Here is a 282,708-nt window from a genome sequence, read left to right on the forward strand (position 1 = left end):
ACAGTTCGCTTACATTCTTTCCATTTTTATTTTTTATCCCTTTTCTCGTGAGTGTGTGTGTGTGCGTGTGTGTGTGTGTGTGTCCCTGCCCCCAGCCTATGGACGTTCCCGGGCTGGGGACTGAACCAGCCCCACAGCAGCAATACAAGCCGATGCAGTGACAAGAGCAGACCCTCAACCCGCTGTGCCACACGAGAACTCCATTTGGGGTAGGGTGGGGGCATGGTTTCTAAGTCTTCAAGTTTACGAATATCTTTTTAATTTCAGTGTCTATTCTGCCATTAATCTGATACAGCGTATTTTTCACTTCAGACATTGCATTGACCAGTTCTTAAAGTTTGACTTATGTCTTTTGTTTGTTTGTTTTAGGGCCACACTTGGGGCATATGGAGGTTCCCAGGCTAGGGGGTTGAATCAGAGCTGTAGCGGCCGGCCTACACCACAGCCACAGCAACACCAGGTCCAAACCACGTCTGCAACCTACACCACAGCTCACGGCAACGCCGGATCCTTGACCCACTGAGCAAGGCCAGGGATCACACCTGCATCCTCATGGATAGCAGTCAGACTGGTTTCTGCGGAGCCACGAAAGGAATCCCTTCCTGCTCCCTCTGCCTCTCATGTTTCTTATTACATCCTCGAATATTTGAACTTTACTACAATAGCTGTTAAAACGCCCTCCCCGATCACACGACCACCTGTGCCCGTTGCGGGTGAACCATTTCACTCTTGGTAAATCCTGTGCTTCTGCTTCTTTGCAGGATTGGAGAAGTCTTTGACTGGACACCCAATACTGTTGTATTTTACCTTATTGGGAGTGAGATATGTGTAATTCTTATAGCTATTCTGCAGCTTTGTCCTGGGTTGCAAGTTAATTTGCTTGCAAGAAGTTTGAGCCTTTCTGGTCTCGCTTTTACGATGCATTGAAAGTGAGCCTGGAGCAGGGTTTATTCTAAGAATGATTATTTCCCACTATGGAAGCGAGGGTTCCCTGGCTATTCTAACCAAGGTGCCATGAACTATGAGCTTTTCCAGTAAAAACTGGTAGCAATAGGCATAATTCCTGGTCCTGTGTAAGTGCCAGCCACCGTTTCCTCGCATCCCTCTGGATGGGTCATTCCCTGGCCTCTGGCCTGTGTGCTGACCAGTCTCTGAACACCTGAGCGGCCCTGATGGTCTCTGGACTGTCTCTCAGGACATTGCCCTTCTCTCCAGGACTGAGTCCTCTGGTTACCGGGTCTCACCACACTGTCAGCCCTGTCCCCTCAATGCAGTGGTCCTGCAGGTTTGGCCTGGTTTTTCATTCCCGTGACACAGCTTAGAAACTCTCCCAAGGCAGAGAGTGGATACAGCTGCCATCCTCAGACCAACTGCTCTCCGGTTCTCATCAATCCTGGGCCTTTCTTGCCTGAGGCCCAGTGTTTTGAAAATCCCCGTTTTTATATATTTTGTCTGTCTGAATTATTTATGGCTGTTTCAGGCAAAACCTGACTCTGTTATTCAACCTTGGCTGAGATCAGTGAGCAATACCAATCTTTAAAAAAATTTGTTTCCCCAGGAAATGGAGTAAGAGAGAATACTTTTCAACCTGTCTTATGAGGTTGGCATTTTCCTGATATCAAAACTAGGTGAAGACGAGAGAGAGAGAGAGAGAGAGAGAGAGAGAGAGAGAACTATGGACCAATTGTATTTCAGGAATATAAATGTAGAAAATTGTAATAAGGGAATTACCATTATGGATCAGCTGGTTACAAACACAACTGGTATCCATGAGGACGCAGGTTCAATCCCTGGCCCCACTCAGTGGGTTAAGGATCCGGCATTGCCATGAGCTGTGGTGTAGGTCGTAGACGAGGCTCAGATCCTGCACTGCTGTGGCTGTGGTGCAGGCCAGCAGCTGCAGCTCCAATTCAACCCCTAGCCTGGGAACTGACATATGCTGCAGGTGCAGCCCTAAAAAGAAAAAAAAATTTTAATAAAATATCAGACAATTAAGTTCCTAATATCTAGGACAGACAATGCATCATAGCCAAGCAGAGTTCACCCCAGTGAAACGTGTGCAGTGGACACTTGTGTAATCATCAGAATGTTACAAGATCTGCGTGCATGACACGTCTATTAAAGCCGAAGTTGCCGTGAACGCGTTTCCAGTCAAGCCCGCCTCCAGGGAAGCAAGTGTTGTGACCGCTGTTTCTGAGCTTCGTTTGAGCTCCGTATGTACCCTTTCATGTCCAGGTTATTTACATTAAGTATCTGATTACCTCGTAGATTCTCAGAAAGCATTTGGCAGCTTCAATCCAGTCATGATAAAAATCCCTCAATGGGAAGAAAAGTATCTACGAAAACCCTACACTCTAGAATTCTTCTTTATTTTTATTGTTAAAGAATAATTTCAATGTGGTAAAACTGACTTAGACTCTCCTGCTGCATTGTGGCCAGTGATTCCTATCCTGTGGCCACCGTCGTAATCAAGATACCTGACGATTCCAACACCCCATCCAGCACCAAGGATGTATTCTCAAATTATACGTATAATAATAAAAATGGACTACTTATAAAAAATCCCAGCAAATGCAAACTTGAAAGAAAATCATGCCCATATTCTACATGAAATCTGCAGGAAGCCCACGACGCCCGTTATGTATTTTGTAAGGGACACATCACAGGCACCACTGCGTGGGAGCGTGAGACAGTGAGTGTTTTACTCCTGGCATCAGGAAAACAAAGACACTGTTTGCCGTCATTTTCATTCAGCATTGTTCTGAAAACCTTTCCTACTGAAATGTGGACGTGGAAAGAAATAAAAGCACAAAGATTAAAAAGAAAGAATTTTTTTTACTGTAATCAAGAGTTTTTTTTTTAGTTTTCCCAATACATTAGTTTTTTTTTCTACTGTACAGCATGGTGGCCCAGTTACACATACATGTATACATTCTTCTTTCTCAGATTATCATGCTCCATCCTAAGTGACTAGACATAGTTCCCAGTGCTACACAGCAGGCAATGAGATCTTCTTCAAATATTTATTTGAAGAAGACACCACTGCTTATGTAGGAAATATCAAGGAAACAGAACAAAAGGTACGAGAATGAAACAAGTTCTACGGGGCAAAATGCAATTTTTAAAATACATATTAACAGTGAAACTCTTGAACTATGAAATGAAATGAATCTCGTTTACAATATAAAACATAAATAACTAGGTGCACATTGAATAAAATGCATGCAAGTCATTCGTATTGACAATTTTAAGTGTTGCTGAGAGAAATTAGAGGAGGACGGAGTCAGTGGACGGGCAGACCCTGCTCGCGGGCTTCCGGACCCAACCTTGTGAAGATCTCAGTTGTCTGCAGATGAATCCATAGATTTAACACAATCCCAGGCAAGTTCTAACAGACTTTTTTCTCGGAAATTGATGAGTGGACTCTCAAACTTAATTAGAGATTCAAAACACATAAAAAAGGCAAAAGAAACTCCAAGAGGAACAAAGTTGGCGGAATCCCCCTGAGATTTCATGATATACCACGAAGATGCTGTATTCCAGACAGTGACCATTAAAGCAGCTCAAAGGAGAAGAGACTTCAGTCAATAAATTGCGTTTCACCATCTGGATAAACATGGAGAAAATTAACCACAACCCTGTCCTTCGATCTCCTAGCAACATGAATTCATGATGAGTCACAATAGCTAAAACTGTAAAGTTTCCAGGAGAAAACAGAAAAAAAATGCATATTTACCGCTTAAACTAGTAAAGCACACTAGAGTGGACTAAGAATGCACTGCACATAAAAGCAAAGGTTGGTAGGTCCGCTTCATCGAAAGAGAAACTCCTGTGCATTCAACGGCATGACCAAGGAGAGGCAGAAGCAAGTCAAAGACTGGGAGGAAGTGTTTTCAAGGCACATACCCGACACATGCCTCATATTCGGAACACAAAAGAGCTTCAACAAGTAAATAATAAAAGGCAAAGAACCCTAATAAACATGGGCAAAAGACCTGGACGCGTCTCAAAGGAAGACGAAAGATTGGCCAATACACATTTGAAAAGAGGTTCTACACCACTCTCTATCAGAGAAATACCAGTTAAAATCACCACGAGATACCATTCCACTAACCTCAGTATGGTTACAGTTTGAAAGACTAGCAAAACCGAATGCTGACAAGGTCGTGGAGAAACTGGACTTCTTACGCGCTGTGGATAGAAACCCAAAATGGTTCCACCACTTCGGAATACCGGCAGAAATTTCACTCTCCTCTTTTTACCCACGTAAACAAGAATATCCACCCATAAAGGAATTTACACAAAATGCAACTCATAGCAGCCCCAAAGTGGAAACACCCTGACACCTGTGGAATGGGTAAGCAAGCTATGGTAGATAGACCACACAATGGAACATGACTCGGCAGCAGAAAGAACCACTGACTTGTTTGAGCCTCGAAAACATCACCCTGAGGGAAAGAAAGCAGACACGGAAGAGCCGACAGCACGTGCTTCCATGTGGATGGCGTTCAAGAGCAAGGAATTTAAATCTAAAACGATGGAAGTCGGGACGGTGGTGACCCTGGAGGGTGGAGACGGACGTCAGTTGAGGAACAAAAATTTGGGGGGGGGGTGACTGACAGGTTCTCACGTTGCCCAGAGAGCTGATTACACCGGTGTACTTGTTTATCACGTCATCACAATCCGTGAGATTCACCATATCCAAGTTTCATCTCAAAAGATAAGCTGAGGAATTACATTAAAATTGATGGGCCATTTCACATTAAGTTGAAGAAACACTCCAGCAAAGATCTGAAGTGGGAAATGTGATGGAAAGACACCAGGCAAAGAAATAGGACCGGCTCATAAAGGAAGATGAAAATCCAAAAATTTTCAGAGCAACGGGGGAAATTTATTTTGAGGGGAGAAAGAAGCCTCCTGCAGTGAACCATGGCTTCGTTTTCAGAAACGCGGATGTTAGCGCCAGGCTGAAACATCACGGGAAGAACAACGCCTTAACGGAGACGGAAGGTCCTTGAACGCAGCGGATCGCGTGGGAGGCCACAGAACGCTGCGGTGGTCTGGCCTTTGGCGGTCGCCTCGACGGGGAGGACACCTCGCCGCTGGTGAGCAAACCCACGGCCCGAGTTTTCCACCTCCTCGTCCTGTGAGGTAATTCCCCTATTCAGCTGCATCCGCCTTCCCCACACTGCAAAGCAGGCTTGTGCTGCCTGCTGGTATTTAATCCTCGCCAGTTCCTGGGTCTTTTTTTGTCCAAAACAAGGGGCACGTCAGCGGCTGACCCGCCCATGAAATGGGAGACTTGTTGTACGTTTATGGCTGATCTGCCTCCACCCTGCACGGCCTCGCCCTCACTTTCTTTTCATCCAGCGCCGTGTCGGCTCAGTCCCTTTGGCGCCTGGAACCTAATATCAAGCCTTGTCCCGAGTGATGGGGGCTTACCTGCTGCCCACCTGGAGAGGCCTTAGGGCCCGACCTGAGCTCTTACCTGGCCCCTCCCATTTAGAACCCCCGTGAGAGGCTGGCCCGCCTGTCTGGGCCTGGACGCCTCCCGTGGACAGGGCTCATCGCTACTCATTTCCTCGCCGCTAACTCTTCCCACACTTGGGCCGCAAGGAGTTGAACTTTCCACCTCTGGTTTCTTCCAGGTGTGGGTTCCCCTTCCACGTAAACCCGGGAGACGAAAGTCATCGGCCTCATTGGCCTGGAGGCTGCCGGAACCTCAAAGTGGCACCCACATCCCCGTAGGTGACTCAAAGGAGCCATGGTGGGGGGAGCCGGGACAGGGGACGGGTTCTTCCAGTCACTGTCAAAACCACCCCCAGAATCACATCCACACCACTGGCCCAAAAGGACGGGAAAATGGAGCGAGGCCTGGGACTGCGCCTGCCCCAACGCGCCATCTTCCCGTCCTCCCTCTGCTTCTTTTCCTGGCTTGCTTGCTTTATATTTTCTGGCTGTGCCCATGGCAAGTGGGAGTTCCAGGGCCAGGGACAGAACCTGTGAGCAGCAGTGACCTGAGCGGCTGCCATGACAACCCAGCTCCTTAATCCACTGTGCCACCAGGGAACTCTTTTCCTTTTTGGGTCTGAACTGGATTTTCTTGGGAGACAAGAGAAAACGACAATGAGAGCGACAGAAGCTACTGGAGAATTCCTCAGATCTCTAAGATGTTGTGACGGTTTTGTTGATTTGTTTTAAAAACAATCCCATCTGCAGGCAGTGTTCTGTGACCAGTGGTACAGCATGTGCCCTCCCGATGAAGGGAGATTTATCAAGACTCCTATTCCTGGGGAAATTAAAAGGTCCAGCTGTTAACAAAGAAGACTTCAAAAAACTGGACTCCAAGAAAAAGCTATAATGTACTTTTGGCCAACAAACTGATTTTCACTAAGGACGCTATTAATACATGATGGGATAGACATCTTTTCAACTTATACCGGCGTAGCGACTCATACGCAACGAAGGAATGGTGACAAATTCTGCGGCGTTACGGAGGCACGACTCGTCATTATTCGTGTGTCACAGTAGGCGTGTGGCGGAAGTGTGCAAGATGTGCTCGAGCTTCTCGTGAGGACAGAGCCCACACGCATCGCTGTTCCTGCGCAGCAGGGTGACTGTCCATCCTCTTATTCCCCAACGGTCCGCAGTGCGGACCGGAACTGCCTCGACGTGCCTTTAAAGTGTCTGTGTCGGCTGTTGAATAAGACGAACACACGCTTTTTTCAAACACGGCTGTGGTGGAGGCCGCGGTCCCCAGAGCCTCACCCCTAACGCCTCTTCGGAACATTTCAAATGCCCCGTGGTCCTTTCCACGTCGTTGGGACAGGCCTCCGCAAGGTCTCCGGCCTTGATCCGGGAGCTACTCCTCCGCTCCTCTGAGGGTCTGGACGAAGCCCCTTGTTAGGAAGTCCATGTCCCCGCCCTGTCTCCTCCACGCCGTCCAGTCCTGTCCCGACTGAGCCTCCGCTTCCTAACCTCCCAACACCGGGCGGCCCTCGCGGGCATCCGGCCCTCCCCGCACTCTCTCCTCAGCAGCCAAGTCGGCCGGCGTGTGCTTCGCGCCCCGGAGGCTGCTGTCCGCCCGGGTCTCTCCTGTCTGTGGCACAAGTACCCATAAGCGATGCCCACGCAACGTTCCTACCGGAGGCGCCGGGTTTCCACTCCACCCCCGCCCATCCCCAGCCTCCACATCATTAGATGGCACCATCGTTCCCTTGGTAACGCAAGTCCCCAAATTCGGTTCACTCCTTCGATGCCCTCGCCTCTCCACAACCTCGCAGCTCACAGCCAACTCGATGTATGTTCTGTGGCTCAGCCTCCAAGATAGGGAACAGATCCTGCCACTGCTCACACTTTGGCTGTGGCCCCGGGCTGGCACCCTCTCTGAGCAGCCTCCTGGCCTCTGTGGGGCTGGGGGGCTCCCCTGCCGTCAGCCCCTGCCCAGCAGCCAAGTGGCCCCTGAGAAGCAGGAGCAAGTGCAGCCTCTCCTCACTGGACAGTGCAAGGGACTCTGCCCACAAAGGAAGTCAAGCTCGGACCCTCCCTCAGCCCCGGGGCCTCTTTGACCTGGTTTCCCAGGTGGGCACCGCCCCCCAACTCTTCTCACGATCCCCTTGCCTGGATCCTGACAGAAGCGTGCCTTCTGCTCTTACCTGCTTCTCGGGTTTTGTCCTTGCTGTTCCCTCTGCTGGGAACGCCGTTCCTCCAGGTCTGGGCATCAGCACACACACAGGGGCTCAGGTCTGAGCTCCTGGGGACATCCTCGCTCTGAGTGTCCTCTGAGGTCCTCGGAGAGGGCACTGGCTCCATCTGTGCTGCCAGAGAGCGAAGGAAGGCGGAGCCCGACCATAGCGGGATCCCTGGCTGGTCTTGGAAGCATCTGGCTTCACTGCTGGGGACAGTGCCTTGGAAAGAGGGTTAGGTTAACGCCAAGTGGAAATGCCCACCGCCCTTTGCAGCAACGGCAGCAAAGCGCTCCCGGGCCGTTGCCAGCATCCCGTGGGTGCCCGAGGAAGCATCCCCAAGTTTTATGGGTGATGGGAAACGAGCAGCAGTTGAAATTGTAGTGTCTCCCGCAGCAAACAGCCTCATCAGGGTTGGAACCTGGGGAGACGAGACCTCCCGGGAAGCGGGTGCTGGAGGGCAGGGGCCCCTGCTGTCGCCAACACCCAAGGGAGCAACAGAAACGGAGTCCAAGTTTAAAGGCAGGTATTAGGAGTTTTTAAAACTCGATTTTAGACATGCAGAATGTTATGCTTTTTTGATCTTGCTATCTTTATTTTAAAAAGACCGGGAGAGGAGGGATATTTAAACTTTGACAAAAGAGAAGAACTTTCAAACACATACGTGCAGGATTTTTTAAGAATGTAACTTATAAATGGAGCAAAACTGAGATTGTTTTATTTAGAAAAATGTCTGGGGTAGTGATTACAAAAACAAATGAAGTGATAAGTGCTTATCTGGAGACCGCCAGATGGGTAACTTCACAAACATGAAAATCAAGTGCCAGAGGTTTGTTTGTTTTTTTAATTACATTACAAAGGATCCATTTTCCTTTTGAATATTCATAAGGACTTCAGCTCTATCTTATACAAAGCTGATATTCTCAGATAGTATGCAGTCCAAGACAACAAATATTGGTTAAATTTATAGATCCCAATTTTGACATATAAGGAGTCAATGAATGAGTTCTATATTCGATTCAGAAAAAAAAAACATAATTTGAATGTTCAAATCGTTTATTTGGAGAACTTTAAAAGCTGCTTTAAATCTTCAGTGACAAACTTTATTCTTATCTTTTTAATCCTAAGATAGTTAAATTTTGCTTTTTTATTTTCTTTTCTGTGCTTTTTTCTTTTCTTTTCTTTTTATTTGCTTTTTTTCTTTTCTTTTCTTTTCTTTTCTATTTTCACCCTATGGGGAGCTTCAACCCTGGACTCTGCTGGAGTCTCCACATGCACATCTTGGGGTTTCAAGGTCATTGCCACCAAAGCCACAGCCACAGCAACACAGGATCTGAGCTGCGTCTGCAACCTACACTACAGTACCCAGCAACGCTGGGTCCTTAACCCACTGAGCAAGGCCAGGGATCGAACCTGCATCCTCACAGGTGCTAGTCAGATTCGTTATCTGCTGAGCCACAATGAGAGCTCCCCAAGATAGTTAAATTTTGAATTTAGCTTTAGTAACTGTAATGAATTGTCAAAAGGAATATATACTTTGACCTCTAAGAGATTAAAGAATGACTTTCAGCCAAGAGTAAAGATTCAACAGATGTTTAAGCTGATTCTTTAAAATAAGTGAGTGAGGCAATAGTTACAGAGCAAGGCAATTTGGGGAAAGATGAAATAGCACAGCAGTAAACTGGCATATTCCGGGAGGACAGGTGTCCTATTTAGACTGGATGAGCAAGGGTAGTCTGGCCAGAGCCTGCAGGAAGTAACTTTCTCTTGGAAAACCTTGAATTCTCTGTTTAGGAGTTTAAACTTTATTTAGTAGATAACCATCTTAAGAAGCAGGTGAGTCTTCCCCAGCCTCTTCTCACCTGTTCGTTGCTCACATACACAGACTTCGTGGAAGCCAGCGGCCCTCCCGGCCCACGTGTGGCTGACGCCCTTAGTCAAGAAGGGCAAACTCAGGAACAGACGCTGGGATTCTAGGGGTTTCCTAGTTCCTCCAACGGGAGCCATGCTGAGACCGCCTCATGCTTTTCCTGGTGGCCCCACGTACACTAAAGAAGCCCCCCTGGAGTGGGCCACGTGGGGACAGCCACAGGCATCAGATGTAGCTGAAGCGGAGTCCGGTTGGTTTGGAAAGGGGAACTTTATTTTCTCTTAAATCTGGGTTTGGTTTTCAATTGAGTCACAGTATCTCCTGCGGTGGAAAATCCAACCTACCCCCTTCCAAGTGAAAACCACCGCGTCACTGAGCCCCGAGCCATTCCCGTTTTGCACTTGGCTGATGCAGAGACTGGTTCCAGCCGCCCCCCAGGGTGTGGTCTGTAGGTCCCAAGGGGACTTGCATGAGCTCCCGTGTGTCTGCAGGGGAAGAGGTGGCTGCTTTGCTACTGTCCTGGGTCAGGGGTGGGCACTGAGCGGAGGGTGCAGTCTGGTCCTTGTTAATCACCTCCACGTCTGCCAAAGCTGCAAGAATGTCCTGGGACCACTGTGACCAGGCCCACCCGCCTGTCACAGGGCGTCATGGGCGGCTGCCTGCCCGGCACCTCTCTCTGAGGCCCGAGGAAGCTTGGGACCCAGACTCCCTGCAGTGGGATCATCTCAGCTCACCCGCCTAGACCTCCTGCTGCCAAGTCTGTGCTGGGGCCAAGACACCAAGGGGACAGGTCTCTTCCACGGCTTGGCCTTTGGGTCCCTGTCCTGTCCTTGGAGGTTCTGTCGCCCGCCCGCAATAGCCCAGATGGTTTCTGTCACCCATGCTCACCCACTGTCAATCTCTTAGACAGTCTGTGCCACCCACGCTCAATATCGGGGCTCGACTATTTAGAGGATGTGGGGGTGGGAACCAGGACAGAGCAGACAGGGCCACTGCTCGGGGACTCGTGCTGGTCTGAGCCCTTTCCCTGCCCCAGACCCGTCCTCCTCCGTCTGGGAAGACTCGTCAGGGGTGGGAGAGCAGGACAGCCCGGCTTTGCTTAAAGGCATAACCTACACCCTATGGGGAGCTTCAACCCCGGACTCTGCTGGAGTCTCCAAATGCACATCTTGGGATTTCAAGGTCATTGCCCTCGCACGGTTTTCAGAAGCCTCTGTTGGAAAGCAGGACTCTGACTCAGGTTTAGAGCTGAGTCACACTGTTCCGTGCCTCTGGTGATGCTTTTCTGAGACCCGCGGTGCAGGCACCGACTCAGCGAGGGAGCCGGCGTGGAGGGAGCGGAGAACCCTGGGGGGTGAGCTGCAGTTGGAACGCGAGCTTCATCGGGCTTCAGCTGCACCCTCTCAGCAGCTGCAGATGCCGCTTGTATTATTAATCTCCTAGGAAGCAAATTTGTAACATAATGCTTTGCCTGGTGACCTATGCAAAATAACCTCTGTAACTCTCCCAGAATACGGGCGTCTCTGATGGCCCTGGGTCCTGGCCTGGAAGTCCTCCCACAGCTGGGGGATCTGCTCTGCTTCTCGGGGCCCGTCTCCGACGTAGACTAGAAAAGACATTTCACATGAGGGTCAAGATGGACAGTATTTCAGGGCTGAGAGAGGTAATGGTATAATTACTAACACCTTAATACGGGTTTACGAATTCATCATTAACAACATTATTTTGTATTCTCCGCATCCTCCGTGACCTTACCCATGGTTCGCTCTACTAAGCGTCTAGTTCAGTGCCCTTAAAATGCTGACAGATCAGTACTGAGTGTGAGAACTGAGAACGTATAGGTTCGTGTATCCACATCTACAAAGAGAAATCTTAGGTTTTCCTAGTAAACTACCCAAATCATAACGTGGCTACCCAAATACTAGGCTTATATTTTGCTATACATCCTTCCAACTTGGCTTTTATTCCATGTGGACAAGGGTTATTGCTCAGATAATTTCTCAGAATCTTCGAACTGGGTAGGAATGACCACAGGACTGAAACATCGGCCATGTATTCACCCAGACTTAGAAAATACCTTCTGAGTGAAGAGTCTCACTTATTCCTTGATTCATAGCTGCCGCTTCTCAGGAGTGGCACAGGGAAGTGAGTTATTGCCCACATATTAGTTCTGGGCTGTGGGAAAAGAGAAAAACGGGTCAAGGGAGCTTTCTTTAATAACTAACCTGCATAAATTTCACAGTTTCCAAAAGCCCTATAACTGATGCACAAACATTTTCAAAATTGGGCTTTTTATGTTTGTTTCCAGCAGCGTGACGCAAGCCTTTGGGCAAAGACTGGGCCGTCCTTTCTCCTCCGCAGCCAAGTGAACTAAGACACTTCAAGTCCAGACTTAACTCCTAATTCTGACCTTCTTCAAAATAAATAAGAAATTCTTAGTTTTACCTTCTCAGTTAAGTGGCAACCACTAAATCCTTGTTCAGATGCTCTCTTTTATTAGAAAGAAAGAGGAAAAACACAATAAAAACACAACGATTCTTGGGAGTTCCCATCGTGGCTCAGAGAAAGCGAATCTGACTAGCATTCATGAGGACGCAGGTTCCATCCCTGGCCTTGCTCATTGGGTTAAGGATCCGGCAATGCTGTGAGCTGTGGTGTAGGTTGCAGGTGCAGCTGGCATCTGGTGTTGCTGTGGCTGTGGTGCAGGCCAGCGGCTACAACTCCAGTTCGACCCCTAGCCTGGGAACCTCCATGTGACACAGGTGTGACCCTGAAAAGACAAAAAAAAAATTACAATCTTATTATTAAAATACCATTAAAAATACCAAACGGGCAGATAAAATAGTCCAATTCTCTTACCATCCCTATGGCTATGAAGAATTATTTTTCAGGCTGATGTCATTAAGACATATACCAACTGCATTTTGGTAACAAGTAGTTTTCTTTCTCTGCTCGGCCTGTATTTAGTGCATCATAAATCACCTGCTCTTTCTTCTTCGATGAGATTAAACCATTGCTTTAACTTGCTTCATTTCTGTTGGATTTCCATGCGTTAGAGGTCAACAGTGCTCTTCCACATCACGACCGAAGGAGCAGGTGGGTCCTAGAAGTCAAGGTGTCACACAGACTCCGCTGTGAACGAAGACCCAACTGAGACTGACTCCAGCGCGTCCGCGTCCCCACCGACGGCTCTCCATGGCCACGTTGTCTATCAGTGTCTACACGTGTTTCATCTTTATAAGGCTTTCCTCTTCTGTCAAAGTTTTAGGAATTTGGAGACTGGCATTACAAAAAGACGTAAAGAACATGTGCTAATAAGATGCCTTTGGTCAAGCGGGGACTCTCATGCCATATGATTACCAGCTCTGTTCTGCACACCCAGCAGTTCTGTTCTGATTTCACATGTACAATGGACAGTGCTTCCAAACTTCCTGGACTTTCACCATCACTATGTATGACCCATAAAGGTTTCTAGGACATCTAAAAACTCCTAGAACAGCAGGAGATCGTATGTGGGACCACGCAAACCCTAAATCTTACATACATCTTTTCCAGGCTAGTTAAGCGGTAAGCCTTAATTTCAACCCAAGATGTCAACAAATTTCAATTGAGAAATGACATTACTCTCAGATAAGTTAGAGAATGAAATAGTTGGTGTTACGACATTTAAATAAGTGTCCAAGCTCCTCTGGCTTTCAGAAGTTATAACAGGCAATTTCTCCAGCCGCCTCAGTTGTACTGAATCATTCACCTTACAGTGTTTTTACTTGTTGGTCATCACCACAGATGATGAGCCAGAGGGGATAAAAAAAGAAGCAAACGAGTCATTTATTTGCCTCAGAATCAAACCAAATATTTGTTTGAGGTTCCAAATATTTAGGTAATTTACCCACTAATTTTTATTTTACTTCATGTTTTGCATATCCTTTTCCAGAGCCAAAATGCTTTTTTTTTTCCACTTTGTTGATTTAAATGTCTTACGCAAAAGCAAATAGTTAAGATTTTTTTAAATGACAACACTTTTGTTCATATGTGCCCTGTGAAAAACTTTATTTTTCTCACTTTCTCAAATATTTTTCTGTATGTTTTGTTTTCAACATTCCAGGTAGGATACATCTGGGCCTGGTTTTCTCTGAGTTTACTCTGTTTGGGGTTCATTGAATTTGTGAATCTATAAATTTTGCCTTGAACCATATTTGGGAAGGTATTATTCACTATCCCTTCAAAGAATCTGCTTCCAAACATCATGCTTTCTGCCCCCACTCTGGCAGTCCAAGGCCATGACTGTGAGACCTTTTATATTGTTCCATGGCTTCCTAACACTGTGTTCATGTTTTCAATTGTTTTCTTCTTTCTGTGCTTCAGAACGAAGAATTCCTATTGATTGACATTTAAGTTCATTGACTCTTCCCTCTACTACATTCTATGAACAAGCCCATCCAGGGATTTTTCAATTTTATCTATCATATTTCTTCATTGTAAAATTTCCACTTGGTGTTTTTGTCCCATAGTATCCCATTCTCTGTGGAGAACCTCACTTATTCATGTCAAGAGTATTTGCCTTGATATAGTGAAGCATAGTTACAGTGGTTTCCCATAGGTCTTTTTCTGGCAACTCCAAGGTCGGGTCATAGTGAGATCAGCAGCTGTTGATTGTCTTCTCCTTTGAGTACTGGTCATAATTTTCTTGCTCATTGTATGTCAAATAATTTTGGATTGTACCTTGGACATTTTAAAAATATTACATTATGAAATTCTGGCTCCCATTACAAGCCCCTTGAAAATATTAAAATTTGCTGTTTTCCTTTCAATGGGTAGTCAACCTAGTTATGCTGAGACAGACTTCCTTTTGTGGGCAGGATTCCAATTTCACCATCATGTCACTTTACTCTGCATCTAGGAACCGTCCCAGACATTGGCCTCAGGGTTCACTCAGAACACGGGCTGTTGGTATGTCATATTTCAATGCCCAGAGGGCAGTGGTTTGTTAAGATATCTTGGGTCTTTTCTTCACATGTACAGTTTAGAGGGGAGCCTAGGATGTGTGTCAGTTCATACACAGAATTGGGGGGCTCCCATCTCTGAGACCCCTCTCAGCTCCCAGCATCCTGCTGACTTCCCTTGGGGTTGGAGGTTCCTGTGAAGGGCTCCTTGGTGAAGCAATGACAAGAGAAGGAAAATTAAATAAAGGTGATTTTTCATTCTCCTAAACTCCTGGGTCTTTTTTATCAAATTTAATTCCTTTGGCCAGAAGAAAAATGTTTTCTCTTAATTTTTGGGGTTCTCACATTGTCATTACTACACAGAGCCCAGGGACCTGACCTACCAAAAGAACAGGGTCAGGAGCCAAAAGAGATAATAAAAAAAGAAAGAAAAGTAAAGGGATTCCCTCCCTTATTCTTCACCTTGCAGGCAAACCTCTTTCTGGTCCTCAGATAGATAGAAGGTGTTTGTCTCAAAAATGTATCACCATGTCTGCTGTGCAGTTCCTGAGCTACGCAGCCTTCAGCTCAAAGCCAGGAGCTAACGGAGGAAACTTATCCAGCAGGCCTTCTTAATTTGGGACTTTTCTCCCTAATGAAGCAGCTATGGCTGACTCACAGCTCTTTAGTAATTAGTTGCTTTCCAGCTTTAATCAGCGTTTTTATGGTAATGAAGAGGAGAGGTGGGCTGCAGGATGCTTACTCCCTGGCTAACACCAGAGGTAAAAATGTCTCACATTACAAGCCTCTCGTACAGTAGCTTCGTGTTGATTGTGAATTCAGTTAGGCTAGAAGGGAGGGAAAGAGAGAAAAGAGGAGGAGAAGGAGGATGAAGTACATTTCTTTATAAAGTTTACTTGGCAAAAGTAAAAAACATGACTTTGGCGACCATGTGTTGGTCTTCGAGTTTATTAGCAAATTCTGAGTCCGTGAAATCTCAGCCGTGAGGAAGCATGGTTGTTTATCATCTCTAAGGATAGAACCTGTTTCAGACGAAGATCTGTCTCAATGGACAACATGTCTTTTGAATCATCGACCTGCAAATGTTCTGCTATTTCCACCGCATTCGGTGAGTGAAACTGCTCTGCGTGCAGGATTTAGTGTCTGAATCAGATCCCTGGGGATGCGAGCTCGTGACGGCCCTCCTGGAATGATCTTCAGATTCTCGAGAGGAGGGGTTCAGTTCCACCACACAGGCTTTTGCCATCTTGATCACACTCTCTAGAAAAAACCACTGTTAGGTCTCTCCCAAAGACAATCACCACCCTCTGGGGAGAAACATCTTCTCACTTACAACAACGCCATGTAACCACGGGAACTCCTAATCGGAAGACCAAAAGCCTACATCCGTTCACCCAGTTCTGACTGGGTTACTGCTCCATTAAAACACTCGTTATCATGCCCTACACCCGCTTCTGAAAGGCGATTTGGACAAGTGCTTGAATCAGCAAGTCATTGGATGTATCATCCTGATGGTTCCCTCTGTTTCGTTGAAGGATGAAACCTCTTCAGTCCTTCTTCGCAAGGCACAAAGCCCGTTTTCCAGTGTCAGCGGCAGCAGCGGAACCTGCTGGCCAGGCCTGCGGGCTGAGCTGTGAGCCCGGCCCACCCTGGATCCACAGGCTCCGTGTCACCTGTGCCTGGGCAGCGCTGCCCCTCTTCAAGTCAATTGAAAAACTGACAAAGGCACTGAGAAAATTCAGGGACCCTAAAGTGAAAGCACATGTTAGAAGTGTTTGTGCAGGTGTATTTTAACTTCAGAGCAGAGTCTGCGAATGCTGGTTGCAATCCTGTTAGCAGCGAACGCTGCCCAGCTAGGAACGTGCCCGGCAGGCTCGGGAGTCTGAGGCCGCGGGAGCCTCGGGAGCCTGCCCACTCTGAAGGCCACTCTGGGACCACTGAGCCTGGCCTTCGGTCTTTGTCACTTGTCAAATGCAGACTCTCCCACCTATTTTGAGGCCCTCGTGCATCTACAGAGGCTCCACGCATATCAGTTTCTGGTGTCAAAACAGAAACATGAATTCAAATTTTTATTTTATTTTTCCCCAGACTTGCTCATCTTCATTCAGCCACATCAATTTGGCTTTTGGTCGTCGATGGAATGTAGGTTGAACTGGAAAATATTTGTGGTTAAAGCAAATATGATTTGATTGGACGAAGAAACACGCAGTCTGCCAGGAATGCTTGGGAAGAGCCTGACGGCCGAGCCGGCCCTTCACCAGCTTCTGGGGCCTTGAAGTTTTCTCTTCCTTCTCGTCCCTCCTCCCCCACGTCAGGCTCCAGCCCCCCACCCCCCTTCCGTTTGCTGCGATTTCTCTCTCTTCCAACAGGTGTTGGCTGGGTTATGAGAAGGTGGCGGCCCGGTCTCCAGGCTCCTAAGCACGAACTGGGGAAGGACATTTGCATGAGTGGGGGCTTCTCGGGCTGCGAGGACACCGAGGGGGACCTTCAGGTTTCCGCAGATGGCGGTGGGATCCCCACTCTGCGTGGGGCTTCAGGGAGAGTGTGGCCCTGGCAGGCTCTGCGCTGTGCAGACCCCTGAGAGAAGCAAGAGAGAAGGCACTGCCTTGGGGGGTGCACGGGCCGCTCAGGAATTCCTGTCCTTCTTGGCACAACTGCTTCCTCCTCCTCTCCAACTCCAAGACAATCGACATAAAGGGCCCGCGGTTTGGCAGGAAGCTTGCTGATGGGGCGCAAAGCAGGAGGGCTGAGCTGTGCGCTGGGCGCAAGGGGATGGGGTGGCAGCTGGGGGGCAGATGCGGAGCCCAGGGAGGAGACGGGGTCTGGGTCTGGGCGCCCAGCGCGGTCTGTGCAGCTGGGGCTGGAGTCGAATTCCCCTGGGTTCCGAGGGGCCGGGAGGATGCGCTGAAGCCGCCTTGTTGGAGGACGGATGGGGCTGGCTGGAGGCGCCGCGAGGCCCATTTTCCGCTGAAGTGGTCCTCCGTCCAAGGCCACCTGTCCTTCCTGCCTTCGTGATGCCCGTGGGGAAGCCCCTCAGGGTCCAGGGGACACTTTGCTTTTCTCTTAACCTTCCCCTGGGTTGGCCGTGGGACCCCAGGGAGGCCGTGAAGGGCATTGAGTCCTCGGATGCAGATGTGGCCGCACCTGGAAACAGGGTCTCTGCTGATGGCAGGTGAGGTCAGCAGGCCCTGGTCCCTGCAGCTGGCGTCCTGGTGGGAAGAGCAGGTCCAGACTCAGACCTGTAGGGGAGACGCTGTGAAGACGGGCAGAGGCAGACTGGGCCACGGAAGATGGAGAGGCCGCAGGGGTCTTCCCGGAGTGTCTGTGGAGGGAGTGCGCCCCCCGCTTTCCGACACTCGCCTCCCAATCTGGGAGCGAGCGCATTTCTGTGGTTCTGAAGCGCCCAGCGTACCCTGCTTGGTTAGGGCGGACGGATGTCAGCGTGGTGCGGGAGGTGGAGGCAGAGGGACGGAGCTGCTCCCTGCCCTCTTCCCGCCCCGCAGACCGAACCGGCCGTGTGTCCCACCCAAGGTCACCGCACTGGCCTTGCATCCACGTCAAAGGCCCGTCACAGTCTGTGTGCATATATTAATTTCTTAGTCTAAATGTGCACTCAGATTAGGGATTCTTTTTTCTCGATGGAATAACGTATGTTTCTGCTCAAGAGTGTTCCAGAAGGCTAAAACCACTTCTCCTCATGATATCGCTCTTTGTCGTGTGTTGGGTAATGGTCAACCAGGGTATTTTTTTTTTTTTTCAACCAATAACTAGAAATGCTCCTTGAACTGGTTCTGTTAGGGGTTCTTTGACACCTGGAGCATCTTTTGGTGGCGTCAGCAGTTCGAACCCTTGCTCCGGCCTCTGGTCCTGGCCCAGTGGAGGCGGTGAGCAGAGGGGCTCCCTGACTGACAGCCTCCGGACGGCAGGGCCCTTGGGCCGGTGTCTAGGAAAGCCCTTCCCGTGAGTGTCGGGACCTCGGTCCACACAAGTGTTTCTCATGGTTTAACAGTTATTTTAGGTCATAAAACAGGTTTCTCTCTAAGAGCATGTATTCCGACGGAGGGGGCTGAGGAGAAGCCGTCTGCTTGCGGGTTCCGACGGAGACCCACGGAGGAAACGTTAACATCTCTGCCTCTTTAAATCACATGGTAACTACGAAGTCTCTCTGCTTTCTCACCTCAAGAAGTCTGTGAAAAACAAAACAGTAAGGCCCCATCTCCAGCAAAGGCCCCAGGTCCTCGGAGACGGTGAAGACCCCTGGGTTCCCACAGCAGAGACGGGGCCAAGGGGCTTGTCACTCAGGTGCCGCAAAGGCTGGGCCAGCCGGGCTCTGGGCCAGGTCGAGATGAAGCCGGGCTGCGGCCGAGCCTGTCCCTGGGGCCAGCGGGGACAGTGGCCAAGGGGGAGTGGTGAGAGCAGGGCTTCCTCTTGGAAACAGAGTGTGGCCGCAGTGCTCCTCCAGCTGAGCCCCAGTGGGGATGGCGCTGTCCTCGTGCACCTGCAGCCACGGCCACACAGGCAGGGAGCGCGGTCAGGGCCGCTGACTCACGCCGGGTCGTGGTCAGGCCCCAGGCTCCCGGATGGCAAAGCCCTGGGGCCGAGCAGACACGTGGGATCCGCCTCCCAGAGCGGCCGTGCCGTGGCTTCTGCCCCGGAGGGTCTGCCGTCCCAGCGGGGCAGGTCCCTCGCCCCCTCCAGCTGCATCCTGTTCTGCTTCCATTTCTCACCAAGGTGGTGACACGGGCGGCCCTGAACTTCTCGGGGAATAGAGGTTTCGCCTCCTAGGTGTTTCTGAAGGTCATTGTGAAGTGATCTTGTCACATCGAACCAATTAGAGGTTGCTTCCAAAAGTCTACAGTATTTTATTTCAAGTTTATCTACGTCTGGCTAGCGATATAACCAGCTCCCCCCGACTGACTCCCCGGGAGGTGGCTCGTTTTCCCCCGAGCTCCCGGTCCCGGTCGTCTACTTGGCTTGTGTGAGTGTTTTCAGCTCAGCCCCTCCTCTGTCTTCGCTGCGTCTTTCTGATCATCTTCCACCTTTGTCCCGGTGGACAGTCGAGACCCAGAGTCACCGAGGCCGTCTGTGTACAGGGATGGCCCAGGGCGGATCCCCCAGTGGAGCTCCTGGTTTGGGGGCCGAGATTCTCCGGAGGTAAAGGTGCCTAAACACACGTCTCTGGAGCTTTTCTGTAAATGCCAGGAGATTCAGAAGCAGAGTGGGGAGCACTTTTCGAGCCGGCCTCCTGTGTCCTGTGTTTCTGGCTGGCCGCCGGGTTTGCCCCAAGCGGCCCCCAGCCTGGTTCCTGCGGCTCGACTCTGTTCAGGGGAAAATGTGCTTTCAGCGCAGGGCCTGTACCCTAGCAGGTCCCTGCCCGCCGCCCGGAAGCGGAAGCCTTGGTCCTCCCCACGGATTCTGTGGCAGAGAGACCCCCCCACACACCCCCTCCCAGCCCCACCCTGGGCGCACTCCTCCAAGAGCCAGAGTGACCTGGACCAGGTCACCCAGCCCCTGGAGGGCCGGGGTCTGGCTCAGGGAGCTGCGCGGGGCCACGCACGCAATGTGAAACCAGGCACCGGAGTCTCTCTCCGATGTTCCTTTTGCCGCCAGAGACTCTGGTGGGACAAACCTGCTCGGATGACGGTCACTCACAGTGTCATTTACAAGGGACCAGAGTCCGGACTCTGCCTCCGCGTGGAGCCCCCCTGTGATCCCAAACACCTTTTGCTTCGGGCCATTCCCTCCTGCGCGCCACCCAACTGCAGGCCCTCCCAGGACCCCAGGGGCGCTGGACCTCGACCCCCCAGGGGCAACCCATTGGCTTCGGCCTCGACCGACTGTAAACAAAGAAGAAATATTAAGGGGGAGGGAGAAAACAGGGCCGACCCGGAATGGATGCATGTGATTGCTTTTTTCCATTGAAATTCATATTGGGTTGAGAAAGGGCAATTACGGAAAACGGCTTTTCTTGTAACTGTTCCCCTGAGTCTCTCAAGCGCGCCCGCCCCACACCAGGACCTGGCATCCCCACGGAGGCACAGAAGCTGCTAAAATCCCGGGTGGTCTAAGCCCGGGCTCACGGCCCCTGGGGTTCTGAGTGCCTGCGTGTGTGGCTGGTCCCAGGACAATTTGGGGTTTCTGCAATGCGGTTTAATTCACAAAAGAAAATTCCTTTAATCAGGCAGCAGGAATGCGGTCCTGCACTGCGTGTGCTCAGGGACCCTCTCCGAGGAGCCTGGCTGTGTCTGTGGGGGCTGGTACCCCTCCTGGGGCCCAACGTGGGGCAGGGCTTCTGCTGCAGCTGCCCATCCTTTCATGCTTTTGCCCCAGGCCGGTCACCAGGTGGGCAGAGGCTTCTTGTAGGAATCCACACCTGTGAGGGCCCACTTGTGCCCACGCAGGTCCCCAGTGGGCACAGAGGGCCAGCTCCCTTCACACAGGCGTTCAACCCCCAGATGCCAAGATGCTAGTGGGGGATCTGCCTGGGGTCGGCACGGTGTGGGGTTCGAGATGCAACCCTCGCGAGATGCCTGGTGTGTGCAGACCTCTGGCCATGGGACCGTGGCTACTGTCAAGGCCCCCTGACCCCCGGGAACGTTATCAGGCTGTCAGAGCCAATTTTAACCACACAGGTGGGAGGAGAGTCCCCTGGCAGCTGGGTTCTGACCCTGATTAACCAGCGTTCAGATTATTCTGTCATCCTGACAAAATGATTTCTGCAAAACCCTTTGATGGGCAGAATATAGGCAATGACCGACTTTGCCATAGGAAAATAATAAAGATAAAAATACAATTGCAGGAAGAGGGGACAGTGGCTTTGGAACTGGAAGTCACAGAGCTTACTGAGGCATCGCAGCACTGGTGAGGGGCCAAGCAGGACCTGATCCTTCAGCTGCCTGGGGTCCCTCAGAGATGTCTGCTCTCAGGACACCATGTGGTAGGGCTTGGGGAGCTCACAGGGGGCCCCTGGTTGTCACACGGCATCGATGACCCCGGGTTGTCACACGGCATCGACGACCCCTGGTTGTCACACTGCATCCATGACGGGTTTAGGAAAAGGTAGAAGAAATCTGTGTTATTTTGGTTCTGAAGCTGAATTTGTAATAGAAAAACAACAACAACAGCTTCTTAGACTCATTCTTGTTTTGGCTCTAACCCTGGGGCCTGGGTTCAGTGGCGGAGGAAGGACAGGAAGAGCCTCCAGGAGCCGGGGCTCGGGCCCCAGCCTCACGGCCTCCGGGGGCTCCTTCCTCTGTTCTCCATGGGCTCAGCACTGGGCACTTGGGACAAAAACTAGTGTCCAGTGGAGGACAGCATCGCCCTTTGGTCCCCACCCCTGTGGCCCAGGCTCATGCCCTCCATCCCCCCGTGTAAGGCGTCCACTCTGGAGCATGACCCCTGGGCCACCTGTGTTGTCTCTGCCCTTTGCCTGCCCTAGTGGGGGCGGGGGACCAGGGGCCCTTTGTGTTTAGCTTGTCCCCCAGGGGCACTTGGAGCTCATCACACACCCAGCGCAGGGGGGTCTCAGTGGGTGCCTGTGCAGATGTGCTGGCCTCAGCAGCTGCTGTGAGGCCCTGGGGTGAGGCCGCCAGACTGGAGGGTCACAGCCAGGACTCGCCCTCCACCCTCGGGTCTCAGCCCCTCAAGGCCTGGCCGGCTGCTGGGGAGACAGGGGCTTTCCTGTGCCACCCCTGGGGGGTCTCCTGGTGCAGAGCCGGCTGGGGCCACCTGGGGTCCTGATGCCACTCAGGAATAAACAGCTTAACGTGGCGTTGTTGCCTCGGGCCCTACCTGCTCCTGTGCGCATTTTCCTGTGCGCAGAGCCAGTTGACCCCGAACGCCCAGCCTGTACACCGTGTCCCGTTCTCTGAGACACGCAGCTGTCCCCTCGCGGGCTGTTCAAAGTGGAGAGTCCAGGGCTCCCACCCAGGGAGAAAGGACGCTGGAACGGTGACCGGGCCATTCGGTGGCCGGGTCCCTGCAGTGAGGGGACGGGGCCTGAAAATGCAGAGACCCTCCCCCAGAAGGACCCCAACCAGGCTGGTGGTGGGCGACAGTGGCAGGACCTGCTCAGCCCGTCCTCCTCGGGGGACAGAACGCAGTGCACGGGCCACTGGCTCCCCTGCGACTCAGCCTGGGGGCAGAAGGGACAGACTCCTGGTCCTGGAGGTGGGGTGGCAGGTCCCCCCAAGCTGCTTCATGGTGGCTCACCCAGTGGGTGGGGGGGTCTCCAGGGCAGGGAGCATGAGGGGCTTGAGAGAAACACCGTGGGGACCGCAGTGCCCCCCTCCCTGGGCCCTCCCTGCCTCTGCCCGGTACCGTGTACTGGTTACCAATTCCTGTTTCCCTGGGTGAGATGAATTCTCCTTTCTATGGCTTCACGTACTCTGTCACTGATCAGAAGCGGGTTTTGGCAGAGCAGAGCATGCGCTGTGGCCCCGGCCAGTGCTCCCCCCTTGCTAATTTCAGGACCGCGGCTCCCTCCACCGACGGGTTAAGCGCCCAGGCATCCCGCCGCGTCTGGCAGCCTGGGTGTGCGCCCTCCTGCTGGATGCGCCCTGGGCATGCGCCCTGGGGACACTCTGGTGCACCCTCCCCCCACCCCGAACACCCCCCCAGGGGACCCCAAAACCCAGGCGCCAGGCATCGCGTCGAGTCCAAGGGGCCCGAGGACTGCCCTGAAAACATAATTAAACATTTCCTCCCATGAAACTTCGGAGGGGCATCCGTGCCCCGGGGACCAGGCCTGGCCGCACCCCTGCTCCAGGGGACCCCAAAACCCAGGCGCCAGGCATCGCGTCGAGTCCAAGGGGCCCGAGGACTGCCCTGAAAACATAATTAAACATTTCCTCCCATGAAACTTCGGAGGGGCATCCGTGCCCCGGGGACCAGGCCTGGCCGCACCCCTGCTCCAGGGGACCCCAAAACCCAGGCGCCAGGCATCGCGTCGAGTCCAAGGGGCCCGAGGACTGCCCTGAAAACATAATTAAACAATTCCTCCCATGAAACTTCGGAGGGGCATCCGTGCCCCGGGGACCAGGCCTGGCCGCACCCCTGCTCCAGGGGACCCCAAAACCCAGGCGCCAGGCATCGCGTCGAGTCCAAGGGGCCCGAGGACTGCCCTGAAAACATAATTAAACATTTCCTCCCATGAAACTTCGGAGGGGCATCCGTGCCCCGGGGACCAGGCCTGGCCGCACCCCTGCTCCAGGGGACCCCAAAACCCAGGCGCCAGGCATCGCGTCGAGTCCAAGGGGCCCGAGGACTGCCCTGAAAACATAATTAAACATTTCCTCCCATGAAACTTCGGAGGGGCATCCGTGCCCCGGGGACCAGGCCTGGCCGCACCCCTGCTCCCTCTGGGCTGTGGGAGGAGGACCCGGCTTCAGTGCAGGCCAGGAGAGTCGGCCGGGCGGGGCGCCCCCAGGGCTGTGCCGCACTAGGGTTTGCGGGGCGCAGGGGGACCAGGGACTGAAAGGCGGTCAGTGAGCCGAGGGTGGTTCCCAGGACCCGAGGCTCCTCGTAGAGTCTCCGCCTCCGTCTTCACTGGGCTTCTCACCACTCTGGGTCTAACTTGCCCGACGTCCTAGGACACCGGTCCTACAGCGTCAGGGCCACCCCGACAACCTGGCCTTGGCTCGATTTCCAAATTAGACCACTCTCGCGACTCGGAGGTCCCCACGTCCACACACCTTGGGAGACGCAGATGACCCACAGCAAAGGCCCTTGCAGTCCTTCCCCCCAGCCTCGGTCTCAACAAGCCCCCCCCTTCACACATCTCCCAGAGCTGCCCAAACCCCAATTAAAAACAAGGAGAACTCTCACAGAGCAAAGAACATTTTTTTCCCATAACATTTTACCCCTAATAATCTACAAAATTGTGCAACATAGGTGAAATGTTCAGTTTAGCAGCAAAAATTTGTGTGCGAGGCGTCACGGGTCCAAACCTTTGTGCAAGAACCTCATATTGTGACTTTGGATCTCATGAAACTTTTAGCTTTCAAGGGACTAACCATCGCATCAGGGAGAGGCAGACAGGACTTGGCCACAGCATTCCTTGGACTATTAAAAATCCCAGAACTTCACGTTCCGCAGAGCAACAGCCGCTTTGTCACGGGGTCACCACGGGTTGGGCTCCGTTCTCACAGAGTAACCCCGAGTGACAAGCAGCGTCTAAAAGTGTGTCCACAGAATAATCTCACGCGTGTGAGTGTTCGCACGCAAAACCTGAAAGGAAATGCATCACTTTGTCAAGGCGGCTCTCCCCGGATGGCAGCTAGCGGGGCCATTCCCATTCGTCCGAATATTCTCCTGCATTTTCTCAGTTCTCTGCAGTAAATAGAAACTACACCGACACAGAACAAAAAAGGCAGGGAGCATCATTTCAAAATAACTACAGGTTATTTTCCGACAGCCCAAAAAATCAGGGAAGCGATGAGAACAGTTTTGGCTTTGACGGCTCTTCATACCTGGCACGCGCTGTGACGGCCCGCGGTGAGGAATTCCGCGGAAAAAAGGACTCTGGGGCCACATCTTGAAACACTTGTCTTTTATGTCGTTTGAGGAGATGGGTCCTGGGGTGTGAGCGACAGTGACGCCTCTCGCGGCAGACGTGACAACGCCCGTCCAGGACGGCGCGTTTCAGGAACCGCATCCCGGGGTGGCCCCCCCCTCGGGGGCGGGAGGCCGGACCTCCCGGGGGGCTCCCAGCCTGACGTGGGGGGTGGGGTGGAGAGCATCCGGCCAAAAGGGACCCACGTTCCTCTCTGGCGTCGGTGCCTGTGGGTTTTGGTCGTTGTCCCTTTCAGGGCCTCTCATCTCTCAGCCTTTCCCTTTCATTAAACCCGCTTTCACAGAGAGAAGTTCACTGCTCCTGCGTTGCCGGCTCCTCGTCCCTTTACTGCTGCAGCATGAGGTGTCCCCTCCTGCAAAGGCGAACAACCCACGGTTTGGGGGTTGTAGACACACTGCTCAAGTCTGTGCAAAGGGTGCGATGAGCAGAGCCTGTGTCAGCACAGCCCCTGGTGGCTCCTATGGCCCCTGTGGGCCTCACAACGAGGGGGTGCAGAGACCCACGCGGGCGGGGCGTGGGGGGGCTGAAAAGGGCGGCTGTGGCCAGTGGGTCAGCCTTCTGGAGGGAGTGAAACCTCCTTGCCTCCCCGTTGCTCCATAAAAAAGGAACAGGTCAAACTCTGGTCGCTTTCGTGCGGGTCACTGATCTCCACAAAAAAGGATTATAGGTACAAGGAGACACTTGAGCTATTTTTAAAATGTGAACAGATACATTTCAGCTGTTTTGAATTTCAGACTTGTTCTTCGACTTCTGTAAGAGAAGATGGTTTTCTGGGATCCGAGGACCCAGCATGGTGCATCCTGGGCCCGGGTGACATGGTCTTTTTCCTCCAGAGAAACCTGTTTCTGGTCTTTTTCTACCAAAGGTATTTTCCATTCAGATGTTTTTGCTTTGCCTGTTATTACTGAGAAGCATTCTCCAACACCTCTAAATCAATAAAGTTAAAAAAATCAAAAAAACCTCAAAGTGAAAACCAGGATCCTTGATTTTAAAAATAGGTTTTTATGTGTCTTTGTTTTCACATTTGGTGGGAAGTAACGACCTCACACAGGGAGTTACAAAGTCTAAAGCTTCCTCCCGCCTGCTCTCAGCTTTCCCAGGTACCGCGCTCTGCAAAGCGGCTGTGGCAGCTCAGTGTGGGCAGAACTGAAAGAAACGCGTTGGCAGCCCCCTTCCTGCCACCGTCATCAACATCACCGACTCCATCGCCGCAGCATATACTGACTGAGCGCCTGACCAGTGCCCATCCCTCACTCATGGAGCCGCACAGAGTTCTGTCAAAGCTTGCCCACCGCTGGAAAGATTCGGGAATTGCTCAGGTTCTGCAGCTGCTAAGCCCCGACGGGTCCCCCAGCACAGCCTAGAACCAAGCCCTCTCCTCCGTCCCCCACACTGGAGCACGAAGCCTTCCTTGCATCCCAGCTGTCCGCTGCAAGCGCCAGCGCCCAGCAAGGGCCCTGTCCTCAGCTGGCAGTTTTGTGTGGACACACAGCTGCTTGGCAAGGCTGTTACTGTGGAGACAGAGAGCTGGTTCGAGCATTGGCTTGAGCTTAAAGCTAGAGCAGTGGCGGAGAGCCGTGCTCCTCCACCCCCAAGTCCTGGGGCCTCCCCGGGGCCACGGCGGGGCCAGGTGTCAGGGTGGGGACCAGGGGACACCAGCCCCACCCCCTCTTGAAGTGGTGCGGGCCCCACCCTGGGGGTGGCTCCACTCAGCTTCCTCCCTGAATTCAGTTCAGAGAGGGGTAGCGTGGCACGAGGTATTTGAAAATCAGTGGAACTGATGGTTTTCAAGGTTGTTTTTATTTGGGGATTTGATCATTTCATAGTTGGTTTCTTAGATGTTCAACCCCAAGGATTTCTCCTGTCACCAACCACAGATACCCACAGTGACCCCCAGGCAGCCAAGCGGCTGTGCAGGGGCAGCGAAGGGCGTCGCTCTGCCCTGCGGGACGCGGCAAGAGGTCTCGGCGGCCAGCACGCCCCGGCAGGTGACTTCGCGGGCGACCAGGTGAGGACAGTGACGGGGTTTTCACTCGTCTTGAGGAAACCGAGAGGGAGGAGATAAATGTTTCCCTCTAGAGAAGCTGCGCGGGTCCTAACGGGAAGCTTCAGATGGCCTTGGACCTAAAGGGGACCCCTTGGCCCCGGGACTCCTCGCTCACCCCAAACCCTGCCCCTCCCTGGTGACCTGGCAGCGTGCGCGTTGCCCTCCCCTCCTGACCCAGCAGCATCTTTGGGACGTGCAGGTCTGTGACCCTCTGCTCCCTGACGACCCCGTGGACGCAGGTGCTGAGCTCGGCAGGCACTGGGCATAAAGGAGGAACGAAGGCTCGTCTTCAAGAGGCTCGAGGCCAGGCAGGTCCCCAAGCTGTCTGTGACCGCTGGCCCTGGGCTGGCTCCTCCCGAGGTCACAGCTCTGCGGCTCCCTCGCGTCCCGAAGGCCACTGGCCTTTCCTTCTCACTTTGTTCACCGAAAGGTCACCGTGTGCAGCAGGATCCAGGGGTCCCCGCGGCCGGATCGGAGTCACCCCTCCCTCTGCCTCCCTCAGGTCACCTGGTGTCTGCGGCTCCCTGGCCCCAGGTGCGCTGGCCCCGCGAGGCTGGCCCGGGAAGGAGGCCGCCCAAAAAGAGCAGACACTTACCCCCGCCTCCCTGGTCCAGATTCCCCGCGGTGCTGCTGCTGCCAGAACCGTGCAGGCGCTGGAAGGGCATCCGGAACGTGGATCCTCACTCTGAAAGGTCAGAACTCATTTGTCCAAAATCGGGCGTCTTCAAGGTCACGTCTCCACGAGAGGATGAAACCGCTCCTCCACCCCGTTCTCTGCCGGCATCCCCGTGGGGACCTCGGGCCCGAGGTGTCCAGGAGGCCAGGTGTGGAATGGCCCTGGACCGCTGGCCGGGTCATTGCCTCCCCTCAGAAAACCGCCGCTGTCCGGGTGCAGAGCCAGAACCTCCCCCACGCTTGACTCCCCCAGATGCCGGAGGCCGGCCGTCCCCCCCGCGCCCTCCTGGGTCAGCTTCTGCTTCTCCCCGGCCTGTCCTCCTGCAGCAGGACCTTCCCTGCTTCAGCCCCAAGCCCTTCTCATCACCCATCACGCTGGGAGACCTCGAGGTCCCGCCAAGGCGCCTCCTTACAGTCTTGGGGCTCTGTTCCCCCTCACTCCTGGTCAGCCACACTGGGCTGCTTGCTGTTCCGGACAGAGCCAGGCTTGCCCGGGCCCAGGGCCTTTGCACAGGCCGTCTGGTGCCTGGGGCCCTTGTCTCCCCCACAGGAGGCAGGAAGTTGCATGTTGCCATCTGGGGTGGGGGCGCTGTGCTGGTACGATGTAAATGGCACCCCGCTCCCCTTCCCCCACCCCCGGCTCTCACAGCACTGATGTATTTTGTGGGGGGGTCGACTGTCCTTATGGCTGACATTTAAGCTCCTTCTCCAGGAGCAAAGGGCAGGTGCGAGCGACACGGGAGCGCACGTCCCACTCGTTCTGGCTTCCTGTCCAGCAGAGGCATCCCTTCCTGCTGTGCGTTCACTCGCAGAGGAAGCGCAGGGAGAGAGGTGGTTCCTGGGGGGCACGTGGTAGTCTTGCTGTCAGTAACGAGTATAAAGTTTTCATTGTAAAGGTGAAACGTTTAAAACGCGGGGATGGGCGTTGCAGATGGAGGCTGCCGGCAGCCAAGCGCTAAGGGGCAGGAGGAGCAGACACGGGCGAGTCTCACCGTCTCCGAGCAAAGGGTGATTTGTTTTTTTAATGTCAAATACCCCGTGGGTCTTGGTCAGAGCTGTGATTCAACATCTGACCTTTGCAGGGTCTGGGCTCTTCAGAAGGACGCTGTTTTTCAGTACCAGCCCTCTTTCAACGTTTATTTTTATTTCAAAAGTTTAAATTATTAAAAACAATTTAATGGCTAGATTGACTGTCTCATCTAAGCGAGTTTACTAAAATTTCAGGCTAACCTTTTCCAGCCTCCCCAGCAGTTTAGCTTTGGAGCACATTTGGCGCCTCTGGAGAGACACGAAATTTTCCCAGACAAGGTTTTTATGGTTTCATTTTATAACATTTAACGACATGCTTGATGAAGAGACCACAAACCTCACGAACCTCCGCGCAGCAACGGCGATGGAATCGCTGATTTGGTTCTGGGCTTCCGCTGTGCCAGAGGCCTTCCGTCAAAACCATGCAAATTAGGACAAAAGCTAACCCAGGGCCCGGATGAAGCCCTTGGAGACGGCATGGCTGGGGCGTGGGGGTCATCCAGCCGCCGCCCAGGACCCCAGGGTGACGCGGCTGCTGCTGGCACGGGCCCCCTCCAGCGACGAGCCCGTCCCCTGGCTCCACGTGGCCCAGTAAGTTCCCAGGCTGTCGGGAGACTCCCGAGAATCATGGACAACGAACATGCCGAGAAGCGTGGAAGCCCAGCACGCCATGTTTTCCGGTGCAGCCGGAGTCGCCCGCCCACGTGCCCTCAGAGTCACCCGGGGACCCTCTGCCCGCCAGGACCCCACGAGTGGGGAACGCCCGGCCTGGTGCGGTGGCCGCAAATGGGGACAGCGACGCCCTGACCTTGTCCTCGCTCGGCGGACCCTTTCCAAGCCGCGCGGCCTCCCTGGAAGGTCGCCCTCGGTGGTGACGCTTAGTGTAGCCGCTCCGAGAGGAAGTGGACCCAAGTGTGGCCTCCACGCGGGTCAGCCAGCCGGGCTCCTGTGCGCGAGGCCTCAGCGCCCCGTCGGGGCCAGGATTAAATAAGCCAGCGACCGTGAAAGGCCGTCCGTCCCGGAAGGAGGAGGGCGGACGCGGACGCGGACACATCTCCCCTGAGTGATCGGGGGCCTGGGTGTCCCCAGGCTGCAAGGTCCTGGCTGAAGGAGGCAGGAGGAGCTCAGGCCACGACGCCCCCTCCGGCCCCTCTCCCTGCGCCCCCCTCACCCCAAGAGTCCCCAGCCTTGCTTCCTGGCAAGATTCAAACGCAACTCTTCCCCCTGAGAGTGGGGTGTCAGGCTCTCTCTGCCTCTGAACCCAGAAAGGAGGTGCTTCATGGCTGGAAGCCCCCGGCGCCCCCTAAAGCCCCCTGCTGGCCGTCCCACCCTCCACCTGTGCCCCGGGCCCTTCCGGGATGGGGCTGCCACGGGAGGGAAGACGGCTGACCTGGGACGGGCCGGACGGGAGCCCTGTGGTGAGGTCTCCTTTGCGCACGGGATGGTCGGCTGTCTGCCCCCCGCTTCGGGGGTGGGGGGCTCAGGCCCGCAGCCCGAGCTGGCAGCTGGGACGTGAACATACAATCAGCACAGACCGTCCAGACAAAGGCGACCTCTAACTCCAGCTAAGCCGGGGCGGGAGCAGAGGCTGTTGCAGGGCGAGCTCACTTTGGGGGGACGGGGAAGCGAGAGCTCAGGGAGACCCCGGGGGCCCCACAGAAGGAAAGTCTGGAGGGCAGCTGCTCCTCAGGCCACATGGGAGCTGCGTGTTTGACGGCTCGCCCCCCAGCGAGTCAACCTGCCACGCGGACAGAAGGCCAGGCTGGGAAGCAGGGCCTCGCTGTCCCCGGGGCAAGGCTCCTCCTGAGGGGGTCGGCATCTGCTTCCAGTCACCCACCAGCCCTCCTCCTCCGCTCCCCGCTGTCCCGGGCCCCGCAGGCTGCTCGGGCAGGACCTTAGACTGCGGCTTATCAACAATGGCCGTGATGTCCCCCAGTCCTGGAGGCTGGCCGCCCGAGGTCCAGGCTCTGGGAGAGTCAGCATCTGGTGAGACGGTGGGAGCCCCCTGCCTGCTCATGGACACACATCTTCTCCCGTGTCCTCCGGGGGTGGCGAGCCGGGGGCTGGGGGGGTCTCCTGTAGACGGCATGGGTCCCTCCCCACCTCTCTGCCTCCCTCATTAACCGCCGCCTGGGGTTGGGGTCCCCACACACAGCGACCAGAGCACCGCCTCCCCATTCTGCCACCCGCACCTGTCCCCGAGGGTCGTGGCCTGGAGCTTGGTCGTCACACTGACTCACGGCTTCACCAGCGCCAACCTTTCTCTCCAAACAACGTGTGGAACCACGGCTTCCACCGCCCTCCACGGTGCTGCGCTTCCGTCCTGAGGCTGAACTGATTGTGCTTTGTTTTCTTGAAATAGCAATTGTGTGTACTGACGACACAAAATAATGATATCAACACACACCCACTGTCCTAACAAATGTCAAAGAAAGACAATGCAGAGAACAAGACGCACTGTCATCTCATTCATGTTTGCAAAAGCGCTGCTAAGGGCCGAGGCTCTGGTCCAAAAGCAATGTCACAGTCTGCTTCGCTGGCCTGTGTTTATCATCAATAGCCACTGCAGGAGTTCTCTCCGTGGCCCTGCAGTGACAGGCGGGACGTCTTTCCCGTAGCGGAAATAGCACATCCTAAATATAGTTCCAAAGAGGCAGGTGCTAAATAAATACAGAGAAAGGCCTAGCACGTGACGTGAGAGGGTGACCCAAGCCACTGACGGGATGATGGTTTAAATGCCAGGTGGCGTATAGGCAGGGTGCTTGCTAAATTTTTAACTGGCAATATGCTAAAGTTTTAGCCATTGAAACATTGAACATCACAGGATATTTTGAATAGGTACTCTAATTGTTTTCCTGTTCATATCTGCTGACTTTTTATATTGAAGTATAGTTGATGAACAATATTGTACAAGTTGCAGGTGTGAAATCGAGCGATTCACCATTTTTAAAGTTATACTCTATGTCGTTATTGTAAGATACGGGATATCCCTTGCACTGAACAATATATCCCTGCAGCTTATTTTATATCTAATAGCTTTGACCTCTGACCCCCCACCCTATCTTGCCCCCGCCTTCCCTCTCCCCCCCACCCGGTAACCACTAGTTTGTTCTCTGCATCTGTGGGTCTGCTTCTTCTTTTATATTCTCTGGTTTGGATGCCACATGTAAGTGATATCCACAGTATTTGCCTTTCTCTGATTTCACTCAGCACCGTGCCCTCCAAGTCCACCCAGGTGGCTGCAAATGGCATCATCTCATTCTTTTCACGGCTGAGTCGTCGTCCACTGCATGTAAGTACCACATCTTGATCCCGTCCTCTGTTGATGGACACGTAGGTTGCGTCCACGTCTTGCCTATTGTAAAAATTCCTGCTATGAACACTGGGGTGCATGTATCTTTTCAAATTAGTGTTTGACCCAGGAGTGAAACTGCTGGCCATATAGTAGTTTCATCTTAACTCCATACTGGTTTCCACAGTGGCTGTACCAGTTTAGATTCCCACCAACAGTGCGTGAGGGCTCCTTTTTCTCCACCTCCTAGCCAACAGGTACTGTTTGTGTTCTTTTGGACGATGGCCATTCTGACAGGTGTGAGGCGATATCTCGTTATGGTTTTGATTTGCATTGGTTAGCATTTATTTGCATTGATTAGCATTTATTTGCATTGATTAGCATTTATTAGCATTGATTAGCATGTTGAGCATCTTTCCCTCTGCCCCTTGGCCATCTTCATCTCCTCTTTGGAGAAATGTCTTCAGCCCACTTTGAATCAGGTTTTTTTTTACGTTGACTTGTACAAGCTGTTTTTCTATTTTGAATATTAACCCCTTATTAGTCATGTCGGCTGCACATATTTGCCATGTGTACTGTGATTTTTACAAGTCAGTATTCTAATAACTACAACCATAAACACCGATGGACACCCTTAAACTGTGCCAGATATTCATTTGGGTTTTAGGAACAATTCAATCTTTCTTGAAATTTAAGTGTTGCATTTCAATTTTTAGTTGCAGCTAGTAACTATTCAATCTTCATGGACACTGGTGAAGCAGGCTCCGTTACAACAAATGACCTCGGCTTCCCTGGAGGTACAAATTTGCTAGCGAGTTTTCTTTGGCTTAACCAGCACTGTATCCTTGTGCTCCAGACCTAACAGCCAAAAGGTCTCCAGTTTCCACTTTTTCCTCATGGTCACCCAAGGTCACTCCAGCATTTAATGACTGAGTCACAGAGTTGACAAACAAAAAGGAAATTTCCAGAAAAGCACATGGCATAAAATGGTTTTATTTTAATTACTTCTTTAATTTTGCTAAAAAGATGGTGCCGTGGTAATCATTTAACTGCAAGAAATTACCTTTTCCCGAATTCATTACTGAGAGAGAAACCATGCACATACTTTATTTAATATCCAGCACGGTACACCAAGAAAAGGAACTTGTCCTGGAAAGAGGCAGGGCCTTTGAAATGCACCTTAGACTTCCGTGGCTGCCTTCCTCCTCGTCTGCTTCCATCGTATTTCGCAACGACTTAAAGGTGAGCTTAGAAGAAACAGATTTCATACAACCAAGGACAGTGTTCAAACGTCATCTTCCGCCTGTCTGCTTCACCCCAGTTATGTCACCTTCTGGGCATTGAGATGAGGTCCCGTCCAGAAAGGAGCAGAACAGCAGCTGCCTGTAGGCCGTGCACCAAGACACACAGCTCAGCAGCAGAACTTCACTGCTGCCCCAGAGGATGAGCGTATTTGGTTCCTAAAATTGTTGCCTTGGAGGGTATGAACGGGTTAAAATCTCCAGCCTATGTCTGGAAATTCAAGGTGGAAGAGGTTTTATTTCCCCTGGTAAAGGCAAATGAGAAGGCTCTAAACACAGTCTTCCGAGCCCGTGATGGCTCTCCTCCAGGGCACCTGTTTGAAGACACCGGATAAGCCTGTGAGGTCGAAAGCACCGTGGGCATCACGGACTCTGCTCACGGAAACTTGATCACACACCCTTGGGACAGTACGGTAGAGACGTATGTGAAAACTATGGGATTCACCTCAAATCTGCAGTTTCAGATGTTTTAAATATTTGTATTTTTTAAATACAGAAGTCTCTTTATAAAGTCTCGTGTGCAAATGCGATGAAGAAAATGTGAAAGTTACCAAGATCTAATAAAACCCTTAATGCAATGGCCGCGTCATGTCTCAGAAAGAAAAACAGCAGCTTCTAATATACACTCTGTCCCTAACAATCCATCAGAAGAGTCCTGCCCACAGCAAGCAGCCAACACGGGACGTAAGTCCAAGCAGACCCGTAAATCCCTTTCAACACGCCCCCTCCCCCCAGGGCGGCAGACTTCCTCCAGAGTTGGGCTTGAAGATCCCAGGACGCAAGGACAGACCCGGCGAGGGGAACGGCTGCCTTTTGCACGCCCGTGCCGCAGCCACGCGGTTCCCACCAAGGCCAGGCAGGCGGCCTGACATCCAAGGGACAGAGGCCCCGACCCTGGCCTGGACAGGTGCCTCTAGACGCCGGACACGTGCGACGAGCCAGCTGCGTGCCGTGACTTGGAGGACACGGGTCCCTGGGCCTGCCGACACTCACAAGGGACACGCTTCGCCTCTGATGGGGTCACGGACATGCAGACGGGAAACTTCTGAACTGTCCCCTGGGGCAGCTTCACTGTCAATACAGCGGCAGGGAGGAAAGGGGGTAAGGGCCGGTCGACAGCCTGGGAGCAGGTTCTGGGGAGAAGGCCAGGAGTGTGATTCGTTTCTGCGGCAGGACCAACCGCTCCACGTCCCCCACCAGCGTCCTGCGGGGTCACCGCCGCCGAGAGCTCAAGGCCGGCCTTCTCCGCATCCAAAGCACCTGAGAGCACACAAAGCCAGACGGCGTTTCGCTCCTAACTCAGGGCTCGTCACCTGAGTGGGTCTTGGCCGAGGCTCTAGGGCACATCAGATGAGTACATATGCCCCAGAGACCTAAAGGGTGCTTTGAGCCCCAGAACACAGCCCCCTGTCACGCAGGAACGTCTCCCCGAAGCAATAACCCAAGAACACCAACCAGGTTCTCATTCCGCAACAACCGTGCCGCTCGGGCTCAGGGCCCTCGCGGCCTGTCCCCCCGGGAGGGTTCGGAAGACCTGACGCTCCCACTCTGTGGACCCGGAAATGCAGGTCCAGAAATGCTGAGTCACACCCGAGGCCCCGGGGTGATGAGAGCCTGCTCCGCCCCCGAGGCTGATGCTCCTGCGAGCTCTGAAAATCCTGCCACCTTTGACGATGCTGTATTTTGTTTGTTAGTGGGCACCTCTGACAAACGAACCTCAGAGGAAGCCGGTCCTTTTCTGAGCCGACTTAGGCTGCTCGCATTGGGCGTCATTCTGTGTCACTGACCACAGAGAGGAGTGGCCCAATTCTGCTTCGCGTGTCGCAGGTGGAGCGAGGCGGCAGCGGCCTTGCCGTCCGGCCACTGGCACTTGACCATCAAGCCTTGAGGCGTGAAGTCAGTTAATGCTCCTTCTAGGTCCTTCCTGCTCTCTCATCCGCAAAGCACCGACAATCACGTTGACTGTGGAGATGCGCCCAGAGGAAGCGGCACAGGGCCCCGCCCCGACCCCCACCAGCTCCTTCCCCATCCTGGGGCTTCTGTCCTCGCCGCCCCCGGGGTTGGCAGCAACAGAGGGCCTCCCCACCCCCACCAGGGCCGCTTTTTCTCTGTCCTGCCCCCCCCCCAGGGGTGGTTGTTTGTAGAGGGTCTGACCTGGAGCTGCAGGCAGGGCCTGGAGGTCGGAGTGCCGGGTAGTTAGGCAGTTTAGACAAGCGTGTTAATTTGCACTAAGAATCCAGGAGGGCAGTGGACGAGCAGGGCCTGGGCTCCAGGCTGCTCTTTCCCTCCAGAGCTCACAGGACCCAGCGCGTTTCCTCTTTCCCGCCCGCCCAAGCCCCACCCTGCCCTGCGGTCCCTGCAGGGTGAGGCGCACGGGGTCCCAAGGGGGACGTCCGCCTGTCTCCCTCCAGCAGCCACGTGGTCCCCAGGCTGCCTCCATCCACCCGCACATAAAAATGCGAATTTGTTGTTGTCGGGAAGGGCCCCTGAGACCCTTAGGTGACTGCTCTGAGTGTCCAGGGCTGCAGGGCAGGGAGGGGGGCAGCTGCCTTAACAGAGACGTGCATGTGGAGTCTGCGGGGTCCAGAGGATGAGAGCCAGGTACTGGGGGGCACTCCACCTCCTTTGCCTCCTAAACGTCCGGGCTGTGCCCCAGAGGTGGCGGTGAGACAGGCTCTGGGCAGCATCTGCGGGCTCTTCCCCAAAACCTCAAGATGGCAGCGCCCAGCACGGCGGCTTCCTAAGGCCGCCCCCCACGGGCTCTGCCCAGGGCCTGGTCACAGCGGCCAGGGCTCCCCCCCACCGCCCCCGGGTGGGAAGCCCGGTATCCGATCCTCAAGGCCAAGCCAGATGCCAGGGGCGGCCGGCGGGCGGGGCGGGGGGAAGAGGCACCCAGCAAGCCGCCCACAGCTGCTCCTCAGCCCCACGCACAGGAGCAGGCAGCTGTGAGGGGGTCAAATGTAGCCGGGAAGCCCCTGAACGGCAACCATCCCAAGGGCCCGCTGGTAAGATTAGCCAGAGCGAGGAGGAGGGCAACACATGCTTCCCCGGAGGCCTCGTCCTCCTGGGGCTCGGGAGCCGGGCTGGACCTGCTGGAACCAGCCACCTGTCACACGCTGGACCTGCTGGAACCAGCCACCTGGTCACACGCTGGACCGGCTGGAACCAGCCACCTGGTCACACGCTGGTGATGTCGGGTCAGCGGCTTGGTCGACCATGATGGGGACATGACAGAAGCTGCTAAACGCTGAAATCGTGTGTGTGTCTGTGTGTGTGTGTGTGTGTGCGTGTGTGTGCGCACGCGAGAGCCACATGGGGGTGGGGGGGTGTCAGGACACAGCAGTCCATGCTGACCAGCCCCCAGCACTGTGCTCCCCGGTCCCGGCACCTTAATGGGCTGAGCTGCAGTTCTGCTCCCACGTGGCAGGTGTTCCTCCCGGGCTCACAGCACCTGCCAGGCTCTGGGCCGGGGGTGGGGCGCCAACTACCGAGTGGCAGACTGAGGACTAAGGCTTCTACTTACTACCCAACTGTTTCAGAAATTAAAAGGGCCTCAAACCCAATTCCTTTCTCTAGATTAGAACAGTCATCTTCGCTGTGAGCGGAGGAGCAGGGGTCGCCCCTCTTGGTGGGCAGCGCCCCGGCACACTCGCCCTGCAGGGCGGTTCCCCCATAGGTGTGTCGGTCCCTCCCTCGGGGGGAAGGGTGTCACCTCGGCTGGTGCTGGGCTCCGCAAGGGCCTCCCTGCCCAGGGCTGCGCTGGGGACGCCACACAGCAGAGGGGCAAGGCGCTTGCTCAGGGGCTCCCCCGCGCCGGGAGCCCAGGCCCCGCTCATCCTGGCCGCGGACGCCGTCCGTGGTCCACAGCCAGACACCCAACCTTGAGCAGGAAAGGAATCCCACCGCCCCCACCGTCCACCCCCAACCCCCGACCCCCACGTCCACCCCAATACCTACCCCAGCCCTGACCCCCACGTCCACCCCAGCCGGGAGCCTGGGCCTCGTGGCTGTGGTCCAGCGTCGCCGAGCTTCAGGCAATGGTCAGCTTACACAGGAGGATTCTGTGTCTCCCTTTGCTGCCAAGGGAAGCCCAGTGCTCTGACCCTTTTGAAGGTCAGTGCTGACTTCTGCACAATTGCTGCATGAGTGACATAACCTCGTGGTTGTCCCCACCTGCCTGGCCTTTTGTGGAGCTGAACTGAGGACAGACGCCTCGTGTCCCTCTTTCTCCTCCCTGCGTGACGATTCGTCTTGTCTCACTCTGTTAGCTCCTATTCTCTTGACCTCAATCGAATTATTTCTGCTTCTTTCTTTTCCCTCTTCCCCAGGGTCGGCCAGGTCCTTCCGTCATGTGCCCCACGGCCCCTGGCCACTTCCTGGGGGCGGCCGCTCCCCCTCTTCCGTGTCTGGACTCTGTGGCTCCCTTTGCACTGAGCCCCAGCGCCCGTGTTTCCTCCGTCTGATTTCTGTTCTCAGGAAGATACTCCTCCACAAATCTCACCTGCACCTCAAGGCCCCGTCTGGCTCCAGCTTGAGGACAGCAGGGCCATGGGAGGCGCGAGGGGTGGGTCACCTCTGCGTGAGGAGCAGAGGGCCACCAGCCCCCACTGTCCCGTCTCGAGGGGCCGGGCTCTCCTCGGAGGTGAGGAGTGAACTTGACGTCGCTGCATCGCTGGCCGCGTGGTCCCTTCTGCCCCGAGACCTCAGGCTCTCGCCGTGGCTGTCCCTGGAGGGACAGCCTTTGCACACAGGCTGCCGCTTTCTCTCCGGGCTCATTCTCGTCGCCTCCCCACCTCTCCGTCCCTTTCTGCTGTGGTCCTCTAAGTCCAGCATCCTCGGGGACAGTGCCCAGGGTGAGAAGGGAAAACCACACTGTCCCCAGACAGCACGCGGGGAAGCCGGAGCGTCCCTGCCTCTTTCTCACTGTGCGAGCAGATGGAATACACCCGGAGAACACCGAGGACTTTCAAACCAAAGTGTGAGGCAGGCGTTTGCTTTCCGCCGCACGTGAGTTGAAATAAAATCATAACTAAGCTGTAAATACAAAATGCACCAAGGGTGGGTGGGGATGGGAACTGGGCCGTGGGTAGGGCCCCTCCCCAGGAGGGCGGCTGGGCTCCACCTGCCCGGCCCTTCCCTGGCTGAGCAGTGACCCTGGCGGCCACCACGCCCAGCCCCGGGCCTGGACGCACAGGCCCCCTCCGTCTCCAGCAGAGCTGCATCACAGTCGTCGATTCTGAGCCTGGTATTTGATTCTCCATTTTTAAGGGGGGCTTGAAAAACAACTGACTTAAACTGAAGCTCTTGCAATTCTGTTAAAACCAACCTGGACCCTCTACTGGGGCCCATATCGGACTGAGCCCCCGGCCCCTCTCAGGGCATTTCTGTAGCACCTGCCGTGTCAGGCCTGGTGGATGCCCCGCCCCCGCGTGGGGCCCTGTCATGCCCTCGCGTCTCCGTCTCCAGGCTCAGCAGCAGCACCAGGGGCTGCTGGAGGGACGGTCGGGGATGGCGAGGTGTCCTGCCCCCGGCCACGCCTGCTCCCCGGGCAGCACTGGCCCAGGGGGACGGGGCTGGACGGGCAGCAGCGGAGACACGTGCACCAGCCCAGAGGGCAGCCGACTCTGGGTGCAGGAGCCCGGCCACCACGGGAAGGAGTGGAGTCTTGGAACCAGCTGCTGGCCCCGCAGGCTGCGGGCTGTCTGTACAGCTATAGCACCGGCCCAGGCGGCCAGCACCTGTCACAGGCGCGGCTGCATCTCCCACAGACGCCGTCACGTCCTCCAGCAGCTGTGGATCCGAGTGCCGTCAGGGGGACGGACCCACATGAGGCGTCACTTTCCCCTCCCACTAATTTCCTGTTTCCTTCTCTCAGGCTGTTGGAAATAAATACACAGGGATTAAGGATTATGAAGTGGCAAATTTCCCCAATCACATTGGTGTGAATTATTTTTCTCACTGGAGGATAGATGTACAGTCGCCATTAAAAAGTGAAAATAAATGGACTTTTAATTTCTTATTTTGCATGAATTTCAAAAAAACCCTCAATTTTTAAAAAAATCACAGTGAAAAGAAACCAGCAGAACAGTCTGCCTCTCGTGAGCATCCCGCCACCCCCACTCCTGACATTGGCCTTGGGCTGCCCTGTGGCCACCCACCGGCCACCAGCAGCCAGACCAGGCGCCGTTGGCTGCCCGTGTCCTCACCGCGGCAGGCTCGGCATCGGCCCTGGCACTGTTCTCGCTGTCGCTGCAGCGCCACATAAACCTTCTCCTTGAGAACCAAGGGGCAGAGGGAGAGACCATGTCCGCGGTGTCCCCAAGCCCAGAGCTGCCCAGAAAGGTGCACTGATTCCCATAGCACCCGAAGGACGGCCCAGGCCTGGCGAGGACCCCCCTCCGCCAGCGCCCCCCGCAGGCAGAGCAGTAAACGCGAGTGAAAGTCCCGGGCGCGCAGACTCGGAAGGGGCGGCGGGCAGCCGAGCCCTCCGTCGGCGTTCCCAGCCCGAGGGGCACAGAGGCCTGTGTTCACCTGGCCTGCACACGCGCAGCCGTGGCAAGTCGCCGAGGGGGATCATTTTCCAGTACGGGAAGAGGAGGGGACCAGTCCTTATCGGGAGCTGGTCGCCTGTTGGATTTTTTGGGCCCTTGGCTGTTTTCGGGATAGAGCTGCCTTGGTGAAGACCCCGCTTGGGTAGAAAAGAAGCTGAGCCTGCCTCGTGGCTCCGATTCCTTACTGCCAGTCACTCTCCTGGGAGAACCAGTGGGTCCCCGCCAGCCCACCTCCGTGGGGGAGGTGCTGGGCTCCCAGCCGTTCCCTCTGGTCACCTGCAGGCTGGGCAGGGAGCCGGCCGGGCAGGGATGCTGGCAGGTGCAGGGATGCTGGCCGGGCCAGGCCTGTCCTGGAGGCCTGTCACCTGCAGCCCCATCTGCAGCACGAGATCTGAATCACCTCCTGGGTGTCCAATCCCACGGTTCTTGTCGGGTCAGGACTCTGATTCCCTGGCTGCTCAGCGAGGTCTTGGCTTTCCCTTCACTCACCCACCCCCTGCGCCCCCGCTGCCGAGAACAGGTGTGAGAGGCCCGACGACCTCTTCCAGGCAAACGGCCTTCGGGCTGATCCAGGAGTCTGGGGCCTGAGCCGCTGCCCACTCTCTGAGTGCCAACAGGGACCGGTGTCTTTTTGGTTCTTTTTTTCCCAGACACACCTGAGGCGCACAGACGTTCCCGGGTCAGGGGTCAAATTCGAGCCACAGCTGCAACCCAGGCCACAGCTCTGGCAATGCCAGATCCTTAACCCGATGCACTGGGTGGGGGACAAACCCGAGCCACCCCAGAGACAGCACTGGATCATTAACCCCTGTGCCACAGCAGGAACTCCCGAAAATACATATTTTAAAAACCAAATGTTTGCAGGGCAAAGGGCAAGAGAATGACCACATTTGGATATAATAAGGAATTTTATTTATAAGATGTAACTACTTTATTTGCATTTATAAGTCTCTAGAGTAGCTCTTTTTTTCCTTTCTTTCTTTCTTTCTTTTTTTTTTTTTCTTTATAGGGCCTGACCTGCAGGATATGGAAGTTTCCAGGCAAGGGGTCAAATTGGAGCTGCAGCTGCTGGCCTATGTCACAGCCTCAGTCACCACGGACCCTGGACGAGCTACGTCTGCGACCTACACACCTCAGCTTATGGCGATGCCACCAGGTCCTTCGCCCACTGAGGGGGGCCAGGGATCGAACCCTGGTCCTCGTGGATACTAGTCAGGTTGGCTACTGCTGAGCCATGACAGGAACGCCCTGGAGTAGCTCATAATACCTGAAATTCATTTTAAATTCTACCCCAAACACTCCTAATACGCTTTTATTAAGTGGCTCTTCAGTTCTCTGTCACTCTTCAGGTTTTGTTGTTGTTTCTTCGTCTTCTTCTGTCTTTTCAGGGCTGCACCTACGGCACACGGAGGGTCCAGGCTAGGGGGTCGAATCGGAGGTGCAGCCGTCGGCCTACGCCACAGCCACAGCCACAGCCACGCAGGATCCGAGCCGAGTCTGCGACCTACACCACAGCTCAGGGCAACGCCGGATCCGTAACCCACTGAGGAGGCCAGGGATGGAACCCGCAACCTCGTGGTTCCCAGTCAGATTTGTCTCCGCTGCATCATGATGGGAACGCCACTCTTCGGTTCTCAGTCCTATTTTTATCCTTTACCCGTATACATATTTGGGGGATCAGGTGTAGGAGAAAATGTGGGGGTGGGAGGGGGAGCTCCAGATGCCGGACCACAAAGTGGAAGGTGAAGCCCCGAAGGCAGAGCCGGTCTGCTCCCCGGCAAAGCTCTGCCGCTTGGGCCCCAGCAGGCACCTGCCAGGCCGAACCTGATCCAGGCGTCCTACCTGGGAGGAGAGACACGCTCTGCTCCGAGCCCTGGGCCCAGGACCGCACCTGCCGCGACCCCGGCCTGGCGCGACGGGACAGCGAGAAGGTTCTGTGGACAGTGAGCTTCTGAAGACGTGCGGGTCCTGTCTGCTGGCCTGGGCCTCATTGTTCCTCTGGCCCAGACGGTCCCTGACAAGGAGGAGGAGGGACACGGAGACTCCCATCCTCTGGGTGCGAGCATCAGTGGGCAGACGTCGGGCACGGAATCCGCTGCGTGCGTTTCACTGGCGCTGCTCGGGGGCTCCCGTCCGGGCTCCCCTCGTCTCGTCGCGTTTCAAGCGTGGTACAGCCTCTGCGCTGTAAGTCCATGACTTGGCAGAGGGCACAGAAGTCTTCAGCAAAATAAAGAAAAGAAAAGGCTGACAAAGATTTTTTAGGCGACAGACTAAGAAGTGCGTTCACGAGCGTGAAGGGGGACGTGTTCACTGGGTCGCTTTCGAACCAGGCTCATTTAAACAATGACGAAGGGAAGGCGTCACTGCAGCGGACATCAAGGCAGGAGGACGCGTCCTCGTGCAGCCGACCTCGGGCTCCCGACTCCCGGTGGGTTTCATTATCATTGTACTTAATGAAGAAGTAATATTTACGGGTACAGATGCTTGACAATTATTCTGAATTTTCCTCACCTTTGGAAGGGTTAGAACATTTCTAAAACCGGAGGACGAAGGGGGTTAATGTAGGTATGAAATGACCTCATGAATATACACAAATGCGCCCATTAGATATACATCATTTTTCCCCTCTGAGCGCAAAGACTTTCATTCTTTAAAAACTTAAAAAAAAAAAAATTCCCTTTCTTCAAGTCAACTCTTGTGCTCCAGCAAATTGTCTGTGTTCTACACGAGCCAAAAACGCCCTGCATTTGCCGTCTGGCGAATGATGGATTCCATCCTGGGGCAGGAAGGCCTCGCGCCTCGTGTCCAAGCGACAGCGGTGGAGGGGCTTGTGTTCGGTAGATGTGACTTTCGGAGAACGTCCCAGACTTATTTCCAATACACAGGAGCTTGAGATAAGACACAAAACAGACTCACCGGAGCCACACTCACAACGAGCCCCTCTCCGCCCCGTCTGCACCCACCTGTCCCCATTGTAGGCGGACTCGGGCATGCTGCACCGGCCAGCTGATCACTTCATCCACACATGACTACCTCACAGTTCCCGTCGTGGCTCAGCAGGTTAAGAACCCGCCTAGCATCCATGGGGATGTGGGTTCGATCCCTGGCCTCGCTCAGTGGGTTAAAGATCTATCCAGAGTGGCCATGAGCTGTGGCACAGGTCATAAACTCAGCTTGGATCTGGTGCTACTGTGGCTGTGGCGTAGGCCTGCAGCAGAAGCTCCAATCTGACCCCTAGCCTGGGACCCTCCACATGCTGCAGGTGCAGCCATAAAACAAATATATGAACTAATTAATTAATATGATTACCTCTGTGAAAGCTCTATCTGCAAACTGTAAAATATCTGCAAAGAAAAAGAAAATCTTGGAGTTCCCATTGTGGCACAGCGGAAACGAATCCGACTGGGAACCACGAGGTTTCAGGATCGATCCCTGGCCTTGCTCAGGGGCTAAGGATCCGGTGTTGCCCTGAGCTGTGGTGTAGGTCGCAGACGCGGCTCGGATCCCGCGTTGCTGTGGCTCAGACATCAACCGGCAGCAACAGCTCCGACGTGACCCCGAGCCTGGGAACCTCCATATGCCACGGGAGTGGCCCTAGAAAAGACAGAAGACAACAACGAAAAAGAAAGGAAAAGAAAAGAGAAGAAGAGAAAAGAAAATCCTTCCACCTTCTGAGGTACTGGGGTTAGGATTGCAAAGGGGCCACGATTCAGCCAACGGGAACACCCTCTTTTTCTCCCTGAGGTTTCTGCCTTGTATTCTAATTTACCTGACGTTCCTTTTGCTGTATCAGAATTTTGTTTGAGTTCCCCTTCCTCCTTGTTTCAAATTATTGTGTTTCTTGATCTTAATAATGTCCCTGAGTAGCAGCCAAAAGTTGCATTTTTCCTTCAAAACTGTATAAAAATTCAATTCAGTTTGTCAGAAACTGTTTCCTGTGTTGACGGGCTGACTGCTGGCAGTCAGAGAAATTTCCCTTTGCGTTTTCCGCTCATCTTGTCTCCTTCTGGTGCGCTGGACGTGGGCGCTATCTCCCCAGACCCTCCTGGCCAGGTTGCTGGAAAGCCCACGCTTACAGCCGCTTTCCCGCCAGGACGGGTCCACCCTGCACGCGCGTGGCTCAGCGACTCCGTCGGAAGCCCTTCTTCGACGTCTTGCCCCTTCCGTTCCGCTGGCACCGCTGCTCACACGGACCCACGCGTGCCCTCGTGCGCTCGCTGTGTTCCGGCAGCTGCGGGGCAGCTTTAGACCGGGCTGCCTCGACGGAGGGAACCCCATAAATATTGACTGGATCTACCTCAGCCCCACTGATTGTCAGGAAACAGTCAAAAGCCGGCCACGTTATTTTCCTTTCCTCAGCCGGCAGCACCGTTTGTCACTGCCTCTGAGATGCTTTATATACGTTTTCTAGAACGTACTGGAAATGTGGAAAGTGGTGGGAAGGCAGCGTACGTGTCGCTAAATCAGATTTTCAGGCTGCGTCTCGGCCCCCGTTAAGCAGCACGGAGCCAGGACCAGTGTCTAAGAACTGTCCAAACGCCGCCTTCTCTGCGGGGCCCGCAAGGTGTGGAGTAAGTGCTGGGCCTGTTTTTCTCCCTAAACGTCTGCGTTATGCTTGAGATCTCCGGGTTTCGAAAGGACGCGAACGCATGGGGTTCGTCCGTGTCTCTCGGCCCCTCAGTCTTTCAGGGCGAGTGGCGTTTCCAGGAAAGCATGACTCGTGAGTTTCTAATTCCTTTATTCTTACTGCGCTTATCTCAACGTTGCTTTGTCATACTTACCTGATCCTCAAGAGTTTCTGAACTTTTAGCTGTTTTCCCAAAGTCGGGACCTTGTGTTTGGAAGAACAATTGGCTCCACACGGTGCATATTTGAACCCCGAACTCGTCAGGTTTGAGATGCGTCTCTACCCGACTGAGAGTGAGCGTCTCAAACGGCTGCAGATTTAATCACTGGCTCCCGGTTTTCCTTGCGGCGGGAAGTGGCAGCAGGCGCGGGCCAGGGAGGCCTGCTGGATAAAGAACGTGGCAGCTTCAGATGGAGACAGAATGGGTGGGGACGTGACTGAGAAGCTGGCGGCCCTCTGCCAGCCTCCCCAGGCCCTGAATGAGTGGCCGGTGGGGTTGGGGGGGTCCAGGCCGGGCCGAGCTGGGGTTGGACTCGATCTCTGCAGGGACCGCCCTTCCAGATGCCTCCTGGGCGTGGAGGGGACACGCCGCCTTTCTGGACGTGACAGGACAAAGTCAGCAAAGACCAAGACATGCTGTGAGGGCTGAGGGGCTTTCCTCCCCCTCCCGGAAGGGGGCGCGGGACGTTTCTCCCCCAAAGTGAGGAAGGGGTGCGGGCCTGGGGACTGGGAGCACTTGAGAGGATCTCTTTTCGGTTGCCCTTCAACCAGAACTCCTCAGGAATAACGGGCTTAGAAGCAGGAAATTAACGGAATAAATAGCGTGGATGAAGGTGCCTCGCGCGGAGAGGGGAGCTTCTTCTCTCCCTCTGCGTCTCTTTCGCAAAGGAGAGCTCTTAGTTCACTTAAAGGATCTGGAGAGTTAAAGAATCTGGCTCCTGTTCCCTCTGTGGCTGTCTCCACGGCAGGCTGTTTTCACCGACACCTGCTTCCAGGTGGGCTGTCAGGTGAGCTGTCCCACTGCAAAGGGAGACGGTTATGGCGACTCCGCCGCCCAGGCTGCCGTGTCCCTCCGACCCGGGACACCCAGAGGTAAAGGGTCTCAGGGAAGACGCGTTGGGTTCGAGTCCTAGATGGCCCAACGTGCAATGCCCGGCCCTTGGGCAGGTGAACCAAACTCACAAGCCCTGTCTCTCCTCATTTGGAAAATGCAAGTGATAGTACTCGCCTGGTCTGCTTCAGAATTAAATTCGACGCCTACTTGCAGAACGAAGGCATAGACTCCAGGGCTTAGCGAATGCCATGTTGAGTGCCATCTTTGTCATCGGCGGGCACCGCTCCCACGGCCATGTCCCCGCTCGCCTGCCTACGCACGTCCTCCCAGCGGAGCACATCAGGTGGAGGTCTTCCCGCAGGTCAGAGGGCACCGTGGGTCAGCGCTGCCGCCTGGGCCGTGGCCCGTGTCTGTCGCTAAGCAGCCGCTCACCCACGGGTCCGTTTCAGCTCCCTGTATTGGACAATGTCCGGCTCAGAGGCAGTGCGAAGGCCTTTCAGAGAGAGCTGGTGTCCAAGCAGAGTTAGAATTCTCCTAATGTGAACTTGGCAGGCCAGCTCCGCCCCTGGGCCTGGGCGGGAGGGACGGAGGCTTCCTGGGAGCAGCCAGGGTGCCCCCCACCCCCGTGGAGGGGATGCCCGGCCCTGGACTGAGTTTACAAAGTACTCGGTGGCGCTGATGTCAAGTCCCTCCAACCCCGACTCCAGCCGTGAACTCTGGGCATACATTTCCTCAGCGCTCTTAAAGAAACAGCACATACGCTGGTGTCCAGGCAGAAAAATCCCAAGCCACTTGACTGAGGACTTACTCTACGAAGGCTGTGGGCAGCCCCCGCGTCCTGGGTTAAGGCAGCGGGCGGGCCAGCCAGGCCTCAGGGTCGGCCTGGGGAAGACGCGGGGTGCTCGGGGTGCTCACGTGAGCACAGTCACCCGGTGCTCACGCAGCTTCCTGGGTCCACAGCCCAGCAGTGTCCTCCGACCACGACGCTCGTGTGTGAGTCCCAGAGGCAAAATCGTGAATGAGGCTGCGTGTCGGGGTCGTGAAGCCTTTTCTTTTTGTCTGTGTTCAGCTGGAACGAAACCCTTGAAGCTTCATTCCTAACGTGGCGATGCCGCACCCCCCGTGGAACTGTGTGTCATTGTGCAAAGTGGTGAAAGCACTTTGTGCTACAACAGCCTGAAGGGGGTCGGGAAGAAAAGGGAGAAGGGAGAGGGTTTGGATCGTTTCCTGGGGGCCGCCCTCCTCCCCGTCCCGAGACCCGTCCCCGGCCGGGGATGAGCTGTCAGAGCCCGGGAGGCGGAAACGGCAGAGGCCATCCGCCCCAGGTGGCGCCTGAGCCGTGAGGGTCCCACGCGTCTGCTGACAGCCACCAAATCCATGCCGTAAGGGGGACGCGCTGAGAGCGGCACGTCTTGGGGGAATCGGGGACGCTGGCTTTGCCATAGGAAGCAGGGCCAGGCGCCCAAACCCACTGAGGGCGCAGCTAAAGGATCAGCCAGAGACCCTCCGGGTGCAGTAAGTGTGAAAAAACGCTGTGGGAGTCCCCTTCGGGCAGCGTCCTGGGCGGAGAGGCCGAGGGAAAAATCCAGAAGAATCCTGCACGTGCGAAATGCCTGCCAACACCTTCCTCTTCCGACACGGGACGCAGGTTCCACGAGGGACCTGCTGCTGCAAGTGTGCAGCTGGGCGGGACGGTGGCCGAGAGAGGAGCTGGGGGGACGCAAAGCCGCGTCCTCTCGCGCTCGGAACCCTGCGGTTCGTGGCCAAGCCGGAGACCTTGATGCAGTGGGCGCCCTGAGCCAGAGCAGCCCGAGAAGATGACACAAACCCACAGCATCTTCCGGCAGCCCCGATCCCTCTGTTTCCTTATGGACCCTCCACATAGTCCGTGCTCAGTGTCTGAGAAATGGACACAATTGTGCATCAAGCTGGCCGGGCCATGTCACCCAGTTTTTTGTTAAATAGGATCCTAGATGGAAACTGAAGGTCTCTCTAGATGGGATTAACAGTTAAATCCGCCGACTTTGATAAAGCAGACCACGCTTATAGTGGGGGTGGGCCACGTCCAAACAGTCGAAGGAAAAGACTGAGAGTCCCTGAGAGTCCCTGAAGAGGAAGCAACTCTGCCCGCAGGTGGCCTTCGGCCCTCAGCTCTTCCCTGAATCTGCAGTGAGACACACACACACACACACACACACACACACACACACACACGCGCACGTGCACGCACACACTCATACACACACACGCACTATTGGTCTGCTTCTCTGGAAAACTCTGACTGATAAAAAGAGGTAAAAACAGATTAAAATTTGCACCGAGGGGACGGAAGCCTCAATTCCGGACCTGGGATGGCGCAGCCTCCCTGGCACACAGATGGTGACAGGTACGTAGCAGGTGCTTATGCCAGTTTGCAGAGAAGGAGGGCACAGAGCAGGGACCCCACCACCTTCGTCTGCAGGCAGGGCATCCGTGCGACGGGGGAAGGTGGGGAGGCCCGATGAGAGCCCAGCTCCAAGGAGCCGCTGAGGGATCTCGTCAGCTGACTCTCACAAGACCCCGCTCTGAGCTGACGAGCCTGGGCGTTTATCCACACAGCTCTGCCTGTCATGGCTTCAGGGTCACCCCGGGGGGGGCCACTGACCTGTCCCCCGAGGGGCTGGGACCTGGCTGTGGATGGCGAGGCCAGCCTGGGGCAGAGGAGCAGGCAGACCCTGCCCTGGCCTGGGAGCTAAAGGCTCCCGGGAACCCAGCCAGGGCCCTGGGACCAGGGACACTGCTTCCCTGCCTCGGGGAGCCCACTCCCGGTCTTGTATCCACAGAAACTCCCTGGAATAACAGGACAGAAAAATGTGGGGCATATGGAGAATTCCCAACCATCTGACGCACGGGCAAACCAGAAACGCAGGGCCCGACGTGGGCCTCAGCGTGACACTGCCCGTAAACAAAAGGCCACGGGCGAGGGGTCTGGGGGAGGAAGGGCCTCTCAGCTCTGCAAGGAGCTCCGGGCTTGATCCTGCCCCTCCTCTCTGGCCGAGCCTGTGTCCCCCACCCCTGGCACAGCGGCTGCCCAGCCTGGCCGGAACCCACGAGGCCAGTGACCCTCCCGGCTCCTGGACCCAGGCAGCGAGCTCCGTCCTGCGTGCCCGAGGACCTGCCGAGGGTGCTCCATCACTTCGGGCCCGAGCGCAGCTCCCGATGGTGCGTAATTCAGCTCCACGTGAGCTGCGGAACCGCACGTGACCTGAAGCCCCTGGCATCCACAGCCTGGCCAAACTATGGGGCAAGTCTTTGCCGGAGACCAGGCAACGGGAGCCTGGGTGAAAGGACCTAGCAGAGTCTTTCCGTCAGGGTCCCTGCCATCCCTTTAAAAGAACCTCAAGACGACCTTGCCTCTGCCTGTGCGGCGGGAATTCCACACTCCAAGCCCGCAGCGTGCGTCCACGAGAACCTGTCAGAAAGGGATGCTCTCACGGCAACGTCTGCCATCAGCTAGACTTCATCTCCGGCTCCGAGCTTCTTTGCAAGACTTGTCTACGCCTTCCACGCAGACGCTGCAACAAAATGTCAAAGCGACAGAAAGAGCTTTTCCTGTTTCACCTCTGGACCTTTAGCAGGGCAGGAGAGCATTTAAACACGACAACAGATGAAGAAAAAACGCACATTCATGCTCTCGTGGCAATTTAAGCTGCATGCTTCGTGTTGGACATGTATGATTGATGCAACCAAAGCAAAGTCACGTTTAAAACAATCGCAGCTGTCAGGAGCCCCCGTCCCGCATTTGCATTTTGAAAGGATTCCAGCGCAGAGAAAATGTGGAACTCATTGTCTCGCAACCATTTTCGCTTGTGATCCTGTAATGCTGCGTAGCTTTTGAAATAACCCGCAAGAGCGAGCGAGCGAGCTTTGGGATGCCTCGCCCTGGCCCGCAGGCTGGCGTTCAGCGGGTTGTTTCTCGTTAGCGACGTTACTGAGTCAGGGTGGAACTGTATCCAGTGAGGCCTCCCGGGACGGGGCAAAGTCAGAGCCTGGCCTGATGACTGTCTCCAAGGAGAGGGAGGAGCAGACTGTCTCAAATCCCACATGAGACGGCACCCCAATGGGTCCGCCGTTTATCCAGAGGCAGGCGACCCACTCGATTCAATGGGGAGTGAGGGGCATCTTTCCGGGCACCAGCCCGGGCACAGAGGTCCGGGGCACCCCGCTCCTGGACCGACCGGGGGCCATGGCCCTGATGATTCCTTGGAAATGAGGCCAAACTCAGCTGGGAAGACGTGCCTGCTTGGGCTTCTCCGTCCAGCATCCCCACCCAGGTCTGACCTGGCTTCCTGAACCCTCCACGTCCATGAATCAGGAACCTGTCCGATCCTCGGCGGAACTGAAAGAATTAGCAGAGCGAGTTCATCCGAGCTTTATTAGGAAACAGTTCTGCACTTTGCTGGAAAACATGAAATCATTCACAGTTGTTCAAACACGAACGAGAGCCCAGAAACAGCCACACGGGGGTTTGAAGCGTGTGACGGAAACGGGGCAGGAAGCTACCGTGAAGGTCGCGGTGGGCAGCGCCAGTCCCTTCCTTGAGAACAGCTTCTCACGAAAACAAAACGGCCTGTGATCCCACCCTCTCCTCTTGCGTGGGGCACAGGCATCTGAGCGCGAGGCGTGGACCGGAGGACGGGCTGTGCGCTCCGGGGCCCGGGCTCCAGGATGCCCGTCCTCCAGCGGCGCTGGCTGATGAGGCCGCATCCGCGAAGCCGAGGGCAGGGCCTGGGGCCTCAGAGCGACCAGACCGGTCCAGGGAAATGAAAGCCAGAGGGCCACGTGTTCCCTCCCATGGGGACCCAGGCCCGGGGTCCCAGAGGGAGGGTCCAGGCCGAGGTCTGCTTTGCCGAGGAGATTTCCGAGGAGAGGGCAGCCTTTGAATCGAGGGGGTCCGGAACCTCGAGGGGCCGAGGGGCTCAAAGCCCCTGAAGGGGAGACTGCAGAGCGGAGCTGGGCCGGCTTCCCTCGCCCGCTTCCGCCTGATTCCAAGCATCTGAGGGCTCCCCACTTGCTCCCTCCTCCCCGCAGTCCCGCGCTCCTCCCTGCCCCCGCCCTCGCCGGCTTTATTCCCCATTTAAGAGACTAAGATGTCCCCAGGGCCGCAGACCGTTTCCGCCACCAGGAGGGCGGGTCCTCTTCCCAGGGGCCCCTCACTTCCCGGGTTGGTCAAGCCTGAGTCCCAAGCAGGTCCAGCGGCCGTGAGCCTCCGGGGACTTTTGGGGAAGCTGTGAAACCCGGGTCTTCAGATGGCCCTGTGGAGCTGGCGGCTTGTGGGTCACGCAGCTGCCTCCCTGGCCCGGGCATCAAGCTCCTGCCAGGTGGGTAGGTGACAAGATCCTAAGATCACAGGCTTTTTGGTCAGACGGACTGGATTGAGTTCAGGTGGCCACGTGGGCTTGTGGGTGCTGTGGACACTGATCTGAACAGGCCGAGGCCCCGCCTTGCAAGTTAGTAGTGAGCCTTTGGACAGTGTATCCCCTGAGCGTATGTGAAAAGCAGTGAGCCGGCAGCAGGTGTAAACACTAACAGCCGTGCTTAACGGAGGAGTTACTCGGCGCCTGACATTTGGCTAATTGTGTCTATGTCACATCACATTTCATGCCCATCTGATCTGGGGTCAGGTTACAGATGCGGAAGCCGAGGCTCAGACTCACAGCAGAGCGACTCCAGAAAGGGCTGGAACTCCTGTCTTTTCTGTTTGTTTCGAGTTGTCCTGAGTCACTCGTGATAGTGCAGGGCTGACGAGCAGGACCTGGGTGATGGAGGAGGAGACGGCGCGTGACAGGCAGAGGTGTAGACGGCCTGACTGCCGGCCGGCCAGCCGCAGCCCCCGGCGGTAAGCGGGAGGGATCTCCTTTGGGAGGGAGAAGCGACGCTCCCCCAGGATGACGGAGCCACGCAGACACGAAAGCAGGGGTGTGTAAGGCGGTGTCCCTGTAGCCCCATTCCCAGCGTGTGGGCTGCACTAGGCCCTCAGCCGCCCCAGCAAGTGACCAAGCCCCCAGACCTCACCGAGGGCCCACCACGTGCCAGCCTCTGCGCTGGGAGCAGGAAACGCTCGTGAGCAGCAGCGGCGCCTCTGCCCTCCTTGGCTTGCATGTGGGTGGCGGATGAGGGCAAGGAGAGGCTCCCCCGTGGGTGGTCGGTGGGCAGGACGGGGTCAGCGTGGCTTCCACGCCCTTCTTTAGAAAACGGCTTTTTCCCTCCTCAGCCTCAGGCACAGGTGAGGGAGCCTGCTCTTCGCAGCAGCAGCAGCAGCATCCCTGGACCAGAAACACTTCGAAGGAGAAGACGCCGCGACTGAAGGAGAAAGGCCAGAGCACGGCCCGCGGCGGGCGCTCGGCCAGCACCGGCCTCGCCCCCGTCCCAACCAGAAGAGGCTGCCATGCTGGGACTGGGTCCTTGGAGCCCCTGGCAGGCGCGGGTCTGTCTGCAGAGGACGCGTCCACATGGAACACGCCGTAATTGATTGAAAACGCCTCCAACAGGTAGAGACATGGGTCTTGAGTCTCACCGCCGGAGGGAACTGACCCACGGGCTTCGCGGCTGCGCCCCGAAGGCAACTGGCTGGGGGAGCTGAAAGGTCTCCCCCCAAGGCTGCTGCCCGTGAGTGAGCTCCTCTGAAGGGTGAGCATCCAGCTCCTCAGCAAGGACCACGGCCTCGCGCCCCTTCTCCGAAGAAGCAACTTGGGAGGCAGGGCTAGCGTTCAAGACACGTGCGTCCTTCGAGCCTTTGTTCAGGCGTGAAAGACTAACACGGAGAAGAGCAAGCCCACGGCAAACCTACCGGACGGCGTTTCTGTGTCACACTGAGAACATGAAAAATAGAAAAGTCAAAGCACGAGGAATCCTATCTGAGGAGAATGGAGACGCACGTACCGATACGAAAGTACTCGTTGAGTCACCAAGGAGGCGTTTAGGACGTGCTCTGTGGACTGCGGACAATGCTTGGGTGACTCTGGGGTTTTCAAAGTGGTGGCCCTCGTGACCCAGTTTAATGGCGTAACTGATGCTATGACCAGCGCAGGGGATGGTTCCAGAACTCTAACCTCCGTCCTTTCCTCGGCACGGGGACCTTCACACATGAAAGAAGAAATGACAGGTGCACGTAGTCCTATCAGAATTACCAAGGAATTCTCGACAGAACTTAGGGCGCTGCGGTGAATTGTAACTCCGCTCCGCCAGCCTGAAAACAAAGCCAGCACGTGTGGGAACAACTGGTTTCCGGTGTGGAGGGGAACGATGAGAATGGCCACAATTGGTGACAAAATAGTCCCACTGACCGCTGTGGAGAACTGCTTCCGAGGTCCGACCCGAGGCCCCACCAGGGGACATGCGACGGCAAGGCTGGCACGGCGTCAGGAGCTGAGGCCGAGCCGCGGTCAGTGCCGGCCTCCAGCTGCCTCCTGTCACTATTTTCCCTTCTCTGGGAGACACTAGTAATTAACGAGGGTGTGACTTGGGTCTCCGCATCTCACTGGATGTACATAACTTTCAGGCAAATGCATGCGGAAAGCACAACACGACCGCGACCACGTCTAGGGAGACAGGATGGTGCGAGAAGCCCTACTGACGACTGAAAATGTTCGGGAGATGAAGGGAGTGTGTTCCGAGCACGATGCATGAGCTCGCCACCTGCCGCGGGAGCCGCGCTGTCTAAGGCGGAAGCTGGGCGTCGGGGCCCTGGCGAGAGAGGCGGGCACGCTTAGGCGGGTTCCGGCCCTGAGGAGCACCTGGCGGTCCTGGCTTGTTCTACCCGAGAGAGGGGCAGCCTCTCGTGGCGGGTTTGAACATCGGAATCGACGTGTTTCGTGTTTATTCTACGCCTCTGTCCCAAGCCTGGGGGGCGGGGTGGGGGAGGCTTGGCGTCAAGGCTCAGGGAGGGCAGAGTGTCACCACGTCTGGTCCTCGTTCTCCAGGTCACGCCTATCTGCGGAGGGCCGCCAGCCCGGCCAACATCCTAAACCCACTTGAAAACACACGTAAATGACGTACTTTATCTTACGTGCGGAAGTATCTTTCTTTTAGTGTAACAGGGCTCAATCAATAAATTGCTTTTACCAAATCAGACCATTTGCTTAGGTGAAAAAGCGAACCGCTGGGCACAGGTTAAGCGCGGGACCTCAGCTGATCCGTTGGAACCCTCGGAGAATCAAGCACATGTGAATGTGAGCAGGTGCACCCAGGGCGACCCCGGGCACAGGGCACACTCACGAGCGCCTCAGGAGCCGCGAGAAGCACCTTTCCTCTGGACGCCAGCAGCCACAGAAGACTGGAAAAGTAACAGGGAGGCAGGCTGGTTGGAAAGACACCAAGCCATCTTTTTTAGCAAAGAAACAATCTGTTCACTGAGCATGATTTCAAGTTAAACTTAAGGAAGCCAAGTATTTGCTCTGAAAGGAAAACATTAGGAACAAGACGTATGAAAGAAACGTTTCTGCTATAAAACACACACGGATTACATTAACTGGTCAACGTTATCAGCACTCAGCGAGCATCCAGACATCCAGAGAAAACAGGCAGAACAAAGGCATTTATTTCACATAAAATATGTAAGATGGAGCAAACGCCGCTGCGTCTTGGAAGTACCGCTAAGAAACGGGGGCAGGTGTGGCAAACGCGGGAGCCTCACCAGCCAGGCTCCTCTGCCTCTGCCGCAGCCCCTCGCCCGGTCCCCTCTGTCCTGGGCTCAGGGGTCCGGCTGAAACCCTGAATCTGGAAAAGCAAAGCAGTCAGTGGCCAATACACACAGCAGGCGCCCACTGAATGGGCTCAGGGAAGCAGAAACCTAAAACGGGCCACACGCAGCTGGCCTTTTGTCTCGGCCCTCAGTCCTCAGCCCTCTGTCGCATCTGGTCCCCGTGCCTGGGACATGGCCTCACTCTGGAGACGGCAGAACAGAACCGGGGGTCCTGGGAGGCCGAGGCCAGCCTGCTGGCTGCACCCAGCCAGAGCCGTCTGACTCTGTCTGCTGCCTAAGTGAGAAAAACGGCTCTTGGCCTCCGGGACGTGGCTGCCTATTTTCTCTTCCCATCAGCACAGTCAGTTCCCGCCGCAGAGGAGCTGCAATGAGACCCCCTTGCTTCCGTCTTCAGAGCGTTTCTGCCTTCAGGTGGAGACCTGCAGCTCTGACCCCGACGGGCAGCGCGCACGGTCCTGGGTTCCAGCCACCCCTTCCCTCGTTCTCTCTGAAGAGAAAGATTCAGGACCTTGTGACACAGAACTGTCCCGACACACGTGTGACTTCACAATGCCACCTGCAGAAGGCCTGTTTGCGCCTGCGATCCGTGGCACGACCTCTGCTGGCTGCGGGCCTCTGAGAGGGAGAAGGACCTCTTTCCATGGGTGAGAGGCCGAGGTCAAGGTTGCACTGCTGACACTGGAAGCCCAGGTCCACCCACTCACCACGGCTGGGGCTCCCCCTGCGTCCCAGGCAGTGCAGACAGCGCCCCTCCTTCTCATCCAGCTGCCCCACCTGTCGTGGAGCTTCTCTGTCTGGAGGTGCAGGATGCACCTGTGGGCTGGATGGTGGCTCTGGTCATTGCCATCTCTCAGGAGCACCTGTGTCCATAGCTGCCAGGGCCTCTGGGGGCAGTGTGTGCTCCCTGCCCATGACATGCCCAGGGCCCTGGGGTGGTCAGTAGGTGTGAGCAGGGGGCCCTGGGACGGTCAGTAGGTGTGAGCAGGTGGCCCTGGGCAGGTCAGCAGGTGTGAGCAGACAGGCGGCAGGCTGCAGCTTGAAGTGTGCTTGTGCAGATGGGTGTGCCATCCTGTGCTTCAGCTACAGCCACGGAGAGACACCCCCCCAGTGGCTGACTCCTCCTGGGCCAGGTGTGAGGCTGCAGGCAGGTCCGGCCAAGCCCAGCCAAGCCAGCCAACACAGAGGCGTGACAAGAAGAAAGGGTGGCTTTAGGCCATGGAGCTTTCAGGAGGCTCATTCATAACTTTGCAGCAGAAGAGAGTTAAACCAGCTTTTCAGATCAAAGAAATACCAAAAACGACTAAACAGCGAATTCGTCAAAAAGACTTTACAAATTTTAGCCTATGTAGCAGTATGCGGTAATGGGGAGAAACCCCCCAGCACCCCAGCACCTCCACCTCCACCAGCAGCAGCAGCGGCGCCCTCATCGTCACCAGCATCCTCAGTGCTGCCCTCACTCTCGTCACCCTCTTCACGTTCCCGCCACCCCGGGCGGTCACCAGCCCCCAGGCCCAGAGCTCAGCCCCAGCGGCCTCCTTTCTCTCTTGCTGGAGGACCTCTGTCCTCCGCGACTTGGGGTCCGTGTGGGCGTTCACGTCTGTCGTTTCTGCACAGGGATTACGAGAATGCTGACACCCTTCGCCTTGATAACCCAAGACCATTCTGGACGTGACATTCGTGCGTGTGATGAATGAGCTGGCCGGTGGAACTCTAAGTGAGCTCTGCCTTGGAGACGTTGGCCAGGGACGCAAGAGAGCGCTGTTAAGCATGAGAAGGGGCAAGGGGGGGTTCCGGGAGGGGAGCATCCATCACGAGAAGCGGCTGCACCAGGTACATAAGGGGAGCGATGTCTGTTTTAGATTTGAAATCTTAATCCTTCGCAACAAGAACCATCTGCTCCAGCCCCAGTGCTGGCCCGCTGCCCCCCGGCTCTGCTTCGTCCCTCCCACGGGCCGGCCTTTGTTTGCGCTCCGTCTCCCTGGACACCCCGCCGTCCCCCACCTGCTCCGCAGCAGCCCGGTGCCACCCGCCCTCCAGCCGTGATTCCCGCCAGCTTCCTCCCCCCACGTCCCCAGGACACTGGGATGCAAAGGCTGCGTCTTACAAAGATCACACTTTCCCGAAGGGAGGGAAGAAGGGCGGGGGGCGGGGGGGACTCACCAGGAAAGAGTACAGACTCCGGGAGCTGACAGTCGAGACCTGCAGGGCCCACACCTTCACCCACCGTAGTTGATGCTGCTGCTGGGTGTATTTGAAAATTACTAAGAAAGCAGCTGCCAAAAGCTCTCATCGCCAGGAAAGAAGCCCTTTTTTGGTATCTGTGGGAGATGAAGGATGGTCTCTAAACGTACGGGGACCACTGGCAATCGCTCCACGGTTGGTGCACGGCAAGCCTTGGGGCTGGCGCCTTCCACCCACGCGGCGCCGGTGTCAACTACGCAGAAAGCGGAGAGAAGCCGCGGCTACTGCCACGCTCCAAGTGAGATGCACCGAGGGCTCACCGAGGTCGGGACCCTGGGGCTGGAGAGGGCGAGGGTTTCCCGGGCTGTGGCGTGTGGACAGCCGTCGCTCAGGGCAAGCACACTTTCGGCCCCTTCTGTGTTCACAGAGCACCTGGCAGGACAGGCAGTCCTCCCAGCGCTCGGTACCTGGTGAGTGAAGGCTGCCCCATCACAAGGACGAACACTTCCAAACACACACCAACACATGTAACTGTCGCCCAGGGCGGCATGCCTGCCACCCCGTTGACAAAGCAGGAGACTGAGGCCCCCCAAGGCCAGGTAATTCGTCCCCGTCCCACGGCCAGGGGGCCGAGCCAGGTCCCTGCTCGCCTGCCTCCCAACAGCAAACACCCTCAGACTCAGAACAAAGCAAGAGGCGAAGTATAGTCTTGATAGCATATTTTATTTCAATCTAAGAAAAAAGATTAAAAATCAAAGTTCAGAAATATAAAAGATTATCCAATAAATTTAGGATCCTGTTTCTTATTGATGACACACACTTGAGCTGGTTTCGTGGCTCCAAAATTTCCTTTTTACTTCTGCACAGTTTAAAGCAGCAGCCTCATAAAACGTCTTCATGCAAATTCACGGAGATCATTTGACAGGACACATGTTGGGGGATCTGGGGCCATGAAGATTTTTCTCAACCAGAAGCCAGAACGGAGGCAGCCTCAGAATGTCACCCCAGCTCCGGGGCTGCCCCCAGACGCTCTGTGGGGCCAGGGGGCGCGCTCCCGGAGGTGGGGGCCAGTCCTGCAGCTCAGTCAGGCATTCAGTTCCTTACCAGCCCCCAGCCCCCCTCAGACAGGTTTGCCCTTGGCCCGTTGCCCTTGCAGCCTCGCGGCATCAGGGAGGACAGAGAGAAGGCCTGGCCCCACAGCACTTGGTCTGGGCTGCCAAGACCAACCCACAAACCCAGCTTCTCCTGGCCGCATCCCCCTCAAGGAGACGGTTCCTAATGAGTTCAGGTGATAATTTCACCTTGCAGTGGCCCCGGGGCGGGACCTCGGGGGCTGGGGGGAGGCCAGGTGTACGAGAAAGAGCCGGGCTGACAAGCCTGTGTAGCCGGCTTGCTCAGGTCATGATTAAACTGGCTTTTCGGAACGACGGGCCCCTTTCCTTCAGCTGCCTCAGCAATAATTCTCTAGCGTTTATTGCATGAATAGTCTGAGCCCAAGAAGGAAAAATTCAAACAGAAGCTGGAATGGAAAAGCACGCGCACCAAAAACAGTTTGGCAACTATTCTTTGCTCCCTGCAAAGACGGCTTTACCGGGTGGGCGACTCCCCGTGCCAGCGAGGTCTCTGCGGGGCGCAACACGACCAAGACAAAAGCCCAAGAAACAAGCCCACCCATGCCCCTGTGACCCGCACGATGCGAATCGCCGCGGGTTACACACTTGTACACAGCCACGAAGCTTCCAACTCAGATTCAGCCACGCTGCCAGGACAGCAGCCCCCGGTGCCGGGCTGGCGGGGCCCTTAGGGCCGGCGCGGTCAGGAGGTGGGCAGGGCGGGAGGTCTCGGCCACGTCACCACGTGGCGGAGGAAGAAAGTGAGCTCGCATCCTTTCCAAACAGACCCCCAGCAACCACAGACCGGGAAGGTCGCAGAAGACACATACATTGTATGTGACTCGTTTTCTGAAGCCACAGCCCTTCCATGTTCACAGATTAACGCAGTCTGTTTAAATATCTCAATTCTACAAAGTGAATTTACAGTTAAAGTACAAAGTGCAAATACTATGTGTTTGGTTTTGCTTTTTTAATTGCTTTTTGGTGAGGGAGTCGGCCGAGGGTCGAGCATCTGCCGTGCACGCGCCATTTATCCGTGTTTCCTCGGCTGAAAAGAGACGAGAGAGAAGCGGTGAGACGCCGACCTCGCGCAGCTCTGAAGACGAAGGCGCGACATAAACCCAGCTGGAAACGGCCAGGGAAACAGACATACTTTTAAATGAACGTGGAAAGAAAAATGCTTTATTGGGGGCGGAAGAATTAATTTTTCAAACGGTAAGAACTTTCCAGACCCTTCCTCCCGCTCAACGGTCTGAAGTGTCAGCAAAGAGATCCGCGGAGAAACTCTGCGATTATCTCAAACGTTGTAAACGGACCCCGTGTATGAACCACCCTGCAGCATCTCCAAGGACCATGGGTTTATTACGCAAAAATACTTTGCATAATCTAATGTAAGCCTCGGATGGGCTAAAGACACCGCTGTTTTTTAAATGTTTTCTACCCATCCTTTCCATGTGCTCCTCCGCCTCCCTAAGAAAGACAGCTTGGAAAGTTTGTTCCCTGAATTCCTGGAGTCCTGAGTCGGCCAAGGAAAAGCAACACAGGACGAAAAGGAGAAGCAACGTACAACGGTCCGGGGTTATTTTTCCACGTGGACCATTCTGACCCATACAAGTTCATCTATTTAAAATAATTACACCTTTAACACTTGAGAGGCTCCTGGGTTGGCTTTTCCTCCCTGATACCACGTGACCAGGTGGCAAGAAGAGAGGCCGTTCTCCCCTGCGTTTGGCTACGCGACGTTCTGTTTAAGTAGCTGTGGACGAAGATAAGCCATCCCCATATCCTGCCAGTGGCTAAAGCAGGTCAGCTCTGCGTCAGGAGAAGGTGGTGCCACCAGGTCAACCCACGTCAGCGTCAGCTGGATGGGGCGGCGCTGATCACCCCAGCACCGTGAGGGAGACCGGGGAAGGCCGGAGAAAGCACACTTCTTGTGACACAGTAGCTTCCTGCACCCTCCGGTCCATCCTGACCCTATTCCCCGTCCTTGGCACGCGGAGGCTGAAAGCCTTGGGGCTGGGGCCTCGCATCCTGCAAAGGAAGCCCTGTGGGCCCCACCCCAGCAAGACGGCTTCCTGGCCCCCAGTTTGCAATAACAGACACAGGAAAAGGCCGGACTCCTTGACTGGGAAAAGCTGAAGAGGCGACCTGTGTCTTCCCTGCCTTTATTCACACCGGGGCAGCACCCCGGGGGCATCGCTGTTCTCTTAGGAAAACAGCCCCGTGGAGGCCTCTGGTGCTCAGCCCGAGGCACTGCTTTTGGGTCGGCCTGGGCGAGTGCGTCATGCGCAGTGGGATTTACAAAGGTGAAACCGCAACCACTGCTAAACCTGGAAGACCGACCCTCACACCTCGATCCCAATGACAAGGTTTTAATTACATCCACGGTGGGCACTGGAGTCGCCACATAAAAGCCACAGCAGATGCGGGCTTTGCTCAGGGAAGGCGGCCCTGACACCGCACAGGGGAGGACACAATCCACAGTAAAAGGCCGAGTGGTCGCAAGAAGGGAGGACGCGGCCCTGGCCTCGGGGCACAGCGAAAGCGAGGGCCCCTGTTTATCTTCTGGAAGGTTTTGCAGACTCTGGAGAGGCCGTGGCACACGCTGGTCAGAGGCACAGCTTCAGAATCACACTTACAAGCGCCCACGCAGGAGCCGAGGATCCCTTCCGGGACGGCCACGTGGCCCAGGAGGCTCCCGGATTCAAGGAAGACGCACCTGCCCTGCAATCTCATCAAGACCAAGCGAGCAGGAAAGGCCAAATCCAAACCCAAGAGAAGCTTATTCTTACATATACAAACAAGGGCACTCAGAAATTTTTCTTAAAATAAAAAAAACTGAAACTTCAGGTAGTAAAAAAAAAGTAATTTGGGCAAAATCTTGAAACGGATGCCTCGGCAAGTTGGGGGGTCTGAGAGAACCGTATACGGCCGTGGCCCTCGGGGCCCTGCGGGTGTAGACACGATAAGCCGCTTCTTTTCTTGGGAGGTACTTCCCTTTCCAAATCCACAGATCCGCCAGTTTTATGGCCTCCAACTGGACCAGCAAATGCCGAAGGCTAGGACACAGACTTACGCACCTGTCTATTAGAAGCGCTTTCAGCATTTCCTCTAGGGGCTGGCAGAGAAAAAACAAAAAACAAAAAAGGGATTAGAAACCACATGCTCTTCCGTTAGCAAAAGGTTCAGTACAACTTTCCAGGAAAAGAGCCCGATCACCTTAGGAACATGTCATCAACGGGCAGACTCGCTCCCACGAGGAAATGTGGGTACGCGCGTGCTGAGCGTGGCTGATAAACAGTGGACCGTCCAAGTCAGGACTCCAAGAATCCCCAGCCAGACCAAAGCTCTCGTCCAGCTGTGGGAGACGAGTCCGTTGAACCCAAAGTCCCAAAGGCCGTTCGCCAGCTGTGGGGACCGTCCCGTGTCTCTCAGACTGTCCCGGGGAGGGACGCAGGCAGCTGGGAGTCTGGTTCTTTGAAACCTTTTGGGTTTATATTTAAATCATGAGAATCATTTAACTGGTTTGGCTCCAAATCACTGTTCCCCAGCCCTGCTCAGCTCTGCACGCCTCCTTCCGGGCGGGACCTGGTTGTCACCTGTGCAAACACCCTGCCCGCCTCACGCCTCCGCTAAAAATTCCAGCGCCCCCCACGCCCCAGCACGCATCACCCATCACACCAGGGACCTGCCTCTCTTATCTCACTTCTCGCTTCCGCATTAAAACAAAGGACCCGCTCGAGAAGACGCGCGCTTCATCTGCTTTGTTTCTGTGATTTCGCCAATGGTTAGAGCAGGAAGCGACTGACCGGTATCCTCCGAATGAGTCGGTGGAAGGAGGGCAGTGAGCCCGGTCCTGAGCACCTTGCTTAATTCTTTTTCTTCTTTTTAGGGCTGCACCTGCGGCATACGGAAGTTCCCGAGTGAGGGGTCCATTCGGAGGTGCAGCCGCCAGCCTACGCCACAGCCACAGCCACGGGATCCAAGCTGCATCTGTGACCTACTTGCAGCAATGCTGGATCCCACTGGGTGAGGCCAGGGATGGGCCCCACATCCTCAAGGATACTAACAGTCAGGTTCTTAACCCACTGAGCCCCAACAGGAGGTCCTTGACTATTTGTGGATGTCCACCCATTTCATGAAAAAGAGCAACGGCAGAATTAATCCACTTTCCAAGCTCTTCTTCAAAGCGTCTACTTTCAAAGCTGCAGGAAAGCTGGCAGGAACAGAGCGTGAAAAGCCGAAAGACAAATGTATGAAGCAAACTGCCAAAACGGTAAATAAGTAGGAGCTAAACGGACACTTTCTCTCAGCTGTGGGTTTGAATGAAACGAGTACTTGATACCTACTGCTGCTGCGGCCGCTCTCCCCTCGGCTTTGCCCGAAATGCCTGCTTTCCGGGAAAAGTGGGCTTTGGGGCTGTTGGGTCAAATTTGAAGAATACTCAGCTGATACTCTGAAGCTATTCTAAACCAACCAGGCTATTAATAATTGCAAATTTTTCTTGATTTCTTTTGCGGTAAAACTCAATCTATTGGTCATGGGAGGTTGCAACAGGTGAACGTAAAGTGACGGCAAGAAAAGTTAACATTTGTAGGTGTTTAGAACTTGGCCATAGAGATGAAAAGAATACAGATTTCCTTCATGAAAAGAATATTCGACTCAGGACAGAGGAGGGAAAAGCTCCATTAAAATACATGAAGGGCAGAAAAGTAACAAACTGTTCTTTAATTTTCACGGAACAGAATGCACATCATCAAAATGAACATGCAGCCGTGCCACACAATCAACATGCGTTTCGGGCAGAAAAGGAGTGGACACGGCTCAGCAAGGGAGGAGCTGAAGTCAGCAGCAGCAAACAGCACTGACTGCTGCCAGGTGACGGCAAGCGGCAATCTGGCCGTCAGGCAACCTGCCTGAGCGAACACAGCAGCACGGCAATTTGGCTCAGAGAGATAATTTATTAAGGAGTCCCCCCTGTGGTTCAGAGGGTTGAGGACCCGGGCTGTCATTGCTGCGGCGCAGTCTCAGCTGCTGTGCAGGTTTGATTCCTGGCTCGGAACTTCCACGTGCCACAGGTGCAGCCAAAAAGAAATAAATGAATAAACCTGGTTGTTAAGGATTTATATTTAAAAAAGGATAACTTGGTCAAGATGAACATTTCCCAATTGCTGATTTTCTGTGCAAGGTCACTTTGGAGAGTCATGAGGGCGTGATGTAATCTTTTGTGATTTTTTTTTTTCTGTATTCTTCAGAAATGTCTTTTTCTAGGCTCTGTTATTTCTCGATAGTTTTAAGAGATTTTTTTTCTTTTTTGCATTTTTTTGTAATAGTGAAAATTAAGATCAAGTGCTCAATAATGTTTTAGTTGCAAAATTTTAAAGGCAAAATCTTATATAATTGCTTAAAATAAGTGTTATTAATATATACATCATGATCCCGTATATAGTGAGAACTATAGTCCATGCATGTGGATGTACATATGCATAGAAATTTTTTTGGAAAGCTATAGATCTGGTCTAATTTTGTCTCAGAATAAAAGGTCACACATCATTTATATTCTTTATTTGATTTCTCATTTTTTTAGAATAAAAATGCATTGCTAAGTAGTGAGCAAAAACAAAGGAAACAAACAAAAAACTAGTAACAGGAGTTCCCGTTGTGGCGCAGCGGAAACGAATCGGACTAGGAACCATGAGGTTTCAGGTTCGATCCCTGGCTTCGCTCAGTGGGTTAAGGATCTGGCATTGCTGTGGCTGTGCTGTAGGCTGGCAGCTGCAGCTCCAATTTGACCCCTAGCCTGGGAACCTCCATATGCCGTGGGTGCAGCCCTGAAAAGACAAAAGACAAAAAAGCCCAAAAAAAACCTAGTAACAGCTTGGATATTCAGAATGTCCCAACGAAACCCGCCTGATTGTTCAGGTTTTTCTGACTTTTCCCTGTTCCAAATTACACAGCATAGGAAAAAATAAATGACAATAAAACTGAAAAAATAACAATTGGAAAAAACTGAGAAATTCTGCAGGGAAAAAAGGGGGTTGCAAAATTTAACTAATTACGTATCCAAATTCCCAATGCTCGTTTTTGACCCAAATGCCTCTTTTATCACATTGAGCTCGTTTGGGGGAGGAGAGGGGTCATGTGCTCACTTCTTGGTTCCTGATGAGGCATTAAAATTCAGACAACTCGGTTTACTCAGAGGCACAGGCAGCAGATGACTCCGGATTCTGCAGTGACTTAAACATTTCTGACAAATGACGATGACATCAAGAGATGGTGGTGAACGACAAGCATTCGCCCCTCTTCCGGGTCACAGGTATGCGCCCCGCCCTCTCCGGGTCCCCACGAGGGCGCAGCTGCCCCCGATCCGGGTACTTGGTCCACCTGCCAGCTGAAGCCAGTCCACGGGCCAGTCCTCTTGAATCGCACATTAATTTTCTGTATCTGATGCTTGGACTTGGGAGTCTTCCTGCCCCCCACCCCCCCGGGGGGTGAGCCAGTTCCCGGGATGGCTAACGGCGCGCAGGAACCTGCTTCTAAACCGGCGCTCCTTCCCTGGGCTCCCACACTCAGGGCCACTAACCCTGCCCCGGTCCCCAGGACCAGGGACACCAGCGGGGGCAGCCCTGCGCCCTGAGCCCACGCACCTGCAGCTCCTGAGTGGCCTGTGCTCCCCTGGGCCCCGCGTGCTGGGCTGGCCCCGTTTTCTGAGCAAGAAGCCACCTTCTCGATAGCACGGTCTCGAGTTTTTGGTCAATACACCGGATCAGGAAACAGCAGAACTTAGAAGCCTATGAGGCACTTGAACCAACTCAGGTCCAAGGCCTGTGTCCCAGGGAGGTGGTGTTTTCAGATCACTTGGGTTACAACCAAGCGTAGGTGTCTGGGAACGTGGCTCTGGACGTGCGGGCTTCACTTGAGCTCCCCAGGCCTCAGTGGTCGGGAGGCCGTGGGCCCTGCCGTGTCCTCCCCAGAGCAGAGCCAGCTGACCGTCGGCATCTCCAGGAAGACCAGCTTCCCATCTTGTTTCCTCCACCGGGGCAGCCTCGGCTGATGGACTCCTGGACCCGCGGCTTTTCCGACGGGGGTTCCCCCCCCCAAGGCCATCCTGCGGGTGTCACACAGCTGCAGCTCAGGCCTCGGGCTCTGACCCAGAGGTGCTGAGACCTGGCAAGGGGAAGCTCCCAGAGGCCTGAAGCAGTGGTGTCCCTGTGCTTGTCACCGCGTGGGAACATCCCTCCCTCCCGCTGGCTGCTCCATCACTCACGGCACCTCCCCCGGCCCGCGGGCTCGGAACTCCCTCCCGAGCGCGGGCAGCAGCCTGCTCGGCCCTGAGCCTTGACCACGCGGGGTCGGGGCCCTTCTCCTCCTTCCCACTAACTGGGAAACGATTCATCGCGGATGCTCCACGCTGTGCTTGAGCGAACACATAACTTCATCCTGAGGACAGAGTAACTCCTGGACAGATCAGGACACTCCGCCACCCGCAGAAGCAGACGTCCTGCAGGAGGCCGCAGAGTGGCACCGGCACTGGGCCTCCTGCTGCAGCCCAGAACCCACCCGGGAGCACGGTGGGCCCCCGCGGAGCTCAGCACAGGCTACACGGCTCCGGCTGGTGTCAAAAGCACACACAGGCTCGGGGGCTGACCCTCCTGGAAAGGACCCGGCCAGAGTCCCTGAGCCACGCGGGGGAGGGCGAGCGCCGACTGCTCTGCGGAAGCGAAGGTCGGGGCGGGTGGCGGCGTCTGCAGGCGACAGTCGTTTCTCTGGTGCTCAGGGACGACCGCGAAAGCTTCGCGGCTCCGGGGCCACCTCCTCGACAGGCGAACCCGCCAAGGCCTTGGCCACCGCCTCCCCTCGTCAAGCCTGCCGTTTACTGCCTTCGCCGGCATCTGAGAAACGCGTAGATGGGACTGTGCCCCCGGCGAGGGGTGTCCTGCATGACCTCAAGCCCGAGGCTGACGGCGGGCTCCCAGGGCTCACGGAGAGCAGGGTCCTTGCAGACGACCGACCGGCCTGGGCCGCCCTGAAAGGGGTGACGATGACAAGACAAAGAGCGGCTTCCACACCCTGCAGCGCCTGCACACGACTTGCTCAATAAAACCACAAGACTGGACTCTTTCTGGAACCCCAGACTGGCCTCCACCACGAGGAAGGGCCCCCGTGGCGGGTGCAGGGTGACACAGCACCAATCCAGCAGGGGCTGAACTGAGGCGCTGAGTGAAAGTCCCCCGCCCCCCCACCAGGACTCAGCAGGGCCCCAGTGGAGGGGCCCTCGTCCCCCAGCCTCCAGCCGTCCGGCCCCAGCTCCTCCTTGGCTCCCTTGGCCCCCGAGGGGCCGGCCTGCCAGGATCTCTGCCTGCACCTGCCGTGGGTCACACATCTCCCGGGACCCACAGGAGAAAAGCACGGGACAAGTGAGGGCGGCCGTCCAGGCCCACGTATCCCCTGAGGCCAGCAGGAGGTGACCCTGAGCCCCCACAAAGGAGAGCGGGGGCCACTGCCTGGAAAGCTGGTGTCCCAGGCCAGCCTCACTGGAGGGAGAGGCGCCGGCAGATGGTACAGCCGGGGACTGTGGCTGCTCGGACTGTGCCCTTGGGCAGCTGGCCAGGGCGGGCCCGCTATGTGCCCGGGGGGTGGGGGGCAGGCTTTGCCACCCCCATGGTGCTCGTGGGTTTCTCGTCTGCAAGTAAGAATGAGGATAACCTCGCCCCCGGCCTGGCTGGGAGGCAAAGGATCGTGGGGACCATAAGGCAGGATGGGACAGGGTCGGGGGCCCCGAGGGGCTGGTCCGGAGACGCCGTTCCTGGGTGCGGACGCGCTGGCCCCAGCCCCCGGCCCCGACCCCTGCTCCAGTGGAAGGCCAGCCCCTCCCCCTGCTACAGACCCCAGCAGCGCAGCCACCGCTGCCCACGTCTCCCCGAGGAGGGGCTTCTGTGACTGACCCCCATCAGGGGCGGCAAGGGCCCCCCAAGCGAGCGGGGGTGGGACCCGTGCTCTCCTAGGAAGGGCCATCGTCGCCCAATGAGGTACAAAGTGGGCGGCTGTGTGTTTCTGTCACTGTCACCAGGCCAGACATCAGGGGAGCGCGGAGCACCGTGAGCGTCAGAGACCCTGAAAATAAACTGAACTCCTTCAGGATGGACTCACACGGAGCCAGTAGCGAGAGCCCCTCAGTTACCCAGACCGAGCCGGGGCCGGGTCGGCTGAATGACTAACGTGACAAGTGCTGGGGACACAGAAGCTCATGCAGCAGAGGTGGCCGCTGCCTCCCCAAAGCCCTAGTCCAGGCCGGGGGCCGGGGCCCCGCGTCCCAGCAGAGCTGCACATGCAGAGAGACCCAAAGGCCAGCCAGTGGTGTTCCAGAATCTACCCTCCAACTTGCCCTGGTTTTCAAATGTGCTGCCAGTTTGCTAACAGAGTATGAGACTCATAAAACAGCAGCGAGGGGAGAGGCCTCTGCAAACTCCACCCAGCCCCCACCGGGTCCGAGGCGGGAGCCCCAGCGGTGGCCGGCCCGAGGCTCAGCCGGGCCCGCGCCCGCGGAGGGGGTCTGGGGCCCGTGAAGACACATACTCCGCTGAGACGACACACTTTCCACCACGGAAGCGGCTGGTTTGCAAACAGGGATTACTGAGCTGCCACACCCGGGCCCGAGTGTCTGCATCTCAGCGCCGGAAGCAACCCCTGGGGAGGCAGCCCCCGGACGGGACAGGAAGCCTCGTCCTCAGACACCGCTCGCTCCTGCCTTTCCTCCCGGCCGCCCTCTGACGGACGGTCTCTGCCAGCGTCTCTAGGACAGGGGACCGGGACACGCGGTAGCTCCCCCCCCTTGGACAGCAGGGACAATCTGCTCTGGAGGGCCAGCCCGCGGCCTCGAGGGCAGACACGCGCACGTGCGAAGCGAGGGGCGAGGCTCTTACTGTGCCGCTTCCGCGAGTCGGCTCTGCCCTCCTCCTTGGTGGCGCCCAGGCAGCCCGTCAGCTCCTGGATGGAGAGGGACTTGTCGTCGTTCACGTCGCAGTACTCCACGAACCTCTTCACGCACTTCTTGGGCTTGGACTTCTTCCGCAGGAATCTCTTGAAGGGCTTGATCTCCTTTTTGCCGACGTCCCCGCTGGAGTTTTTGTCCAGCAGCTTGAAGTACCAGTGCACCACCCGCTCCTCCAGCGTGTGGCTGGGGTCGGGTTCCGAGAGCCTGGAAGACACACAGGGGTCAGGCGCCCGGCGCCCGGCTGCCTCTCCCGCCCCGTCGGTGGGTCAGGGTCCCCAGGCCCCGCCTTCCCAGCCCAGCGGGAGGCTGCTGGCTGCCCTCTTGGTCCAGAGGCCCCAGCCTCACGACTTTAAAGAAAAAATAACTTAGAAAAAGAGCTCTGGCAAAATGTGTTCAAGCTGGCTTCAGAATTGCTGATGGCACAGTGAACTTGGGACGCCGTTCAAGCCTGGGGCGGGGACGCCTGGGGGATTCAGTCACGGTCTCTCTAGAAGCCAAGCTCCGAGCCTCAGACCCAGGCGCTCGAGCAGGGTCCCCGAGCTTCAGGAATCAGATTCTGAGCGGAGTGAATGGCGTGATCAGCCCTGAACGGCAGACGTGAAAGTGGCTGAGGAGCAAAGCTTTATGTGTTACAGATATTTCACTCTAAAGAAATCTGAGCATTTCAAATCGCACCTTTGTAAGTATTTAAAATGCAGGCAATGGCTCTAAAACGCAACTGCAAAGTGGGAAGCTCTCGGGACCAGGGCCCCTCTCCTCCCCTCCCACCGCTGCCATCTCCACCACCTGAGGGAACCTGGGAAGATCTCAAGGCCCCGTGCCATGAGGGGGCATCCTCACCAGGTTGGTGGCATCTCCTTCCGAGCCAGCAAGGGACCTCGTGTCAGGGGGGGACCCTCTCCTCCAGGCCCTGCCGGGTCCGCTAAGCTGACCAGGCTGGCCTCTGCCTTGCAGCCTCCCCACCGGCCCTGGACCCAGGGCCTCGTCCCGGCTCCCTGCGCACCTGCCCGGGGAGGAGGGGTCGGAGACGGCGTGGACCATGTCCGTGGACAGCGCGTCCAACACACTCGTCAGAAACTCATTCTTTTTGGCACCGGGACAACCTGAAAAAAAGAAAGTCGAGACGTCTTTTCCTATTTCCCAGAACTCACAGAGGACACGGGCTCCGGAGAGGAAGGCCGGCTCAGGGTCGAGTCCGCTGCCACCTGAACACGTGCAAGCGTGTTGCCGTACATACGTGTTGATTTGAACCCACAGCCACTGGAAGTGACAACCTCTAAGACGCAGTCAACCACCACATCAGACCAAGAGACTCACGCATTGTCATCTCATTGGTCCCCAAAGCTGCCACCCAGGAGGCAGCCACACGTGGGGCCCCTGAGGCCAAGAAGCACCCAGGCTCGCGGGGCTGGAGACGGGCAGGGCGCAGAGCTGGCAGCGGGGCCTGGGAGGGGTTCTGCCAGTGAGTTGACACGAAGCTAACAGTACACTCTGCCCACGAGATGCCACTTCATCATCCTCGTAGGAGGCTCGGAACTACCCCCTGCACCCGATGCGTTCAGGCGACAAGGTGGAGCCAGGCAGCGGGCCAGTCCTCCCTGGACTCTGAGAAGTGGGGGAATCTCGCCGTGTGGACAAGGACCAGCGCTGACGTCGCTGGCCTCTGGCTCGCCTGCTCCTCCTTCTGATGCCTGAGCTTCTGTCACTCTTAGGCACAGGCTCGCTGCCTGTCGCAGGCATCTGTTTACACGGCTTCCCCCTCCTTAGATGCACACAGCAGAAAACACCTGCGGATCCCTAAGCAGCGAGGGGGGGGTGATGGAAGTTGAGGGGGGATCAAGGGCTGTGTTATCCCCCCACCCCTTTGAATATAACTGAAAAAGTGAGAACGGTCTACGCGGACAACCCCCAGACCTTTGGGAGAACGTGACTTTTCACGAACAAAATACTGACCTCATTAAGTATCGCCTGGGAGGAAACGCAAGATCTGGGATGGGTGGACCCAGGGGACCTCCCGCGGCCCCGCCCACGCCAGCCCCGAGGCCGGGCAGCACCTTTGTCCCAGGGAGCAGCTCGCCCCGGCACAAAGAGGAACAGAGAACAGCAAGCAGGTGCCTGGCGCCAGGCCCAGGGAGCACTGCCTGGCGGGGACGCGGTCGGGGCACAGCGGCCCGGTGCCCGCGGAAGCTGCCCCTGCGGAGTCCCACACCCCTGTCGGCATCAGGAGGCCCAGGGAGGGATGGGGAGGTGCTGAGTCAGGAAAAGGCTGGGCCGACTCAACTCCGCTCAGGCCCGAAGCGCCGAGAGGAGGGTTACCCTGGCATGTGGCGAGCTGTGACTTCGGGGGGGCGAGGCCCACGTTATTTCCTGCAGGTGATTTAGTCATATCGCCCCACCCCTGGTGAGGTTAAAACAACACAAGATGTTCAATTAGAAAATGATATGCATCCATCAGGAAACACAAGACTAACAGCATCTAAAAGCTTTAGGACACGTCAATGCAAAAATCGGTGAACGTAAAGTTTAATCTACGTCTCAAACAAGAAATACCAAATCCATCCTGCTATGATATTTGTTATTGCGGCAAAAATGACAGACTGAAATGCACAGATCTTTCTGCCAAGGATTGTGCTTCACAGCGCAGGGGCCCTTCAGTCCAGAAACAAGGAATGCTTTTCGTGGTTATTTGCAAAGACCCTGAACTCCATCCGAGTCAAGAGAAGAAAGGCTGAGGGGCAGAGAGAGAGCCGCCTCGGGTCCCCACCCTGTGCTCTGTGGGCGCAGCACTCTGGATGGAACCACACGTGAAGTCACCTGCCGACGGAAACACTTGCTGGGACCCAGCACAGGTCTGGGAGCCACCCCAGGCTGGCAGGGTCAAGGTCCTTGCCTCGCTCGACTCTGCGTACCTTGAGCCTTGAGAAGTGAGGCCGCTAGAGGACCGTGACGAGACAGGAACAGCAGCGTCACCTACAAATACGCGTGACACGGCGTGGACGGCACAGCGTCCTCCGCGAAGCTCCCGGGAAAAGAGCCCCTGTGCCAGGGGCCGAGGACGGAGGGAGAGGCCCTCGGCCATGTCTTCTCTCTCCCTCAGCTCCCGAGGGCCGCTCGATTCAGCGGCCCTCGGAGGGCTCCTTGCGAGGCGAGCAAGAAAGTCCCAGGCGTGTTCATCCCGGTACCTCGTCTGTAAAACCGGGAGGAGACCACAGGGAAGAATAGATGCTCAGCCCAGGAAAGGCTTTGGCACTGACGAGAGGTGACAGGAGAACCAGGAAATCAGTGTTTTGTCACCACGTTGCAAGGGACCCACGGGGCTGCAGGGAAAAGGGACGCGCCCCCCAGGGCAGAGCGAGCCCTCCGTCTCCCTGCACTCTCTCCCTCCGGCCTCGGCGATGACCTTGGACATTGAGTGATGACCTTGGACAATGAGCACTGCCCGTGGACCAGGTCTCGTGTCCCCGCAGCCCCCACCAGTCTCAGCCAGTCCCCCGCCCAGGGACACCGAGCTCTTCCCCCCCAGGGACACCGAGCCCCAGGGGACCCTGGCCCCAACCCCCACGCTGCCTGCACCACCTCTGCCGCTGGAAGCTCCTGTACTTCGTGTGTCCTTGAAACCACAGCCACAGGCTCCGTGACACCAAGTCACTGTTTCTTTAGGGACAGTTCCACCCACAAGCTTGCCCCTGCTGCACACGGGGCAGAGCTCAGAGGCCTTGGGTGGGGGCCGGTGCGCAGCGCAGGGCCAGCCCCACAGCAGGACCTGCCGCGGCTTCCACGGAGACCCGACAGCCAATTCCGGGAGCGCAGACCTGACTCTCCTCAGAGCAGAAGCAGAACCACTGCAACAATGTATTTACAAATCCGTGGCAAAATAAAGCACCCAGCTTGGCTCGAGGATGCTTCGTTGATTTCATTTATCTTCAGACGCCAAGGAAAATCCTTGGCATCCTGTTAGATTTCTGTGCAAACAGCAAGGGTCTGGTCCTGGTCTGGTCCCCGGGAAGCCGGCCGCCCGTCCCAGACGCCCGTCCTCTCTGCCAGCTGCTTGTCAGCAATGAGCCCACAGGCTGCTGGGTCCCCAGACGCCAGGCGCCACTCGCCCCCAGGGAGCCTGGTTCGTGCGTGGTGCCTTCCTTGCAAATTATTTGACTTGTCCTTTAAAATGAATGTGTCCTGAACTGTCTATGAAGCGTGCTTGTTTTAAAAAACAAAAGTTATTTGTAGAGACGTCAGTGATTTCAGCAAACTGACTCAATCCAACTTTTTTTCCCTTTTCTTTCAGATACAGATGGCCATTTTCACAGCTGTGACCTCGACCACATCCCGAAACTCCCCTTTGTAACAAAGCCACTGTCCCCTTCCTTCCTGTCACCTGACACACTCGGGATCAACCCCAAAGGAAACCCAGGACCAGAAAAAGGCCAGTAGGAGGGTGGCGGTTTCCTTGTCCAATATCGAGATAAGCCACCAAAGGATGACAGTCCACAGCTTTGGACCCATGCTGGCCAACATGTGCACCTAACTGCGGTCTGAGCACTGCCAGCAGGTGAGAAACGTGGGGCACTGGGCAGGGAGGTCGGGGGTGGGGGGGGGTCCAACTGGCTGGCCAGGTGGCCTGATGGGGTGAAAACTGCCCAGAACAAAGACACGAATTAATCTAGCTTTAAAGCATTTAACAGCAAGTAGCTTAAAATCTTCATCTGGCTTTATTATTTCAAATGTATAGAAAATTAATATAGATGAGAAATCAAATGAAATGGAAAATAAAATAACACCTTCTTCTGACTTTTTCAAATTCTTCTGAGGGGCTGCCTCTGTGTGCGTGTTTGCACCTGCACAAATAGTCACTCTATGGTAAGTATATACTTCTCTATTTACAGTTTCAACTCCTCAGATCTGGAAGTCAAGCAATGGAGAACCAATTTCTCCAAATGCTGACCACATATGTGTCACACGTCTGTCAAAGAACTCAGGCCTGGCATCTTAGGACTCAGTGAAGAGGCGTCAGGAGGCAGGTGGATAGGGGAGTTAGGTATAAGGAGGAAGGATGCAGGGGGAAGCAGGAGGGGGCTGCAGGCGGGGATGCAGGAGGGGGCTGCAGGAGGGGATGCAGGAGGGGGATGCAAGAAGGGGGATGCAGGAGCGGGATGCAAGAGGAGATGCAGGAGGGGATTCAGGAGGGGATGCAGGAGGGGATGCAGGAGGAGATGCAGGAGCGGGATGCAGACATCCACTCTCCTTGGCCCATGGCTGAGCAGAAGCTTGGAAGAGCTGTATTTTTCTGGATTTGGTCAAAACTTTATTGGGAAAATTAGACATTCCCAAAGCCCTGTGTCGTGTCGTCAGTGAAAAGAAACAGAGAGAGAAACTAGGAAAGACTGAAACTTCTTGCAACATCTAATCCCTGAAGATCAAAGCGTTATGATAATAAAGCCAGAACAACTTTTCTCCCAAGGATTTTAAACACCCACGAAAGACCAGGCCTTCTCCCAAAGTTTGAAGCATTCGTCAGAGAAATTCCCAGGGAGGTCTAGTTTTACGCTACTTCCCCAGGGCGGGAAAACGTTTACCTGCAGAGTGTGGATCAGCAATGAGACCCACCCACAGCTTTCCACTTTCAAGGCTCGTGAGAAACGCTTCAGGTTACAACTGTTCCCCGGAATCCTGAGCCAAGGCGCTGTCAATTGTCTCTGCAGTGGAACAAACCCACTCTCGCCTGAAAACTGACACATCTTGAGGGTCCCTCTGGGTGAACCTGGGCACCAGGATTTTCCGCCCGTCCCTTGGAGTAAAATAGTCCAACTGCATACAAGCAGCCAAGCCATCTGTAACTTCTTTTTACCTTTTCCCTGAAAGTAGGCGCTGAACGCAGGAAGGCTGTGAGCGGGGCCCCCTCCCTGTGGGTACCAGGGCCTGCCCACCGCGGGCCCCGCCTGCAGGGAAAGCGGGTTTGTCTCCTGGTGCAGATGGGGGAGAGCCAGACATCAAACAAACCGTCCACGCGGCTGACCGTTTACGGAAACGGGCAGGGAAGCTGTGATCCTCACAGCGTGAAGCGCCGCGATCCCGGGGGACGAGACAGGAGGGGCGCAAGCTGCGCCGCTAAGTCAAGGGCACCTGGGACCCAGAAGGAGACGCGCCGAGAGGCTCCAGCCCGGGCACGCGTGTGGCCACGCGCCGGGCCGCGCGTGGCTGAGCGTGAGGTCCGCCTCCACCAACTCCCTCTGCGACCCCGCGACGCCACGCGGCGCAAACACAGCTCCTTCAAGTCCAAGTTCTCCTGTTAACACGGGGGCTCACTCACCGGCTTTCCTTACCCAGGCTCAACAAGCACGTCTCAGGCCGTGGGGTCCACCCGTCCCACCCGGAGCCCCGGGTTCACAGAGGGGGTCCCCGCACCTGGAGTTTGTGCAAACCTCTGTAACTGGTACCTCCTATCCCCACGGGGCAACCTGGGAGCCAGGTGGAAGGAAGGAAGAAAGGAAGGAAGCGAACAGGGAGGGAGGGAGGAGTAAACCGAGGCCCGGGGGCAAAGCCTGAGGCTCCCCGGGGCTGGGGCAGGGGCGGGCCCTGAATCACACCCAGCAGGTGGTTATCCGTTGAGAGTCTGCCAGGCCGAGGTCACCGTGCCGCAAACGGACCAGCGCCCTGTTCCTTCCTGGGATGGGCAGTGACGGCTGATCCTAACATCTCCCACTGATGCCCAGGCCCTGAAGGGCGGCGCGCCCCCTGGAAGAGGTGGGAGGAAAAGCGTGTGCAGAGGCCCTGGGTCCGGCAGGCCCGCTTCCCTGGGGGCCGCGAGGAAGCCCGGGAGCCTGGGGAGGAGCTGGACTTTATCTGGAGGGAAATCGCAGCCTAGGAAGATTCCGGGAGCCAAGCGATCACGTTCTCGGAGGGTCACAGACCCCGCCCTGGGCATCTCAGAGGGTCCGCAGGGCCCCAGGGAGCCCACGCTGAGGCCCAGAGATGCGAGAAGGCGGCGCAAAGGCAGCCGGGAGGCCGAGGGCACAGCGCCCCAGGAAAGGGCCACCGCGGGGGACGGGGCCTCTGGAAGCGGCCAGGGCAGGGGATGCTCTCAGCCCTCCCGGGCTTGGACTCAGCCCCGACGTTCTCGCCAAGTCTTCACACAGAGCCTTCCTGCCGTCCTAAGGCGCTCTTTCTCAGGAATCGTCATAGGTCCCCAAGGTTAATAAGTGCCTTTTCTTAAGTTTTACCTTTATATGCAGTTTATACGTTAACACGTTCACCAGAGCTCATGTTCACCAGAGCTCATGAGAAAAGTCTCCGTAGGCACGTTATTTGAGGACCTGCAGCTCAGGAAAGGCACCCCAACTGCACCTCATAAACCCCCTCGGCCCGGGGACCGCGGGTCCGGTGGAGAGAGGCCTGTTGGAACCTGGAGACCCCTGCGCCCGGGCTCGGCTCCTGGACCCTTTTTCCGAGGCCCTCATCCATCCCTGTTTTAGAGTCTACCTGCGAGACGATGAGTAAAACTCGCTCCCAACAAAGGCCCTGAAGAAAAAGCACCAAACCTGCCCATCTTAAGATTAAATACTGCACCACGACTCTTGCGTGTGAAGTCCAGTTTTTCTTTCCTCTTTTTTTGTCTTTTCTTAGGGCTACACTTGCAGCACATGGAGGTTCCCAGGGTAGGGGTCTAATCAGAGTTGTAGCCACTGGCCTACACCACAGCCACAGTAACCCCAGATCCTCAACCCACTGAGCCAGGCCAGGGATCAAACCTGTGTCCTCACGGATCCTAGTCAGCTTCGTTTCCACGGAGCCACAACGGGAACGCCTTGACTTCTCTGTATTTATATATTGTACATATTTATTTTTGTATTCTCAACATACTTCGCGTTATTCTAAACAAATAGGTTCACGGGCTTGTCGTCCTGCTTGAATCACTTAACATTTAATAACGCGGCAGTGAAATCAGAGTTTGATTTCTGCCAACGCCTAAAGGGAACGGGGAATTATTCCTATGGAGAAGGTGGGGGGGGGGCGGGAGAAGCCCCCTCTCGCCCATTGGGCGCCGGAGGGTCCCGGCTGTGATGGTCAGACGCTCGGCGCCCTTGGCTGGACCCCCGTCGCGGGCGTCACGGGAACAGCGCGTGCAGCGAAGCAGGGAACAGCTGCCGTGTTCGCTGCCAGTGTTCGTCTCAGACACTGCGCCTGGTCCCGAGTCTCCCTACGTCTCTCAAGGGCAGTATCGTGCCATCCAAACGCTCATGTCACAACGACTTACTGACCACACGTTTGGTGCAAAGCACGTCTTCATCTTCGAGGAGCTCTCGAACGTGCCGGTGACGAGAAAGGAGCTCGGCCATGGTGCCCGACGCCGCCTCTGTGGGGGCACGGATTCTCTGCGGGTCTCCCAAGCTGGCGACTGTCACAGTGCCAGTGGAAGGACAGGACGTGTCTGAGGACACGTGTCCACTGTTCTTTCTTTGTAGAGCCACATCTGCGGCACAGGGGTCGAACACCAGATCCGAGCCACGTCTGTGACCTACACCGCATCCTGAGGCGACGCCAGAACCTTAACCCACTGAGTGAGGGCAGGGATCAAACCCGCACGCTCATGGACACCAGTCAGGGCCTTACCCTGCTGGGCCGGGATGGGAACTCTGATGCGTCCCCTTTTAATGGGGTGTTTGGTCTGCATGTGTGGCTGCGTCAGGACCACAAGGACGGTTTCAAGGGTCCCTGACTCCCCGGCTGCAGGCTCCTCACTGTCGCCCAGAACAGCCGAACAGCCACGGTCGCTCGGAAGTCCTCCTTAGCAAAACTCGTCAGATGTTGCCCAGCTGCCCCTGAAAGGTACAGGCGGACCACCTTCCAGCCTCGGGAGGAGGAACGCGCCTCCTGAGCGTCTCCGAGAGGCTGGGCCACCTCCCCGCCCAGGGAGCCGTCCTCACTCCAGCACGAGGGGCAGGTCCGCCCAGCCCAGCAAAGGGACACGGAGCCACGAGGGGAGAGAACGTGTCTTCACCCAGAGATGAGGCTCCCAAGTCCGGAGGCGCCACTGCCACGCCGGTGACACTCGGCATCCCAACGTCCCCCAAAACCCGTGGCCACTGTGCCCAGCACCGTGTGTTTGTGTGAAACCTGAAGGAAAGCTGTGACCTGTGCTGTGTATGGAACCATTGCTTCCCGTATTTGTGCCTGTGCGTTTGAGGACTGACTGCCCAGCCTGCCACCAAGGGACCGCGCAGTGCAGGTGCATGTTCCTAGGAATGTTCCAGAAGACAACGGGCCACCTTCCTGTGGGAACTAAGCCACGGCCACCACTGCAGGTGCAGGTGCTAATTACCAAGGGCTCCAGGGTGACAAAAACAATCACAGGACGCCTCCCATTCCAGCCGGGCGGTAACAGCCAGCAGCACCACCCTCGGCACCCGCAGCCTTGGCCGCCGCACCTGCAGAGACCAGCGGGACTTTGGTGACATCTGCTGGACAAGGAACTGGCCGGGCACAGGGGACCTGGGAGGTGCGGGAAGGCCTCTGTTCCAGGAGCTCCATGGGACGACAATGCGGGGCACAGTGCCCTGCATGCCACAGCCCAGCGTCTGCCCGGCCGGACTTGGACGAAAGAGCCAGCGGCCTGAGACAGGGCCAAGCGCACAGCCGACAACCGGCGGGGACTGGGCTCGGCCCGGGTGTCAGACACAGGCTGGCAGCTTTCTTCCCTGTCCCCACGGGCTGTAATTTAAGGAACGCTTTTTCCTTCCCACAGAGAAACCTCTTTCCAGACTCCCGGCTCATCGGCTTTTCCTTTCGACGGTTTGCTCCACCACCGGCCTCGCTGGTGTCCTTCGGGAGGGATTCCAGAGAGCACACGGGCCTGACAACCATCCGACAGCCCGTCTGGTCTGAAAGCACAAACCTGTACACGCCCTCGCCTCCGTCCTAAAGAATGAGATACCCCTCGACGTGTGTGAGAGTCACGTTTCAGAGCACCCATGGCCTTGACGTGACCTCAAGTCAGTTACACGTCACAAACTCTTAAAATATCAACAGTGACCAGTTGTTGTCACGACCCTCCCATGAAGTTCAGGGCAGGGTGATGGGTGCTGCCTTCCAACTGCCCATCGGCGCGGGTGGCATGGCAGGTGCGGCCTGCGCTCTGGCCTTGGCCCCCGCTCTCCTCCCTCCCTCCCGGCCGGCCGGCCCCAGCACCCCCCACCGGGGAAGCGGCTGTGGGAATGGGGTGGAAACCCTCAGGGGAGCCAGGAGCCACGTAACAGCAGCAGCAACAAAACTGCGGGACGGTCCATGAGGATCTGGAGAGAACGGGAGGCCGGTGGGGCCAGTGCGCGACAGCCAGGCTCCAGGGCCACCTGGGGCTGGAGTTACCTGAATGCACGCAAACCCCACTTCCTCAGCGCCCCCCACACGGAACAAAGCAGAGGGAAGTGGTCCTGAGTCCGGGCAGCCCCCGCCCACGTTTCCAGGGGGCCCCCGGCACCCCAAAGAGCAGGGACCCGGACCGGCTCTGCAACCTCTGTCACCTCACGATTTGGGTGCATTTAAAACAGGACGGACAGAGGTGGAAGAGACCCCACCTTGGAGGAAATGCCCTCCCGAGCTGCCGCGTTAGTTAAGGGCCCGCAGACCCCGGGGTCAGGCAGGAATTAGGGACTGGAGCCACCTGGGCATTTGCTAGAAGGTCTCCACCTCGGAACAAAGCCCGATTTCAGTCAGTTCCCGATGCGAAGGTGAGGACTCACCTTCACCAGCAAACCCAGCAGGAAGCAGCGGCCACAGTGGGGCGTCTCTTCCTTCCCTGGGGTGGATGCACTTACATTCTCCGCAGAATTGGGGCAAATCACCGACGGCTGGTCTCGCAGAAGCAGGAGGGCCGGGCACATGCTGAAGCCCCTCAAGCAGCGTTTTGATTTCCTTTTCCTGCACCTGGCCCCGCCGCCGGAAGCCAAGACTGTGCACGCAGGTGACAACCTGCTGCGCACGACCAGACCCTGGGGCTGAATCTGAACAAGAGCTCTGGGCTGGAACGCCCGCCTCCGAGATGTCTCCAGGGCAGGGCGCCGAGCCCTGGGACCCAGGTCCGGCGGGTCCTGCTCAGACCTAGTGGGTGGAACACAGCACCCCGAGAGGAGTCCTCCCCTCTTCAAAAAGAGCTGGTTTCGTCCTCTTGTCACTTCTTGGCCTAAACTTGGAACTCTGCTCTTGGAGTCACGAGCAGCAACATCAATGACAAGCCAACCCTCCGGACTTGGAAGTCCCTCTGAGGTTAGAGACCCAGACCAGGGCAGAGCCCGCCAGGTGCCCAGCCCCATCCACTCCCCAGCACGTGTCACCTCTCGCGGCGGCGTTTCAGCCAGGAGGCGGGTGAGGAGGGCAGGGGCCACGGGACTCCCGCCGCCCTCCTGCCCGACCCCGAGGCTCCCTCCGGGCCTCCCTCCAACTGCGTCTGCCCGGGACCTCCTTCCAAGCTCCTGACAACAAGAGAGGGTGCGACTGGGGCGCCCCCACCTCGAGAGACATTAAAAAACAGACTTAACTCACGTCTAAGCCAACAGGCACGTCTAAAGCCGCGGTCCAGGCAAAGTGAGGTGTCCAGGTTTGACGAGGCTCTTGGGAACGAACACAAAATCAAAAGAGGCCTGTGTTCATACTTTTGTTTTTGTCACAGGTGCTTCCTAGTTTCCTTCGAAGGCAGCCCCGTTTCTCTTGGGGCTGAGTCTGTGGCTCCGTGAGTATCCGCATGTCAGGCCCACAGGCTCCACTCGTCCTGGTCAGAAACTGGCGGGGCGGGGGCCTGTCGCTCCCCCTCGAGGGAGCAGAGCTGGTCAGGCTCCCTGCGGGTGGTGTGGCTGCTTGGGGGCCACGCGACCTCATTCGCTGACAAATTCAGCCAAGATTCCTGGTCGGACGCAGGCGCCTAAGCGTCGGGAGCCCGCCCGGGCAGGACCACATGTCTAGGGTTCACTGCCAAGTGTCTCTTCTATGTAAACCCGCTTTCCCAGGAGGGCACACAGCCTTCTCACACCCCTCCTGGAATGATCTGAAGCAAAAGCCTCTGCAAATCTCACCAACAACCATCTGCTAAACCCGTGGGCACTCTGCATAGATTCTATGCCAAGATACGTGTTTTCAAAGTTGCCTTAAACTGACGAGCACGCACTGTCACCACAACTGGAGATAGACATGGGGTGGGTGTGTGTGTGTGTGTGTGTGTGTGTGTGTCTGTGTGTGTGCGCGCGCGCACATATGCATGTTTTAACACCAAACACAGATGGAAAGGAAGTTTATAAAACGAAACGCGGGCGGGGCAGGGGCACGGCCACACTGAGGGCTGGGACGGGGCTGAAAGGGCGGCTGGTGCACCGGGCTGGGCCAAGGCGCTGCCCTCGCCCAGAAGCGCAGGTCCCCCCAGGCACTGCCCCGCAGCGTGCTCGGCGCCGTCAGCCCTGCCAGCCAGACGACAGGCCCTCTGAGCGATGTGGTCACCGCCCCGCCTGGACGCCGCCCAGGGCAGGGTTACTTCCATCAGGGAGTCTGACCACCACCTACGCCCGAGGGAAACGCCTCCAAAAGCTGGAATAAAAGCCCTCAAGGGGCCCCTCCCTGCAGGGGGTCCACCTGCCTTCCTGGCCCATCTTCATTTACAAGCCCTTGGGGCTGGGGGAGGCTGTGCCCCCATGTCACTCTCACATCAGCATCTGAAAAGTGGGCAGGAAAGACCCCAAGTCAAATATCCATAAAGTTGGGCTGCAATGTGCTTAGGACCTGATGGAGAGCCACACGCTTGCCTTAAGGAGGCGAAGGGACCAGGAGAGATGCCCCCAGCAGGCACCTGTCCCTGCCAGGCCTGGAGTCCAAGCAGAGTCCGAGGCGGCCCACGTCCACCTCTGTGATGTGGGCAGGTGCAAATGCCATGCCTTCCTTGAAGAACCCCGCCCCACCTTCCTGGAGCTCAAAGGTCTGCCAGTTTTTGGTCGAGTAGCCAACTCTTGGGAACCAGCGGCAAACCCGAACCTGCTGGTTCAGCTACAGGCCTGTGTCTCAGAACCACGCATTCTCAATCGTCCTAAAATGACGATTCCTTGTAAACTGGTAGAGCTGCTACAGAAATAGTGCACAGACACCTCAAAAAATTAAAAATGGGACCACCAGATGTTCCAGCAACGCTGCTTTGGGTATTTACCCAAAGACACGAAAACACTCATTTGAAAAGATACATGCATCCCCAAATTCATAGCAGCCCCATTTACAACAGCTAAGACGTGGAAGCAACCTAAGGATCCATCAAGAGAGGACTGGATAAAGAGGTGGTTTATGTCTACAATGGAATATTACTCAGCCATGAAAAGGCTCATCATCCCATAATGTCTGAGTTGCACAGGTTTGTCCCAGAAATGAAGCAAGAGGAGAAACACACTTTAAATCTCTGGAGAGAAGGGATGCCTGATATGGTTTCTGAAGGTTTTAAATATTGAAAGATTATATATACATGCATTTCCCAATGCTCACAGCCTTCTCAAAACACAGCAAGTTTCCCAACGTTTATTCTCCAGAGCATCCACCGCTGCTTATTCTGGGTAGAAGAAACAGAAAGCAAAGTTACTCAAAGAAGAAGAACAGCGGTAATTTAACTCCCATTCTTGAGCTGGAGTGGCCTGGTTTCTAACACGTTTTGCATAAAAGCGAGGGAGTAAGCCCCTCTGCTACCAGAGGTACGGATCTAAATGGTCCAGAGCTTCTGGGCTTCGTCCTGGGCCACCTGTGACGACTCCTCAGGTGACAGAGGTCACTGGATGGGCATCCGGTCCAAAGACTTCGGCAGCCAGATGTGAGGTCCACGGACCAGCGGCACCTCTGGGAGCTGCGGGAGGAAGGACGGCAGGATCCCATCTTTGGCGTCCTGACTTTCGGGGAGCCTTTGCAAAGACGCGGATCAAAGGCATTCACGTCTCATGTCGCACTTGGAAAGCACAGGCGAATGCGGATAGACGGTAACGGGCTGGAGACAAGGAGAGCACAGGCGAATGCGGATAGACGGTAACGGGCTGGAGACAAGGAGAGCACAGGCGAATGCGGATAGACGGTAACGGGCTGGAGACAAGGAGGTTAAAATCATGATTCAAGATCATCACGGCGGCTGGACAGGAGGCCAACACCAGCAAGACGAAATAAACCAGGGGAGCCGAGGTCCTGGCTCGGAAGTGCAAGTCAGTGCACGGTTTTACACAGCAGATGGTCCCTGGTTTTAAACCTCCAGTGAAGAGGCCTGGACCATCTTACCCACTGCGTAGCACAGGAGCGCCTTCAGACCCAGCAGGCAGCAGAGCAAGAGGGTAAGGGGTGCGTGGTCATTTCTGTGCCTGCTTTTGTAGCTTTGAAAACCACGTCTCACCCACAAACTGTCAGAAATAGCAAGTGAGCCCTCTCCGATGCAAGGATCTTGTGAGAAATCCGCCCTACTCCTGCGTGAGGCTAAAAACAATTTGGGAGCCGCATCTCATTAAGGAAGCGCCGGCTACCGGCTACCGGGTGGGATATTAATACAAAATGTTCCTTCTCATGTTCCTGAGTCACCAAATACTAACTATCTCCATCAACCATTAATCAACCGGGTGTCAAAGAGCCTCCCGTCATTTGCAAAATTCAAATGAAGATGTGTTTAAGATTCTGGGAACATTATTCCACTTCATGTTTATAAAGTAGAAAGTCTGGAACTGCTGCCTGGGAGGAACGGGGGTCTGTCATGACGGCGACAATAAGCATGAATCTCCCCAAACTGCATGTGCGGCCAGATGCTGCCTTGGAAACCTGCTAAACAGAGAGCTGAGTCCCGCTCCTGTTCTGTCCTCATCACCCGACGCTAAACAATCACGAGCCTGACTCAGGAAGCGGGGTTCCCGCGGAGGAGTTCGGGTAAGGGCAGAACAAGTGTGGGAAAGATGTGCATGCCTGCTTCTCACTCGGGCCTGCAGGGCATGCCTGTGACCTGACATCCCACCCGCGCAGGAAAATGCAGCCACGTGGGCCAATGTGAGAACAAAAACAGACACCGCCTCTTCTATGCCTGGAAGCGCTTCCAACCACACTCTTTCGGCCATGCCGCGGCGGGCACAAGTTCCCAGACCGAGGATCCACCCCGCACCACAGCTGCGACCCGGACGACTGCAGTGACGATTCCAGGTCCTTCGCCCACTGTGCCACAAGGGACTTCCAGACATCCTCTGAAAGTTAACAACTGTGCAGTTCTTGCTTCCGCTTCACGCCCCACGTGCTCACCTGCAGGGAACACCGCCTGCCCTCTGCTGCTCACGTCTATCCCAGTCCTAGTAATTCAGCTCAAAGCCCATCTTCTCCGGGGACACTCACTGCACAGTTGCGCCAGCCTGAGCCCTCTGACCTGACACCCCCATCAACCCTGGACCCCCGGAGCCAAGCTCAGCGCCGGATGTGTCTCCAATGTCCCCTCCAAGCCTTATGGGTGTTTCATGGCCAGGTCTGTGCTGAGTTCAAGGGATCAGACCACACGGGGTGTGTGTGGTTTCTCCGCCTCCAGGCCTCTGATGGGGGGGGGTCTGAAGGGTGCAGCGCCCTGAGCTGAGCTAAGACTCTGCAGCCACTGAGCCATCTCCCCAGACCCCCGGCCCAGAGGGACCGGGCAGCAGGGTCTCCCTATAGGACCAGCACGGGGGTCGTATGCTCTCCCGGCCTAATTACTGTTCCCCCAAGCTGCCCTCTGCTAGTCGCCTGCCCGTTCCAAGCAAGTGACTGAGTTCTGAAGGGGTCACGAGCCGAGGCCCTGCCATGTCTTCATAAGTGCCGGAAACAACTAAACTTTGGCAAAGCTTCCAAATAATCACTTACCCCAAGCGACGGAGCGAGGACGAGCATTCAAACACACCGCAGAGACGCAGGAAAGAGCTCCGGGGCCCAGAGGTCCCCCCACCGCTGGCCCACGATTCTGTGCACACGTCCAGCTGCCGCTTAGCCGGGCGTGCGCCCAACAAAAGACCTGAACGAGAAGCCGCCCTTGATAACACTCAGGTCCGGGGCGTCGGCCACAAAGGGGGTTGAGCAGGGACCAGGGGTTTTCTGTGGCAAGTCCAGCGGAACGGTTTGTGTACCATAATCACAGCTGGGTTCACATCTCCCAGGAAACAAAGCAGCACAGAACCAAATCCTCGGACACCTGAGTGCAGGTGCCCACAGGTCCTCTGAGGGCTGACACACAGCATCCCACAGCCGCCGAGCGGGGGACCCGGGAGGAAAGGGGCTCCGGGGTGTCTCTAGGTGCCGTCCAGGCTCGGCTCCTGCACGGGAAGAGCCACGCGGAAGCCAAGGGCCGTCGGGGTCACGGACTCAGAGCTGAAGCTCCGTGAGGGGCGTGTCAGAGCACAAAGGACACCCCATGCGGCACCCACCAGGCCGGAGGGGCAGCCAAGTGGGAGGCCCCTGTTCTAGGCTCTTCCTTCTCCGCAGCGAGCCACGCTGTGAGAGTAGGTTCATCCCGGACAAAGAGGCAGCACAGGGGGTCCGGGGCGCCCCTGCCCCCAGCAAGGCCCACGTCCTTGTCCTTGCGTGGGATCGGTCCCGGGCCGGCCTGACCTCCGCCTGGGGATGGCGGATGGGCTGCTTCCCACCCACCTGAGGTTGGGACCCACGCTCGGGGCAGGGGCGGGGCGGGGAAGGACCCCAGGGAACCATCGCGGGGCCGAGGCATCCCCAGGCTGCAGCCAAGGCCAGGCAGCCCGGCCGGGCAGGCTCTGCTCCTCCGCCAGGGCTGCGTCTGGGAACCTCGGCAAAGCCCGCGGAGCGGCACACAGCGTGACCGCGGGCATGACGGCGACTCTCTCTCTCTCTCACACACACACACACACACACACACACACACACACACTCACACACGCCTTCAGACGCGGGCTGCTCCTCGAAACTACACACTCGATTTATTCTTCATACGAAACCGTGTTTATCATCTGCAGATTTTCTACAGGCCCGCTGCTTAGACTCTTTAAACAGCCCGTCACAAACTGTTAGTGACACGGAGAAACAGAAATCCAGTTTCATTTCGGCATGAAATGCTTTCACGCGGCAGTTCAACGTTTATTTATATTTTTTCAGGTTCTATGAAGGCAGAGGTGGCTTCTGCCATCCAGTGTTTTTCTTTGGGAGGCGGTCACAGCGTCGGTTGCTTTCCAAGAGCTTCTGCGTCCGCAGCACGATGGGGGGGCAGGCAGACCCCCCTGCAGCCCCCGAGGAGCCTGCCGTGCACCCCACTGCCCACCCCTCTGAGCGAAGACGGGCTCTTCCGAGCTGGGGCTGTTTGCCCCCGGCCAGGACCAGGCCATTTAAACGTCCTTTCCTGTCCAGATCGGAGCCGCCGGTGCAGGAGCCCCGGGCTCCACGCTTGTCGGCTGCGCTGTCACGAAGAAACGCACTTCTCTCCCCAGTATCCTGTCCCCAAACTGGGACACGGGCAGGTGCCCCGGTGAAGCCCGTCCTCCTTCCGAGGTCACCGCGTTCTCAGCTCCCGCCCTGCACACGCGTGCTCGGAAGGGCGGGGACTCCGCAGAGAGCAGGGACCCAGCCGCGCGGAGGGTGTGTATGTACTCAACCCCGGCAGACGGCAGAGCACACGCACCGCATGAGGGTAAAACTACGGTTAAAATAAAAGGGAAAGACATCGACACACAGAGAAAATGAGGGTAAGGAGACGGTGGAAAGTGAAGCGAGGTTAATTCTCGCAATGGGCCTTTGGTGTAGACGGGCCCCGTGTCTGACGTTGGCGTAGACCGGCCCCGTGTCTGACGTTGGCGTAGACGGGCCCCGTGTCTGACGTTGGCGTAGACGGGCCCCGGGTCTGACGTTGGCGGAGACGGGCCCCGGGTCTGACGTTGGCGGAGACGGGCCCCGGGTCTGACGTTGGCGGAGACGGGCCCCGGGTCTGACGTTGGCGGAGACGGGCCCCGGGTCTGACTTTGCAGCCGACGTGGGGAGAGAAAGCCAATTAAGAGGAAAAGCACAGTGTGGACGGACGATTCGGGGTAAGATCCACCTTTCGATCCGGATCCGAGAGCCCTGGTCCCTGCAGGCCTGACGCCCAGCCGAGCCGGGAGGCGGACAGGACGTGCACCCGTCTCTGGACAAACAACAGTTTTCAAAGCGCTGCTTTTGGAAGAGGCGTCGTCTGCAGGCCTGGGGCACAGCCCGCGGTGGTGACGCCTCTGGGGCAGAGGCCGGAGGCCCGTTCACACCCGGCCCAGTGACCGCAGGGAGCGCCCTGGGAGGCCGAGAACGGGGACAAACCTTTCCTGCACACTGTCCGCATGTTTCTCAGATGCCGATGAAAATCGGGCTCCTGCTGGAACGGAGTAGGACCCCTGCCGCACCCCGCCTGCCTTCGCGGGAAAACTTTAGCCTGAGAAAGTTCAATCAGAGAGCCAAGAAAATGCAGAAACGAAGGGAAAGAGTCAAACGCCCAGCTCCTCAGAGTTTCGTCATTAGGCGAGTCAAGGACCTTGAGTTCCTCCTCCAGGCCTAGAGATCAGACTCTGAGCTGTGTCCCGCGCACGGTCCTGGGGACACCGGACCCCACCACGTGGAAGGAGCTAACTACGCGGGGACCAGACCGTGGCCAGGGCCTCGGCCGCCACGATTCCGAGACCGGACCTCAAAGAGATGGGAACGAACCCGCCTGGAACCGAAGACGACCTGTCCCTAAAACAACCAAGACGATGCTGGTCAGACGCCGAAGGACCCACATCACGACGACTGTCGGGGCTGACGGTGCTGGGCCGCACGTAGCCCCCCACCCCCACAATAGCTCGTGCCCCGCTTGTCGGGGACCCTGGAATGAAGCAGACTCCTTTCCGCCAGCCTGGCCTCTGTTGGCTTTTGAGCGGCGAGCAGCCGGCCTGACTCTGGGTCACACGCCCAGACCCCGGGGCTGCAGCGCAGCTCCTCCCCGACACTGGACAAATGAGGAGCCGTGTGCCCGAGAACCATGTGAATTAAGGACCACACACACCCGAGAGGAGGAGCTCCTTCCCCACAGAGCTGGCGGGTCCTCCTCCCGAAGGGGCCGCGTCCGCTCAGGCGCACAGAGAACCGGGCGAGGTCCCGAGATTCCGCGTTTCCGCCTAACAGCTTTGGAAGCAGGTGGGGCCACGGCCTCCGTGCTGGTAAAGAGCCCGACCGAGTGATGCAGCCCCGCGAGCCTCCAGGATAAACAGGCGGTAAAGCACGTGCAGCCGAGCGGCCTGGGAGCCTGCTCACCATCCACCAGGGAAGGGCCCCTCTCGGCTCCAGGGCGACGGACCCAGGGTCTTCGGGGCGATCATCTGAGAGCAGGGACGCTGCCCAAGGGAGGCCGACTGCAGCAGGGCCGCGCAGCCCACAGAGATGAGGCCTGAGTGGCCACGGGCACACCTGTGGGGAGGTCAGGGCTCAGCGCCCGTGAACCGTGTCAGCGCCGACACCTCACTGGGGACACGGGTGAGCAGAGGCCACAGGCGGGGATCGTGGTGGCCTGGCCTGAGCCTGCGACAGGCACAAGCCACCTACGCTTCCCTGGAGGGCAGAGACAGAAGGTAATTAAGGCAATCATTTCATCCATATTCGGTTATGTAACAACAGCGCCGAGTCACGGTCAGATGGGCGAGCTGTGAAGAGAAGCCTTCTCCACAGGCAGGGGCTTCCCCAGAAGACTGCTCTTTCCAGCGTTTGCCAAGGTGGCCGACAGGAAGCCTAGGCTCGGGCGCAGGCCGAACGGTCCTGCTTTCTCAGAGATGGAGGAAGCACCCCCAGAACCTTCTGTGGGCTGCGTGCACCAGGGCACAAAGACAATCCACTCCCGCCTCTCCTTTGTGGAGGACACCCTCTGCAGAGCTGTTGACATGAGAAATGTCACACGGTGGAAAAGGCTGTGAGTTAGTGGTGGGAAGACACTGCTGCCTGGACACAGGGCGACCTCCTCCCCTCTAGTGAGTTAGGTGTCCAGTGGCCAACCAGACGTCAGGCAGAAGTGGACCCTAGGGCTGGTGCATTCTGGGAAAACAGGATGTGCGAGAAGAGTTGGTTCCCTCAACAATAAAGAGTGGAGTCAACAAATGACATGGAAGTTCCAGGAAAAAGGAAGGTCGCTAGGGATGAGGAGTGCACCGCTCTCTCTCTGTCTTTCTGGTACACGTATTATGTCCCTTTCTCTTCTTCAAAAATACGTCTCATTAGAGGAACTGCAAAGACAAGATTTCTATCCTGTGGCACTTGGATAAACAAATTTATCTCCGTGTAAGGTCGTAAGTGGGTACCATTTAACAGGGTAAAGGATTAAACAAAACATGGATTTCGACTACACCTGCGGAGCCTATCGAAGGTGTCTCCAAGGGCTGTTTCATGACAGATGATGCATGTTTCTCAGGAGACTTTGAAAACACCAGAAGTCGAACACGTCCTGAATTTAAGGAATCTGTGATGTCCGTATCAACGCTCGAGTTCTGAGAGGCCTGACTCTGAACCGAGGTGCCCCAGCGCCTCTGGAAACAAGGGCCTTGCCCATTTTAGAGAGTGAATACAACGAGCGAAAAGCACAAAGAGGAGACAGACAGACTCACGGGAAGAGAACGCGGAACTCGGAAACCCTTCCGCTGGAAATCACTCCTGAAACAATTCATCTCCGGGGAGTTCAGAACCTTAGCCCACTACCAAAGAACAGGCCGTTTATCTTTTTCTATCAGAGGGAGAAACGCCTGATTTCTCAGAAAGAAAACCATTCCTGATGGGACAAGCCAGAAGAGAGCTAAGAAAGAAATTAAATCCTCCTGTCAGAGAAGACATTCTAGAAATTTCCACGGCCTGCTGTTGTTCACTATAAACCAGGGGCTTGAGGCGTTTCCTAGCATCGCTGGTCACCCAGGAGCGTCCAAGCCGCCTGACGCAGCAGCTCTCGTATCTGAGCCCCACGGACCCGGTCTGTCCGAGTGAATTCTCGGGGACGCAGGCCATCGGGAGGAACAGGACGCAGTTTCTACTCGCATCATCGCTGGGCCCTTCTCGTCGGTCCTGCCTCTACGAGGAACAAGCCCCGTGCTCTGGCCAACCGCCAACTTGGATAATTGGATTTTCTTTCTCAATTCCTGCCAGAATTTCTGCTGGAGACGTGAGCTTTCACTCTCGGTCCTCAGCCCCGGGGGTGCCGAGAGCCCCAACCCACATGGCAGTCCCCGGGGCGCGGCGGAGATATTCCCGACCCGGGCGCAGACTCTGGCAGAGAGCTCCGAAGGGTGCCACCAGGACACGTTCAGACTCAAAGGGAAGCTTGGGATGCACCGGTCTCTGCATCCCCCATTTTGCAAAGTGCTTCAAAGGCTGCTCTCCTGTCTAAGAGCGCCAGTCCCGGGATCGCAACGCTGCAGTCTGGCCCTGGGTCTCCAGGAGCGCTGAGCCTCCCAGCGCACGGAGCAGTGGGCCCGCTGCCCAGCAGGCCTGAGTTTAGACAGAAGCTCTAAATTCTGAGTTGTAAGGGGGACAAGAGGGCAGTCGTAGCGTCTAGACCAGTTCTGGGTTGAAAGGGGGAAGAACCAGGCAGGTAAGGAGCGCGTCAGAAGGAGCCGGTGGAGGGCGGGGACGCAGATGCCCAAAGGACCGCTCCACCCGCCCGGTGAAGAGGCGGGACCCGCACTCTGTCTTTAGGGCCCGTGGGCCGACCAGCCGCGGGGGCTGCAGGCGCACAGCCCGTCCGAGAAGCGGGGGCGTGTGAGCTGTGCTGAGCAAAGGTGGGGGGACAGTGCCTGTCACGAAAGGCCCCCTGACAGCTGCAGCTCCGACAGGAGGCGCTTTCCAGGCCAGCAGAAGCTGTTCAGAGAAGCCCACGAGCAAGAGCGGCAGCCCAGGCCAGGCGGGGCCTTGATTTTTCACATTTTTATGTATGTGTTTATTTTCTAGGGCCACACCTGCAGCACACGGAGGTTCCCAGGCTAGGGACCGAATCGAACCTGCAGCTGCCGGCCTCCACCACAGCCACAGCGACGCCAGATCCGACACACATCTGTGACCTACACCACAGCACTGCCAGATCCCTAACCCACTGAGCAAGGGCAGGGATCACACCTGCAGCCTCGCAGACACTACAGTCTTAACCTGCTGAGCCACAGAAGGGACTCTCTTTTTTAAATTTTTTTTTTTTTTGGCTGCATTGTGGCAGGTGGAAGTTCCCAGGCCAGTGATGAAACCCACGCCACAGCAGTGACCAGAGCCCCAGCAGGGATAAAGCTGAACCCTGAGTGGCTGGGCCCCGGGGGTCTCCAGGACTGACCCTTTTAGACCCACGGCTCTGGGACCACGAGTCTTTTCCTAGAGCACATGGTTGAAGGACTGGGTATTACAGGGGGATTGTAATCTGGCCCTCGCAGAATCTCAATAAATCCAGACCAGCTACGAGGACAACCTCGATTCACAGAAGAGAGAGCAGGTCAATTAAAGGCAAATTTGTTATTTTTTCAAGCGTATACCGTACTTGGGAGGTTTTTAAATTTTATTTGAGACAAACTCCCTTAATAGATGGGGATTGTGTGACATAGAAGACCAATGGCTTGGCCACAAAACGCACATATTTCACCGTGTTTGAGAACAGTCTGTCCCGTTAGTTGTTTAAACTGTCTCTGAAATCCTGCTGACACCGTTTATTTGTCCAGCAGATGCCGGTTCATGATTAATACAGATCTAAACTTGATTCCATCCGTCCTCCGTGTGATCACAAATTTCCCGGTAACGGAGGCCGCAAAGACCGGGATGTTGCCGCACTCACACGCCGGACGGCCTGCCCTGCCCTCTCGGGCGACGCTTTAAAACCGGCCGCGCAGATTCAAAACTCTGGTTGTAAAGCAAACTCCAGAACAACACAGGTCAGATGTGTTCCCACCTACCTCTGGGCGCGCACCGCTGCCCTGGGCACGTCTGCCGCCAGCCCCACGCTGCACTTTCCTGCCGTCACTTTGCGTCAGGCGGCACGTCCACCCAGCCCAGGGCCTTCAGGAGCACGAACCTACGTCCCTGTTTTCAGGGTTCCCACCAGCGCCGCCTCCACCATGCATGACCCCCGTCCCACTGCAGAACCCCGAGTTCACCATGGTGCCCTCACCCAGTCAGGCTGCCCGACGGCCTGCCCTTAAGTGTGTCATGAGTTTTCCACGTCCGCATCTTTTTAACACTTTTACGGGATGCAGCTGATGTGCCACGCCGTGGGTTTCCAGCCCAGAGCAGAGTGGGCCTGCTGGACGGTGCACACGGCCTTCCTGAGTCCTTCCCTAGCCTTCGAGAGGCCCGCCCCCGCCCTGAGCCGTCGGTCACCAGGACCCCTTCCTGGCACAGGACCCCGTTCTCTGCGTGCCAGCTCGGGGTCCTCACAGGGGGCGCGGATGCACGGCGGGGGCAGGGCGGGCCTGCCAACCAGCCCAGCTCGGAGCTGTCCTGGCACAAACTGACAGTGGGGGCCTCTTACAAACTGTGAAGAAGCCCCTGACAGAGAAAGACCTTACACCATGTGCGGCGGCCCAGGCGGCAGCGAGAGCCTGCTCCCATGAACACGTTGGCGCCGTGGTAAACCGCAAAGCCTGCCCGCGCCTCTGGATGGAAAGTCAAGGAGCGGACGATTGCACAGGACTCTCGGACCCTTTTGTCCCCAGCGGGCCGTTCTGGCAATCCCGGAGGCTGGATTTAATTAATCCACAAGGCGTGCTCCAGGTGATGGTGTGAATGCCTCTTGCTGCATCACTCGGGGCCTCTGGATGCACGCCCCTCCTTTTTGGGAGCAGCAAATTCACTCCGGCTGAGACGGGGGTTTCGTGACGGGAGAAGAAGCGAGATGCGGGCGCCTGAGGCAGGAGCTTTGCCCTCTGGCAGAGACGGCCCTGCGGCAGGATGCACACGCAGCCGGCCCGTGTTGCCCCCAGAAATCTGCTCCCAGGCTGTTCAGGAACTTGGCTGCAGGGAGGCAGGAGGGCCGGCAAGTGAGAGAATCCGACGCCGAAGGCCGAAGGCGTCCACCGGATGCGGGTGCGGCCAAGGGCGCGGGCGGCCTCTGGGGAACCCCTCGTGGATGCTTCCTTGGAAGGAAGTGGAGGCACTCTCTCCACTTCTGTGCCCCCTTTAAACCAGATTTTTACCCAACACTGGAGGTGTTCGTGAGCTGAGACTCCCAGCCGCCCGGGCAGGTTGCCCTCCTGAAGCCCGAGCAAGCGCCCCCCGGGTCCCCTGAGCGCCCACCCAGCCGTCAGAGGGCTGACCACGGAGCAGCGCCCGACCCCTCACGGGTAACTTCGCGTTTTCGGTTGATGTTTACTACTCTTTCCTCCGCACGGTGAGGAAATGAAAAGGCCTTTGCTTCCTTAACGCGTCTTTATTTGTTCTCGTTTCATTGTGGGTGAGTGAGTCCCACCGGGGCCTCCGGGTCGCCTCCAATTTCTCCTCCTTCTCTTAAAAATGGAAAGCAGCAACTGAACTATATTCTAATCAAATCTCCGGAAGACCCTGCCAGGTGCAGCGCAAGGCTTCCTTTTTGGTTCCCGCCTTCTAGATGCCTCTGCAGTGTCTTAGCATCTTACTAGCTGTTTTCTAAAGGAAGAACAGGGCTAAGAAAGGGATGTGCTTCATATGCATTCCCCTGTGTCTACTCAGACTTCTTCCAGGTCCTTCTGTGGGGTCCCGGTGACACATCTGTGGGCGCAGCCCACACCACAGGAACCTCACGTGGTCCCGACGGCTGGACCCCCGGCCCCTCGTCCTGGGATGCCTGTCCTGGGACGTCCTTAGGGTGGAAATTGCACGTGTGCTTTTCACTGAGTTTTCATGTGTACCATCCTCTCCTCCCTAAAACTGGGTTTAATGGCCCACTTCCTTGTCATGCTTCTTACAAAACGCAGCTTTCTTCTAAGGGATTAGTAACCTTATTCAGCTGCAAATTTAATTTCATATTTAATCATCAGGCTCACTGCTCAGCCAATGAACTACCGGAGCGCAGGCCCCTCTCCCAGGCACTGCTCTTCAGAATAGTCCCTTAGGAGTTCCCTGGCGGCTCAGTGCGTTGAGGATCTGGCGTTGTCACTGCAGCGGCTCGTGTCACTGCTGTGGTGCGTGCTCCACCCCTGGTCCGGAAACTGCCACACGCCATGGGCAGTGCCAAAAAAAAAAAAAAAAAAGTCCCCTCCACATCCGCAAGCCCAACCCAAACCTTGACGCTCAGTGAAGCAATGACCTTCAGCTATGAAGCCATCTGACAGCGCTGAAGAGCAAACATAGTTGAGAAACAGCCCCGGCACCTGTCGTCCCAGCGCGATGCTTCCACCAGGCCCAGCCCCCGGGGGCAGGTACCAGGGAGCCTCCCGAACACGGATGGGGAGCAGGCAGTCCTGGAGACGAGCCCAGCAAGGGCTCGAGTGCGGGCAGGCCCCCAGAAGGGGTTCCCAGGGGTAGCCAAGCGAGTCCATTCCAGCTCAGCCAAACCCGAGCCTGTGACGTCGGGCCCCGATCTGACGCTGCTGCCTCTACCGGGGAAAAGGCCCACCCGTGCAGGCTCTGAGTGCGGCCCCGAGGCCGGCCCCTCTGAGGAAAGCAGGCACTGGCGTGTAAGGCTCTGATGTCCCTGGGAAAAGGCCTCGGGCTCGGCCCAGGGCGAGGTCGGGATCACTGGATCTGCCTCGAGAAGCGAAGCGTTATTAACGTTGACGACCTCTAGAGCTTAAGTGCCTGAAAAACGCAGGCACGTCGGGAGGGTGTCTAACGGGGTCAAGGACCTCACTGCACCTGCAGTCACTCGGCCCGAAGGAAAGACACTGGTGGCTGGTGACTTCGAGGGGCCCTGTGTGGTGGCTGAGCCCTCCCTCAGAGGGCTTCTGGGGAGGGGCCTTGACCTCTGCTGACTGCTGAGCCGTCCACGGAGCTGCCCGAGACGCCACGGGGCAGGGCTGTCCAACCGAAATGCAGCCACTCACTTGGCAGATCTGGGTGCGGTCACTGAGGGGTGGGGCAGGCGGCAGCTCATGGCTCTGGTTTGGGGGACAAAGCAGTGACGTGCGGTCAGGAGGCCATTTTCAGGTAGCAGAAAACCTAGGACGCTCCCCGACTGCTCAGCACTTTCTAACCTGCTGGCTCTCTCCCCAAAACACCACTGCGTTCTCCGAAGTGAGGGAGGGGTTTGGGGTGAGGAGGGCAGCTTCCCTGTGGGCTGGGCCTCCAGCCTGCTCTCTGGGGGTCCTTATGGGACCAGATCCTAACAGGTGACTGCAGGCACTGCAATTCTTAACGAACAAGTAAACACGTGACTGCCCTCAGGATAGATTAAATGGGAGTTCCCGTCATGGCGCAGTGGAAACAAACACCACTAGGAACTTTGAGGTTGCAGGTTCGATCCCTAGCCTCCCTCAGTGGGTTAAGGATCCAGCATTGCTGTGAGCTGTGGTGTAAGTTGCAGACACAGCTCGGATCCCGCGATGCCGTGGCTGTGGTATAAGCCGGCAGCTGTGGCTCCGATTGGACCCGTGGGCTGGGAACCCCCATATGCGTTGGTGCAGCCCTAAAAAGACCAAAGCCAAAAAAAAAAAAAAAAAAAAAAAGAGTAGATTAAACGAAGAGGCCGGAGGAGAGCGACACCCTGCTGACTCTGTTGAAACTGCCCCCGAGAATGAGAGTGACCCCCCCGACATGCATTTTAAGTTAAAGACACAACTCGTCTGATGGAGACAAAAGCCAGAGGCCCTGAGCCACGAAAGTCACTCACTCGCACTTTGCCTGTAACAGCCTCTCCCTCTGGGCTTTTCTGCCAGCTCCTGCCACAGCGGGGTGGGGGACCCAGGTGCGCGGCTGGGCTGCGTCTGGGCGCCACGGGCACCAACTCCATTGTCTTCGGCCTCTGCCTGCGTCCCTTCTCTGCACAGAGCGTGCGCGTGGCCTTCTGCTGGCCTCTGGCCACCACGTGGCTGTGACGCCTCCGGCCACGGAGAGAAGAGGGAGCAGCGGAGAGCGCTCAAAGTGGACGAAGGGACTCCAGCAGCCCGCCCCACCCCAGAAACCCTGCTTGTCCAAGACATCGGCTCTGTGCCCTGCATGTCAGCACCACCATCTGATGCGTCCGAGCCCACCCGTATCACTCACCGCAGGGGAGTCGGCAAGCCTCAGAGTAGGAGATGCCCTGCCTATAGGGTCCCTAATTTACAACGTCTTTCCAAGGCGCCCAGGGCTGGCATGGGCTGGCTGCTGGGCACTCCGGGGGCTCAGTCCCACCTCTCAGGAGGGCCACGTCTGCCAGATGACATCGTGGACCCTGGACCCTGGACTGTGGCACCAGACGGCAACAATCTCCCGGGAAGCTGAGCTTGAAGGGAGGCATGGGGCGGGGACAGCGGGGAGCCGGGGTAGATGCAGAGCCCGGGAGAGGGTGTGGGAGGGTCGGGCAGATCCGTCACTAAGTACCACGGAAGTGAAGCGATGCCAGGGTGGGGCGAGGTCAGCAGAGGGCAGAGGGAGCGTGGTGGGGCCAAAGCCTTTGCTTACAGTTCCTCCCAGGCCACTTCTTGATTTCTCTCAAGATGATACGGAAAGTTACAGAGTACACGGAGAAGCCTCCAGCGCCAAAGTCAGGAGCCTGTTCTCAGCAGGTGCCCCGAGGCTGGGTCTCCATCTCGATGGGCCTCAAAGATGACATCACCATTTTCGCTCAGTCTGTGGGCGCAGGAAACCCCCTCACCGTCCTACGCAGGAGGTCAAGGCAGACTCGGCAATCACTGAACCCCCAAAATATGCACTGCGTGTGAGGGTACTCCCAGCTGGCTTGGAAAATAAAGGACTCTGATTGGCTGAAACTCAGAAAAGCTGCTTACAATAAAACCATCCCTTTTAAGAAGAAAACACATGAGCATGTGACAGACGTGTCTGCCCACTCCCCCGGCGCTGGATTATTTTGGAAAGCGTTCTCTCTACAAGATCAGCCTTGATCCAGGAGTTATTTTAAGACCTACTTGTTTTTCCCTAATACGGATAATGATCTCCAAAAACGCACAGTGAGTAAGTGGCCATGCATGGAACACCCCCAACAAGCACAGCTGCAGCATAAGCGGCCCTTCACAGAGTCTGCGTGAGACGACTTGCGGGTCCGAGGACCCGGCTGCACTGGAGGTGTGGGGGCGGACACGGCGTCTCGGGGTGACAGCCTGACCGTCCTCCTGTCCTCTCAGCGACGGGGCTCGGTTTCCGCGGCTCCGATGAGCACCTTTTCACAGGGCTTTCCCCGAAGTGCCCAGTGCTCTGTCTTTCAACGGCCCGGGCGCTTCCCAAACACACCAGCCATGACGTCACTTGCCGTTTCTCAATATGGGGATCAGCGGTTCCCAGAAGACGAGTGACCGCCCCCGTCTCAAGTCCAGACTCCCAGCCCCAGGGTTCCACGTCCTGGACTCCATCACGAGGGGGTCCTTCCTCAGGCGCACCCCCCAAGAGAGGTGGGAGGGCCTGACCTGGGCCGCGGCGCTTGTGACCGGTGCAGGGCAGAGCCCGACGGGGCTTCACTGATGATGTTCATGTGACATGCGCAAAAGCCACAGCAGCTTGAGTTGGGAGCAGTGCAGTTAGGGATTATACACACACAAAAAAACAACCAATTCTGAGCATCTTGGAACCTCAGACACAACGAACAGGGTGTCTGCCGTCTGGGTGGCATGGTCAAGACCAGCGACAAGGAGCAGACGGCCACGGGGGCTCTGCTCTGCACCTGCTAAGAGAACCCCTGTCCACCGTGTCAAACCTGACCTCGCAGGTAAGAGCCCGCACTGGTGGGGCAGGGGCAGTGCCTTCCGACTGCAGGACGGGGAGCAGCGGTTCCCAGCGCTCCTCCCGGGGTGAGACGGACCCTTCAGCTGCCTAACGAGGATTCTGCACCCTTGGGATGACTCTCCCCCACGCCCACCAAGGGCCAGGAAGCAGCCCGATTCAGGAGCAGAAGCCACACCGACCACTCGCACAGAGCGACGTGGCGTGGACAGAAACGGTGTCCGAGCCACCCCTCCAGCCTACACCACGAGGAGGGCACGCAGCTGGGACAGCTGGACAGACACCACACCCAAGACGAGCGCCTCAGGAGCACGGGGCGGCGGTTTTGCGCAGCGCGGGGGGCGGCTGTGCTCGGCCCCCCGCCCGCCTCGGCCTCCCCCGCCCCTCTGCGTCCAGCACGTTCATTGGTTGGTTCTGGGCGTTGCCGACAGACGTGGAAGGCACGGGGGGTGGGGAGAGGCACAGGCTGCGCGTCTCACCTCTGCTCGAACACTTTATGTTTCAGGATTTAGGATCCGTCTCAGTGACACAGTACAGAGAGGGCAGGACGCACAAGCGTCTCGGCAGGAACTGATCCCGAGTCTGCGGAAGCCCCCCCACGGCGCGCTCTTCAGTAAGAGCCCTAGAGGGTCACTTTCACGGTCTCGAGGCTTCGGCTAAAGAGACACAATCTGGAGGTGCTTACGGGAAAGAACGAGGGGGTCCACGTGAACCAAAACAGCCACCGGCTTGGAAACATCCGATGAGGCCGTGCGCTCCACCGCGAGGCCGGGCCTCTCGCTAAGCCGCTAAGCCGGGGCCTCTGCCGACGGCCTCGCGGCCGCAGCCGGGCCCACACTAGCCAGGGTGGGGCTCACGCCCATGGCCGCACCTCAGTAAAGCCCTGGAAGCAGGGGTCCAGGCCAGGCTTCATCTAAGGGCCACAGTGGTGTTTTGTGGCGTCTCATCAACCCTCCCGGGCCTTCTGAGGAAGGAGGCCACCGTGAAACTCTTCCGTGCGTGCGTCCGGAACAGTTAGTTACAGGACTAAACTTGCGTTTCCGCGGATGCGACACGGTTCTGTGCCACCCCAGGCCCTCGCTGCCCTCCCTCGTCTTAAACCCGCGCCGCCGTGGCCGCCGCTGCACCTGCAGTCCGCTCACCTTGGAGCTGGCGGCTCCTGTACAGGTCCCTCGTCCTGGCCGGATGGGCCCTGGCCGTGTTGTCACATTTCGGCTGTTCGTACCTGGGAGGAGGAGAGGAGAGAGAAGGGGCCAGTCTGAGACCCTGAGGCGGGCGTTTCCCTCCACGTCCGTGTGTGGCCGCGGCAGCTCGCACACGGGGCGCCAGGTCGCCACGGCAGTTGGGGTGGATGACCCTTGGAGATCCTGGGGACAGTTTAACCAGTCCTCCAGGGGCGGCAGGAAGCGAAAGCTGGGTAGGCTCTGCTTCCGCCCGGTTTCTGAAACGCACCTGGCCCAGCGGCTGTCGTGGCCTCCGTCCGCTGCGGGGTTTTGAACCAGTTCGGGGTGAGGAGGGGCTGGATGGGGGAGCAGGCCTGCACCGCGCGAAGTGAGGGCAGTGGGCTCGCCCCCACCCCCGGAACGGCGCGGAGTCTCGGCTGGGACCTCAGGATTCCAGGAGGCCACGTCACTCCAAGGCCTGCGGGCTCTCAGCCTGACTCGTGAAGTGACAAGAGCTGGTCTCGGCATCGAAGTGACAGGGAGGTGCGGGGTGCTGGCCCATAGGGACAGAGTGGCCCTATTCCCGGTGGGTGCCCCCTGCGGCTGTGGTTACCCCCCTTGGGGGCTTGAGGATTCAGTGGTGATTCTGGGTTGATCTGCTGGGTGGTTTCGGACCCAGGTGAACAGCGTGGGGACTCCCCAGGGCCTCCTCCACGACCCTTTATAAATAAATGTCTCCTGGGGGGACACCGGGGAGACCCACGTCCCCTGGGACCCAAGCCCATCCCGTGGGAACACTGACAAGTCACAGTGTGCATGGCAGCTGTGAGACCTGGCCTCGGGGCACAGGATGCAGTCGCGGGGCCAGGAGAGGCTCCTGGAAAACGCAGGATTCAACGGAGCCAGCTGGAGGGGGGCGTGGGGGCTGCCGGCCTCAGACGCGAGCCGGCCCTGGACGGCTCCCTCTCTCTTGCTGTCCCACAGTCTCCTTTTTGGTCGCTAAGGAGGGGATTCGGGATCACGCTTGGTTCATGGGGACCACATCAGACTTACTTTTTCACGAGCTCTTGTTTTCCCACCAGTAGAAAGAAAAGAAGGACATTTCTGGCGGAAGAGTGACTTTCTCAGCGTCCTCCCAGGGGCGCCCAGGGAGCTGGGGCCCGTCCTGGGGGTCGGGTCCAGCCCGGAGGAGGCAGAACTGGGCAGCACGTGCCCTCGGCCCCTCACCCCCTGAACAGCCCCTTTGACCCCGGAACACTCAGCACCCCACTCGCGCACACCTAATACGTCGTTTTGAAATGTTTTTGAAATGGAAAGCGTCCCCTCCGCGCTCAGGCAAACACTTAAACTATCACGTTTTACCCCAAATCCGTTAACTCATGTGCTTTAGAAATGCCGGGGGGGCAGGGCAGTACAGACGGCAAGGGACCCACGGCCACGGGGAGCATGGGGGCCGGGACCCGCTACCCAACCAGCATCCCCTCTCCCACCTGGGACTGCGACAGGGGGTTGGGGAGCCAAGACCTACCAGGGGCACCTTCAGGAAGGAAGCCGAGGGTGTGCGGAGCCCCCACTGTTACTCGTGGTCCAATGTGGGGGCCTGGGCAGGAGCTCACAACGGCAAGAGGCTCAGTCAGAGCCGGGTCAGCATCCTGGGGCTGGAGCGGCTGGAGCCGGTACCAGGCAGAGCGGACGCCTCCCAGCCAACAGCCCGCGACAGGAAAGGCAAAGGTGCCGGCTCCTAATGAGCAGGGACAAGGGGGGCGGGACCCGGGGCCGAGCTGCCCCCCACCCCCCGTCCCAAGGAAGCCTGGAGAACGTCAGCCACAGGATGCGCCCGCCTGTTAGGAAGTCCGACTGTTAATATGAACTCTGTGTCCACCTTTCGAAGGCTCCATGTCCACACTGGTGTCCCCGACGTGGTGACAGAGGCCACATCAGAGACACCCCATTCTGAATCTCTGACCTGCAAGCAACCTGGCAGCTGGCTGCCCTGCACAGCCACTCTGGTTTTGGTCCAAATTTGGGCCGGAGACGTCTTAAGAATCCTAGCCCTGAGGCTGATAGAAAAATGCCTGTTTAAAGGACAGCATCGGCTCCTGGGAAAGAATCCAGGGACACACCTACAACGTGCAGAAACGACAACCTCAAGAAACAGAACCAACGCCTTTGAAGGATCAGATGAAACCACTTAAGTCGCATTGACATCCACGCCACTCTTTCCAGCAGCGTTTATTTCAGCTTATTTGTGTAAGAAAGAAATCAGCGTCCCTTGATTACCTGGCTGCCCTCAGATACCAGGCTCTCTGCCAGGGAGGAATATGGTTTTCTGCTCAGATGGCCCGCGAGACAGGTGGGTTCTGCAGGCTGGGGCAGGGCCTTCAGGCCAGGTGAGCGCGCCCACGCCAGGGGGACAAGCCGCTCATCGCCGCCGAGAAAGGGAAGAAGTGACTCCCTTCCGGCCCTAACGCAGCAGCCGCAGCGGGCCTGGTCCTCGTTTCATCCCGCAGCACCCCAGCTCCCCGCTGTTCATCAGTGACCAGGTTGGAACCTGCCCTCCTCCCAGATCCAGCCCCGCCCCACACGGCCTGGGTTCCTGGGGCCTGCCGGGGGTCTGGACACTTCGGCCAAGATGTCAGGATTGACAGAGGGCACTCCGGCTCCTGGTCCAACCCATGTTTCCGCCTGGTGACCGTCCCACCTAGAAATCCTGCCTTGCAGCTGGCTGCCCTCTGCCTCGGCGTGTGTGGCGTCCTTGGCACACGTCAATAAAAACTGTGTGCTTTCTATGTATTTATTTATGGTGACACAGGCAAGGAGAAATACCTGATGATGGTGATGCATTTTATGTTGACGGGTTCTTAGTGTTCTTCTCCATCAGAAAATATAAATATAGAGAATGACTGCGGGGAAACCTGAACTGTCCAGCCAAATAGAAATCAAACATATCAAGTATCTCCCTGGAATGGCTTATTGCAGAAAATCCCACACAAAATAGCATTTCTGCAACAGAAGGTATTTAAACAGTAACGCAGGTTTACTGCTCCCCTCTTGCCACAGAAAGTAAAGCAGGACTGGTGAAGCGCGCCTGCAGCTTTACCAGATCTGCCTAAAGCTGACGATGCTGACACAGTCCCAGCATCCCTGGCTCCCTAGAGATCAGTTTAAACCAATTCCAGTTTTCTTGCCATATGATCCGATTCTGGCCAATAATTCATGAATTAACTCTCCCAGGGGACTTCTAGGAAAGGCTGTTCAGCTTCTAAGAGAGATGCGCTGTGTGTTCTCCGAGCACCGTGGTGTCTGGATGAGATGCCCGGATCCCTGAAGCCATCTTGTGACCAGGAGGGGAGTCTGCCCAAGGCAAAAACAACACTGCGAGGACGACGGAGGGAAGATCTGGGAGGCTGTGTCCCGAGCGGCATCACGAGTCACAGCATCAGCTGAAGGGAGCCTCTTCCATCTTCTTCTGATGACACAGCCCTCATCCGCCCATGTGTCAAACGCCACTACTGGAAGTGAAACGCTTCCTAATCAGTACATCCCACCCTTTTGACCCAAAGTGACCTAGATGCCAGCTCTGAGACCTGCACTGGGGGCCACGTTCGCCCCTGCAGTGCTCCCCCAGCTATCAGACCCGACTCTGACGTCGGCATTTCAGGGAGCCCCCAGCCGCTGGTGAGCCTGCCCCCTGCCCCCGGTGAGCCTGCCCCCCGCCCCCGGCCAACAGCGCCTCTCCCTGGTCCTTGCGTCTCTTCCTGCGGGGAAGCGTCTTCAGCAGCATGTTTGCCCGGATCGGGCTCGTGTGCTTCTTCCCTTTGCTTCTGTCCCTGTCCTTCCGCTGGCGCAGAAGCCTCCTGGAAGCACAGGCTCCCTAGGGCAGCGCCCGCAGCACGGAGGGCATTCGAAGGTTGGCTGATTAAAAAGCGAACCAACGGCTGGTGGAGGGAGCTGTGTCAGAGCTCAGAGCTCTAGGAGGTCGCCCACCTCCATGCTGGACGGTCACACACACGCCCTGCTCTGCAGGTCAGGCCTGTGCTGAACGAGGGGCCCATGAGCCCCCCCGCCATGTAGCCCTGGTCGGAGGGGACGTCCCGGCCAGTGAGAGCAAGGGGACACCCCCAGGGGTCCGTGGTGAAGGCTTTCCTTGCTGTCAAAAAAGCCAAAAGACGTCGTCCTGGTTAAGCGATGTTTCTAAAATCCAGGACGGGAATAAAAGCAAGCGGGCTGGAGACGAAGGTCAGAGGGAGCAAAACGGCTCATTCAAGTCACGTCCTCGAAGAGGTGACCTGGGAGGCGGTCGCGGTCGAGGCTGGCTGGCCGCGCTGGAGGCGCACTGGTTCCGAGGCCCGAGCCGGGCGGGGAGCCCAGATCAGACGCCTTCTCCAGAGTCAGGGCTGTGCCTGGTCCCAGGGTGTGGGGCTCAAGGACAGTCAGCAGCATCGAGAAGAATGAATGAATGACGGGGCAGGAGAAATGCACAGCTGGAGGCCCAGGGCACCCGTCCCCCGCTGGGTCTGATTCAACCCCATTTCCTGAGACTCAGAGAAGAGGGAGTCAGCCCCCCACAGGCACAGTCGGGGGCGGGCGGGGGCGGAGGATGAGAACCCGGCGCCGTGTCTGAATGATGCCGGGCAGAATGAAGTCAGGACGAGGGAGGGAGGGGCCTCTGGTGTTTCCTGTCGGATCGTCACATGAAAGGGTCACAGCTCCTACAGGGATAGTATGACAAGCCACCTCCTCACCCCAGAACCAGGCTCAGAGCCGGGTGTGGCAGCGTCAGGACGTGGCTGGCCGACGTGAAGACAGCGGCCTCCAGGACACGGCGCCCCCGCTGGGGGCCGGTGGCGGCGGGGCTGGGGACAAACGCCCCCTGGACCCTCAGACGAGCCGGAATCTGAGGGCACAGAATTGGCCTCCGAGAAACAGCCCTCCCTCCGCACCTGCTCGCCCGGACCGCAAACGCAGCGTCTCACACAAACCTCGGGAGGCTCGTGGTCTCTTCACGTTTGAAACCATCTCTGCTGACCCAGGCAGGGTCAGGACCCTGGGTCCAGCCAGCTGGTCTCCCCGGTGAGGCAGATGGGGCCGGGGTGGGGGGCGACTTTGTCCTGGGGAAGCTCTGCCGGCCACTTGCCCCTGCCCCCGGGATCGGCATGGCCGAGTCTCCCTCCTGCTCACGCATCGTGGTCACACTCAAGAGCTGGGGGCCATCTGAGCGAGTGTCCACGTGCCTAATCTGACCCTGATGGACGCTGATATCTTCCTGTGTCTGTGAACTATTTTCACACAAACCTATGAAAACCCAAAGGTCTGTGCACAGCAGGAAGAGCCGCGAGCCCACCCTCACGGGCGTTTGCACGCGTTCCACCAACAACGGGCAGGTGCTCTCCGGGCACTTGGGAAATTTGGTGCTTTGCTCAAACGCTCGCACTTGCAGAGTGACGGCGGCTGAGTTGGGACCAGAGCCCCGAGTAGGCACTGCCGCCTGACGCCAGTCCCTCTGTCTCGCTGAGCAGTCATTTCGGGGCCCAACTATCTCCCCACCACAGAGCCTCTCCGGGCCATCGGTTCTTGGGCGGCGTGTGGCCCCCTTGGCCACAACCAGGATGAAAGAGGCTGCAGTCGACATGTGACACATCTCGGCGCCCACCCCGGTCTGGACCCCAGAGCACTGTTCAGAGCCCCAGCCCGCGGGACTACGAGGGGCCAACGTGGCCTTGGAAGTCCGCCAGCCCCATGCGGCCACTGCCCCATCAGTTCACCTTCTGTCCCCACTTCACAGAGAAGCGGGTGAGGTCTGGGGACGGAAGCCACATGCCCAGAGGGTGGCAACTGTGAGAGGGTCTGCCACTTAGGGTTTTCCACCTGCGCCTGCTCCTCGGGCCCCCGGGAGGCTTACCTGGTGGACGTGCCGGGGATGGGGCGTCCAGTGTCCACCAGGACGCACCAGCAGTAGCCTGTGGATGGGTGGCACTGCACCGGCTTGTAGAGGCCACCGTGGGCACACTCGGGGATGACCACATTGTCGTTCTTGGGCTGCCTGGCCTCTTCCAGGGCCGACTGCTGCTCCTGGTCACACGAGGACACTGCAGTGGGAGGGAGAAGGTGTGAGCAGGCACTGGGCACACAGAGCCGGGGGGGCGCCAGGGCCGGGGGCAGGGGAGTGCAGCACAGGGAACAGCTGCAGGTGGGTCAGCGAGGCCGTCGTGGTCAGGGACATGCGTCCACAGGCGCACCCCATGCACCATGGACGCCCGAAGGCCAGGCCGGACCGGGACCCAGGGGCGGCCAGGGTCCTCCGCCCGGGCCCTGAGCCGGGGACAGACGGCAGGCACACGGTCTAGTCCCCGGAGTCCCGACACACAGGCCTCACTGCCCACACCCACCTGCCACCCGCCCGGAGCCCCACAGAGGCTAAGTCTGGAACCAGACGTTGAAACCTCAGCTGCAGTGCTTCTGGAACAGGCTGCGGACTGCGGAGAATCGGTCAGGAAGAGGCGGCCCCACGCAGCGCTGCGGCCAGGGGCGCTCAGCTCGCGGACCCACCCACACGAGACCCCACTTTCAAACGTTCCAGGGCCAGGTGCCACGTCTTCTATGTCAATGCATTGTTTCTTTTCCAGCTTAGATCCATCTTCCGCCCCAGGCGGTTAGATTGAGAATGTCTTGGAAGGTGTGTGTGTCGATAAGACACAGACACACACTCAGACACCTACAGACGCACACTCAGACACGTATACAGATACACACTCAGACACGTACAGACACAAACACACACACAGACACGAGACACACTCAGACACACAGACACACACAGCTACATACACAGACACACGAGCACAAACGCACACACACACTCAGACAATACACAGACACACACTCAGACACACACACAGCTACACATAGACACATGAGCACAGAGAAACACGCACACACACACTCAGACACAATACACAGACACACTCAGACACACACACACACACACGCAGAGATGCACACAGACACGTGCTCTCTGCAGAGGCTCCTTTCCAGACCAGCTCTAGATGCTTGCTAACTACTGAAAACACACAAATGAGAAAACTCCGTACTCAGACCACAAATCAACGAAGAAAGGCACACCGAGGTTGGAGGAAGGACAAGCCAGGGGCGAAGGTGTGCGCCTCCATCCGAGGCTGCCTCTCGGTGAAATGCACACGGTGTGTGGACAGCACCGCGCCCGAGCACAGCCCGCGCCTGCAGTCTGTGCCCCGTGGGCCGGGGCGGAACCGGAGCCCAGCACGAACCCGCCCCCTTGCTCCAGGCCCCGCCTCCCTCAGGTGTGACGCCCCCCGGCCATTGAAAGAAGCCACCCCGTGAGTCGAAAAGATACACGCACCCCAATGTTCACTGTAGCACTCTTTGTCAAAGCCGAGACGGGGAAGCAACTTAAATGTCCATCAACAGAGGAATGGAGAGAGAAAATACGGGACATACATACAGTGGAATATTAGCCATAAAAAGAACAAAATAATGCCATCTGCAGCAACATGGATAGACCTAGAAATTATCATACTAAGTGAAGGAAGTCAGACAGAGAAAGACAGATGTATGAGATCACTAATATGTGGAGTCTACCTATACAAAAGAATTTGCAAAACAGAAACAGACTCAAAGGGTCCAAACCAAATTCACGGATACAGCACAGCGGAGACGAGGGGCAGGAGGGAGGCATTGGGGGCTGGGATCGCCACATGCGCTCTCCCACCCCAGAGAGAGACGGGTGACGAGGACCTGCTGGGCAGCACAGGGGGACCTACTCGGTAACACTTGGTTACTGTGTGACAACCGGTACGGAAAGACTCTGCACGAGAATGGACACCTGCACGTGTGTAACGGACTGCCTTGCTGTGCCCATGACACCAACACAACTACCTAAGCCACCTCTACTGCAGTAACATTTATCCAAACAAACACACAAAACGAAGCCGCCACTCTCTCCAGCCTCATCTGGTCTGGAAGTGGAAGTGAGCCTGACCTCCGAGCAGAAGGCGCCTGGTCTGCCGGCTCCATCACCAGAATGAGTCTGCTGTGCTCAGTGCTGCTTGGACGGTAGTGAACTGAGTGGAACAGGACAGGAGGTGAAGGAAGAACGCTTTCTCCTTCACGAGAAGGCCACACTCCGACGAGAGCATCATCCAGAAGACATCTGGCGCAGACTGTTCCAAATGCTCCTTCCCGAACTGCTCCTTCCGGCCGCACACCACGGAGCTCCCGGCACGGCGCAGCGGAAACAAATCCGACTGGGATCCACGAGGTTGCAGGTTCCACCCCTGGCCCGGCTCAACGGGTTATGGCCGTGAGCTGTGGAGTGGGTCGCAGACGCGGCTGGGATCCCGCATGGCTGTGGCTGTGGTGGAGGCCGGCAGCGGTAGCTCCAATTTGCCCCCTAGCCTGGGAGCTTCCATATGCCCCAGGTGCAGCCCTAAAAACCGAAAAAAAAAAAAAAAATCCACACCAGCAAATTAAACCTCCTCCTCACTCACTTTATAGATTCCAAACATGGGGCTTGTTTCTGGTCTGTCCCTGGAATGGGGTGTCTCTGGGCTTGGCGTCGGGCCACTGACTCCAAGGCATCTCAAACGGACACCCCGCCCAGGACCCTCACGCCCAGACCTGGAGGCAAGCCTGGTGTCCGGACTGACCTTGGCTGGTGTCCCCGCTCGTCCCAGAACAGGCTCCCCTGTCTTCTGGGGTCCAAAAATGCCATTCTTTTCCTGTCACATTTCTCTTTAAGAGGGAAAAGAAAACCGCCCATACATTGGGCAGATATAGTTTAAATAAAATCTTTACAGCAGTTTTCTGCTTGGAAAGTCACGTTCCATAAATTACGCTGTATCCTGCTCTGCAGCTAACTAGGGTTTACTGGGCTTTAGCGACTGTGCACGGGACGTCAAGCAGGTGGGAAGCCCCAGGGAGCTGACTGTGTCGCAGCTGCCTGGGCCCCAGGCAGGGGCCTGGTGCTCAGGAGCGAGGTGCTGACGCAGGTGCAACGCAGAGACGGGACACAGTAAAGACGAAAGGTTCGCCCTGCAGTCTGACGCAGGCCCGGGTCCATGAAGGTCGACCCTCACTTCCTTACTTTTCCAGCACTAAAGCCAGTGATTTGATAGAACAGGCACGCAAGACGCTTCTTGTGAAGATAATGACCCAGCGTCACGACGTCATGTTAGAAGGCCACCCAGGTGTCACGTCTCCAGTCCCTCCGTGTGCAGCGTGCGGGTGATGGCACGAGTTTCGTGCGCGCAGAGATCAGCGACCGTGTCGCCAGATGCTGCTCCCGGGCACGTCCTGGAAGAACACGAAGGTGAGGGTCCCCTTGGCCGCCTCCCAGCGCTCCTCCTCAGGGGCCCAGAGAGGCCCCTTCAGGCTGGCCTCAGCCTCAGGAAGACGGACGAGGTAGCTGGAGGCTGCCTTGCCCTGTGTCCACAGCCCGCCACTGCCTCAATTCTCACAGCTGTGCGACGTCACTTGACGACCTAGAGACAGGGCGGAAGAAACGGGCGCCAGGCCACAGGTGCACGTCTGTTCCCAAAGCAAACGCCCCGGGTCCCACGACAGCGACTGCCCAGGCCCTCGGCTCCGGCTGCAGAGGACCGGGCGCGGCCCCATCCGGGCCGATCAGAGGCTGCCTCCCGGGATGGCGTGAGGCTTGTGAGCCTCTGGACCACGGGAGCCACTCCAGGCCCAGAGCTGTCCAACTGCCCTCTGCCCTCCAAGGCATCTATGTGCCTTCACCAAATTCCCTGTGGCTTTCTTTGTTCAGAAGTGGGTCTCTCCTCACTCTCTCTTTTTTTTGGGGGGGTTAGAATTTAAGAGTTTTAAACAGCACAGTTATGATTCTAAAACAAGCCCAGGTCAGAATCAGGCATGTGGAACCCACTGATGGCCTGGCTGCTGATCTGTGGTGACTTTTGCTCTGGACACTAAGAAGAGACCCACGCAGGGGTTCCTCGTACACAGTCCGTCTCTGGCTCCCAAAACAGCACTGGCCGCCGCATGCCTGGTAAGCACCACCCAACTGCTCAAAAATATCATGCTGATTATTTCCTGCAAGTTCTGCACTTTTGTGCATGCTCTAGGTTTTGCTCAGCAAACTGAAAGATGCATAAGTCACACCCACCGCTGAGCCGTGCGGTTATCTGAAAACGCTCTCACTCCAACTGTAACGAGGAAACTGGCCTGAAACAAAAACTTCCTTCTCAAGTGATAACAAGTCACTTCGGCTTGCGGGAAAGCACTGAGGAAGGGGCAGAGGCTGCCTCTCAGAGGCAACGGGCGCTTGCGTTTGGGAACTCGAAGCAGCCTCGTCCATCTGCAGCCGTAGCTCCACACTCAGGAGCCCCAGCCGCTGGCGGGGCCGCTCTTTCCGCGAGCTCTCCTGGACAACACACGGCTTCTTGAATGTTCCCTTGGCGCTTTTCCAGACATTTTATTAGTGATATAATTTATGGCGTGAGTGTCTGGGCACAAGATGCTTCACGTGCTCCATCCGGGGACACGCTATAGCTCAGACGTGGCTCTGGAAAAGTCTCCAGACATCCCTGTGGAGGATCTGACGTCAGAGCTGAAACTTCATCAGGAGCACAACAGGACAGACTGGGCAGCCAGCTCGTCAACTTTGCTGAGCAGGTTGGAAGACGCGGAGGATTTTCCTGCCGCGTCAGAAGACAGCCCACGCCTGTTTCTACCAACATCCTGGCTCAGGTCAGAATGGCTAATTGGCGCAATTTTACTTGGCGAGGGTGGCTCCATGTGGGGACCTGGGTTCTCTTGCTGCAACCACGCAACCGCGTCCTGCCTTTCAGTGCGGCTGCAGGTCTCCACAGACGCTCCGACGGCCCACGGGAGCCAAGGCTACGGTTCGTCCTCCCGAGACGGCCGGGCGCCCGGAGGGAAGGGCCCCTGCTCTGCCGGGGCCACAGCGCGATGGCCAAGCAGAGATGCTCCTGCCGTGGACTCCCCGGCAGAGCCGCCCCCATCCTGTGAAGGACGCTGGTCGCACCTACAAGAGGAAACGAGTGGCCGACAAAGGGACAAGGGATAAAGCCACTTTATCGCAAGCCCAGAGCTTCCTGAGACGCGTGCAAACAGAACCCCAGGAAGAAACCCGAGGGGACAAGTCCCAAACCCGTTTCAGACAAATGTCACCGAGGTTCCGCACACACGCGGAACGGGCTCCAGGATGGGACGGGCTCCAGGACGGGGCTTTTAGCGAACAAGGAGGGACGGAGGGAGCCAAACGGCAAGGGCGGAAGCTGCTCAGGGGGTCTCGGGAGGGACAGGACCCGGTGAGGCTCGGGCCAGGGCCGGCCGAGGACCAGGAGGAGGTGTGCAGGGAAGAGGGGACAGCGGCGCTGCCAGGGACCAACGCTGGAGCTTACGTCATCTTACTTAAAGTTAGGTCTGCACCCACTCCCAAAAGAACGTCCATCAACGGGAAAAGAAAAAAAAAAGCTTGGGATTTGGGGAAAAAATCAGCAAGAAAACAGAATAACTAATGCTCACAAAAATTCAAATTCTGATATCCATCTTAAGATGACAGGTGGAACTATCTATGTTTTTCTCTTTTATTCAGAAGGGCTTTGGCTGCATGATTCTCTCTCACCCTAAAGGCGGAGCTGCCCGTGAGGAGGGGGAGGCAGTGAGCAGAGCGGACTTTAACGTGAGGTCTTTCGAAGCGCCAGAAAGGAGCTCCCGCCGTGGCTCCGCGGTAACGAACCGACAAGCATCCATGAGGGTGTGGGTTCGATCCCTGGCCTCACCCGTGGGTTCAGGATCCCGTGTTGCTGTGGCCGTGGCGCAGGCCAGCAGCTGTAGCTCGGATTGGACCCCTAGCCTGGGGACCTCCATATGCCTCGGGCATGGCCCCAAAAGGCAAAAAAAAAAAAAGTGCCAGGAGAGGTAAACTGTGATGCAAAAAGCCACTGGATTTGTCCAGGGACCCCCTCCCCACACCCTCAGAGTGGGCATCAGAGAAACAGGCTGTGGACAAAAGAAAAGCTGAGCGTATTTAGATGATGCCAGGGCTGAATCAAGACTTTTGCCTCATGAGAGAGGCCTGAACATACCTTGAAGGGAAGAAAGAAGAAAGAGAAGCCTCTGTAATCAGTGAAGCCCCTGTTCCTGGGGAACTGCAAGGGACCAGGCCACTCCCAGACGGTCACCCAGGTGGCGGGCTTTCCGGAGCCAGAGTCACGGCACCGCGGAAGGTCCAGTTCCGGGCTGAGTCCGACCTGGCTGTTCTCTGACCTTGACTGACTGGTCTGGTCAGCTGTGCAGATCGCTCATCTCGCAGACGCAACACCCCCTCTGGGCCTGCCCGCCCGCCTCCCGCGTCCCTGGGGCCGATGGAATAATAAGCACAAACTGCTGGGGCTCTGAGCCAACTTACAGCACTGCCGCCCCCGAACAAAGCTTAACACAAAGAGAAAAGGCCCTACGAAGAAAAAGCAGTCGTGACCCAAATAAAAGCTTTATGTGGATTCGATACCACAGACGCAGAATTTTTACACAAGCACACACTCCACACACAATTCCACCGCCTGCGGATGGATGCCCACGCTCCCGCCGCATCGTCCCGATAACCTGACCCGTCAGGCGAGACGCACAAAGAGGCCTCAAGCAACGGAGGAGAAGTACGGCGGGTCAGCAGGTTTCAGGCCCGCGTTCTGCCCCTTCCGGGTCGGGAAGTGGAGGCGTCTACTCCCCGTTTCAAAGCTCTCTCTATAATTTCTTGGGCCGCCAGTCTCCGCATCCTTTACAAAGAGCAGCCGTCCATTCGACGTGCCAACCCCACTCTCGCTCAGGCCCCCGACTCTGCACCTGCCTGGGCGGTTCTCCTGCAGCATCAGCGGAACGAGGCGTGTGCAGGGGCTGCGCCCCCCCCGCCCCAACATGGTTGCGACAACTGTGCTGCACGTCTTCCAGGGCCCCTTCCGTCTAAGTTTTTCGAGGTCCAGGCAGTTGTGTTCGCGCCTCCTCTGCGCTGCGAGCTTGCCCGTGTGTGTGGCTTGGAAACGCCATCCCCTGGGCTGCCTGGCCCATCCTGAGCGGCGTCTGAGGCAGACATGGCCCCGGGCAGAGCGTCTGCCCGGGTACCGCTTCCTCAACACATCGGACTCGGAACACGAGCACAGCTCCAATTTGCTCCTAAATTGCTACGATCACGTAACAGCTCCGTGTGTTTAGAAAGCTACCTCTGTAAACCTAGTAGAATGTCCATCGAAAAACAGTTTATTCCCCAAACTAGCAGAGGTTAGCGACGTCTAAGGTGTCTGACGGTGTGTTCAAATAATCTGACCACCTCGGCGGGTTAGATTATAGCGAACGGGTGCCAGACATGTATGAACTTCCAGAAAAGAACACGTAAGTGATGAGCTCGTTAAACGGAGGACACTTGAGTTTAACACGATGAATTCTGCAGCATTTTCACAGGAGCAATAACAAATCATACGCGGTCAGCCTTCAGACGCGGCCGTGCTTCAGGAGGACGCTCGCAGCCACGTCAGTTTCGTGGTCACTTGCCTCTTCGGGGCTCCCGTTCAAGTTAGGGGCTTCGTGTCCACTCTCCAAAAGGCGGGACATCGTGAGACGCTAAAAACAAACCTGACATCCGTGAACCTGTCTGTGTGCCCACCTCGCGCTCCCCGCCACAGACCCACGCCTCTGCCAGCGGCGACTGTCCCGGGTTCTAAGCTCTGCTCATGAACCTGTCTCCTTTGGGCCGCTCTTAGTCACCCACACACTTTGCCAGGTGCCCCCTCCTGCCACAGTGCCCCCCGGCGGCGTTGCCACCACCCTTGGTGCTGATGGGGAGAAGGTCGCCTGCTGTTGGCGGTGGTTCCGGTGATGGGCTAAGGGACCGCGCGTCCCTTCTCTCACACCATCATCTGCTCCTGGAACATTCTGCTTCCCCAGACATGCCTCGTTTTTAAAGAATTACACAAAAGTGCTCTCCGACGGCAGCCAACGCCTTAGGAATCCCTCAGAAGTTGCTGCAGGTGTGGAGAAGGCGCCTGGACGTGACCTGAACAGCTCCCACCCGCCAGGCTCACAGCCGCTTGTGTGGCATTTAAACGGACGGGTTCTGTTTTCGATCTGCTCCCATCTCCTTGCTGATGTCTACCCTGACTCATGAAGAGGCAACCAGGCACATTCAGTTTTCAAAGTCAGGGGGTTTTTATTTAATCCTCCGATAAGCCTTGCAAAACCACGATGCCAGCACAGCGGGAGAAGGAGCAGAGGAATCGAGACTCAGCCTGGCCTCGGGCGGAGGGGGGAGGCCCGGAACCGGAGGAAGCGCCTGCCCGACGGCACCGACCCAGGCTCGCCGCCGCCCAGGTGCCGGGAGGAGCTGTCGGAATAACAGGCGGGTGTGGGTAGTGAGAAGGATAAGGTGTCTCGCCAATTTGCAGGGACTTTTTAAAAGTCTACAAATACTACTCATAACTCTTTTAGACACTGTGATGACATTACATCCTAAAAGCACATGGCTTCAGTTACAGTCACACTCTCTGGTTTTAGTCAAGGCAAAATTAACCTCTTTTTTTATTAAAGTGAACCACTTTGCTAGTGAAGTGGCAAAGCTCTCAGAAAACTGGGATTAGAGGAAAACCCCTCTGTCTGCTAGGAGCACATTCAAAGAGAGTCCAGTCACCCCGCGCTTCCCGACACAAGACTGAGCGCCTGCCCTCGAAAATCGAAGAGCGTCTCAGCCCGTCGACTTCGCCTGAAACCGGAGGCCCTGGACGGTGCCACACGGGTAAGAAAAAGAAAAGCCTAAGGGTCAGAAAGAAACCTTGAAAACGGTCTTTAATCGCACATGACGGGAAAGTATATGCAAAGGAAACAAAGCATCTACCAAAAACCTGCTCGAAATAAGAAACGCACACGGCAAGGTCTCAGGATATGACGACAATACACAAAATCACCTGAATTTCTACAGACCAGGAGTGGACAAGTGGAAGACAACTTTCTGTTTGTTTGTGCTTGTTTTTTTTATAGGGCCGCACCTGCAGCACATGGAAGTTCCCAGGCTAGGGGTCGATTCAGAGCTGCAGCTGCCAGCCGACACCACAGCCACAGCTACGTGGGGTCCCAGTCGCGTCTGTGACCTACACCGGTCCGAAACTAATCTGGTTCTTAATACACTAAGCCATGACAGGAACTCCCTGGAAGACATTTTTAAATGGCATTTGCAACAGCCTCAAAAACATAAAATGCCAAGAAGAGATTTATGAAAAGACGTGCAAGTCACTGAAAACTAAAGAACGTCATTCAGAAAAGTTAAAGATGAGCTTAAAGGAGAGGGGACACCAGGCCAGGGGATTAGAGGACTCGCTAGCGGCATGATGCGAATTCTCCCCAAACTGATCTGTGGAGTTAGAATAATTTCTACCAAAACCCTGTTTATGGAAATTGACATTTTGGCTCTACAATGTACATGGAAACGCAAAAGACTTAAAATACACAAAGCACTCTTCTAAAATACCAAAACCAGACAATAACAGCACCTTATCTGAAAAGTCATTATAAAGCTGCTTGAAATACTACTGGACTAAGAATAGTTAAACAGATTAACGGGAAAGAGTAAAATAGACACAAAAAATGTGCTCAGCTGACATCTAACAAAGCACCAGAGCAACTGCAGGAAAAGGAAGAGTCTTTCCAAGATCACTCTGGAACAACGGGCTGTCGATATGCCAATTTCTTTAAAAGCCTAACTCACACCATGCACAAACCTTTATCTGAAAAGAACCAGAGGTCTAAACAAAAAAGCTAAAAATAAAAAGCCTTTAAGGAAACTGGAGTAGCCCATCCTGGTGAGGCCGGGTTAGAGAAAGATTTTTAGAGCAGACACAGGAAACCCTAATCATAAAAGAAAACCTGGGTGACACTCCAGCTGCCCCGGACAACCTCCATGCATCAAAAGGCGGCGTTAGGCAGGTGGAGACGCCCCAGAAGGGAGAAGGCGCTCCCGACACACATCCGACAAAGACCCAGGCGCCTCCACAAGCGCACAAGTCAGTCGAAACCACGGATGACCTCCTCTGAGTTGGGCAAGGATGCGAACAGACATTTCACACTGCGTGACTGAGCAACAAGCACGGGAGAAAAGGACTGGGCAGCCCGTCCCCAGGAAAACGCGAAGGAAACCACGGGGACGCCCCCGGGGCCTCCGAGGGGGCTGAGGACACGCAGCCGGCGCACCCGCCGGGCAGGGGCTCCTGCAGTCTCTCTCAGTCCACATCCTGCCTGGGGTCTGCCAGGAGTAGTCAGGACGCACCCCCAAACGACGCGTGGGCACACACAGCAGCCTGGCTTCTTACAGCCCCACAGAGGAAAGGGCCAAACACTCGAGACCCGGGAAAGGCACGGACTGTGGTGTGTGCTCACAGTGAGCAGACACACGCCGGAACCACAGGTGTCGACGGTGACAGGGCCGGGCAGCGCGCCTCCCAAACCCGTTATAAGGCGTAAGGCGGACAACCCAGGAGTCCTACGGTGCTGGCTTTCCGTTTATCCACGCCTGTCACCCGGGGAGAAGGGACACCGAGGGCCGGATATCCAGAGGGTCTGCGTCCGGCCAGGCCTGGCCTGGGAACACAACGAACGCCCGGCAGAGCTGCTGGGAGCAGGTGCCCAGAGAGCCAGCCTCACCACGAGCACGACTGCAACAGACAAATCCACACCTAGATGTCCCCGAGGTTCTCCTAATCGCGATGAAACAGGGATCCCACGACAGGAGAAAATGCCGTCCGTTCTAACGGTCAATACATGTTTCCTTTTGGGCATGTGTCTGGGGGTGTGGACAGTGTCTCAGACTCAGTGGGAAGCCAAATACACGTCAGAAGGAGCGAGATGGTGCCCCGCGCAGCGGCACGGGTGGATCCAGAGCACTCTCACGCCAAGTGAAGACGGTCGGAACGGCAGAGACGTGGTGTCACTTGTACCTGGACTAGAAAATACGGCGCAAGCGACCCTATGCACGAGATGGACACAGACTCAGGGAATAGAGAACAGACCTGTGGGTGCCGGGGGGGGGACGGGGAGTTTGGGGTGTGCAGAAGGGATGCAGAACAAGGCCCTGCGACCGCGCACAGGGCGAGCAACCCCGCTCCTGTCACACCCCGCCCGGGAACGCACACGGAATTACCTCAGCACTGCACACCGACCAGACTTCGCCGAAAACATTAACTGATGACCCAACACGGCACGTACACGTGCGGGTCCGTCGGCGGCTCCCACGGGATGGCGCTTCACAGATGCCGGGTCTTTCCTCCGTCCTGTGAGCAGCACGCGGAGCTCCGTCACCGCCACACAGGGAGCCCAGCAGGACAAGTGCAGACGTGAGCACAGACCGGGCAAGGCCAATGCTACCCCCGCTGGTAAGGTGCGCTTTGCACCAATGAGGCTCTCGGACCTCCAAGGACTGACCTGATTGGGTAAAAGTCGTGTTGCTAGAAGCGTGAGCTGGCCCAGGAGAATGTGCAGACGCTGCCTGGGCCTCGAAGTCAGCAGGTGTGACTCCACCAGAAGGGCCAGGGCACAGCCGCTTTCGGGCCTCGCCGAGCCCGCTGCAGCAACGGTCCGTGAGCCCCCATCCCTGCTCTGCTCTCAGTCTCCTGGGGGCGATGAACCCTGGTGTCCTGCCTCAGTGCCCCCGCTGGCCGCAGTCCCGTTGCCACTGGCTGGCCTGCTGCAGCTCAGGGACCTGCACAGACTAGTTTGTTTACCCTCAGTGGCCTCTGCCAAGTCCCAGTTGGCAGCCACAGCCCAGAGGGCTGGAAAACCCACCATTTCCTTCGCTGACGCCCACACGCGTCCTCAGAGTGGCTCTGCAGGGCCCTCAATGCTCCCCCCACCCCGTTTCCCCCACTCGGGATAATTACATGCACATTTCCAGGAGCAAATGGTGCTGTTGGCCCGATCCTTCCCCTCTCCCCATCCCCAGGGTTTCTGCACTCCCCCCCGCGTGGGTGGGCAGGTGTCTCCATGCTCTGTGACGCTGGGCTCACGCCTGGGAACCACCTGGCCATGGGACGTCTGCAGGCCCGAGACCAGCTGGGCTGGACACCTGCCTGTGTGTGGACCACTTCCCAGGGGCATGAGAGATGCCGGAGAGACCCAGACCCACCTGCAGCCTGGAGCCTCCACCAGAGATCAGTAGACCCAAGAGAAAGGAACATCGGACCACCCCGGGGCTCTTTGTTATGAAGCAGTAGCTGTCAGATACACAGTCATTCTGATGTCAGCTGCAGAGGGCAAAATCAATCTTCTATTTTCTTCACACCTCCTTAAAGCATTTTCAGAACGCTGTCAAAAAACGCTCTCGGCTACACCATCAAATAGCTTGCTCTCCTCTGGCACATGGTCACAGGCACTTACAGGCATAGGCCTCTGCATTTCCCACGCACACAACCAGCAGCTGGTTCACAGGAGCTGGGCAGACACCAGCACCGTGCAGACAAGGCAGTGGGGCTGCAGAGGGAGGGCCCGGCCCAGAGGCGGACCACAGGGTGGCCGGGGCCAGGGCAGAGCTCCCGAGCTGGAGGAATTTCCACCAGCCTCCAAAGCCTCACAAGGACAAGAATTTCAGGATCAAACTGGTGCTTTAAACCCTGGTGTCAGGCTGGCAGACAAAGGGCAGGTTCCAGGCTGTCCTTATTCTTACAAGGGATCACAAGGATTTAATCCAAGGCCACCAGACGTACATGATCTAAAATAACGAACCCCACGGACAGTGACACAGCAGTAAAAATGCACAAGAAACGCGGCACCAGTCCGTGACGATGTGGTGCTGAAGCAAAGGTGCGACCACAGCCCCTCTGAGGCCCCGGCCACCTCTTGAGGCTCTGGGGTGGACACGGAAACTTCGTCAGCACGAAGGGACCTTCCGTCTTCTGTCTCCACGGGCGCATCAAGAGCTCCGGGGCTCAAAGTGCACGCCGTCGGCTTCAACACGGCGCACGCTGTACTGCACGATGACACGGCCACGTCGTTACACTGGCAGATGTGAGAAGCTTAATTGCGACATCAACAGAGGCCTGCAAAGGACCCTGAGGCTTGCGAAGGGCCCTGCCCGCAGAGATGCTCCAGGGCAAAACGATGAAATCCGTCCAGCAGGGTCCACTCCTAAAACACGTGTGTGTTGTGCACATGGGCACACGGCGGGCGGGTGGGGGGGGAACCGCCAATACCGTTCAGCGTGTGCTTAGGACAACAGGCTTTTCACCGTGACTTTACTTAGTAACACGTTGATTCTGTGAGGGGGCTACTGTCTTTCCGAACAAGTTGGGTGACTGGATGGAGAGGACACCACCCAGGCGAGGCCATCAGAGTAACGGGCGGCAGGAACGGAGGTGGGACTGCGCCGTCCTGGCCCCAAAGTCCTGGTCTGAGACAAGCCTGCGTCTCAGAACTGAGGTCTTAATGTTTGCACACACTGTCTGCATCAGTCATGGAGCTGCTTGCGGTTTTCCTTTTAATTACACAACACGGATGATCAAAAACGGAAAAAAAAAAAGAAAAGAAGTTGCCCCTTTAGAATCTGATTTTCTAGAAAAGGCTGACTGGGTGGGGGGAGACCTTGAAACTTAGTTTTAATGAAATATAATTATTCACAGGTCCACTTTCAGTAAGAAATCACGCTGGGACTCACGATGCCACGGCTTTGCCCCTAACGGCATGTGCTTATAATCACGTGTATAACTGAATCCGCAGGAAGAGATTTAAGCTTAACTCTGAAATCCAGGACCGCGGCCGTGTTTTCAGGTGCCGTGGGCGTGGGACCCGGCTTCCTGCATGTGCTCCTTTAATCCGGACACTCCGAGGTACACACACGCCAGGCGGTTTTACCGTGAGGAACCCCAGGCCCTGAGGAGCTGTGCATCTCACTCAGGAGGCAGAGCCACGAAAAGCTGGGAACTGGGCGGCAAACAAGCCCACGTCCCCGCCCTTCCCCGCCTTCCTGCCCCCCATCCCCACTCTCTCTCCCTCCCCACCTGATCCCCGACCCCTGCCCACCTCCTCCCTGGCCCCCTACTCCCTGGCTCCCTCCCCGTTCCCTCCTTAGGAGGCAAGCTGAGCACCAGGCCATCCAGCAGCACCCACTGAACGGTCAACAGGTAACTGGAAACCCCAGTCTACTCCTATTTCCAAAAAAGTAAGAGACGCGCATGTAATTCATGGATCCCGTTTCTCTGGGAAAAAAAAAAAAAAAATAGTGACCAAGGGAGTGACCAGAGCCACAGACCCAGGCCCAAGAAACCGTGACCTAGAAGCCACCTCCCCTCGGAACGCGAGGCCCAGGGAGACCCGGCCCCGGCAAAGGCAGTCGCCCCAGAAGGGTCTCGGAGCCTGACGGTGATGGGACCCGTCGCCCCTTCCTGCCCTTGCCGCTCTGTGTCCTCCAGAATGTTCTCACCACAACAGTCCCGTCAACGTGAGTCTTGAAAACGCAAATCCAAGTGTCCTCTTTCCCACTCTTTCCTTTTCCCCCACGTGGGCCCTAATTCTCCATGCGCCCCTGGACCCCCAACAATCACCACGTCAGCCTCGAGGAGTCTCAGCGAGGGACCCACCCAGGGAGCCTCGCCTGCCGCTGCGCTCCCACGAGACCTGGGCCAGCCCGCGTCCGCGGGTTTGGACAGCTGTTGCCGCTGGACAGTGGGGGATGGACACGTTGGGGGACAGATAGCACCCGTCCACGAGCAGCCAGCCGGGAAGAGCCTGCGGTGGCCCCACACTCGTGGCCTCCGAGGGCCACTGCCAGCCCCTCCCTCCAGAACCCCGGCAATCCCGTTCTCGGGGACGGGCTGACCTGGCAGATGAGCGAGCACAGGGGACAGTGGCTGTAGGAGGGGGCCAGGGGTCCTTGAAGGGGAGCTGGCAGGAGCAGGTCCCACGCTGGCCAGTTTTCTCCAGCTGCCTGTTCAGAGGGGTGCGCGTCCAGACATGCACAGCGGGTTCAAACGGTTCAGTTTGCATTTTCCTTCCCGTCAAGCTGGACCCTTGGGAGGCTCGGCCTCAGAGGAGGAGGCACCCCCGCTCCGCCGGCGGGGAGCACACAGACGGTCCCCTGGCAGAATCCCGCGCCCCATTCCCGGCCTGCACCACCGCCTTGCAGGGACAGAGTGCCCAGCGGGATGGGAGCAGGACACTGCAGAAGCATCAGGAGGAACAGCAACGGAGGCTGGTTCTTAGTCACAGAGTGACCGCTGTTGAACCTGTAGCCACAGGAAGAAGCAGCTCCATGGGGAGTGGTCTCTGGGACAAGGGGCCCTGGGTCCCCAGAGGCCAGCCCGGCCCCCACGCCAACCGAGCTGCTCTTCTTTCCCCTGGGGGACCTGAGGGTCAGATAGGCCCCTGAAGCCCTTCCTGATGTGGGGGGGACCTGAAGACACATTTTGGCAGATGTGTTCAACAGAGCAGATACTAAATATTTACTCTGTGTCATCTAATAAGGCCACATTTGGTCCCAATTAACACACACGGCCTCCTGCGGTCCTGGATCTGAACAGAATGTCTCCAGAGAGATACAGGAAAATGTGCTCAAAGCTTCGTGCTCAGGGAAACGAGAGAATAATCACAACGCCACACGCTTCAGCCCTCCCGGGGTGACCGTCATCAAAACTCCGGCAAATAACCGGTGCTGGAGACGACGCAATGCGGAGAAACAGGTGCCACCGTGCGCGGCGAATGAGGGTGCGAAACAGCACGGCCAACCACAGGACAGTCTGCCAGCCCCTCAAGGTGTCACATGCAGAACCACAAAGTGACCCAGCAATTCAACTGCTGGGTTTCCGCCTGAGAGAAGTGACAACGTGTGTGTGCACGGGAGCGTGTAAGGTGTGTTCAAGGCAGTGCTGTCCCCAGGGCTGAGCGGTGGGAACACCCCAACGTGTGTCAGCTGGTGAAAAGAGAATACACGGGGCGGTGCACACGACAGAATATGAGCGGGCACAGAAAGGGGTGCAGACGGGGGTGGGGGGGGCAGCCTGGGAGGGATGCGGCTTCTGATGGAGGCGGGGAAGCCCCCGGCAAGCTCTGAGCAGAGTGGCTCCTGCTTTGCAAAGACCAAGGCTGAGAAAGCTGCAGGGGGAGAAGAAGGAAGCAGAAACAGGCATGAGGGCCTGGGCCACGGGGTTCATCCACGCAGAGGTCCAATCAGAGCGGACGGCACGGGATTCCTCCAATCAGAGCGGACGGCACGGGATTCCTCCAATCAGAGCGGACGGCACGGGATTCATCCAATCAGAGCTGATGCCTCATGGATCAAAGTCAGTTCATTAACCACTGAGCCACGAAAGGAATCCCCGAAAAGGTATTTTTTAGATAAAATACTTAATACGCGTTTGATTGTACACAGACACGTGCACACAGATACACCACATCAGGCCTGGGAGTGAATCAAAATCCTTAGGGAACAGATGAACATTTTTCAAACCTGCTGGCTACCCGGTCAGGTCAGGCAGGTCACCGTAGCTGGTCATGCACGATGCCTGGCCAAGAGCCCGCGTCAGGCAGCAGTTTGATCGGCAGGAGGACCAGACAGGACGCCGAGACAGGCAGCTGTTGGCAGAACGTCTTTCCGCTGACCTTGGGGGTGAAGGCAGGGGTTCTAGTCTTACTTTCACGACGTGAGTCATCTGCAAAAAGCCCCCCGCCGCGGGCCAGTCCCGTCAATCCCAGTCTCTAACGCAGCTGGCAGGAGGAGACAGGCACATGGGTCCTACCAACTTTCCACCCGAGTGAAGAGCACGCCCAGACCTTTCACTCAGTGCACGCCTCACGCCGAACCGGTACTGGCACAACCCCTGAACTTCACTGCGGCAGGGAGACCTTCCTCAGAAATGCCATCAGACCATTTCTACCTGAATCCCCCAAAGCAGATATCCAACCACCTCTGTGGTGAACACACACACACACACACACACACACACACACACACACACACACACACGGTTCTCAAGAAATGTCCTCTTGCTATGTGCCAAGTCCAGCTCTGACCTCTCCCATTAGCAGACTGGACACTCGTGGCCCCACTGGCTTCCATGGACATGCTCTGGTTACCTGGAGTCATCTCCTTGTTACCATAGAGATGAGATGCTGACTGATGATCAGAGAGGTTGAGCAGGACTGTCGCAGAGCCGAGCATGGAGCCCAGCTCAGCCCCACCCCTGCCCTTCCTGGCACAAGACCCTGGTGCTCTGGGAGGGACGGTCAGTCCCAGAGCAGCCCAGCTCACTGTGTCCCACGCAGAACACAGTGCGCTGCGCTGCCCACCCCCACCTCCCCTGTCCCCTGCGTCGCTCCCCAGGTAACAGTGAGGAGGCCCTGGCTTTGCGTGCGGGGCCCCGGGATGGAGACGCTGCTGCTCCCCAGTTCTTGCACCTGCGGCCCCTCCACCTTCCTGAGATGCCCTTCTGCCAACGTCACCTCCCATCATGACCCTTGTGGAGCCGGCCCCCTCCCCAGAGGACAGCCTGGCCGGGGAGAACTGCCCGCCTCTGCCCAGTGCTCACGGCAGACGCGTTCCACAGCAAGGCAGGCTTCCTAGCCCGCTGTCCACAACACAGACGCCCTCAGGGGATGTGGGCCAAAGTCACCTCGCAGAGAGATCACACAGAGGGGACAGGGACGGAGTCTCCCTGCAGCATGGCAGCAGGGCATCTGGGATCACAGACCTGGGCTAGACCCTGGGTGCAGCCGCTCGCAGATGTTGAAAGGCGTACTGTCCCCAAAGCAGGAAGAACAGGGCTGCACTAAGTTCAAACACAAAGCCCTCTGCCCGCTGCCCAGGACGTTCTCTCCCAGCTGCAGCTGCGGTTCTACAAAGGATACCGGGTCGTTTGGGATCTCATTAATCCAATGACAGATTACATCTCATTTACACAGGGAGAACCCCGTAAGTCAGTGAGAGTGCACAGGCCCGTGTGTCCGCACGGCTGGTGTGTGTTCAACCCGCTGAGATACAGTTTGCGGCCTCCATGACTGTTTTCTGTACTTGGGTTTGTATATAGACGCTGGAGTGCTGAAATCTAAGAATTAAACCTGGCTGGAATTAAAACTACCTTTTATAGTTAGGAAACTTGGATAGACTGTCATGCACATTTTTTCAGGTAGATTAATTTTTTTGTTTTCATCTTTTTAAAAATTTTATTAACCTACTTATTTTTTATTAGGGTACGGCCGATTTACTGCGCTGTGTCAATTTCTGGTGAACAGCAGAGTGACCCAGTCATACATATACCTATGTTCTTTTTCTCATACTATATTAATATTTTTAAATAAAACTTCCACAGTGCACTTTTAAAAGGAGCTATTTGATTTATTTTAATATTTTAATCTTTTCAGATGACCAACACTTTAAACCTGAGGAATCTAGTTGGCATCTTGAGGTTTTGTAATGTCATATTTGAAAAATGGGATAGAAAGGGAAATGGAAAAATACCATTTTAAAACTTAGAAATGAAAGAAAATATAATTGGTGTGATTTTTCTCTGGGGAATGCAATCTACCGTGATTTAAAGCAGCATCAAAAGATAATAATCTTTTGGCAATGATTTTAATGTGTGCCATAAACCAAAAATTATCAACCCCGAGCAAAGCTGAAAAATGTTTCCACCGAGGGGGGTCCCATAAAGTCGCGGAACATCCTGGAGGCAGCACATCTCTTGGACGGAAAACAGAGCCGTTTTTAATGGTTTAGGGAGGGAGAAACACTGTTCTCCCAAGTGGGTGGAGGACTTCAGAGATGGCAGAGGTGGGGCCTCTGCGCTTTCCAGCTCACATGCAAAACTTAAAAGGCAACACATGCAAAGCCCCCTGAACCCAGGGGCTCGCCCGGCAGAGCTGGAGAGGGGCCCGAGTGTGTCCCGGGCCCGGCGGGGTGAGGGGGTTCCACGGACCCTCTTGGTGGAGCCTCAGGCAGAGACGGCGCACAGCCCCTCGCTGCCCCACCAGCCGCGTCTTTGCAGGACAGAAGGGGACCCAGCACCCGGGGCCAGGTCGCCGCGTCCACGCTGAGGCCACCGGCCACGGCCGCTGGTGCCCTGGGCCGGGGTCTCGCCTCCTCCTGGCCAGGTGGGCCCACGAAGCCCGGTGAGCCGGACGGGAGGGGACGGCGCCCTGTGTGGAGCGGTGAGAGGAAGCTCAGCCTCCCCAGACGGCGGATTCCTAGAGCGGCTAGACGGCACTCCTCGGGCCACTGCGGCCCACAAGGCTGACCCGGGCCGTCACACGGCACTGCAGCGGGACAGCCCTCCCCGGCCCCCCAACGACATGGGGGGGCACTGCGTCTCCTTCCCCGGAGCAGGGCAGAGACGCGGATGCAGACCCCACCCCGACGGCCACCCCCCACCCTGCACGCTGTCCCCCAACCCCCAGCAGCCCCCAGCACTAAGCAGGTGCTGCCCGCCGGGGAGAAGGCCGCCCCGCAAACACACGGTTCCTGTGAAACAGAGACTGAGACAGAGAGCCCGGCCGTGCTGTCCTGACTAAAAAGATAAGCAGAGGCCACCCCCAACGCGCCATCTGGGGGACCCCGGGTCCTACCCCCCCCCGGAAGCCCATCACAGGGAGGAGGGGAAACTCCTCTTCTCAAAGTCAGAGGATTTAAACCTCACCCTCATCTGCAAAAGCCCTTCGCAGAAGCAGCTCTGCTTGAGCAGGAGCCTGGGCGCCGCGGCCGGGCCAGGTGGACACGCAGTTAACCGTCACCCTGGCCTCCGGCACCTTCTGCATGAGACAGTGACACAGCTCGTGATGAGCCAGCAGAAGAAACAGGAGCCTCTGTCCCATCCCAAGAAGTCACACCTCCCTTGGACATACCCTCCAGCCTCCAGCCTCCTGCACTGGGGATCTGGGGGCCTGGGGGCTCTATGTGGGGTCCCACCACAAGCGCAGGTCTGAAAATACAAACAGGCGGGAAGACAGGTGGACAGATGCAGGACAAGGCCACAGGGACACGGCCGTAAGAACAGGGCCACTGAGACAGGCTGCAGAGCCCCAGGAGCCGAGGTCCAGGAAGAGCCCCCTGAGACAGAGAGCTGAGAGCATCCGAAGGCCAAGTGGGCTGGTCCAGGAGCAGGACAGGGACCGAGAGTGCGGGTGAGACAGCACGAGCTTGGCTGGGGAAGAGCCTGGGGACGAGGGCAGGAGGCGGTCTCCTGGAGGAGACAGATGAAGGGGTGACCAGGCTGGGAGGGTGGACTGCACAAGAGGGTCAGCCTCCAAGCCAGCGTGGAAACCCCACCAGCCCCGCTGCCTTTGCCTGACCCCCGGTGGGCGGGAGGACTTGAACCCAAGGTTTAACAGCTGCCGAGGGTTGCCAGCAGCCTGTGTGCATTTTACCAAGGGCCTGGGCTGTGTGACCCGGATGCTACCTACAGTGATGCGAGAACCCTTCTTTCTGGGGGGGGGGGGGTGTCCTCTCTCTGTTTGAAACGCAGTGATTGGGAGCACGGCTCGGGCGGGTCAGAGGGCATTTCAGTCCCTGTCTCAGGGACCCTGACGTGCCACTGGGGCTTGGCTGGAATCCTCATCTTCCTCCTCCGTGAATCAGACCTGGCAACCATACCCACCCGGGGGCTGGTGGTGACACCAAGCAGGACAGGGGGATGACGAGGCCGGCGCGGTCTGCGGCCCCTCGAAAGTGCAAGAAGTGCTACCCCCTTATCATGATCCCTGTCCTTCCAAGCCCCCAAGCACACGCTCTTTTCCATATTCTAGACTGACTCAAGGGAAATCAGGTTGAAATCCAGAAACTATTCAGGGTACAAAGGGACAGGGTGCCGGCTTAATAAATAGACATAAAACTAAAGATAAAAAATAAAAATACATCAACTTAATATAATTTAAAGGTGTCACAAAACCTCTTATCTGATAAAATTTGGTGATCGTTTTTATAATATCTGTGAACAGAATGATAAAACCGAATTCAATGATTCACAAACATAAGGAAACAAACTGACACTCTCGGTTGCATATGGATAGAAAACCCCAAGTAACGCGTTCCTGAATAAAGTGCAATTTTAGGTTTTACTCACTTATTCAATGCACATTGCGTCACATGAGGATAATGCTCCTTTTCCTGCTTAACGAACCAAGGGAAGACAGTTTTGCTTATATTTACACGGAATCCAGTTGACAAAAGTCCATCAGCAAAACTGTCATGGAACTTAGATCAACTTTTTAGTTATTTACGTATTTGTTTATTTTTTGTTCCTTTTAGATTAAACAAAAAAAGGCAGTGCTATCACTGAAGTGGCTGCGGAACACAGGAAATAAACGCTGAGCAAGTGCCCTCCCGTGTACATTTTCAAAGACTCAGAGCACCCTGTCTCCTTTGCAAGGAGATCCCTCTAACAACGCCGGCCACTCTATGCTCCAAAGCACGCCTGCCCCGCACCCCTCACTAAACGGTCTCGAGTTTGGTAACGTTAAGTAATACTACGTTACTTTAGTACAAACTCAAGGGGACTAAAGAGTACTTTTAACTGCTATAAAGGAACACCAGAGGGAAAAAAGGACCGCACCAAGCATTTGTCTTTCTCTGCCTGACGGATTTCACTAGGCACAGTGCCCTCTAGGTCCATCTGCATTGAGAGCGGCAGCATTTCACCTCCGCCCCACGGCTGAGCACTATTCCTTTGCGTGGACCTCCCAGTCCTCTGGCCATGGACATTTAGGCTGCGTCCACGTGGTGGCGACTGTAAATGGTGCTGCAACGACCCCTGGGGTGCATGCATCTTTTCAAACGAGGGTTGCTCTTTCCTTCAGATGTAAGGCAGGCAGAGAAAGACAAATCCTTTATGTTACCTTTTATGTGGAATCTAAAAAATAAAAGGAATGAATGTAACAAAACATACACAGACTCGCAGTGAAAGAGAATAAACTAGAGCTTACCCACAAGGAGAGGGAAGCAGGGAGGGATAATCATGTCGGGGTAGGGAAGGAAGAGACACAAGCTACCCTGGGTAAAATACGTAGAAAACGAAGAAAACCTGCAAGCACAGGGAAACAGCCGTGTTAAAGTAACTGTGTGGGGAGTACAAGCTGTAACATGTCGAATCACTGTATCATACACCTGAAACCAATACGACATTGTATGTAAATCAGCTACTCCTTCAGACAAAATACCTGCAACACAAAACAAAGCCACGCATTCTCGCATTCTCAGTTTGGCATTTTCTACAAAGGACTATGAGAGTGCCTGCCGAACAAAACAAGGTGAATTTTTAAAAAGAGAATGAGAAAAAGTCACAAATTATTCATGTTCTGTTAAATAAGTGTGTCTATTTCTACCAAAGAAGAGTCTCGCTAACAGTATCTTCTAAAAATAGAGATTAAACACAAGCGAAATTCTCTGGCATTGCCGTCTCAATGACAAAGACGGTCATTCCATAAAATCTGTGACTGTCAGCCATTTCACCACGAAACCATAATTTCCGTACTTAGCATCTTAACTCACCACCCAGGGCTGCTCTTCAGGGCCTGAGAAAGAGTAGGCACCTGCACAGCTGGCGGTAAACACAGAGATAATCTCGTAATTTGTGCCCCGTGCCTGCGAATCAGCCCACTGTCATCGTTTTATCTTCCGCACACTTGGGCTGATTTACATCCAGCCACAGTGCAGGGCAGCGTATGTCAACTGGAATCTCCTGAAATGTTATTTTCAGTCCTACTAAATACTTCCAAGTCTGCTCAATTTGTATTAGTTAATTACAACTGACAGGTCCCCACGCGGCCTGAAAAGCAGGTGAGAGTGACACGTGAGACCACAGATGTACTTGTTCCGACAACGCAGGTGGAGCAACTCTCTCGAACCTGAAGAGCTTCCCGCCGACAATGACAACGGCTTGTTTTCAAAAAGGTACATTTCCAATGACATTTTTACAAGAATTTTATACTTGTTTTGCACAGCAAATGTAAGGAGTGTCACACGGATTCCCCCTTGAAAAGACCCCAAGATCCACCCATAAATGCAAAACAGTCAATGCTTGAGTTAATTTCCTGTGCACTAATCTCTATGGCACAGAAGTCAACCAAATTATAGATAACTCTTGGAAATACGGTGACAAGATTGAGCCAAACCAACTCTCTTGCTAAAGTTTACAAGAGAAGTGTACAGGTTAGTATCTTTGAGCAATAAGGAAACATCCATAACAATAATTTCCGAGAAAAATGTTAAAATCTCTGTAACATATTCTATGACTTGGCAAGTTGAATAAAACATCCAAATTTGACCTACATACCGGTGGGCAAACCAGAGAATTAATGGTGTGACCCACCAGTAACCAGGGGAAAGGGCAGGGAACACCCAGAAAACCTGGCCACTGTCTAGGTCGATTAACCCAGTCACTTAGGCCCCTTTACCTGAATTCTTATTGGTTTTGTTCTGCCGACTCTTAACTTGCTCAGTCCAAAGCGTGGGATAACGTGATGCAATATCTATTGAATCAAAATAAAATGATAATTATTTTAATGCCTCATGAAAACACAAAGACTCTCAAAGATTTCAGTTGGCAGCCTAAACCCCACCCTCCCCAAAAAAAATCAAAAAAACAATAAATACAGAAGTTCCCATCATGACTCAGCAGTAATGAACCGGACTAGGAGCCATGAGGAGGTGGGTTCGATCCCTGGCCTCGCTCAGTGGGTTAAGGATCTGGCGTTGCTGTGCTGTAGGCCAGCAGGTGCACCCCGAGGGGACCCCTAGCCTGGGAACCTCCACGTGCTGCAGGAACCGCCCTGAGACGCAAGATAAAAGAAAAAAGACAAGACAGGCCTCGGCGTGTGCTGTGTGGACGCCGCAGGGCCGCGCCCCAGGCCGCCAGGAGAGACGGCGCGGCCTCGGGCGGCAGCGGGACCAGGCCAAGCGCAGCCCCGCGGGGTCCTAGCGGAGGACGTGGCTGCAGCCCCGCCGCCCTCCCGCCTCCCCCGGGCTCACCTTCCTCATCTCCTTGAGGCTGAGTCTCCAGCGCGGGCGCTGAGGCATCATCTGAATTCAGAATGGAAAAGATTTGCAAGGAGACTACAATTATGAGAGTAAGCCAAGTAAGTGCGCGTGCAGGACGGACGCCGACGCTGCACACACCCCGCAGGTCCCCCCCCAACACCCCGCACCCAGGCCGCGCGCGCGCATGCGCAGACACACCCCGGGGGAGGGGCGGGCAGGGCGTGAGCCCGCGTGGGGCTGGGACCCCCGAGTGGGTGGCGGGGACTGAAGGGGCGGGCCCTGGACGGAGCCCCTTGGGACTTTCAACACCGCAGACCTCCTGTGCCCACGTCTGCGGGACAGGACACGTGAGACTGGGGTGGAGGGACGGGTGCCGGGGACTGCGGGGGGGGGGGGGGGCGGGTGAAGCTCGAAGCCATCTCCCTGAGGACACGGGTTCGAGGACACACATTTAGTTGGAACGCACTCTGAGGTCCCAGGAGAGGAGCCTCTAGAAGCCCTCGGACAAGGGGGCCCCAGCCAGGGACCCTCCGGGGGCCTCCCCAGAATCACCCTAGCGCTTTTCCCCACCCTCGCCTATGGCTGTGACTTTAGCATAAAGTCATTTCGGGATCAAAATACAGCAAAGGGCGGTAAAGATGAGGCAGCCACACGGCTTATCCTGTGACCTGCAACTCTACTGGCCCCGCAAGCTGAAGAAGAAAAATAAAATTTCCCAGAAGTTCTTTTCAGGGGAAAACCAAAAAGACGTTTTAAAGTCTTTAACACTTAAGCAGCTCTTGAAAAAAGCTCGTTATCTGTCAAAGGCCGACAAAATGGAGCATCATTTATCTGCAACATCCCCGTCTAATAATAAGAGTAACCATAAACTGGGGGTGTTTTGCTACTGAGTATTTTGTAATCGTCTTCCAAGAATGTAACGGGGAACACATTTGAAGCATATTTAACATATTTGAAAGTCTTAGCAGAACTGACTGAGGAAAAGTCTTGGCGTATTTCAGCATCCTTTGGAATGACAACCACCAAGGACATAACTCCTGTTGGACATTTTTGCCGAGGCGTAAACAGCCCACGCTTTGGGACCACCAGCCCAGATCCCTGGGTCTCGGCTGAGGGAACCAGGCTGGGAGGGTGGGTGTCCCCAAGGGACCGCGATGGGTGCCGGCCCAGGCCCTGCCCTCCTCACCCCTCATTCCTGATCCAGAGGCCCTGGCTTGCCTGCCTTAGCCGTCCGCCTCCCACCAGCACCACCCTCACCCCGACCCCCAACCCCGGGCCTCCGGCCCCTCCAGAGCTGGATTCCAGAGTAACAAGCCCCCTGGCGCCTCCTGGGTCAGAACGTGGGCGGAGTCACGGAGAGCTGGGGGCTCCACTGTCCTCTAGGACAGTTCATCAAACGTCTCGTTACATCAACAAGCCAGCCTGGTGACTTGTGTTCAGCTACCTCCTCTGACCCGCACCTCTAGAGATCAAGGGGCTGCCGTGGAAGGAACGTGTCCTTTGCTTAAGTCCATCTCTGAGCCCACGTGCCAATTGCTCAGGGACGGGCCAACCCCGTGTGCGGGATCCGACGTGTGTCGTCAGGGACAGGACTGGGGCCCCCCCGAAGCAGCTCCGCCCGCCGTCTCCCTTCCACGTCTGACCAGTGCTGGCCATTTTCGCTCCCTCCTCCCTGAAACGCACGGGGCCGCCAGCACCTCGGAGCCTCGAGCCCCCGCGTTCTGTGCACCTTGCAATCCTGTCCCCACCTCCCCGGGTGCTGCTCTGACCCACCCGCTCGCCCAGCGCTCTCACCGCGAGTGCCCCCTGCCCCTGGGCTCTGTCCCCCCCACCCCATGTCCTGCTCCACGAAACCGCCCCGCCTCTGCCGTCCTCTGACCCTCCCTAGGGGCTGTCTACACTCGCTGGCATCTCCTGCACCAGTCTGCACGGATCCCATCCACTTATCTCAGTGATACAAAGACTCTACAGAGACTCCGGGGCGGGGACAGCACCCACCATGGTTCTGATACACGCTTAAGAGAAGTGGCTGAATGAAACTCAGTCTCCCCGCTTTGTATCCCTTTTCTCTATTACTGGTTCATACCCGGTAACTTATATCAGGAAAAAAAAAAAAGTGCCTTCGATTTTGGTAATTTTCACTTCATCTTAAACATAAATTCTGACTTCACAGGTTGGTATGAGGTGAAGACAGAACGTGTCACTGGGGCTAACGGGTGACAGCGGAGGGAAGGGCAAACAGAAGGGAGGGGCCTCTGGGAGGCCACGGCAGGCTGGCCACGGCCGGCAGCGCTGCTCGGGGGCCACCGGCTGAGATTTCCAAGGGAAGTGCTCGCTGCTCCTCTGGTTCTTGTTGGCGTTGGTCCCGGAAGGACTGACTGCCATCGATGGAAAGTCCCCCCGTTTCATGAGCAGCAGCAGACACAGCTCGGTCAGGGGGCCTTGACCACTTCCTGGGGTCAGCCCGCCCCCGCCCCCGGGGCCCTCTGCACAGGTAGGGCCTCAGGCGCTGCTGACACCATCCACGGTGGTGCCAAGGCCAGCCGCGTCTGAGAAGCCTGCCAGGGACACGGTCGGCTCCCAGAGGGTCCTGCCCCACGAGGCCCCCGGCAGGTCCTAAGGCCTGAGCACACGTTTGCTGAATGAACACAGAACGAACCAAGGGCTCCGGCTCGCGTCGCATCACTCACAGAGGTTTACATTTTCCCTCGAGAAGCTGTTTTAAGGCCCACGTCGGGCCAGCTGTACTAATACATCCAGCACATTCGTTTGAAGATAGTTACCTGTTTTTCCTGTGCTCTCCCGCTGGGGTAACTTTTCATTTACGGAGCCTGTAAGGAGAAATCGGGGAGAAATTACTCTGGGCCCTCAAGCGGTCATCGTAACTGTCACTCAGATATTTTATTCCACTTCGCTGAATTCACAGCGCTCTGCCACTCTCTAGTTCAATGACACAAGCTCCCTGGCACCTGCGCTGGCACGGACACCTGAAACCACAAGCCCGAAACTAGGAAATGCAAGAGGCCCCCATGTCTGTGGCCACCTGGCACACAGGACCCTCCAGGGTACAAAATACTGAAGTTTCCTCACCTGAAAAGTAGCCACTTTTTTTAGCACACATCAGTGCATGGGGCAGTAGAGTGAATTCCATAAAAAAATCAAATATTAAAAGCTACGCAACTAAAGATAAATAAAAACCCTGATTCCAGCTGAATTCTGATTTGTGGAAAACTGAGAAACTCTTTTATGAGGGAGTACAGCAAACATACTAAGGTTAACTGAGTCATTTATAACAAATTTTACAATTTTACATTAAAAAGTTCAAATTACAGGAGAACCCGTCGTGGCGCAGTGGTTAACGAATCTGACTAGGAACCATGAGGTTGCGGGTTCAATCCCTGCCCTTGCTCAGTGGGTTAAGGATCCGGCGTTGCCATGAGCTGTGGTGTAGGTTGCAGATGCGGCTCGGATCCCGCGTTGCTGTGGCTCTGGCGTAGGCCGGTGGCTACAGCTCTGATTCGACCCCTAACCTGGGAACCTCCATATGCCACGGGAGCGGCCCAAGAAAAGACAAAAACAAAACAAAACAAAACAAAAAAGTTCACATTACAAATAGGAGGTACAGTTCTTCCTTTGCCATGAGATTGAAGCTGTTACGGGCACCCATTTCCTCATTGTCACCATACCTACTCAAAGGAATACACACATTCTGTTCGGCACTAATTTGGAGTTTTTCTGCCAGTTCAGCTCAGAATATTCCACTCAGAATTCATTTAGAATTCCCATAATCACAAGCAGGGCAGGATGCTGCAGCTAAAACACCTCCTGAAATAAAACTTAAGAGTCATTGCCTGTTTTTTCGAGCATGACCCTGAAACGCAGACCTGCGTTCACACGAGAGATGCACACTTCATGACACGTTGAGAGTGTTTGCTTGACTCGGAAACAGAGCCGCTCTGAGCGGGAGGTGTACGCGTGCTTCCCCGTAGACGTGGACCCTGAACGACAGAGACGCTGTCCTGTCTTGGGACTCACCGGGGACATCTCACGAGGTGCCGGCTCCCGTTCTCACCCGCAGGATGGTCCGTGGCAGGAGGGCTGGGTCTGCAGGAGACCAGCTCTGGGGAGACGCGCCCTGCCCCACCGCTTGTCCAAAGCGCTGCATCACCTGCGCTGTTGGTCCAAGGACGTGAAGGCGCAGGGGTTCCCGCCCCACTACGGCCACAACCCCGGGATGCTCGGTTCCTCCCCAGCTGCTGCTGGTACCATTCGGGGAAACGCTACACGCTTCCCGGGTCAGGACACAGGGCTTTCCTTCTGAGCTCCCTCGGCCCTCGTGTCTCACGAAGCCTCCAGGATGCTGCTTTCCTCGTTTCTCCCTTTGTACCATCTCTTTACAAATCCAGTTTCTTAAGGGCTTACGTTTCTTAGTCATCGGTTTATTTTTATCATGTGTTCCTGCCATGAGTCAGAATGTTTTCTATTTTGACCGGAAATGACAATAGTTCAATAATATTTCTGAATATGTGTGGCTTTTACTATCCTGAGCTAAGTGCAAAATATCCCAAATAATAATTAGAGCCTCTCAGTTGACTTAAGGTACGGATGCCGAGCCGCGGGTCCACGACTCCACTGGCAGCGGAGGTCTGACGGCAACGTTTAGCGACTTAGCGACGCGCCCCCTCCTCCCTCGGGCCTCCTGTGTCTCTGCTCCACCCAGCCTCCTGACTTGCTCAGCAGCCCCTAAAGTCAAGCAGTGTTCACGTCAAAAAATCCACATGAAGTGAATGCCATCTGTCCCTAACGGGTAAGAAACGATTTTAACAGAGCCGACAGTCCCCTGATGGCTGCTCTGTGATTCAAATAGTTGGCAGCACTGAATGTGGGGGCAACCCCAACAGGACCTCTGCTTCTTCTTCCAAACCTCCTGACAGTCCCCGGCCCAGCCTCATCCAACGTCCCGTCGCCAGGGACTCGGGGACGGCAGGCTGGCCCTCTGCACAAGAGCAGCCTCGCAAAGTCAAATCCCGGGATCCAGAACCACAAAGCCGGTCTTGTTCTCTCCTCACATGTTTCCAGAGAGAAGCGTTTGCCCAAGAGCAGGAACAGGTGAGCGGCCGGGAGGTAGGTGCAGAAAGGGGCTGGACATGGGCGTTTGCACGGCAGCAGCAGCTCTGAAGGCCGTGGGCTGGCTGGACCTTGGGACAGCAAGGCTCTGCCCCCAGATTCTGATTCCAAAGACACATTTGAATTCCTTCCATTTGTGGGATCTCATCCCGTTTAAACACTGTTTTAAAAGGGTGGCTTTCTGAGCAATTAGGGGATGCATTTCTGGTGGAGGAAACCACAAAACACAACGGGAGGCGGAGGGGGAATAATGCGCCCGCGGTCCTGAGTGCTTGGTTCCAATCCAGCCTCGCTCAGCGACACCGTCGCCGCCAAAGGGCCCGAGGAGGGGCAGGGTTTGCCTCGAGGGCTGGTGGGCCGAGAGCGCTCCTCTCACAAGCACTGAGCCCACACAGAAGCGCCCAGGGCAGGAGGCCTGCGATGCGTGCGGCTGGAGGAGCCCGGACAGGGGTCAGCTCGCTGCAGCCCAGCGCTTGGGCAGCAGGCGGGGGTGAGGGTCCTTCAGCGCCGGTTCAACAGGCTTGGCTGCACGGACCTATCCCTGTGCACTGGCACTTCTCAGAGCAGAATTCACGACGTGAGGTGGCTTCGCTTCAGCCAGGGGTTGGCGGGGGAGAGGGGGGGGAGAGACAGAAAGAGGCAAGAAGAGAGACAGAAGGAAAAAGAAAGAGGAAGAGAGGGAGGAGGCACAGAGAGGCCCGATTCCTCCACCCTCTGTCGCCCTCCCTTCCTGCTCCTTCGAGAACGATGCCCCACAGTTGACCCCGGGCTCCGAGAGCAGAGGTCCCAGGAGGCCCTGCCTTAAACCCAGCCTCTCCGTCCTTCCAGGCCCTTCTTCCAGGGAAAGACGTCCTGGCTTCCCTCAGGAGCCGCCTGGCTGCTCTGCCTCCTACTTTCTGCCAGGACGCGTGAGGGTGACCAGAGTGACTGTGGGGACCCCGGGGGTGTGGCGCTGTCAGAAGTGGGCGGAATGCGGGTGACAGAACAAGCGGCCCTCGCCAGCAGCTCTGTGCCCCAGGCGGGCCCTCGCCTGCCCAGGCCTTGGCGTGCTCCCTGCACAGCGGCCGAGGGGGGACCTCCCGCCTCCGGGGCTGGAAGAAGCCAGCAGAGCACAACCGAGACAGGCCGCCGAGATCGCTGACTCACAGCAGCTCGGGGCGCTCAGCTGTGGGCTGCTGAACCCCCTGCTCACAGCCCCTCGGCAGGCGAGTGTGTTTTATCTGCCAAGAGGGTGACACGGTGCTGGCAACACCCAGCAATGCCGTCTCCACTCAGAGCAGATGGTCAAAATGCCCAGCCACCAGGGGAACCCCTCTGGCCCCGCGACTCGGCTTCCTGGGACCACTTTCACTCGGTCGTTCCCTCCACGTGGTCACGGGAGAAGCACCACCCACTCTGAAGTGACAGGCACTAAACACAAATTATTCGGATGCCCACATGACAAGCGTGTCGGCAGTGAGCGCCTGTGCCTCGTGCACGGACCCGCCAGCAGCCCTGTGGAGGCCCCACCACTGCACCCACTAGACAGGCGAGAGCCTCAGACCAGCGCGGTGTGGGACCGGCCAGGAAGGGGCAGAGCCGGCATCCTGGCCTGGGCTCTGCCCGAGGGGCTGCTAACCTGGTCCAGAGGGTCCAGGTGGGCCTCCCTGGGAGGAGCAGAGGGGCACAGGCAGGAGGTGAGGGAGCCACGAGCCCACCTGCGGCGAGAAGGAGCAGGTCCCGGAGCACAGCCTCCTGCCTGTGCCCCTCTGGAAACGCCACGTCTGGGTCCCGTGCACATGCTCCCAGGCGGGCGGACAGTCCTCGCCTCGGCCTCTGCGGGGCCAGCGTGGAGCCCGCGTGCCACGGGCCTGGGCGAGCCAGCAGGTTAACGCAGCCCTGGCCGTTCCGGGCAGCTCTGTGTGACCTCAGGCCTGTCACCCACCCCCAGCTGTGAGCAGGCCCAGGGGACGGAGGCAGAGGGGGCCCGGGCCATCTGCAGTCAGAGTCCCCAAGATCCAGCCCCCGGCCGCGGCCTGCCGTGGAGGGCCGCCCTGGGGTGCGTGCCAGGGGCGGGGCGGTCAGAGAGCAGGACCAACATGTACGGTGGAGCCGATGGGCCGACTTTTAATAAATCAGAGGGCCCCGGCCCCCGTCCATCTCCCAAAGGCGATGTGTGTGTCAGAGCAGCTGCAACGACCCTGGGAAGCCCGAGCATCGTGTGGGCCACGCCAGCCTCCCGCAGAAGGGATCGCTGAGTCCGGGGCCGTGCACAGCCGGCCCCCCCGCTGGACCCCCATCCGGTCCGTCTCCCAGTCCTCAGGGCACAGCAGGACTTGCTCCCTGGTTCCGGCTGGTCTGACCCAAAGCGATTCCACGACAGTGCCTGCCAGGTGTCAGTGGATGGGGCCCGCCCCACTGAAGCCCAGCACTGCCTGAGCAGGACAGAAGACGCCCGTGTGCCATGTGTGTCATACGTGGGCTGTAACAGACGGAAGGGACACGAGCTGTGTCTTCTGACCTCAGGCTTCGAGGACCTTCGCTTTAGGGAATCCCGGCATGGATGTCACCAGAGAAGGAAGCAGGAAGCTTCTGCATTTTTGACCTCGTGCCTCAGGGGTCATGAAAATAGGAATCACAGACGTGTCCTGTAGATTCCCGTCCCTGTGAGTAACTGGCAGGAGACCATTACAATGAATGACCACGTCCAGCCAGGGAGGCCCCAGGGTCCAGGGAGAAATTGACGCCCTCCCCCTGGAGTCCTCCGTTTCCCGGCAGGTGCACCTACGATGCCTGGGACGTGACAGGGCTCGGCTGTGGGCCCAGGGGACAAGACAAGCAGCTGGCCTAATGCAGGCTTTGCACTAACCTGGGCCCTCAGACAGCCTGCCACCCACACCAGCAACAGGTCTGCCCTGCAGCCCCTGCCCCGGGCTCTGGTGAAGAGATGCTTCCCTGGTGTGGACTCGGAAGGCGCCAGGAGAGCCTCCTGCCCTCGGGGCTCCTTTCCTCCCAGGACCTCAACAGGCCAGAGCCTCGCCACCGGCCTTCGAGCTGCACACGGTCTCCCAGGGGTTCAGGCGCAGCCCTGTGTCCCCGGGGATGCACGGGGGACCTACGAGCAGGGGGTCAGCTTCTTCGGCAGCAAAATCAAAATCTTCCTGACTCGGGCCCCGCTGCCTCCTGAGACGCGTGAGGTTTTCCCCCAAGAAACAGAGCTGGCCCTCAGCAGGCAGCCGCCTCCCCAGCCCGAGCCAGGAGCCCAGCCGAGCAAAGACTCTCCCCCTCCTGCCGCCCCCTTGAAGTTCACTCCGTCCCCGCCGGCTTCCTCTGGGCAGAAACCTCCGGCAGAGCAGCGTTTTGGAGCTTGTGCTTCTGACATGACAGCCTGCTCCCTGCAGTCCAAACCCTGAGCACAGACTCCATCAGCCCGGCTGTGACCGGGTCCCCCCGGAGCCAACCTCCAGGGCTGTGTTCAGCAGTGACAGGCTCCAGATTCCGGCAGGTGGGCACAGCTGGGCGATGGGTGAGGCAGTGGATCCGCAAAGCAGCAAAGGCAGCTTGGCTGGAGCTGCCAGCATTGCAGCCCACGGCCTGGGGACAGGCACTGTCCCTCAGAGCCACGGGCGTCCTCTGGGGCACAGCTGGCCGGCCCTGGGTGGAACGGCAGGTGCCTTGCAAGGTGACAGCAGGGGACTCTCAGGCCAGGTCCCCTCCAGACCATGTCCCCACCAGACCACTGCCCAGCCCTGTGCTGGGCGCCCGCCCCAGGCCCAAGTGCCCCCCAGGCGAGCTCTGCCTGTGGCCCGTGGAGCCCTTGGGGTATTCCTGGCTCTCAGCAGCGGGGCGGCCCTGCCGCTCTGAGCACTCAGCCTCCTCTGGACATCCAGGGGCCCCTCCTCATCTCAGGGGCTGTCCAGGCAGCTCGCGACTGACACAGAACCCAGGCAGGCTGGCCAGGCTGCTTGAAGGAGACCCAGCCAGGCGCTGTGTCCCTCCCCTGGGCCGGCGAGGGGGCGACACTGGCCAGCAGTGGAGTCAGGGACCACCATCACCACAGGCAGGGTGCTCTCAGGCGCTCCCCTGCCCCGGGGCACTGGCCTCCTCACCAGCAACCCTGTCAAAAAGGGGAGCCCTCAGGCCTCCCCCAGACCCACCAGGAGCCCGTGTTAGGAAGCTGCTCCGAGGCCTGAAACTTGAGCGCGGAGCCCTGGGGAGATGACAATTGTTCGTGCGCTCTTTCTGTCATCGCGGCCTTGTCTGCGTCTGGTCTGTGGCGCCCCAGTGGCTCCCTCTTGCCCTGGGCCTCTCACAGCACCTGCTGGGTCTCCCACTTTTATATCTCCGTGGATGCGGACGCCAGGGTCGACGTGCTCCCACCGGCGGGCCTGGAAGGCCGTGCCCATCCCGAAGGAAAGAGGGGGTCCGGGGGGCGGTTATTCTCCCCGCGTCTTTTTTCTTATGTCGTGACCCCGCCTCTGACTCGCTGGGGTTCCTGGTCAGACGGCATCAGACAAAAGGAAAGCTGGGAATTCAAGACCCGCCGAGGGGAGCGCCCGGCTCGCCACAGCTGGGACTCCCTCCTCAAGACGGTCAGAGAAGAGATAGGTGAGTCACAGGAGTTTCTCTGAAAAGTGAGGCATCGTGTCTGGATGTACCTTCCATCCGTGCCCCCTTTAATGTCTTCGTTGTACACTTTTTCACGTTGGTATCTGAGTAGCGTGTCCTTCGACGACGAGAGAAAACACACACCAGCACCCTGCCTGCCAAAGCGGCGTTCGAATGTGGACAACAGCGGCATAAATCTTCCCAACACGTGGCCGTGCAGGCGCACAGTTTTAAAAGATGCTCTAAAAAAAAACTGTGCCAGAAATTCCCTTGTGGCTCAGCGGGTTGTGGATCCGGCGTTGTCCCCAAGTGGCTCGGGTGGCCGCTGTGGCACAGGTTCAGTCTCTGGCCCAGGAATTTCCATGTGCCACAGGCGTGGCCAAAAAACAAAACAACACAAACAAAACAAAAGCCCCTGTACTATTTGTTAAAAAAGAATGAGAAGGAAAACACAGAGCTGTTTTTCCCGCAGAGACACGGGATGTTTCTGGGCGAGGTGATCCCTTATTACTATGACGATTGTTATTATTGTAATTATTTCGCTTTTTAGGGCCGCACCCACGGCATCTGGAGGCTCCCAGGCTAGGGGCGGAATCAGAGCTGCAGCTGCCGGCCTCCACCACAGCCACGGCCACGCGGGATCTGAGCCGAGTCTGCAGCCGACACCACGGCTCATGGCAACACGGGATCCTTAACTCACTGAGCAGGGCCAGGGATCCAACCCACATCCTCCTGGATCCTAGTCCGATTCATTAACCACCAAGCCACGAAGGGAACTCTCTATCCCTTGTCTTTTAAAAGAGTTCTCTACACCAAGACCCCACCTCTAAAGGACCTCAACTTATTTTACAAAGTTTTATTACATATTCCAAAACACGAGGGAAAAGCCATTTACGGCCTCGCTGTAGAAAAGGACAATTTATAGGGTACTCTTTTAAAGTAATGCAAGATGTACTTACAAATCAGCCCCCAAATTAAATGTCCAGTCAAGTACAGCCAGAGCAGATCGTAGCATAAATCAACCATCAGACACCAGACAGTACTGGTTTCCCGAAAGAATAATGACACCAACGTGGGCTCCACCAGGGCGATGAAGGTCCGGAAGCTGGAGCTTTCTTCGAAATTTGACACATGCGGTGTCGGCGTGTGAGACGCGGCCTTTCCAGCTCCTCACTACTCCAGGAGCCCTGTGACGGGGCGTGTTAGGAAGCTCTGCGTTTGGCCCTGAAACCGCGCCCCCGAGCGGAGCCGAGCCCTCGCCCCGGGCTCACCCCACCGGAAAAGCTGGCTCTGTCTTCAGCGCATTGTCTGCTGCTCGGTCCCGCTGTTTGCTTGCACATCTCTGTGCCGACAGGTATGGAAATACTGGATTTTAACAACGATCATTTTCAGGAAGAGAACGGTGAAGCCTGAAGCAAAACCATCCTGACGGGGGAAACACGTTCCCTCGGCTCTGCAACCTTCCCAATCCAGCAAGCGACTCTGAACGTGCGTTTCAATAATTCCTACAGAGAGACACTGCAGAGGCGCAGCTGTGTTGTGGTTTCAATATGTGGGAATTCCACTGATCTGGATGTTTCCAGCTTCTCAGCTACGGAGGCCCTGTCCTTAGTAGCGGGGCAGTGCATGCGTGAAAAAAAAAACAGCTTCTCGCTTATAAAGCGAGCATTTTTCAGGGCTCCCCAGGATACCCATGCAAGCAAGGGGTTCCACGATTTCAGGTAGAGGATGACACTCAGGCATGGCAGGAAAATGCCAAGACCGTGGTTAAGGTAGGGCAGATAATACACAGAAAAGTGATTCGAGCCAATCCAAGACTCTCTTACAGCCAGGCCCCCCCCAGCCCAAGTTCAGGAGCCGGTCAGAACTCACAGGAGCAGAGCAGACGCCCAGAAGCCACCGCTAACTCACTCGTCCCCCTGCAGAACGCAGTCTCTTCACGAAAGTCAAAGAGCAGATGCTGTCCCACCCTTTGAGAAAGCGCTCGCTCTCACACACTGGCTGTGGCTGCGGCCAGCTGAACCTGGGGGGCCTTCCCGCTCCTTCCCCAGAAACATGCTCCCAGCGACGGACCCTGGTGTGGGTGGGTGGGGTGTGGACACAATCCCGCGCCCCGGTTAGGGCTGTTTCTCGTCTCCCCTGGAGCCCGAGGTCTGTGGCTTATGCCAAACACGCCGCTCAAGCTGAGCGACCGATGAAGAGTGTTTGGGTGCTGTCACAGCAAGAGCTCCTGCACGCAGGCTCAGCCTGCGGGAGAGGGCTGCGTACTCCTGCCGGGAGAGCTCTTGGCCCGAGCTCAGCATTAAGGACGGAGATGAGGTGAAAGCCCTGAAGCGATTTGCAAATAACGGAGCACGGGCCAGCTGCAAAACTCCTCCTCGGAAACAAAGCCCTTTGCTTTTAAGCTCTACTCCCGCGCTCAGCAACGCCAGTCTTCAAATCTTCAGAAAGAAGAGGAAAAGAAGAAACTCCCTAGAGAATAATACAGATGAGCTGTGCGCGAAAGGAGACGTGAGGCCAGGCCCTCGCCAGCGCAAGTCGGAGGAGAGGCCCCAGGGGCTTCCTGGTGTGGCCCTGACCTTCCGAGCACCCCTGGTGCAAGCCAAGCCCCCTGCAGACCCAGGGGCCAGCCCAGCGGGCTGGGCGGTGGACATTCCCAAGGCAGGAGCAGGGAGGCGAGGCTGGAGTGCGTCTGGGTGGAGGGCAGAGAGCAGCTCCCTGGTCCCAGATGCCCTCAGCATCCTGGATGCGGGTGGTCTCCGGAAGCGGGACACAGCCCTGCCCCTGCACACACTAGCCGGCTTAGGGCTCTTTTTCAGAACTGTCTCCTCTGTTCACCTCCCCACGCTCTTTGGGACCCTGCAGAGCAGCTCCAGGCCCGTGCTAAGCGTGCATCGACTCAAGAGCAGAGCGGATCGAAAGATCCAGGGACCCAGCTTCGGGGCGGGGGGGGGCCCTCCCTGCACCACCACCCCCCGCCCCATCTCCCCCTGCCACCTCACCGCTGTCCTTCCTGTCTGACCGCCTCCGCAGATCGGTGTTTGGTTTTGACTCTGAACAGTCTGGCCTGTTCCAGGCCCCAGTCCCCTCACCCAGACACGCTCGCTGGAGCTGTGTCCCTGCATCGGTTCCCCCTTGCCATTCACCGTCCCACCCAGGGGCCACACAAGCACACGATCTATCCGCCAGACACCAGTGGACATGCGTTGGCTGGCAGGATCTGGTCATCACCACCAGAGTGCCAGGCACACTCTCCCGCATGCCTCCGACTCTAAAGCGGCTCTCTCTCTGCTCGTCCTGCCAGCTGCCTGCAGGGGCGAGCCGGCTGTGCGCGGGCACACCTGTTCCCGCTGCATCTCCCGGCGATGCTGGTGTGCGTTTCCCTGGTACTAACGAGCCAGCACCTCTTCCTGGGAGCACTGGCCCCTCGGATTTCCTCATCACGAGAGGCTGGCCGTGCGGGAGTCTGACTGCATTTCTGCCCCGTTGCCTCTTTCTCTCATTTTTCTTATGGATTCACAGGAGTCTGGGTGCTTTGCATGAATGGCTTAAAAACACATGACTGTGATGTCAGGACCCCCCTTCTTTGAAGGTCTTTCTGGGAGGAGTGGGGGCACGGAAGCTGGAGTGCCCTGCGCCCCTGAAACCAGCCACGAGGGGACACCCGGCCCTCCCCACGGGCTGCAGCAACGTGTGTCACACACACGCATTCTAGGCGACCGTTACCGTTCACTGCTCAGGTTTAATATCTCCTTCTGATTCTCTCCCTCTTAAAGGACATACTTCTGTAGTAAGCTCGGCGTGAACTCTAGGGCCAAAGGCCACTGTTGACTGCTGACGTTCACTGAATTTTAATATCTGCTTGAAAATCATTCCCGCCCTCTTCAGACAGTGGGCAGAGCATCCAGCCACCACAGGTCCTGGTCGGCGCCCCAGGGGAGGGAGGAGAACGGCCTGGGGCTTTGCAAGTGGGAACCGGCCAGCTGAGCGCCAGGTCAGGAGAGGCGCTACCGTCCCTCGCAAAGTGCTGGTCATGGTCCCGCTTTGCCCCCGAGATTTGTGAGGTCGCCAGCCTCTGGGAGGAGGCTACCTCACACCGTGCCAAAGTCTGCCACCAACTCCATGTGCGTGTACCTGAGCCCCCAGAGCGCCCCCTTGAACTTCAAGGTTCGGCCAACCATCCCCCGCGGCCATCCTGTCCACACGTGTTCCCAGCGCGGCCACCTGCTCTCCCCTCCCCCGCCCACATTGCTGCAGAAGAAAAGCATGACTACAGCTGGGGATTAACAGAATTTTTCCACAACTCTGGCCAAGCCACAAAACCAAGCCACGGAAGTGAAAGGAAGGCCTTTCCCAAGGGCGGCTGACCCACCCACACCCCCCGTGTCCTCACAGACACCCCCTCCCCACCCCTGTGGCGTTTTCCAGGCAATAAACGCCAGACTCCAAGCAAAGGGGCGGGGGGCAATCCTCTCTCTTCCATGGCCCATCGCTTGAACCAAAAATCCACGTGGGCAGTGAAAACATGGAGCACGTCTCCAGAGCAAAATGTTTCTGCGACCTGGTTGCAAAAAATCATGAGGGGCCAGCACAGCGGTTCGATGCTAGAAACGACGGGTAAGAAATCCAGCCGGTTTTGCCCATGGTTTGCTAAGAAAGCTCTTTCAGACGCCACTTCATGTTTCAAAGGGTGTCACTAAAGCCACAAAGACGGCTGTCTCCTCTGCTTTCTCCTTTGTCAAACAAGGCTCAATGTGACCCAAAATGCTGCCACCTCGTCCAAATGCAAAACGCATGAGCAAGCCTCTTCTGGAGTGAGGGCCCACCTGACAGGCTCGTTTCTTCCATTCACTCCCTGACTTTTAAAAGAATTATTAGGTGCAAACATAAGCTCACCAAAAATACACCTTCAGCAAATTTTTAGGTCTTGGATGACAAGACGGTTTTAAAAATAAGTATATCTGAATTCCGCATTGTGCCTGCCCCCCCCCCCCCCCCCGCCGGCTCGAGGTGATGACCCGTCACTTGAAATACTGGGTTTTGTGTAACTGCTGAGTACGGCTGTCATCGTTCCGAGGCAGTTCCGAGGTCTGCGTCTCGACTCTGTCTGAACCGTGAACAGAATTTCTGATTCTAAGACGCCCGCTTCTGAAGCAGAAGAGAGGTCCAGGAGTCCACCCTAAATACAAAGGTTTCGATGTGATACAGGAAAATTTCAGACCATGTCTTGTTAGGTGACGGCGTGTGTGTCCTCAGGAAGCCTAACTCGCAACACGGCGGTGAATTTCTTCATCGAGGGTCTGACGGGTCCCCTCGCTAATGAAGCGAAAGCTCAAGCTGCGGACCGTTTTCAAATAAAAAGGACTGAGTTATGCATCACGTTTTGGGTAACATATTAATGGGAAACAGACCATGTTATAGATTATTCTCCTGCCAATGGCATTACCTTCAGTACACGAAGCGCTCGTCTGAGGAATAAAATAACACAAATAAACCATCTGGAAAGGGATCTGTGAAGAATGACCCACTTTTTCTCTGCAAACATATACATATGAACGCAGAAATGTTCGCGCTCTTTGCCAACGAAAACATTTGGCCAGGTCCACCGCTGACCGCCGTCTTTGTGGTTATTTCTAAAAACTAAGAGTGCCGACCTGCCATAACCGATCACGGTTCAAACCCAGATCTCGCATTAGGAAGCGCTCTTATAAACGAAGCTTTCAGAATGCGTGGGGCTTTGTCCAGTGACGCAAATCCATTCCCACTATTCCTCAGAACTCCTGCGAACCTGAATTTCTTGTCAATGATGAGCAAACAGTGGTAAGAGGAGCAGAAAACCGGGCGGTAATGTCAGGAGCAGGCTCACCGTGTAAACCAATCTGACCTACCTGGACACCTGGGCGTCTTGTGGGCCACGGCGGTGCCGCTGATGGGCCTCCCGTTGGGTGTGACACACCAGCAGTAGCCCGTGTAGCTGTGACACTGGACCTGCAGCAGGGACGGGACGGGCGGTCAGTGCGGGCGGCGCCCACGGTCAGCCAGGCCCACCCCACCTCCCGCAGCATCCATTGCAGTGAATGTCCAGGAGGCCCCGTGCTTCCCAAGCTGTGGCTTTGGAGCAGCTGACTGAAGACCGTGTGATGCCCTGGAAGTCAGGCTCTTAAAGAAGAAAGGGCTCCAAGCCGTCTACACTGAGCGCTGGTGCGAGCCGGGCCTAAACTGTGTAGTTCCTACTCCTCTCCTCCTTCCGCCCTGGAGCCCAAGCCCTGGTCCTTCGGGAAATTGGCACCAAGGAGTCGGGAGTCCCCCATCAGCCAGGCAGAGCTGGGGGCCCGCGTGGGCGCGTGGCGTGGCCCCGTCTGCTCCCAGAGGAAGCTGTCCACGGTCCCCCAGGGGAGGGCGAACAGGGAGGGCGAACGGGGAGGGCGGACAGCGCGGCCGTGACGGCAACGCCTGGGCCAAGGAAGAGGCCACGCTGTCTGGGCCGGGGGCCGGGGACCTGCTGTCGGTGGGAAGGCGGGATTGCCCCTGAGACGCCGCCCGCTCCCGGGCCCCGCGGCTCGCCTCGCCTCCCCTCGCCTCGCGGGCAGACGGGCCCCGGGGCGCGGCGGGCACACCTGGCTGTAGGTGCCGTCCTCGTTGCACTCAGGGATGAACACCTGCTGCAGCTCCTTCCGGGCCTGCTCCTGCGTGTACTTCCTCTCGGCCACGCACCGGGACACGTCTGCGGGGGGACAAGCAGAGGGCGGTCAGGGGGCGGCGGGGGCGCGGCGGAGGGGCGGGGCCGGGGCCGCTGGGGGAGGAGCCTGCGGGGGCGGGGCCGGGGCCGGGAGCCGCCCCTGGGCTAGAAGGTGGGAAAGCGGACTCTGCTTCCTGGTGATGAAGAAACACGGGCAGAGGCCTCTTTCAAGTACAAGGATGCCCATCCGAGCGCAGGGGCCCGGCCACCCGCGGCGTTGGAAGCCAAGGTGAAGAGCAGACCAAACACCCCGGCTGGAGGGAGGGGGTGCGGGCACCCTGAGGGCACATGACCCCAGCCCTCCGCGACAGCCCAGGGGACCCGGCGCTCCATTCCCGCTGCTGCTCCGACACCCGCGGGAGCACTGGCGGGAGCCCAACGGGACAAGGCGGGTCTTCTCAGGACCACAGGCCAGCGCTGCAGCGTCCAGTTCCCCTGAGAAGCCATCAGGCTCGCGCCCTCGGCAGCTCCTCAAGCGCAAGTCTTATTTCTTGGGACTGTTATGCCATGTACCTCATTTGAATTGTAAAAGTTGGAGAGAATGGCTTTCCCACTTTTTCTTAAGTGTTTCCAGATTTAAATTACATGTTGTCTAGATCTTAAAGGCCCTTTGGACGCTGAGAGCTACTTCTTCAAACGTGTCCACTGCCCAGTTTCAGAGGGTGACTTTCTGACTGCCTGGTAGTAAAACCCCCTGGCTCCAGTGCAGTGCCATCCTGGCAGCGGCTCCCGTGCCTCGGGCCCCGGGCCCACCTGACGGCAGGCTCTGTCCCTGCAAACCTTATCTCGGGCTCTGTGGCCACACCGTGGCCGTCGCCCCAAGAGGAGGCCTGCGTGTGAGAAGAACACCTCCACGCAGGCCCCCGGCCTCACGTCTTCGTCTGCATTGGGCCCGGCCAGCCAGCAGTCAGCAGCGACGTGTGGTTTTAAGGCAGCCTGTGTTTTAGCCAAGAAGAAATCACTGCTCTGCTGGACGTCCGTCCTCGCTTCTTTAGTACAACCTGCGGTTTGACTGTGTCTAAAAGGAAAAGTGATGCGCGTTCCAGCCTGCGAGGTCTCACAAGGGGACAGATGGGGTTACAAATCACCTTGAGCGTTCGAACGATGGTGGAACCCACCAGAAAAGCATAACTGCCCCAAACAAGCCGTGGGCCTCCTTCCTGGCTCCAGTGCCTTCTAGAAAAGAGTCCACATCTGCCACTGATCAGATAACTCTCAAACCTGTCACACGGATTAAATTCCAGGTGTACGGCTGGCATATCGCTGACCAGCCCATCACAGGAAAGCAGGAAGCTTCCGCAGCAACCCTCTGTCAAAAGCCGTCAGCCAGCCCCTGAGAACACGCCGAAGCCCACCCACCTGCCGCGGCTGGGTCCTCCTGACTCCGAACAGCCTAAACCAGGGCTCTGCGCTCTTGGGAAGAGGCTGAACAGCAGCCCATCAGACAATCCTGTTGAAGAAGGACCAAAGCAGGAGGGAGTCCGGCCCCACCTTAGTGCCACCTCCCTGCGTCCTGCCCACTTCGTTCTGTGCTTTACTGTGGGGAGCGCACCTAACGTGAGACCCGCCTTGTGGGATTGTCTGCAAGCTCAGCACGCTGCCGTGCCCCGCGTGCCCTGCGCGGCTGCTTGGAACTCTCCCCGTGTCCCCAGCGTCCCTGTCACCAGATGCAACTAACATGGACACACCTGAGGCTGAATCAAATGCCCTCTTTATAGAAATCGAATATTAACACAGCCAGAAAAGGTACGTTATTGCCAGCTTTGCCATTGTTTTTAAACGGAAGGGAAGGCTCCGCCTCCTTGCGGCCGAGTCCCGGGGAGCCCGTCCTTCCCCGCTGGATCTTCGCTCCTCATGCCTCCCGTGATTTGACTAAAACTCAAGCAGGTCCTTAAATGTCCAGTGGCCCAGCTGAGATTTCATGCTGGACAGTTTATTTTTAACTGTTGGAAAATTAAATCTTCAAAACATAAGGAGTATAATAATTGGATCTTACTGTGGTACAAAGACTCAGAACCCAAGATCCATCACCTTAACCCCTTGGCAGTGTACCACCCCCGGGCGTTCAGAACACCCACGGGGGCGGGTGATCACCGCCTCTGTCCAGAAGGTTCTCATCCCTGCAGGAGCCCATGAGGGGGGTCCCTCACCTTCCCCCCCAAGCCCCATCCCCCTCAACAGTAACCTAGGCTCTGTCTCTAAGGATTTACCGATTCGGGGCATTTCACACAAATAGAATCAAACCAGGTGACGGCATGGCTTCAAGGTCCATCCATGGCCTCGCATGTGTGTCAGTCCCTCCTCGGGCTGGCTAATGTCCGTCACGGGTCACACCACGGTGTGTTACCTGCCCGAGGGCAGGTGGACGTGCCGGTTGTCCCCGCCTTTGGGTGACCTTGAATAAGGCCGCTCTGGGCTTTCAGCTACCAGGTACCAGGTTAGTTTGAACTTCTGTTTTCAAGTCTTATGGATATTCATCTGCAGGGGGACCTCTGGGTCCTGTGATAATTCTGTTTAATTTATAGAGAAAACACCAAACTGTTTTTCTCAGTGTCTGAACCACTTTATATTCCTACCAAAAATGGACAAGGGTTCCGATCTACCCACATTCTCCCCAATATTTATCTTCTGTCTTTTTCAGTTCTAATTGTCATAGCCACGCTAGTGGGTATGAAAGATAATACCGCATAAATTTAGCTCATGGTAAATTTTCAACTATGGTCAATTTTTACCTCATAGGAAAATTCAGCCTAACTGAAAATTACAATATTAATATTTGAATTAAATCGAAGTGTTAATTTAGTCTCCTTATAATTAAAGACTTTCATCCCTTTTTATTAGACTAAAGGAAAACTCTGATGCAAATTTGCTATTTCATAGAAACTTTTTGTTCTTTTCTTGAAAAGCAGAAACTTTACGAACAGTTTCTTAAGACTGGGTTTAGCACGGTATGGCTAACAACAGGTTTTTAATTAAAAAAGTTCTTGAGGAGTTGTGGGTTAATATGAATGTGTTTTGTAAGCCATTTATGTAACTGGTTGTTAATTGCTTTCTCGCGATTGCAAAGTAAAGATTCTTTTTCCAACGAGGTCACAAACGCGTATGTGCATCGAGGGATATTAGTCACAAACTGTCAAGATGCGGTGCTTGCTCTGAACTAGAAAGAACAGCCAGGTTTTATAGTGGTCATTTCTAATGACGGGAGGCAAATCATTTCCTACTTTGTAAAAATCACTCAAAGCAGGATTAAGCCATAATTGGCAGAGACAGTTTTGCTGCACCTTTGATGCAGAAGAATTTGGGAGAGCAACAGTTAAAAGGACTGGCCGAGGCTTGGCCAGAACGAGGTCACAGAGCGAGTTTACGGGCGGTCCTGACCTCGACCACCCCGGAGCCGGGGGCTCTGCTTGTGGGGCCTCCTGCCTTCGTGCAGGGCAGCGGGGACGTGCTCCCCAGAGGAAAGCAGCTGATGGTCCCTGCTGCCCCTGTGCTGGTTCAGGACACACGGCTCCCCAGAGCCCCACCCAACAAGCTCTCCGTGAGGCGGGGGCGGTGGGGATGCAGCGTGACTGCAGCGTCCTGCTTAGGAGACAGCCAGGGAAGGCTCCTTGGGTATCTTTCTGCTCCACGGACCTACTGACCCGGACCTGGCAAGGCAATGACATGGCGACATTTCTGAGCCCCGTGGGGTCCGCTCTCTGGGGACACACAGTTCCCGCCTGGGCACCCTTGGCCAGCACAGACAAGGCCAGGGTCAGAAGAAACACAGCAGCCCAGGAAGCCAGCTCTCTCATGGTCACAGAGGCGAGAGCCCCAGGGAGACAGGCCTCTTGTTTTATTGGCCTCAGTGAAGGCAGACACTGTGTTTCATAAGTTAGAACATGTTGCCCCCCTGTAACTTCGAAGGCCGGACTCTGAGAAACATGAATTCTGGCTGCAGGAGTTTCCTTCATGGTTCAGGGGTTGATGAACCCAACTAGGAACCATGGGGATTTGGGTTCGATCCCTGGCCTCGCTCCATGGGTTAAGGATCCGGCGTGGCCACGAACTGTGGTGTAGGTCGCAGACACGGCTCGGATCCCACGTTGCTGGGGCTGTGGGGCTGTGGTGTAGGCTGGCAGCTGTAGCTCCAACTGGACCCCTAGCCTGGGAACCTCCATAGGCCGTGGATGTGGCTCTCAAAAGCAAAAAAAAAAAAAAAAAAATTCTGGCCACAACTTTTTTGGCATAAATAACACATAGGGAAGTGCAGCGACTAGCAGACTGAGGCTCCCGTCCTCCGACCGGCAGCCGGGCAGCCTGGGGGCAGCAGAGTGAGTGTCCTAAGTGTCCCTCGACCGGAGATTTAGAGCCGCGGAGGAAGGAACCGGGCCTTCCTCTTAAGTAAAAGTCTTGTCATCGCAAAGGCCGCAAAGACAGAAACAAATCACAACAGCAAAACCGAGGGTCCATAAGTTTGAGATGTAACGGCGCAAACTATCGTAAGACTGGATTGAAATGGTCAGACAGGAGACAACTGACAGTAACCCGTTAGGATAACTCTCTGACAGCTATGATGACTGATAACCACGATCGCCGCCTGTCACCCTGGGGCAAGGGCCCCGGTTCCTCGGGTGAGGTTTGGCTGCAGCCTCGGGGGCAGAGACGGCGGGGGCTGCACGGACCCGGGAGGGCACAGGTGTTGCTGGAACAAACAGAGAAAAGCTGTTCTGTTCACATAACATTTCAAAACGTCCTGCTGCGTTTCTTGAAGATGAGAGCAAGGTGGTGTCCGCTTTAGTCTGGAAAGAGGGGGCCTCCAACACCAGAGGAGGCCCCAAGGGCACCGCAGAAGCGTGCCAGTGACCAAGGTCGGGGTGGGGGGTTCTGCAAGGACGCCCTCGGGCAGGACAAAGATGTCCTGGAGCCACACGAGCACCGGCTCCCAGGAGTCTGAGGAGACACAGCAGGAAGCAGGGACACGGACCCGGCCCAGGGGACCGGACAGAAGAGAGAGAGACGCGCGCACGCGCACACACACACACACACACACACACGCACACGCACACGCACACATGCATGCGCACATGTCCGTACATAAATGCACACATGCACACGCACTCACACGTACAAATGCACATGCAGGAGACAGCCATACCCAGGCACACGCCCACATAGGCGTACATGGTACACAAACACACATACCCATGCACACACACACACTTGCGCAGATGCACACACAGACACACATACCACACCCCCTGCACAGACGCCCTCCATGGAAACACCGGTTTCACGAAAGGAGTTGCTGGCAGGTTGATGAGGGGTATATAGCACCCAAACCGCACCCTGGTCCTCGGTGCCTGTGGGTGAACGATGCCTCCTGGTGAGGCTTCACAGGAAGGCCCAGGCTCTGCCTCCTTCAAAGGCAGCATCACCAGAAGCCCGAGGAAGACAGCAGGTGGGCACCCAGCCTGGCCCACGGCTCTCCAGGTACCCGAGAAAGCTCGTTAGGAGCACAGCGTGATGGTCAGAAAAACCCTCCAGTAGAAAGAACTCCTGTTCCGGGGACCCGACCACTCTGTTCTAGAGCCAGAGAGCAGGTGCAGAGCCCACCCTGCGCTGGTTCTGCCGCCCCAGCCCTGCGAAGCTTGCAGCTGCTGGGGCCCGGCCTCCCAACCCCGTCTCGGGGCTGCCCGACCCCTGCCCCGGGGAGGGACAGAGGCAGCACCAGCCACGCTCCCAGGGGCAGAGGCGGAGCTGAGGGGCACGGGCAGGCGCCCTCTTGGGCTGCACATCGCCTGTTTTAAGATAATTAAAGAGAAACCACACAGAGCCTCCAGAGGTGGCAGAACCGTCCCGAGGCGGGGGGAGGGGGGACAGCACCTGGGGCCACGCAGAAATCCCGCTGGAAATCTCGGTACTTGCAGCGCGCAGCCCGCTGACCGGAGTGTGGCCACAGCAGGTCCGAAGCCGCGGGGCCGGGAGCCGAGTGCTCTCCCTGCAGGACTGGGCCGAGTGTGAGCAGCCCGGTCAGCGGGGCCCCCTTCACGTGGCCCTGGAAGAGGACGGCCAGGAGGTCCTGAGGACCGGGCTTGCCCAGAGTGCTGGGCTGACTCCTGGTCACACAGCCCCGTGGGACAGTGGCAGCGGTCACTCCTGGGCAGAAAGGATGCCTGTGCCGGTGTCACTCGGGTCCTCGCGGGCAGAGAGCAGCGGCCTGAGGCGCACCATACCCTCCATCGCGGCAGGAGCGCGTTTACCCCCCTCGTGGGGAGGGTCTGCCTCCGTCCACCACCGCAGCCCCTGCGTGCTCTGCCGGGTGGGCAGGTGATGCTGTGCCTCGCGGAGACCCCCGCACTGCCAGGGGTTCCCTCTGCAGTGACGGCAGGACTGGAACCGTGAGTCTCGGGCGGCGAACGGGAAGAGGACAGACGCCAGGGGCTTTGTATCAAGCTGCCTCTTTTTCCTTTTTTTTTCCTGCTTTTTAGGGCTGCACTGGTGGCATATGGAGGTTGCCAGGCGAGGGATCGAATCAGAGCTGTAGCCGCCGGCCTACACCACAGCCACAGCAATGCAGGATCCAAGCCGCGTCTGTGACCTACACCACAGCTCACGGCAATGCCAGATCCTTAACCCACGGAGCGAGGCCAGGGATTGAACCCGCATTCTCATGGTTCCTAGTTGGGTTCATTGACCGCTGAGCCACAGAGGAACCTCCCGAGCTTCCTCTTCTCACACGTTGGTCCACTACACGGCCCAGGCCTTAGAAAGCGCCGGGAAGTCGCCTCTGTCAGATCTCTTTGTAACTTTGTTTCCAGACATTTCAAAACAGAATTCTAAGATCTCCTGGCCATCTGGTTTTCTTCTTCTTCCTCTTCTTCTTCCTCTCTTTCTTATTTTTTTTTTTGTTTTTGTTTTTGTTTTTTAATGCAACATCTGAGATTTTCTTGAAAAGAAAGACAACCCCAGTGGTCTCAAAGCAAAAGAAAAATACAAATGCATTTGCTGAGTTCTGAAAGTGCCAACTCCAGGGAGTTCCTGTTTGTGGCTCAGTGTTAACGAACCAAGGGCTAATGTCCATGAGGTTGCAGGTTCGATCCCTGGCCTCGCTCAGTGGGTTAAGGATCTGGAGTTGCTGTGAGCTGCGGTGTGGGTTGCAGACGCAGCTTGGATCCCGCATGGCTGTGGCTGTGATGTACGCCAGCAGCAGCAGCTCGGATTTGAACCCCAGCCTGTGAACTTCCATATGCCCCAGGTGTGGCCCTGAAAAGCAAAACATTAAAAATAAAAGCACCAACTCCACAAGTGTCTAAGAAAATATGAGAAAAATCCATCTGTGTAAACCACTGCCCTTTTGTTAGAGGTCAATGGTTAGACCATAATGTGAAATGCAAAACACTGTAGCCCAGCGAATTAAACAGCAACCCAAATATTTCAACTATTGTTTCTAAATGAGCGTGTGCAAAAGAGACAGGCCTGGGGACTGTCACCCACAAAATATGTGGAAATGCCCTCAAAATACAAAGCTTCACGCTTGCCAAACTGATGCCATGACACGCCAGCCGACTTGGCCACCAGGAGCAACTTGGGGGAGACGGGGGGGGTGTCCGAGAGGAGGGGTGTTGCGATCTCACGCTCCCTCTTTCACGTTCGGCGTAGACAGCTCTTGTCCTGGGTTGATGCAGAATTTGAAATATTTGTGCTCTTGGGGACAGAGGGACACAGCAGCACTGCCCAGTGTAGCCGGGACACCTGTCTCTGGGTCCATCAGCACGAGGGCCCCTCCGGTTCACTGAGAACCCTCCCTGCCCTGTGGCCTGGGGCAGGCCGGGGGTGTTAAGTGCTGGACATCAGGGGACAGGGCTGGTGAGCAGTTGGCAAGTAAACCGGCCAGAATGAAGGCGCCCATCCCCTCAGGGGGCCCTGCTCCCGCCCGGGGCCAGGCGCCAGGGAAACGCTGCGTCTGCAGGACAAGCCTGCCCGCAGCCTGGAAACTCCTTCTCCGGGCTGCCCCCAGCGGGGGTTCTCGCCCTCAGACTGGCTGCTGGGGGTGGCCTCCGACGGGCTATTTCCTGAGGGTGGTGCCCCACCGAGATATTTGCTGAGAAACTAAATATCTAGAGAAACAGGGCACTAAAGAGGATCCTGAAAACTCAAAATTTACCACCCGGCGCTTGTGCTCCCGGCTAAACCAGAACAGGCCGTTGCTCTTAGAAGTGTCTCCGAAAAGCGGATCAGCTGATATCTGAATTTATTCTGAAATCACGGCTCGTGTCTCAGCACAGATGACGGAGATGCGTAATAACTACAACTAGGGCCTGAAGTCACGAGCCAACGTTTCTCCCAGCGCTGTGTGAGGACCCGCCAATCAGACGCCGCTGCCCCGCTGCCCACGGGCCCTTGCGTGTCAGTAGGGGTCACGCCCAGCTCTCCAGCACAGAGAAAATTCTGTCTTTGTCATGCAGAGAAGCACCTCGAACCTGTTCATCCAGGAGGTGTCGGCTTATGAAAGGAAAACCAGGTGGCTCCAAACCCAGCCAAGCCTGGGGTCAGACGACAGCCCCTCCGGTGAAGGTGGCTGGAGCGCACAGCCACGCGCAGCAGAAGGTCGACCCAGGGCCTTTCAGCCTGTGTGGTCTCTCGTGGATCATGAGAAAGAGAAGGGTAAACCTCCTTCTGAAAATGACGCTATTTGTGTTTGAAGCATCCGGTGTTTGCGGAGTCGAACCTTTCATTAACGTGGGAAGCCTTTCAGCGTTTTGCTCGAAGCGTGCTGTTCACTCCAAATCTACTTCTTAAATCAGGAAAACTAACAGAGTCGAATGTAACATCAGCAGTGAAAAAAGCCCCTGAAAACGGCACAGGTGCTACTGTTCACGCCCCACATGCCAAAAAGGGAAACAAGAAAGAGCTAAAAAAAGTCAAAATAAATAAAAATTAAAAACTCTGGTGAGGATAACGTGAAGAGGCTGGCAACATTCCGTGAAACCCTTGACTACATGAGTCGTGATGTCATAAAACATTCTAAGAAAAGAGAACATTAAACAAGAGACAAAAAGATGCAGAAAGGACCCTTCTCCCTGTGCGCTTCTTCTACAAAAGAGCCGCAAGTATAAAACGCTTGAGTTTTTACATAGAAAAACTTAGAATGAAAATCAAGTACCTGCAGACACACTTCCGTGACCGACTCTTCAGCAGAAGACGGGGCGTCACTCACCTTTGCAGCTTCCTCGATAGGCAATTTCTAACTGGGGGTCTTTGCACTTGGCGCGTTGAAACTCGCAGCGAGACAGGAAGGTCCTCCCGTCGGAGGCGCAGAGGGGCTTCTGGGCGGAGCCGCCACAGTCCAAACTGCAGTCCTTGTCCTTGTCCTGGTCCACTCTCAAAAACTTGGGGGAGAAAGCAGAAAAGAAGCCAGACATTCAAAGGGGGCTCCGCAGAGAGCAGAAGGCTCGGGGCTACTCAGTGCCAAGCACGCCCCAGAGCACAGCAAACTCTGCAAACTCCGCCTGGGTGCCTGGTAAGGCTGGCCTCGGGGTTTGAAAGCTGGACCTCTGAGCCCTCTGCACTGGCCTGGGGCACTGCCTAGGTCCTCGCTGGGGTGGGTGAGGGCGCTGTTTACCTTCAGAGGTCTGAGTGGCAGAGTTTGTCTTTGCATCCGTGAGCTCCAGGCCTGGGTGACTCCCGCACTCCCCAGGTTTTGCCATCACCTTGGAAGTTGCCTACGTCAGCACACCCCCGTCTGCCCAGAAGAGGGGGGCAGTCTCCCCTAGGGCCTCCCGTCTCCCCAGAAGTGGGGGGCAGTCTCCCCGAGGGCCCCAGCTCTGCATCATCATCTCATCTTCATTCCTGGAGCCCCACCCCCTGAGGGCCCCCCACCATCCCTGGATGCAGCAGCGGCACAGGCATGGAGCCCCCCACCCCGTGGCCCCTCCACACGCTGTGGTCCCCCTTGACGGCTCCCAGGGCTCATCTGGTCCTAGACGTGAGACTTCGGAGCTCACGGAGAGTCCCAGCTGGACTCAGTCCAGTCCACCCCCTGCTCTCACACCTGCTCTCACACCTGCTCTCACACCCACCCTCCATGGACAGCGACGGTGCTCCGTGCCCACCCCGGCTCCCCAGCACCCCGACGGGTCCCAGCCTCAGTGCTACGTAGTCACCACCCCAGACAAAACGACCCCCGTGAAGGCGAATCCCCAACCCGGGCCGTGGGGCGTCACAAGCCTTTGGTCACAAGCATTGTGTCCAGTTCATGGAGCACTAGCCATTTCTTAAGGGAAAGAGAGAGCTCCCAGAGCTGTGGCGACGACGCAACGCCCCGCGGCCACGTGTGCAGCCTGGGGATTGGGCAATTTGGCATCTTTGCCGGGGTCACATTTAAGGGCTAGAGACCACTCTGCTCCCCGTGACCCCAACCGGCCGCGGTCGGAGCTGGAGGAAAAGCAGGAGTTTAGCAAAAGTTCAGGGACTTCAACTTGTTTCTCATCCAGAAGAGAGGAAAGGGAAATTCTCAACCCGGCGCTCCTTCCTTGAGGAAGTACCAGCACCTCCTCTGGCACCTCGGGTGTCCTAGCTGGTGCCTGTAAGGATCAGACAAAGCTGAAGCCGAAGAGTTCCCTGGTGGCTCAGTGGGTTAAGGATCTGACGTTGTCATGGCAGCAGTTCAGGTGGCTTCTGTGGCCCGGATTCCACCAGGAACTTCCTCAGGCCCTGGGTTCTGTCCAAAAACCCCCCCCAAAAAAACCGCTGAAGATGAAAAGAAGCCTTGTGGTTGTGGGGGCGGGGTGGGGAGCCACATCCTCACAGGGTTCCGGGGCATCCCAGGGGGCGGGCAGTGAGTGGGGGGGTGTCCCGGGGGGGTGGGCAGTGAGTGGGGGGTTGTCCTGGGGGGAAGGGCAGTGAGTGGGGGTGTCCCGGGGGGAAGGGCAGTGAGTGGGGGGTTGTCCTGGGGGGAAGGGCAGTGAGTGGGGGTGTCCTGGGGGGAAGGGCAGTGAGTGGGGGGGTGTCCCGGGGGGGTGGGCAGTGAGTGGGGGGGTGTCCCGGGGGGGTGGGCAGTGAGTGGGGGTGTCCTGGGGGGAAGGGCAGTGAGTGGGGGGGTGCCCCGGGGGGTGGGCAGTGAGTGGGGGGTTGTCCTGGGGGGAAGGGCAGTGAGTGGGGGTGTCCTGGGGGGAAGGGCAGTGAGTGGGGGGGTGTCCCGGGGGAGTGGGCAGTGAGTGGGGGGGTGTCCCGGGGGGGTGGGCAGTGAGTGGGGGTGTCCCGGGGGGAAGGGCAGTGAGTTGGGGGGTGTCCCAGGGGGGTGGGCAGTGAGTGGGGGTGTCCTGGGGGGAAGGGCAGTGAGTGGGGGGGTGTCCCGGGGGGGTGGGCAGTGAGTGGGGGGTTGTCCTGGGGGGAAGGGCAGTGAGTGGGGGTGTCCTGGGGGGAAGGGCAGTGAGTGGGGGGGTGTCCCGGGGGGGTGGGCAGTGAGTTGGGGGGTGTCCCGGGGGGGTGGGCAGTGAGTGGGGGTGTCCCGGGGGGAAGGGCAGTGAGTGGGGGTGTCCCGGGGGGAAGGGCAGTGAGTGGGGGTGTCCCGGGGGGAAGGGCAGTGAGTGGGGGTGTCCCGGGGGGAAGGGCAGTGAGTGGGGGTGTCCCGGGGGGAAGGGCAGTGAGTGCAGGTGGCCGGGAAGGTGTGGGTGACTGCCCCTCCACCTGCTTGTTTGGGAGCAGAGATGACAGGCCATTCATTCCCAGATTTCTTGAGAAACGCTGCAGCCAAGAGACAGGTGACAGCAGGAGGGGCCCCGCGCACACAGGGGAGGCTTTCCCAGTGGGTCCTGATGGAACAGCACGCTCTCATTTTCCTGAGGGTGCTTTCGCTTGCTAGAATGACCTGTGCTTCTTTTTACCAAGGGGCAGGTGACAACAGATCATTGCCTTTGCAAGATTTGGGGGGAAAAATGTGTTTTTTAAAACGGGCAAAGTAAGCATGTAAGTACATTTGACTGAATTCTGTCTCTGAGGAGTTTCAGCCCCGCTTTGTTTTGCTGTTTCCTTTTCCAGAAATTAATTAAAGTGAATTAACTCTCCAGCACTGAAGGCCACCCCCATCCCAGGGGGCAGCAGCTCCCAGGAGAAGAGGCGTCCCCACCAGCCTGTTGCACCTGAGGAACCAGTTCTACCCACCCTGAAGTGATGCTCATTTTATAGTCACTGCCTTTTTTTTTTTTTTTTTTTTTTTTTTTGTCTTTTTAGGGCCGCACCTGCAGCATATGAGGGTTCCGGGCTAGGGGTCAACTTGGAGCTGCAGCTGCCAGCCTACACCACAGCCATAGCAACGCCAGATCTGTGCTGCATCTGTGACCTACACCACAGCTCACAGCAACACGGGATCCTTAACCCACTGAGCGAGGCCAGGGATTGAACCTGCGTCCTCATGGATGCTAGTCAGATTCGTTTCCGCTGAGCCATGACAGGAGCTCCAGTCGCTGCCCTTCTCTCACTCCTCTTCTCACAACCACTTGTGGGCTTTCATAGGCTGGTTCCTGTGACCCCCAGCCAGCCCAGGGCCAGAGCAGTTTTGTGCAAGAGAAAGAGACAGAGATGGAGAGATAGAGAAAGAGAGAGAGAGACACACACACAGAGAGGGAGACAGACAGATGGAGACAGACACAGAGACAGAGCAACAAGAGGAACATATGCCACTGCGAACCGCCTGGCGGAGCGGGGGCGGGGGGAGTCCTCGCAGGCGGGTGCACCCAGCAGCCCAGCCAGCAGTGGTCCCTTCCAGTTTAGACGAAAACACGAAATAACCTAAATCCTGCCAGTTTCTGTGTTGAGCAGGTGGTCTGCTTGTATGGCCTGAAACTCCAGGTGAGGACTGCAGATGACTTCGGGAAAGACGTTGTCACGAACAGAGAGAGACTCTCTTTTATTTTGAACCACAGCCCAGTATCCAGCCTTTGGAATTCGACCGCAATTTCTGATCCTGGGAGGGCGGAGAACAAGCCCCGGAGCTGTTGTCTCAGAAGTGCGAGAACTCACACCTCCTGCCTGTCTCCGTCCCCATGTCCCCATCTCACGGGCAGTGAGCTCCAAACTCCGGGGAGGCGCTGCACAGAGGAAAATGCGCTTTCGGCTATTCTGGATTCTTTACGAAACGAAGCCCTTGCAGGAAAATAAAATACTCCTAGTTCATTAAAGAACTTGGTTGAGGGTCTTCAAACCAGATCCGATAAAAGGCACTTTTGTCAAATGCAGGAGGGGATCCGCCGAGGCTCAAGCGACCCCATTAAAAACAACCCCCTGAGGGGCCAGGCCCCTTCTCTTGTCCCCTCACAGAGCCGAGTGTCTGCGCAGGTGCAGGGCGGTGCAGAGGGCAGAGAGGGTGCCCGCGGGGTCCGCCCGGACGTCAGGCAGCTCCCGGCGGAGCCGCGGGTCAAGCGCCAGTGGATTAAAGACGCCATCGGTGTTTGCGTAGAGGTTTCGGATTTGAGCCCGAGGAAACGTCGAAACAAAATCAAAACATCTAAGAAGCAGCCGAAACACTCAATACGGACGCATTTCCCACTGCAATGTTGATGTATTGACGGAAGACTCCTTTTCAAGGATTACAATACGGGATAACACAGGTGGGGGTACCGTCAGGAAAGGCACCTCGGAATGGCACAGTCCTGCAGCTGTATGTGCCCCAGGGCGGGACCTTTCTCAGCGCTTTGCCACCGAAAAATGAGCGCAGCTGCCGAGCGCACGTGCCCAGGACACAGCCTGCAGCGGACACAGGCCGATCCGTGCGTGTCTAAAACACTCTAGTCTGTGTTGAATCGCCTCTGCCTCGCTTTCACACGCTCCAAGGACAAAGCCTGCGTTTCTAGGGCAGAGCAAAAGTCAGATGCAGCTTGGCTGGAATGCGCTCCGCAGCTACGAGGCCGGCTCGCTGCCAGGCGGTTTCCTGGCCTCGGGGTGGGGGCAGGACGCGGGGGGCTCCTGTCCCGGGGGAGGTTACCATCCAGAGGGCAGCAGCACCCCGAGAACCACCACGTCGTCTAGAACAGCGCATCCCAGGTCACCAAGGTAGAACCTGAGTGTCGGAGAGCCTTAGGGGGCAGGGCGCTGGATCTGCCGAGGGGTCCCCGAGACTGGAACGAGAAGGGGTGCGGCGTGGGTCCCAGGGGACAGAGCCACAGAGCACATCCATGGCAGCAGTTTCTGGGGATCTGCTCCGGGGCCAGGCTGCGGAGTGGCTCACAGACCAGCCAGCTGGGAGCCACTCTGAGGAGCGGGGCTGCTCAGGGAGCACGTGGCCCCGGGGGGGAGGGGGGAGGTCCCCGTCCTGCCATCGGAGGCTCCCTGCGTGTCCTCACCTTTACTGACCGCAGATGGCGCCAGTCCGTCCTTCAGGCTGGGACCCACTCTAGGACAGCTTCCGGCCCTCTCACCTTCCCTAGACCAGACTGCAGCCTTTACCATGCAAACTGCACAGCAGTTAAAACTGGATTCGGCTCCCGCGATGCTGCTCCGGCCACGGAGCAAACGTCATAATTACCAGCGCAACAGCGAGGTGTAGACTCAGTGTGCTCATCTGTGAAACGGGAGTAGGAACACCTCCTCTGCTGACGGAGCCGTGAGAATAGCTAAAATAATGAGGTTTCCGCTGGGCCTGAGCAGAATGAAAGAAACCACGCCTGGGGAGGGCACCTGCCTTCCCAAACTGGTACAGCCCTCGACGGAGCCGCCTCGCTCACGCGGCCTGGCTGACATCCCCCCAGGAGCAAAGTTCCAGCACGAAGACGGCGGCATGGGCTCTCCCTTCCGACCTGAAAATCACTGCAGGCACGGAAGAGAGGCAGGAGGCCTCTGCAGCGGTGCCGGGCGGTCAGGAGCTTAAGGCCTTGAGAAAAACAACGCACTGCGGCAGGAAGCCGCAATAACGGCCGTCGCCGTCATAATTCTGGGCCCCTTCATGCCTTTTCTTAGATTTACGGGCCATCTCTAGGATTTGAAAAACCGAGGGCAATTGAGATTTCTTTCTTTCTTTGTTTAATGACTGATTCAAGCTACAGGCCCAAGAAAGAGACAGATTACTCTGTGCTGGTGAGAGCCAGTGTGTGTGGAGTGTGGTCTACACTGCAGGGCTCGGCAGTCAAAGAAACGCACTGGTTCTGGAGACGGGTAGACGGGCTCTGTGACCTAGGACGGTCATTCTTTTAGCCAAATGACCCTTGGTTTCGTCATCTATAAAATGCAGGTGGTAACAGCACGTCTCTGCTCTTTCCACAAACGTTGCCGTGACGAGGAAAGGAAGCAGAGCCCATGAACCCGCCTGGGAAGCTATGAAGATCTCACCTGCGATAAGCCCTCCCAGGGCCGGTATTCAAAGCCCGGGCTGCCTTTCCACAGGCACGCAAGTTTCGAACCTGCTGCCCGAGCGGTGACTGGTCTTCCCGCTGTGGTCATTTTCAAGGAGAAACCTGGGGGGGCGAAGTCGACGGGGCTGACGCGGTGGACGGGAGCCGGGAGCAGCTTCTGCAGGTGGACGAGCACCAGGGCGCGCCAGGCCCGTGCCCGGGGCCCACGGAGGGGCGTGCGCCAGGATGAGGTACCAGGTGGGAGGGCTGGGGCAGCAACGCCATGGGGACCCCTCACCAGCACAGCCAGCGCCGTGCGGAGGAGCCAAGACAGGCCCCGGGACCGAGAAAGCCCAGAGCCACGCCGTGCCCACAGCCTTGCCAAACAGCGCAGGCTCCAGCCTGTCTCCTGAGCAAAGGACGGGGAATAGGACCCGTCCAGGAGGCGCCAGAGGCCCTCGGCCGCTGCTTTGTCCTCTTCCCTCCCGCCTTCCCGCCTGGTCTGAGCAGCGAAGGCCTTTCGGAAGCGTTTTGCAGACTCCTGGGGCCCCGGCCCTGCCAGCTTCTCTCGGGGTCCTGAGCGCTTAGGCCCGGTCCCCACGCCCCACGAACCAGGATGGGGGGGCCTGGCTGCACTTCCAGCTCCGCCAAGCTCTGCTCTGTCCCCAAACCGCTCTTTTCTCTTGGCTCCCCTTCCCTGCCTCCCTATCAATGTTAACGTCACTGATGAGAGAGATTTCGCTTCCTGTTAGTACTTCTTGGAGGTAATTGAGGAAACTCCTGGGTTCGGACTGTTCCAGACGTGACGTTTATTTCAGAGTCAGTACGAACTTCGTGACGCTCAAATTCTTAATAAGTGGTCGTGTGGACGGTGGGCGCTTCAGCCTGAGGCGACTGGAACACATGGGACATGGCTCCCGAGGAGCAAGAACCAGCCTGGCTTCTCCCTTGAAAATTACCTCTTCCTCAACGTCCAGCCATCAGGCCTATGACTCAGAGGTAACGTCCACACAAAGCAGATTCTGCGAGGACCTGAGCTTCTGCAGGGGAGCCGAGCTTCTGCTTGTACAAGCCACGCCCGCTGTGATGCAGGTGTCGCCAGGGCAGGTGACTTGAAGATGGCCGGGCACCCCCTTCTCCAGTTCAGCTACAAGTTAGTGCCAGTTCTTAGCCAGGAGTCCAGGAAGAACCAAGCAAGAGGCCAAAGGGGTTTCATGGCTCCCTGTTCTTCTCAGGCCACAGCTCTGTGAAGCGATGCATGTGCAGACATGGGAGGAGGCACAGCGGACCCTTGACCAAGGGCTTTAGAGCACGTGGGACCATGACTCTTGCAGGACAGAGATGATGTGTGCTCACCCACGTGGCCTCACGTCCAGCACCGCGTCTGCTCTACATGAGGGGCTGCGGACAGGCTCACCATCCGAAGGGCTTAGTCACAGGACCAGGCGGGACCTGCTGTGGGATGACAGGGCAGTGGAGGGACAAGAAGGTGTTGGCAGACTCGACAAAGTGACACGGGACTAGCAGAGGCCACCACAGGCGTGTAAACGGCCCCATTCTGCTGTGACTGTGTTGGAAGCAGACACAGCCAGCCGCTTGCTGATCTGAATGTTCCATCTCCCGCGACCTCACGGAACGTGGGGGCTGAAGCACCCACGAGATGGCACATATACCCTGTCTGTGTCTAAAAGCAAAAGGGTTAGTCAACCTGGAAAACAAGGATTAAGTGCACGTCAGACTCCATCTTCCAAACCATCCACCCTGCACGGCAGAATCAGGTCTGCATCGGCCACAGCTGGTCAGCTGGGCAGCTGGTCAACCCTGGGGATCTCAGGTCTCCACCCCGGAGATGTCTGTCTGCATAGACAGGTCGTGGGAATGCGTGGGGCCCCATCTGGGCCACACCAGCCCTCTGACAGCTGTCTGCAGCCGGCATCACTGACACATGCCTGGATGGGTGACAAGGAGAGATAAGGAGAAAGCCAGCTGTGTCTGTGGGTCCAGAGGTGGCCGATCCTTTGTGTTCTGTCACCGTATAGAAGTCACAAGTCCCCTGACAGCCTGACCATCCAAGCAGGTGACAGACAGCCCCCCACTCTCTTCAGCCCTCACGTCCCCCGGAGATCAACTGCAGTCATCGGTGAAGTGACACTTCCGGGGAGTGCAGCCAGGGCTTCTTTTTTAAAGGCTCCTGCTCACCTCAAAGTGTTTAGACCCACTTGCACTGAAGCGCCTGTTCGCGGGTACTGAAGGGACCTGCAGACACGGGGAAGTGTGTCCAAAAGCGCGGACACCAGAGTCTGTTTCTCAGCCAAACGTCAGGACGCTGCGCGCTGCGCGGTGAAAGCGTTTCCCTGGCGCACAGCACGAAGGAGTAACGGAACCAGGTGAGAGGCCTCGTCCTCCCGGGAAGCAGGTCAAGAGACGCCGCTCCCTGGAGGAACAGGGTCGCCCCCAAGCCTCAGGAACACCTATGCCTACTTGCAGAGTGAGAATGAGCCAGTCACACCAGGCACGGCCTCTGCGCCCCCCAGACCAGGCGGAGTCCAGCTCCACATCCGTATCCCGCCCCAGGGAGGCCCAGGGTCCTCTCTGGCCACGTCCAAGCAGAGGGGTCCCTGGGGAAAGAGGAGCCGCGGAGACCCTCCCCCAGTGTTCACCCCCACACGTCCACTCAGCCACCACCCCGGAGGGGGAGAAACCCAGGCGGGGAAGTCAAACCCCTTTCCGAGTGTCAGTGAGAGCTACGCCTTCGCCCACGCGCCTGGGGGAAGGCGCACAGGCTGCCCCCCCCCCCCCCCGACCAAACGCTGTCGGCCCCGGGGGGTTGGGCCGGAGGAGCTCACGGGACACGAAGAAGAGACCGAGGGTCCCAGAGGACACAGCCCCAGGGGCCTCCTGGGACCAAAGACGAGTCAGAGGCTCCCAAAGGCGGTCACCCGGCTCCTCCGGGCGCAGCCAGAAGCAGATTCAGGACTGGGGACCCCATCCCCACGCGTCACTCCCATCACCGGCTGGGAACCGCCCGGGGCCGGGGCTGCGTCTTCCCCGGGACACACGCAGCAGAGCCTTCCCTCCCCGCACACAGCACCTGCGCTGGAGACGCAGCCGTGGAAGGACGCGTGGGGGGGGCAGGACCGCCGCGCCCCAGCTCCCGCCCTCTTCCCAGGATCCACCTTCTCTGCTTGAGGCAACGGCACAGTGGAAACGGGCTGGCCCGTCACTGTCACCATCACTGCTTAACACAGTCAAACAGAGTCTCCGCATGGTTCCGGCCCTTGTTTATCGGGACACAGCCAGGCCTGGGAGGCTTCCAGGAGAGTCCTGCTCACGGGCCCTGGGAAGCAGCATCACACCCTGCCCAGTTTCCATCCCTGAGAGGCACCAGGGCAGCCCCCGAGGGAGCTGGGGACGTGCGGCTGGTGCTGCTGGGCTCCATCACCCACGCGCTCGGCCGTGGCCACATCCCCTCCAAGGTGCTCGCGCAGAAGACAGCTGAGAAAAGAACCGGTCTCTGGAGAAGTTACCCCGAAATGCACACCTTCAAGTCCAGAGAAGAGCGAAACACGTCAATTACAGGAGGAAGAGAAATCGGAAGGAAGAAAGAGGATTTTGAGGGACCCGAGAGGGACTTGGAGGACGGCGGTAAGGGCGGGTGGCTCAGGGTGAGAGGACACTGGCCCTGGGGGGGGGTGCGTGACCCCACAGGGGCCTGAGCTCCCCACACCTGGGGGACAACCTGTTGCCCAGCAAACCCAAACGGGGGGCGGAGTGAGAAGAGGAGGGGAGGGGAGGGGGGAAGTGAGGGGAGGGGGGAGAGAGGGGGAGGGGCATGGTGGGGGTAGAGGGAGGGAGGGGGGAAGGGAGAGGGGACTGTGAGGGAGGAGGGGGAGTGAGGGGGCGGGGGACAGGGAAGGGTGGGCAGGGGCTGACGTGTGAGGGACCAGCTGCAAGTGGCGAGGCTGCACACAGGTGCTCTGCTTCCCCGGAAGCACTCCAAGCATCACAGGCTTTGCAGAGAAAGTAAAAGTTAAGGGGACGCGACCACACACCCACCGGAGTTGCTGCAGTGGGTACTGCGGGGTCGAGGTGCCCGTGGCACCAGGCAGGAGGGCAGGGTGAAGGGGGGTAAGCCCATCCCGGCGGCTTTCCTGGAGGCCACCGGCAGCCGGGGTCTCATCCGTGGCCTGGCACCAGGGGAGGAGGCCGGAGGGGCCAGGTCAGCGGGGGCCGTGCTGGTCCCTCCCTGCCCCGCAGCATCCCGGATGCTTCCCTTGAGGAAAGTCCTGCTGCACACGAGCACCCTGGCTGAGCAGCAGTGTAGCAGGGGGGTCCCAGAACCAGCGCCCCCATCTGGCCGAGCCGCCCCTCCCTCCAGGCCCAGAGCTCTGGGAAGGGGCCGATCAGCGCCCTGCCTGGCACCCACCCCACCCCGACACCACTGAGGCTCCAGCCTGAGGCTCTGGCGTCTTGGGGGAAGAATCGCAGAACCTCAGTAGAAGGAAACCACGGCCGTCCACTGAGGTCAGCCTCCGTTCCTGCCCCAGAACCTCGGGTCCGCGCCAAGCAGGACAGGTCAGAGGCCCTGCTCGTCTCCAGGGTGCTTGTCAGGCTCCCATCTTCCCGGCGGTGACAGTGTGCCAAGGACACATGTCTGCTGTGGTCACTCGTTCGCCCAGAAGGCTTCGGGGCGTCTCTGACCCTCGCAAAGCCCTTCAGGAGAGTCCAGAAAACACTACCTAAGCGTTAAAGCCCGAGAAGGGGAAGGCGGCAGCAGAGACCAACTCACTGTTTTTATATATTTGCCAAGCGAGTTGGCCTTTTGTTCCCCTCAACTCTCCTGATGAGAGCGAGAGACAGAACCGCCCTGGCGCCTGCTCCCTGGTACCCACTGGCCGGTTCCAGGCCCGGTGCTTGACCTCTTCCTGGAGAAGAAGGTCGCTCAGGATGCTTAGGAGGGAAAACCACTCTTCACAACATCTGGTAAAACTATCGCACAGACTTGCCAAGACGGAGACCAGTATACCTGGCACGAGGTCAAACCAAGAAAACAATGAGGTTTCGAATGGAAACAGAGACCAAGCCTTCATGTAGGATTCTTCCAACGGCATCAGAACGGTTCCAAACTCATAACAGCCTCAAGTTCCTGAGTCCACGGCTGTTGACACGCGAGACTCCAGACAGTGGCTCCTGCACAGAGTCAAGTTCCTGACGGGGTTTTTGTCAGAAAGAACCAAGGGGCAAGAGCCGGAGAAAACAGCAGCCACAACAGAGACAGTTTGAAACGGGGGGACATATCGGATGGAAGAGCCAGTAGAAAGAGCTGGTTTTCGCTGCTGTTTAACTAGAAAAAGAAAACTAGGAAGTACATTTTTTTGAAAAAAAAGTGATAGCCACATTGTCCACGTGCTCATCTAGAGCTAATTCTGACTGACCAGGATTTAATACACCTGGAAAGTTGACATGAAAACAAGTAATCATTTTATTCATGTGAAAATGAGGACTGCCTCCTTTCAAACTGTAATATTATCATAGGACCAAATCTTATTGAAAGTGTCCTTTCTAGAGATACTTTGGCCTTTATATTTTGTTTTTGTTTTTGTTTTGTTTTGTTTGTTTGTTTTGTCTTTTTAGGACCACACCCGCAGCATATAGAGCCCCAGGCTGGGGGTGGCATTGGAGCTGCGGCTGCCGGCCCACATCACGGCCACAGCAACACTGGATCCTTAACCCACTGAGCGAGGCCAGGGATCGAACCCGCGTCCTCGTGGGTGCCAGTCGGGTTTGGTAACCGCTGAGCCGTGACGGGAGCTCTGCCTTTATATTTCGAATGTCATTTTCTCAGCAGGTTTGGTTCCGGAAGCCTGCCTGTCATTCCCTTCGAGGTTTGTACACCACTCACGAAACATCACCCTGCATCACTGCAAAGCCACACAACATCTCGCACAAGGCAAGTTTATAAAGTTACGGGAACCGGATTTTTCGCCAACCTCCACCAATAAGGATGAACGTTCAAGCGGCTGAGCCTCAAAGAAGTCACATCCCAACATCCCCCAGCTTAGCCTTTGCTCAGCCCTGTGAGCTCGCCCTTAGAAACCACCTTCCCAGCCGCTGCTGAACGACCCGAGAAGGTTTCAGGCGAAACCCAGGAACTGTCTCCCAGTGGCCTCTGCAATCCCGACGGGCGCCCGACAGGGGTCTCGGGCACGCGCCCCCCGCTGTCCCGATGGACAGACCGAGCCTTTCAGACCCAGTTCCGGGGGCGGCAGAGGAGGCCAGAACATACGTGTGCCTCCGACACTGTCCGCGCTTTGTCCTGAGGACAGGGTTGTCCCTCGAGACAGCACTGACCCCATGGCCACTGTCATCTCGTAACCGAGAGAGACGTTCGCCCGGAGAAACCAACGTTGCTGCTTCAGAACATCATTCCAGCCGCGGTTACAGGACCCCCACACGTGGGACGGATGCCCGGGGCTTTTATTTCCACCGCGTGGCCTCGTCCCCAGCAGCGGCCTGCGTCACGGACGTGGCTCACATGGAAGAGGAAGGCTGCTGGGTTGGGACGGATCAGATCTGCTTGGCCAGCGGCTGCAGAGCCTGACCGCTGCTGCGGCTGCTGGCAGTGGGGACGCGGGTCTCCCCTGCGGGCCCCTGGCAGTCCCTGCCTCCGAAATGCCAGGTGAACCGGAGGGGATGCAGCGGGGAAGACGGGGGTCTCGTGCATTACAAATAAACGCCAGGCAGGGTGTGCGTGTGCGCACGTGTGTTTCGTCTTTAAGAGGATGGGTTCCGGGCCAGTAGAATTTATTCTCCTGCGAACGGAAACGCTGGAGCTTTTGTTTTAAATGCAATTGAGTTTTCCAGTTTCGACAGAGAAGGCCCTGTGTTTGCCTCCACGAGAAATGTTCTCATCGAATACAACCTGCACCTTTTCACGCACAAGAGAAGCACGGGAGAGACATCGGTTTGTTTAAATACATTCACTGATGATTCCAGAAGCAGATTCAATATGAGACTTAAAATTCAAAGCGATCGATTAGCTAAGAGGGATTCAAGAAACCAGATGACCCACTTCTAAGGTGGACATGAGGTCACGACAGGAAGAGGGCTGAGGAGAACGCGGGGGTGCCCTAGAGGGCTAGGCGCAGGGTTCCAACCTCCTGGCAGAATAAGATCACAGCTAAGTAAATTCAGCCCGCTTCCCCGCCTCCACGTCCGTCAGATAACATTAAAACATTCCTACAGCAGGGAATTCGTGTTCGCGTTCATTAAGTATTCTGCGGCGATTCGCAATAATAATTTTAACCTTTAGATGGTCACTTAAAGCTCTGCCTGATGCCGGTGGAAGTGGTCCACGAGCATCCAGGGCTAACTGACCTTATCCCCACAGACATGTGCTGCGGGCAAGGTCATCACAAGACTCTGAACCATGGGGCCTCGACCTTCCGGAGCCTTCCCGACTGCCCAGGCCTCAGAAACGTCCTTTCCCAGCTCGTGCCCTTCGCCCTCGTCCCACGTGTCCAATATTCTGGAAACTAAGTTCTCCGCATAAGCTGAGCGTCCGTTACCTTCACGTGCACAAGGTAACTTGCGATTTTCATAAGAGGCAGTTGATCTCCTGTCCTGCATTGGTTGTCTCGGGCCTCTTTGGAATTCAGATTCTCTCCGCTGCAACTGGACTCAGCTCCAAAGCCCCGCAGGACTCAGACCCGGGGGCAGGGGGCCGCCCGAGAGGAGAAATACCAGGGATGACTTGGGCTGACCCACTGCGAACTGCACAAGATGACACAGGAACTTCCTGTTGTCAGGGCTGCGCTGCCCAGGAACACCCAGGGGGCATCCTTGTCGGGGAAGGCATGTCCCCTGCTCTTCTGCGAGGGCCACGTGACCAGGCTCAAGCAGAGGGGAAGGCGTCCCGCCCCCCCGCCATCCCAGTGTGAGCAGTGAGTTCGAGTCCCAGAGGAAGCCTCAGCCCATCCCACTCCGGCCACATGGCCACAGCACGTGGCACCGCAGAGCGGGGGTGGGGCAAGACGCTCTGCTCCTTGGCAGGGCAGGACCAGCCCTGCACGGCTCAGCACCATGTCTGCCGACCTGCAGCCTTGACTCTCCGGGCCAGGGCCCGGGGACCCACGTTTCCCCCAATTCACAGAAGATTCTGCCATTTACAAAACAGGGGCCTTTACAAAAGGCAGAGCCAGTGATCCCTCTGGTCCTGGCAGGTTTTACAACCTGGATTCTCAGCCGGCCACTCGGACCAGAGTGCCCCCCGCGACCCGGAGCGGAGGCGGGCGTGGGCCAGGGTCGCTGCCCCTGGAGCCCGGCCCCTTCTGTCCACAGCAATTAGTGCTACACACGCCAGTGGGGACCCTGGGGAGGCCTCCCCGTCTCCTGCCCGTGTCGTTTAGACTGAAGCGGTTTCCCTGGCAGGGGCGGGGTGCCCTGGTGGAGAAGCCGGGTCCTGACCCTCTGGCCCACAGGGGCGGGAGGCTGAGAACACCGCCTCCTCGGCCAGGCTGAGGGCCTGAGGCTCACGGGAGGAGGCGAGTTTTACAGGCGCAATTGCGGGCTGAGCAGGGTTCTCCTGCCCAGGAAGACGGATTCACCCCGAACGCCTGGAGCCTGTGAATGCGACCTTTTCTGGAAACAAGGTGCTTGCTCGTGTAATCAGTTTAAGACGAGGTTACCCTCAGTAAATGGATAACAAATCCGATCCCCGAGGTTACAGGTTTTCTGTGCCCCCAGATTCGCATGTGAAGCAGCCTGACCCCATCTCCTCAAAATGGGACCTAGCTGGGAAGTGAGCTTCCCAGGGGAGCCGGCTAAGTGAGACCGAGTCAGGTTAAAGGCAGGTAGCCTTTAACCCCATATGACTGGCGTCCTGAGAAATGGGGACACTTAGAGATGCATGCGGTGAGGACAGCACATGTGAAGATGGAGCAGAGACGGGGCGACCCGTCTACAAGCCAAGGAACCCCAAAGACGGCCCATGAACCCCCAGAGCTGGAGCCACATCAGGCTCTCCCGCACAGCACAGAAGGACCAGCCCTGAAGACGCCTTCGCCTGGGACCTCTGGCCACCAGACTGTGTGACAAGACATTTCTGCTGTTTACGCCACGTGGTTCATGGCTGTCAGGACAGCCCAGGGCACTCATGCAGGCGGGCTGCCTGGCAGCAACAGAAGAGCGGAATATAAAGTGACCCTTAAAAACGCGCCATCGAAATGACTGTAAAATTGTACTGCTTTCTCGTAAAAGGTGTCTCAAGGTAGAAACGACTCCCCAAGACCTCAAGAGGGAAAGCAGCACCCCGACCACGCGGCGGACCCTGTGTTGACTCTGCATCTACTCCCTTGCTGTTATTGTAGCGTCAGGTGCAGGAGGAAGTTCAGTGAAAACTAAAACGTGCTCCGGGCTCACGCTTCCCAAACCCTCTCCCGTGCTTTGAATTTGCCGAAGGCAGCCTTCACCCGCAGCCGGTGAGAGGCGACCGGGCTGGACAATAAAGACGGGTCTCTCGTGTCTGCTGTGAGCTCAGGTCTGGGGCACCTTCGCCCTGGACCCAGCGGAGATCGGAGCCGAGGAGCCGAGACCGAGGAGGAGGTGAAGGGCCCGGGGGCGGCTTGGCCTGAGGCCACAGGCGGGCGCGAGGCAGAGAGCAGCACCCTGGCCACCGCGGACCCATTCCCTTGCTTGGAGACCAGGCTGGTGGAACACGTGACGCGCAGGACGGGGGCGCTCGGATGCTCTGAAAACCAGAGACAGACGGGCCAAGTCTGCTACGCATGCCAGGACAGCGAGCAGCCGGGATGGCGCAAAGGCCCTGGGCGCCCCGGACAGGGGACAGGATGCTGCTTCTCAGGGACGACTCTGATGCCACCTAAAGTCCCTCCCCATCCAGCATGAGCACGAAGCTGCCCCCAGAGGGACGTGCCCTCACAGGGGGGCTTGGGAGGGGGAGCAGAGGGCCCCGTGTTTCTCCCAGCAGCGGTCTCTAACCTTCTCGGGCCCCGACCCCAGTCTGCCCAGCTGTGGTGCCCCAAGAATGAAGGAATGAGGGAGTCAGCACAAGAGTGAGGGACTCCCCAGCGCCTGCACCTCCCTGGCCTCATCCCATGGCGACCCGTCTGCCAGGACCAAGGCTCAGAGCCCCCTGGCTCAGGGCCTCGCACCCGGGACGCAGCCTGCGGGGTGGTGGGAGGAAGGCCTTTGTTTACGCTCCTCTTCCAGGAAAGGCAGCTCCTGCAGGCTGAGGTCTCCCCTGGACCTTTGCTCCATACTGAGAGTTATAAGACGTGGGTCTGGAGGGCAGAGAGTTGGAACCGGGGCGGGTTTTGTGTGGAAAACACTGCAGAACTGCCATGGAATCTGAAGCAACGGAACAGGGAGTCCGCTAGGTTTTCGTACTGGCCTCCAAAGGGCTGTTACTGATTCCTGGTGACTCACGGTGGGTTTGGACGTGCTTTGGGGAAGGGAAGCCAGAGGAGCTGCATCTAATGGAGAGCAGCTCTCTCACAAAATGCCAGGCAAACCTCGCGGCCACACGGCCCGCGGCCAGTCTCTGCCAAGGAGGGACAAAGAGACGCAGTGCCGTTCTTCTCCTGAATTGGTCTTTTTTCTCTCTCACTCCATCACCCAGAAACTGGGAGACCGCAGGCGCCCAGTGAGCTGAACAAGGACAGGCAGTGGCACGACGTGAAACCTGCGACCCCATCCCGTGGGTTTGAGAACAGACACCACGGGCTTGTCTCTGCTGCTGGTTTCAGGGCCTTTGGGTGCAGCCGCTTCCCCAGCAGATCCCGTCCCCGAGAGCGAGCCCTGCCCGTGGCCGGGAACGCAGGACCAGGGACGCCAAGACCGTGCCGCCCACAGGACATCACAAGGTCAGGGGCCTAAGGGCCCAGCCAGGCCACCCTGTCCAGGGCGCGCTCCCGCCCCCGCCCTGCGCCCATGTGGGCCGCGCTCACCGCAGGGACTCTGCACTGCTCAGGACGCTGCAGAGTCAGTCTGTCCCCAGGAGCGCTGTTGAATTCTGTGAAGAGCCACATTGACTTTCGATGGGGGTTATTAAAACACGGAAACCACCAGCACGTTTGATTTTTTATTTTCTCCGCCCGTGGAACAGAAGCGTCTTAAAACGCAGTGTACCGATGCATCCCAAGAGGTCTATGAGCGAACCAGCCACTCCGGCATCTGCGGGACGCGCACACAACCCAGCGATGGTGTCTTGAGCTGCTCATCAGGTTCTCTCAGCCAGGGCTGCTCAAAACCAGACAGGGCGCCTCCTCGGATGCTCCCAGCGCCCTTCCCTGAGCTCAGACACGCAGCACGGAGGCCCCTGAAACTCTGTGGAGAAAGTCCTCTGCCCCACGTGTGCCCCGCGCGGTGAGCCCCCGGCCCGGCCCTGGGCTGCAGACCCGCCCCGGCACGCGGCCTCCATCCCCTTCAGACTTTCCTGCCATCGCACGATGCCCTGCTGGCCGCCTGCGTGGGTGAAAACCCACACTCGACGACTCCCTGAGACGCAGGCTTCCCAAAGCCACGTCCACCCCAGCCCCTTAGCCCGGCCACCGTCTCCCTGCCGCATCCAGACAAGGGTGTCCTGGACTCTCCTCTTGTCCCCTGGGCCTCAGCTCCCAACTGGACCAACTCCAAGGCCAGGAACTGCGGCCCGTGTGTCCTGGACATGCCCGAGGGCCGTGACCAGGCAGGTGTCTAAGGCCCCTTCGCACAGGCCGGAGGCCACTCAGCAGGGACTCATGCCCTTCCCATGGCTCCGTTACTCCGGGGGGACCAGAGCTGCTGGGCCAAGCGCCATCTTCACCAGCCCGAGAAGATGCGAGTGGGGTGTGAAGGTGCCAGGCTGGGGAGCTGTGAGGAGCTCCCGTACGTGTCTGGGGGTCCGTCTGCATAGATCCCAAGAGAGCCAGCGTATCTGGGGGTGAGCTTTAGACCATCGCAAGGAAGTGCTGGCCCCCCACCTACCTGCACACACACACACACACACACACACACACACACACACACACACGTACACACACGTACACACACGAGTACGCACATGCACACGTGTCCACACGCACACGAGGACACATGCACACAGGAGTGCACACAAAGTGTACACACACACACACACACCCCAGCTGCCCCGAGTGTGCACAACGGGGGTCCTGACAATAAGCCCCCCCATCACATGCAGTCCCGTTCCGGCACCTTTTTCCCCTCAGGCCCTGAGACCAAGGAAGGAGAACGGGCTCAGCCACGTGCCCCAAACCTCTAAATGTGCTGCCGATCCCTCAGCGCAAACAAGCAGCTATAAAAATGCCAACGGGTCAGACTTTTCGGGGGGAAACAGACATCTGCAAGTCCGTCTAAACACGCGCCCAACACCCGAGGACCACGTGGCCAGCCCGAGGACCCGTGTCCGGCCCCAAGGACTGAAAAGGCGAATCGTGGTGACGGGGAGCCCCGGAGGCAGGAGGGAGGCGGCGCGGGCTGTGGTCGGGACCTCAGATGCGGTCGGTCAGCCGTGGGTTTGGGGTTGGGCATCGCTCTAAGCAATTCCTAGCTCCGTCCTTGGCCTGGGCTGGGGCGTCCACAGGAAAGACGGCTCTTCCAGATCTGGGCCCATCTGCTCCACGCTGACACGGGGACTGGAAAAGCGCGGAACCACATGAAAACCCAACGGCAGAGCTGGAGCCTTTCAAGTGCACCAACCTTAATTGAGACTCAGAAATAGTCTAATTTAGCTCAACTTTGGTTCAAGGTTTAAAGCCCTCTGTGTTATTGCAAGTCTATAGTGAAACACAGACTTCTTATAAAGTCTATAATGAACATAGAGTCTTAGATCAAAAACCAAGGAAAATAAATTTGCTGATTTGGACCTTTGAGGCGTGCCTGGGTCCGAGCTGTTCCAGCGGTTCCAAATGTTTCGTAACTACACAAGCCCTGCCGAGCACTGCTCTGCGTCCTAAAACCTTGAAACGCGCCATGCCGCACAATTCCGCACCCAAAGTATTTGTGAAGAAAAATTTCAGAAAAGCACACAAGAGGCACCTAAGTACTGCTCACTGCAAAATTATTTTAACAGCAAAATAAATCTGAAGGAAATTAAATACCCAACAAAAAGGGTTTGGATAAATAAATTACTCTAAGTCCATACAACAGAAATGTCTAAATCCATTAGAACCATATCCTCGATGTAGGAAATATTTTTAAACAAAATTGTTTGAAATGCAGATGGAGAATACGATCCCAGTTTTACACACGCAGACAACACACAGCCTGGATGAAAGACCACAAACTGCTAGCACCGCAAAGTGGGATCAGGGTTTAAGCTCTGGGAACGACATGACAGGAAATGAGTGCTTCTTTATTTCCAAATTTCCAGATTTCTAGTGTCCCTGGGCTACGCTTCTTTTAAAAAATCACGTGTTTACATTTTATTATCCTACATATCATTTTTAACGTATAACACACGTAAAACCTACGAAAAATGCGTAACTACATGTCCATCACCAAAAGAGACATGCATCCAGAGTAAAGAAAAAAGCATTAGTCATTCAAGGCAATAGCAGAGGGTGAATACCCCAAATGTCTACCGAAACGTGGCGAACACATGTTCGACGGCCCTCGAGCAAGTTTCGATGGCGCTTTCTCGTCTACGGAGGGAGCGATCCTGTACAATGGAAACTGTGGGCTGAGAACGCACTTGGCGCCACAACGGCCAGCACCACGTCAGTGGCTTCCCGAATCCCGAATCAGACAGGCAGCCACGAGGCTCTCCCGCCTCTCCAGCTGCCCTCTGCACAGTCTGGGGTGGAGAAAGGCACGCCGAGGCCGTTGGGGTCAGCGATGCCTGCAGCTGCGGCCTGGCTCCTCCCCGTACACCTGCGTGTCCTTCCACACCCAGAAGGGTGGAGAGGTTTAAGGACGTGCCACGCGCGCAGGGCCCACGCCCACCATCGTCACATCCCAGGACACCCCGAGGTCGCCCTGTCCCAAACGTCCCCTCCTGTCCACCTGGCCGAGACAGACCAGGCCCCTCTAACTGCCTGGGGGACTCTGTCCCGGACACCGTCGCCCCTCCCACCTCCAAGCCCGCCCCTTCCCGCCGCTGGCACCTTGCCCCCCCACCCGAGTCAGCTGAGGCAGACTTCATTTTATCATGCGGTGTAGACGCTGCAACTGTTCCAAATGAAAGGTCTGAGGCGACCCTGCAACCAAGCCAATCCGTCCGCGTCGTTTTTCCAGCAGCGCGTCTCTCAGTGTATCTCGGTGCCACACTGGGATTCTCTCACGATGTCAAACTTCTCCGTGATCACTGAGGCTGGGCCTCGCTGGAGTCCCAGGGCGCTCGTGTGTTTTCGAGGTGAAGTATTTTCAACGGAGGCAGGCACGCTGCCGTGTCAGGGCGACGCTCTCGTACCCTGCGCGGTGCCGCGTAAACGTGGTTTTGTGAGCACCGGAGAACCTAGGCCTCCGTGTGCTACAATTTACTGTGATGCTCGTCCACCGTGTGGTCTGGACCCGAACTGCGGCATTTCTCCTCCCGGCTGCGCCACCGTCCTTCCCACCGGGGTGGGACCGGGAGCCCCCCGCGGTCCTCAGCCTCCCCCCCACCCCGCCCCTCCCAGCAGCTTCCTCACTCCTCTTCCCCCCGCCGCTTCCATGGATCCTCGGAGGATGAGAGGGCGGGCGAGACGGCGCTGTCCTCGGGAATCCCAGGGCGGAGGGGGCCGAGCAGGGTCTGTTCACCCGCATCTCAGTGTGCCTGGCACGTGGCAGCTGTTTCACAGAAGCCTCGGAAGTAGATGAGTAAACATGTGACCTCCATCCACGTCCGCAGGGAAGAGGAAGGAAGGCATGAACTGGTGAGGCTTTCTCTGGAACCTTCCAGAAGCATCCACATGCTCACAGAGGGACCGAGAACTTAAGAGGCGAACGGGCCTAGAGTCACGGAGACAGAGCCCGGATGCGGTTTTCCGATTCCAGGCTCTCCTAAGCGGGGAAGCGCCCTGCGCTGATCCTGCACCTCGAGCCTCGACGCAGCCTCGACGCAGCACCACGGAAGCCCATCTGAAATCAGCCCCATCTGCCCTGCGCTCTCTTTTCTTTAAAGACGCATCTGACTCCTGAGTTCTAAGACGAGAAGCTGGTTTTCTATCAGAAGTAAAAGGAGTAACGCACCCCAGCAAGTACAAAAGCACAGCCCGAACCTCTTCCCAGCTTGGAGGGGGCCATCCTGGGAGCGGGTACCCGGCCCTCGCTCCACGTTTCCAGGCCTAACAATGGTCGAGACAGAGCCCTGTCCTGGGCTGGTCACCGTGCTTTGCCACGCGCTCGAATGAGGCCCCCGCTGTGCGGCGAGCGGCCCGTGCAGCTGCCCACAGTAGACTCGGCCGTGGAGAGACAGGGGCAGCGCTGGGAACCTCCGGAGTCCGGCTGGGCACACACATCTGGAAATCCTTGGGGTGCAGGTGGCGTTGAAAGATGTGGGCACAGTGTGCTACCGGGAGGCGGGGAGGGGCAGAGGCCATGCCCAGGAGCCAGGTGGGGGGAGGATGGAAAGGCCCGGGCAGCACTGGGCCGACGTCCAGGAGAGGGTGGTGGCCACAGCATCCGGCGGCGGCGGCGGCGGCGGTGGGTTCCATGTGCTCATTCAAGGTGCCCCAAAGCCCCAGCCTAACCCAGGACTGGCGCCCTCTCCTGGACACCAACGTGGAGCGAATGCTCAGGACGGGCCCTCCCCCTGCCAGGGCGGCCGTCTCCCCTCCCCCACGCAGCCCAGTGCCCACGCGTGGGGCAGGGACTCAGCCCGAACTAGGGGAGGGGACACAGGAGAGGACGCCTGGGACACCCAGGCCCTGCTAGGGCCTGTGCAGCCAGGAGAGTGAGCTGTGCATGCATGTGTGTGTGTGTTTACACGTGTGTGAGCTGCACCCAGACAGAGACCCAGGCGCACACTCACGCGGGTGCACTCCCTGCCTGGTCACCGGACACCCCCAACACTGACCAACCATCAACCCTCGGCCAGGCCTGGGTGACAGGTACAGACCCTCCTTCCAGTTCCAGGGGCAGGACCAGGCGAGCGGCACCGATGTCCCCACTGCTCTGCCGTCCACTCAGTGCCAGGGCCCTGGGCCCTCCACGTGGCCCCTGCACCCATGAGCTCAAGGGATCCGGCCACACCTGGGAGCGGAGGGGAGAGGGCGGGGCTGAGCCCAGGCTCACTGATGGACCCAGGGCAGGAAGGGACACAGCACAGGAGCTCTCCGGTCCACGGGAGCCAGGCCGGCTGCGTCCATCCTGCCCCGGCTGAGGGCCCTGACCTCCGACCTCGTCACCCCGCTCTCCAGGGAGACATGCCGGGCTACCCCCCAACTGCCCCAGGCCGAGGGCCCTGGTCCCCGCCTCCCCCGGAACCTGGCAGCATCTACACGGCAGTCACAGCGAGGTGTCAAGACTGGACCGGCACCCCACACACCAAAACACGTTTCCCCCATAGACAGCATCCGCCGCCTCAGGCAACAGCGAGGGGAGTTGAGGTGCATCTGGTGTGTGAGTCACAGCCGCCCGGGGGCCTGCGATCACCTGCCCGCCTGACAGTGCCCGGGGACACTCTCAGGAGCAGCGTCTGGGACAGAGCAGAGGCGAGGAGCCGGCTTCCAGCTGCGTGCACACACGTACACACACACACACACACACACGCACGCACCCCGCAGCCCAGGCCATTTGAATAAGACGTGAGGACGTGCCCGCTTCGCCTGCAGTGGTGGCGAAAGACGAAATGCAGGAAGACAGCGCCGCCCGACTGGGAGCTCCCACTGCAGCGTGGCCGAGGCCTCGCCATGCAGGGCCCTGCCTGCACGCCCGCTTTTCCCTGAAGGATGACAGCCAAACTCTAACCTGGCACAAGGCTTGTAAAATCTAACCTTGGCACCGGCAAATCAGGATGCCCTGAGGCAACCACAGCCAAGTGGAAACTTCGGTGGAGATAAACAGGAGACGGGGTGCCAGGATCCGGGGCGGGGCTCGGGTCTGTGGCCACCCCCCCCGGCCGAGCTTCTCAAGGATGATTCCGTAAGGTGGGGACGACAGCACGGCCGGAAAATTAAACTGGCCAGCAGGACCATCTGCGACGGACTCTCAGCAGCTCCTGCTGCTAGTTCTCTTTTTAATGTTTTGGTAAAAATTATCCTGGAAGTGCCTCAAACGGCAACAGAGAAAATCCAGCGTCTTGGCATCTGTGGCCTTTAGACGCATCTACCATGGTGTCATTAAGAAATGAAAAAGGGAGCTCCCGTCGTGGCGCAGTGGAAAAGAATCTGACTAAGAACCATGAGGTTTGGGGTTCGATCCCTGGCCTCACTCAGTGGGTTAAGGATCTGGTGTTGCCATGAGCTGTGGGGTAGGTCGCAGACCCAGCTCGGATCCTGTGTTGCTGTGGCTCTGGCGTAGGCCGGTGGCTACAGCTCCTATTCGACCCCTAGCCTGGGAACCTCCATATGCCGCGGGTGCAGCCCTAAAAAGACAAAAGACAAAAAACAAGAAATAAAAAAGGTCAGATGGAGCTCCCTGGTGGCTCAGCAGTTAAGGACCCATGTTGTCACTGCTGTGGCGAAAGTTCGATTCCTGGGCTGGGAACTTCCACATGCTGGGAGTGCAGCCGAAAAGAAAAGAAAGGAAAAGAAAAGAAAAGAAGAGAAGAGAAGAGAAGAGAAGAGAAGAGAAGAGAAGAGAAGAGAAGAGAAGAGAAGAGAACAGGGAAAAGAAACAAGAGGTCAGGGAAACACTAGAATAGAAATATCTCTCAAAATTTCAACATAAAACAAAGTTATGTCACGGGTGGCCAAATTTAAAAATTGGATTTTGGAAAGCAATAAAATACATAAATATGGCAAAAAAAAAAAAAAAAAAAAAGGTTGACTGGCAGGTCTTTCTCCTGACAAAGGAAAAGATGCCACACATGGGGAGATGAGGGTCTGGTTTCCAGGCGACTGTCAACAGAACTGAGGTTAGGTCGGTGATTCTCGCTCGCCGGGGTCCTGAGACCTGCGGGCCCCCTGGGAAGAGCATGCCCGTCTCCGGCCTGCAGATGCCGACGCAGAGCGCGGGTGCACCTCCACGTATTTATCCAGCAAAGTGGGTGGTTCTGACGGCTGTTAGCCTTGACTGGTTCTATGAGAAATCCGGCCCTAAATCATACACACGGGCACTTAGAAAGGCCAATTTTGAGAAAATGAATACATTTAAAAGTCCGTATGTATTTCCTATGAGCAGATCGGGCTTAGAGAAAATTATTGTTTCTAATTTCGTCCTCCAGCCCCAAGACAAGGAAAAAAGACACAAGCACAATCCCTTGAATGAACTGGAAATTTCCATTCAATTTTCTTGGAGAGAAGAGAAAGCATTCTAATGAGACTGGAGGTGGGGCGTCTTGGCAGCGTCCACGTGGGGTGACCGCGCTGCCTTTGAGCGCGTCATCCGCAGTGACCGCTCGGCCGGGAGACCAAATGCCCGGCTTCTTTTCACCCCGAGGCATGTGATTTGGCTTCTGGAACCGGCCTCGATTTGCACGGTGCTCCGAACTGCTGCTTTATGGATCTCAGGACTCCGCTGACAAACAGAAAGATTTAGCGAATTGCCTCTGTGTTCAAATCCCGACCCTCAGAATCCTCCCGCCTCTCTGCGCTCAACCAACCACATCTTCGTGTTTATATAAACTAGTGACCCGGGATCTGTTTATACAACACGCTCAATTACCCCTCGCAAAACCCACCCACTGTCCGCTTTGCCAAGCTCGCCTCGCTGGGGGAGGCGCGACGGTCCAGGGATTTCCAAGAGAATAAGACAGGGAGCCAGACAAGCCCTGGAAGACACAGCTCTTATCTGGGGTTAAAGATCCTTTGGGGCCGCAGGAGAGCCAGCCCACGATCAGGAAAAGGACGCCTGGCCTCGGGGAGGGGCGGGGGCTGCCCTGTGCCCCTCTGGTCCAGGAGCAGCAGAAGCCCGGGCACGAGAAAGAGCTGCCCGTCGGGGAAGGGGAGCCAGGCCCGTCGCTCGCAATCAGTGCCACACGTTAACTTCTGTGACCTAACATTACAGCTACATCTGTGACAAAGGCCTCCTTCCGAGCCCCTGGAAAGCAGAATTCCCAATAAAACGGCTCGGCTTGTTAAAATATTAAAATGGCACTTTGAAGCCCTGAGCTGGGAGGCAGAAGTGAGTTCTGCAGTTGGAAAACTTCATTTCCAGGCTCAGCACTCAGAGTGATTCGAGGTGGCGCTCCGTGCATCCCTGTGCTCAGAATCAGAACCACGGCAGGGCCCGCAGAGCACCCCCCAGGCCCGGCTCTGCTCTCAGCCCCCCGCGGGAGGGCCTGGAGGTTTCTGTTTATCTGCCTGGACGCTAACACGGCAAATACACCAGGCATTCTGTCTCCGGCTTCTTGGTTTGTTCCCTGTTGTTGATACTGGTTCAAGGAGCATCTTCGTTGAGCCAAGGCACGTCAAGGCGTGTAAACCAAGAGCTTCCTGGCGCGGTTCTCGGGGAGGAGTCTTCGTGAAATGCAGCCATGAAACGGGTAACTTAGTTAGTGGTGCTTCCTCCGAAGTAGAGACCGGTTTACAAGCTTCTGCTGCAGTTTCAACACGTGCACAGGAGCTCCTTCCACGTAACAGGTGTCACCCCAGATTTAAGAAAAGTCTGAGTAAGACTAATCCGTGCTGAGGACGTCGGAAGGAGAAGCACCCTGGTCTGCAGGGAAGGACCCAGTAAACTCAGGAGGGTGTTTGAAAGTAAAATACAGCTGTTCACAGCTGCACTGGCTGGAGCTCCTGGAGCACCAATGCACGTGGACAAAACGGAAGTTGCACATGGGTTTGCTGGCTTTGGTTCAGGGCTGACGGCTGCAGCCGCTGGGGATCGTGGGACCCCGTGACTCCAGCCCCCCTCTACCTCCTCCCTCCTACGCGGCCTCGCTGACCAGATGGACAGTGGCAGGTGCGCCCACATCCAGGGCTGTGAAGAATCCGTCCTGGGGGCAAAAGTACCCACAAAGCGTATGCACGGCACCCACGAGGCATGCTTTCCCCTCGAGACTGATGTGCGGGCTCCACAGACCCAGCAGGCGGTAAGCCGGCCACCCTCGCGTCCCCCTTCCCTCCAGCGCTGCCCAGAGGTCCCTGTGGCCCCTCCCCCACCAAGGCCACAGGCCCCCAACTCCCCCCAGGCCTGGGTTTCTGGGGGCACCCTCTCCCCAGCACCTAGATTTCATCTCATTTCACATCAGGCTTCACAAACGTGTCATTTGAACAAAGAAACTTGAGGCGAGAGAAGACCACGGTTTTTGCAGCTCACGAAGCCACACGGTCACTGGTCCACAGGCGGCAGAGGGGCCCTCTTCCCAAGGCAGCACCAACCACAAACCCGCCGGCAGCTGGCAGCCTGGCAGCATCAGCACCTGGATGACAGGGACTGGCCCCCAGCGGAGCCCAGAAGGCTAAGCTGGCCTTTTGCAGATTAAATGAAGCGGCGAGAGGACAGCAAGCTGGGGGCGCCCCCCATGCTGATGCGCGAGCCACTCCCAGAAAGAAGGAGCCCCTGTTCGTGGCCTGGGCATCCCTTCCTATCCTCCGAGGCACCTGTGCGACCATGGCGCCCTCGGGACCCAGGTGACCGGCCCACAGGACAACCGCCGAAGGGACCCAGGCTTCCGGGGAGCTTTCTGGGTTCCTCTCTCCAGTACTTCTATGCTCTTTACTGTCCTCTCCCAAAGGACTGTCTTGAATGTCGTGCCAGAGACGCCTTCTCTGTGTGGGCGGAACAGTGCCCACGGACGACCCCGAGGGCCGCTGGAAACCACTGACCGCGGCTTGTTCCACGACAAGCTGGCAACCATCTGCGCAGCACAGGAGACCCCCGGGGTGGTCGGCTCGAGGCTCCTGGGAACGCCGTCCTGGGGTCTCTGACACTTTGGCCTCCGAGCCTTCGACAGAGCAGGAGGTTAAAACAGTGGGAACAGAAAATCCTCGAAACGGATGTCTCGACCTCACCTGCTAACCATCCCGAAGATGGAACATGCCTCCTGCACCACAGTGACAACAACACACAGAAAGGCCGGGATAGCGGCCCCAAAGGGGCTCTCGGCCGCAGGACAGCACCGCCGGTCCAGGCTCAGCACCGAGGAAGAATTCCTGCAGCACAGCCCTCAGAGCTGCATCACCGTGAAGCCGGTTTTACATCCTGGGATCAACTGCTAGGGGGCAGGACCCCTTCCCGGGTCTATTTCACCTGCCCCCATGGGGACGCTCCTGGCCCACCCCCGGGGCCACCCCTCCGCCCTCTGGCACACGCCTCTGCCCCGCCTGGCCCTGCCGCCCGTCCTGAGCTCATCTGAGAAGTGCTGGAAAGATCAGCGCCCAGGCTGGTGCTCGTGCTGAGCGCAGGAAGCCATCCAGAAGGACCTCGCCGTCTCCGTCCCGCCAGACCCTCACGCCACCGTCTGCATCTGCTCCTGGGGCCGCATTCCTTCATGTTCCTGTACAAATTCCTCCACTGTCTACACACCGAATGGAAAACATCAACCCGCCCGACTCCGGTCACCTCTCAAACCGCCCCCTGGGCTCACTGGGGCGCCCTCTCCGGGCGCGTCAGGACGCGGGGCTGACCACGCCCTGGCCCCTGACACCCCGCAGTCCACCGAGGACAGCAACCGCCCTCGGCTGAGCTGTCTTCAGGGCTAACTCTCCGTTTCCCAGAATGAGGCCCCCTCGAGGTAACAGGGGGGGCGGCTTCCCTAAGAGCACGCAGTTCCTTGTCCCCCGCGTGCCGATGTCGGCTGCTTTCTGCTCTGGGTCAGCAGAGCTTTTTAAGGGCAGAGAACCTGAGACCTGGGTGGACGGGCAGGAGGGGCGGCAGCTCCCGTGGTGACAAGGACTCGGCAGCAGGTGTCCCTGGGAGTCACATCTGCCTTCCAGCAGGACTCGGACCCACAGGCTGTCCTCAGACAACCCTGAGAATCACAGGACTCCCAACAGCTGTAAGGGCCGTGAGCCGGGGCTGCAGAAAGGTCACTTTCTCCCGCGTCTCCACGCCCACATGGCCCTTTGCCAAGGGTACCCCCTGGCCCTGGTCCCTCGCCAAGTCACGGGGTACCGCGGGCTAGTGGACGAGACCACCTGGGAGCATCAGAGCCCAGGTCACAGCCTATGCTGGGGTCCCTCTGGCCGAACCGCTCGCTCCCTCCCTTGTCCTGAGCCCACCGTCCACTCCTCCCTGACGGTCTGGGGGCCTCAGGGTCCAATGGGAGCCTCACGCGTGTCCAGCACCCAATTGGAGTGGAGGGATGCGGTCTGGGCCACGAGGGACAGTCTAGGGGGAAGGCAGGTGCCCACTCCCTGGGCACAGAGCTCAGCAGGGAGGGGACAAAACCTCAAACAAAGACCAGCTGGGCGGGGCCTTGGGAAAGGACCCCTCCATCCGCGGACGCCGGCGAGGCCACCACCCTTCACAAAAGCCAAGCCTCCCAAGGACAACCCATCGCAGGTGGCACAAACTTCCGTAGGCTCCACGGCACTGCATCCCTGAGCTAACCAAGAAGCAGGCTGCACAGATGCACTCTGGGACCCAAGTCACTTAGGCGACGGAGAGGTCCTACAGCTAAGGGGGATCAGAGCTTTGGGGGGCAGCTCAGGCCTCTGGGTTGACTGGACAGGAACTACCATGAGGGACCATCTGTAAGTGAATCCGGGCGAGGCGGCCGCTGGGACCACCCTCCCAAGGAACCGACGTGTCCCCTCACATCCGGCACCCGGCACCCACCCCCAGCTCCGAGTCACAGCACCCAGAAAGCAGGGGGAGGTCCGGAGCCCCAGGAGCACAAGGAAGGATGATGTCATCGTGCGGGGGGCGCCTCCAATCCCCCAGCCTGCACCCCACTGGGCAGGCCTGGTATTGGCTGACTTAGCGAAGTCCGTGGTGAGAAACGTAGGTCTCATGCAGAGCCTGACTCTGCAGCATTCGAGACGCAGATTCTACCGCATCAGAGGTGCAACACAGACTTCAGGGAGCGTCCAAATGCTTTCAACTGCCCTGAAACCCAACATCAGGTGCTCACTAACTATTTAAAGACAGTGCTAGAAACGCCACACAACAGCCAAGCGAAAAGCCACCAGATGAAACCCGAGCCTGCTTCCCATGAAAGAGTCCCGGCAGAGTTATCCTACAGACGCTGTTTTTACGTCTCCTCGACAAAGTGCCCAAGACCTCACAAGTGACTCTCTTGACATCCACAGCGCACCCAACACCACGGAGGGGCTGAGGTTAAGTTCCCCTTATCCTTCGGCCAAACGCAAGGCAGGGCGTCTGGGAGACACACGCCCGGCCCCGCAGAGTCAGAGCCGGGCCGGGGGGCTCTTTCGGCCCCTCCCTGCTCACACTCCCGGGGCACAGGGCACCCCTCTGTCAGGTAACAAACGTTTCAGCCGAAGAAAAGCCACAATGACAGTTCACCTGGTTTTTGCATCTTTCATCTTGACAAGCAGCGTCATTGTCTACAAACACGGTTCCACCACCATCAGTTCTCTGTAACAGTGGATGTGGGCTCCGAGGAAGATGCAGGCGCTGAAACCATTGTTGTCAAAATCTGGCATTGACTTTCAACTTGGAGCCAGCAAAGGAGGGCGGCACAACACCGGGGAGGCCGCGTCCAAACACCCGGCTGCCCCCCGGGCTCCCAGGCTGCGGGGCTCAGGCGTCTCCTTACAGATGAAACAGTGCCGAGCAGACCCCCAAATGCTCCTCCTACCGCGCTGGACTCCGAAGAAGGAGGACCCACCGTTTCTTCCTACACACGGGCTTGGAGGACTGGAGTCGGGCTCCTTCCCCTTTGAGGAGCCCCAGGGTTTTTCCCCACATGTGTCTCAAGCACGCGTGGCTGTCCCGTGAGTGCAGCCTTCCAAGTTTGAGGCACGTGAAAGGCACCTGAACAATCGTTTGTGCTCTCAGGCAATCAAAGTAAATTTGCTCTTATTTACAACTAATTAAAGGGTATCTTCAAAGGGTCTCTAAAGACTTCAAAATTTCCGTGAGAGAAACACGACTCAATCAAGACAACAGAAACACCTGCTGTGTGAACACTTGCTGTGACTCAGCGTGGGGGGACATCCAGCGACACCCCCCGCCACCGACGCAGGCTGTTCCCACCAGGACAAGCCCTAGGTTTTCTCCAAAGCACGACCGCCACCCCATGCCCCCCCAGCTAGGGCCGGTCCCCAAGCCGCAGGGCAGCAGGGTATTTCACCATCACGCCCCGCCGCCCCCCGCACCAGGTGTCCCACTAGCGATAACTCCAAGAGCTCGTCTCCCACATTCCGTGGGGAATTTTCCCAGTAGAGGCTGTGGCAAGCTTCCGGCCCGTGACCCACGTTCCATCCAGGGACCCAGGACCTCTGTCACCTCCCTGGAGCAGGCCCACAAACTGCTCGGACAGCTGGGCTTGAGCCCTTGGCCTGAGCGTCTCATTCACAGAACCTGAGCTGACAGCATCTTGCCCTTGACCCCGACGGCCCCAGCGACGGGTTGGGAGTCCCGGGCACTTCGCTTTGTCATCTGTGTCCCAAATGCCGCATGTGCCCAATGGTGAATATTGGAGCACCCGTGCCTGGCAGGCGGTGACATGGCAGGTCACCCTGAACAGGTCCCCGGACACAGCGAGCCTTAGGCCACCAGAATTTCCACATCGCCGCCTACAGCAGCGGGAGCTCTTCACAATCGGCCAGCTTAGGCTCATTTCCAAGATGCACCCAACGGGGAGCCTTAGTTATTACAAAGCGAGAGTATTAGCAATAGCGGCCACAACTGAAGGCCCCGGCTTTCTGCTCCTGCCATGGAGCTGCCACGGAGACGGACCCTGAAGTCAGGAAGGCTTCCTGGAGGAAGAGTGGGGACAGAAGCAAGCAGAGGACCACGAAACGCAGGGCTCACCGCAGGTGACAGGCGGGGTGGCCACAGAAAGGCACGGGGCGCCTGCGAGCTGAAAGCCGCAGGTGGGAGGTGGGCTCTGGGGGCGGCTGGTATGGCCCTGGGCCATCTGTCCCCCCAGGAGCCAGACTTCCAGAGCCACAGAGGGAGCGGGTGGATCAGGACAGCCCAGGTCCCCTGCCTGGTGACAGAGAGCACAGTCCCCATTTTGCGCACAAGAGCCTGAGACCCATGGGCTGGTCCCACCCACCGTGAGCAGCAAACCCAGGAACCCAGTCCAGACGGATGGCCCCGGAGCCGCAGACCCCAGGACGGGCGGGCAGGGCGAGCCCTCCACCCCCGCCCCCGGGAGGCCGGCTGAGTCCTGCTGCCCTTGACGGCCCCTCACCTCTGAGGGAGGGATGGACACAGCGCATCGCCTTTTGCACCTGAGCCCCCGCCGGCACATCCTGGGCCCCCCCGGCAGGATTCTGTCACCCCGACGTCCCTGCTGCATCGTCAGAACACGTCCTGGAGGCCGAGTTGTCCTGAATTCCACCTCAGAGCGTGTGCGTCTCGGGACAGGACCGAGAAGGGCGGCAAACACGAGTGAGGGAGCCAGGAAATCGAGAGCAAACGGTGGGGACGCGCCTCCCAGCCGAGGGGGGACAGAGGGGCCCTCGGGACCCAGCTCACGGCCAGGGTCCTCCTCCCGCCTGGCCACGTGAGCTCAGAGAAACACGGGTGAGAGGCCGGCGCTGACCCGACGGGGACAGGCACACGCGCAGAGCCACGCTGGGTTTTCACGTGGGCCAACAGCACACATCCTGGAAGGGCACTGCCAGGCCGGCTGTCCTCGGCCTCCTGAGACTTTGCACTGGGCCGCAGGCCCATGCCACCACCCCCACCCCTCCCGGGACTCTCAGACGGCGTCTGCAGACGCAGGACCTCGGGCTCCACCTCGTGCTCGCGGTTGACACGACCCTCCCATGACCCTGTGGCCCCGCCGCCGCCGTGACCCTGTGGGCTCGGCTGGGACAGCAGCCTGGCCCTTCCCTTGAGGGGCCCGCTGGGACTCTGCCTGGCTCTGCCGGCAGGACCGTAGAACGAGTGGCGCAAAGGCTCTGGCTTTTCTGGAAGCTTCTGTCTTCAGCTGAACCCTGAGGGTCTGAGAGGCAGCCCGGGGGGAGAGGGGGCTGGGAGCCTGCTGTGCAGACTGCAGGGACCATGTTTGGGGCACTGGAAGGATGTATGGGGTGGAGGGGGCATGAAGGCTGAGGAACCCCAGCATCACGTGCTGGGCACGTGAGGAGGTGTGCTGGGCAGCCTCGGGGAGCTTCTCAGGGAGTCAGAGCAGAGGTGCAGCCAGGATGCTGGGGGAGGGGGCAGAGGGCAGGCTGGTGGTGCAGCCGTGATGCTGAGGCAGGGGCAGGCCGGAGGAGGGGGTGCAGCCGTGATGCTGGGGCTCCTCAGCCTTTCTAGCCATGCCTCGCCTTTCTGCTCTTTCACCCACGCCCTAGACCAGGGCAGGGCAGCTGACTCAGGCTAGGATATGAGCTTCCTTTAAATGTGGACGCAGCACACAGCACACTTTGGGACAGATGGCAGTTTCCCTCTAAGGAGGGTACAGGGTGCCTGCCCCCATCCGGAGGTCTGATGGACCAAGGGCAGTGGCTGTGTGACCACAGCAGGGGGGCCTTGTTTGCATGTGCAGCAAAGCCAGGCAGCCTGTCGCCAGGTCAGTGTGTCCAGGGAGGGGGGCTCCCCGCGTGTTAGCAGGGGGCTCTGGGACCTGGGGATGACGGGTACAGCTGATGGAAGGGTGGGTGAGAGTTCGCGGGAGAAGAGCAGAGATGAGGCCTCCAAGTGGATGGACAGGCAGGGGCCACCTCCTGGGCCACGTCTCCGACAGCGCTCTCCGGGGACCCCCTCCCGTGATCCCCCCCCACCCCGTCCACTGCTGAGTCAGCTGCATAACGGGACCCCTGAGGGTGTGACCTGTCTGTCAGCTGTGGGTCCCTGCTGGGACATCAGACCCATCCCTGAGGGGCCCTGTCCCCAGAGCGAGGCTCTCACTGCTGGGAACTTAGCGAGGGCTGCCTCAAGTTCACGGTGAAACTGGGACCCCAAAGAGTGGTAAAGAAGAAAAGTTTTAAAAAATGTGATTAAAAAAAGAAGTCTGGTTAGAATTTGGCTTCAAGTCAAGTTCGGGGGTCAGTCCAGGTTTTTTCTCAGACATTTCAGCTCCTGGAGCCCCAGGCCTTGGGCCCCGCCAACCTCCCCGCATGGGGAGGGGTGGCCAGGCAGGGTCACACAGGGGAGGGCAGCTGGGGGAGGCCTCCTGCACACACGGGACAGGCCTGCAGAAGGCCTGAGGGTCAGAGACAGGCAGACAGGCGCACAGAGTGACAGGAAGACAGAAAGAGGCAGGTTAGCGCCTACCTCTGCCATCCCTGGCAAGGAATTCCCTTCTCCTTCCTGGTTACATCTGGGGGCAGAAGCAGCAGAACCACGGCTGAAGGGCCAACGCCTCCCACCTCGGCAGGGGGAGGGCCAGGGCCTACAGGCGCCCCTCCCCAGCCCTGCGCCCTCAGCCCCCCACGCCCATCCCCAGAAGCCCCCCACCCCACGTTTCCTGACCTTGGCGCGCACACGGGGACACTGCACCTGTGCCGGCCACCGAGGCTTCAGAACAGGATTTGCCTGATCTCAAAGGACGGGACAGAGCATCTCAGGTGCTCTGAGACGGCCCTGCCTCCCGGGGCAGAGGGAGCCCCAGGCAGCCCCTCAGACACAGCATCACCCCCAAGGTCACAGGGGCCAGAAGGGCTGACAGGGGCTAAGGGCCCCAGGCCTAAACTTTTAGAAATCAGTCTGCTACGTGCCTGCCTTTGTCATGCAAGAAAGAACCAGAGACAAAGCTGCTAAGGAGGAACCCAGAGGAGGGGGAGGCAGAATCCTCGGAGAATCCTCCTGGGGCCAGTGGGGGTTTTTAATTCCCTCCAGGGCTTCAGATGCAAAGAAATGTAAATGGTTTCTGGCCTGAGGGTGGTCAGTTGGGATCTGAGGGAAGGGGAACCTCCCCAAACTTCCTCCCACGAAGCCAGCAGCTTGAAGGCTTTAGGGTTTCGGTCTGAAGGCAGGTTTTGAAAGCCTGAGGCACAAAATGCTGATTTCCTGCAGTCATTGTTCTTTCAGGTTAAAATCATCACAAAATGGAGAGGTTTGAGATCTTCCATCCAGGGAGAACCCTGACATAGAATATTCATTTAGCCGGCGAATAAGTGAGGCTTCTGCTTTCAACACAGTGGATTCTCTAAGCGACCAGATCTCTCAGCAGAAAGCAGCCTGCATCCTGCTGGCAGCGGGGCCCAGCTCGGCTTTTAAAACCAAAACCGGCCCCAGGAACACAGCCCTCTTATCGGGTAGCTGAGCAATCGCACATCCCAGGCGTCCAGATAAAGTTGCAAGAAACATCAAATGAAAATGTCCCTGATTGCTAATTCCCTAATTTAGTGTCCCTGCGCCAGTCAAATCTTTAAAACTGGACAGTTGAACGTGGCGCCTGAACTCAGGGTAAGCGGCCACCCAGCAGGGTGGGGTCTCCCTGCCGAAGCTTCGCGGGTGGCGGACCCCAGCCCACCTCGGGACCCGCCTCCGCCCGGCGGAGCCAGGCTGCTCTCGGGCTCCCCCCGGTGGCCGACGTGGGAACCTTCGCGCCCGCAGCCGAAGAGGCGCCGCCCCCTCCTCCCCGGAGCCGCACCAGCGGGTGAAAAGGGCCTGAGGACGCCCAGCGCGCTGGGCAGGAGGTTCGAGACCCCACCAGGATGACATCGCCAATGAAAAGAAAGTTCTGCCTCTGGCAACTCCCTCCAAAAGATCACCCTTTTAAGAATGAAGATCTGATTAGCATGAGCACATGGTCTGTGGATCTGGCAAAGCTGCAACTTAGCCGACGTGTGTGTTCAGGTCAGAGCAGCTACTCGCCTTCCTTACCCGAGGTGTTTGCCAAAATCCAAAATACATTCACCCACGGAATGAGCAGATGTCTTGGCAGGGCTGCTGCCAGCACAGGAAACCGGCTCCCTCTGCTCTGAGGGAGGAAGGGGCAGAGGCCGAGGGCGTCCCAGGGCGCACGGAAGTCGCTGCCACGTGTCGCTGCCGCCCCAGGGGACAGCGCCGCCTGAGAGCTCACAGCTGCTCCAGCACCTTCACAGAAGGCTGCCTGGGAGTCCAAGGTAGTGTTCAACTGATGAATTTTAAAGTCATTGATTCGTGGGGGTGGGGTGTCTCCTGGTGCAGTGAATCTGCGCCTCAGATGAGAGGCCCTGGGTCACCCTTGGGAGCGAGTCCTAGCCCACCTTCAGCATCCCGAGGCCAGCCCTCACAGCAAGATGGACCCGTGACTAGCAGATTTCCTGGAGCCCCAGGGGATGGCCCCAAGCTGGGTGGCAAGGTCAGGAGGCAAATCTGGTTTCCACAGGAATAATGTAAAATAACACTCACGGGTCCAAACTACCAGAGACCAACTACCAGATCTGAGGCTCAGAGAGTGACTGAGAATCAGCCCACCGGCACCGTGCCATGAGGCGGGGTTGTGCTCCGATGCTGACATCCTGCGCTGGTCCTGGGGACCACACTCCTGGAAGGGTGTGGCTCGGCCGGAGCTCAAAACGAGCAGGGCTCTGGGGGCTCTGATGTCCACCCCTCGCCTCGTCCCCAGAGACCCCCAGACCCTGGAAGACAGAACCCAGCCTGGGAAGAAAATGCTGGTGTCAGAAGGCACGGAGGATCGGGGCGAGGTTCGACCTTCAAAGACCCAGGGACCTGCTTTAAACGCCCACGTCGGTGGCCCTTGAAAACCAACAAAGTCGCTTCTGTCAATTCATCAGCAGATAAAGTCGTTAAAGATGATGCTTCTCAGTCTGCACGAAAACCCAGGTCCCCGCAGTACTGCTGGTCAGCATCTTCCTGCACAGGTCCCAGGAGAACCCCGATGGCAGATGTTACGCCATAGCCCGTGCCGTTAGGACTGTTTGCAACACCTCTCTTGCTCATGTTTGAAACTACGAGCCTCTGTTCACCAAAGACAAAGGACTCCCTGGCCTGATGCCATGGCCAGTCTGGTCCCACGAGAGAAAGGGACCTTCTTCTCCTCCCCTCCCCCACAGTGCGTCCAGTAAAGGAGCCCCGGGGGCGGACGGCAGCCCTGCCCCTCTGGTACAGCGGGGGCCTGGCCCTGAGCACTGAGCCCCGACCAGTGGTGGAGACAACAGGGACCTGGCCTCATCTGTCCCTGACCCGGGAAAGAAGGTAGCTGTCCCTTAAAGCAGGTGCACGAACACCTAAGCGGCTGATCTCTGGGAATAAGGTTCCAGGGAGGTTTCACTTAGGTCTCACCTGCGTGAAGCTGACGGCGCTTCACAGACGGGGCGCCTGGAGCCTGACCCCACAGTGGCCTGGAACCCTGACCCCACAGTGGCCATGAAATGTCATGAATTTCCAAAATGCCGGTCACTCTTAGCCCTGCAGCCACCACAAAACCACAGGACAGAACTTCTGTCTCCTGAAGGTCAAGCTTTAGAATTAATTTTAAATGTACCATTTTGTCAAAAAAAAAAAAAAAAAAATCTTGACAACGCAGTCCCAAGTCCTTTGTGCAGTGAGTCAACAGACAACTGACAACACGCAGCGTCCTCAGTTCTGCTCAGGTGCCTGCCTTCCCATCTCTCGTTTTGAAAATGCGAAGCGGAGACAGCACTGATTGTTTTATTTGGTCATTTCCACTCCACACTTTAAAGCGGTTCTTCCCAATGGGGGGGGGCTGTCCCTCACGAAGTGTCCTTATCTGCACATGACGCGTCTGTAGGGACGGACACCGCCGTGGCCACCAGCCGGCGAGGAAGGGGCTCGCGGCGGCTCTGCGAATCGCTTGGATTTGTGTATTTTTCTCAGTGTTATAATTAGGGCCGAGTGAGGAAAGATGGGGCCCTCGTGAAGTGAGAGGAGCCTGGCCCCCAGGGTCACGGTAGGGTAGTCACCAGACACCGTTAACCAGATACGAGGAGGCAAAGGCAGGCCTGCGGCCAGTTCCGACGATGATGAGGGGCCAGGAGTGGTTTCACCCGAGCAAAGAAAGGGAGGCAGGACCACATATGAAAAGCTGACCACCGGCTAGACGGCGAGATGCATGTGGGAACAACACGCTCAGGGTGCCAGGGGCCGGTCGGCGGGCACCACGGGGAGCGCACATCCCAGCGGAAAAGAACCTGAGACATTAAAACCCGCAGTGGCCTTTCCATCAGGACTCGGGGCACTGGTCGCACGTTTCTTTCCCACTTTTCACGGCCACAGGAGGAAGGGTCCAGGGCCCGCTGGTCAGCTCGCAGGTCTGGGGCAGACAGGAGCGGGCAAACTCCTCCCAAACTGCAAGGGCGCACAGGGTGGCCGGCGCTGCCGCGGGGAGACGGAGAGGAGGGCCCCAGTGCCGGGCCCCGGGCCTGCTCAGCCCAGTCTCCATGGGAAAGGACCTCGGGTCGTCTGCCAGGATGCTGCCATTTCACAGCAGCCTGGGCACCCCCTCTTGGGCACCGCCCCTGTGCCCAGCACCACAGCCTTGGCCCCAGCAGGGTCGGCTGGGGCGGTACGGGATAGACCCAACCAGGGCTGGCCGGAACACGGGAAATCAGGCAGGTTTTCTCAACCCCAAGGAGGAAATGACGCGTCTGTGATGCTCTCTTCTCCTGGGTGGCCTGGGTCCGTTTGTTTCCAGGGCCTGGATTACACCAAACAGTCAAACGTAAATAAACCAAACAACCCACCTTGGCAAGGTCGCCCTATAGACGCGAGCTGGTTTTTTTTAATTTGCCAACAAACTGATGAACTTGTTCTTTAAGAAGTGACTCAAGTCCAGCACATCTGGGAAGTTCCAAATGCAGTGGGCCTCCGAGACAAGGCCTTCCATCCTGAGGTGCTCTGGGCCTGTGATCACCCCCCCACCCCCGACGGACGGTTCCTCTAAGCTCTTCGTGCTTTCTGAAACTTCGCTAGTATTGGAAGACTCTCTGCCAGCAACCTCAAAGGTTAAGAGCTGGCTTACCTCCCCCCCAAAAAACTCGGCCCTAGGTCTGGGCTCGGTGATAGACGCAGCCGGTAACATGATGCGGGGGTTGAGATGACAGCAGTGGAGCTGTGGCCCACCCACCACCACGAGCCGGCCCAGGATGGGGCGCGGTGCAGGGGGGACCTACAGATGCCTTTAGGGGAAAGAGGATGAGGGAAGGACCTAGAAAACCTCTGTGGAATCTCCGCTGGTGCTAAAGCAGAAAGAGTGACGTTAACAGCCCATGCGTGGGCCGCGGGAGAAGGAAAGGGAGTTTGTCGTGCTTTGGGCAAAAACAGGAAAGATACAGAAAAAAGATGGCCAAGGAAAAAAAGAAACAAAAAAAAAAAAGGGAAGCTACATGTTGAAGGAAGAAAAAGGGGACTGACGATGGTTCTGGCATTTTACCTCCCGTACAGCCAGCTCCGTGGGTTAATATGCCACATTATGCCAGCCCTCATAAAAATCTGAATATAATGACAGCGTTACTCGGCATTGTGGGAGGGCCCCCATGTCAAAAATTCTAATTGAATCTGGCCAGATAATACAAGTTTCCATGTATACTTTCTTGTTTTCCAATCCGGACAATATAAACGGGAGTTGCCATCTCACTTGTTCCGTGTATTCGTGTTTTATTGGAAATCTCAGCTCTTGGATTTCCAGCCTGGACGACAAAACCACCCAAGAATGCCTATTATTATCACTTTTAGAATAATTTCTTCTTAGCCCATAGGAAACTCGGATTTCATTTTCTGAAATCGTTCCTCTCTTGGGCCTCAGTTAAATAGTCAATGTGTTACGTGTCCTTCAAACGCTGCAGATGCTCAACCGCGACAGTGGAATCCTGTCCCGTCAGCAACACTGTCCCTGGGGAAACGCAAGGTGACAATTCTATAAATGAACTCAGAAAAGCATTTCCTAATGGTTCTTTTCTAAGTCCAAAGTCCTCCTGGAAATTCATCTTTCTGAGTCCGTGCCCTGTCTGCGTGGCTAGTGTATCTTTAGTTCAAAAACACACAGCGTGACCTCGCCTGCCATCCTCAGTCCATGGCCAGTCTGAATAACAGCCCCACTCGAAGGCCCGAGACGCTCCTGGAGGCTGACTTTGACACGGACCCACTTAGATGCCTGTCTGTTCTCAACCACTGCAACCTATGCTGGTTACGTCAATGCTCGTTTACTGCACAATCTTGTTATAGCCTGAAGATGCTTATAGTTTTATTTATGGTCTTGATTTCAAATCCAAATTAAAGTGGCTCCTCCAGATGTTTGGGTTTTGAGTCGCCATGTAAATGGGCTTCTAGGTTGGAAAATTCTGATGATGTTTAGTTTCCTTTTCCTTAACCACCTCCGTGGTCCGTCTTGGGCTGATGAATGAAATGCAGCCCTCCCCGAGCACCAAACGCACTCAGAGCACTGGCAGTGGGAGGAGAAAAACCCATAATCATGCCCGAAGGGCTGGAGCAGCGAGTGAGAACCGCATCCAGCAGGACGGTCCACCGCCGCCAGGGCCCGGAGGGCGCGGGGGCTGATGCTTCTGCATCACCGATGTTAGACCAGTGACGAAAGGTCTTAACAAACACATGGGAGCGAGTTGCGACTCCCATTCCTTCCCTTGCAAAGCAGACAAGTGCACATGGGCTGGAAAACAGCCCCTGCCACTCTGGCCTTACACGCTTCCCCTGGAGCCCTCACCACCGGCTGGGGGGTGGGCCCACTGGGACCCAAAAGTAGCCAGGGACCCCCTCCCCCGCCCAGGGAAGAGAAACAACCTCAGGTCGAATTTGGAAGCAACCAGATCATCTCAGGGTCCAGGGCTCCGTCGGGGCCTCAGGAACTGGATGCGCAGCACGGCTGGCTGCGGGGACGTCGTGAGAAAACCCACACAAAATGCCCACAAGGCGTGAGGAGCGGGGGCGCCTCGGTGTGCGCTCACAAGGAGGTCGTGGACACGCACCTGGGCAGCATTCTCCGGGGGCCACCAGAAGCCATGGGAGAAGGGAGGCCCTGTGCCCTGCACTCTGACCTGGCGGAGGTCCCCTGAGCCAGCCCGAGTCCCCTGGAACAGCTGGCGGGGTTCATGCCTCCCGCCCCCGACGTCCGCCCCTGGGCTGTGTTCACCGGCCCTCCGCCAAAACCCACGTACCTACAACAGAGCGCGGCTCTGATCATCTTTGAGGAAGATACTGGAAATGAGTCCCTGGCCTCAGCCACGAGCAGAAGTGCTTCAGAGGTCAACCATGCCCATGGAAAATGGGTATGACCTGGCCTCAGAGGAAGAAGGACATAGCTGGGGATCCAGGTTGGGGAGATTCGATCCCCTTCCCAGCACCTGCCGTGGCTGGAAAGAACACGGAGCTCCTGGTGCCCAGGAGCTAATGCCAAGCCTCAGAAAGTCATAAAAACCAGCAAGGTGCCCTTTCTAAAGAAGAACTAAAAAGAGAGAATATTATCAAGCAAAGCAGCAAATCCTCTTCGTCTGTACACAAGGTAGCGAGGTGATCAAAGCCCGTGACACGCTCTGCCAACAAAGACCATTCAGGGCAGGAAGAGACAGACCCCGCGTGGTCCAGGGTGGCCTGGCCACAGGCTCCAAACCCCTGAGAGCCGTGCTGCTCCTTGTTTCCTGCGACAAGAAACGCACGGGTAGCAGAGGGGTCCAGCTCTTCTCGAGCCCACCCAGGCCCTCACCATGCCCGCCAGGAAGCTCGTGCAGCAAGAGCAAAGCGCAGTGCGCCACACACCCGGGCAGACAGAGCCACCCGAAGGCCGGGGTTCCCCCACCTGAACGGCACAGACACCTGCAAAAACGGTGGCATCTATAGGACCAATGGCCTGGCTGCCACCAGAAACAAGTAACTTAGAGAACGCATAGTACTGGGAGTCCTACAGGCCTTATCTTTAATCCTCGCAACACGCAAACAGTGTTGCTTTATCCCCCCTCTGCTGATAAGGACACTGGCCATCCAGGAAGTTGAGGAGCCTCCCTCAGGTCACAGGTGCAGAAGCCTCCTGGTAGTCAGGCCCATCTCGGGGCCTGGCGCTGTCTCGCTGATTTATTACAGATCAGATGTCAAGGGAGAGCCCTGAATGCCAGCGAGCGATCTGGAAAGAGAGGAGCACCGCAGAAAAAGCCGGCACGCCCAGCGGTCCCTCCAGACCCACCAGCCGCCTCCCTGATGCCCTGGATTCGGGTGGGGGTGGGGCAGAGTCCGCCAAGACACGAGACACGCTGCAGCTTTCAGCTCTTCTCCGGATGCAAAAGCAACACGGCATGCTATGTGCAAATGTCTCCTGAAGGCAAAAAGTTTCCTCTGGACTTCGTGCACCGGCAAGAGAGAAGGTACCTGCAACAGGCGTGCAGGACCCCAGCCGGAATCCCATCCACGGCCGGCATCACAACCACCCAGGAGTCGCCTTGGGAAGGCGAAGGGCAGGGGGTGTAAGGGAAACACGTCCCTAAGACGAGGGGAGGGGAGAAAAGAGAAGAAAATCCACGGAGATTTCGAGTGTTCCCACAACTGAAGCCTTCTTTGTCTTGTGCACAGAGAGACCAAGAGACCCAGGTTCCCCGAGGAGCAGCCAGACGGACAGCAAATTTTGTCCCTTTCAGAAAAATCTGTGGCCCCTGCAGACATGCTGTTGCTGCAGCTCTGAAAGCAACGTGGGGTCTCATTTAGACACTTGCTCCCAGTGCCTCTGAGGCCTGGGGGGGAGGGTTGCACGTAGGTGTGCGTGGACCTACAGGGATGCACGGGGGGTGAAGGACCTCTAGTCACAGGCGTGCACACGGCACACACGGCTCCACGGCTCCTCGGGGCGGTAAAAGTCCCACACGGAAAGCCGAGCGTGTGAAAACTGCCCTCAAGCTCCGAGTTCGCAGTTTCTAATCTACAAGTCACTGGTGAGACACAAGGCAGGGACGACGAGGGCTGCCCAGAAGAATTTTAGGTATGAACAATGAACTCACTAACTCCTTCTCCCTCATACGGCTCAAAAAAAGAAAAAAGAAAAAAAAAAGGCTCGGCGGGGACTGCTTCAGATTTGCTGAAAAGCAGAACCCGCCACGGCCGGTCTCAGCCTTCGGTATTTTCGATACAATAAACGCCTTCTACCTTCGTGTTTTCTCAAGCACTTGTTCAAAAACACATTTAAGTGGAATGTTTTCGTTTCTGCAGATTGCATTAATTATGGGTTTGCAAACACTGAAGCCCACGCGGTCGGCCCCAGCCGGGGTTGAGCCACCCGGCCCGGGGCCCGCGGCTTGGCTCGGCCCCTGCGCGGAGCTCCGCGCTTGGCACCGCGTGCCGGGCGGCCCGGCCTCGCGGAGAAGTCGCAGCCCAGCAAGCCGAACACGCCGCGGTCAGCGCGGTGACCCAGGCGCTGGGGCGCACCGGGCCCGGGACCTCGGCGGAGGGAAGTGGGGGCGCGGGACGCGGAGCCCGGCGGGGCCGCCAACGTCTGCCGGCTCAGACGAGGGCAAAACAGTCTTTTATTTTTCACGTCTTCTGCTTCTTCGAAGTTCACTCCGAGAGGGTCTCCTGCAGGGGTCACGCGAAATCTGCGGGGTCCACGAGCAGGGCCCCTTCGCCTGGCAAGCGCCGCCCGGTTTGCGCGGCCGCGCGGAGAGCCGAGCCCGAGGACGCACCCGGCGGGCCGGGCCGGGCCGGGCCGGGGCCAAACTCGGAGAGTCCGCGGGGCGGCGCCCTTGTCCCCGGCCTTGGTGGCGGCGCGCGGCCCTGCCCACGCGCGAATGGGGCGGCGCGGTATGCCCAGCGCGGGGCGCCCCACGCCCTCCCCTCCATCCCCCCGCGGCGCCGGGACCCCGAGAGCCCGCCGCAGCCGGTGGCCCCCAGCCCCGCGCACGCACGCGACCCGCCCAGGCCCCACCTGCTCCGGCCGCGCGGGCAGAAGGAGGCGCCACCTCCCGGAGGGTCACCTGCTCCCTGCGCCTGGGCGCTGCGGCCGGAGGGGGTCGCGGGGCCCGGGCCGGACCCGAGCAAGAGGCGGCGCGGCGCCACCGCCGGGTCCCCGCGGGCCGGGACTCACCGTGAGCGCCGAGAACTTCTGCGCGGGCGCCGGCGGCAGCAGCGCGGCGAGCAGCCAGCAGAGCTGGGGGAGCAGCATGCTGACCGGCGCGGGGACGGCGAGGGGACGGCGCGGCTCTCGGCCACGGAGGGCGCGGGCGGCACTCGGTCGGAGCAGCGGCCGCGCCCTGCGCGCTGGCAGAGCGGCCGGGTGGCCGGCGGAGGGGCGCTCAAGGTCCTTTCCCCACCGCTCCGGGCGGCCCGACTCCACCAGCTGCCCTCGCAGCACCCGGCGGTCCTCCGCGTCCTTTGCGGCTTCCCTGGCTCCTGTCAAATAACTCCAGAACTTCCCGGATCCTCCTCCCGCCCGCCCGCCCGCCCGCCTCCCTCCCTCCCTCCCTCCCCCCAGCCCCACCTCCCGCGCCCGCTTCGGCGCCCGCTCGGCCGGCGGCCTGGACGCCCCCGTTCCGTGCAGCGGCCCCCTGGGCGCGAGTCTGTGGGAGCGGGAGACAGAGAGGGCCACCGGGCTGTGCTGTAGCCTGTTGGTGCTGCGTGTGCGTGCTTTCTTTCCTGCACGCGCGCGCACACACGCGTGCACACGCGCACACATATGCACACACCCGTGCACATACCAACGCGTGCGCGCCCTGGAGAGCTCCCGGCAAAGCCAAAAGATGCGCTTCGCCCTCCTCCCATCCCAGGGCACTGACCAGGGCGGCGCTTGACCAGCCCTGCAGGCTCGATTCACGCCCAGAGTGAAGTTGAAGCCTAGGTCAGTCCCCAACCATCCTTGGTTCTCCCAGAACCCTGGGCTCTTTCGCAGCCCATCTGGCCCAGAAGGTTGAATTTGCTGACTGAGGAGCCGGCTCTCCAGCAAAAGGGCAGCAACCAGCAGGACACCCAACATCACAGGGAGGTTTCACTGAGGGCAGCGCCTAGGGCTTCTCTGAGCAGGTGAATCCACTTAGGGGCATCTTGGGGACCTAGGGATCTCACCTCAGGTCTACCTTGCATGGAGCAGTGACCCGGGGCAGCTGTGGCTGACGGGAATGTGGCTGCTTTTAAAGCGTTTCAGGTGTTTACGAAGCTAGCCCAGAGGGTGCAGAGGTTGCAGACGCCTCGGTGGAGGTTGGTGGGAAACCAAGAGAATTCTGCAGTCCAGACTCTGGACAGTATCCGCTGCAGACAGCATTGCTGGAATAGTTTCTCCTTGGCTTTACAACTTGACAGGAAAAAGTCCTAATTCTAGCTCACATAGCAAACCAAAGGAGTGAAGATTTTTCGAGAACAATGCTTCAATTGACGTGTCAGGGGCCCAGAGAAAAAGAACCAAACAGACCATCTAAATCTGATTTTTAATCCCAAATTTCATCGAAAGCCTTGGCCACGCGTTAGGGGGTGGGCAGGGTCGTCTCAGCAAAGCCTAGAACCGGCTGTGAAGACAAAGGCTGTGCCAGTCCACCCTGGGTCCCGCAGAGGAGGGAGAGGCCTTCATATTTTCAGGAGGCAAGGGGCACACACAGGGCCAGGGAAAGCCGGGCGGGGGGTGGTATCTCATCTTGGAGGAGGGCGGCCCTGTGAGTTCTCCTTCAAATTCCAGAGCCCAGAAAATCTGTTAAGTCCTTAAACACATTCCTCCTGGCTCGAGGGCTCAGAAGGAAATTATAATAAAGCGGGGGGCTGCTCTCGGGTCTGAGAAACAGGTGAGCAGAGCAGCTGCAGATGGTTAAGGAAGGAAGGAATGCTATTAGGAGACGTTCACAAAAACATCACAGTAAAAATACACACGTCACTACGGCGGACCCCTGGTTCTAAGGCCATCCAAAGAGGAAACGGCGCATTCAAAGCTGCCCTGGCTCCTTGAAAAGCCTGCGCTGTGAGAATTTTGCTGCAGCTTTCTCCTTTATTGGCAGGACGGCAAGCCCATAGCTGAGACCTTTATTCGATGGTGTGGCCTTTTCTGCGGAGCACAAACACTGCAAACGTGTTCATGCATATTCACCCTCACGGCTGCAGGGTGAGGAGAAAAGCGAAAGAGGGCACACGTCTTGGCCAGATCTGCAGAGCCGCAAAGTCAGGTCCAGCCCCAGAGGCCAGAACTTGCGATTCCGGCTTTTCCACTGCACCTCCTTTGAGGTGGGGAGAAGCGGGGGAGAGGGGGAGAGAAACCCTCTTGGCTCTCCAGCCTTTCATTCGAGAATCTCAGCACACCTGTCACGTATCAAGCACAGCATCCTCGGGGCGTCCAGAAGGAGAAACGGGAGGTCGCGTCCCGGACCCTGGGGACGCAGCCGGGCTGGAGTCTTCAAGGGCCCTTGCATTCCTGGAGGAGCTCGCGGGCCCGGAAGGCCAAGTCCCAGCTCCTAAGAGAGGCTGGAAGGAGAGTTGGGAACAAAACCAATCCCCATTTTTATAGAGGATAGCAATAGCTTTATCGAGAACACTGGGAACAGTTCTGTCTGTCTGTCGAGAAGGCTCCGAGAAGGCTATTCGTGGCCTGCAGGCAGATGGGCGCCGTATCGGAGAGAATCCACTCGCTCAGTTCAGAATGAAGACAGGAAACATCAGCTCGCTATTCCCCAAACGCCCCTCTAGGACGGACAAGCCCCTGAAGAGGTTCCCGTCTCTTGGAAATGTGGGGTTTTTTTCATTAATAAGTGAAAGTGGGCCCCTTCCACTCCGTGGCCTGTAGACCCAGAACTTAAGCTTTCGTCACTGCTGAGAGTTGCAGCCGAGAGAAATGCGTGACCCACTGCCTCTAGCCATCCTCACCTTTCTAAACTTTCCCTCTCAGGCCATTAGCAAAAGTCGTGCAAGGCGTCCTGGCTGACTTTTCAGTTAGATTTTACTATGCCCAAACCATAGAAGGATTCGCTTTTCTTGTTGTAGGCATGATATAATTTAATTGTTATTTCTGGCTAATTCATGTTTGGCCAGAAACTTTTTGTCGGCTCATTTTCCCACCTTAATATGCAAAGCGTCAGCTCTAACCAAAGGTCTCTGCTGCTTCAGTGGCTTCCAGAACTTGTCTCGACGTCCCGACGGTCAGCTGAGTTGGAGACAGGGAGCCCTGGCCCCAGTGTCCGACCCCGGACGCCGCCCCCACCTCGCCAACCGCCGTCAATGCCATCAGTCGTCTCTCAATTTCTGCCTGCCTGTCACGAGAGGAGTCCTGGGAGTTCATTCAGGTTCCCAGAGAAAACTCTGGATAATTGTCCCCTCTTGAGTCCCCTCAACGCTCAGATCACTGTACCTCTGGACGAGGGAATTGTCCGTTTCTAGTAGCTTCTGGAATCTCCAGCCTCTACTTTACCTACTCACCTGGAACCTGCGTCTGACCTTCAGCCCGTGACCCTCACGTTGGTCCTGGGCTTGGAGCCCAAGCCCCCAGCTCCAGCAACCAGAGCACCAAGGAAGCTCAAGGACGGGCCGAGCTGCCTGTGGTCTGACCCAGTTAGACAGCGCTGGCCCCGCCGGCCTCGGCTGTGACTGTGACACCAGGTGGGCGGGGCGCATCCTGTTGGAGCGACCGTCTCGCAAGATGCTCATGATACGCATCGTGACCGTGGTTTTCAGGCCCGTCACGGAAAAACGTTTGCTAGCTCGGAACGTGCGGGGTGCTTGGTACGCACTCTCGGATCACCCGGAAGGGAAACTGTGCAAGGCGTGTGTGTTACAGATGATCAAAAGAAGGCCGAGGAGATCACAGCAGCGGCCCAGACGAGCGAGTGAGGGAGCAGGACGATCACCCGGCTGTGGCCCCACAGCCCAGCGTCTCTCCCGCACACCATCCGCACCTTTGAGCAGACACACCACCACGCGCCACCGCCCAGTGCGCCTCTGCGTGCTGCTCAGGGTCCACCAACCAAAGACGAACACGCTGTGCAGCTGTTTTCGATTCACTGGTGGTGCTTCAACCCCACTGCAGTGCTTTCCAAGGTAAGGTTTAACGTTTTCAAAGAAGGTTCTGTTTCGTGAAGCCAAATAAGCAATTGCTCCTTTTACGGTGAGAATGTTCCCTCTAAAGATGACAGGGGACCACTGCCTGGTCCTGAAAGGATGCATTTCTGCTGCCAGAAACGTACCCAGTCTGAGCAGCCCACCTTACAGCAGGTCCCACACCCCAGCTCCAGGAGGCAGCACGGGTGTATGGAAATCTGTTTGTATCCAGAGCATCCAGAATCTATTTTTGCCTTTCCGTTCATGAAACCACGTGTATTGGGATATGGAACTTATAGAATATAATAGTTACAGAGGTAGCAGTAATAACCATTTTAAACGTCCGTCAGTACTAAAACTAGTGATGGCAGCAAGTGTGAGAGTGGAGCAGAGATCCTGAGTGCACAGCAGACAGACTGTCCCTAGCAGACAGACTGCCCCTAGCAGCGGACCCAAACTGCCCTTGGACCCTCCTCCATTGTGAACCACAACTTCGGCGTCGTTTCCTCCTTTCTTTATGTGAGACCTGCCTGCCTTTAGGGGGGAGAAAAAGGTTTTTAAATGGCAACAGAAATACGACTTGCCAGGAACACTCCGTGGCCAGTGGACCACACAGATGTGAGTTATTCGGACAAAAAGCAGTGTAAGAAGATACTCCCATAAAGAAACTTTGAATTACCTTGAGCGGCTCCTCCCCCTTCCCCAGCCCAGCGCACCAGCCAGGACGGCATTCCATTAAGACCCTTCTCTCCTCCACTCTGAGCTGAATATTAAAAGGCAGCCACCCAAGGTTAGTAGAGGAAGGAGATAACAAAGATCCGAGTAGAAATCAACAAAATAGAGACTAAGAAGACAACAGAAAAATCGATGAAACCAAGAGCTCCTCCCTTTGAAAGGATGCAGTAAATTGATAAACCATTAGCTCGACCCACCAAGAAGAAAAGAGAGAGGACTCAAAATCAAAAGAGAACTTTCAACGGATACCATAGAAATACAAACAGTCACAAGAGAGGACCACGGCGGATCACCCATCAAATTGGACAACCTAGAAAAACGGATGAATTCCTGGAAGCATACAACCTACAAAAACCACCTCATAAAGAAGTAGAACATCTGACCAGACTGCTTACCAGCAAGGAAATTCAACCCGTCTTCAAAAACTTCCCGAGAAAAGAAGTCCAGGACCAGCTGGCTTCATGTGTGAATCCCACCAAATGTCCAAGGAAGAATTAATACTGATTCTGCTCAAACGCTTCCAAAAAATAGAATAATGGGGAACACGTCCCAACTCAGTTTACCAGGCCAGCCTCTTCCTGATACCAAAGCCAGACAAGGGAGCCACAGGGAAAGAAAATTATAGGCCAATATCCCTGATGAATATAGATGAAAAAATCTGCAGTGAAATGGCAGCAGACCCAATTCAACCGTGCCTTGAAAGGACTACACCAGGTTCCAGTGGGACTTATTCCAAGGAGGCAAGGATGGTTCGACACCCATAAGTCAATCAACGTGATACACCATTTTAACAGAATGAAAGAAAAAAAAGAATGTGATCATCTCAATAGATGCAGAAAATGCTTTGACAAAATTCAACTTCCATTTATGTTAAAAATTCTCAATAAATTTGCTATAGAGGGAATATATCGCAGCATAATAATAGCCATATGTGACCAGCCCATAGCTAACGTCACACTCATGGGTGAAAAGCTGAAAGCTTTTCCTCTAAGATCAGGGACAAGACAAGGTTGCCCACTCTCACTACTTTCATTCAACGTGGAGCTGGAAGTCCTACCCACAGCAGTCAGGCAAGGAAAATAAATTAACATCATTCAACTTGGAAAGGAAGAAATGAAATAGTCACTATTTGCAGATGGCATGCTATTATATACTGAAAACCCTAAGGACTCCATCAAAAACCTGTTGGAGCTAATAAACGAATTTAGTAAAGTTGTAGAATACAGAATCGATACACAAAAATCTGTTGCATTTCTTTACACTAATAAACTCTCAGAAAGAGAAATTAAGAAAACTTTCCCACTTACAACTGCATCAAAAAGAATAAAATAAGTGTTCCTGTTGTGGCTCAGTGGTTAACGAATCCAACTAAGAACCATGAGGTTGCGGGTTTGATCCCTGGCCTTGCTCAGTGGGTTAAGGATCCGGCGTTGCCGTGAGCTGTGGTGTCACAGACATGACTTGGATGCTGCGTTGCTGTGGCCCTGGTGTAGAATGCGGCTACAGCTCCGATTCAACCCCTAGCCTGGGAACCTCCATAGGCCGTGGGAGCAGGAGTGGCCCTAGAAAAGGCAAAAAGACCAAAAAAAAAAAAAGAACAAAATACCTAGAAATAAATTTAACCAAGGTGGTGAAAGATCTGTATGCTGAAAACAAGACATTACTGAAAGCAGTTGAAGACGACACAAATAAATGGAAAAATATCTCCTGCTGACTGATGGGAGGATTAGTATCATTAAAATGCACGTATTGCCTAAAGCAGTCTGCAGATGTAATGCCACCCCTATCAATACCCCGGTGGTATTTTTCAAAGAACTGGAACAATTCTAAAATTTGTGGGAACCGGAAAAGACCCCAAAAGCCAAAGCAATACTGAGAAAGAAAAACAAAGCTAGAGAGATCACAGTCCTTGATTTCGAATCATGTTACCAACCTATTTGATTCAAACAGTATGGTATGGCATAAAAACACATGGACTCACAGATCAACAGGACAGAATAGACAGGCCTGTGCGTACACGGTCAGTTAATTTACAACAAAAAAGCTAAGAATATACAATGGGGTAAGGACGGTCCCTTCAATAAAAGGCGTTGGGAAAACATGCAAGACAATGACACTGGACCCCATCTTTCTCCACGCACAAGAATTTACAAAGTGGATTGACACTTTTTTGAACAATAAAGCCGATTTTCATCATCATGTCACTGCGTCAGGCAGGTCCCCCCGGCCAAAGCCGGACAACCTCTGCCCCAGCTCTGCTCGGCGCCCAGAGACCGCTGGTCATCAGGACAGGGGGCCTCAGGCCTCTCGTCCAGGAAGACACTGGCCATGGGCTCCCCGCCTGGAAGGGGGTCCACACCCTCAAATTTCCCACACACCGCCCAGGCTCCGCCTCAGCCTGAGGCACGGCAGCCCCGGGAGCGGAGGGGACCCCCCTGGAGAAACGCAGCCCCAAACCGCCCAGAGCAGGGAAGGCAGGGCGAGCAGGGCCAGGGCGTCACCTCCGTCCCCAGTCATGGGCCCACTCACCCCAGGAACAAGACCTTTCTCCAAAGCAGCTTCGAGCAGGAACAAAACTAGATAAGTGCGTGTCTCTCCGCCTAGCAGAAAGGGCACCTGTTCTAGAAGTTTGAAAGATGAAGGTGAAGAGATGTAGATTCTCAGGCGGGGAAGCTGGAGACACAGAGGGCCAGGCCAAGGGGCCAGGAAAGGCCTTGAACCCAGAGAAGACACCCTGGTTTCCGAGCTGCGGCCTCCGTCCCCCGTCCCCGAGCCCTGGCCATGGCCTCGGGAGGGCCCGGCCGGCGAGCCTGTGCGGGGTGCCCTCAGAAGGGCCTGGGAAGACCAGCCCATAGTGGCTGTCCCTTTGTCCCTGACCGGGGCCGTCCCCACCGCACGGACTCCCCGGCCTAAGTCGGGCCACACAGGATTCAGAAAAGGGAAGAGGAAGGGGCAGCCTTGCAGCCGCGCGTGTCAGGAAAAGGGGGGCTGAACGCTTTCTGTGAATCGGGCGCGGATGAAACCAACCTGGTTAGAAGGGGACTGACAGAGGCATCGTGGGGCGTACATGACCGGTCAGCTGGTCTCTGCGGGGAGAGGGAGGGACAGGAAGCAGGGATTCCAGGCTCGTGAGGGCGCAGCAAGGCGGACCGTGACCGAGCAGATGGCGACCCTGGTGTCCGGCCGTATCCAGGCTCTCACGCATCCTGGGCACCCAGTGGCCTGTGTGTCCCCAGGTGAGACCTGGCCTTTTGTCACTCATGCCCTTCCCCTGCGGGAGGCCTGGCACAAGTACCAGCTCTTCTTGCCCAGAACTCTTCTCTCTCCCACAACCGCTACACCGCTCGTCCCTTTCAGTGGCCGGCCTTTTCCCCGACTGATGGCAGCACGTCCTCGCTCCCTGCGGCTGCCCCCAGCACGTTTCCATCTTACAGGGCCCATTGTCACTCGGCGGGATGCTGGCCATGACCGGGACGGCAGTGTCCCCACAGCACCCCAGCCCCTGCCTGCGGGCTCAGCGCACAGGTGTCTGGGAGGCACAGGATTCAGTCAGCTCCGAGCTGGCCGGGCTGGTGAGTTACAGCTGCGGTAAGGCACAAATGACACGGCCTTGGCATTGGGCACACAGTGAGAAGTTACGTTTCTCCCGGGGCTGGCGTTTCTGGTCCTCGACTGTGTCTCCATCCCTGCTCAGAGGCTGGCACCTTCCCACTGGCCGCCTGGACGCAGCTCCTCAGGGGTCCAGGTCCCTGAAGGAAGGGACTTTTGCTGACCAGGGAGGACCTTGTCCCCTGGTCCTTGTCTCTGAGTTTTCCAGACACTCATGGCCCTTGGGACCCCACTGGGTCTCCCCAACACACATGTCCCCATTCTGGTTCCCGGCCAGCGGACCCGTGCTTCTGTGGGCAGAGTGCCAGCCCCTCCCCGGAGCAGTTCCCTGCACCTGCCACCTGTCACACTCCCTGCAGCTGCCTCCTGCCTGGGGGGCCGCAGCAGGCTGTGTCTTGCCATCCCCACCAGGTGTAGGCCCCGCCACACACAGGGCTCACCCAGGTGGTTGCTGGAAGGTAGACGCCGCTGTGGATTGAGTTCGATACGGTCACGGAGGACGTGGAACTTCCTTATTTTCTTTATGTTTTAGTGGAGTCTAGTTGATTTCCAATGCTATGTTAGTTTCAGGAGCACAGCGCAGTGATTGAGTTACCCACATATACATATATTCACTCTTTTTCAGATTCTTTTCCCTTATAGGTTATTGCAGAATACTGAGTATAGGTCCCTGCGCTGTGCGGCAAGTCGTTGTTGTTTATAACTGTGCCATGTTCACCCCGAACTCCTAAGTCATCCCTCCCCCAACTCTTTCGCCTTGGTAACCGTAAGTTCATTTACTATGTCTGTGTCTGTTTCTGTTTCTTACATAAAAGTTCACTTGTGTCATATTTGTAATTCCACACATAGGTAATAGCATGTATTTGTCTTTGACTTGCTTCACTTAGTGTGATAATCTCCGGAGCCACCCATGCTGCTGCAAATGGCATTATTTCACTTTTTATGGCTGAGTAATATTCCTTTGTGTCTATGGACCACATCTTTTTTTTTCAGTCCTCTGTCGATGGACCTTTAGGTAGTTTCCATGTCTTGGCTGTTGTAAACAGACTGCTGCTATGAGCACGGGGTGCATGTATCTTTTTAAATCAGAGTTTCTCTCTTTTCCAGATACACACCCAGGAGTGGGACCGCTAGAGCACATGGTAACTCTGTGTCTAGTTTTTAGATAAGATGGTAGAGGCCTTCCATCCGCAGGAAAACAGCTCCTGGAAGCGGGACTTGTTCACGGTTCCATACCGAGATGTGTATGACGAGAGGAGAGCTGTTTGTGCAAGGCTCGTGGGTGGCCACGCTGCCCGTGCAAGGTGAGACCCACGTGAAGATCCTTGTATTTCAGGGGAAGAAGTCTGGGTTTTGTGGCAAACAGGAGAGCGTCACGGTGCAGGCAGACTTCGTTTCATCGTGCTTCACAGAAACTGCATTTTTACAAAGGGCAGCCCTGCAGCAGGCAAGTCTATGGGCCTCGTTTCTCCAGCAACATTTGCTAACTTTGTGCCTCTGGGTTACTTGTCGGTGCGTCTCACAATAGTTTTAACAGTTGCATTATCGTTATATTTGTTATGGGTTCTGTGATCAGCGATCTTTGATGTGCCTACCGCGCTGGTTTTGGGGTGCCACAAACCACAGCCATATAGGAGGGAGAACTTAACTGATAAATGTGTGTGTTATGACCGCCCTACCAACCCGCCGTGCCTCATCTCGCCCTCTCCTGGGTCGCCCTGCTCCCCAAGACACAACAATGTTGAAGTCAGGCCACTTACCAACCCTCTACGTGTTCACATGAAAAGAAGACTAGGTCGATGCAGCAAACTTCGCTATTGTTTTATTTTAAGAAATTGCGGGAGTTCCTGTCGTGGCACAGTGGTTAACGAATCCGACTAGGAACAATGAGGTTGCGGGTTCAGTCCCTGCCCTTGCTCAGTGGGTTGACGATCCGGCGTTGCCGTGAGCTGTGGTGTAGGTTGCAGATGTGGCTCGGATCCCGAGTTGCTGTGGCTCTGGCGTAGGCCGGTGGCTACAGCTCCGATTGGACCCCTAGCCTGCGAACCTCCATATGCCACGGGATCGGCCCAAGAAATAGCAAAAAGACCAAAAAAAAAAAAAAAAAAAAAAAAAGAAGTCCTTGGGAACCTCCGTCTTTTCTCTGAGGGCTTCAACTGCTTGGATGCGGCCCACCCCGCTTATGAAAGGCCGTCTGCTTTATTGAAAGTCTATGTGACCTTGAAGTGACGCCAGCAGAAACGCTGCAGGCCCGGAGCTCGGTGTGGCGGGGCGGGTCTTCGGGGAGGGCAGAGGTTTCGCAGCAGCACCGCAACCAAGCACGACGAAACCACCACTGCGCTTCGGCCGCTGCACCGGGTCCTGGCCCGAGGGAGAGCCTGCCACCAAAGAGAAGACGGAGCAGATGCGGAAATCTGGTCGCTACAAGTCAGAGCGGGCAGGTCACTTGGCGGATGATCTGCGTCCTCTGCTTCCTCCTCTTTCGATGTTTCCTGCGCCGCAGCGGGGTCGAGGAGGAGGCCAGGGAAGAAAGGGATTCCCCCAGGAGGGAGCCCCAAGGGTGGCGACAGCCTCGGGTGGTCCCTGACGGACTCTAGCCCTGCCGGCCGCCCCTGCATTGTCGCACCACCCGAGGTCCATCCGGCTGTGCTGGCCGAGCCCAGGGACGCTACGTACTGACCCGCAGACACTGCTGTGAGTGTATGAGAGTCAGGGCCGTGACACTGAGCTGCGTGGTGTAAGGTCACGTTTGGAGAACCAGGGCGGTGCTGACCAGAGCCCCAGGGAGAGGGAGGGGCCGCCCCGGGCTCTCAGGGGCGGGAGGCCGGCTGCATCCAGAGTCCGGTTTTGTACGTGTCCCTTTGACCGCTTACAACGCTATTACATGCTCGTAATTGACCTCTGCCTTTTCATATTCCTATTTCCCTGCAGGCTTTGGGTTGCTGGCCCAGAGCCATCTCTGTGTCTTGTCTGAAAGCCTTGTGTTACTCCAAGATCCTGGGAGAGCGCCCGCCACAACTGGCATGAGGTTGTGCATCTAAACGCACATCCTAGACCACTTCAGGAGCCACCTTCTGTGTGGGAGCTTCAGACAGACTCTCACACACCCGTTTCCATTGATCAACTGAAGTTTTGTTTAGTCTGTGAACTTTTTGTTGAAGTCTCATGAATGGGATGTTGCACTGGTAGGAATTCATGGTGGTGCATGAAAAAGTTCATATGACCCCCCCCCAAATATTTACAAATCACATACCCCACAGAGGAAAGGACGCGTGACCAGAAGATGCAAAGAACTGTCAAGAGAGCAGCTTAAAAAAATCCAATTAAAAATAAGCAAAAGACATGAGCAGCTATTTCTGCAAAGAGGGTGTGAGAGAGAGATCAGTGCACATACGCTCGCGGAAAGCCGTCCGACCCCATCAACCGGTGGGGAAACGCCAGCTCGATCCCCCGGGAGACGACAGTCACCATAGAAATGACCTCGGTGGCAGTGACAAGAGCCCCTGGTGAGGACATGAAGAGGAGGCCCAGGCGGCTGGACGGCAGACCGGCTGGAAGGCTGTTCCCAAGGGGGGACGTGACCAGCCCGACTGCCCGCTTCCCCCTCGGACTCTGTGGGGCGCAGGGATCAAATCTGGACGCCGGGATACCTCCTTCCTTATCTGGGCGGCTGACGTCTGATGCTCCGAAGCCCAAAGTCAGCTCGACCCCAGACCCTCCTGCCCGACGCCGAGCTGGCCCCACAGGCTCACGGCTCCTGCGTTCCCCTGACTTTTCCCTTTAGGGTCACCCACCGGCACCCAAGGGCTGCTGCCGTGGGAATGGCCGTCCTGTCCTGGGCCTCCCCGTCTGTGCCACTGCTCAGGCTGTGACCCCCCCACCCCCCTCCCTGCCACTTCTTCCTCTGGGTGCTTCCCCCTCCTCGAGGCCCAAACTGAAGGCCTTCCGGGGGCAGGCGGGCCGGGATGGGGGGACCTGGCGGCAGCAGGCGCCCCGCTGCCTCGGTTAGGGGCTGACCCGTAAGCAGGGGCCCAAGTCCAGTCTGCCATCACGTGCTCTGTCTCTTCCAATCTCCTCATTTTCACTTTCAGCTCCACTTTTTCTATGCGCTGCGTAGTCACGTGACACAAACCTCAAGCTCCCCGTCATCGCCAGGAACGCCAGCCCCGCGGCTGGTGATGCTGCTCCCTCTGCCCCCAGCGGGGTCACTCGGTCTCCCCCAAATCCTAACAGGGTCGAGCAGACGGCGGGCATCTGGACCCCCGGACCCGTGAAGGGCCCGGCTCACCCCGCGGACGCGGGGCTGCTCTCGGGGAAAGGGGACTGCGAGCCAAAGCAGGTGGTTTAGCCGCGGGTGGGGCGGGCCCCTGAGTGACAGAGACCCCCGAGCTCACGGGCTGAAAGAACAGAAAGCCATTCCCAAGGCGCCTCTGTAACATTCGTACTACGCTTGTGTGTCACCTGTTCGAGAATGAGAAACGGATTTTAAGTGAATTTTACATCCGATTCAGATTCTGTGGTAGGAATCCGTGATTGCTCTGCCCAAGGAGGACACGGGGACTTGGCCTGGGGCCCCCTGCCCTGCTGATGCGCCCCGCACATGCCATCTGCCGCTCCCAGCGGCTCTCACCTCACCTCCGAGAGACGGTGTCTGTGCAAACGCGCACTTCCTTCAGCACCCTCCCTTCCTCCGAGCCTGGCCAGCAGCTCCCGGCTCTCAGCCCGTGGCCGCCCATCTGGACGGCGGGCCAGAACTCGGGCTCCGGGGAAGCCTCCGCCGAGATGGCACCGATCCAGGGGGTCCAGGCTGAGCGAGGCGTCTCATCCGGAACTAGCCCCAGAGGGACCGGGTACGGACGGTCTCAAACACACCCTGCTCTGGCCCTGGTCCTGGGGGCAGGCGGTGGCCACACCTGGACATCAGCTTTGGGCAGGTGGGGAGGGGGTCTCTGCCATGTGGGTCGCCCCAGGGCCCCAGCCCCCAGGTCGCCCAGCCCCCCAGTCGCCCCACAGCCCCAGCCCCCAGGTCACCCCACAGCCTCAGCCCCCACAGCCCCAGCCCACAGGTCACCCCACGCCCAGCCCCCCCACGGCCCCAGCTTCCAGGTCACCCCACGACCCCCACCCCAGGGACCACAAGCCGTGGACGTGGACAATGTGTCAGTAGAATGGGTTAAGGGTGGGTTAGCAACGTAGAAACAGGTCACTAGCGGAGACAAAACCTCAGCCTCCAAGTTCAGGGGGTTCCAGGCCAGAAGCTCCCTGGCTCATACATGTGGAGACGCCCCGTACGTTCCTGTGTGTGTGACGAGGACACCAGACCGCGTGGTGTCGGGGCGAGGTGACGTGCGGTGACACGGGGCGAGCAGGTGGCAAAGGAAGGAAGGACACTGCAGGCCGAGGGGGACCTGGGCAGGGGCCAGTGGTCCACGGGCAGAGGCGACCGTTGCTGTGACAAAGTCACACACGCCCGATGTGGCTCTTATACACTAATACACGGAAACCGGGGCTCTGGAAACCCGCCTTCGGGCTGCCCGACGCCCATGAGCTGCCCATGGTGAGGCCACACCACCCTCTCTGTACCCCCCCCACCCCGCCGAGGGCCAGCCCCCTCAGACCCGCTCCCACGGTGCCAGGGAGTCTCGAGGGCCGGGACGTGAGGAGGGGAGATGGCCAGGGTGCCAGGGCCCCTGTGCTGAACTCACATGTGTCGCACGGGAGGCGGGCCTGGGTCTGAGCTGCACACGCCCTCACGGACCCTCGGACTTGCCTATTACCCCCCTCCCCTCCCCAGCCTGCGCCTGCAAGACCGTAAAGATGCCGGGCCCTGCCCGTCCTTTTCCAGGTTGGAAACCCCATTGCTTTGGGGGTTCACAGGCTTTTGTGTCAGTGCCACGGGGCGGAGGGGCCCCAGACCCTGATGTGGGCTGGGAGCTGCGGGGGTCGGGGGGGGACTTCCGTTCCAGGCTGTCGCTGTTCAACTGAAATTACGACGTCTAGCACCCCCTGTCACCCCAAGAGCACATTCCCCCGAAGGCCACCTGAGAAAAGTGCCCCATCCCACCAGCCCCTGCTGTGGACTGTGTTCCGGCCCCTCCTGCTGAGCCCTGACGCCCAGGGACGGTGTCAGGAGGTGGGACTTCTGGGGGTCATGAGCTCATGAGGGTGGAGCCCCGAACGAGGTCAGTGCCCTTGCGAGGGGGACCCGGAGAGCCGGGAGGTCCGGGACCAGGACGGCGGCCGCACCAGACTTGGAATCTGCCGGCGCCTCCTCCCCGCTGTCCAGCCTCCGGAACCCAGCGAGTGAATGTCTCTTGTTGGAGGCCCCCGCCCACGACTGCTTTGTTTCCGGGACCAGGGTGACTGAGCCAGCCCCGCTTCTTGCAAAATCACGGTTCTGGCCTGGCTCCGCCCTGCCTCGTCTTCTCTGCGCATCCGAGCCCCGGTGTTGTCGCCAGACACTGGGCGTTAGTTGTAAAGGGGGAAACGCAGGCAAATCCCCTTCTCTCTGCTGTGCCGTAGGCTTCTCGCCAGTCAGACCCGTTCCCCACTCTTCTCTCTTTGAAGCATCCACCTCACATGCACACTGGACACCGCGTCCTGGACTTACTCCCGGGCCGCGCCCTCCTCCCGCAAGGAGGCACCTTCAGGACCCTGAGGCCCGGGCATCCGCTACCTTGCAGAGCCAGGGCTCTGCTTCAGGAATCCCGAGGCCGGTCCTTGGACACAGAGGCAGGGAGCTGCCACCTGTTGAACCCGCAGCATCTAACTGGGGCTGCAGCCAAGTCGGGGAGCGTGGACTGCGGTGGACTGAGTGTGGAAGGGGGAGCGGCCTCCCCCCAGGACTGGAGCCTGGGGTGGGGAGCCCTGGACACGGCCTGTGGCCGCTCCCCTTCCCCGCCCTTCCTTCCCCAGGAGCGGCCTCTCCTTCCTCCCGCATCCCCCTTCCTTTCTGGCTCTCAGAGGCTCCGGGCAGGTCCCGGCCGGTGCCGACAAAAGGCATCAGGAGATGTTGACTCTCCTGGAGTACTGGCAATTGGGTGGGACTCGGCCTGGGCTCCCGGGACTGGAGCGCCGGCAGCCCGGGCTCGGAGCGCATCCATAGAGAGTGGAAATGAGGCCCCGGCCAGGTGTGAATGGCGTTTCTGTTCGAGCCGAGCTCAGCCAATGCGCTTAGAAAAAGGCCGAGCAAAGCAGCTCTGCCCGGGCTCAGGGCTCAGCGCACGGCGAGTGCCAGGTGCGTAATCTTGCCGCTCATCAACAAATGAAAATTCTTGGCTCATTTTACACCCGCTTCGCCTCTTCTCTGGCCCACCTGGGACACGTCCGGCTTTGACACATCCTAAAGAAAGTTTGCTTTGTGAAGTTGAGGGGAATTTAGGAGGAGAAAGGCAGGATTCAGAGAGCTCGCCGAGTGCCAGGGGCTTCATACGGCTGAACGCACTGGGCCTCCGCCGGCCAGGTCTCCCGTCTACACTGCAGCGGCTGCCATGCGTGTGCCAGGGTTCTGGAATGCCCTGACACCTCGCTCTCTGTTCTGGGTGAAGACGCAGGGCTCCCAGCTGCCCGAGATGCTAACATGGTCCCGAGGAAAATGCTCTGTGTGTTTTGGCAACACCCAGGCTCCTCATTTTCATGGGACCTTTCAAAGGCCGAGCTGGACTTAGTCCTCAGCCGTGGCCCAGCAACCCTTGCTTTGAAGATCGTGTGTGTGTGTGTGTGTGTGTGTGTGTGTGTGTGTGAGAGAGAGAGAGAGAGAGAGAGAGAGAGAGAGAAAGAACAGGAAAGGAAATAGAAAAATCAGCCCAAATAACAACCACCTTTGATCACATTCAACTCTCATTAGCTCTTAATTCTTGTTGGATTATTTGCCATAACGATGCTGGGTGTCCTCCTGGCCGACTAAGCTTCCCGCACGTGCCCTCCATCCCTCCAGCCACTAGGGACAGGCCAGGGTCCTGTGGTCCCCACGGATGTCAGGGACCAGGCCCCGGTGTCTTCCGAAGCTGAACAGTTGCTGGGGGCGGGGTTGTGAGGCCGTGGGCCCTGCGTGCCCCCACCCCGTAAAGCCGGCGCAGCCCCGTGTGGGCCCCTGGGGGAGGTGCGCGCCCTCCCCCTGCACGGGCTGTGGGTGAAGCCTTCCCTCCCCGTTCTTCCTCGGCCGTAGGGGAATCACATGTTGCTTCAAGCCAACTCTTAAAGTACCTGATAAACATCTAATGAAGCATTCAGTTCACGTGCTTTTATCAGGCAAATGCGCTTCTGCTCCGCTGGGTCCTGCGATGCAGCGCCAAACCTGGGGTGCTGTGCATCTGGGGGGCTGCCGGAAACAGCCGGGGGGCCGGAAACGGCGCCAGATGAGAGAGAGGGCCTCCGGGGAGGAGAGGCAGGCAGGGAGGCCTCTGGCTGGGGGCCAGTGCGCCTGCATCCAAACCTGGCCTGCCCCGAGCTCACCCCTCCACCCACGCCTCCCTCCTCTGTGCTGAGACCACGGGAGGACACGCAGCCGCGGGCCAGGCGGTGGCCGGGGACGTCTTCACGAAGGGTGGTGCTGCTCCCTCCCAGGCGGCGTTGGGCAGCAGCTTGAAGCCACGCAAAACGCCCTCCGGGCTGGACGCTGCAAGTGGCCCTGAGACTCAGGCCCCCCTGTAAAGCTAGGAGGGCAGCCCCCTTGAAGGGCCTCATGAGGGACACGTGTCCCCAAAGTCAGGGCATGGAACAGAGGTCGGGTCTGGCTCGGGGTCACCACAGCCCCCAGTGGAAAGGGGAGGTAGGTGGCCAGGGCGGGGTGCGGGGGGCAGAGGCCTGTTTCTGGGGGCCGATCTCCAGCAAGCTTTTACGATGCCGCCCTTCAAAGGCCACACGTCCTTGGCTTTTCCTGGGCGCTAACACCCACAGGGCCCCCCTCTGGGCAGCTTCAGCGTCACCCACCGAGACCCCCAACGCGGGCCCCACCTGGAGAAGCCACCTGGCTTCCATTGCATGGCCCAGGGGGGCCCCAGGGGGCCCCAGGGGGCTGGCTGGGGGGGTCCTGGAAGAGCCCCAGTTCCCTCTTGGACCACAAATGTTGCTGCAGCTCTTGCTTATTCCCAAGGCGGGAGCGGCCGCGCACGCAGGTGGCGCAGGCAGGAGCCGAGGCCGGGGTCATGGGTGGACAATCGCTCCCGGACGCGGAGCCAGAGCCGGACGCCAGGTCCCGGTCAGCTGGCAGCGGGCTTGACATCGGGAGCCCTCGGCTCTGAGCGGTGTCATCCGTACTGCGGGAGACAGAGACCCTGAGGGAGTCTGAGGAGGATGAAGGCTGAGGGCCCCCGTGGGGGCTGGGGGCGGGAGGAAATATTTGCATGACAATGTGTCAGCAGCTGAAATGATACGGGGGGAGGGGGGGAAGAAAGCAACTCAATACTCAGGGTGCGTGGGGGTGACCCGGTGAGGCCGATGGATCCCGGAGCGCTTTTTGAAGGGGCTGAACTCGAGCTGGGCCTTCAAGCAACAGACACGAATGGGCAAGGCCTCCCGCCAAGGTCCACACAACCCCTGCCCCGGGGTCGCCGCGTCTCCAGTCCTGGGGCGTGGTGACCCCCACACCAAACAGAGGCCTGTGCTTCTGTCTGCCTTTTACTCACAGACTCTCCTTGTGATCCGATACTCAGTGACTCATAACTTTCTGAAAACTTTTTGGCCGAAACCATCTAGTCTTGTTTTTTTTTCCCCCCAAAGAGGTGATTTTGTGTGAAAGTTTAAGACTGAACAAAATCGTGTTTTATGTTTGAGTCATGAGAGGGAGTATTTTAAAAAATAGTCTTTGCCCTCCCACAAAATTTCCAAGCGCTCGAGCCAAATTATTGCGATTTCATTTGCTTCTGAAGCGTGTCTAGGTTCTTCCTACAACCCGGCCGGTTTATTTGCGGACGCGGCTTTAATTTCTACCTGCCAGATTCGTCATTCCTCTCCCCAAAATACTGACGCTCTTCCTCAAACAGCCCAGCCCCTCCGATCTTCCAAGGGTGGAAGTGCCAGCAGGGGCAAGAGCTGCGCTAGCCCCGGGCAGACCTTAACACGACCCGCTGCGGCCGTGCCTCTCTGCAAGCCTGGGTGCTGAGAGCTCAGGTGAGACAGGCCCTCCCCTGGGGCCGGTGGGGGGCGGGGACCCTGACCCTGAAGGGGGCCCAGAGCCCGTCTGGGGACCTTCCCTCACCTCCCGCTGAGCACATGCCCGCGGGCGAGGGGTGCAGGCTGGGCGGCCCGGCAGGTGTAACCACGGACAGGAACGGCGGTCTCCCCGCGGGAGGCCTCGGCCGGCGCTGGCCGCCAGGGACCGCGTGTCGGCGTCTGTAAGGAAGAAAGCATGGGGGGGACTCTGAGAGGAGGGTCGGGGGAGAGGTTGCCCTGCAGGCTGGCTGCCTGGGGCCTGGCCCAGGCCTGGGTTTCTCCATCCAGATCCGTAAGCGAGACCTTAACAACAGCTGCTCTGGCCACGGGTGTTTAGAAAAGGCGACTCTTGCAGGACACTAAAGACTCCACACGCTGACCGGTGCTCTTGCAGGTGGTTGAGGCGGCACTTTTTAAGTTCTGTGTTTTTTAACCACAATTGGCCATCAAAGGTGGGGATGCGAGCCTGTTTATCCGGCTGTGTCCACCCCCGCCCCCCCCCGGCTCAGCCTAAAGGTCTTGGGAACCCGCGCCCCCCTCCCCCGGCCATTCTGCTGCGACAGTGCGGTCATGTCTCTGGCACGTCCAGCCCGCTTTCCTAACAATGTGGAATTTCTCTCAGGCACAGACTCGCCTCTGCTTGGTCCGGAGCGCCCACCACACCTGTGGGCACAGCGGGCCCCGGGGGCGAGGCAGAGCCGGGCCACGGTCAGGAAACGGGGCTTTGCAGCCGCTCTGCCATCAGAGGAGGATCCGTAACTTTACAGAAACCCACAGCTGTCCCCGACAACACGTGTGTCTCTCCCTAAGATGCTCGGTGTGCTTCCACACCACGGTAACCACCGCATCACAGATGGTGCTAACCCTGGATTGAAGCACAAAAATATCCCAAGAAACCGGATGGCCAAGATTGTGGATTTAGCCTAAGTCTGAATTTCCGCTCTTTAAAACCCCAAGAGGGCAGAGGGGCTTTTTAAAGGTATTTGTCTCTAAGGAGGAGGGTTGATCCAAAAGAGGAAAGGACAGCTGCCCGTTTCCCCGAGGCGGGGGTGTAGGGAGCGTGGGGGGGGGGGCATCCGTCGGATGTACATCTTGGGATTCTTGAAAGGTCAAAGAAGGGGGACAGCAGGCCCCTTGGAGGCTGCAGGACACCAGGTGTCCAGACCTAGGGCCACGCCTCACCGAGGGGGTGTCCCCGTGGGGGCGTCAGGAGGGGAATTCGGAAGAGATGGCAAACCAGCCCCACTGGCCAGGACACCAGCCACAGGGAGGGGGCTGTGTGGTGGGCTGGAGACAGGTGACGCTGGCAGATGCTCGCAGGGACCCCTGCCTCTCTCCCAGCTCGGCGCCCAGAGGCTGGCCGTGGGCATTTCCCTGGACGCTGAGCAGCCGGAGGGACGGCCCCTGCCCCAGGGCCCCAGTAACCAGCAGAGATGCAGCCTTTCGCTCGGAAGCTCACCATCTGTGAGGGCATCGCCCAGAATCGGGGTCTGCCAAGGACGGCACCCTCCAGGGTGCAGCCCCAGTCATGCCCACAGAGGCCTCCGCAGAGGAACGTAGAGCAAAGTTAGAAGGAGGGAGGTGAGGAGCTGCCCGCCCAGGACCGGGCGGTGGACGGTCCACGGGCACATGCGGCCTTCAGACCTTGACCGAGAGTAGTTCCAGCCTAGACACCGACGCCCAGACAAAGCGTCCCTAACCCATAAGGTAGAACCCAACTAAGGGGCTTTCGAGACCCCCCCAGAGCTACTTTTCAGGTATGATTTCTCGGGGAGTTACGGAAGCTAATTCTGCACCATGAGAAGCCAGTCAGAAAGGAGGGGGGGAAGGCTTGGGCGAAGGGCGCGGGGGATGGGGGCAGACTGGGTGAGGGAGGGGAGGGGAAACTCAGGCGAGGGGGGAGGGAAGCCCAAGGAAAGCCCACCTGGGGGCAGGGCTGCCCCTGCTGCGTGACTTCTGCCCAGGCCTGACCCCTTTGTTTGGGCTAAACTGTGTCCCCCCAAGTTCACACACGGAAGCCGACCCCCATGGGGCTGTATGTGCAGCTGGATCTTTAGGACGTAGGGAGATGAAGTGAGGGTCTGAGAGGGGAGTCCAGTAGGACTGGGGACCCTGGAAGAGGGGAGGGGGACACGGAGCCCCCCTCCCCCCCGCCCCCAGGCTCTCCGCACACGGAGAGGCCGTGTGAGGACAGAGCAGAAGGCGGCCGCCTGCGAGCCGGGCAGAGAGGCCTCCGCAGAGCCGCCCTGCGGACGGACAGCTTAGTCCTGGACCTGGGAGGAGACCGTCGGCCGTGGGAGCCACCCGTCTGTGGAATTCTCTGGTTTGGAGCCCAAGCAGAGGCAGCCGTGAGCCCTGCAGGAGGGCAGAGAGCCAGGAATCGCGGAGGGCTCGCCGCTCCGACCACACTGTTGCCAAGTTGTCCAGGACGTGGCTCGGGATTCGCCCCGAAGATGCTCCTAGCGCTGTTCTCTGCATTTTCCAGAGGCCGTTCCTGTCCTGACCACGCACTTCCCAGCAAGGCCCGGGCCCCCGGCCTGGGCTGGAGCCGGAGCAGGACTCCCAGCCTGCGAACCCAGGGAGGAGGACTCTGCGCTTGCATCTCAGTTTTTACCTGAATCGCCTTTCACGTCGTGTTTTTCCAAAGAGCTATTGGTAAAATAATAAACTATCTGATTGCAGAGAAGAAGAGGGGCCGTTTCAAGTATCGTCAGCTTTCTGTCAAAATCCAGGAAAACCAGGATGTCTCATCTGGCCGCTCCCACGTAAGGAGGCATTTTGAAGCAGACTTTCCACAGAGCGACTAGACCCCGCTCCATGCAGGCGCAGAGCAGGCTGGACGGAGCGCAGAGTGGGGAGCACAGGCCCCTCCAGATCTGAAAGTCCCTGGGCTGCGGCCGGAGAGCTGGAGGGTCCTCCGACCCTCGCTCCAGATGCGCAAGCCGGGCTTCCTGGCCCTCCCCCAGGAGCCGCAGGGTGAGGGTCCCCCGGGGGGAAGCAGAGGAGGCGGTGGGAAGATGTCTCCGTTCGCCCTCCTGGCTGAGAATCGGAACCACATGGCAGCCAGCGGAGTATTTTTAGCTTTTCTCATAAATATTTGAGTTAAATCTTTATTAAATTGCATATGATTCATTCCATAATTATGGTTCAGTACTTCTCGGTGAATCGTTTAGTGTTTAATGGCTTCGGGAGGGAAGAAGAGAACTTTCAGGTATAAGCAGGTGCGGTGCCTAAAATAGAGAGACCCGAGCCCCCGTGAAATCCGCGTCCTCAGGCTCGGGGCGCACCGCCAGCATGCCCGCGAGCACCGCGCTCTGCCCGAGCCCCACACCTGACCCCCTTCTTCTCACACAAAGATCATGACTCGCAGCCTCCAGTGTGGGGAAGGGGGGAGTGATTTTCTGAAGAGTCTGGGGAAGGCAGCAGCGTGTTTACAATAACGGAAAAGAAAAGCCGGGGGCATCCCGTGTCTGCCCATTTCCCACATCTGAGCCCCGGAGAGCCCATGGGGCAGCGCAGGCCCTGCTTGAACCCTGGCCCAGCCAGGCCCATGGGCAGGACGGATGCCCACAAGGGGCCGGACACTCGGCCTCCCAAGGTAAGGAAGGCCGCTGTCCCGAAGCGGACGCAGGCTGGGCGTGCCCTGTGTCCCCGTCCCCACCCTGCCCCTGGGGCTCCGCACAGGCTCGGCTGAGGCCTGCCGGCCACCAAGCCCATCTGTGACCCAAGGGGGACGGAGGAGCGAGGGGAGACAGACACACACAGCCAACCCCACGCCAGGCACAGTCCGTCCCTGCTGGCTTTTTACTGCTGTCACGGCTGAAGTGTGGGTGCTAACAGCGGTTTGGAGCATTTTATTTGCATCAAAATTTATTTTGTCTTCAAAAAAGAGCTGAAGGGCAGAGCTGTCCTTTTACAGAAGAGCAAAGCCCTGCCCGGTTCACCCAGAGTCAGACCCAAGCTCTCGGGCTCCAGGCGTCCAGGCTCGGCCACCGGTTACCTGGAGGTGGAGGGTGCACCTGTGCCGTTTCACCTGCTCCACCAAGAGGATGGAGGAGGCCCGGCCTCAGGCGGGAGCACGGGGTTTCCTGCTGCCTAGAAGGTGCGCGTGGGGCGGGGGTCGTTGTGTGCGCGTGTGAGTGTGTACACACATGTGTGTGAGTCAGGGTGTGAGTGTGGTGGGAACACAGAGGGGCTGGAGAGTGACCGGCCAGAGCCAGGAGCTTCTCCCAGAGGCTGGACGCCCGGCTGGCTGCCTGCTGCGGGGCTGAGGAAGTGGGGCCACTCCTGTCAGGCTCTGTAAATATTCCCGGTCCCCCCTCTGGCTCTGGGGAACTTGACCACCTGGCTCAGAGAGAAAGGCCGGGCTCCCTCCTGGCCCAGCGTAAACACCGCCTCGCTCAGGGGACACGTGGGCAGGTCTGGCTAAGGAGCCAGCCGCAAGTGTGTTTTTGTGCAGGAAAAAGGAACAAGCTTTCTGTTAAAGAAAAACCAAAACCGCGGCACTTGACCCGGGTCTGATCCAGGGTGAGCGAATTTTCCTCCCGTGCGGCCTCCTGCAGGGTGCAGCGGGCCGGCCCCCCTCCCGGAAGGATGGAAGGGCCCCAGGACGCCTTAAGCACCCTCGCCGTCATCCTGGGGTGGCCCCGCGGTGCAGAGGCTCCCTGGGCCCCTCTGATGAGTCTCTATCTGAGGCCGACGCCTGGCTCCTTCGGCCTCCTTGGCCCCTCTTGTCCTCCAGTCACCTCTCACCCTTTCGGTGCCTCTGAAATCCAGCCGAGCCGAGCTTCCACGCCCAGTAAGTCTCGCAGCAACGTCTGCGGGACCCAGAAAATGAAGAGCAGACTAGAGGCCCCGTTTTCCTGCCGTCATGGGTGTTACAGTCACGAAAGTGACCTGGAGCATCTCACAGGCAGCGAAAGGGCGCCAGGCAGGAAGAAGCCTGCCTGTCCCCTCTCCGGCCACGTCCGCCAGCGGGGTCGGACCCCTTCTGCTTCTGGCTCTCACTCTTCCTAGCACCATCCGCCACTCTCAGAGGACGTGCAGACGCTCGCTCCCATCTGCCGTTTTCATGGCTGGGGTGTCTACACGGCTCTAGCACCGGAGGAAACAGAGGTACCATCTCCCTCTTCCGTGACCCCCCCCAGCCCACTCCCCCCCCTCTCCTCGTGGTTCTGTGTGTCTCGCCAGAGCTGCTTCATGTACCCAGAGGCAAATACAAATGCGGGTTCCTATTTTAGCCTTCATAATAACACAGATTGCATAAGGCAAACACCTTTTGGGATCTTGCTCTTTTATGTAAGGATTGGCCTTAAAAATCCTCCAGTATTGGTGCCTAAAAACCTCCCTCCTTCATCTCCATGAGCCGTCCCCCAGCATCCCGCCGCCTGGTACCACGGCGGCTTATCCTGGAAGCCCCTTGGTGGGCACCTGAATGTTCTGGATGCTTCTGCACATTGTTGGCCAGGACACAGGGTAAACCCTGCAGGTAGAGGTGTTGGGTCAAAGGGCACAGGCATACGTCCATCCCTGGGGCGGTGTTCCCCACGCCCCCTCGACAGGAACCAGTGACTTTGCACAGTCGTAACACGGCACACGGCCTCTGTCGCCCCTGTACGGTCACTCCCCAGCTCCATTCGATGCCTCAGGGTGGACTCCATCTGTTGATTCCCCACTTTTGCATCTGAGGGGATGAGCTGGTCCCTGCTTCCCTGCCCCCACTTCCGCCTCCCAGCTCTTGTCACAGACACCCTTCCTTCCGTGTTGCCACATTGGGACCGTCACAGGCTTCTCTGAGCAGTGATTCTAAACGCCGAAAGAGACGTCATTTGCATGTCATCGTCATAGACAAGTTATTCGTTGCAGAATCAAGTGCTTGAAGCAGGCGATGTGCCCGCTGGCAGGTGATGGCTTCTGCACCAGATCCAAGGGCCCTTCTTCCTTACAGGCCGACTGCAGCTCAGAATCATGCTGAGCTTTAGCTCTTGCCCTGCGGACTCGCTGAGCCCTTGGCAAAGGCTATGTGACCCTGAGGATGAGCCAGGACTGGGTGTTCTATGCCCCAGGGGCTCACGGCCCAACCAGATATACAGCGGGGTTGGGCGGGGGGGGGGGAAGAGCAGAAGAGGAGGTAAGACGCAGCCAGAGGCTAGAGCCCCACGCAGTGAACAGGCCGAGGCAGGACAGCCCCTCGGATCTCGGGGACAGAGGGACCCAGGCTCAGGCGGAGGCTGTCTGCCTGACAACAGAGCACCCGGGCTGGGGCGGGCATGATGGAGACTGGAAGGCATCGGCTCGGCATTCAGAGGCTGAGAAGTTGGAAGCTGGATGCCCGGATGGCTGGCATTTCTGTCTGCGGCCGTGGGTGGGAAAAGCCTGGCGCCCCTGCTCCAGGGCCGGCAGGTGGGGTCCCTGGGGACGTGGCAGCCTTTGGGTCCGATTCAGGCCATCGGCTGACTGGAGGAGCCCATCCCTTCAGGACAGTCAGCTGTGCTCAGCGGGTCGGTTCAGGTCTTCCTCCCACCACAGGCACCCGGAACAACACCGGCTCCCCGGCCCCGTCCCACCTTCGTACAGAGTTAGCCAACACGGGACCTCAGCCCCGCTTCTTGGCTGCAAATACCACTAGACATCGAAACTCCCAAATTTATATTTCTAGCTCACGCCTCCCGCAGCTCTGAATTAAAATCCGTGCATCCAACAGACGATTCACCACTTCCACCCGGGGGTCTAATCAACACTCCAGCCCCAGCACCTGATCCCCCGCACGCCACATGCTGCTCCTTCATGGGTTAACCCCCGCCACCCGCAGACAGCCCCATCTCCCCTGGACTGCTCCAGCTTCCATGGACAGCCCATCTCCCCTGGACCACCTCATCATCCATGGATAGCCCCCAAAATCTGTGGATAACTCCAGCATCCGTGGATAGCCTGTCATCAGAGAACAGCCTCTACCATCCATGGACACCTCCATCATCTGTGAAAAGCTCCATCATCTGTGAACAGCTCCATCATCCGTGGACATCTCCCTCATCCGTGGACGCCTCCCTCATCCGTGGGCAGCTTCACTCTTCCCATTGCTTGCATCGAGAATCTCAGCTTTAGCCAAGAGTCCTGCTTTGTCTCCTAGCCCACATCCCATCAGTCAGGATGCGCCCTTGGCCCTGCCTTCCACCCATACCCAGGCTTCGACCGGTGCTCACATGGCACTGCCTGAGCCACCAGGATTGTCTGGAACCCTGTCACAGCCTGCTGCTTCCATCCGTGCTCGTGGCCCACATCCCTGCCCCCAGGTTGTCTACACAGCAGGCAGAGTGAGCTTATTTAAAATACAAGTCATGCAATCGTCCCCTGGCCAAATGCTTCAGAGACCCCAGCACCGTTAGAAGAAAGCCCCCCACCCTCAGCGTGGCCTACGGGGGCCTGAGCAGCCTACTCTGCAGCCGGCGGTCACCGCGTCTCCTACCGCTGGCCCTTCTTCTGTCTCTTCCTCCCTCCCCACCCCTGGCTGTCCTAACTCTACAGACAGAGAGCCAGGGAACGGATATGGCAGAAAGAACACAAAGCTGGATCAGGCTGAATTCATGGATATGGGCCCACTGAACGGGGATTCTGCCTTTCACGCTGGGGCTCAGAGGGTTAGGAAGGACTCTGAGACTGTGATGGCTTAGCTGTGGCTAAAACACTGGCTAAAGGGGCCCCGGCATGCGACTTGGAAAGACGCACCTGCCCCGGCCTCACTAGAGAAAAGGATGCAAAGGTGGGGGTGGGGTGTCACTCTCTCTGGAGATGCAGAGCTGGGGGGGCCGCTCTCTGGAGATGTAGAGGGCAGCCCTGGGCTTCGGGTCTGGGAGTCGGTTCCAGGTCAAAGCCGAGAAGGGAGAGCTGGCTGCTGTGAGTGGGCGAATTGGCGTCTCCTCATTTCCTGTAACATCTTGAAGGCATTGCCGGACACCGGATCCCCTCTGCTCCCCAGCTGACACTTCTGACCCCAGTCAGTCACCTGGAAAACGCGTTTACTGACCACAGGAGACACAAGACAAGAAAATGAAGATGGATTAACGTGTCCATTTCTGCTCTTGGAAAGAACCCAGCGAGCGCGAGCCTGCTGGACGATGGATCTGCGTCAGTCTGCAACTAGGACACATCTGCGCGCGCCTCGCAAGGCCACCGCGTCCATCCACCAAAATCTGTATGCGGACATACGCCCTCAGCTGCCCAGGTTGCTGCCACCAGACGAGGCCGCCGGGCGCCAGGCTTTGCTGGGAAGTGAGCGCGGAGACAGAGAAGCAGAGCGTCCACGGCGGGTTTGTGCTCCTCCTCTGGCAGCGCCTCCTGGCTGTGCCTGCTCCTCCTCCGGCCAAAATTCCACCCACCCGGAGGCTCAGCCCTTCGGGAATCAACTATCAGCTTCAGCGGCGTCTTCCGCTTGCAAAGACTCAATCGCTGCTCATCCCAGGGCTCTTACCGAGTAGGAAACGCCGGGGCCGGGATCCCCAGCAGGTTTTCCCAGGCAGACGGGCCGCGGGCTCTCTTTGAAGGGCCTTTAACGGGTCTATCGACCTTCCCTGGCTTGTTGCAGGCCTCCTGTTTCTCAATAGATTCATTTCCGCGTGCTGACACATGTGCTCCTCCAATCTGTTTATCTTCATACACAAGTCCTAGCCCGCGATTCCATCTCTATTTCCATGACTCTGCTGTCTGGGAACCATCACGCTGTCAGGTTCTTAAGCAGAAACCCCCCGAGGAGGAGGCCGACGGTCCAGTCCCTGGGCCGGTCATTAGATTAAAAGTCCCTCCGAGTTCCTTCTGCTCTGCGCTTGATAGGCTGAGGGGCCCGAAGCTTTGGATCGTCCTGGTGGGGACACAGTTGCACGGCGCGGCCATGGGTGCTCGGCACCAGCGGCCACCCTCCTGACCGGGGCCTCTCTGGGGGAACCAGCCCCCTGGGGTCCAGAGTGGAAGGTGGCCCTTCACAGCCACTACCCACGACATGCTCAGAACCGTCCTGGGAGTTGTGAGCATGTATCTTTTCCGAGGAGGAAACGGAAGCCTGGAGGGTGTGGTGGGATGACTGGTGCCCCCGGGATAAGAGGCATGGCGTCCTGAGCGCCGGCAGTGTGCCCTGCCTGGAGACAGGGCCTGTCGCAGGGGATCAAGTCAGAATAGGGCCGTCAGGGGCCCTGGGCCCACCTGACTGGGGTCCTCAGACAGACACAGGGAGCAGCCGGTGGAGACTGGAGGGGTGGGGCCCCCCGCTAGAAGGACCAAGGCCAGGACCGGGGTCCCCCTCCCTGGCGCCGCCCACCCCTGCCTCTCAGACGTGCAGCCTCCAGACCCGTGAGAAGTTAGGGTTCTGTTGTTTCCTTCCTTGCTCCCTCTCGTTGGTGGGTGTGAGGTAGCAGAGCAAACTCACCCAGAAGCCGATCCAGCTGCGATCTCACGGGGCTTAGACGGCGTGTGGGTCTAGAGCCAAAGCCCCGCAAGGGCGAAGCCACGCTGGGAGGGGACGCCCTGGTCCCCGGGGACGGCTCTCCCTCCAGGGCCTTCCTGCGGCCGGTCCCCACACAAGGGGCAGAGCTGGGCGGCTGCTTCGTGCTGCTGCCCCCGGCCTGCATCCAAGCTGAAACCCGCGCAGCGCCCACACGCCTGCCCGCGCCTGGACGCCAGTGTGCATGGGACGATGTGGCACAGAGGAGGGCAAGGAGGTGGGGAGAAGAAAAAGACTCTGCCCCCCGCAGATGTAGACAGCGCCCTGGGAAACCGCCCGGGACTGGGCCTCCCGATGAAGGACCTGTCACGGGGTGAGCGGCACCCATCACGTCTGCGAGCTCTGCCCTCACCCCAGCGGAGGGCTCGTCCCAGAGGGAGGCTCACCAGGGTCTTCTCAGAATCCGCCCGTCGGGTCTGGCGCAGGAGGAGAGATGCTTTGAGTAGATGAAGAATCGGGGACGGTTCTCAAGGACCCAAAGGCGCTCTGAGGGTCTCAGCCTTTCTTGCTCCCTCGGGCACAGAGTTAACCCTAAAGAAGCCCCCTTTGGGGCAGTGGCCCTTAAACGTCGTTGGATTCCTTACCTCGGAGACCTGTTCAAAATGCCGTTTCTGGACCCCAACCCCCCGAGACTCGGCCAGCAGGCAGGGAGCGGGCAGGCCGCTGAGACCCCAGTCCGAAAAGACTCGGGGTTCCGAGTGGACCACCGTGGGTTACGCTGAGTGGGTTACGAAGGTTCGATGCCCCGTGGGATGCGAGCTCCGTTGTCGAGAGGCTCTCCCTCCCACAGGAGGTTTTAAAGTTCGGAAAAGGACATTATTTCTACAAACTAGTTTCCCTCAGGGAAAAGGTTCAGTCTGCGCCGAAGTGAAAATCCATTTTCCACGAGGAAGGGGGACAGGGACCTCATCCCCTGGGGGGACTCGGCCGGAATAGGGTCCGTCTTTCACGTGGCAACCGCCGTGCCCACGCGGGAGGGGCTCGGGGAAGGGGTGGGGGCTCTGCTGCCCCAGAGTCACGTGGGAAACGGAGTGGACCTGCAGAGAACACGCATTGCACCTGCGGACAAAGCCTCCGAAGGGGGACACTTCCTCGGGGGTCGGACCCCAGCACATTTCCGACCACAAGCTTAGCCCTTAAACGTTTCACGCGGTGGATCCCACAGAAGCCTCACGTCTGATTCCAATTTATTTGCATTTACCTCCGTGAAATATTAAAGCCATTTAATGTCAAAGAGGTCTCCTCATGGGCTTTTAATCCTTTTCTCTTCAAAGCAGGACCTTGTGATTTGCCTAGAATGAGAATGAACAAACACACACCATTAAAAAAGTCAAGTTTGGCCCCAAACCAAGTCTGTAGTGATTAAGGGGGATTACAGATGTGGCATGTGTGTCCCTGGTTCCAATCTCCCAACAGAGCCCATGGGACACAGGACAGGGAGGGGTCTGTTGGAGCAACTTTGAGAGTCACCCAGAAGTCCCCGGTGGAGGGGTCCCCACACACGGCCTCACATGCACGCGCACACACACATTGCCTCATATGCACACACACGCACCTCTACAGCTTCACATGAACACACAAGCACACATGCGCACATGCACACACACACACGCACAGGCACCTGCCCATGGCCTCACATGCACACACCCTCGCACGCACACCAGGTGGAACCCTCTGGATTCAGTTCTAAGGCAGACCTGGGGCAGCTGCTTTGTCTCTTTGCTCCGACAACTTTGTCAGGAAGAGCCCGGCACAGCCCCGGCCTCAGCATCTCAGCTCCTTCCAGGGCCTGTGGGGGGTCCCAAGCCCATCACCCAAGGTCTCTGCTCCGGTGGGTTCACGGTCTGGGGGGTGGGGGATGAGCAGCTGGAGAGAGGGGCAGGCTGACGGGGAGGCTCGTGTTCCCCCCTCGTCACAGCTGTGATTTGTTACTTGTTGATGCCGTTTCCAGGGCCAGTGGCCGAGCAGGAGAAGGTCACACGTGGAGAACTTGGGTTTGTCAAGGGTGCACCGCCCGGACCACAAGCCCGAGGGGCCCGGGGGTCCCTCTCTCAGCCTGGCGGCTGGAGAAAGACCTCACGCCTGCCGCACGGGGGCACCACGCTCAGCCTCATCCTCATGGCCGGCACTGCCAGGTGTTAACTGCTGGGGCGTGGGGACCAGGCTGTGGTTCTGGCCAGGGAGTGAGGGAGCGGGCTGAAGGGGCGGAGACCCCACAAGGCCTGCGCATCCTCTTCCTCCTCGGATGGAGGACAGGGCCACGTGTGTCCCCTCCGACAGAAGGCACAGGGGCCTGAAATCCACCTGCTGGATGACAAGGTCAGGGGCCACCGTCCACCCGTCCTCAGGGGCAGCTGGAGACGCCTGCACTGTCCCTGCAGGGGCTCCACCCCCCAGGTTGCTGACCTGGCTCAGGTCACCTGAGGCCGAGGGCTGCTTTCCTTCACGGCTTTTCCTTGGATTTTCCGATGCTGTGGGGTCCCGAGCCTTAGCATTACCCCATCTTCAAAAGGCAGAGCTGAGCCGAGACCACGCACGTTCCTCCAAGACCTGATCTCAGCCTCGTCGCTCACAGAACATGGGCGTGCTTGCGTGTGCGTGCGGGCCCATGTGCACATGCGTGCACAGCGTGTGGTGGGAAGCGGGCTGGCACGTTGAGGCATCCGGGCGTCGAGGTTACAGGAGCTCCTTCCTCCCTACTTTTCATGGTCTCATTTCCTTGCGCAGTCGTGCTGCGTTTGTGACCAGAGACAGAGGCCGGACAGCAGGGTCTTTAATTCCAGGCTGAGACAGGGGAGCCTGGGGGGCGGGGCACCCCTTGGTGGGCTCCACCCTCCCCCAGAGGGTCAGCCCAGTCCTTGGTCTCGGGGGGGCTCTGCTGAAGTGACCGGGGAGATCCGAGGCCGCTGTCTGCCCACGAGCCCCCCGGGATCCCCTGACTTGCAGTCTGTGGTTCCGACGTCTCCGAGGGGAGGGGGAGGGGGAGGCCCGTCGGGTCAGGAGAGGACACCTGCCCTGGTCAATTGTCCCCTAGCAGGCCCGGCTCCTAGCAGGCCGGGGGCAAGTGGCAGGCACACCGAGGCCTCTTCTCATGCTGAAGTCGCTACACTGGGGACAGCGTCCAGCGGCTTGTGGGCTGAGATACCCCCGAACACTGAGAGCCCAGAAGTGAGGGATGCCCTGCAGGTCCAGCCCCAGGCCCTGGCCTCCAAAGTCACTCAGGCCGCACTTTGAGGTGGAACTTGGCCTTCACCCTCGGCAAGTGGGCGAGCGACCCCGCGGGGACGGGTATCCAGCGGGTCTGGGCACAGGCTGTGCTTCAAAACCTCCCTGCCCCCACTGCTCCCTGCTGTGCATTTGTGCAAACAGCGCAGAGTGCAGGGCCCACCAGCTCCTCTACCCCGTGTCTTCCTCAAAGGGGCTTCCCTGGGAGGGGAGACAGGGAGGGAGAGGCCAGCGAGGGGTCCGTGCCCCTGGGGGCATAAAATGCCCAAGGGCCCCCGGGGGAGCGGCCAGGCTTCCAGACCAGGCACTGACCCGGGTCCCAGCACGGCCCACCTGGACGGGCAGCCTTGGCCCGAGGGGGGCCCAGCCCGGACCCTGCTGTGGGAAGGCTGGGGTCTCCCACACCCAGCACAAAACCTTTGTGAAGGAAATGCTGTGAAATGATTGTCGGCAGCAACGTCCTTTTCAGGTGCACCGGGGACGCGCCGTCATAGATTCAGACTCGTGCAAAAATAGGGTATCTCCCCACGTTATTGCAAAGGCAGAGAACAAAACTGTCTCCATCTGTGTGTCCCCGACGTGCACGCATGAGGGAGACTTTAAAGAGGGGGGTTTGAAAGAATGTGCCGGGATTGGACAGATCCGCCAGCGTCTGTCTGTGACTTTATCTGAGGTGTGTGTGCTCTCAAGTTTGGGGGTTCTCAACCTACAGCTCACTCTCTGGGCCAAGTGCCCTGAGGCCACATCAGTTCTCTGACAGCCCCGCCTGGGCTCAGCCTGCCGCCCGGGGTCTCACGGCCGCTGGCCTGGACGCCCCCCGCCCCCCGCAAGGCCCTTGAGGCCCATGGGTGACGGGGGGACCCGCAGCTCTGGTACACGTGCAGCCGAAGCGCAGGTAACAGCCTTGTTCCAGCGAGGCGAGGACACAGCAATCACCCAAAACCTACCCTGGGGCTTCTGCACATTTTTTAGCCTCAGATTCTTTTCTTCAAAAGAATCCGGCCCAGAAATGTAAACAAATGGCGCAGAAAAAGCAGGACTGCGCTCCGCGGAGGCCCGGGGGGCTGGGATCACCCACACGCTCCCCCCAGGGACCCCTCCGCACAGGGGAGACCCTGGGCCCGTGCAGACCACGGGCGCAGCCAGCTGTAGGAAAGGTGCCCCCTGCACCTCCGGGTCTCTGCCGCCTGTGTCCCCAGGCCCCTCTCACTGCCCAGGCCCACAAGCCACAGACTCAGACGGGGAGGCAGCTGGCGCTGCTCAGCGTCTTCGGGTCCCTCGGCCCTGGGATCTGCAGCAGCCGCTGCGGGCCCATCACGTGGGCCTCCCCGAGCCTCTGTCCGTAAAAGAGGAAGCCCCCGGAGACCCGGCCGACCCCAGCACCACGTTGCCCTGACACAAGATCCGAATCTCAACTCGTAAGGGGAACGTTGAAACCTCCATTTATTGGAGTTCCTGTTGTGGCTCCGCGGTAATGAACCCAACTGGCACCCATGAGAACGTGGGTTCCATCCCTGGAGCCTTGTTCAGCGGGTTAAGGACCTGGCGTTGCTGTGGCTGTGGGGCAGGCCGACAGCTGCAGCTCCGATTCGGCCCCTAGCCTGGGAGCTTCCATATACTGTGGGTGTGGCCCTAAAAAATAAATGCCTAAATAATAAAACTCCATTTATTAAACAGAATTCCAGCTGCTCTGTGGGGGATCCCCACGACCGTGCTGGTTGTGGAGACCAGACGCCAGGGCGGGAGGACCCGAGCCTGGACTGAGAAGAGGAGAAACGACCAGGCCTCCTGCAGCTCAGGCTAAAATATGCCTGCACTTGTGCTCTTTTAAAAATATCCGCTTCACAAGTTACAACCAGACAGAAAAATGCTTCAGGCCTCACTGCTGCGTAAAGCCGGGAACACAGGGGGCAGAGGGCTCCTTGAGACACGGGTATTCGGGCTGCCCCCACAGGGCAGAGGGAGGGGGCCGTCTCTGTGCCCCCCACCCCTGTTTCCTCTGGGCTCCCCTGAACCGCGGTGGGATTCTGGGAATCAGAGGTCGCCGGAGCGGAGCAGGGCTGGCAGGAAGCTCCCCTGGGCGGTTCCCCGCTTGTCTTTACTCCCGGCCTCACCCCGCCTAAGGGACAGGACGCCTTGCACACGGGCTCCCTCCGAGCTCAGGGCAGCCCAGGTGTGCAGCCCGAGGCCAGCTTTCTGGAAGCATTGCCAGCCTGGGGCAGAGGGTCCTAGAATCTGCCCAACAAGCCTGTGAGAGCCTCTGATGGAGCTTAGGAATCTTCCAGCAAACCCAGCCAAACCTTGGCAGAGAACCCATGGGCTCCGGCCAAGTTTGGGGTCTTTCATAACCTGAAACCAAGACTTCTGCTAGTTTCTGAGAGGGCTGCTGTTCGTGCCCCAGCCGTCTGCGGGCACACTTGTGCCCTGGCCTGCAGGCTCACACTGTGTGCACACGGGCGCCTTGGCAGCTGCCCGCCAGTTCTGACCTGAAGGGGTGACAGTTCCCAGTTTCAGAGCCTGGAGCCACTGCGGGTTTGCAGCGGGGCGGGAGAGGTGGGGAGGGCTGTGGGAGAGCACCACACACCTGGCCTGGCACACCTGGCCTGGCACACCTGGACTGGCACGCCTGGCCTGGCACACCCTCCTCACCGCCTTGGCCAGAGGCCCCCGTGTGTCTAGTTGGCAGCTACTCCGCTTCTCGGTCCGAGGCCGAGCAGGCGGAGTTTCCTGTTGGCTGGGAGGGTGGGTTTAAAAGAGTTTCCTACACAAAGGCTCTTATCGCTGCAGGTGAGTCAGGAGACTTGTCTGCTCGCCTTGCAGGCGGTGTGGGCCGCAGACGCCAGCCCCTCGGGCTCTCCCTCCCGTCTGCAGCCTGCGCTGGAGGCAGAACCACCTCCAGTTTTTCTCACCTGGGCGTGGGGTCCCGGCTCGAGCCCGGAGTGTGCCCAGCTCTTCTCCAAGATGCGCAGTCTCAGCGGGCCGTCTGCCCGTGGCTGTTTCATAGCCGTTCACCCACTTTCACTAGACACACCGTTAGGCCCGGATTGCAGGGCTGGACCAACCACTAAACACAGGCATCTGTCGTCCTCCCGTGAGGCCACGTTGTCACAAGGGGGTTATGCTGGGCCTCCCTGGACGGGAGCGTTGGGAAGAAACCACAGCTTCTATCCTGGTGTGTCTACCTCAGATACGGATGCGGAATCTGACCTCAGATGCTCCAGATAGACGTCAGCCTCGTGGCTCCTAAATATCACGGGTGACCCAGCTTTGGGGTCTGGAGGGGCCCCTGGGGCGGGAGGAGCTCTCGGGCCCAGCCCCCCACGCACCTCAGGCCTCCCTGCTGATGCAGCCCGTCCAGGGCTCCTGGCCTCTGTTACTTGAGTATTTCGGGCTGTTTTTCACATAACTCCGGTTTGATTAAAACCCCACATGCATTTGGCCAACCACACTTCCCTCTAATTTTTTAGCATATATTTATTTTAAGGGAAATATAAGCCGTGTGCCTCTGACTCACTCCCTGCCGTCCACGCTGGCTGCTGCTGGTTGCTGGGTCTCTGCGGGCGCCTGGGGCCGGCCGCGCACCCTCCAAGGGCCGTAGATGCGGTCCCCAAGCCCGGGCCCCTGGGACCCGGGGAGCCGTCCTGCCCGGTCCCCGTGTGCGTACTCAGGGAACATGGGACCGAGTCTTGGCTGTTGTGACTTGGAAGCCACGACTTGCAAAGCTGGGCTGAGACAGGCTTGGGGCGGGGGGCTGTGCCCCAACACCCCCAGACCCACCGTCTCCACCTGGCCCTGTCTTCCAAGCTTGTGGTGAAGTCCGCTGATGAGGAACAGAGAGCAGAGTTATTCACGCACTCGCGTTGGCAGAGCTCAGCTAACTGGGGGTCCGCCGAGGACACCCACGCCGCCGAGGCCCGGCTCTGTGCTCTGGGGGACGGCGTCGCCGCAGGAAGGGAGAGAGGCTCCTCCGAGGCCGGGCGCTGGCCGGCCTGTGGATGCACGTGGGGGGCGCGGCTCTCCCCAGGCCTTCCCCAGCTTGTCCCCTGGGTCGCCCTCATCTGGGTGAAGTTCAGGGCAAGGGACTCCCCCAGGACGCCCGGAGCTCCCAGAGGGCCACGCCGCGGCCCGGAGGCCCCAGGCGGGTCTCGTCCCCTCGGGCTGAGAGCACTGGTCTCGCCCCCCCCCCCCCCCCCGACCCTGCGTTTTAATCTCTCTTCCTTCACTCGCTGGCTGCGCCGCCTACCAAGTCCTGGGGAAAATCACCAGTTGCCTGCATTTCCATACTGATTTGAATCTGTGCATTTTGCCAAAAGTGACGCTCCCTTTTTTGGGTGGTTTGGGCGTGGATCTGATCCTTGAAGCCCTCTGTGCTGTCAGGCCCACGCGAAACCCCTCAGGCGCCTACCGGGGCCGTATTCAGGGTCCGGACGCCCCCCCACCCTCCCCGCCCGGTTACCTCTTGTGCTTAGACGCAAACATTTGGTTCCATGGCTGAGAAACTGGCCCTGCTCTCACTGGAGACCCTGCGGGGGACCGAGTGCCGGGACCCCCGTCTCTAACGCACGGACCCCCTGCCCCCCAGACCGTGGCCCTCATCCCATGGCAGCAGGTGGGGTGGGCTGTAATGTGGCGTTTCTACAGCGTGTTCAGGGGTGCCAGGCCCACTGAACAGGGCTCGCAGCTCCAGCGTGTGGCCTGGGCCCTGGAAAGGGAAGGGGCTGGGCCAGGCCACCTGGCCTGCCGTCTCACTGCGGACCCACCGTGATCAGCCAGGGACGTGGGGGCTGCGAAGGGCCCTCTCCTTGTGGGAAGCTCACAGCCTCTGAGGTTAGATGCAGCCCAACGGCGAGGCGAGGGTGTGACGCAGGCGGGTTCCTGGAAGCCTATGGGGCCCATTTCTGTGAATTCCGGCCCCTTCCCCGCAAACCTCCTCTCACCGGCCTTGGTGCTGCCCTGTTTCTGCATGACCTGCCCTGCAGAGCCCTGCCCCGGGCAAATCCAAGGAGCCCGGGCCTGCTGGGCTGCCTGGCCCACCCTGTGTGCCGCTGCCACCCCAAGCGGGTGCCCGAGCCAGCTGGGCCCACAGACAAGGCCGGCTTCCCAGGAGGCGAGCTCATGTGCCGCCCGGGACAACCCCTCAGAGTCGGGTCCAGCCTTTCAGGGTGAAAGGCACCTCAGCTGCCCACAGGCTCAGTGCCTCAACCTTTGCACACGGCTTCGGAGCAGAAAGAGCCCTGAGGCCAGTTTGCTGACCTGTCCTCTGAGGCTGTGGGGCTGGGAGGGCAGTGCAGAGGCTTTGGCCTCCTGTGCCTGGGGACCTGTGGACAGAAAGGCCATCTTATTTGTCATGACACCAGCTCACTTCTGCTGTCAAACTTAGTGTGTTAATATGAATTTTGCTCCAGGAGTGAGCAATGTGCCTGTGTGTATACACACATGCATACATGCACACACATGCAGAGATGCATGCATAGACTGCACATCCATGTACACATGTGCACAGATGAGTACATAGATGTGCACATATGTGCACATGCACGCACACACACGGACAGATGCATGCCTAGACATGCACGAGCATGCACACACATGCAGAGATGCACACATAGACTGCACACCCATGTACACATGCACACATGCACAGATGCATACATAGACCTGCACGCACATGCACACATACACGGGCAGGTGCATAGCTAGATATACACACACATGCACACAGATGCATACATAGACTGCACGCCCATGTACACACATGCATAGACATGCACACATGAACACACACAGATGGACAGATGCATACCTAGACATGCACACATGCATACGCATGCAGAGATGCATATATAGACTGCACACCCATGCACCCATGCACACATGCACAGATGCATACATAGACCTGCACGCACATGCACACATACACGGGCAGGTGCATAGCTAGATATACACACACATGCACACACACAGATGCATACATAGACTGCACGCCCACATACACACATGCACGGATGCATACATAGACACGCACACACATGAACAAATATGCACACACATGCATGGGCAGGTGCATGCCTAGATATACACACACGTGCACAAGTGCATACATAGGCATGCACACACATGAACATGCATGGACGCACATGCACAGGTCCATACATGGACATGCACACACGTGCACACACACTGCACCTTGTATGCACGCACAGAGAGGGTGCGGCCTAAGTGTCAAATAAACCTACTTAACCTCTAATCAAACCCCTTCCCTGTGCTCGTCCTTCCCTCTCTGGTCAAGAAACACCTGCCGGACGTTTGCTGGGGTCGGAGGTGCTCTGGTCCAGGCTGAAGGGCCCCTAAGACATGTTTGTTCCTTCGGGGAGTGCGACGCAGAGCAGAGCTGTGCGAGGAGGCTCCCCGCGCAGGCCGTCTCTCTGCCGTGCGCGGTTTGCCGTCGCAGAGGAGGGTGGCGGCGCTCACAGTGGGGGCGGTGCTGACGGAGGAGGTTCAGAAAACCCCGCGGGGAAGGGGATGAACTTGCCCGCTCTCATTTCCTGACCAGTCCCCCCCCCAACTGTCCCCAGTCTCCTCCCGGGAGCCAGGCCCCCACTGGGCTGCGGGCTGGAGAGACTCTGTCGCCGGCTCTGGAGTGTCAGTGACCGCACAGGCGGAAGGATGGAGAGAGGGGCTGGGGGTTGGGGACGCCGTGGACCCAGCTGGTTGTCTGAGCCGAGACCTGGCAGGAAGGCAGCCAGCAGAGGTGGAGATGAGGGGCCACGAGGGGACCCCCCCCAGGACCCAGGGTGCCCATCGACCTCTGGCCTCATGGGGAGGGAGCTCTTGCCACCAGGTCCTGCCAGGGGCCTGCAGCCCTTGGGACTTCACAGCAGCCCTGGGAGATGCCCCGCCGTGGGGTCAGGATTTAGCCGCCTCCCAGAGCAAGTGCGTGCACTGGGTTTGGACCCAGAGCGGCAGAGGGTCAGGCGGGTTCCGCTTGACCTACTTCTCGAGCCAGCCCTGCCCAGACGTCACTTTTGGCCCAGATTCCTCTTCACTCACGGGCTGGCAAGTGACCACTGTCGGTGGTCAGCACGGCTGTGATGATGCCAGAGAAAACAGCCCAGGCCACCGCCTGGCCTTGTTATTTATGACCTCGCGTCCTGCCCCTGTTTACAGGAGGGCGTCTAGGGCGGACGTGACACAGCAAGTGACTCACGGCTCCTTTATTTGAGCGCGTCTCCCTCGGATGAATGGCGCCCACTGTTGTGCTAGGCGCCCACGGCCCCTGGAGCAGGTGACTTGCTAAATAAGACCTTGAGGCCGGGCTCCAGGCAGCGGCCAGGACGCCCTCCGCCGGGACAGCGGAGGGCGGGGCGCCAAGAGGCAACAGGGCACGTCTGGCTGCACCTGCCCAGCTAAACACCCAAGGAACGGTCCCCTGCGGTGGGCGGATAATGCCCCCAGAGTGTCCCGCCGTGACCTCTGCAAGCTCTGAGGGTGGCCTTGGATGCCACAGGGACGCTGCGGCTGGGATCGCGTTCAGGGTCTGGAGACGGGCGGGTGGCCTGGATCTTCCAGTGGCCCGGCCACTAATCCCCGGGAAAGGGAGAGGGTGTGGGGACGAGGACGAGGCGGTGGGGGGCGGTGCTTTTGTGGATGGAGGAGGCTCCGCGGGCCAAGGGCTGCAGGTACCTCAGAAGATGGAAAAGGGCCGGCCTCTAGCCTGGAGCTTCCAGCAGGGCCAGCCCTGCTCAGGCCCGCGTTAGAGAGTGGGAGTCCCCCTCGGGACTGTGGCTCCGGACTGTGCGGGAACAAATTCCTGTTGTTGAAGCCACTGAGCTTGTGCCAGTGTGTCACAGCAGCAGCTGTGGACGAGCACATCCTCCACCATAAGGCGTCCCCAGGCAGAGGCGCCGGCGCTCAGGGCTCTGCTCCCCCCGCTTTGCTTGGCTTTGCACCACTCGCGTGTCATCAGGACAGCGGCACGTGGAGCCTGTGGAAGGTGACAGCACACGAGTCAGACAAATACAAATTCAGCAGAAGCAGGGAACTATCTTCTATGCCTTTTTATTATTTTTCAATCAAGTTTTTGGTCTTTTCAGAGCCATACCTGTGGCATATGGAGGTTCCCAGGCTAGGGGTCGAATCGGAACTCTAGCTGCCGGCCTAGACCAGAGCCTCAGCAACACGGGATCCTTAACCCGCTGAGCAAGGCCAGGGACCCAGGTCCCTACGGTACTACGTCTGGCTCTCGACCTGCTGAGCCTCAATGAGAACTCGTTCTATGCCTTTTTAGAGCGGAAACCTTTCCCAGGAAGTCTCTAGAAGCTCCCTCACGGCTCATTGTGGGGAACAGGTCAAGGGCACCTTCAGAAGCGGCCTCAGGAGAGGAGCCTGGGATTGGCACGCGTGGCTTGGACCAGGGCTCTCAACCCGGGTCAGTTCTGTCCCCAAAGGAACAGCAGGGTCTGGAGACGGGGCGGGAGGGGGGGTCCTGCCATCCAGAGGGCGGGAATGCCAGGACTGCCTCACGAGTGACCCGCGCCCGCAGACGGGGCCCCCCGGCCCCCGAGTTCACATCTTGGACTTTGAGAAACCTGCCTGGAACCGGGCGGGCTGACCCTCAGCACCAAGAAGAGCAGAGAGCAGCCCCTGCGGCAGGCGTGTCTCACAGGCATCTGAGCCAATCCCGCTCGGCTCGGGGTTGGGGGAGGACGGGCACGGAGGTTTGGCTACGGCTTTTGCCAGAACAAGGCCCTGTGTCTCAGGACTGCTTCTGGTTCCGGCCAAAGGAGGTATCTGGCAGCAGCCTGGGTTGCAGCCTCACTGCATCCTCGCGGCGGCACCTTGGGGCCAGCAAGGATGTGGCATCTCGGCTTGGTGCATGGGAAATAGGGCAGCCAGGCCCCCTTGCGGCCCCAAACCACATGTCGGTCAGGGTCACAGGTGTGTCCAGACAGCGTGGCAGGCGGGGCTCACTAACCCAGTCCTGGAAGGATTGGGCGACGCTGGTCAGCGGGACGTGGACCAGAGAAAATCAGAAAGAAGCGCTCATCGGCCGGAAGGAGGGTCCCCAGACCCTCCCCCCCGGGGCACCTTCTCTGCACGGTCTGCGAGCACAGGCCAAGGTGGGACGTCCTCTGGGGTGAAGACCATGCAGAGGCCGAGGCCCTGCCCGGTAAGGGGCAGGTGGAGGCAGCGCCCAGGGAGGGCGGCCGAGGGGGCTCCCCTCCCGCCCCCACCGCGCAGTCATCATCAAGCAGCCGCGCAGACACTGCGCTAAGGACTCGCCGCATCTCCTCTACGCTTGCAGGTGCGGTTGCTGGAAGGAAGAGAGAGTCCCCGCCGGATCGGCCGCGAGACCACACGTGCGGAGGGCCTGGCCTGTCCCCCCATCCCTACCGATACATGTCTCCCGCTCACCCAGGTCCAGGGAACCTTGAGGAAAGGCCCCCTGCGCCAGTGCAGGGCCCGGGCCTCTGGGAGGGGCCCCAGGCTCTCCCCACACCCCCCCGCTCGGGGCCTTCTTGGGGGGCATGCGCCCCAAGGCCTTGGCTCTGAACTGAGGCCCATGAGCTGGCTGCTTTTTCTGTCAGCCCTCTAGAGTTTTTTGGGGGATTAAATACATACTTTACTAAATCAACAGATTACTTAGCACCATGTGGTATGAAAACACACCACCAGAACCAACAACAAACCCCTGAGCGGCGCCTTTATTTCAAAAATGCATTTACCCATCGGTCCCCGTGCAGCCCACTCGGCGGCAGCTCCTTTCAGTATGAAGGGTGATACGGGGAGATTATAAATGTCCGGCTTTATGAGGCCCTGGAAGCAAAGACGGCCTGGCTCAGATATCCTAACGACCAGTGTACGGACGCCGTCTTCTTGACGAGAGGGTTACAGACAGGCACGTGGGGAGGAAGATTTTAAAAGAAGGGAACATTTTTTCAGCTGTCCAATCACACTGACCGGCTGCCAGAAACAGATGGGCCTGGCGTCTGGATGGTGTCACCTTCCTTCCACGCCGCTCTTAGTGCAGGCACGTCACTGTCACTGTGAACCACTTCCAAGGGAGCGGCGTCACATGCTCAGGGACGCATCACGTGTCCAGGCGGGGAGAACCGGCCAGGGGAGGGGCCCACGCCTGCACCTGGGCTGCATCGGGTGCCCCAGTGCAGCGCCGCTGGCCTGGCTCTGAAGGTTCCACACCAGACTCCCCCCGGCTCGCAGCGCTGAGCACACTCGGGCCACTCTCAAGCAAGCGCCCCGGCGCGTGGACCTGGATGCACGCCGGGCCCTGCCGCGTGCATTGTCGCACACAGGCGAGAAGCCACGTCCGCGGCTGCCCTCCCAGAACATGCTTTTTGCATGCTCCATCTCGACTTCCCTTTGGCACAGGTGTCGGCTGACCCTGCTGTCACAGAGGGAGTGAGGCCGTGAACTTGGTCTCTCAGGTCGCTGCCCTCACCAGCCTGGGGAGAGCAGACTGGGTGCCCCTGAGCAGAGGCGGGAGCCTGTGGTGGCACAGGGGAGCCCCTCCCCAGAAGTGACCCTTCCAGGGGTCCTGCTTCAGGAGACACGGAAGGCGGCCGGCTCCAGGCTTCCGAAGCTCAGAGCTCGGGGTGCCTCCCAGCCGGCAGGTAGAAATCCATCATGTCCTCGGCACCTGCAAAGCCTTCCGAGGACATGTTTTTCTTCAGTCGGAACAATTCTGAGAGGAAGGCACATTATGCTCATTTTGCAGATAAGAAAACTGAGCCCTCCACAGTCGGGGAGGGTCCAAGTGTCCGTAGCTACGGCGAGACGGCACCAAGGTTCGGGTCCACCTGCTTCCACCCCGTCAAAGAATGGTCACCTAACCCACAAGCTGTGCGGGGCAGGGCTCTGACCCAGCCTTGGGCTGCAGGGGAGTCTGAGCCACGCAGCCAGCCTGAGGGCCGGTGTGGGGCTTCCTTCCAGCCCCAAGCCTGTGATGAACAGCCAAGGCTTCCCTTCAGCCAGGGGCTCTCGGTCCCAGCACCAGAGCCTGTGGTGCAAGCATGACTCTTCTAAACCCCAGACAGAGCAGGTGGAGCAGAGCGATGGGGTGGGAGTGGGGCTGGAGGCGTGAGCAGTCTCTCCTCGGGAGGCAGCCCGGATTCAGAGGCACACAGCTTGAAACCTCTGCCTGGACCCCAAACAGTGGCACCTGGCATTCCAGCCACCGCCAGAGGGGACCCAGCAGTGACGGGCCTGGGTTATAGTTCTCACGCCGGGCTGGCCAGAGCAGTGTCCTGGGTCCCTTGAACGAGAGTGATGTGACCAGGAGGAACCAGCTGAGGAGACCCTCCAGCTGCCTCAGCGACAGCCCAGGTCACGGGGTGCCTCTCATCGGCATCCCTCCCACGCCATCCTGCCAGAAAGGGAGGTCCTGGGCCCCAGGGCAGCTCTGTCCTTGGCCTCCGAGTGACCGTGCCCTGGTCACGTGTCACCTGGCTGCACTGGCCCTGGGGGCTCGGGTGCAGGAACGGGTGTGGGGTCGCCGTGCACCCGTCGGGGGGAGTCCACACCCTCTTGGAACAGACGTCCTCCCGCTCAGCAGTTGGCATCTGGGTGAGTTTCCACTTGGGTATGAGTTCAGAGGTTACCTCACCCCTTCTGGGCATCTCATCCTGTTCAGGCCAAGCAGCTTCTAGGGGAGAAGTGACTGGTCCTCACGCTGGGAGCGTGTCCTGGGCTGGGCAGGCGGGGCGGGGGGGGGCCTCAGGGGGTCCTCAGCATCCCCTTCCTGCCTGCTCCATGCTGGCCCCCCTCCAGGACTGCTGGGCCAGCCCCAGGGCTTCCCCTGCAGCTGGCAGCAGGTGCCCCGAACATAGCATTGCTGGCCCTGCTCCTTGTCACCTGAGGCCACCTGGAACCAGCATCTGGAGGAGCCGCGCACGCCCCATTCGCAGCTCTAATAACTGGGAGGAAGCACGGCTTGAGCCACCTCACCAGGGAACGCTCTCTGCACGGCCAGAGGTGGCCTAGCAGGTCTCTCTGAGATGTGGCCACTCTTGGAACCTGCCACCTTCAACTGGGGGGCGCCAGATAAAGCTGAGCACGTGCTTGGCCTGCCAGCGGGTTCGGCGTCCTCGCAGGTGGGAAATCTCAGGGGCTGCGTGAGGATCAGGCAGGTCTCGGGTCACAACGCAAAGAAAGAGCAGTAGCCACGGCGTCCAGAGGTGGCGGCTTCTGCCAGGGCGACTCTGCTCCCTTCCCCGCCCCGAGGCCTGCCCGCCAGAGCGCAGCCCGGAGCCCGGCCGTGAGCGCGGCCCCATCTCGGTCCCGGCCCGCTGTCTGACCTGAACCACAGCCAAGGTCGTGCCCCTTCATCTGCGTTTGTTCCTCGCTCGAAAGGGGGCCAGGCGTCATCTTGGTTTGATGCCGTCAGCTTCCGAGGGAAAAGGGCGAATGTGGGTCTTTCCAGGTAAACGAGCATCCCGCTGGCTGAGAAATGAGTCAACACAGGTGCGCTCAATTGGTGAGCAGGTGGCCGTGTCCTTTCCCTCACAATCACCCTTTTCATGCGCCTCGTCCCATCCACCGCGCCCTGGCCGCGTCCCTGCGGAAGCTCCGGGGCTTGTTAGGTATTAAATGTCCTTATCAATAACCGCCTCTGTGCCCCGTTTATCTGGCTGCAGGCACCTGGGAAGCCATAAAAGGCTGTTGGAACTGCTGCCATGTGGGGTCCGGGGGGCTCAGCCGGGGCCGGGCCGTTGCTCGGATCAACAGTGCCTGCTCCTCAGGAGCAAACATTCACATCAAAGAGGCTGGATCCTCCAGGAACCAAACATTGGCCATAAAAGGGAGCGCAGGGGTGAATGGGGCTTTGTTGCCTGGTCAGGTGGCGTGTGTCCGCCCTGAGGGAGCCACAGGAGCCGGCCCGTGGGCCCGGGTGGGAGAGAATCCTGAGCCCCCCGCCATGCTCAAGGCTCAGGGCACAGATCAGACCCCAGGCAGACCCAGGCTCAGGCCATCTGCTGGTCCCTCTCCCACGGCCCATCGCCTGGGGTGCAGGCCACACCACAGTGAGCCTGAGCCCGGACAGTCCACACGGCGGTGAGCCTAAGCCTGGATGGTCCACATGGCAGTGAGCCTAAGCCTGGCCAGTCCACACGGCAGCGAGCCCCAGGCTGAAGTCTGCTCTTGATGCATGCAGACCTGTGTACATGTGTGTGTGGGGGGGGTTGTGTGGGTGTGTACACGTATACCCACGTGCACACAAGCGTGTTCAGGTGCCCTCAGGGCATGCCTGTGATTGGCCCCTTGGCCCCGTGCCCTTCCCCAGATCCCACCTCTGCCCCAGGCTCCCCGGGGTCCCCTCTTTCACACCCAGACTGGCTCCCTACCTGCTTGACCATGACCGCTAGTCACTCGTCCCCACACCCCGAGCCGTCTGAGTCAGCACTCGGGGACCAGGACAGCGGCCGAGGGGTCAGACCCACTGTGCTCCTCGCAGGACAGAGGAAAACACACCGTCCAGCAGACAGGCAAGTGGCTCCAGGCCTCTTCGCTGGGGTCAGCGTCACCCAGCGTCGCCCAGCGTCCCTGCTGCAGAACGGGTGGGAACAGCCTGGGGAAGACCCTGGACAGCAGTGCCATCTGGTGGCGGGTCCTCTTGCAGCCATGGGGGGGTGCCATCGAGGTTCTGGGCCCCAGCAGGGCTGGGACAAGGCACGAGGAAGGGAGGCAGAGAAAACTCCGTCAGGACAAATGAGGTCTAAAACCGAACTTGAAAACAATGGCACGAATGCAAAAATCCATGGTGAGCAGAGTATTAAAAGATTAAGCAGAGACAGGACAGGAGTACTGATTTGTTTGCCTGGCACCAGCCCTGTGAATTTAGGGGTAGAAGAATGCCACTTTCCTTTGCCAGTAAGAAAGCACGACCCACATCAACCTGGCAGCCTGGCTCCTTAGGGTCTGAGAGTCAGTAACCGGCCCCCTCCCAGCCCTGGCTGCACGTTACCTGTTACCCGTTACCCCAGCATCAGAGCCGAGCCCTGAGGAGGGGCCGCCCACGAGGGTCCCATCTCAGGATCCTTGGGGTGCCCCTGGGCCCGGGAGTGCAGCCCCCCTGGGTGTCAGAGAAGTCCCTGCTCCTGTGACCCTCTAACCCACTTCAGAGGAGTTAGGTCAGTGTAGACTCGGGGAGACAGTAAAGGGCCAGCGGAGCACAAAGCTGAGCCAGTGCGCGGGCATCTCGCAGATACTTGCTGCCACCTGGTTGCTGGGGCTGTGCAGTAAAATACCGAAATGCAGGCGGCTGGAGGGTGGGGTGGACACGGGGACGTGGGCGAGGCCGGCTGGCCCACCCGCCTGGACAGGCTGAGGTTCACACCTGCCTGCCGCCTCCCGCCAGACCCTGGACCATCCTGCTGGGCATGCGAGCCCCGGGGCGCTCTGCCTCTTCTCTTGGCAAAGAAGAGGAAGGAGTCGGGCAGCCTGGGCTTTCCGACCCGTCTCCATTCCAAGCGCGCTTTGCAGAGTGACAGCTCATTTGCAGGCACGGTGTTTCCCACACCATGAAGTCCTCACCTCCCAGGAACCACCGTCTGTGAGCGCAAAGCGGTGAAAAGCTCCCAACCCGGCCCTGAACACACACGCACACCGCTGCCTGGACGTCCGCAGAGAGTCCAGCCCCACGCGCCCTTGGGGGCCTGCCCGGCACAGCCCTGCATCCCACCTTCCCGGGGCCTTGGCTCCAGCCTGGCAGGGGGATGGAAAGAAGCTGGCAGGGCGGGCTCCTAACAGCCCTGGAGCTCCCTGTTTGCACCCGGGCCCCTTCCCACCTGGCCTGGCTTCACGTCCGGGACCCCGCCCAGGACCACGGCCTGCGTGAGCCGAGTCTGCCCCCTGGCGGCAGGCAGGGACACTGCACAGAGGTCCTGCCCTCTGGTCCTCCAGCCGCCGCCAGCTCACACCCTGAGGAAGCCCAGCTCCTCATGCACAGATGGAGCCACACAAAGGTTTTGAGTCTACTTTATTGAAATAACAGAAAAAAAGCAGTACTCCAGGTTATCAACTTAAAACAACAGCAAGTATAAAACAGACGCTTTATGGAAAGATACGGCTTCTACTCGTGCCCATCTCACTGCACGGAAAATAGATTTTCCATAGACATGCACACACTGCATAGTCAGATATGACATTATCCTGATGGTTCAGTGATATATGCATATAAATTAATACTGACTTTTATTGTATGTTGTAGGAAAACAAAATTGGCCACAACACAAAAGGTAGACCAGCAGGTGTCTTTGTGGGACGCCCCACGTCCATGATGTGCTCGTGGATGAGGGGTGCTGGGGGGCTGGGGGCTGGGGGCCGAGGAGGGTGGGGCCCTGGCACCAGAGCGGGCTCCCTCGGGGCATCTTCAGTCCACTTGAAGACCGCACCCGGCCCCCCCCCAGGGCCACGCCCCCCCTCCCCACCTGGACACTCACCTCATTTTCCAGGCCTGTGGCCTCCTGGCTCACAGGTCTCTCCTCTGCGGCGGAGGTGCCTCCTCCTGCCAGCCCCCCGGGGGGCTCCAACCACCCCCCGCACAGTCTGCTGCCAATGTTTCTGCATCTGCGAGCTGTCCATCCATGCCCCCCTCCCCTGCTCCCCACGCTGCAGGAGACACCTCCACAGTTCCCTCCACGCTGCCCACGCTGCCCTCGAGGGGAGCTCGGAGCCCTCCCTGAATGAGTGGGAAGTGTCCAGACTCCGTCCGGTCCCGTCCCCCTGCAGCTCTCCCAGGGCTTCCTCGCAGGTTTACATTAAGGGAAATAGAGCCGCGAGGATACGTTCCTCTTCCTCCGTCTTCCTACAGCTCCATCTCCCACCTCACCCAGTAAAGGAGCCTGCAGGACGCCGAGCCCCTTGCTCTGCCCAGACCCTGAAACCAGTGCCCAGCAGGGCTCCCTCCTGCAGAGAAGCCCCTGCCCACCGTCCCTGACGTTCCTGGAGGGAGAGGTGGGGGCAGCCGTGAATGATGGTGGTGGGCTTGGGGGTCTCACCGGAGACCTCCAGAGGCAGGTGGGGTGGGGATGCATCACGGAGGCGCGGACCGATGCTGAGGAAGTGGGCACCAGACCAGGGGCCCAGGTGCATCTGACGGGTCGCACCCGTTTCTCTCAATGGGGATCAAAAAGCCCTAAAGCGGTCCTAACAGAATTGCACACTGCTGGGGGCCTCATTCCCGTTGCCTGTGGCTTCTGTCACCTTCTCCTTAGTTCTGGTTCTGGCCCAAGTGGAGCGAGAAATGGACAGGGCCGCCTGCCCAACAGAGAGATGCTGGCAGTCCTTGTCCTGGGGGGTCCAGGGGCCCTCTGCCCATGCCAGTGCAGGGGGGTGGGGGCTGCGCAGGGGGGTGGGGGTACAAGGCCAATGCAGGGGGTGCGGGGATGGGGGGTAGCACAGGGGTGCGGGGACAGCACTGGGGCGTCGGGACCTGGAATAGGCTTCTCCTCCGGAGGCCACGCCCACAGCCCTGTGAACAGAGGCCCCCCCGGCCCTCACTTTCCTCCAGTCCAGAATCTCTGCGGCCCCTGGGGTCCCGGGAAAGCCAGGCAGAAGGCACCCTCTTCCTCTGATTCCAACATGAGGCCGGCCGGGTTTGGGAACCGCAGTTCGGAGGGCAGCCCCTCCCAAGAGCTTCCCGGCTCCCCATTGGAAGAGGCGCTTCAGGCACCGAGAATAAAAACTTTGGACGCTTCCTGTCCTCAGGTCTCCTTTAAATTCAAAGAGGAGCCGGAAAGGACCAGCGGATAACAAATCCTTTCTGCCGCGGGAAGCATGAGGACAGGAGGGCTGGCGACCACCAGCAGGTCACTGAGCAGCTCTCCACATCCGGGTCTCGCCGCGCTTCCCTGCAAAACGTTTCTCCTTCCCAATCAACAGTCCTTCTCCCATCCTGCATGGCCGCTGCCAGAACCTCGCAAACAAATGTGAAGCCGAGTTGCAACACACTTGGAGATTCACAGTGAGCCAGCAAGTCTGCAAATAATTTTCAAGATGAAAAATGAAAATAATCACACGACTTGGAGTAGGGGTGAGATTTGACTTAAGCACAAGTTCAGCGAGCCCAGGTTTTCCCCTCGAGGCTCCAAGAGCAGAAGTGTGATTTGCCTGGTTGGGGTGAGTCCTGAATCCCTAGTAGCCTAAACTCGTAAAGGGCGTTAGTGCCCTTAAGGAGCCCTTACGGAGCGTGTTCCGATTGATTGCTCAGGCCTGCGGAGGCATCGTGACTGCTCCCAGCCCCGGGTGGAGACGCCGGGCGAAAAGACCCATCGCGGAGGTGCTGGAACTAAACACCAATCGTCAGGCAAGGAGCGGGAAGGGCAAAACTAAGGGGAAATCCTGCTGTCCCCCCAGTACCCCGTGGCCCCCCCCAGGAGCACAGCTCACCCGGGGTTGTGCCAGGAGCCGAATACACACAAGACGCCAGGGTACAGGGAGGCACGGAGAACGGTGGTCCCAGCCTGGGAAGCTTGGTGCGGTCCTGACGACCAAGCCACACCCCAGGCCAAACGCCTCAGCACCTCGGTCAGGCCCCTACATCAGCATTTCTGAGGTTTCCAGAGGGTTCAGTGCAGCCAGGACAGAGCGCCACCAACCACGGTGGAGTCTGGGAGCTGTCGAGGCCCATCCATTCTGCACCCCAAGCCACTGCTGCCTGTCCCGGCCTGCACATCCTCATGCCTGAGAAGCCTTGGGAATTCTCACTCCAGCCAGACCCTGCCGCGACTTCTCCAACTGCCACGGCCCCTAGTGGGCCAAGCCTCCATCCCGGGGCCACACCCGTCCAGGAGCCACACCTCTGTCTCGGGGCCACACCTCCATCCAGGGGCCACACCTCCATCCAAGGGTCACGCCTACGTCCTGGGGCCAAGCTGTCCTTTGCCAAGCACATGACTGGGACTCTTGATTTGTGCCTTCCTGGTACAGCCAAGCCCAATTTTGGGGAAACAAATGCCACCACAACCTCGAGGACAAAGGAAAGGCCACCCACAAGGAAGACCTGACATCTGGCCGACAGCGGCTCTGCTGCGGCCTCTGGTCACCCACGGGCCACCATCCCCCCTCCTCGGGCCCGCCACCCCGTCCGGGACCCGGTCCTTTCCTCCGAGAAGAACTCTCTCCTCTGTGGGCTCCTTGCTGAGCCCCAAGCGCCTCTAGCGCCTCCCCGCGACTCAGAGGCCCAAGCAGAGGAAGCAACAGCGGTTCCCTCACAGGACCCCTCCAGGGACACATCTGTCCTGCTGTTATCTGACGTAAGGTCCCTGTCCCCAGCTGAAGCACGGACAGTCGGGAGCAGCCGGGGGCTCCAGGCTCCCCAAAGAAGTGGGCGCTCGCGTACTGGGGATGTGAAAGGGGCCCCACGGAAAGACCCTTCGGGAAAGAGGAGGTCCCCCCGTGGACACGCTCGGCCGTGGCTGGGACTGCCCGCATCGCCCTGGCCCTGCCCCGTGTCCTCGCCGGCAGCAGCCCCCCCTCCAGCGCCTCGACACAGAGCCCCGGCCATCAGAATGAGGAGGACACCGGCGCCCAGGGTGCAGGGACCCCGTGGGGCGGGCGAGGGACACGTCCCCCTTGCCTTGTCACACAGCCGGGGGTGTCAGCTGTGAGGACTCCTCCTCCCCACGCTGCTCCCGCCACGTGCCCGCTCACGAGCGCAGCTCCTCCCGCCCGGTGCTGGATTTGCTTCACACACTTCAGGTGGGTGCGTTTGGTTCTGATGCTGCCGCTGCAGGACGACGCTGCTTCTGGAGGCCTGGGTTGTGGCTGCGGGAGGCGGCCCGTGGAGGGGCCCCCACCCGGGAGCGGGTGCCGTAGAAAAATCGAGGCCATGTCACACGCTGGCCGGGCTGCTTCCTAAGTGCAGGATTATGATGTGACCCCAAAAGGTTCTGCTCCTTTTTGACCGAATGTGTGCAAACTCGTCCAGGATCTGCCCTCACTGTCCATGAGCTCAGTCCTCGCTCTCCTGACTCCGCTGTCCCAGAGCCCCTGGAAACCCGCCCGCTCTGCCCCCCCAGGGGCTTGGGAGGGAGGACGCCCAGGGCCGCTTCCCAGGACACCCCCCGCCAGGAGCCCTCCCAGGACCCCCAGGAACCCCCCAGGACCCCTCCCAGGACCGCCTCTGGGAGTCATTCCTCAGGTGTGACCATACTTTGAGGGGTCGGTTATTTGTCTCTGTTTCTTTAATCAGCTCTTTCTAATTAAGTCCTCAGCTGTCCTCCTCCTGGAAGTTCCTGGGCGCTTCCCATTGTGATTCTAAGCAGCACTGCAGCAGACACCCCTCCCTGAAAACCCCTGAAAACCTGCCTACTCTGCCCCCAGGGGCACTCTAGTCCCCGGTGAAGGCTTGGAAGTGACCCCTGGGCCCTCTGTCCCCGGCCCTGTGTTGCAAACACGGCCCTGGACACTGTTTTGAGGGATCAGCTCTGCTCGGCCCTGGGCTCTGCGGCATCTGAGCTGCACAGACTGCAGACTCCAAGGGGGCCCGGGGCTGGCCCACCCCGACCCTCTGGCTCTCCGTCTGGGACCAGGGCTGCTCTGTCCTCCACGACTGGGCCGTCTTCATGGAAGCCAGACTATTTTCAACACCACCAACTTCCTTAAACAAAGCCCGGTTTCACATATGCCAGAATTATGTTCGACAAACAAAACATGTTTTTATGATATAACTAGAGAGCGTGTTCCAGGACGTGTCAGGCTTGTCATCGCCAACACCTGGATCCCATTTCCAATACTGGCTAAAATGTGAACCATCAACTTGGAGAATGAAAAAAGCTTTATTTTTTTTTTTTCACTCTGGGGAGTGGGGGTGGTTCTTGACCGTCCTCAAAGAATGTCTTTTAATATTATGCACACTTAGAGACACGTTTATAAATCCTGGATCTTAAGCAATGAAGTGCTTTTGCAAACATACAAGGATCCATTGAACTCGCTCGCTTGCTCTCTCTATATAATTATAATAAATCAATAAAGTACTTTTTGAAAGCATATAAGGATCCAGTGACCTCTCTCTGTATACATATGTCTGTATGTATTATTCGTTATATTCTTATGCGCTGTATAGTGATGAGTTGTGCATATTTCATACCTAAAATGTGTCTATAAGATCATAACGGCTCTGCCTTAGATGAGGGATCTGAGCTGATTGCCTTGGTTTTCTAATCGGCAATGCCTGCAATTTTCTTAAATGACCCCAGACCCACAAGGGTCTTGTGGGGTAGACCCGGCTCCCTACGGGGTCCTGGATGGGAGCGTGCTGTCCAGAAAATGCTGGGACAGAGGTTTTTCCTTTAGAAAATCTCCACCCTTCACATCTTTCTGGGCACCAAGGTTAGAAACTCCCCAGGCTTTGGGTCTCAGAAGCTAAGCTCTGAACTAGGAGATACAAGCCTGTGTTAGATAGGAACCTCAGGGCACATGCAGTTTCGGTTGGATCCAGCTGAAGGAGGTAGCACTGCAGGACAGCCATTAGACCCTGAGAGCCCTCCAGAAGGGTCCACGCAGGACACACACGGTCTCTGATCAGGAATCACTAAGATAAGTGCTGGCAGTTTGGACCAGGTGGAGCCAAGCCCAGGTCCCAGCAGGATTTTCATAACCGCCCCCCCACACACACACCGGGCCTGAGCCCACGCCTGGCTGTGTGAGCCATCAGCCAGGGGCAGAGCATCAATCTTCCGCTTCCCCCATTCCTAAACCACATGACAGCCGGGCCTGGGGCCCCAGCACCTTATAAATCACCAGCCGGCTCCTCTCCCCACGATCTTGATAAAGCGCCAGGACCAGATGTCCAGGCTCCAGGAAGATAGCCCTGCCAGACCACTGCCTTGCCTGGGACGGGAGGAGGGGTGCGTGAGTGTGCGGGTGGGAGCCTGGGGCTGTGAGTGTGTCCATATGTGAGGGTGTGGGCGTTATGCAAATGCACGTGCGTCTGCACGTGTCTGCACATGTGCACGCGTGTGTGTGCGTGCCTTTCCCCCCACATGTTCCATTTATTTTCAAAAGAAATCAATGGAAAAATAAACCAAAACTTCATTTAAAGAAAAGAAGTTATCTTTACGTGGGGGCTACAAGTGAGATTTCTGTGAATGTTCCCTGTTTTATCGTCTTCTCATGGGAAGCATGCACATTTGTTACATATAGAATAAAATCAAAAAGAAAACAGCAGACTCCGACACTGAAAACAAATGAAACTGACTATACTTCAAGTTGGTGTCATAAACATGGGAAAAATTACTTTTGTTTTTTTAACAATTTATTGAGGGGTAATTGACATATAATAAGCTGCCTATTTGAAGTGTACATCTGGGTTTTGACATATGGGTGAATCCGGAAACCATCATTACGGTTGGTTCGTTAAGATACTGAAGATGTGTCACTCTCAAAAATGTCCTTCTTGATGTGGTACATACACAGTGGAACACTACTCAGCCATGAAGAAGGATGACCCGATGGGCAGCTCTGTGGATGGACATGGAGATTATGATACTGAGTGAAGGGAGACAGAGAAACGCAAATACCATGTGATATTTATAGGTGTCATCGGAAATCTGACACAAATGAACTCATTAACAAAACAAATCAACTCACAGGCATAGAAAACAAACTTATGGTGACCAAAGGGGAGGTTTGGGAGGGATCAATTAGGAGTTTGGGGTGAACAGATAGAAACCCTTATACATAAGAAATAAACAAGGACCTGCCGTGGAGCACAGGGAACTATACTCAATATCTTGTAATAACCTGTGACAGAGAAGAAGAGAAAGAATAATATCCATGTGTGCATAGCATGCATAGATGTGTGTATCCATGTGTGCATGTGTGTGTATATGTGTGTGTATATCCATGTGTGCATGTGTGTATGTATGTCCATGTGTGTGTATGTATGTATATATGTGTATATCCATGTGTGCATATGTGTGTATATGTGTTTATGTATATATGTGTGTATCCATGTGTGCCAGTGTTTGGGTATGTGTGCATGTGTATATCCAGTGTGCATGTGTGTATATGTGTGTATGTATATATGTGTGTATATCCATGTGTCCATGTGTGTATATACCCATGTGCGCATGTGTGTGTATATCATGTGTGCATGTGTGTGTATATATGTGTATATCCATGAGTGTGTGTATGTATTATGTGTATATCCATGTGTGCATATGTGTGTATATGTGTGAGTGTATACATGTGTGTATATGTGTGTGCATGTGTGTATAACCATGTGTGCATGTGTATGTGTATATGTGTGTATCCATGTGTGCATGTGTGTGTGTAATCCGTGTGTGTATATGTGTGCATGTTTGCATAGCCATGTGCGCATATGTGTGTCTATGGGTGTGGGTTTTTTTGACTGTTTGACAACCTTTGCTTTTCTGGAATAAACTCCACCTGATTATAGCGCATTATTCTCTCTGTATATTGTTGCATTTGATTTGCAAGGGTTTTGTTTGGAATTTTTTATCTAATTCATGAGGTATGTTGCTTTGCAGTTTTATTTATGATGGGATATATTCTATAGAAAAAAAGAAGTAAATTTTTAACGAATTCAGTGGCCAAATTTTAAGAAAATTTGGGGGATTGTAATTATGAAACGAATACCGATATATCTTAAAGCGAAACAAAATATAATTCCGTTAATGTTAGAAACTAAGGTGGGCTACCAAGAGAAAAGATCTACCCATATGGGCATCCCGTCGTGGTTTAGTGGGAACCAATGCGACTAGGAACCAGGAGGCTGCAGGTCCGACCCCCCAGCCTCGCTCAGTGGGTTGGGGATCCAGCGTTGTCGTGAGCTGTGGTGTAGGTCACATACGAAGCTTGGATCCTGCATCGCTGTGGCCTAAGCCAGCGGCTGTGGCTCCGATTGGACCCCTATCCTGGGAACCTCCATATGCCGCGTGGGCAGCCCTAAAAAAAAAAAAGAAAGAAAAAAAAACCTACCAATATTAGAGGCAATGGGGATAAATAAAAGTTCTATGTATTAGGTTTCTTTACTTCTTTAAGATGCAATTTACTAATTAGTTACAAGGACGAAGGAGGTGACTTTCAGGCGTCCCTGACTGACCCCACCTTAACCAAGCGAGGAAGATGAGCACGAGCAGTGATGAGAGTGGGGACCGCGTGCGCCGACGGGATGCTGCAGCGAAGCGCGTCAGTGCGTAACCGGGTAACCGGAAGCCTTAGCCCAACCTGCACCGAGAAGCATCCTTCAAAGAAACCACTGTGGTCTGCGCCCAAGTCAGACGGCAAAGGCAGCCCAAGCGAACAACTGTTCCAGACCAAGAAGAGACCAAGGAAAGTGACCGATAAGCCCAAGGCTGATTCTGACCCAAATTCTTTTGCCAGAAAGAAAACTGTTGGCTGTTGGGGATGCTCCTATGGAGCCCGCGTTTCAGCGGCGGTGACGGATGCCTGCAGGTCTCCTGACCTTGGAGGTTGTTAAGCGTTAGGGACCACGTCCGGCTGATGGAAACGCACGCTGAAGTTTGCAGAGTTGGCGAGGTCAGACTGGCAATGCACTTGCTCTGTTTTCAGGAGAGAAAAATTATTTTTGCTGTAGTCTCCATTTCTGTGTGAGCCGGTCGTTATTTAAACGCAGTTTTATGTAGTTTTAAAGAAGCAATTTCATCCTCTTTCTCCAAAACCTGAGACTCCTGAGTGCAGAGAATAGCCGCGACTCTCCTGTGCAGAAGCGGAAAGGCAAAGGCCCTTCCTTTGCCATCCCTCGCCTTCCGGGCCTGCCTCTGCCCCTCAGCCCCATGGGTTCAGTCGCGAGACACACCTTTTTTAAACTCCCACGTCTTTCTGTTTTCTCATTTTCCTAAGGCACGGATGTCCCTGAGATTTTTTACCAGGGTACACTCCCGTAATTCTTTTTTCCAGGAGCTCCCTGGTGGCATAGTGGTTAAGGATCTAGCATTGTCGCTGCTGTGGCAAGGGTACGATCCCTGGCCCAGGAACTTCCACGTGCCACGGGCATGGCTAAGACAAAAAGAAAAAAAATTAAATAAAACATAATTCCTTCTTCCAAAAATGTCTGTCTCCTTCCAGCTGTGAGGACGCACTGCGGGCGACCCTTTGACATGGGACAGGCGGGTGGTGGATGGGGGAGCAGCGAGACCTCCAGGGACAAGCAGCCCTCAGACTACTGCCCCACTCTGGGCAGCCAGGAACTCACATGTGCAAACCGAAAGATCTCCTTGTGAACTTAAAAGGACAGCTTTTTTTTTTTTTTTTTTTTTTGTCTTTTTGTCATTTCTTGGGCCGCTCCTGTGGCATATGGAGGTTCCCAGGCTAGGGGTCCAATCGGAGCTGTAGCGGCAGGTCTACAGCAATGCGGGATCCGAGCCGCGTCTACAACCTACACCACAGCTCACGGCAATGCCGGATCCTTAACCCACTGAGCAAGGCCAGGGATCAAACCCACAACCTCATGGTTCCTAGTCAGATTCGTTAACCACTGAGCCACGACAGGAACTCCAGGACAGCTATTTTTAAAACGCAGGTGTCCACTGGGAGACACCTTCTCAACCTCATGGAAACGCGGGGACTTGGGGCCAGTGGCTTAACCGAGAACCCCTCCGCCCCCACCAGCACACACTGGAGAACACACCCAAAGTACCAGCCGTCCAGGCTAAAAATGCCCAGGGATGTGAGCTGTCCTGTATGGCATCAAAAATTCCCAGATGCCCCCAAAGTGAGCTCCATCAGCTTCTCAGTTAAAGACGTCTCTGCAAACCATGCATGAGAAATAACTCGGTCCAGTAGACATCTAGCGTCACAAGGAAGAAATCCGTTCTCACTACTAACGTGGTAACTGTTAGCTGGAATACAAGAGCAACTCAGAAGCAAGAATACCAACTTAATAACCAGACTGTTTAAAAAAAAAAAAAAGGCATTCCCGTTGTGGCACAGCGGAAACGAATCAGACTAGGAACCACAAGGTTTTAGGTTTGATCCCTGGCCTCGCTCCGTGGGTTAGGGATCCGGCGGTGCCGTGAGCTGTGGTGTAGGTCACAGATGCGGCTCGGATCTGGCGTTGCTGTGGCTGTGGTGGAGGCCAGCAGATATAGCTCTGATTAGACCCCCAGCCTGGGAAACTCCATATGCCACGGGTGCGGCTCTAAAAAGACGAAAAAAAAAAAAAAATGGTGTGTGCAGGGCATTTCTCCACGATCACTGGATTGTAGAAGCAAAACCGAGTGGAGTGGCTGATTCGGATCAGCACTGAGTAAACAGTTTCGTGTGAACACTGTGACTGATTCGTGTACACGGCTGGATACGGACTGGGTTGCTGGACAAGTTCTTGCTGTTCTTACTGGAACAGGTACCAGCTGCGTAGAGAATAACCACTCCTGGCGAGCGTTGGACATGCCTTTGAGGTTGGCAGAGAGGTCAGGGGTGACGCCATCTTTCTCGCGCCCCGTGTCATTTTGGCCTGGAGAGCAGGTGGAGTTCAGGAAGCTCCCTGTAAACCCTGCGCTGGTGTCTCTAACGATGACACGACGGAAGGGGTGCCCACGCTGACACCCCGAGGAGGCGGGCGCTGGAGAGGGAGGTGACCCAGGAAGAGAAGATGCGGCAGGAAACCACTGCCCTCGGGAAGAACTAGATTTGGGTCGGATGTGGCAAAGGTGAAGCTGAGATTTTCTGAGTACCACTTTGTTTGGGGTGCCTTTGCTCTGGGGCCCAGAGCGGGAGGGGCGTTCGGAGAACAGAGAGGACTCTCTAGGCCATGAGACCAGAGAAGCGCCCAGGACGAAACCAGGGCAGGTCACAAATGCCAGGCTCTGCCCGCCATCTTATTCTGGGGGCACCTGACGGGGGCACCAGTGGAAGGCAGCTATGCTAAGGTTGGAGCCAGGGGTCTGGGCAGGTGGCCTGGGGAGGCCAAGGGGAGGCAGGGCCACGGGAAGGAGGGAGCAGAGGTGACAGACCCCAAAGGAGGAGCCATGAGCTCGAGGTGGGGGCAGGGGACAGAGGACAGCCCCGTGGAAGCTTCCAGAACATGGTGTCAATGAGGCACCAGGAGGCAGGTAAATGTGTGCTCTGATGTGCCCTCAGTGTCACTGGACGGGGATGAGAACAGAATCAAATGCTTTAAAAAAAAAAATGTATTGGGGAGTTCCTGCAGTGGCGCAGAGGAAATGAATCTGACTAGGATCCAGGAGGACACAGGTTCGATCCCTGAGTTAGTGGGTTATGTGGGTTAAGGATCCGGTGTTGCCACGAGCTGTGGTGTAGGTCACAGACACGGCTTGGATCTGGCGTTGCCGTGGCTGTGGTGTAGGCTGGCAGCTACAGCTCCGATTTAACCCCTAGACTTGGAGACTCCGTATGCCGCAGGTGCAGCCCTAAAAAGACAAAAAAAATTGGCATTGGAGTGTGGTAGACTTAGAGCGTCGTGCTAGTTTCAGGAGTGCCCCAAAGCGAGTCCGTCATCCGTCCACACACATCCGTTCTTCATTCCCACACAGGTTATGACAGACCATGAGCAGAGCTCCCTGTGCTGCACAGCAGGTCCTTGTCGTTACCCAGTTTGTACACGGGAATGGGTGCGTGTCAACCCTTCCTCCTGCAGCTCCCTCCCCGACAAGACAGACGAGTGCCATATGCTATCACTTATATGCGGAATCTAATACAAAATTACACAAAAGAACTGAGTTATAAATCAAATTCTTTTAAATTATATTCGAATGACATTTTTCCAAAGACAAGGCCCTAGGACTGAGCTGGTCAGCCTGGCCTCAAAGGGGCATGACCCGGGCACCTCCGGGGGGCCCAGGCATGGGACGGGCGTGCCTGTCAGGCTGTGCTCCTGGCACCGTGATGGCCGTTACTTTGGCAGGCATGTCTGGTGGGTTTTTTATCCAGATACACCGTATGACCTAAAGCAGATGCTCAGCAGTTTTTCCCCCAACGGCTGGAGGAATCTGCTAATTATCAGGTTCCGTGACCTTTCCCTCCAATACCTGTAGGTGCAGACGAATAGCTAGACTGGGGGTGGAGTGGGGCTGTGGGTGCTGTGACCAGCTGGGGCTTGTTCCCCAGAAGAGCCGGACGAGGGAGGACGCGTGGCCCGCGCGCGCAGGAGCTGGCTCTCCGGGCACCGCACCGGGCTTATTGCAGTAACACGTTTACCCAGTGCAGCATCTCTCCAGAGCCGACGCCTGGAACACTGTGCTCCCGGAGTCGAGGGAAATTGCCCAGGGGTTGGGGGGCGTGGGGGAGTCACTGTCAAAGCCTGAAATTGAACCCGCCCCTGAGTCCCGCTGGAAGGAAGGACAGTCCAGGGAAGGATGGGAGGAGGGGCTGGGGGCCGGGAGGGAAGCGCGCCGGTCCCACAGGCGCCGGCGGCCGGCTCCGGACTCCTCATCGGAGGACCAGAGGGTGGACTTCAACTGGAGCCTTTCGAACTTTCCGGCGGTTTGGAGTTGGCTGGCAGCCCCGGCTTTGAGTCTGGTTTGCTCCAGGAAACGGGCTCCTGCCGTGGGACCTGCAGCCTCCCATGCGCACACCAGGGGGCGCCCTGCCCACACCGAGGGGCGCGGTCGCCCAGCGGGACCAGGATGGCAGGGGGTCCTCCTGAAGCTGCCCAGAGCCACAATCCACACACAAGTGCCGCTGGAACGCCAACCTCGCGTTTCAGACTGAGTCAAAGCGCTTTCGTTTCTACAGACTCTGAGGAGCGTGTCTGTTTGGGGAGCTCGCCCCTAAGTCTGCTTAGATCAGCACCCAGGGCAGGACCCACGTAGGCTCCCTCGGGTGAGCGTTCAGAGCGTCCTTCCAGGGGTGAGAAAGCTCCCGGCGACCGGGACCCTCAGGTGAGAGTCCCTCGGGCTGGCTGTCCCTGTGCCAGCTCAGGCCTTTCACTGAAGTCCAGCATCCAGACCGAGCATCAGCACACAGTCTAAATCCAGGACCTCACCTCTCGGCCTGTGGGACCGGGGAACTTGAGAAACCGCAGGATGACCTCTGGGCTGGAGAAGAGCAGCTCTCGCTCCCCGTCACTCTTGGTTCTGACTTGCCGGCTCTAACTGCCGGCCCTGGAAAGATGCCTGAAAGCTGGTGACGTCTGCGTCCTTTAGCTGTTCAGTCCACTCAGGGAACCTGGCCCAAGGGAAAGAGCGCTGGGTTGGAAAATTACACACAAAGATGCTCATCAAAGTGCCCTTCTTAATAGAAGTGGCCCAGCAGCTCTTTGGAAGCCTTAAAATCGGGGTAAACACTTGTCCTCCATGCGATGCGGTAGCGAGCAGACGTCGAGGCTGTGCGTTCCCTGCTGTACAGAACGTGCAGAATGGTCCATGCTGCATTTGCACGTATGGTGCACACCAACCCAGGAAAGCAATGCCCGAAGAAATGCTAGTGAGGTCCTCTTCCAATAATGAGATTCTAGCTTTTTTCCTGAGCATTCTAAATTTTATGTGGCAGGTGCCTTTATGGCTGAAAAATTAAGACAATTCACTTCTTTTAAAAATGTGAGTGCATTTTAGATTATATTATCATGAGAGTGTTGAACATTTTCCAACAGAGAGCCAAAATCTACCAAGACGATTTCTGCACCTGTAACGTGGCTTGAGAAAAGTTCTAGCAAGAGGCGACAACGTGTGGCGGGACAGTAAAGGCCTGGACAGGGAAGGGCAGAAGGTCTGGACCTCAGCCTGGGGGTGAGCTCGGCACTGCCCGTTATCGGCTGAGGCATCTTGGGTAAATCGTGTGACGTTTTTGGCATTGGTTTCTCCAGGTGTAAAACGAGGGTGAAAACTACCCCAGGCTGGGTTGCCTGCTGTGGCTCAGCCAGTTAAGGACCCCACATTGTCTCCTGAGGACATGGGTTCAATCCCTGGCCTTGCTCAGCAGGTTAAGGATCCCGTGTTGCTGCGAGCTGTGGTGTAGGTTGCAGACAGGGCTCACGTCCTGTGTTGCTGTGGCTGTGGTGGAGGCTGGCAGCTACAGCTCTGATGGGACCCCTCGCCTGGGAACCCCTATATGCTGCTGGTGTGAGCATGAAATGAAAGGAAGGAAGGAAGGAAATACCCAGCCTTCGCGGGGCTTTAGTGAAGATTCGAATGAAACCACCCACGCTAGAGAGCATAGTGACAACTACGGGGGATCGCAGCAATGGGTCCAGGTCGGTTGTCCCCTCTGGGGACACACACTCGCCGATCACAAGCATTTCCCTCAGCGAACACGCCGAGCCGCATGCCCGTCAGGGAGCTGGGCATGGAAGGGGCGGGATGCCCCCTCTGCCCGATTCTCCAAACTCCAGCTGGAAAACCCGCGGGACCCACCACCCACGAGCAACGCTAGGCGCTTTTCCCTGGAGGGTGTTCCTTCGTCTACGTGGTCGGAGGGTCAGGACCAACTTTAAAGGAGCTGCGTATCCGCGCTCCCTGGAGGCCTAACAGTCAAGGGCCCAGCGTTCCTCGGGTTCAGTCCCTGGCCTGGGAATGTCCACGTCCCCAGGGTGGGCAAAGCGGCCGGCAGCTGCCTCCGCCCAGCCCGCGAGCCCGGGAGCCGGGTCCACATCTTAAGGGGGTTACAGTCAAAAGAGAGGATTTCGTGGCGTGTGACAATCAGATGAAATTCAAGTGTCGGTGTCCAAAACGTTTCTATATCATCAGTAAAAATTGGTGGAAATCTGCTCTTTGTCTAGTTGTCTGACTACCCACCGGAGAGTCTCCGTCTGTGTCTTGTTCCAGGAAGACGAGCTCTCTCTCTCTGGCCCTTGGCGGGCTGTGCCCCACCCCGCCCTAGAGAGGAGGCCGGGTCCCCACCCAGCTAGGCTGCGCCCCAGCCCTGAGATGGGCCCACCCGCGGAGTCACCCGAGGGAAGTCGCCCACAGGACATCCCGTCGCAATGGGCCGCGGGTCGCGCCTGGTCTCATGACAGCGGGCGCCAGGGCCCCCCAGGCCGGGCCCTCCCTCTGGGCCGGTTCTGGTTCTGTCCCCAGCACGGAAGGAGCTGTTGTGGGGGCGGGCTCATGAGCGATGAGGGTTGAGCGGCCTGAGCCTGGGAGGCCTGCCGAGAAGCCAGGCGGACACAGGCTGAGCTGGTGCTCGGGGGCCTGCCTTCCAGCTCCGGCGCTGGACAGAGGCTGGCGGTGATTAAGCGCTGCCCTCAGGCCACGGTCTTTCCGCGGAATGAGGCGGTGATAAAATCTGATATGACGCTATGTTTTGTTTTGTCGTGTTTTTCCTGTTGTCAGGAGAAAAAGTCATTTTCTAAGCCTGAATTCTCCTCCCGTAATGTTTTCTGTAATTCTTTGTTTGAGCTGTGGCCTTCCTGAGCCCCCCCCCCGAAAGTGGGGGCCCCGCCCGGCCCCGGGAGACCCTGGGGGAGGAGATGCAGTGGCTCCCGGTTCAGAACCACGCCTAGGGGCCTTGGCAGAGGTCACAGGGGCGAACGAGGTCCCGGCCCGACTGGAGCTGCGGCAGGGCTCCCTGGCCCGACGGGCCTCCCGGCTCAGCCCTTCGCTCCGGCCGAGTTCAAGGGCGCCCCGGTGCCCGGCCAAGTCGCGCAGCACGTCGTAAGGAAACGGCGCCCCTGCGCTTCCCAGGACAGAGCCAGGCCCGCGCACAGGACAGAGGCCAGGTTTCAGAGGAGGCCGTCTCTAAGGCACTTCCTCCCGGGAGAAAGCCGCGCCCGGGAAGGCGATGAGAGTCAGGACTGAGAGTCAGGACGGCCGTCCTGACCGACGGGGCGGAGCGATACGAGAACCCGTGACACGTCTGACACGAAGCCAGCGTACAGCTCGAGCAGCACGTGGGTGTGTGGAGAGTGACGAGGAGCTGCGGGAAAATTGGGGCCACTTAGGACGAGGTCCGACGTCACAAAAAATGAGTCACCTCGGCCGCATTCAACTGAGAGCACGTGCTTCTCCAAAGACAGGATGGGCTCGGAAAGAAAAAGCAACAGCAGCTACGAGCCAGGAGTCCTTCACAGCCCTGGTGCCGACACAGGCTTGGCGCAGCCCAGAGAGATGGCCGGGGAGCCAGCAAGGCCGAGGTTCCCACAGGAAGTGGGCAGAAGGCAGGAGGCGCTCTGTGGGCCGCGAGTGTGATGATCCTGAGAAGCTTCACTTCATTATCAACCAAGGAGACACAAGGAAAAGCCACGATAAAGTCCCCTTTCACACTCGGGGACGCTGCAGAAAGCGACCGCTGCGAGGACGGGTGACCGCAGACGGCCCTCCATCTGCAGGTGGGAGAGCAAGGCAGTCCCTCCACGTGGGAATAGCTCAGGGGGGACCCGGGCCCACGACACCCCGTCCCCAGCGAGCAGCCCAGGAAAGCTCTTGCAGAGGCGTCCCCCAAGCACCTGGGCCCGAGTCCCAAAGCACCGTGTCGCAAGGGCTGCTGGCGAGAGCGGATGGACAGAGCGTCGTGCTTGACAGTAGAATGAATCACCGACTGGTAGGAGCAGGAGTGAACTCGCCTCAGGCTTCAGCAGGGCCAGCCCCGAAGCACGACAGGGAGTGACAAAGAACCATCCGTGGGACAACAATAGAGCTTTGTTTATGCTCTGATCCAATGCTTGCAGCTGCCCGAGAGCACAGACGGCAGGTGTCCACTCACGGGGCGGAGGCCGGGGCCCGGGTGACCCTGTGAGCACAGAGTTCCCTTGGATATGTTTCAAAAGCGGACAAAGCCTGACAACGAGTGTGGTGAAAATCTTTTTAAAATTAGGGGAATGTGGAAACAAATCTGACTAGGAACCATGAGGTTGCGGGTTTGATCTCTGGCCTCGCTCAGTGGGTGAAAGATCTGGTGTGGCTGTGGCTGTGGCGTAGGCCGGCGGTGGCAGCTCTGATTGGACCCCGAGCCTGGGAACCTCCATAGGCCGTAGGTGTGGCCCTGAAAGGACAAAAAGATCAAAAAAATTAGGGGATGCTAAATTCACAGGTGAGAAGGAGAGCCATGGCCTGGGGCTGCGAGGGGCTGGGTGCTTTGTTCCCTGACCTCCACACACACCTCACATCCCAACGGGCCCCTCCCCCCACGAGCCAGCCCCACCTGTCACCCACCTCCCACCCCTCTCGTCACCCTCTCATCTGACCCCTAGTCGGGCCTTGATCTTCCTTCGGCTTCCTGCGTGGCCGGGAGGGGCCTGGATGATGGAAAGGCGGCTCTAAGGTGCAGTAAACCCAGGACACACGGATGCGGTGGAAGCAGCAACTCCTGAGGCTGCGGCCTGGAAATCTGCCCTTCGTCTTTTTTTTTAGGGCAGCACCCATGGCATGGGGAGGTTCCCAGGCCAGGGGTCCAATCAGAGCCGCTGGCCTACACCACAGCCACGGCAGCGCAGGATCCTTAACCCACAGAGTGAGGCCAGGGATCGAACCTGTGTCGTCACGGATGCTAATCGGGTTCCTAACCTGCTGAGCCTCGGCAAGAACTCCGGAAATCTGCATTTTGAACAAGTCTCCTGGCCTGGTCGCCTGCAACCAGTTCCAAGCGTCCCCACAACTGGAATTCAGGAACTGCCAACCTAGACAAAGTGCCATAGACAAGGGTCGTCCCCTCCCGGCCTCGTTGCTGCTCACCTGCCGCAGGCCTGGCTCTGCTTGAGCACAGATGAGGAGAGGTGACGGCCCTGACCCCGCGGTGACCACACTGTGGGGACGCTGAGGCTGGATGAGAGGGGCAGGAGGAGGCGAGACCCAGCAGACAGCTCCCTGGCCCCCAGGATGGCTCGGCGCCTGGCTGCACAGCCCAGAGTCCAGGCAGCCAGAGCGAGCTGCCCCCATCCGGGACCCCACCCCAGGGTGGAGCCCCCCCACCCAGCAGGATGGCCCTAGCACCAAAGTTTAAACTCTTGGGTAAAAGTCCTTTGTCTGCCCTGCTCAGAAGGATGCAGGTCCAGCTTCCCAGGTCCCTGAAGCCCAGGTGGATCTGATGGTTTTTGGTTTTGGTGTTTGTTTGTTTTTTGGCTTTTTAGGGCCCCACCTGTGGCATATGGAGGTTCCCAGGTTAGGGGTCGAATCGGAGTTACAGTTGCTGGCCTACACCACAGCCTCAGCAATGCGCGATCTGAGCCTCGACTGCGACCTACACCACGGCTCGAGGCACGCCAGATCCTTAACCCACCGAGCGGGGCCGGGGATCGAACCTGGATCCTAGTCAGACTCGTTTCTGCTGAGTCTCGAGGGGAACTCCACGACTGGCACGGCTGTCTGGTGGTAGGAGCGGCTGTCGGGCTGTGTGGACGCCCCCAGGGTCGTCCTCTCCCCTCCCCAGTGGGCTGCCCCTCAGCTCCGCTCTCCCGACCTCCTCCACGAGGCAGGCGATTAAGACTGTAAGTGAGTTCTTACTCAGCACTGGCCCGCCCGCCTGCCCATCCTCGTGTCCCAGACTCAGGGCGGCGGGGCCCGACGGGGCCGCCTATTCGGAAAAGCCCTGCCCCTGCGGCCATTGCCTCCTCGGGGTTTTTTATCGACACAAAATGTCCCTGAAGTCAGTGCTCTAACTGGTCCTTGTTACTCCTACTCTTAGAAATGACGCCGTAATAAAGCATACTTTTAAATCCTTTCTTCAAGAGTTCCCATCGTGGCTCGGTCATAATGAACCCAACTAGCATCCATGAGGAAACGGGTTCGATCCCTGGCCTCGCTCAGTGGGTTGAGGATCCGGCGTTGCCGTGAACTGTGGTGTAGGTTGCAGACGCGGCTCGGATCCCACGTGGCTGTGGCTGTGGTGCAGGCCGGCAGCTGTAGCTCTGATTCCACCCCTGGCCTGGGAACCTCCAGATGCCGTAGGTGCAGCCCTAAAATGACCAATCCTTTGTTCCATCCCAGTCTCTCGTACAGACACCCCCTCATGCCCACGTCTTCCCTGGAGGTGGCGGGAGGCTGCTTCCCTCTAAGAAGGGTCCCCACGGTGCCGAGGGGCCTGTTCCGAGGCGCTTTCCCGCGATCCCCTTCGGTCCCACCGGGCTCCTGTCCAGCTCCTCCTCAGACGCCCCTTCCTCAGCTCATGTCACCCCAGCTTGCCCAGAGCTCCCCTTTTGGAGACTTTTCTGCTCAAATCCGCCCCCGTGGACAGATCCCGCTTGGCCCCGTGAGTCTGTATCTCGTGCTCTGAACACCCAGGTCCCGGTGCTTCGCTGACGACGCACTTTCTGTCGCGTCTTCCTCTGTCCCCCCGGGTGTGTGAGGCCGGCCTGGGGACCCCAGATGACAGCAGGTGTTGCCGCTGACCAGCTGGACTTTAAACCCCTCAGGACTCTGGTACTGCTAGTGGGAGCTCATGGTTGTTGAGCGCTTGCAAAGCACAGGCCCCGTCTAAGGGCTCCGCGGGGGTGGCCGCGTCTTCTTTCCGGCCCCTCCACGCGGCCCCAGGGCCCTCCACCAGAGCAGGGGCTCAGAGCTCAGACTTCAGCCGCCGAGCCTGGCTCAGGGAGTGCCTCTGGCTGCTTGGTGACAAACGCTGACTCCTTTCTTTCTGGATCGTAAAACAATGTCTTCATGTTCTCGGCGATGGAGGAAGCAGATTGGCATCCTGAGCTACCAGCCCTTCGTGCAGTTTTATCTGGTGGCCCAGGGCTCAAATTTTCCTGTAACTGGCAAGGGCGGTGCTAAGCTGTGGGACCCAGAATGGCCGACCGTCCGAAGGCACCTGCCTCTGCTCCGTCCCCTCGCCTGCAGGGGAGCCGGCTGCGCGGTCAGCAACCTCACCATGAAATACGCCATCCGCCCTGGGGACGGCAACGCCCTCCGAAATGTGCTCATATTTGAGTTGAGGAGCAAAATAACACACCCTTCGCTAGAAAGCCTCAGGGTGCTTGCTCAACATTTTAAGACCAAAAGCAATAAATATATCGGCAGTTTCATTACCCACTCAGTAAGCCAGCTGGGGAGCTGTCACCTCTCCCAGCGTGAGAGTTGTCAGAATCCGTCGGTGGCATCTAGAGCCGCCACCAGCCCAGAAAGCTCCAACTGGCACCTTCGGTGGGTGAACACAGACCCATTCCCAGCTCGTGGTCCATGGGAGCCCCCCAGCAGGCGGGAGCTGAGGCCTGGGACCCGTGAGCCCACCTCTAACGCCGGGCAGTGACTGCAGCCCCACTGTGCCCCACCCCCCACACGTCAGCCTCGCCTGGAGAGTCTCAAGGCCAGTTCATTGCCTCCTGCGGGTGCTCAGTCTGGTTGAGCCGCTCGAGGACGGGGTCTGGCAGCACCAGGCACTTTTAGAAGGTTCCCCGGCCACCCTCTAATCCGGTCACGAAGCAGCCAGAGGCACTACCTGATGGAACCACGGTCGGGGGAGGCCCCGGGGAGGCTGAGGGGCTGGGATGCTCTGCTGACGGCGGGCGAAGGGCCCCGAGTGTTGCCAGCCGTGCTTGTGACGCACAGAAAATGCCATGGTGGCGGCAGCTCTCCCGCCTCCAGGGCCGGCGCCCTCCTTGCTCTCCATCCTCGGAGCCGGTTCCCGCGAGCGCTGTTTTTAACCCAACTGTTGGAGAGCCGTGAGAAGCCAACTCCGCACGTCGGGATCCAGCTTGAGCATGACCCTAGGTGCTGCTTTCATCCACATGTGGCCTCTGGTTCTGTGCCCTTGGCGTGGGGGTCTGGGGGGTGTCCATGGCATGTGGCCCAGGGGCTCCCCTCCTGAGCGCAGCGGGCCGGGGTCCACCGGCGTGCGAGCTGCCTTCCATCGGCGGTCGCCCTGCGTTTTCGCGCCCGATCAGCCACAGACTGGAGGTTTTGTATAAAGTCCCCTCACTGATGCTCCCTCACTGGGCGGCTGAGATGCACTTTCTCCCAGCCTGCCCAGCTGCTCAGCATCTGAGAGTCTAACTCAAGCCGATGTCACCTCAAACAAAGTTCTTCTTCCAGAACAGCCCGGATCCCTGAGTCCAGGTCCCCAGTGCTTTCCTAAAATGTCACCAGCCTGCTGAATCAAGCTCACGTCCCTTCAAAGAGTGGTTGTGTCCCCACGCGGCAGGTAAAGGACAGAAGCAAGAACAGCCTGCAGAGAGGCACAGCCGGCCTGTCTCGTGCTGAGGGGCTGGGAGACAGCTGGCCCGTCACCCTGTACCATCTCACCACCCGCTGCCAGCAGGGCACCTCTGTTTGAGGATCTCAGCCCAACCCCCACCCAAGAGAAGCCTCTTCTGGAGCTGAGTGTGGGGGCTGAGGGGCCCTCGGGTGCCAGGCCGTGTGTGAGCTGAACAGACATGAGAGCCAACGTGGGGGCCCTGGGCACCAGTCAGGGAGTCACCACCTCACTGAGACCCCCCCCCCACCACCACAGAGGACTTTCCACCAGGAGCCAAAGCAGCTCAGTTCCACACCGAGGAGGCGAGGGACCCAGCCACCTCCTGAGGCCTTCCTGATGGTGCCCAGGTGTCCGGCCGCAGTGCGCGGGTGGGCTCTGCGGTGGCCACTCAGGGGGCTGGGGCCTGACACACGCACACCCCAGGTGTGCAATGGCTGCCTTCTGGGACTCACACCAAGCCAGGCATGAGCACAGCGCCTGCCTCGCCGTCCTAGAATAGCCACCGCAGAGCAAGAGCCTGCCGCTCCCGAGTTCCGGCAAACGTCCAGCTCCCCTCCCACGCCTGCCGCTCCCGAGTTCCAGCAAATGTCCAGCTCCCCTCCCACGTCCTCCCACAACCCCGGTTATTCTTTCAGAAGCAAAAATAACAACGAAAAGAGCAACCACAGCCAAAGATGCTGGAGGCAAAATATTCATCGGAGTAAAATAGTGGGTGCACGGGGCTGGGAGAGGGGCGAGGTGGGGTGGTGTTTAGTGGGTGTTTAAGGGGACAGAGTTTCGTTTGGGGATGATGAGAAGGTTCTGGAGACCCTAATGGAGGGTGCAGGGCCGTGTCGAGGCTCGTGACGCCAGAGAGCAAGAGCCGTGCGCTTAAAAACAGTTAAGACAGAAAACTTCACGTTATGTGCATTGAACCGCAACAAAAAGAATACGCACATATAGGAAATTACATAATTCTATATGTGCTGGAAACAGAGGAGAACAAGAAAATTACTCTTTTTTTAAATAAATGAAACGAGAGTGGTGAATTCATTCGTCCGCTAAAGAGGAAAACAGGAAGAATATTATTCCTCTCATTAAGAATTTTCTATCCGGAAACTGGCTGTGGAGCCATTTGCTTCAGGTCCTTGGTGACACGACTTTTTGTCGGGGATGCCATGAGGTCAAAGAAACCAGGGACAGTGGCAAACTGAGCTCGAGGTTAAACGACCCTTCTCCCAGTTTTCCGGCAGCTCTGAGTGTGGACGAAACATTCCCTCCATTCAGACTCAGGCAAACGTCAGTTTCTCAGTGGATTTACGTGGGCTGAGGACCTGTCTGTCGTCTGGAAGACAGATGCTACCTACCCTCGGCTCCCGTGCACCTGTCCTGAGCCCCTGATTCGAGCATCTGCCAGTGGGGAGCTCCCACCACACAAACACAGAAAGGAAAAGACAGAATCAGGAATGAAGGCAGAGGATCGACCCGGGCAGCGGCTTGTGCAGGATGAGAGGGGGAGGCAGGGGGTTGATGAGGGAAAGACAAGCAGTGTTTGTTCCTGACGCCACAGCCCTGTTCCTGAGAGGACCACAGGGCTGGAAGAATCCACTGGAGGCCACGGGCGGGGGCGGGAGACCGGGCAGGACAAGTAGCGGGGGTCCCCGAGGCTGAACTGCCAGCCAGCTGTGAGGTTGAGATGGGGGACCAGGCCAGGAGGCGCCTCCGAGCAGGAGGCGGGGCTTCACCCTAAGACCTGAGGGTGCCGTGTCTGGTCACTGAAGACAGAGGGGGTCGTGTTCCTGTGCAGTCAGGTTGCCCCGCAGGGAAGCTCGGGGGTCCAGCGGGCTCCCCCCAGGCCCCAGGCCCCTGTTTCCTGGGAAAGTGGAATTACTGGGTTTGGTCAACAGGTTTCTGAGCCCCAGCACCTGCCTCCCTCTGTGTGCTGAGCCCACCCCCACGCCGACGTCCAGGTCAGCCTTGCTCAGGCTCCGCCCGGGACTAACACAGGCCCGGAGTTGGCCCCTGGAAGGCCGTGTGGTTGGGGTGTCCAGGGAGGACCACAGTCTGTTCCTGGTGACTTGCAGCCACAAGCAGACAGTGACGAATCACAGCGCTGGTGTCGAGGAGACGCGCGAGAAGTTAAGAGAGAAACGAGGACGCCAGGCTCAGAGTTAAGTTTCCTTTCATTCCTCGCTCTTCAGGATTATCTAACTAATTCGTTAACATTTATATTCAGTCGATTTCATACCATGATGATTTTTTAATTAATGAAATTTTTGAAAATAACGACGTTCCCTTTCGCAAGCTCTGTGATCATTGCAGCCGTGGCTCTGCCAGGCTGGTCAAAACGGGAATCAGCCCGGGCTTCGCGAGGGCACCTTTTCACCGTTAATGCTCCTTTTATGTCTTTGCCCTGTGGACACAAGATGAGCACGTGTGGCCGCCACCGGACGGGTAACAGCAGGTGTGTGATGAAGGCGCGCCCGTGACTTCACAGAGGTAGTGACGCCAATCACTGTGAGCCCAGGAGAAGCCACCAAGCCACCCCCAGACCCTGGCACGGCCCGGCTGGGAGGAGCAGGCTGGGCAGGGCTGGTCCCGGGCGGGCCACGTGCGAGGGAACCCCCCCACCCCCGCCCAGGCCCAGGTCTAGTGATGGAGCTGGAGGGAGAATGCCCTTCTTCTGGCAGAAAGACCAGACTGGGGAGGGCGTCCTGGTGGGGGGGGCTGCAGAGGAGGGGGCCCCTGGGGAGGAGCCGGGGTTGGGGGGGCAAGAGGAAGCAAAACTAAAACCTGAAGTGGTGGCAAAAGCACAGGAGAGCACACCCACCTCCAGGCGGGAGAGCCAGTCGGCAGCCGCGATTACACGCCGGAAGCTGGGATTTGGGAAATTCTTCCCTGTCTCCTTCTTTGGCTTGTCAGGATTTTCCAAATGTTCTATAAGAGGCATGTATTACTTTAGCCATAGCAAGAACACGGTAAGAGGGCTTTACTTTTTCAATTAAACCAGGTGGGAAATGCATGGAAAACAAGCACATCGGACTCTGTTTGGCTCGACCTCTGCGAGGGCTGCCTCCTCAGTGCCAGGAAGGTAACCGGCCCCTTTCCAGCTTAACTTCACGCCAGGCCCGTGCGCCTCGCAAGCCACGCCGACTGCGGGTTCCAGGGCACGGAGCTCTCAGGCCACGTACCATCAGCAGCTGCGTGAACGCGTCCCACTTCCAACCTCCGGGTCAGCTTTAGTTCCTGCCTCTGTTTTCTTGGTCATCTTAATGAAATGTGTTTGAACGCCTCCTTTCTCTTTGTTTCCTTAAAAATCAAAAATCTGTCATTTTCCCCAAGTACTATGTATATGTTTTACTCGACTCTTAAAACCCCACTTTGGGAGTTCCTCCTGTTGCTCAGCAGGTTAAAGGTCTGGCTTTGTCTCTGCAGTGGCTCAGGTGGCTGCTGTGGCACAGGTGCGATCCCTGGCCCGGAAACTTCCCTATGTGGCAGGTGTGGCCAAAAAACAAAAATAAAAATAAATCCCACTTTGTACACCTACACATGATCAAATTATATGTGGTCAATGTTCAATCCTTTTAAACTGAAAAAAATACAGCAGCTTCATATGGTTCAACCCAGCAGAAAACTCTCGTTTGACTCTGAGACAGCATCTGAAACTGGGTTTGGATTTTATTTCTATTCAGCTTTTTCCTACGTGGAATATTATAATACATGGGGGAGATTCTCGCCTCTCTAACACTGACTTGGTTTAATGTCCACACGGAAAGCTGTTAGGCCACGGCTGCCTGCAAAAGGCACCCCTTTCTTCTAAGTCATTGCTCTTCTTCCTCCCCATCCCCCCAAAACCACCGTGGTTGACGCTGACGTGTCTTCTTCTCAGCAGACAACAGTGTATACCTGTCTCTTTACCTATATGCTCTATTTATACTCCAAAACTATCCTGGAGTTATTACAAAAGATAGAAAAATGTTTTTTAATATCTTAAATCTCCGTTATAAAAATATCACCTTACATATACACAATATAATAAGGGCATGAAATATTCATATGTCTCCAACAATAACTAAGATTTCCAACAAAACTTCTTTAAAAAAAAAAAAAGAGTTCCCGTTGTGGCGCAGTGGAAATGAATCCGACTAGTATCCATGAGGTTGTGGGTTCGATCCCTGGCCTCGCTCAGTGGGTGAAGGATCCGGTGTTGCTGTGAGATGTGGTGTAGGTCACAGCTGTGTCTCGGATCCCTTGTGGCTGTGGCTGTGGTGTAGGCCAGCAGCTGCAACTCCAATTCAACCCCTAGCCTGGGAACTTCCATAAGTCACGGGTGCGGCCCTGAAAAGAAAAAAAAAAAAAAAAAATCTGTGTTTCCAAAAAGACCCACAAGTCCCCCCAGAAGAGTCTTCCTTTTCATCCTTCCCTGATTGTCTCCCGGGTCAGCACAGAGCAGACTCACCGTTCAGAGTAATTGGATGCTTTCTGACACGTGCTCTGGGGAACCCACGTACAGGTGTGCCCAGGTGTGCCCAGATGTGCCCAGGGGGTGCCGTGCATTTGGGTTTTGCGTCCGCAGAAGGGCAGGTTGTCTGTCATGGGCCCGAGGGGAGCGGCCTTGGCGTGGACCCTCGGCAGCAGCATCCGTGTCGTGGCTGAGGACAGCTCTCCGCACGCTTGCTGTCTGGTTCCGCGGTCAGCAGACTGTCCCTTGAGCCACATTCCACCCAGGGCAGGTGCAGAAGACGCAGCCCTGGGCAGCACCCGCTCCCCCCCCCCCTCCCGGCAGGGACCGGGGCGTGACCGGCCGTCCCAGAGGCGGCGGGGGTCAGGATTCCGAGGGGAGTGACTGGAAACCCTGACTTTCCCCAGCTCCGTTCCTGGGCCAGGGGCCTCTGTGTCCTGGGATTACACCATCCGAAGCGCCTGAGAACAGTCAGCAAGCTGTGGTGTCGCCAGCAATTAAACAGTCACTTCATTTGATCCGACACAAAACTGTTCAACAATCACACATGTTCAATTACTCACACATATGCCCCAAAGTCTGCCACGTCCCCAAGGTAAAGTGTTTCCTTACTTTCCAGCCATGAAGGAGAGTCTGGCTGTGAGCGACTGTGGTTTCTGTGAAATAAAAATTGCGGGAACATTTGGGTGGTTCTTTGGGGCCTCACGAGCTGTGTGTGGGAGAGCAAAGGATTTGCTTCCCGCCTGTGCTTAAGAAAGGAGGCCTTGGAGTTCCCGATGCGGCTCAGCCGGTTAAGGACCCCACCGGCATCCATGAGGATGCAGGTTCCATGCCTGGCCTCGCTCAGTGGGTTGCCAGGAGCTGCGGCGTAGGTCGCAGACGTGGCTTGGATCTGGCGTTGCTGTGGCTGTGGTGGAGGCCGGCGGCTACAGATCTGATTCGACCCCTCGCCTGGGAATCTCCATGTGCCGCGGGTACGGCCCTAAAAAGACAAAAAAAACGGGGAGGAAAGAAAGGAGGACTCCGCGGGTGGAGGGTCCACGGGGGGACGTCGGCCACACGGAGCTCAGGTCAATAGCCCCCTTTCTCCCCATTAACTTCCACACGCCTCTTTCAAAACATGGAATAGTCCCACTTAAGGGAAATGCACTTGCTGTAATGAATCATCCCCTTTGTCGCTTAGGGTTTCACTCTGAAAAAACATTTTCTTTTCCAAATTTACTGAGCTCCAACCCCTACATTAAGGGCCTCAGATTTTTTTTCTTTTTTACATTATTTCCACACCATTCCCTGCATCTCTAACGTAAACTTCTTACACACTCGTAATAAATATTCTAATGCAAATTTTGACAAAATATTCAAACAGGAAACTACCAAAGAAGGCCTGCAAATACAGAGCCTACATCAAAAAAGAGTGTTCCGTCTCGCAATAGGGAACGAACCAGCGTATAAAATCGGGGGAAGGTTTTAATAACATCTCGTGTTGGCAAGACCCTTTTTTCAGGGTGGGGAGGAAAGAAACACTTATTTGGGATGATTTAGAATCGTGAGGAATGACTGATTACATCACGTCCCTCAGTGGGGGGTTAGCAAAATACATTGTTTTATACTCGCAGAGTGGGCATTGGGCATGAATGTTACAAATAGCCAAAAAATACTAAGAGATTGGATTTGGGGTAAAATACTATTCACACAGAAATTTCTGGAAAACATGATCTACTCAAAATTGGGCACAGCGGGGTGGGTTTTCTCCCGCTGATGATTTCACTGTCGTCACCCATTTTTCATCATCGGCATAAACAATAAAGTTATTTCCGCACGTGAAGAGAAAACATCTCTGAGAGTGGCTCCTCAAAGCAGGAGGAATACGGTAGTGCCTCATGAAATTAGCCCCAGATGACGGCGTAATTAACATGTTTTTGACCCTCTCAGACCCACGCTGGGTGGAAGGACGCAGGCCACAACCTGGACACCAGAGTCAGGAAGGTGGCCTCACGCACCAGAATGCCCTCTGGAGGACCTGCAGGCGAATTGGGGCAGGGAAGGCTAATTCGGGTGGCGCGTTGTAGGCACTCATAAGCTCTGGACAACCAAGACCTGCCTGCCCACAGCAAGCACTTGGAAGTACACACGCGGTAAGAGAACGACCCTCGCCACAGGACAGACGGCCCCGGGTAACAAAGTCACGCTCTGCGTTGCTGTTTACAGGCAGCCGCGCATACGTTAAGGTGCAATAATAAAAACAATAAAACTGAAGTTACAAGGCAGCTTTATCTTCTCCAGTTTCAGTTCCATCCGCCCCAAAGGCTACGGATTTACAATTTCAATCTTGGAACAAAAATGACCACGCACGACTGATGAAGCATAGGACACAGTGTGCGCCTACGTTTTTAAGAGAACACGCACGGACGCACTCTGGCACGTCCTATTTCACCGCACATGCCCTCACTGCTCTATGCCAACACCAGGTCAAACCCAAGGCACTTGGAGCCTTTCTCAGGGCCATCTGCCATCTCACAGTTCAGGGCCGGACGTGACCCGTTGCGCTCATCTGGGAAGGAGCTAAGGGGAGAACACTGCCGAGATAACACCCATAAATCATGGCTTTAAGGGCCGGAGGGGGATTAAGGCAGGACTTCGTTTTCGGAATAAATAAAAAGTCCAACCGTGGCAGCAACAGTGCGTTGATTTGGCTCCTTTGCCAGGCGACTCTCACGCTGTAGAAATTCATTATGACTTTGCAAATCAAGTCAGGCCAAATCAAGTCGAAACCCCTGAGCCGAATGAGTGAGGTCATTGTTGAGTTTATAGTGGCTTCGGGCAAAACGCCGGGTGGAATTCCGGTCCGGGCATCTCAGGGTTGCTGATTCCAAGGACTCTGAGCCGTGCGTGTCAGCACAGAGGCCCGGGCTCGGCGCTCACACCCTGCGAGCCCTTCCCGGGGAGCCTCAGCAGAGGGGCGCATGCAGGGGCTCCCCGCAGCTCCATGGAGACGCGAGGACAGCAAGGACTCCTTCTAAAGAAGGAAATCCACCTTTCACAGGGGAAACCCCAAACAGAGACCTTTCCTAAGTAAGTCTTGAACATCGAGAAACACTGAAAACTGGTACAGATGAGAATTCAGAGGCAGGCAATGATCCTTTTAGTGCTTTGAGACCAAACGAAGCATCATTGTGTCACAAGGCTCCATGAGGAAAAACGTGGGTTTCGTCCGAGGACCTGCACCTCCAGCTGCAAGTCCGAGTGAAGAGCAGAGCTCCCCTGTCCCCTGCCCGCCCGGGGCCGCCTGCCGGCTCCATCCTGAGCATGGGCTTCCCTTTAACCCGTGACTCCTCACTGCCTCGCGGGTGTACGGCTCTCCCCTTTCTAGGCAGGCAGTTGCCACTGCTCGAATCAGGCATCTTCTCCTGACCCTGCAGGTGGGCACCTCCCAGTGTGGGAACTCCAGCCCGAGAACCACCGACATGGAGCCAACGAAGAACCTCCACCTTTGAGCTCAAGACAAACAGGAAGGCTCGCACGAGGTCCCACTCGTCTTTCTGAGATGAGTTCACAGATAAAGGGAAATCCGGCTGCTGATGGATGGGTGCGCTGAGGCAGCACTCATTGCATAATCCCGTCTGCCTTGGGCAGGAGTGGGATGGCGAATTTCATGGGGCTGGTTTAAGGTGCCAGCGTGTTTCTCAGCAGCTCCGTGAAGGCCGTTCCCCGTGATCAGAACACACCAGCCGCTACAGTCTTCATCAAGCCTGAGGTGAGGAACGCCTGTACCTGTCCTCATTTTTATTATTTCTCTGGACGACTGTGCTCCTGTGGCCAGAACACAGGCAGGTTTGAAGACATAACCAAGTTGACAGCTTTTGTAGGTCAGGGAGAGTCATTCACTTTTTAACTTTTTAACCTAATCACATAGGTAGGGCTCATAGAAAAATAAAAATACAGGAGGAAAAGAGGCCAGTTCACCTCTAATGCCCTTTTCCCAGACGTAACTGCTACGCACATTTTAAGTGTATAGCTTTTCATACTCTGTGCACAAATACACACACACAACTGTTAATGAGCTGCAGTGATCTGCAATCTGCATTTCTGTCTTGATATATCACTTAAAACATGTTTTCCATGTTAACAACTGTACGTCTCCTTTAGTGAACTTCACCCTGGGAGCTGAGTGTAAATACTAGCATCAGGGCAGAGAGCTCCGAAGACGAAATCGACAGCCAGGAACGGCTCCAGGTGTGCAGGGACGTGCGACAGGGACAGCGTTTCTGTTCCGTGGGAAAGGGACATGCTTTAAGAAAAGGGGATGGTGCCGGAATATGTAAACAGTCACAGGGAAAATGTTAGACCCCCTTCCTCACAGCAGATGCCAAGTTAATTCTGGGTAGGAGAAAGATACACAGGTAACAGCAGAATAAAACTTATAAAAATGCGGACTTCAAGTTAAAGTGGAGGAGAACATTTTAGTTAAGACAGGAATCAGAAAAGGCAGAAAAGAAAAAATGGAAAAAACTCAGTGCTGGAAGTCGCTATCACACACAAAGCTGGAGAAAAACAGTAGCTTTCAGAAAGAGGTACGTCCACGGCACACGACAGGTAACATCCAGACTCCCCGGGGAAGCTCCTGCCAAGATCAGCAGCAGCAGGAGGGGCGTTCCCGGGAGAAACGAACACTGCAGACGGAGACCGGAGAAGATGCTCCCACTGGTTGCAAGTCACAGCGCTGGACATGGAGCGAATCCCAAGACCCCGTCTTCCCACCACTTCAGAGAAAACACATTTTAAAGCGATGATGGGGGGTTGCACTCCAACTCACTGCGGGTTTGGGGTACAACCTTTCTGAGGGACCTTGGGGGGTGGAGATAAAAACACAGATGCTCTGACGTCAGAAACCCCACGTTTGAGAAGAACAAGCAGCAACACAGAGGTCATGTGCAGAAAAGTGCTCTTGCGGCACTGCTGTCGCAGGGAAAAGTTAAGGAATCAATGAAACGCTCATCCAGAAAAGAATGATTGCTGTATATGGATCTGTTGGAACAGTATCTACCCAAAGAGTTAGATGGTGATGAAACTGTAGGCTAACGGAATAGGAGTAGTGATTAAACGGTAGGTAGATAGATGACAGATAGACAGACACATACACACGCAAATGGACACATACGTACGTATATGGATAGATACCCGCATAAATGGATAGATTAGATAGATACATACATACACAAATGAGTAAATAAATACATACCTACCTAAATACATAGATACATAGGAAAATGGATAGGTACATACATACACAGAAAAATGGATGGATTAGGTGGCTGGATAGATGGATGGACAGACAGACAGGAGACAGACAGAGGCACGGTGGACAGAGATGGGTAGAGCTACGATGCAGATGAGGTGGTCAAGGGGCAGCATCAGGAGTGGTCAGCCGAAGCCATGTGCCCCTGGGAGATGCATGACAGGGTCACAGCCTCACTCCTGACAGTTGCGCCTCAGATGCATAACCTGACCCAGGGGGAAACCTCAGCAACAAGAAATCAAGGAGCATCCTACAAAATAATTGTTTCTGAAAATAAGGGTCTTCAAAAGTTGTACGTCATAAGCCAAGGCTAGACCGGGGCCCTGCTGACAGAGACCCACAGGACAAGAGAGGGCAACGTGTCAGTTTGGACGGGGTTGTTCTGATCCAAAGGACATTAGGTGCGTAACTGATAAAACCCGCGTCGGATCTGAAAATTATCTTTTTTTTTTTTGTCTTTTTCTAGGGCCGCACCTGTGGCATATGGAGGTTCCCAGGCTAGGGGTCGAATCAGAGCTGTAGACCCCGGCCTACGCCATAGCCACAGCAACGCGGGATCCAGGATCCGAGCCGCATCTGTGACCTACACCACAGCTCACGGCAATGCCAGATCCTTAACCCACTGAGTAAGGCCAGGGATTGAACCCGCAACCTCATGGTTCCTAGTCGGGTTTGTTAACCACTGAGCCACGATGGGAACTCCAGATCTGAAAATTAGATGGTAATTATGAATCAACATCAGTTTCCCGATTTTAATGATTAAATTTGGTTTTAAGATAATATCTTTGTGTAGGAAACACAAGCCAAGTTACGTGGGGCAATATATCTGCACTGGTATGTGTGTTTGGGAAAAAGTAATTTGTCTCACACAATAAGAAAAAGCCATTCTACATGGATTGTAGTTCCAAATTGGAAAGTAAAATAAAGTTTCTAGATGCAACTTTGAATAATGTTTTCCAGATACTGAATTTCTGAAAGCAAAACTTTATTGTAAACGGTGCAAACAGAACCAACGATAGATAAGCCTACGTAAAAATTAAAAACGTCTGTTCTCCAAAAGCCTCCATTAAGAGGTTCATAGATGGGAGAAGGCTTGTAGCCAGTCTCTCCTCCACCCTGACATCTTGAAATCAAATGTAAAGGAAGAATCATCATTTGTCTTTTTACCAAAAAAAGGTAGCATCAGGAATCTTCTTCAATACACTCATTATACAGCTGAGAAAACTGAAGGCAAGAGAGCTTGGTACTGAGATCTCTTGAGTCTCAGCCTAATGCTTTTCCCAACATCAGACATGGTAAATAAAGAGAACCAAAGGGAGAAAAAAAAATAAACATAAAATAATCTGAAAAACTCAATGATACATTCAAGAAACTAGGAAGCAAAAGGAATATCCTCCTTCTGATAAAAAGCATCTAAGAAAAACCTGCAGCTAACATCATACTCAGTGGCTAGAGACCAACGACTGCCCACCCCCAGCCCTCCCGTCACCCCAAGAACAGAAACAAGACAAGGTGCCTGTCCCCGTCACGTCTCTTCAACATGTGCTGGAAGTTCTAGACAGAGCAATACGGCAAGAAAAATAAATTAAAAGCATCCAAAATGAAAGTAAGAAGGGAAAATATCTATTTCCAGATGACAGGATTTCGTAAATTTTAACAAGTGCAAGAGAATCCACCAAAAAGCCATTAGAACTAATAAAACTTCAGCAAGTTTGCTTGGATTAGTATACAAAAATAAATTGCTTGTTCCTATACACCAGCAGTGAACATTATGAAAATGACTTTTTAAAACATTTCCAATTTTAATAATTTGAAGGAATAAAGTACTTAGAAATACTTTTAAGTGCAAGACTTGTACACTGAAAACTACAAAACACCGGCAAGTAAAGAAGCTCTAAATAAATGGAAAAATATTCCATGTTTATGGTTCAGAAGACTCAGCCTTAAGGTTACAATACTTCTCCAGTCGATCTAAGATTCCAGGCACTCTCCATCAAAATCTCAGCTGGCTTCTTTGCAGAAATAGATAAGTTGGATCTTAAGCTTCATGTGGAAACGCAAGGGACCCTGAACAGTCAAAACAGTCTTGAAAAAGAACAATTAGAAGACTCACACTTCCTGACTTGGAAACTTACCACAAAGCTACGGTAATCAAACAACGTGGGGCTGGCATGAGGATAGAGGTAGGAATTGAGAATTCAGTGAGTGATTTTTCTGAATCACCTGATTTTCAGCAAATGTCCCAAGACAATTTAAAGGAGAAAGAACTGTCTTCCCAACAAATACATGGTGCTGGGACAGCTGAATATCCATGTGCTAAAAAAAAATGAATTTGGACCCCTACCTCACGTCATATACAAAAATTAACGGAAGACTGATCAAAGACTTAAACGCACATACTAAAACTATTTGAAATATCTTAGGAAAAAAGCACTGATGTAATCTTTGGGTTAGGCAATGGTTTCTCAAATATTACACCAAAAGTAAGGCAATGAAAGAAAAAAAATAGATACATTGGAATTGGTCAAAATTTAAAACATTTTACTGCCAAGTGCATTGTCAAGAACGTGAAAGGAGGCAGAGCCTCCGTGCCTGTCTGCTTGCATCTCTCACAAGTTTCCTATTCTAATAAATCTATGTCTTGCCTAAAAAAACCAAAAAGAAAGAAAGTGAAAGGATACCCCTCAGGATGAGCAAAATATTTGCTAACATATATGCGATGATGGAATTGTATCCAGAATACATAAGGAGCATCTATATCTCAATTATAAAAAGTTTTTTTTAACTTTTTTAAGACATTTTTTAACATAGGCAAAGGATCTGAAGAGACATTGAGACGCACAAGCAGCCAGTAGCACATGAAAAGATACTCAGCATCACCAGCCGTGGGGAACGGAAATCAAAATCACAATGAGACACCACTGCATACGCACCAGAGCGGCTCAACCAAACAGACCAATGTTGGTGAGGACATGAAGCATGCAGAACATTCTGGCAGTACTGCTGGGAATGCCTCTTTGGAAAGTGGGCTGGCAGTTCCTCCAAACATGACACATCATAGTCATTACCTATGACCCAGCAATTGCCCTCCAAGTAAACACCCAAGAGAAATGAAAGCATATGTCGACATAAAACCTTGGCGTGACTATCCATAGAGCACTATCCGTGACAGCCAGAAGTGGGGACTTCGCCCAGAAGTGGGGACTTCGCATCAAGGAATAAGTGGGTAAATAAAAAGCATCCGACTTGAGACAGGCTGGGACGTGGGACCTGGGACCCTTGGCTGCGTGGCTGCAGTGCTTGCATCTGGACAAACATCTCCTCCAGCAACAAAATACAAAGAAGCTGTAAGTGACTAAAAATGAACAGTTGGGGCAAATTATGGACAATGAGAAACAAAAAACTAAAAACCCAACTGCCGTTTCTGAAGATCCCAGAGCAAAATCCGGGGACCGTGCATGCCCCCTGCACACAACAGCAACAAGGGCAGGGGGAGACCACCTAAGTCACCCCTCTGGCCGGACCCCTGGACCCACCCCTACCCCCCCCCCCATAGAAGGAACCAGCTTGTCCCCACCCTCAAGAAGCAAGCAAGCAAGGGAACCTGTTGTTTGTGCTGCTCTCCCCTGCCCCCAACAGCGACAGCGACAGCGGGGGCGCAGTAAAGCCTTCCTGCCTGAATGGCTGGCCTGTCCTCTTAGCAATTTCTGTTTGTGAAGGAGGCCAAGAACCCAGGTTGGGAAGACTACCAGGCAATGGAGCATTACTTACCAAATAAAAGGAATGATGTACTGAGAGCCCTGCTACAACGTGGGCGAGCCTTGAAAATATGCCCAGTAAAAGAAGCCAGGGGTAAAAGCCACCTGACTGTGTGATTCTATTGAATGACATGACCCATACCCGCCGCCTGACCTTTGGGGCGCAGTGGGAGAAGGAAGGAGGACCCTGATGGACCCAGGGCTTTCATTGAGGGGAGGGGGTAAAATGCCCTACAATCCACTGTGGTGATAGTTGCCTGACTTTATGAACCTAGGAGGCCCTGCTGAACTGTACACTTTAAATAGGAGAAGCGCCAAGGAGGTCCCGTCTTGGTGCAGCAGCAACAAACCTGACTAGGAACCATGAGGTTGTGGGTTGAATCCCCGAACTTGCTCAGTGGGTTAGGGATCCGGCGTGGCTGTGAGCTGTGGTGTACGTCGCAGACAGGGCTTGGATCCTGCATTGCTGTGGCTGTGGTGTAGGCCGGCAGCGGTGGCTTCAATTAGACCCCTAGCCTGGGAACCTAAAAAGCAAAATAAATAAATAGGGAAGCATCTGGTATGTGAATTAGATCTCAGTAAAGCTATCCCCCCCCCAAAAAAAAGGATAAGCTGAGGTTTCCAAGAAAAGTGGAGTTTTTTTTCGAAGTTCTAATGCGTTTATAATGCTAGCACGGTCTTTACAATGTGCTTCGAACCAATAATTTCTCCTTAAAACATTGTTTAAACCTGAACACAGCCTCGCACTGTGTTTGTTCCACTTTCGCCCCCGCCCGCCGGGCTCCTCCCTCCCTTTGCGTCCGCTCCGGGGGTCACAGCGCGCGTCCTGGGCGCATAGGAGTGCGCGGCCCGGGTCCCCAAGGGCGCGGGGCTCCGCCGACTGGGCGGGCCGGGGGGCGGCCGCAGTGACCCCGGGGCGGGTGCCGACACCGCCTCCGCGGCCGCCGATAGGTCCCACCCCCCCTCGGCGACCTGCGGGCCGGGGGCGGGGAGAGGCGGCGCAGAGGCCGCGCGCACCGCGGGCGCCGCTCGGGAGGGAGGCCGGGGAGGCTCGGGCCGCTCCGGGGGCCCGAGCGCGGGATGTGGGCGCCGGGCGGCCCGCCGGGGCCCACGGGCTGGGACCGCCGCCGGGTGGGCGCCAGGCTGCGCGCGGCGCTGGCGGGGCTGCACGAGCTGCAGGGGCTGCGCGCCCGGCAGCAGGCGCGCGTGCGGGGCGCCCTGGCCATGCAGCCCCCGCCCGGGCCCGCCGCGCCCCGCGGCCCCCGCGCCCAGGAGCTGCGGCTGGAGGCGGCGCTGGCGGCGCTGCAGGAGCAGCTGGTAAGGGGTGCGCGGGGGGCGGGCGGCGGCTGCGGGGTCGCGGGGACAGGTTCTCCGGCCGCGGGGGCGGGCGGGAGACGGAGGAGTTGCCTGATCGATTGAGGGTCCCTTCGGAGATTTCAAAGGGCGCGATTTGGTCCCAAAGGAGAAGGACGCAGAGGCCCGAGGCGCAGGGCTGAGGATCCGCGTCCTGAAAGCCGCCCGGCCCTGCACTCCCGCGCCTGGCCGCGCTTCCAGGCTCCGGGCTCTGCCTACTTCCCCGCGCAGACTTCGAGGACGTAACCCCTGATTGTTGGGGGTTCCAGGGTGTGCTGATAAGAACGCTTTCGTTCGGTTTTCCCCGGTGGGGGCTACTTGGGGTCCTGGTACCGTATTCCGGGGGGCAGCTTCCGCGCCGCTGCGTGGGTTCACCGACAGCAGGGCCAGCCTGCAAAGCTCACCCCAGGTTGTCCCCAGTGACGCTGGGGTCTTGTCGGGGTATCAAGGTTTGGGGGAGAGCGTGTGTGTGATGAGGGGCTCTCCAACTTCAAATTGTAACCTGACCTATGAGAAGAGGTGTGTCCTGTGCGCGGCGGTGGAACCGGGGCCCCTAGGATTGCTCCCCACTGCGCCTTCTGAGCCTGCCGGCGCTGCTCTGAATGCGGGTCCTTTTTGTCATTAAAGACACTCCCCAGATGATGATTGCGATTGTTAATCCCCGTGGGGCTTCATTTCATGTACTGGGGGCGATTCAAGAGAGGTTTGCAGTTCTGCAGTATGTTTTACAGGGAAAATGAAAAGGCTATGTAGCGAGATGTCTATTTGATAGAATCGACTCTCTTACTCCAAGTGGCATTTCTTTGAAATGAGACCTTAACTCTGCCCTGTTGAGAAGTTGCAAAGCAGCCTGGAGGGAGCTGTAGCATTGCTATCTGCTTAGGGCAGGCCTGTGAATGATTTGTTAACTGCTTCTGGATTAGTGGATCAGGAAGCGGAGGCTTGAGATGCCTCCCAGGACCCTGCTATCTTCCCACATTGGGGGGGGGGGGGGGGGGGGGCTACCTGGGCAGCCACCCCCTCTCCTGTGATTCACCACCTGCCACCCTGAGGGAAGGAGCTAGTTACTGAGTGGAACCTTCACAGCTTCTTATCAAGTCATAGCCGAGGCTTAGCTGGCTAGCGTGTGCTGGGTGCACCCAGGCACATCCTACCTTTCGCAGGAGCCTGGGGAAGCTCACAAAAGCCCGCACAGATGCAGGCCGGGCGGGGCAGGGCGGGGTGGGGCGGGCTCTGCAGTGCTGCTCTGAGTGGCTCTGTCCAGGGAGCTGGAGTGCAGGTGACGATTAACTTGGCTTCAGTAATATACAAATCAGACTTGGTGACGACTCAGCCTCTAATTACACGTAGCCTTTTAGGAGAGAAGATCAAACAGGTTTTTTTTTTTGTTTTTATTTTTTTTTTAATGTGGGGACCAGAAGAAACACGCACACTTTGTCTTGAAACTTTGTTCTTGCAACAGATGATGTGATCAAAAGAGAAGAACAATGGAATATGTGTGACATCAGCCCGGCAATTAACACGTTCACATTTTTCTTGCAGGGAAAAAATTAGGAGTGGTCCTGGTTCCAAGAGGAAGAGTGCAGTCTAACCTTCCTCTCCAGCTCGGGGGCTCGTTTCACTGACTCCCCGCTAACCCGGGGCCCCTCCCACGCCCACCCCGGGTCCGCCTGGGTGGGAGGGTCACCATTCAGGTGTGAGGACAGGAAGAATTTTATCTGACCCTCGGCAGCCTTATCCCACAGACGTCCCCAAGTGAGAATGAGTTTGAACCTTTGGGGATTGAAAGTGCAGTCTGGAGAACAGCAGTGTCCATCACACTAACACTTATCAGAACGGCAGCGCCTTTTCAACCGCTGCGTCTGAAGTTACAAAAAGAAGCCTGTCGCAGGTACTTTGTGAGTCTCTGTTGGATAAATAAGCGAGCAGCTTGGATGGCTCTAACAAAGGGGAAATGGTTTCTGTATTTACTGTCTCGGCAGTCTAGATTTCTAAGCTAATTAAAGCCCCACAGCGACCTCTGACCCCTGCAGCCCTCACCAGTGAGGCCGTTCCTGGGCTCACCTCTCTGCGTCTTCCTGGGAGAAGTGGCTGCCATTCCCATTTTTACTCGGGCTACATCCCAGAACGACGACGTGGAAAGACCAGGCTGCCCCAGAGCCTGGAAGCCCCGTCTCCCGCCAGGAGGGCCCCCCACTGGGAAGTGGGGGAAGGCTCTCTCTGGGGACCTGCTGGGAAAGGGATCCTGGGGACTCTCCCGTGGTGGCTTTGCCGGTCATGACGTGCCTTGGCCCTGAGGGGCAGCAGCTCCTCGCTGGCAGGGGCCGGCCCTGAGCCCTGCGGGAGCTGCGGGCCTGACTCTCCAGCTGTCGGCACAGCATCTGGCCTTTTCCTTGGACCGATGGCGCTTGCTCTGGGAACGCTCAAGGTCACGGGTGGGAAGGGAGCCGCAGGTGCAAGTGCTTGTTATCCCTGAGGCCGGTCGGTGACCCGGCCCCTCGACGGACTCTTCAAGCGAGGTGGTAACGTTCCCCCCTGCAGGGCGCGGGCGATGCCTCGGAATTCATGGGGAAGATGCTTCCTGCGCCTGTCCTCCGCTGTCCGGAGCAGAGGGGTGACTTGGAGGCGTCCCTGCGTCTGACCTCGGGCGCTTTTCCTTTTCATCCTCGGTATCTGCCCTAAAGCCTGGGGAAAGCCGGGAAGCTGAGTTGGAGACGAAGCAGAAGGCAAAGCGGGGGGCCCCCGATCACGCCTCTGGCACACAGAGGAAACCTCTGCTTCTAACGGCGTGGCCCTGGTGGACGTTCTCAGACTTTTGTCGTAAAGACACTGGTCCCTGGGAAGCTTGTCCAAACCCAGTCTCCTGGGCGTGCCCTGGAGTCTCTGTAAGCTGGTGGCGAGGAGCCCAGAGTCTGCGTGGACCCCAGGTGCTCCTGGCCCCTGGGCACCGGGCTGCACTCTCGCCCGGGCTGGGGGCACTCCGGCAGGACACGGCGCCCTGACCATGAGCCTGAACGCCTGCAGTGAGTGCCGGCCAGGTGGCCGCACCAGCTTGCTCGCGGCTCTGGCGGGACTTGGGCAGTGGCCCCGGTCCTGCTCGCTGGGCGCCACTGACGTTTCTGAGACGCGTTTTCTCTGCAGACACATGTGGCTGTACATGCTCTGGGCCCGGGCCTGCGGTGGCTTAGGCTCTTTCCTGACCACATAAGCAACTTTGACTTGGCACAAAGCTGAAGGCCGAGGAAGCGTCAATGAAAAGCAGAGACACGGGAACCCCCAGGGAGGGCAGGAGGGTCACAGAGGACCGTGTGCGTCCTGCTGCCGGCGGCCCCCGTGGTGGGGCAGCTGCGTAAACCATCCGAGCTCCCCCAGGGCCTGCAGGTCTGCAGGCGGGCTGCGCAAACAGTAATGACAAAGCTGCTATTCCCGCGCAAGCTCACTGGGGCGACTTTTTCGTGGGGAGGGGCTCGGAGCCGGAGAAAAGCAGCCAAGCACGAATCCAGAGACGTCTCCTTCAGAAGGAAGAGGAGGTCGCGGTTGGGAAGCGGTCAGATCAATGGTTTAAACACGGAAGTGTGGTCAGGGGAAGTGGATTCTCTGCGGAAGCGTGGTCAGGGGAAGCGGATTCTCTGTCGGTTCCGTGGTCTTAGTTTTCCAACAGAAGACAAGTGGTTTGAGTCAAAATCCCCTTTGTTTGACTCTCAGTGCTTTTCACCCGGATGGCAATTGGCAGGAGCGTCTTTGCTGCCCGCGCCCCACCCCGCGGGCCCTTTTCCTGGGTGAGCGGTCAGGTGGGAAGCCAGGTGGCGTCGGCCAGGCTGGGTGGCTCCGGGGGTACGTTTCGATTAAACCCAGCATGGTTTGGGGTGTTCTGTGTACTGTCACAGGAGGCTGGCAGATTCCCCTGTGGCAAAGCTCTCCTGAGCCCCTGAATTGGGTCCTGAGGCAAGTGGCTTTGGCTGCGAGGGGCTGCTGCTCCCAGGGCGTCGGGCCCACGGGCCCCCCCGGTTTGCGTCACCTGAGAATCGGCGGTCACAGCCGCCGTGGACCCACCTCTCATGTTGCTGAAATCACTGAGGTGGTTCCTCGTTTCCCGTAGAAAAATTTGAAGGTCCAGTAATCATTTCCTTAAACAGGACGAGCCTTATAATGACGTCCACCAATTATTTGCCTCCAATTTAATGGCTGC

At 57.2% G+C, this 282,708-nt stretch overlaps 2 protein-coding genes and 1 long non-coding RNA gene across 5 annotated transcripts in view; 2 read left to right on the forward strand and 1 right to left on the reverse strand.

Moving 5' to 3' along the window:
• SMOC2 (SPARC related modular calcium binding 2) lies at positions 57,276-196,852 on the reverse strand. 3 transcript variants are annotated; one of them, XM_021085691.1, is made up of 13 exons: positions 196,520-196,852; positions 153,300-153,471; positions 143,979-144,085; positions 143,250-143,349; positions 130,431-130,478; positions 127,639-127,722; positions 127,065-127,139; positions 103,546-103,732; positions 97,623-97,705; positions 68,681-68,780; positions 67,607-67,881; positions 60,764-60,801; positions 57,276-58,731 (listed from the first exon to the last, which is right to left on the reverse strand). In XM_021085691.1, exons 1-13 carry the CDS (start codon positions 196,595-196,597, stop codon positions 58,714-58,716), a joined length of 1,365 nt encoding a protein of 454 aa, XP_020941350.1. In that variant the 5' UTR covers positions 196,598-196,852; the 3' UTR covers positions 57,276-58,713. The 3 variants fall into 3 exon arrangements, with proteins under 3 accessions (XP_020941350.1, XP_020941359.1, XP_020941347.1); XM_021085700.1 differs by having other exon boundaries at positions 127,639-127,689; positions 196,520-196,851; XM_021085688.1 differs by lacking the exons at positions 57,276-58,731; positions 60,764-60,801 and adding an exon at positions 60,834-61,583 and having other exon boundaries at positions 127,639-127,689.
• Positions 244,020-247,654, forward strand: LOC110259819. Its single transcript, XR_002342146.1, has 2 exons — positions 244,020-246,364; positions 246,873-247,654. It is a non-coding gene; the product is annotated as an uncharacterized LOC110259819 (long non-coding RNA).
• DACT2 (dishevelled binding antagonist of beta catenin 2) overlaps positions 278,005-282,708 on the forward strand; it is a 10,124-nt gene continuing 5,420 nt past the window's right edge. The window contains exon 1 of the mRNA XM_005659107.3: positions 278,005-278,483. Within this exon, the coding sequence (XP_005659164.2) occupies positions 278,247-278,483 (237 nt within the window). The 5' untranslated portion in view covers positions 278,005-278,246. The remainder of the gene's footprint in view (positions 278,484-282,708) is intronic.

The sequence above is a fragment of the Sus scrofa genome, chromosome 1 (assembly GCF_000003025.6).
Source record: "Sus scrofa isolate TJ Tabasco breed Duroc chromosome 1, Sscrofa11.1, whole genome shotgun sequence".
NCBI classification, from domain to species: Eukaryota; Metazoa; Chordata; class Mammalia; order Artiodactyla; family Suidae; genus Sus; species Sus scrofa.

Bases quoted from the DNA above. Each gene is read 5' to 3' on its own strand.
- SMOC2 (XM_021085688.1), bottom strand. From the start codon at position 196,597: ATGCTGCTCCCCCAGCTCTGCTGGCTGCTCGCCGCGCTGCTGCCGCCG. The intron at 130,479-143,249 runs GTAGGTCAGATT...TTCTCCTTACAG, and splicing joins CAAGACGCCCAGGTGTCCAG to GCTCCGTAAATGAAAAGTTA. The intron at 127,140-127,638 runs GTGAGCCCGGGG...TTGATTCAATAG, and splicing joins GCCTCAAGGAGATGAGGAAG to ATATTGCATCACGTTATCCC.